This window comes from Arctopsyche grandis, chromosome 5 (genome assembly GCF_051622035.1).
Source record: "Arctopsyche grandis isolate Sample6627 chromosome 5, ASM5162203v2, whole genome shotgun sequence".
Lineage (NCBI taxonomy): Eukaryota > Metazoa > Arthropoda > Insecta > Trichoptera > Hydropsychidae > Arctopsyche > Arctopsyche grandis.
The window spans coordinates 30,100,303-30,388,660 of NC_135359.1; the positions used below are offsets into that span (position 1 = coordinate 30,100,303).

At 31.9% G+C, this 288,358-nt stretch overlaps 4 protein-coding genes across 4 annotated transcripts; 2 read left to right on the forward strand and 2 right to left on the reverse strand.

The window, feature by feature from the left end:
- Positions 1 to 29,912: 29,912 nt before the first annotated feature.
- Sb (serine proteinase stubble) lies at positions 29,913 to 194,372 on the reverse strand. Its single transcript, XM_077430794.1, has 9 exons — positions 194,063 to 194,372; positions 113,407 to 113,496; positions 90,334 to 90,540; positions 84,043 to 84,426; positions 78,728 to 79,138; positions 77,051 to 77,136; positions 47,834 to 47,940; positions 39,089 to 39,386; positions 29,913 to 30,415 (listed from the first exon to the last, which is right to left on the reverse strand). The coding sequence occupies exons 1-9, from the start codon at positions 194,079 to 194,081 to the stop codon at positions 30,131 to 30,133; spliced, it is 1,887 nt and encodes a 628-aa protein (XP_077286920.1). The 5' UTR covers positions 194,082 to 194,372; the 3' UTR covers positions 29,913 to 30,130.
- Positions 194,373 to 232,948: 38,576 nt separating this feature from the next.
- Positions 232,949 to 238,681, reverse strand: LOC143911511 (small ribosomal subunit protein mS39). Its single transcript, XM_077430404.1, has 14 exons — positions 238,563 to 238,681; positions 238,174 to 238,362; positions 237,869 to 238,097; positions 237,567 to 237,796; positions 235,903 to 235,999; positions 235,668 to 235,829; positions 235,429 to 235,603; positions 235,221 to 235,348; positions 234,947 to 235,150; positions 234,700 to 234,862; positions 234,470 to 234,626; positions 234,204 to 234,390; positions 233,934 to 234,121; positions 232,949 to 233,173 (listed from the first exon to the last, which is right to left on the reverse strand). The coding sequence occupies exons 1-14, from the start codon at positions 238,589 to 238,591 to the stop codon at positions 233,068 to 233,070; spliced, it is 2,244 nt and encodes a 747-aa protein (XP_077286530.1). The 5' UTR covers positions 238,592 to 238,681; the 3' UTR covers positions 232,949 to 233,067.
- Positions 238,682 to 240,565: 1,884 nt separating this feature from the next.
- Tsf1 (Transferrin 1) lies at positions 240,566 to 246,156 on the forward strand. Its single transcript, XM_077431101.1, has 14 exons — positions 240,566 to 240,722; positions 240,791 to 240,893; positions 240,973 to 241,112; positions 241,194 to 241,312; positions 241,380 to 241,539; positions 241,610 to 241,767; positions 241,844 to 242,048; positions 242,959 to 243,121; positions 243,198 to 243,324; positions 243,387 to 243,568; positions 244,014 to 244,186; positions 244,326 to 244,427; positions 245,514 to 245,785; positions 245,863 to 246,156. Exons 1-14 carry the CDS (start codon positions 240,656 to 240,658, stop codon positions 245,944 to 245,946), a joined length of 2,055 nt encoding a protein of 684 aa, XP_077287227.1. The 5' UTR covers positions 240,566 to 240,655; the 3' UTR covers positions 245,947 to 246,156.
- Positions 246,157 to 257,255: 11,099 nt separating this feature from the next.
- Positions 257,256 to 276,106, forward strand: LOC143911931 (uncharacterized). The gene is made up of 3 exons (XM_077431030.1): positions 257,256 to 257,324; positions 273,392 to 273,483; positions 273,557 to 276,106. The coding sequence occupies exons 2-3, from the start codon at positions 273,426 to 273,428 to the stop codon at positions 275,353 to 275,355; spliced, it is 1,857 nt and encodes a 618-aa protein (XP_077287156.1). The 5' UTR covers positions 257,256 to 257,324; positions 273,392 to 273,425; the 3' UTR covers positions 275,356 to 276,106.
- The last annotated feature ends 12,252 nt before the right edge of the window (positions 276,107 to 288,358 follow it).

Genomic DNA, 288,358 nt, shown 5'->3' on the forward strand with positions numbered 1-288,358 from the left:
ATACATATGTCCACATTTCTTTATTTTGAAAAATATTACGCAAAACATTAAATATAATGTTTTGCCCTTTACAATATTTAATTAAGCTTATTGTTAAAAACTAAATGTATGTAAGCTTATTGTAAATCATATTAACAATTAGATACAACATAACTTCTTATTGAATACTTATCTCGCAGATAAAATCGACTGAGGAGATATACAGTGAAATGTCAGATTTGACATATTTGGCCAAAAATCAATATATATCGTGTATTACATTACGTGAAGCTAGACGCCAAATTTGAAATTTATATATACATATGAGAGTTAAAACTATAAATATTTAAATATTAGAGATAACGAGAACCTATAGAGCAAATTTTATAAATTATAGAGTGAATTGTAGGCGTTTCAACAATTAAAATCTTATATGGCCATATCAAGGCGAACAGGTTGGAAGACACGGGACGAACGCTTATTAAACGTCAGGAAGGTTTACGGGCCCCGTTTTTAAAACGCGTTGTATACGATATTTTATCTCCAACGTAATGGCAGACGATACATTAACGTGTATTGATGACCAAAATGAGCAATATGGCAAAGTATGAAAACGATCGGATAAGAGATAAAAATGACCACTAACACGAAAGCCATGTGAAACGTAAAGGAGGTATGGAAAAATACTGGTGGTTTGTAATAAGTTTATTCTGCTTTTCCAAGATTCTGGATGTATCCAATTAAAAGACGTGATAACAATTTGTGAATAAAGACAAACAGAAATAGTGTTTTTACTAATTATTAGTAACCTCTTCTTAGTTCAGAATCGATTTTGTCGTCCGATGAAGTTTGGGTTCTCATCTGATCGTTTTCAAACTTTGCAATTTTGCTCGGTTTGGTCATCTATATAAGTGGAAATGACGTTCGCCATTACCATGGTAATAGACACGTTTGAAAATACTGCATCTTCATTCACAGTTACGTCTATCGTATACACTGTCCCATTTGTCCACACTGTTCTGGTAGTTTTTTTCTCTTTTCGCCACCATCTCGCTATGGCAGATTGAGAACTTTGCCATACTTATGATACAATGTTTAAATAACCAGTAAATGTATTTAATTATGAAATATTGAATTGAACAGTATAAATGAAATTTAATGAAACTAATTTGAACATTTTAAAATCCAAAAATGGTCAGGTTTTGTCATTGAAAGTAAATCAGTCAAAATATCGAGGTAGAATTTTCAAACGATTACAACATGTAAATATAAATACAACAAAATCAAAATCATACGTAATTTAAAATACCTGGTTATAAAATAATTCACTTTTTCAAATAGGAGAGTTTGATAATATGCTGCAATGACTCGAATACCTAGAAAAATGTATTATTGTCTTCGTGGAATACAAATATTTTTTCAAATCGGGGAATTTTCATCTCGCTAAGCTTCACAATTTCCAATGGACGCTTCAAAAGATACAATAGATACATAAAGAGTTTACTTAGTTCTCTTTTCAATTTGTACTAATTTCATATTGAAATAAAATATAAAAATTTAGCACAACACAATTTTTATACATAAAGCTAAAATTAATCGATACTAGAAATTTAAAATAATACCGCACAAGCTTTTATCAGAAAATGTTTTCACTAAACCGCTTGTGGTATACATATGTAAAATATAAATAGAATATACATACATATTATGATGTGAATAAAATAAATAAATTTTATATGAGATTTCCTTTCTTTTAATTTGTATAATTTAAATTTAGTTTAAGTATTCGCTATTACGTAAAGCTTTTGCAAGACGTTGAGAACACCGCGAATTCCACAAAGCGTCAAAGCTTTTCCCGAGAGATTCTTCTTCAAAAATCCGTCGGAAAAGCCTTCACTTTACTTTAACGGATTTCAACCCCTTTCTACTTTCAGCTCGAAGGGGTAGACGGGGTGCAATTGCCAGTCGTAACGAGTTGTCTCAGCTCGATAATAACTATAATTTTCATACTAGCTTTTTTCGCAGCCGGGCGTTTCGGCCGTGAATCCTCATTACGGACGTTTTGCAAGGCAAAGAATAAGAATAAAATAAATAAAAGCACCGAGACGAAATGTGACATTTCGCCGTGTAAATCTTCATTTTGCGTTTTTGCGAGCGCAAAACGGCCTAAATTTTCTTTAATGCCGCGTTTCCGGCGCGTCGGTTTTTCCGAAGGGAAACATCGCGCACCGGTGTTTTCGTCGGCTTTTTCTTTTTTTTTGTATTTTTTTTTATATTCAAGCGCGCGTTTACATTTTTTAACTTTACTTTCCTTCATTTTATTTATTCGTTTGTTTGTATGTATTTTTTTTATTCCCGCCTGGCGTCGTTTGCGCTAAGCAAAATTTACCGAGGCGTCGCATAAACAAGCCACTTTAGCCGTTGCTTAAAAACATTTAAGTGTTGTTAAGAAAAATTTAACACGTCGGAATTATCGGTCGCGCGTGCAAGCTCCCTCGCAAAAAGTACAAACAAGTTGATTAAAATTGTTTTGTTAAAAATTTCTCCAATCTCGTCCGAGGAGCATGAGTGCCAATGGACCCCGCTTTTATTTGAACTACAACTTCCAAACTCGACGGGCTTTTGTGTTATGCTTAAGGGCAAAGTTACACAATCTGTGTCCGATCCGTCCCACCCACTTGAGCTACCCCTTATAAACCTGAAATAACTTCCGCTAAAGGCGGTTTATACGTACATATGAATGTACATATATTCTATTACCGCACACTTATCGTACAACAAATAAACAATGTTTCCAATTCAATGAGACTAATTTATGAAAGTACGTTATATTGATACCTGTTTTAATATTCAAACAATGTTCAAAGCTCTATTTTATTAAATCTATATACATATAGCTTATTTATTTGGGTTATGGTGGGTCGATCCTTATACAAGTTGCAGCATGGTCACCACGTGTTATGTGACCTCAATCCAATTCGTCGTGGTGATAAGGTGTTGTTTCGTGGTATATGGTTGGTCTGGAATGATGATCTCATGGTCGGAAATGACAACTCACGAAGACTTTGAAGATAATATTTTATTGGATGCGGTGCGGTGCATCCGCTCTAAAATCGCCAGACAAATTGAACGTCAGATCAACGGACGGCTGCTTTAAATGCAATTCTCGTCTTCTCGAATGATAGATTGCACATCAGATAACGGGTAACCTTTCGATGTGCACAGATGCAATTATAACGTGAGTTGTCATTTCCGACCATGATATGTGCAAACTATCATTCGAGAAGACGAGAATTAAGTTTAAAGTTGCCGTTCTGTTAATCTGTCGTTCGTTTGTCTGGCGATTTTAGAGCGGATGCACTAAACCCTATTTTATTGCGTATAAAGTATAATGCACGTGTTCGCCATTATAGCGAGGGAACAATTTGTAACGTCTTTTCCTGGTGAAAGTGAGACGCTGACTAACGGTGCGGTCGTTGAAAATGCTTATTTGCCATTTGCCCAAAATGTTGCCATGTGCTAAAAAGCTAGTAATGTTTAATTACACGATAATTCGTAATTGATTCCGATAATTCGTATATGGTTTAATGATGAGCAACACTGATTTTATCCTTCAGCTGTCAAATTGTTAATTGTCTCGAACACGCCTTCTTAAATAATTAATTACATCATTTTTCATATCATAAATCGCTGTATTCGGAGAAGCTGAAGAACACAAAAATAACAATTAATTAATTAATTAATTAATCCATAGAGACATCAATGGATTTAGACTTGTACATAATTTTTACATATTTGTACATAAATCAAATTCAGATATTTGTGACAAAGCGGATAGGATTGTTTTTGCCAATTTGATGGAGGAACCGTTTCAACAATGAAATCAGATAAATTGGCAAACACTGATAGAAAACTATCGACTTGGAGTCACAAATACCCAAATCTGACCAGCAATTTTAAATACTAGCACGGAATCGAACCCGGTAACCTCTCGGTGCTAAAAATAAACGCAACCACCCAGCCATACTATTGGCTGTATGTAACTAGATACATATATGTATACATATGTATGTAACAAGAAATCATTAGTTTATTAAGTAAGCTATTTTTAACTTTATTTTATTATATTAAACAAATTTAAATTACGTTTATTTAAATATTTGAATACTTTTTTTTGTGAAACAATATTTATATAATTTATCTTCTCCTAGCTATGTATACATATATCTATCAGATAATTATTTTACAAAATTTGACCAATTTGACCAATCACCATTTTTTTCATCTAAGAAATTACTTCCACTTTCATAATAATCAGCAAAAATAGCCAAAACAATTATTTAATAAAGTTTTACATTATTGAAGGCGAATACTAACGCTATGAAATACGTAAATACATACACATACATATGTACATATGTACATATATACATATGTAGGTGATATGACATTTCACCTTAGATTAAATACAATCAACTTTTAAAAATTTGTATAGGTAATGTTTTTTTACGATTTTGATGGGAAGCGCTGTTCTTTGGACTTGTCAATCAATTCATAGAATACTTCGAAAAATAAAACATCCATTACTAGTTCAAATATTAAAAACTCATTTAAATAAGAAATACAGAAATACTTTTTCTTTTGCTTTTTGATAAAACCTTGAAATTATTAATACAGTCAAATATCGTTGAAACGAAAAGCTTGAATGAAACTGGAAAATATTCGAAAATAATTCGTAATACCAAAATTTTCGGTATCCATTCAATGACAATTTTTTTAGAGAGATTGAAGGTCAAATCGGAAATTGTTTCATTCTATAAAATAAAAAAAAATCCAAAGGACAGAGCAACGAAAAAAAGCACTGTCCTCTAAAATAAAGGACGTCTGGCAACCGTAGTTATACATAGAAGCGTTTTACTGTACATGTACGTTTTTCAACAGCTGCATGTAGAATAAGAAGAAAATATTGCAAAAGTTCAAATATATATACACATATATATGTATATATATATATATATATATATATATATATATATATATATATATATATATACACACACATTTATAAACATTATTTGTACATCTAGTTATTTGAATAAAAAAAATTCCATTTATAGCATTGGAAGTACTAAAAAACCAGCACTTTGAATATCTTGTATACGAACGTCTCAATAGTAGAATTTTGAACATCATTATAAAGCATAAAAGCCTACAACCTTTCGAATATACACTGAAAATACGTAATGGTCTTTTTTACACGTAAGAGACCCAAACCATGGGCTTAGGAATTTTTGCACACGTCGCATTTGAATTCGGTACTAAAGGTATTTCCGGACGCACGCACTATCACCGGAAAGGATTTCCACCGATGGCGGGAAAATTCGCCGGAAACCGATCGCAAAATTACAATACAACAACCCTGTCGGGAATCGAAACACCCTGAAAGGAAACGACCCTCAATTGTATATGAGCGGGGCGAATGAATGGAGGGTTAGGCCACGTGAGAGCCTCACACGTGGTACAATAATAACTACTCGTTAATAACGCGAATTATTTATTATCGGTCCGAATCAGAAAATCGTTACGTTTAGCAATATTATCCCATAAATTTGGGGGCCGGGTAGGCTTTTGTTGGCCTACCCGCGTAAAATAATAACGAGGCCAAGATTCCTCTCACCCTTGACGAGGGATTGCAGACAATGTTTGACTCTCGTCTCCTTTGTGCTTTGGCCCTAACAATAAGGATAAAACCCCGCCGTACAAAAGTGCAAATTCATGCTACATACACACGTATTGTGGGTGTATATAAATATCAAACTATGAATATAAAATAAGAAGAGGCGAACCCTATCTATCGACAAACTATTTGTTGGAATTTTTTCCTAACAATTAGTACTCTATGTATTCTCTACCTTGAAGATTACACAATGGCTTAATATGATCCAGTTTAGTAACTTACAAATCCACCTCTGCGGCTGGAGTGGTTTCAATGGAGTCTATTGAATATTCTTCCCGAAGCTGGAAACCCTTGAAGAAAAGCTCGTTATTTCCTGAAGTGTTACTGCATCGTTATTATGTCTATAGGTAAAATAAAAATTATACAATGTAATGATTGGTATTATACATTTACTAGTGTTCTGCCGATTGATTTCAACAGATGACTTCGGAAAGGAATTGATACACGAATTTATTTATTTTGTAATATTTAATTTATACCAGAAAGGTACCCTAATAGGTAACCCCAATGCGCCTTTCTGGCCAGAAACATTGTAAATTTGATACAAATATTATTATTATTATACAAAATATAATACATAAATATATATCAATTAATATCCACAGAGACATACATATATGGTCAAATTTTTTAATCTGCAGCATTTTAAGCAAATTCAGTAAATATATATCAACTAACAACTACATAGACATTTATGATCGAATTTATAAATTTTCAGCATTTTATACAACTCAGCAATATTTGAGATTGCTAAAAACTCGAGATATTGCGAGAAAATGGGTAAGGTTGTCAATTTGTTGCAACTTTTTCAATGAAAATCAGATAAATTGGCAAACTCTGATAGGCAACGATCGACCTGGAGTTACAAATCCAAAGTCTGGTCAGCAGAAACCAGTGGGATTTGAACCCGTGACCACTCTATTCAAAGCATTATATGTTAACCACTAGTCTTTTCTGCTGTTATATGTTATATGTATATGTAGGTATATAAATATAGTGTAGGGTCATTTATAGGCGCGCGCGCGCGTATTAATGCGCTGTTTACCCGTTCAAAATAATGAATGAATGTGTGTGTGTGTTTGTGCCTTTGTGGATGTGTGTATGTGAGTACGCTCCTGCACAGCGCATCTGACGGTAACGTCGCTTAGACTGACGTTGCTCGGCGCTCAATATCAGGAGCACATGTCAGACGCTCAGGTCTCTGCTACACACTTCCCCGCTGCCCCACTTCCCAGCTTATCAGACCCCATCCCTATAGCGAATGCTTTAAATGCCCGCATTAGTCAGAATGTATCGCTGTTGCTCTCATTGGTCAAACGGTTCAGTCCACGTAGACTACTTCACGCTGATTGGCTGTGCACTTCGTTCGCGTGTATTTATTTTATTAAATATCTCTGAACACAACATATACTTCTGGTATTCTAAAATTTGTGTTTTTGAATTCTCCATTCTGGTCGACGTATCCGCCACATACCCACATACATCGCGTTCGTTTTTATATATATTATTGTAAGTCCATACATAAAAACGTAATTATGTATTTGATTTGATATTCGATTATCTTACAATTTTAGAAACATTTTAAAAGTCAAATCGGCATCCACCAAACCACACTTTATGTATTGGTTTATTTACTGCACATATACACGAGTACGAGTATAAATTCTCATATTTTTGTAAACGATAGTAATAAATCTGAATTGTCGTGTCGTAAAGAATGAATAAAATTGATGAAATACTAAACCTTTACATCATAAAGTCGGAGATAAACTCCAAGGCTCTCTTCCTCCGAATGTATGTACATATGAATGTATTTCATACGCGTACAAAACTAATGTTTGTACTTAAAAACGATGTAATTTATCATCGGTCGTAAAATCATTTTCAATTGGTCAGTTTTAATCGAGCGAAACGTTATCGATCAAGTATGGGGTGCGAAATTCTAATATCGGCCCTGTAAATTTTCGCTTTTACGGCGTTATTTTATTGAAAGTGCTAATTAATTACACGTATACACCGTTAATTAAAATTTATCACGTAAACGAAAGACCCTAATTTTGAAATTTAATGTATTTACATGCAAACACTTTGTATAATATTAAGAGGAATGACATTTGGCCCCGGGAGGGCTTTAGCTTTGGAACTCGCGCCGAATTATCATTGTTATATTTGGTGTATTGAATTCGTTTTATTTTGATTTTTGTTTAGTAAAATTAATTTTGTGTATAATTTTGTATATATTATATATTTTGTACATATTTTGATAATTGCAAAAAAACATTTTTTATTTTGTAACAGGATACGTTTATAGTTTTATGATAGCAAATTTTATGATTTAATTTTTATCACCTCATAATACTTTATAATTGTAATCATTCAAAGAAGATTTTTAATACATTTTTTACCTTTTTTTTATTCTTACTATTGCATATCATAATTGACATTTATCATTCACAGTTCAAACATATTGTTCAAAAATTTATACTTCATTTTCTGTCTTTTTTTTCCTTCCTGTGGGTTTTTTTTTATACTGACGAGATATTATAATATGTAAGCCACAATAGTTCGAATTTTAATAAATAAATTTGTTACATTCAATAACATGAATGACAACAAAATGCTCGCTTGATATAAATAATATTTTAATTCCTAGGAGAAACTTTAATACTCAATTTGGTTTAAAACTCAGTGGTTTTTTAAATTCCCAAAAATATTTTTTATTTTATACCGCAAAATGTTTGTAATAATTTCCGAGAGCATTCAAATATACAGTGCATTACTTTTTAATGAATTTCACAACGTTGGAAAATGCTTTAATTGAAATCGAGCACTTTCGAGCGAATTTCCCCCTCAAAAATGACGATGGGGCGCTTGTTTAAACAATAAATCAAAGTATTTTTAATGTTTAAACATTGAAAGATATTCATAAATGCTTTCGAGCGGAATCCATTACCGACGGATTATTTGTATTGAGTAAGAGGTGGCCATTGTACCCGATATTCGGTACAAGTTTTCCCGGAAGCGCTTTCAGAAACACGGCATAATATCTCATTGATATAAATCAAAGAGATAATTCCGAATCGCTTCAAACGAACTCTTGCAAAGCGGTCGAGATTAGAGTGAAGCGGAAAAAAATATCAAAATATAATATGAATGCGGAGAGGCTTTTGAGGAGAGTCAAGGCTCCACGCGACGGAACTCGAGGAAGAGAGAGAGAGTATCTTTCAGACCGTTTCTGAGGGATCGCCCTTAAAATGAGCCATGAAAAATGAAACCGACATTATTTTTCGTCGTCCCAGCCCTGCTCTTCACAAAAATCACTGCGTACATTTAATATTACATACAACAAGTAAACCGCAAGAACCAGATAGCCGGAAAAGGTTCCCCGGGGAGGTGGCCGGCTGGGGGAGATAACGTGGTCCGGGACTTAAGCCTGGGTCCTCGAGACCCTCCCAGTGGGTGGTAGTGGGAGGCTCTGGCGACCGGCTTTTGTACGAATGAATAATAAACAGTTTAACTGCAGGGTATACCTACATACTCGCCCACACATAAACAAACAAAAATTTAATGCGGAATTTGTAACAAAACGTGTATTCCGTAAATTTAATTTGTCATATCTGTAAACATTTTTACAAGCTTTTTATTAGTTTCACTCTGTTAATGTACATATGTAGTGACATTCCTGCCCGTCAAAAAATTGTGATCTGATTTTGAAACACTCTTCAGGTCGCTTTTGATATCATTCCGACATACATTGAAGTAAGTTCATTTTATTTCTTAGAACTCGATCACTCGCCTTTACAGGCCGCTCCAAAGCGACGAGTGCACTCATACAGATAAAAAAGATCAATCAATACAGTCAATATACACAAGCATTTTATTTTACAAACATATTTTAAACTAGATCATGAAAACGTGATCAGTAATCGATTCTGTGTTCGAATCAGTCAAAATCTCGAGTTCGAATTTTCGCATGATCACAAAACTTCATCTATTGTTACTACGTACATAGATAAAGTAAAAATATGTATCGAAAGGGTACAAAGGAGAATTGCAAAGATTCCTTCGGAACTTAATTCACTTTATTTTAACGAAAGATTGAAAAGAATGAATCTCACTACACTGGAAACGAGAAGAATAAGAAGCGACTTAATCGAAGTCTTTAAAATACTAAATAATCATTATAAATGTCATATGTCCAATCTTATTACATTCAACGTAAACACTCGCCCAGAGGTCACTCGCTTAGACTCCAAAAAGAAAAATCAGAAACAGAGTGGTTTCAGTTTGGAATAGTCTTCCCAATAATACTGTAATTTCCGATAACCTTAATATGTTTAAGAATAAGCTTGATTCATTTCTTAAACTTAAAAGATTTCTGTAATTCTTCTTTCCCAATATCTTATTTCTGTTTCTTATTTACTTTTTTCTCTCTTATATTGTCATTTTGAATGTATTTTAGTTTTTTCTCATTTAATTTACGTATATGTATAAATCAAACCCCTTGAAAAACATATTTTAAGGTATTCCATTAATTGAATATGATATTTGTAATGAATTTGTATTTATCATCTAATATCATCTTTCGAATGTACATAATATGTTTTGTTATAGAAAATCATAACTTTTGCCTAGAGTTGGAAATATGTGAGATAAGTTGCAAATATATTACTAGGGAATTAAATGTAGAACATACGACCTTGTATTGGAAATTTGTAAATGAAAATCCTAGAATTATTCATTTAAATCATTTTGTCACCATTGTTTGGTGAATTTTCTACGTGGACAAGATTAATAATAGAACTAACTAGAATTCTTGCAAAATATTTTCTTACATTTAAATCGGTCATTTCATTTAAAATATGGCAATTTTCGATATAAACAATGATACTATAATTTACTCTATAACCTTAATCCTAAAATTAAAATTCTATCTATTTTTGTTCAGTTAGAATTCTCAAAATGGTTTATCGCATAAGTTATTTAAGCAAATTTATAGATTTTTATCAAGCGTCACCAAATTTGGAAAATCTTATAGCTTTCCAAATCAAACTGTAGAAAGATGAAAGTGCTTGAAGCGTACATTTTTACTCCTTCCCTTCAAACAACTCTTCACAGTTCAGCTACATAGATATTTCATATTATCAATATAAATGTTTCACTTTATGATTTATGAAAAAATAGTTCATCGATATCATTATTCAAATGTTGAAAATATTCTGAAAACATTATCTTTCACCCGAGACTTATATCGAAGAGCGAAAAATTGATATAAATCAACATCATAGCCAATCGACTCAGATCAATAAAAGCTCGTCTAACAATGGAAGCTTTCGTGGAAAATTTATACCTCTCATTGTATTGAAAACTTTCGACAATAATTCTCGTTACTTTTTAGCCATATTTGGCTGATGTACGAGCCGGTCGGCACCGCCAAGTTTTCCCACACATTCGAATGATGAATGGTGATAACAGCTGTTTCCCTCGCAAAGGTCAACTTTCGGTTTTCTATCTCGAATCAGGCACACATTTATTTGTATTTACTCGTACGAATGCCGTATCCTTGTAAAAATAACATACGTTATACATATGTACATACGTAAATAAAAATATTTTTCCACAAATCGATTTCCACATAAATATTCATACATAAACGTAGCTATTCCGTATTCCATATATCATATTTTGGAATATGTAATACGTACTCCGAGGAATATAAGTGGAAACGTGTAGTATTATATGTTTTGAGGATGCTTGAAATTGTTGAGTTATGTATGTATATGCTAGATTGCTTATACTGATGAATTCGTTAGTGGCAAAGTTGGAACGTTATGGTCAGACATACGACTACCTGTCTAGTTGTCTGAAGAGTTAATACACCCGACACCTTAGTTGAGAGTATTTCTAGATACTTGAAACTGATAGAGCCAATATGAGTACATATGTACATATTATATGTACATATATATGTATAATATATTCTGCAAAGTTAATTTCACGAATGCTATTTATAAACTTATTTAATTAAATATTTCGCCTAGTCGATATATACCAAAGTTAAATAGTTTTCTTTATGTTGATATTTTATAATTGTACTAAACATTTAATATAATTCGTTTCGTTCTCCTGCTCTTACGTGGTAATACGTCATGCCCGTTGTTGCTGGAGCAGTTGGGACTTTATGTCCCTAATCACTATGTGCGTGGTAGACATCATCATTTGCTGGCTGTACCTCCTGCCCGCACAGTTCTTTTTCGAATGGCTCCTATTCCAAGAGCTATTCGACTTCTTAATGAAATCGTTGCTGCCGAGACTGAATGTGATATTTTCCACCTTAGTGAGCGTAAATTGTCGGAAATTACTCTAACCCATTTATCTGGTAGTCTGCGCTCATCATTGTTTTCATGATTTATGAGTGAAATTTTGATTAACTCTCTTCCATTTGGGCCTTACAGGGATGTTTTGTATTTGTAGTTGTTTCTTACATATTTATTGGAAGTGGCTGTAGGTGCAAGGCATTCCTTATGCTTTATTTTTTATTTGATATTTTTACTTTATCTGTTATTATTAAATGCTATTTTTTATGTTTATGTATGGATGTATTTATGTTTATGTTCAAATGTATTTTTTTTATGTATAATTGATGAGTATATTATTTTCGTTATGTATTAATTTATGTTTATTTGTCATTTTGTTTTTTTTGTGTTATATTTTTTGACCATTGTGGCGCTTTAGGAATTCCTGTTATGCCACAATGGTCTGTTTAGAATAAAATAAATATTTAAAAATTATTTAATTACTATCTGAACCCAATTGCAATTTCACAATAACACATGCAATTCCCGTTCACGAAAAATCCAAAACATTCACCATAAATCCACTCGAAAACTCAAAAATCCAAAGTGTAATTAAAGATACTACATAAAGCCTAGAAATGATATAAATGCGAATGAGATCTATAATGCAAATTTAATAAGATGAAGTGTGGAAAAGATAAATTTATAGGCGATTAAACAATTAAAATCTGACAAAACGAGTGGATGGAAAAAATTAAAATTACTAGCTACCAAACGTCAACATCTTCAAAATTTTCGCAATTTTAGACGTGTTTATTGCGATTATTTTTCAACATCAAACTATCAGAATCGATTTAAATTTCTATCGGTGACGAAATCGCATTTTCAAATCGGTCGGAAGAATGTAGGAGTATTGCCTGAACGATTACCGAAGTGAAACAGAATACTCTTGCTAAAATATGTGGTTTCTTTTTACTTAAAATAAATCGGAATGGACCTTTTATGTTATTCAATACTCTTATTTATGAAATCATTGAAATATTATACAGTACAAAAAATATGTATTCATGTAGGTATAGAAGAAATTCAATAGTCCGGAAAAGTATCATAATATCAACAAAAATAAAATAGCAGAATTTTATTTGTGTATTATGTGTGAATCCGATACATTTTTCCTTTAAGTTAAAATTAAAGTATCCAGATAAAGTCTAAAAAAAAAGAATGTCGATTCTCAGTTCGCAATTTAAGGTATTGTCGCTGGGACTATTTTATGCACAAAGTTTTAAATAAATTTGCGCGCCTTTTCGTACTATTTACAACCCGATACGTATTCTTAGCCGGCCGGGCAAGTCCAACTTGGAAAAATCGCACGAACTATCGATACAAAGCGCGAGAGTTTTCCGCGACACTTTTCCTCGACGGTGAAATATATGCGCCGTGCAAGCCTGAACCGGTCGGAACAAAGCTTTTACGCTAATTGTCCAACTTTTAGTCCGGCGTGATAAATCGCCGAAGGTTTTTTTCCACCTCCCTCCCACTTTGCCACCCCCGCCCTAGACCCACCCCCATTTTCCCGGGTTTTCCGGGCAAAAAGCGCCACTTGCAACTTGGCAAAGCCGAACGGAACTTGGCCAGCTCTCGTCCTCCTACCCACCCACCCACTCCATTCGAAATGTTTTCATGCGGCGCCGTTTTTATTTTCAATTTGCATTTGTTACGCGCGGGATGCTGCGAAGATTTACAACGCCGGCCGCCTGAAAAACCTGTAATAAGGTCCGTTCCGTTCTCACGCTTTTCCCCATCTCCTGTTCTGTTGTTGGACCTCGTGAAAATATTATATTAATAAATTCCGTAAATTTTTCTTTCATACACCTACATAGCCGCAGGAAAAGTTTAGTCATCTGAGCATTTGTTTACATGCATATACACATGTATGTTTGTATTTAGAGGGATAGGATAAGGTTCATATCATGAAACCCAAAAAAATTTCAATAATTTCCTGTACTATTTATGGTTGGAATCAAGAATTTGTATGATACATATTAGCATTTTTCATATAATATATACATACATATTTAGTTCAACTTAGCTGACGAGATGAATTTTCCTTGTATGTTCCATAGCCAGCAGCTTAGCTCCGTCGTTAAGCTTCTGCCTAACCCCGAGAGGTGCAAGGTTCGATCACATGAGCTGACCTCGATTGAAAAGAATTTTTCCGAGTATATCTGTAGTGCTGCTGGTCAGACATGTGACAATGTTTAAATGAAAACATATTTAAGACTAACGTCCGGGCTCAGTCTTATCCATGTATAGTTGCGATAGCACATTTTGAACTCCTCACCATTCACATCTGCTTAGACAAAATAATTTAATATTTAATTTTTGAATTCTACAGTCACTAAAATTTAAGTAATAAAAATTCATTTGTTTCAGATTTGTCCTATGAAAATTTTAATGTATGAAAAATATAATACAGCGTGGAAATTTGACTTATCGCAATATATACCAGAATCGCAACATTCTGAGCAAAAAATGTGTCCACAGCTGGTGAGGATGAAGGCGATTGTACGTCTAGGGCAGTGGTTCTCAAGTGCGGCCACTAGTGGATTTTTCTGCGGCCACCAGCGACTTATTAGTAAATAATACTAATATCTAAAAAAAAAATGAATTTATTTTAAAAACTACAAAAAAGTAACTTAACAATAATAGAAACCATGCTCATCATTGACAAACTAAAAAAATAGCGAAAAGCCTTGTGACAGAAGTTGAAAATGACAATAAGGTGAGAGACACAACTTAATAATAGTGCCTTAAATCTCTGAATCTGGAACTTGATAAAAGGTTCGAAGAATTTAAATTTTTTTAAATTGTTTCTTTTGTATCTTCCCCTTTTATTATGATGACAAATGAAGATTTTATAGTACTACAAAATATATTAAAATCATTTTCAGTATTGAGATTAATTAACTGGGCTAACGTAAAATATGCATGATCAAGTACTTAATAACCATTTTGATAATATTTCGGTTCAAAAATTTTGGTCGGAAATATACGTTGACAATGAAACAAACCAATATAAAGATTTGGCAACAATTTTTTTATTAATATTGTCTATTTTTCCCACTACCGTATATTGCGAAAGATCATTCAGGGTAATGCACTTTATTAAAAACAAATTTAGAAACCAGCTGACAGACGCAAACTTCTGTAGAAGCAGCAATGCGGCTCGCATTGGAAGAAAGGAGTATTGAGCAATTTCCATTTGCATTATTATTAAATAAATAGATACCATGTTAAAATTTATTTTATTTTATGAATAAATTGATCCACTTTTTTTGTAACTTTAATTTATTTCATTAAATTTGGTGCGGCCACCAGACATTTCCATGGGACCACTATTATCACCTGTGCGGCCACAATAAAATTTCGCCTGAGAACCACTGGTCTAGGCTGTCTCCAGCAGGAGTTGCAATGAATCCAATCCACTATATTCAAAATTAGCGCACCTCCGTTGCTATGCCATAAACAAATGTTTGGATACAGATTGAAGAATTTATGACCATATGTATGTATATCTAAAATGATACCAATTTATAACTTATTGAAATATCATACATGATTGGATATAAGCCAGAAACATGGCTCGGTGGTTGGGCTTTTGCCTAGCGCCGAGAGGTTGCCGGGTTTGATCACGTGAGGTGACCTCGATTGAAAATAATTTATTCCGAGTATATTATCTGTAACGCTGCAGGTCAGACTTGGATATTTGTGCCTCCGAGTCGATCGTTTCCTATCAGAGTTTGCCAATTTATCTGATTTCATTGTTGAAACTGTTCCCGATTAAAATTGGCTAAAAACCTTCCTACCTACTATATCACCACTATTTGAGTATGATTAATGTACAATAAAATTGATGTACAATTCATAAATGTCTCGTTAATTTGCTTAAGTTTTCAGTGTCTTTTAATTCGACGACTTGTATAATAAAATGCTGTATTGTTTGTAATTGGCCTGGAAGGCGCATTGGGGTTTACCTGTAAGGCCTTTCTGCTATAAAATGTAATAAAACAAAAAAAAAAACAATAGTTACGTACATGCATATATCTTGAATAAAGATTACATTTTACATACATATGTACATCTGTATATATACCTGGAAGGCCTTACAGGTAAGGCCTTCCAGGTATATTGCAAACATCGATATACAATTTTTGGAATATTTTTTAACAAAGCATCATAGAGACATTTACGTATGTGGACTTATTTCAAATATAACGGCTAATATACATATAAATTGCACAATGTCGTATATTTGTTTGTCTGTGGTACTGCTATTAGATAAAGAGTATAATATAAAACCAAACAAATATATATATTTAATTTTTACAAACATACATATATAAATATATATGTATACCAGGAAGGCTTAAAAAGTAAACCCCAATACGCATTCCTGGCCAATTACAAACATCGATATACAATTTTTAGAATAATTTTAATATTTTCAAAGCAACATAGAGACATCTATGGATACATTTTTGATAAACCTACATCTTCAGAGCATTTTTTATATATAAATCGTCAAATTTTGAGATGCTGAAGAACTCAAAATATGCAAGATATTTATGGACAAATTTGCAGCTTTTTTATATGAATCAGCGAAATTCTAGATGTTGAAAGAAAAATACGAGAAAAGGGTAAAGGTTGTCAATTTGTTGGAACCTTTTCAATGAAAATTAGATAAATTGGAGAACTCTGATAGGAAACGATCGACCCGGAGTCACAAACCAAGGTCTGGCCAGCAACAACCATTGGGATTCGAAGCCGTGACCACTATGTTCGAAAGCATATATGCTAACTATTAGTATTTTTAAGGCTCTTTTATTGAAGTGCTCTTTGAACATCAAAAGGCTGTACTTTTTTCTGTACTCTGTAAGGCTTTTAAGTTTTTAAACGTCGTTTATGTTGGGTATTGTTTCTTGTTCCGTATGCAAATTTATCGGTATAATGTGAAGACTTATTGTAGTTCTGTAAATTTATTGGTCTGCTAATGTAGACTAATAAATTCAATGCTAGTGCACTTAGAGATAACGGAAACATTTAAACTGTTTCAGAGCACTTTTTAAGTCTGCATTTTATAAATAGATTTATTACATTACACGAAAAATTTCAATTGAAATTTCTTTGAATATAAATTAGACAACATACTCATTGTACATTCTATAGGTATTATAATAAAAATATATTAATTAAATTTAAATATGTTACATGAGCTATTGTTAAATTTAATTTCAATATACAAATTTCACCGGAAAATATATTTTTTTCTTAATTTGGAAAAATTTCTAGCAACCTTTTTATAGCAGCATCAAAAGAAAATATCTGACGTGTCATACTAGATATATAGTTTCCATTTTGTAATTAAATTTCGATTATTTGTCAAATATTGTATGATTATCCGCATTCTCAAAGGCCACAGTTAGGTTTTTGATCTCTTTTACCTTTTACGCTGTACATTAAAATTAGAATAATATAATACTATGATTATTAACAAAATTAAATTAAAATTGTAAAATAGAAAATGATCAGTAGATCAGTAGCTATTAAAATAGATATAAGATGTATTGTGAACATAATTTCGTAATAATAAAAAGCATTTAAAAATAAAATAAAAATATAAATATATGTACGTTGCTAAAATCTGAACTATTTTCAAATAATATATGTAGTTATTCGGCAAAATTTTCTAAAACCATAACTCTTGAAAATTATATTCCCATTACCTGCTTGTTATTTCAGTGTAGTTGGTTCAGGAGAAACGAAGTTTTAAAACCACATCATTTAGATAAATGCGAAATAAAATAATAATATTAAGAGTTTATCTCCAGAGTTTTCCACACTAAAGGAAACTACTGGAAAAAGTTTACAATTAGTTAGTACATATATGTAAATATATTGGATAACATTGCGTAATTAGTAAATCAATTATTGAATATCGAATTTGATATAATAATACTCCTGTAGTTATGTAACTAACAGGAAATATCGATCATTGGAAATCATCTATTTAAATTATTCAATTCCGACATTCAGGGATATACATAGTTTGCCATTGAAAGCTCAATCAAATATTAACTCATCCCAAAGGTGCAGTTTTAGCGCGACAAAACCCATAAGTGGATTCTATAATTTATATACAATATGTTCATACCGCACTGAATAGCTCTATGTATGTATGTGCATATGTGTGGCATATCATTAATTATACATCAATTACGTTCCCAGATTTCGATGTAAGATTTCGCATTTCCCGGGCTTCATACTACACGTTACACGTTCGCGATACACAAAAGCCGCGAGATTTGCGCTGCTGAAGCATTTCGTCTTTGTGTGAGAGGAGGGTAGTTTTGCGGGGTCTCGCAAGGGGTGGGTTACAATTATTTCTCAGGTCTGACAAGCTTCTACCGTCAGACGTTTCCAATGAAACGATCGTCGAATATGCTATATATGTAGGTATGTACGGATGTATTTATGTAGACTAACAAGTTTCGTCGAAGCTCTATAAGTAATTACATATTATCGTCTAAGGGAATATGATAGAAGCACAGTTTACAATTCGAGATAAATCGATTGATTGGGGGCACAGGACATTATTTAAAATCAATGATTTATTTTTATTTTTATCGTTTTCTTGAGATGACAAAAGTTTTCAATTAGGTTCATCGATTAAAATCCGAAATTCACGCTTTTCGCTCCATCCTAATTTACATATATTATATGTATATGTATATTATATGTATTATTATATAACCGTAGACAGCGTGGTTAGCATATACATATGCCTTCGAGTTCCACTGGTTGCTGCTAGCCAGACCTTGGTTTGTGACTCCAGGTCGATCTTTTCTTATCAGAGTTTGCCAACTTATTTGATTTTATTGAAACGGTTCCAACAAATTGGCAACCTTTAAACATTTATTGCAATTTTCGAGTTTTTAGCATTTCGAATTTTTCGCTGATTCGTATAAAAATGCTACAAATTTGTCCATAAATGTATCGGATATTTCAAGTATTTCAGCTTGTCAGAAATTTGACGATTTATGTATATATAAAAAAATGCACTGAAAATGTAAGTCTATCAAAAATTTGTCATAATTTATCCATAGATGTCTCTATGATGCTTTGTTAAAATTATTCTAAAAATTTTAATTGGCCAAGAACTGGTTTACCTGTAAGGCTTTCCAGGTATATATTTTTTTATTATTTATATATTTTTTATTTTTCAATGAATCATGCACACTCGCTTAAAAGATTGCTCCAAAGCAGCGAGTGTGCGAAACAGATTGAGACTCAATAAATTGTATATATTAAATACATAATTATTACATAAATCGAAACAGTATACAATACGAATGTAACAATAATTTTTAATTCAATAAACATCCACAAAGAGAATCCTGGGATATAACTCAAGGTTTGCAATAGAAAATTGTAGAGGGAAAGCCAATTTTATAGGAACCGCTTCAATGAAAGTCAGAAAAATTGGCAAATTCTGATAAGAACCTTTCCCTCTTCAATTTAGAAGACCTCGACAAACCAAGGTCTGGCCAACAATGAGACTCTAGTGGGAATCGAACCCGTGATACCCTGCACGAAAAAATACAACACTCACCACTAGACCACACTGCTGGCTATATATATTATATTAGCCAGCAGTATGGCTTAATGTTAGCGTGTATGTTTATCACCAAGTGATCAGTGGATTCGATACGCCATACTGCTGGTTAGATTTGGGGGTATTTGTGACTCCAAATCGATCGTTTCTTATCAGAGTTTGCCAATATTATCTGATCATTGTTGAAACGGTTTCTCAAAATTCATCTTTCCTGTTGTCACAAATCTTCTGTATTTATTGTGTGTAGAATTTGTAAAAATTATGTACAAAATCTAAATACATAGATGTCTCAATGGATTAATTCTGTAATTACTTGTTATTACGTGTTCTTCAGCTTCTGGAAATACAGTGATTTATGTAATAATAAAATGCTGTATTGTTTGTAATTAATTGTCCAAATTGGGTCTTCCTGTCAAGCCTTCCTGGTATATATCTATGTAAAAATAAAATAATAAATAATTATATGTAAGTTGAAATCAAACTAAAATAATCATTTGGAAGAATTTCTATTCTCTTATAAGCATAGTTCTGTTGTGGTGCTTTTTCTGATAAATTTTTACAGGAACATATGCGTCCGATTTCAATGAAATAAATATTTAATAATATTGTATTCTATCGGTGAACAAATGTACCGCACTATTGTCGAATATCAATCGCAATAGCTATGAATAATTGATAACAGTTCGGAAACTATTGAACGATTCCACAGTGGCAAAATTCATAATATATGAACGCGGTAGACCCAAGTCGGTCTTGACCGATAAATTATGAACGATCCCCTTCAGCTGTAACGATTTTCAACAGAATCAAAACGCGAATCGAAATTAGCGCGACCGAGAATTTAGAAGTTGGATGAAATATGTCGGCAATAATCTAATAATAATTGAATAAATTTTCATACAAGTTCGATCAAAGTGCGTGCCCCATTTCCGGGTTCCGAATCGACCCTCGAAAGAAAAAAAGGGGGGCACTAAGTGTAGGGGTTTTGTATAGGGCACAAAAGCCAATTGACCCAATGGGTTCCCGAGGAAACTTTCACGAATAATTTTACCTCACTTTACGATCGCATCGGTCAAATTGGAGAAAATTAGTCTACGAATACCAATTTTGCCTAACCGTATAATATATAACGTAGATGTGACATTAATGTTCGAGCATACATCACTTATATTTGATGAATTGCATGAATTATCCGCATACGCTATTTAATCAACATTGTTATCGAAATCATTATCGTCACCCTTTCACTATATATGTACATATTTTACCATTGAATGAGACTTATTGCATATGTTTTTTATTTTTTTTAAATATCTATCTACTTTAATTCATAAAACTAATACTGCATGTAAGTACAGGTATCCGAACATGTATCCCCTGGACACATACCCTCGGTCAAAAACCCCTGGACATTAACCCCCCGTGCAAAAAACCCCCTCCATGGGTAAAATTTGTTTAAAAATAGTAATTAATAATTAATAATAAAGTAAAGTAATAAATACGAATAAATTAAGTGTGGTAGAGCATATTGAATTTTAATTTATATACAATATTTAATTTTAATTTATTGTTGTAAATAGAATAAATATCAATTTAAAAGACCAGTTAGCGTTTGTGTGCTGAGGTATTAAAAGTAAATTTTGATAGAAGTACATATGTATCTATTATTGTTATATTATTATTATTATATTTTAAATATTTTTAGACTATCCATAGTGGAATTTGTAAAATCGAGAAAAGGAAAAGAAAAAGAGATTAAAATACAATTGATTTTAGAGTTTTGTTTATTTTAAATTATTATTATTGATTACTTTTTTTTTTATTATTGATTATTGATTATTTATAAAGAATCTGATATATGTATTATTAATATCTGTATTTCTTAATCTGTATTTTTTGGCTGAAATATATTAGCATTGATACTGACTTTTTATTAAAGATATTGTTAATTTTTATAAAGTATTTTTATCCTTGATGAGGGGGGGGTGGTTTATTTGCACGGGGGGTTAATGTCCAGGGGATATTTGACCGGGGGTATGTGTCCGGGGGTAAGTGTTCTATAACCGTAAGTACACATATATGAATTATATGTTCTATTAGATAATAATCCTAATCGTCAATTTTCCATTTGCAACATTTCACTATTAGCTATGCCACCCTTTCCTTTTGACCCCTTCTTGGAATTCTAGCTATGCAATATTATTTCATGCTTCTCTGAATACATACCCATGTATATACATACATACATATGCACATATTTGCTTAGTTATAAGTAGGCATTATATTAACATTCAAAATTTAACACACTAATTAGAATTAAATAAATACGTTCTTCAAACTGATAAACCAGAATACATACATAAATATATGACATTCTTGTTTTCTTCTACATTTGATACCATTACAATAAATTTTTACAAATCTGACCTAGATATATATAATTCCATACAACAAAGTATCATCTTAGCATCCAACGTCAAAGTAAATCACATTTTCCTTAAGCAATTCCCAATTTTCCAGAACATTTGAAAACTTCTAAAAATATGTTCCTACCAAATTCTGATGAACCAAAAGTCACGCTTTTTCACTGGAGCGGAGACTAACTAATTTTGACCCACGGAATTCAAATATTACAATGATTTTTACTTTCTTCTTTTCGTTTATATTTCGTATATTAAATATACCCATTTAAAATGTTAAAATTTTCTTTTACTAACTCTTCCAATATCTAGTACTCCACCCATTTTTGTTTAATTTCCTCGATTCTGAACTATTTATAAGATAAAGGTTGCAAGCTTCTGATCCAAGGTACAAATCTACCACCAGTGAATTTTCCTCCGCGAAGTTTATATTTGTTAAATGGCGTACCTAATAGAGAGTTCGAATTTAAAGGGAGCTCCAATTCGGCGTATCGGCCTGATCTTTTTTCCGGTTTCCCGATTTCCCGGGCCGTTCCGGCGCTAATGGCCCACCATCAGCGGCCACCCTCTCACGGTTGTAATCAGCTTCTGGGAGAAATATTAGCGAGCTAGATAGCAGCCAACGTCTGCCGTCACTGTCGGCAAGAGAAAATTACCACTGGTACTATAGTATGCCATAGCCTAGTCGGCTTTGGCAACGGCTGTGCTGTTTCGTGCCGTGAAACCGTTCCAGCTGATTTATAGTAATCGCCGGTTTAAGCCAGCAACCTTCCTATCCTTTTGCTCAAACCCTCAAGTGCCCCCTTCACTATTAGAATTGTTTCAAACCAGCCGACAAGAGTTAAACGGTAAACGACTGACTACTGATGGCACAAGTTTTGGCTCGACGTCAGTATACATACATATGTAACACATCAATCACCCCTCTTATGACAACGAAATGCAAGACGATGCGGGGTATATCCTCAATATACCCAATATTTAATCGCCATAGTTCTTTATCAACTCAAAATAAAATACAATTATATCGCGCGCTCATATTACCACTATTAACCTATGTTTCACCTGTATGGAATAACGCCTCGAATACTAACCTTTCCAAGCTCCAAATAATACAAAATAAATCCCTAAAAATAATTTATAACACACTCATATATACTAACCTGAAAAAACTGCATGCCATATATAATATTCCGTTTGTTACAGACATTACTAACAAACTAACCAGTAGATTCTATGACAGAATCACTAATAACCATACTAACACACTTGTGAAGAGTCTCGGTGATTACAGCAAAATGTATGTATATACCCTTCAGGTATAAACACAGATTACCTAAACACAATCTGATTTAGATCATTGACTTTAGTGAGTCTTTAATTAATATGATGTATTAGATGTATTATGAGCATTTATAATAATTGTAAATAGGTTTTTGAGCTCTTTTTCTCATTATGTTGTACATTAACATAAGAATAATATAATACTATGATTACTAAATAAAAATTTAAAAATAGAAAATGATCAGTAGCTATTAAAATAGATATAGGATGTATTGTGAAAATAATTTAGTAATAATAAATAGCATTTAAAAATCAAAATCAATCAATATTATGATAACTTTTATCGACATATTAAAACATAGCTTTGGGAAAACCTATAAAAATATTATAGCTTTACCAGATTTGCTACATACATATGTATGCTTCGTCAACATACGGCATACGGCTAGTTGAAAGTGTTATTTTTTTACTCCAATAAACGAATCAAATTTTTTTTATCTGTTAATTTACATCACGAAGGCCTAGCAAATAATTTGATACAAATATTATTAGTATTATACAATTAAATAATATTCACAGAAATATCTATGGTCAAATTTGTGAATGTGCAGCATTTTTAAACAATTCAGCGAAATTCAGTAAATACATATCAATTAATTCAGAGAAATTCGATATTGCTAAAACTCGAGATTTTACGATAAAATATGTAAGGTTGCCAATTTGTTGGAACCGTTTCAATGAAAATCATGTAAATTGGCAAATTCTAATTGGAAACGATCGACCTGGAGTCACAAATCCAAGGTCTGGCCAATAGAAATCAGTGGGATTTGTACCCGTGACCACTAGTCTATTCTGCTGGTTTATCACTTTTCTGTTTTAATATCAGCAAGAAACCCTTAGCTAAGATGTAGAGTGGATGTAGTCAAAAGTGGAAACTTTCCATTCATAGGTTCCTCATTGTTTTTCTAAACCAATTTTTAGCATTTTGCCGAAGAGGTTCTTCGACATGGTTCATATTTGCTGCCATCAATCTTTCCTCGGATTGTCAATGGCAGAATTCTGTGCTTGTTATTCTCCAGAATGTGTCCAAATTAGTTTTCTCCCCTCGATAGTTTCGAGAAGTTGCGAATTTTCGTTCATCCGGATTAGTACCTCAAAGTTTCTCACTCTATCCATCCATTAGACGCGTAAAATATGCTTGTAAGTACTTCATCGTCTATAACATTATATTTTATAGCACTATCTATAGCTTCATCATAATATTCAAGTAATTACTTACCAAGTAATATGTACAATATCAGAGTGCTTTAAGAATATATAAATATGTAGTAATGAACTGTGATTGCACGATTTAATTTTACTCATGAAATGGAATCGTTTTATGTTAATAAAGTGTAATTTTACGTGATGTTGAATGGTCTAAAAATTCACAACGAAACATATAATTTATTAAACATGATATATATATTTCAGTCGGTGAAAATTTAATACAGGCAAAGCTTGCCAAAAAGCCTACATGAATACTATAAATATACAACGAAGGCTCCGTACATTTATTGTATATAACGTTTGCGAAGAGGCCTTAAGTAAAGTAAAATTTCAAACTTAAACATTTTCCAAATTCTAAGTTGTATTTTATAAATGAATATGCTATTTTAAAATTTGTTAGATTTCAAATATTTTTTATTTGAATCAATACCTTCTTTTGGTATTGATTCAAATAAAAAATAGGTTGGAGCAATTCAAGCGGAGGCGTAAAAAATGAACCAACCCTGACTCCTTTTTATTACTTCATTTAATTAATGGTATTACGGTATGTGTCAGCTAGAATTTCAAATTTTATACAAGTAAATCCACTAATAAATTTAAATTTATAAATGCCTATATAAAAATCATTTATTTAAATTATATTATAAATAAAATCGTTGATTTTCACGTATTTTGATAGCACTTATTGTTTCCTCCCTCTTTTTTATTTGATTTTATTTTTTGGGTATAAAATTCATACTGTGACGGCTTGCTTTTTATTTATACCTATTTGATTATCAATAATTCAATAAATTAGGGTATATCTCAATTTTTAGTAATTTTTATATTTTGAAAATCGCTATTATTTTTACTACTGACAATTTAATACATTGGCAAGAAAAGTCCAATCATTCCATTTGGAGTCGGAGTTTGGAGATGGAGGCGGAGTCGGAGTAGGAGTAGAAGTCGAGTCATAAGATAAAGTCGGAGTCGGAGTCAGTAAATTTTAAATCAATTGTTTGAAACCTTCTTTGTTAGACATAATATAATATATATGAATGCAATGTTTTCTTTTTATTTTTTAAAGAATTTTTATGTATTATACTATATGTTTAATTTTGAACGCAGCCATTTTAATTTCTTGGGAAAAGATTTTATCTTAAGTTGTTTTCCATTTGTCTTCTGATGTAAAATAATAAATAAAATTGGAAATGGATCAGGATTTTGATGATTTTTTTTGGATTTTTAATGTTTGTAATTTTGTATGGAACTATATCAACAAGTTTCCTCATAAATCTTGAAACCGTTAAAGAAGTCAAGTACCTGGGATACCTGCTGACGAAGGATCTCTCTGATGACCGTGACATCGAAAGACAAAGAAGAGCTGTTTGTGTAAGGGCTAATATGCTGGCAAGATGGTTTACCACTGCAGTGTGGAGGTTAAGAGACAATTATTTATGTCCTATTGTACTAGCCTTTATACTGCAGAATTATGGATCAAATACAAGCGGGCGACGATGAGAAAGATAAAGGTATAATATAAGAACTGCCACCATGCTCTCTTCAGGGTAGCAGTTCTTATATTGCAGCGCGTCTCAAATGTTTGTGGAAGGGCATGTGCTTCATTTTGAGGCCATTCTCAGGATGAGAACGGCCTCTCTACGTCTTCGTATACTTTTATCTTGTAATTGTCTTCTTGCTGCTGCATCTTCTCATTTGCATTCTTCACTATATGTTCGATGAATGGAGCTACTCCACCAACCGCCTTAAATGGACATTGAGTTGATTGACAATTGATTGCTCTTATTATTAATATCATTTATTATTATTATTCTTAAATAATGTTATTATCTATTTACTATTTATATGGGCGTTGGGGATTGCCTATCGCCTGGAATAAAAAGTTATTATTATTTTATAATTATAAAAATGTCAGATTTGACATATTTGGCCAAAAATCAATATATATCGTGTATTACATTACATGAAGCTAGACGCCGAATTTGAAATTTATATATACATATGAGAGTTAAAACTATAAATATTTAAATATTAGAGATAACGAGAACCTATAGAGCAAATTTTATAAAAATATATAGTGAATTATAGGCGTTTAAACAATTAAAATCTGAAATGGCCATATCAAGGCGAAAAGGTTGAAGATAGATTATGGTAGCCTTACGTACCGTCATAGACGTCACCGTATCCGAGATTCTGGGTATTTGATACGCATTGTACACGATATTTTATCTCCAACGTAATGGCAGACGATACATTAACGTATATTGATGACCAAAATGAGCAATATTGCAAAGTATGAAAACGATCGGATAAGAGATAAGATATATAAAAAATGACCGCTAACACGAAAACCATGTGAACTTAATAAGAGGTAAGCGTGTCGATAGTATCAGCTACATTTAACAGCGCATGCTATTTGTATTGGAGAGGCGAATTGGCGGAATGCTTTTGCGGAATGCCAAAGCATTTATGATTATACATTACTTATTCACCCAGCCTCCATTCGTTGCTATTGAGGTGTGTGCTGGAGCTTTTTCTAAAGCAGTTGGGGGAGCTTTTAAGCCCCGCACCGTACGGCGCGTGACCATATTATTAAGGAGTCGAGATTTTTGTTAAGTTCTCGCAAACTTTTCAAAGATACATCTGCGTGGGCTCCGAGAAAAATTACCTTTGAGTCGTGCAGGCGCGCAAAAGCCTTTCATTTCCTTCGGCAATCGGTTCAATGACTGCCTACTCTTGTATGATTTTCTCATTCGAAATATAAACAAGAGCTTCGACGCTCTCTACCGTGCTTAATACCCCGCAAACAAAATACTACCTGGAAAAAATTGGAATACGGCATTGACTTTCCAACCAAAACGACCAAGGAATATAATACATGCCAATGTACATATATATATATATATATATATATATATATATATATATATATATATATATATATATATATATATATATATATATATATATATATATATATATATATATATATATATATATATATATATATATATATATATATATATATATATATATATATATATATATATATATATATATATATATATATATATATATATATGTATGTAGATACACTTATTCATTTCAAATTTTTTCCCGGCGAATAACACTTGGATGGTTTCTATTTTCCGAGAGCAAATATGCTCTGCGATAATCACACTGACATTTCGTATAAAGTTTCCGGGCACAACGCCATATTTGCTTTTCTGCTCTGTAGTACAACTTTTAAGTTTCTCTTGAACTGAGTCTTGTGAAAATGAAGAAAGCAAACACTGCGTTGAAAATGAAGAAAAGGTTTACTTATGAAAAAAAAAAGAGTATTCAATTCTGTGGCAGTAAAACAACAACGTTTTATTACAAAATATACAAGTGGTGACATATTATTTTTTTATATATATGTATATTACATAATGCATTAAATTAAATGTAAAAAGCGAATTGTTTAAGACGATATAATTATCATGAAGATATGTAAATCAATATGTTAATAATAATACACGTGCTTGCGTTTCACTTATTTTATATACATTATACAAAATAATTACATTAATGGGATTAAACTTATCGTATTTCGTATGCCATAAATAATTTAAGTGAATTTTGGAATGACGATATTATATAAATTTAAAATAGGCAAGAAAATAAGAATATATTCGTTGCGTAAAATTTTGGCTATGTACATAATTTAAATTTCAATTATAATATAATTATTAATACGAATTTAAAAACACCTTAAACGTACAATGAAACGGCAAGAGTATCAGTTCGTTATAATATAAATTTCAAATACTTACATATGAACTTAATTATGTACAATGATTTAAACAATTAATATAAATTCAATAAAAAAATTTACAATTATTGAAATATTATAAAACGTAATATGTCTTTTTAAAATTAAATGTCTATGATAAATAGTGTAGTAATAAATAAATCGATTTGACGCATAGAAAAGCTCAATTCTTGAAGCGTTTTATATACGTGAAATTTGTAAGAATTCCGTCGGTCCTTTCTGTGTGTATTTTTAATGAAGACAAATTTTCAGGATACAACGCGTGCTTTTGACCCGAAAAAAGAACCCAATTCTAGCGTAGGGGTTTTGGGGTCAACATTTGCTTACAAAATGGCGCAATTCAAAATAAAAACGACTACAATCTGTTTAATTTTCGACCTACTAACCACCAAATGTACTGTGAAAACTCTATTTTTACCCTCATATTTAATGCCACTACATACACAAGGAACGTTGTTCTTTCATTTCCACCCCGTGAAATATTTACAACTGAATCCAAATATTCATTGTTTGATGTTGAGCTTGTGGATTTTCCCGGAAAAGTCACGACAGATAAGCAATACAACAAAAAAAAGCAAACTTTTCCGTGGAAATTCTGTTTGTGTCATTTTTTAATAACCAGTTTTGATTTATGATCGTTACATATTTACGACGCACTATCTTCTTTGCATAATATTAATGTTTGCTTCACGAATGGTAACCCCTAAATTTTACTGCTGATTTATAATATGACGAGACTGTTAATGCGTTTCCTTTCAGTTTTCGATGTGTTTGAAAAAATACACCCAAACTACACCGATATATATTATTTACATATACAAATTGCGTGTCTATTACATATAAATAGTACGTAGTTTTTAAGCGCCAAATGTAAATAGAACATATATTAGACATTATGAAAAAGCGTATGGAATTATATAAAATGAAATACTGACTTATACTAGCTTATTCTCAGCTCTTATTATGCATTGGGGTTTTTTATGATGCCGTTTTTAAAGGTTTTACGTTTTTCATTAAGTTTTATAAATGAGATTGGAGACCTTTAAATATTTTCTTGGTGCTTTTTTACTGCTTTTAAATACCGATCATAAAATTTAGAATGCAATTTTTTTTTAATAAAAAAATAAGCATTTATTTACAAACATAGATACATATTGTATAAGAATTTAGGCGTATTTCTATTCATAACCATGGTTCTAAATAATAAAATGTAAATGTTTGTATATGGCGTCTATAATTAAATTAGGATGAATCATTTCTGTGGAAAAAGATAGCTTTTATGATTTTATATAACATTTACCAAGCTGATCAAGCAATAAGTACAGTTTGAAATGTTTATTTAAGCAAAATGACTTATTCTTCTTTCAAAATAACCATCGCACATACATATGATTGAAATTTGTATTTGACAGTTAAAGCCGATGTATTTATTTTTCTTCTTAAAACCCTCTTATATAATACGAGCAGTGAAAAACCAGTATAACTACATATGATAATCAAACAGAAAGTTAGTACTAATATTCAAGTATAATATACACAAATGTCCTGCCAATCAACAATCACTTGTATTGAATAAATTAATACACTCCGTCGGAACAACCTTCGTTAAACTCTTTAAAATATCACAGTTTTTATATTTATTCTTTATTTCAATTGGTATCACGTAACAGTTTCGAGTATCCACGGTACGAATTTGGAGATTCGAGTGCAGACTCCGGGCAAATTGGCTTCGGCACAACCGATGCCCCAGCTGATGATTCCGGCCAAGAAGTACCTTCCATCGGAACCCTTAACCTGTAAAGGTCCTCCAGAATCTCCCTGGCACGAGTCCTGCCCTCCACGTTCGTGTCCTGCGCACAGGAAAATCTCCGGGATGAATTCGTGCCTTCCGGCTCTCAGGAACATGGACTTGCATCGGTCGTTCGACACAATAGGCACTTGTACCTGAAAGAAAACATACGAATATTTAAATATTGTTACAAAAGTGATTTTCATATCTAAAACCATATTCCACGAAGAAGACAGACAAATACGCTATTTCTACAGATGATACTTTTTTTGTCGACATATAATGAACACACAGAGCTTAAATTTAAGCTATTGAGATATATGTATATGTATTATATGAGCACACTTCACACTATGCAAAAAGAATATCCGGGCATGTACCCCCTGAAAAAATCCCCCTGGACACATACCCCGGCCGAAAACTCCCTGGACATTAGCCCCCGTGCAAATAACCCCCGCCATATCAAAAAATTCTTTAAAGAGAGTGATAAATAATTAATAATTAATGATAAAGTAAAGTAATAAATAAGAATAAATTAAGTGTGGTAGAGTATATTGAATTTCAATTTATATACAATATTTAATATCAATTTATTGTTGTAAATAGAATAAATATTAATTTAAAAGACTTTTAGTCACCAGTTAGCGTTTGCCTTCTGCGGTATTGAAAGTAAATTTTGATAGAAGAATATATTATTATTATACTATTAATATTATATTTTAAATATTTTTAAACTATCCATGATGGAATTTGTAAAATTGAGAAAAAGAAAATGAAAACCCAATAATCACTGTTTGTTTTTTAAATCGATTCTGTCGTTGGTATTTCATTGTTATTGTTTAAATTATTTCTTGAACTTGCTCTGTTTTACATTCAAACGCTACAACATAAAAAATTATCTGAAGTTACATATTTGGGTTGTGTAAAAGGGCTCTTTAAAATATTCAACATCTAATAAGAGTAAATGTATACTGCTTATAAAAATGGAATAGCTTTTATACTTATGTACCTATATGTACTCCATATACATATAGAAAACTTATTTTGTAGATATTTAAGCCATAAACTGATGGCGAATTCAAAATAAAATCACAGAAGCTATTAGTCGAAAAATATACGATTCTTTGAGTACATGGGTCGTTTATAATCCTCTCAGACATTATCATAAGAAGTTGATTGAAATTTATTTCTATTTAATATGTATGTACATATATCGAAAGAAATAAATACAGAACATTGCAAAAATGTAAATTAACATTTGAAGGATTTCAGTTTTTAAGTCTATTAAATATTATTGTACTACAAATGTATATGATATTCATCTGTTACACAATAACCTGCAAATAGCTAATATAAAATAATATAATATAAAGTACATAAATTATCGTAGTTCCGAATAGACGCTCTTAGTCCAAAATCAGAGAGTTGAAAACAAAGATCGACTGGTTCGAGCAGAATACGCCACAAAGTAACGGTTAGCGTGTTGGCCATAGCACGCATATCGAATTATCAACATTATAATATAAACATTTTAACATTCATTATAAAACCTATTAGTGAAGTATAATGAGAGATAAAGAGAACCTATAATGTAAATTTAATAAGATATACTGTGGAAATGATAAATTTATGGGGATTTAAACAATTAAAATTTGACAAAATGAGTGGGGGGTGGAAAGTCAATCAAACAAGATTATTGGCAATAGGTGAGCTGTCAACTATTCTTAACGTGTTTATTAAGATTATATTTCACCATCGACTCAGCGGACCAAATTGAAATCACTATCGGCGACCAAACCTCGCAAAATGGCAAAGTTTCAAAGCGATCGGAAGAGTGTAGGAAGTTTTCCGACTAACGAAGTGAAACTAAGAAAAACCTTGTAAAGATTGAATGCATCTTAAAATACACTGTATATTATCTGTGTTCCTATTACATAAAATATATTTATAAAATACTTTGAAGTATTTGAAGTATTTCATTTCATAAATGCATATATTAATATATATGTTTGTATGTATATATCAATAAAATTCAGCAAATATTTTTAAATTTGATTTACCCTTTCATTCCTTTTTGTTCACAAGCTTTTCACCACTTCAAACGTAAAAGTGAAAGTCGTTGTATGCTAAAAGGGTTTATAGAAATCACTCTCGAATTTCACTTTGAATTTTAAGATTACGCGTGAGAAAATATGATTTATGAAAAATGTTGATAAATTACTCTGAACTCGGCGAGCACAAACATGAAAGGCAAATATTTGAATTCGCATTGAATTAGCGAACAAATTCGATACACACAGACACACAATATTTCGACATTGAAGAGTCGTCACTCGTAGAGCTAATTAAACCGCTCCACATTCTTCGGCGGAGGGTTGAAGAGGACATATCGAGATAATGGGCAAGTCCTGATCCGACAACTGCCTTCTATTTTCAGGAGATCAATGTCAACGACGAGAGAGCCGAAAGCTGAAAGCTCCTGAAAGTAATTTATTTTTGAGCCTACTCGACTGGGGCTTCCACGGGTTCAACGTTTCCCTTTCCCCGGTTAAGTGGCGTCGTTAAGCCCCCCGCACACGGATGGTTTTTCATTATTTGTTTTTTCCTCTCTCTCTCTCCCTCTATCTTTGTCTATGTATATACTCTTTGTGTAATTCGACTTTTGTTTCAAGGTCTTCCAACGGAAAAGTCCTTGATTTATTTCCACGTCTTTAATATTCTGATTTTTTTCGTACCGGTAGCGTGGAATTACGCTTCGATGATATTTACAGCAAAGAATCACATGAAATTTAATTTAAATTAAATCTACAAAAATATAAAACATATTGAGGTTTGAAGAAGCAATATTTGAAATGGAAACTTTAAATTATCTATTATAAAGTATGTTGGTAAATAACACTTTAATGTTGTAAAATGTGACAAATACAATGTACATATTTGTGTTATCTTTCAACTATTCCAAATCAACTTCTATGCAAATTATTCTTATAAAAAATGAAATAGAAACAGTGTGATAAAAGCTATATACAGTATAAAGATAGGTAGCATAGTTTTAATTCAACTGAAAATATAATGATTTTGTATTTGTAACACTTTAATGTTGTTAAATGTGATAAATACACTTTTGCTCAAAGACAATGTACATATTTATGTTGTCTTTCAATTATTCCAAATCCACTTATATGCATATTATTCCTATAAAAAATGAAATAGAAACAGTGTGATAAAGGCTATATACAGAATAAAAATCGATAGAATAGTTTTAATTAAATTGAAAATATTTTAATTTTGTATTTGTAACAATTTAATGTTGTAAAATGTGATAAATGAACTTTAATTCAAAGACAATGCAATGTTATGCTATCTTTCAACTATTCCAAATCCACTTCTATGCAAAGTATTCTTATAAAAAATGAAATAGAAACAGTGTGATAAAGGCTAAATAGTATATATGTAGATCGATAGTATGGTTTTCATTCAAAATATTTTAATTTTGTATTTTTTTTTTTTTTTTTTTTTGTATTTGAATGATAAATAAAACTACTTAAAACACTAATACTAGACACTTACAGTTCCAGAAATATTAAGCTATAACTAGTGTTTTATATTATACATATATAATCAACTATTTTAAATTTCTAGTACGTACAAATCAACCTCTATATGATATAAAATCAATCAGTAAATATATCTTATCTTTCTATTGACTTTTGAGACGACTTACATTATATCCTTCAAATATGTCTGAGAAAATTAAAATTTTATTCTATAAAGATTCCAGTAATGGCTACAACTTAATTCTTAAAGACTTCTGAGAAAATAAACAACGGAAATTACTTTTGAAGTGGTTATTAATTGTGAAACTTTATCAAATATTATATATATATTTAACATTAACCTCATATTTTAAACCTTCAAACTGGTAAACTGTCATTTTCACCGACGAAGAATATGATATATCTATATATTTTCTATTATTATCAACATTGTAGTCTGCAGTAAAATATTCAGTACCCCACGGTGTATCTTTACGTTTAGCATCCAATGTAGTCGGACATTTTTACTATTAAATTATACGCCATTTTAAATAGATGACGGTTGAAACGATGGAGCACAAACGTGGCAAGCTTCCAAAGCTGTTAGTAATACTAAGTCTGCTATAAACCGGTAGAGATACGAGACTGGTTCGGAGAGGTTAATTTACACCGGCGAGTATGTGCTCACATGGGAAATAATAGTCTCAAATCACCTGTAAATCAAAGGACTATGGAATTTAACTTTACGACCGCAGAGCCCGTCTGTGACGGAGCACTTTCGAGCCGGGGTCCGGCTTTAATAATTTACGAGCCGGGGGTGAAATTTTCCGCGTAATCGCAGCGCGCGCTTTTCCGGCCGCCGAGAACAGTTTTTCCGAGTTTGAAAACTTCCGCAAGATTCATGCTCGCGCTTGGCGTTTCGGAGTCTCGAGCTTTTCCGGCAATTTACGTTTGAATTGTGGATTAAATTAAAATTAAATTATAAATCTCTACGGTTGAACATATAATAATAATCATACATATAATAATAATCATCGCAAAATAAAATTGTATCGATTGTATTAATGTGACTCATGTAATATTGAACGAAACTTTTACAATTTACATCGAAATAAACAAGTATTTTATTTTTGTAGAGATTACGCAAAACTTCGAATGATATGTTGTTGTTAACTATAGTTCTTATATTTGTTTACTATAGTTCTTATATTATATGTAATTTATATTCTTCAAATAATATAAATAGATACAGAAAATTTCAAAGTAACATACTAATGAAGGTAAGGTTGAGTTAGGTTAGATTAGTTAAACAATGTCAAATTGATCAATTTGGTTCCGTAATATAATTGAATACATTAAATCTTAATGTGTTATAATATGTTATATGAGATCTCATATGTTATATTTAATTAACTAACATACACAAAAATTTTAAATGTAAATTATAAGTTGCTAAAAAACCTATAATTAAAGGTGATTGTAAGATTAATCGAAGTAATGTTCATTCCAAATATCAAATGTAAGTGTTTGGAATTACATAAAATAATTATGGATTTATATATATTTTTTTCTTTTTAAGCTATGTTTGCAACTCTGAGAGAAAAAGTAAAATCATACTGAGAGACTTTTATTTATAGAAAAACTTTCAGCGAATCAAATTCAAGACACTATCAGCCTTTATCCATGATATGAATCATATTTTCTGTTATAACATTTGAACAATATAATTCTGTTGATTGAACATGCATCTATATCAGCGTTTCCCAACCTGTGGTACGCGTACCACTTGGTGGTACGCCGTTGATGGTTGGTGGTACGCGAAAAAACATCAGTAATCGCGGACATGCAGGAATGAATGATTTACAATCATAAAAATAGAAATATTTTTTGTATCAAATATATAATTTTGAAAGAGGATGAAATCGTCTTTTACGCAGTACTTCCCCAAACCTTAAGAAGCAAACAATTTGATTCAAACCCCTTTGATAATGAACATTTTTGGACAGCTACCAAGGAAAAAGAGAACTTTCAAATTATAGCATTCAAAAACAGAATTCGAAATAAATAAGGTTATTAATTTTTGGCTAGGTATTAGTGAAGAATGTGAATAGCTTTATGACATGGCTCTAACATTTCTGTAGCCGTTTATTAGCACTGAACTGGTTGAGAGAGATCTTTCTCTTAATATATTTTAATAAGACAAATATATTATAGAAATTGGTTGAATCTAGCTCCAGACTTGAGGGTAAATCTCGCATCATTTGAACCAAATTTAAAAAAACTTAGTACAAGGATCTCATTAAATTTATTTTGTAAGGAGATTTAATGAAAAGAAAACATATTATATGTACTTTGTAATTTTGTGTTTTTTTTAAAACAATCAATAATATTTTTACTATCAACAATAGAAGTATGACAAGATAGGAGATAAATATATTAAACTTTGAGCATATTATAATTGTGACTCCGCAAATAATTTTTTTTCCACAACATTTCTTACCAAAACAGATATACATATTGCGTGTATTCTGTCCTCACATTCCTTACCATGCAAATACCATATATAATAATTACACTTGCAAAAACAAATTTCATGAAATACAATCATTTTTATATGGTGGTACAATTTAGCGTTACGTACTACCAAGTGGTACGCGAGTCAAAAGAGGTTAGGAAACGCTGATCTATATAATGCCGGTATGTTCACATAGTACTTATTTTAATTTTAACTTATTAAAAAATAAACAAAAAACGACATTACAACGTATAATACAACAAAAAATAAAGTAACAATGAAAAATAAGCACAACGAAGGTAGTCCTTAAATAATGATAGATATGATATATGCATATGTATTACTAAGAAAAATTATCAAACAATAGATATTTATTGTTAAAATAAGAGCATGACCTGTATCTGTATCTGATCAAGTATCTATTCTATGTATGTAAACAAAGTTCAATATAAAATAAAATACTAGACTAAATGTATGGATTGTGTTTACGACTTGATGCTTTTAAAAGCTCACATAACCCATCCGACGACTTGACAGATAGAAAGTGCACTTTCCAAAATTGCGACCGACTCGTTAGCCAGTGACTTGGAACACTAGCGCAGTGACATCGTTGCATTTAATCGCATTGCGAGTGCATGTGCGAATCGCATAAATTTTTCCGTATCGCGTTCGCAATTTTCCGATGCACACGCTCCACCATTTACATATGGATTAAAAAAAAACCAGATAGAATCCGTTTATTTAAATGCGTGCTGTGCTTTTATTCTTTTGCAGACACGTGTTCGATTTGATCCGTGCGCGATGCGAATATGTATGATATTTTACATGTATAGGGTTGAAATACGACGTTTCGAATATGGAATAGATCAAAATGCATCTGGTAGTCGGGGAACGTGAGATTGAATCCTACTGAGGTGAATATTTCATATTTTACACAGATATTGCATATCGCGTTGATCATCATCTAAAAATTGAAAACATCTATCTCTCTAAGATATATTGTATATTTCAGCGCATTTTATCAAAATCTGATTATACTTTTGAATGATACAAGACATATGTTCAATTTAAACGAAATAGAAAACAAAAGGTATAACAAGGTATTACAGTCATGATACTATGTGACGAATCTTGAATATGCCCAAATCGGATTATTGCCTCCGGAGTGTTCAAAATTAAATGAAATTTTCCTGAAGATTGATATAGCAGGTTTTAGAATTTAAAATTAAAAAAAAATCACAAAATAAACTCTTTTATAATTTTCAATATAATAATAATTAATCTCAGTCCGAAAGTATATCACGTTAACCCGTATACTGCGGCGGACGAATTGAGTAGAGTCGGCTTACGCTGTAAGAGGCTTAAAGGTGACGTCGCCTTCGTATAATTCAATAATATCGTTATACGTGGATTTTGAGAAATTCGCTTAAAATGAAAGAGATTCGTCCGCAGAAATGCGTTCAAATTTTTGCAATGAAATTAAGTTTAGAAATCAGTTTCACGGTTTGCAATATTATAATTCAATTAAGAACGTTTCATATTTTAATACCACGGTACATCAACACGGCTTTTAAAATCAAATCAAAATATGCATTACAATTAAAAATATCATCAATGATAATTTATTTAATTTCACTACTTAATTTTGCGAATGTGTGAACATTTTATTAAACAATTTATTCGTTAAATTATTTACTGTGTAATCAGTACAAAATAAAATGTCTAATTTAGATTTAATATCAACTGTTTATTAAATCGTCTTTTGATATGAAATTTTATATTAAATTTATATTTGAAGATAAAAACTCCAGAGAAAGTTTTGCAAAATTAATATATAACGAATTTGTTTAATTTTCTGATATATGTACGTTTAAACTACATAAATGAAAAAAAAACTTTATCATGTAATAATCTACAGTCACATATTACTAACACTGAATAATTTCTATCAAAAATTGAATTAAACCTTCTTCGAATCTTTGATAAAAGGAAAATGCATATTTTTGGTAAAAATTTTAGAAATGTTTTAATTATAAACTGGACTAACATAAGAACATACTTTGATTTAAACAGCTTTTAAGACTTTTGGCTTTTGTCAAATAATAAACAACTATTATATAAACAACTACTATAAAGGCTTTTGTCAAATGATAAAAAACTATTATACATTATATAATTATGCAATGAAACTATCATAATACTTTTTATATATGTAGAACTTGAAAAGTTCCTGCATACAAACAAATGTATGTACATATATATACATATGATTCGTTATATTGGAAACTGGCAAAAGTGGAAACTTTTCTCCATTTCGAGAAATATCTCGAAAAACATTAAGTTTAATGATTTGCGATTAATAGTACAGGTGGCTTGTAATACGTTTATTCTGCTTTTCCAAGATTCTGGACATATTGAATTAAAATAAGTGATAACAATTTTTGAATTAATTCAAACAGAAATAGTGTTTTTGGAAATGGAAATTGGACTTTCACTTATAACGACTCATTCTTTCCGAATACTGTGATGTATCCCTTAATTTGTTATAAATGTAATATGTTGTGCCTAACATGAGGCAAATATGATAGATAAAACCTAGAACGAACCGACCAACACATTTCTAAGCAATTAAAATAGATAACGTTCCAAATTGAATACCCCCACAGAAAGCAGTCGACAGACGGTATTACATAGTGATCGATGTTTTACTGAAACTTTGATTTAAACTTAAGCTATACTATGTGAGGACCAAGCTAAGATTACAAAACCAAGCTTACCTCCTGTAGGACAGAGGGCAAGGACCCTCCCTCAGAAAGACGCCCCCATCCCGTCACGGTGGCATTTTCACCGACGAGCAAATCGTCACTGGCTGGCAGACAGACTGGACTTATGTGAGGAGCAAAGTCCACAGGAGCCTCCAGCCTCACAAGGGCCAAATCGTACTCGTATGTGAAGAAGTTGTACTTGGGGTGAACCGCCTTGCGAGCTGCTCCTCTCTCCACGAAGGGGTAGTCCTCTTGAACGTTCGAGAAGTCGTATTCGCCCACTCTGATGCGGATCTGCGATAGCAGGAGGCTGCGGAAAATGTGAAAAATTTATTAGTGAATAGGAATTGCATGTTGTGTAATTGGGGTGAAGTTTTCCAGTCGATTTGGGAGCTTGAAATTCGGCTTAACTGCACCTCCGGTGCGGTGTTGCGACGAAATGGTTAAAGTTTAACCCTTTCGCGGCGCACGATCGCCGTTATAAGTTTCGCGGATGTGCAACGACGTGTCGTTATGCAACGTTCTACGAGTGCAGCAAAAATAAATTGAAATATCTAGCTTCTGCTGAATAATTCCGTTTTGTTTTGAGACGCTTTGGTAAGCGAAAAATGAAATTTAAAATGTTTAATTTTTAATACGCAATGTACTCATACTAATAAGTAATATAATCAGATACGTTTCTAATATTTGATATAAACATATACATACATTGATTGCTATTAATTCCAATTTTTTTTAAATCAAAGAAGGTGAGAAGTATTTAATGAAAGAATTGGTTTTATATTATATAACGGTTATATAAGTATATTTATGTATACATGAAACTTAAAATTCTCAAACTATTGTGAAAAATCTACGGATAGTTACTATATGAATTATAATTTAAATGAATTATTATTATTAAATGCTATTTTTTACGTTTATGTATGGATGTATTTATGTTTATGTTCAAATGTATTTTTTATGTATAATTGATGAGTATATTATTTTCGTTATGTATTAATTTATGTTTAATTGTTATTTTGTTTTTTTTGTGTTATATTTTTTGACCATTGTGGCGCTTTAGGAATTACTGTTATGCCACAATGGTCTGTTTAGAATAAAATAAATAAATAAAATAAAAATAAAAATAATTCGGGGGCTTTATTGGATTAACCTTTTTAAATGTCACAGACTATCTTCTATAGTGTTTGGGGTCAGACTTGACCTAAAGCTGTTTGCACAGCTTTAGGGCATGTATTCATTAAAACATTTGAAGATTATTGAAGTATTCAATTATTTTAAGATTTAAATTGTAAAATATAATAAATCTAATATATATAGATCATAATTTGTAGATAATACTCAATAAATATATATATATAAATCATCACGTCGATCTGACGGATGATTCCGATGAAATTTTCAATGATTTCGTTTATTCAATTATTAAATTCATCAAACAATATTATGTCCCAGACATTTGCCTGCGTTAATAATAACTAACCCCCTTACACGTACAAACATATTTTGGTAGAATATTAAAGCAATCGGAATAGTAAAAGTGACTGAAAAAAAGGAAAAGGCTCGCAAAATTCAATCCTCTGAAACAATCTAAGACACTTTTCTTATATAAGACAATTTGGACAATTCGTCTACGTTACCTTCCCAAGCATATAAAATAAATTTGAAAGCATAAAAAACACTTGTGAAGAGTCTCGGTGATTACAACAAAATGTCTATACCATTCAGGTATAAACACAGATAACATAAACACAATCTACTTTAGGTCATCGAGTTTAGAGAGTCTTTAATTAATATTATGTATTAGATATATTATGAGCATTTATCAGAATTGTAAATAGGTTTTTGAGCTCTTTTTCCTTTTATGCCGTACATTAACATTAAAATAATATAATCTATGATTACTGACAAAATAAAATTAAAATTGTAAAATAGAAAATGATCAGTAGCTATTAAAATAGATATAAGATGTATTGTGAACATAATTTCGTAATAATAAAAAGCATGTAAAAATCACAAAAAATATATAAACTATTTCTGTATGTGCCGTTTGAATTTATTATCTTGTTTCATTACTAAAATAAGTACAAAATCCACGTGATCACATTTATGGTAATTTGTAAAGAATCGAATAGAAAATAGTAAAATAAAAACGTTCTATAGACTATCGACCATTCACTTAGGTAATGAAAAGTCTTAGATAAAATAAATTTCGAGAGAAGCCTTCGCTTCACATGCCAGATGATTTATTCGATCCTGGCGAATCCATTTCCGGTGCGAGAGTCGGCCTTTTAGGACGTCACGTGGCCACTTTCGCCGGATAGGCAGAGCGGGCGTATAAATGAGTGTTTTCCACGTGCGGAAGCCCCGGCCATTTTCGGAAAATGAAATATCAAGGTGCGGGGACAATGGAAAAGCGGAAGAACAAAACGAGGGGTCGGAACGCACTTAGGAAAAAAGCCAGCACTTCCGGTGCGGCGACGCCTGCAAACTGACCGTTGCGTGAGAAATGAAAGTCGTTTCGGCTCGGATATGGTTTCGCGTCGCATTTTTCCACTTGTTTCTCGAAACGTGGAATAAAACGCCAACAAATTTACATTTCAAATACACCTACCACCGACGTCTACGCGGAAGGCTCGAAAGGAGGTCTTGCGGAAAAGCTCGGTTTTGAATTTACACAAACAACGTTCGTGTGTTGCTTCCATTAAGGAGGAGGCTTTAGCGCCTTCGTTTTGCTGAAACATTTTCACTAAAAATAGCTTGCATATTAATTACGTCTTAATTTTTCAGAAAACGTTATATAGAATTTTGAACTGAATTTCATTTATGTATGCATAATAATTTAACCCGAATTCCGGGATATTTTCGAGTCTCTTTTTCGAGGCTTTTTATTATTACTAAATTATGTTCACAATACATCTTGTATCTATTTTAATAGCTACTGATCTACTGATCATTTTCTATTATACAAATTTAATTTAATTTTGTCAGTGATCATTGTATTATATTATTCTAATTTTAGTGTACAGCATAATAGGAAAAAGAGCTCAAAAACCTATTTACAATTCTTATTATGCTTATAATACATCTAATATATCATATTAATTAAAGACTAAAGTCGAAGATCTAAATCAGATAATATTTAGGCAATAGATTTTTTGTTGTAATCACCGAGACTCTTTACAAGTGTGTTAGTATGGTTATTAGTGATTCTGTCATAGAATCTACTGGTTAGTTTATTAGTGATGTCGGTAACTAACGGAATATTATTTATGCATTTAATTTTTTCAAGTTAGTATATATGGGTGTGTTATAAATTATTTTTAGGGATTTATTTTGTATTATTTGGAGCTTGGAATGGTTAGTATTCGATGCATTATTCCATAAAGGTGAAGCGTAGGTTAATAGTGGTAATATGAGCGCGCGATATACTTTTATTTTATTTTGAGTTATATTATTCTAATATTACTGTACAGCATAATGTTAATGTACACCATAATAGGAAAAAAAGGTCAAAAATCTATTTACGTAGAATACCTACGTCTATTTTTAAGGCTTCATATTTACGATAGATATATATATTTATTTATTGAAAAATCAACAGGCCTTCGATGTAGAAATTCAATAATGCATTGAATAATTACGTCAAATTTTGTATGATGGCCGTAATAAACGATTCTACATATTATTAATTTCAATGATATTCAAAGAAAATGTTCAATATATATTGTTGATGTCGATGAACTTTTTTATAGATAAAATTTCTAGATTTTCTTAAACTTTACATGCATATATATCGTTATATCATAAAAATAGACCTGTCATAGATTTCTAATGAAAAAAAAATCTTTCGATAAAAAAAAGTCTGTATAATGTATTGAGGAAAAAAAAGCTTTGAAATCCATCGAGAATCTTAAATCCTTTACCAATATTCAGTATATGAGAAAGCACTTCGTATAAGGTTTTAGATGAGATAAATTTCAGTTTGTTTTAAAAATTGTCTAGTCACGTAAAATATATACATTACACGTTTACATAGTTTGTAAATATTAATTTTTAAATGTATTCAAATAAAGTTGAAAAAAAAAACATGCGGTGAAAAAGGCTCGGCGATAAATCATCGTCGAATCTCGCTTTAGTGCGGGGACTTTGATTGAAGCAGATCGTGGCAAAAACGAGATATTTACAAGGATTAATGTCCTTCCTAAAGTGTTAAGCGTCTCCTTTGAGTTAGCCTGCTAAGCGAGTGAGGAGGAATTCGCAGCATGGGAAGGGAGAGTGGAAAGCTCAACAAAGCCTTCATATTTCATAATTTACGGTCGAAGCTTATTTTCAAAGCCGATCCCCCTCTCTTTTCAAGCTTATTACAAATTTAATGAAAACACTATGTGCCCGACCGGAAACTTTATTAAGCAACGATCATTTTTATTGAGAGCCAGCCGCATTCAATAATTCAAGGACTTCGATGATCAAACGAAAACTGTATTTACTGCGGGAAAAGGCCTATTGATTTTCGGGAAATGTCAATTTTCCACCAAACAATATAACTTCCTGGAGTTTGAAGACACTTATATTATATTATATTAATATTATATGTTATGTATATCTAATATATAATTTCGAAAGAGACTTTGTATGTAACTATTGTTGGTTCGTAAATCCGTGACGTCATCGAACAAATGAGTATTCAAATAAATTTAATGGAATATTTACTATTATATTGGCCATGTTTAAGCGGTTTATATGTATTATAATTACTGAGCAAAGCCGGGTAAAAATAGTAGTATAGAATAATATATATAGGTAAAGAAACACTCTTCAAGTATTTGCAAAGAGAACCTAATTAAAATTTCAAATTAAGTTTTTTTCATATTGATATAAAGTGCTTTCAAAAATCTTATTTAAAATTATAAAAAAGTCAGCGCTCGTTAAGCTGAACAGAAAATGTCAGTAAAATGTTAACATGTCTGTATTCAATGAAATGGAAAATCGTGATATAATATTTTGAATTCAAATATTCTAGAATATGATAATCATACAAATATACAACAAGATTTTAAGAATAAAAAAGTTATCATTTTAAAATATTTACATACGTAATGCATTTAAGGTTAATATATCACATAATTTTACTGGTCATTTAATTTCAAAGTTATAGACTAAGTTACTTAAAATGAACCCAATATTTCAAAATAGTTTATTTTCTTTGGATTACATATGTACATATGTATAGTGCCTTTCGGAATTGGAAACTTAAGCTATCGTCGAATTCTTCAAAAAAAAATAATAATATTAACTTTGGAAACTATCAAAAATTTTCGCTGCTTCGATTTGGATCACTAAAGGGGACTTCAAACAAAAAGTAATACTGATATTTATTAGGAACACTCAAAATCTCAAAGACATAGATAATAACTTTCTGAAATTCAAACATTCAAAGTTTTGAATTATCCTCAAAGGGCTCACATATTCGGAATTCGCACTTGAAACTTTTTTCGCCTATACATTTCCATATTTTACACACATCTAATATGGGCATAAAATTTGAAAACATCGTCGCATTTACATAAGACGAGGACTTTTTGGTAACCGATATGTTTGTTTATCGAAATGAATTTCGAACGGAGAAAACCAACCACGTTTTCATTACTGAACTTTGTATTGAAAAAGCATAAATTCGATCATCTCTATTTACTTACAAACAACTGATTAAATTCAAAATAAAACGCACTTATATTATAGATATGTATCGGCAATAGACATAAATTGTTTCATTTCCATTATTCACTAGAGTAACTATCTCTTTGTGGGATTAATTTTATTTTATCTCTATTAAATGTCGGAGTATTTTAATGCCATTTTAATATTCTCGTATACTACATTAGATTTGAATGAAATTATCTACAAATGTATTTCAAAGGATTCGAATTCCAACTATTTTTAAAAATGGTTTTACTTTGAAGCCTGAAGCAACTCCTTTATGACTTTGATAGATTTAAAACATGCAATAAATATCTCACAAAATTCTCATAAAAGACCCAATGCAAGTTCTACAAATACATATATTAATAATAAAAAAAACCATGTGAATTTATTTTTCAAAATGAAATTATAGCTTGTATTTGTCACTCTTCTCATACTCGATTTTCAAAAAAGTTTTAATGGTATATATTACAGGAATACCTTAAAATTTCACAATAATGATTAGGATAAAGTACGTTGAGTATTCTGAAAATTATAACACAAACGTTTATGTAACTTTCGCTTAAAATATGTATAATACTTAAAGGCTTAAAAGATTTATCTGACAAAATGGAAGTTGCCTCATCTTGTCTAAACTGTAAGATTGCTCCGAAATATGTTCTTCTTCTAGTGATTTTACAATATTTTAATGCCGATTCCCACAAAACACCCAATGCAAGTTCTACAAATACATATATTAATAAAAAAAAACCACGTGAATTTGTTTTTCAAAATGATAATAAAATATTATATGAAATTATAGCTTATATTTGTCTCTATTGTCATACTCGATTTTCAACAAGTTTAAAAGACATATTTTACAGGAATACCTTCACAAAAATGATAAAGATAAAAGAAGGCGAGTATTCTAAAAATATAAAACACAAACGTTTGTGTAACTTTTGCTTAAAATATGTATAATACTTAAAGGCTTAAAATATTTATCTGACAAAACGGAAGTTGCCTCATTTTATCTAAACTGTAAGATTGCTTTGAAATTTGTTCTTCTTCTTGTGATTTTACAATATTTTAATGCCGATTAATCAAAGATTTTTCTTCAATTCAAATTATAGTTTGATATTGTTTCATTACTATCAAATTCACCACAATAAATACACATCAAAATCAGCAAAAACCTTGCAGATGTACGATAATGTTTTTTCATCTATTGAATAAGACGAACGCCAACCCTTTAAAATCTTTCGCACGCCACAGTTTCAGATACCCTGACCTAGTTATGAAGACACTTTCAAAGCCTCATATAATCGGGATGCATTCTCACTACAGTTTAACCCGTCCATAAAGACATTTTGGACAGATATAAAGCCCGTCATGTGTGTAAAATGAATCGTTCGAAACTAACGCGCGCTCGTCGGCCGTTACCTCATCCGCAACGGGGCGCATTAACGGCGGATTTCGTAAGTGATACGACCGAATATTAACACTATAAATTTGCGGCATAACTATAACGCCCGTTATGGTTAATGCCCGACACAGGACGATGGTAACGAGCGGTCTACGTTATTGTGTGGCCACACCCTGAGCGCGTGGCGCGTAACGCGGATTCAAACCCCTCGCCCTTTCCATATTGCCTCTATCTCCGTCCTCCATATCCCGCTATATCAATGGGATATGAATACAAATATTGCGCCATTTATTATTCCATCCAAAAGGGACTTGGATGATTTACATCGCTTCATAACTCGCGGGCTTTCTAACGCGCGCTTCGCCATCTCCGTCGAAGCACTTAACACTCTGCCGACCGGAAATGTTCGTCAAAATCTTATAAAACCATTTTTTGTACACATTTAATAGGTTATTTAAAAGTTTAATATGTAATCATATACATACATATATGTACGTATAATAATAATTTGAAATTCTATTTGACTCAGTTTTCGAAACTGCTATATTTATTTATTTTTTACATATATACCAGGTAAACCCATTCTGCTTAGCGTCGAGAGGTGCCGGGTTCGATCCGATGAGCTGACCTCGATTGAAAATAACTTTTCTGAGTATATCTGTAGTCCTGCTGGTCATACCTAGATATTTGTGACTCCAGGTCGATCGTTTCCTATCAGAGTTTGCCAATTTTCTCTGATTTCATTCTTGAAACGGTTCCCGGTAAAATTGGCTAAATATCCTTCCTACCACTATTTGAGTTGATTAATGTACAATAAAATTTATGTACAATTCATAGATGTCTCGTGAATTTTGCGAGTTTTTCAGTGTCTCGTAATTTAGCGGCTTGTATAATAAAAAAAATGCTGCAATGTTTGTAATTGGCCAGGAAGGTGCATTGTAGTTTACCTATAAGGCCTTCCTGGTAATTTGTTTTATTTAAAAAATATGTACATATGTATGTAGAATCTTAAATTAAAATGGCTTAGTATTAAATATTTCATTACGAAAGTCGATCATTATTTTCCAAATATGCATACAAAAAAACAATGTTTGAAATGAAATATTTTATATTTAAACGAGTCTCCTCGACACTTGTCAGATATTTTTTGCGTCTCAAAATTTAGATGATGGCTAATATAAAATATAATATTTTCTCTTGAAACTTGACTACAAAATATTGCGAATATGATCTTCAAAGGATTAAATCAATAATGCTATTTTGAGATGAAATACAAAAATAGATAGAAAATAAAATGCTAAAAGCCGTTCTATAAATCCTTCGCCTTAAAACCGAACCGATAAATTTCCACTTAGTGAATAAAACGTGCGCATCTCACGCAATATACATCTATCTAAGTTTTCCAGAGGCTTGGCAGATGTTTCAATCGTCAGCCGAATCTCTAGATTTTCCATCCGACCTACTCCAATCCAGAGTTTTTAAGAACTATCCCTTTCAGGCGAAGAAATCGGCGAGCGGTTATTGAAAGGCTCCCAGCGACGACCCTTTCATCAAATAAACAACTTTAGCAGGACGTACATATATCTGTGTATGTACGAAAAAAACCTTTTTATTAGATACTAAAATAATAGTATTAAAAAACTTACTCATCTACGCAGTGTCCGGCCGTTGCTATCCAATCGTGGTTTAATAATGCACCTCCACATCGATGGGTACTCGAAAACCCGAAGAACGAAGTTCTCCTGACTGATACCTGAAATGTTTCAAAACAATTTGTTAATCATAAGAGTTTAATATAAATCACTTGTAAACGTTTTGGCATTTTCTGTGAACTAGTATGTTGGTATTCGCAATACAAATGCAGCTTTAGAAATTCCAGCAAATTCCAACTTGTGAACACACACTTGCGGTAATTGTTATTGTCTATTTGAATTCCTCGAGAGTGCTTTTATGATTATTATACAAAATTGTGTACATGAAACTATCATATTGAGAGTGAAAGGTTGACGCATTTCATTTATTCAAAAAAGCTATACAAATAATTTATGAGCCTTTCATTTTCTTAACTGCCACAAAATGTTTTGCAATTTATATACATACATGTGTGCTATAAATACTAAATGTATCATATACATTTTCATTTCCTATGCCTTTCATTGTTTATGATGTAAATAACGAAATATATTTATTATATATTAAACACATATATTGAATTATAAATTTAAGCGACTAGTACTATTTATTTGATAGAAAATATTATTACAAGGATGTAGAAGAATATATTGAGTTTGAAACCGACTTATTTCCACCATTTTTGATAAAATACATCAATATACATATACTAGACTATAATGTTTTCCAAAATATTTAAATATGAGAAACAGTCACTTTTTGCTATATATGTATTCTTTTGATCGAGTATTTACTTAACATTCGTAATAGTCCACATACTTTTCGAATATGTTTGACGTCCCAAAAGTTTGTGTTAAACTTCTATAAAATAATATAATTGATTAAAAAATACTGCATATGTATGTAAATATCCAAGCTTTTAAATATATAAAAAAAATATACCTATTTAATAAATTTCCTTTAAAATGTATTGAAATATAAATACTATAAATTTCCTATAAAATGTATTGAAATATTAAAAATGTATCAACTTTGTGTATTTTATTTTTATTTTATTACATACATACATACATCAGATTTGTCATAACATCAATCAACCCAAAGACGACACATATGGTTAAATTATTTTTGTACATAAGTACTAACAATCTCTTCAAACATAACAATAAAAATATCCCACTGATTTTTGCTGGCCAGAAATTTGTGACTCCAGGTCAATCGTTTCCTATCAGTTTGCCGATTTATCTGATTTTCATTGAAACGGTTCCAACCAATTAGCACGCAAATCTTGAGTATTTAGCAATCTCGGATTTTGCTGAATTTTTTAAATTCTGTAAATTTACAAATTTGACCATAGGTGTCTCTGTAGATGTTAATTGATATGTCATTACTGAATTTCCAAATTTGACCATATACATGTGTTTGTGGATGTAATTTGATATGTATTTTCTTTGCATAATACTATTAATACTATACAATACATAATACTATAAAATGTCCAATGTTTCTGGCCAGGAAGGTGCATTGAGGTTACCTAATATGCCTTCCTGTTATAAATTAAGAATAAAAAAATAAAATCTATGGACAATCAACAAATTTGTGAGAGATACATTGCATTTATAAGATTCAACAAATTCGAGATTCTAATAACTCGAATTTGCGAGAAACTGATCTATTGGATCCATCACAACAATAAATCTAGAAAAATTGTAAAATTTTAACACAAGACAAATGTTTCAATACAATTTACAAATGTTTCAATAACTACATCTCACCAGAAGCATATTTGACCAAGACTTAAACCCACAATCTCTCTACTGTTATGCAATAGCTCTACCAGTGAACTATGCTGTGTATATACGATTTTATATGAATAAGTTACTGATCTTAAACCTTTGAAGGACGGAGCGTCGAGATCGAACGAGTGTCCCGAACCGGGGTCGAGTAAGACCCCAGTATTTTTTAATCAAAATACAGCTTTTTCAATACAAATGGGTTCAATATATATATCTTATTAATCATTTTATACATCAACATAAAAAGTTTTAGTCTTATAGCATGTTTTTGACTATTTTTGTATTAAAAATAACGACAAGCATCGACACGCAAACGCACATAGGTAAGGCCAACAGGAGACTGCATGACACAATAGCCACGTGCCAAAAGCGACGAAAACAATAGCTTACGAAAATATAGCTGTCTCTTTCTCTCGCATTGATTCATCGATCAACAAGAATATGCAAGCGAACAGTCGAAAACATGACTTATCGCTACCGCCTTTAAATCATACTTTGGAACGTAGAAATGTATAAAGGTATTTTTTTACGTTGTACCTCTTTTCTAAATTATACAAAATTTATTAAAATAAATTTCTTGTAGTTCATTCTAGGAATACAAGAAATATAGGGGGTATAGCCTTGAAAACTATATAGTTATTACAAGAAAAGTAAAAATGGGGCACTCCCCACTTCAGTGAGGGATGGTTAACAATATGACAAAAGATCATGTGTATTTTTGCAATTGAAACATCCAATCTATGCATCCAAAAGTAAGTATTGATAAATTAAAATCTATTGTGTATAGGAGCTTTCCCCTTCACCTTCGTGTATGGGCGCACAAAAGTGCGTACATTCATACTTTTCTTCGGGTAATTTTCCTCGCTGGCAGCATTATAACACAAGGAGTGATACGGTAACACTAATGGAATTTTCGGTATGTGGAATTTGGCGTTAATTTATGGCATAGTTCGACGTGTACGAGTGTGTACGTGCAGAGAGCGTAATGTACGATAATTTGTTAGTGCGCCGCTTAATGGCAGCGCACGCTCAGCCGCAAACGTTACGTTACGCTAATTGACAAATTTATGTGTTACGTGCAACTTTAATTGCGGGCCAAAAGCGTATCATACACCGTCAGATAGACTGGCGTATCATACGCCTGGTGAAAAACTGCCACTAATCATCTAGAGCGAAAACGATAGAGCTCTTATACATAAGTGCCAATTTTCAACTTTTTTTTGCTCGTTTGAAGTGAAAATTTTCTTATATTTATTAGTACTATTTACATACTGAGTATTCATATAAAAATACAATTTATATTATAGTGAAGTTTTTTATTATTTTTGATTCATAATGTCAAATATTTTGGTAGTTTTTTTGAGTAGAATTTTCTTTGGTAGTATTTCGTAATTTAATGGCGAATTTAGATGGCGAGTCTCATATATAATTTCGAAAGAGACTTTGTATGTAAGAATTGTTGGTTGGGAATTTTGTAAACAAGTCAAAATTTCTATGACAACGAATCGATTTTTTTTTCAATTCATATAAATTTAATAAAAAAAAAATGAATATTTACCAATAGATTCGCCATGTTTACGCTGTTTATATTACAAATACTGAGTGAAGCCGGGTAAAACGACTAGTAATATTATGTTTCGAGCAGAGTGGTCGTGGGTTTAAGTCCCACTAGAGCAGTGCTACTCAAACTATGGTCCGCGCCCATTACTGGTCCGCGGAGAAGAACGTAATTAAAAAAATAAAACAATAGCTTTTGTCAGAACTATTTCAAAATATAGACTGGATAACCAAGCTAGCTTATTTGACAGATATTTTTTGCATTTTCAATGACCTTAACTTATCCATGCAAGGAAGAATGTCATCTTGTTTCACAAAGGCAGACAATACAGATGGGTTGAAACGAAAACTAAAACCATGGAAGATTCGTGTTTCAAAAGATTGCTATGACATGTTTCTCAATTTGGCTGATATTATTTACGAAGGAGGAGAGGAGCTTAATATGACGTCTTTCCGCGATATAATCAGTTGTCATTTGACAAATTTATCAGAGCGATTCGATTTCTATTTTCCACCAGATGACGATCCACGAATTTTACTACTTAGATTTCAACCATATATAAGTTTTCAACCATATACATACATATAAAACGTTTTTATTTTAAAATATGATGCTGGTCCGTGAAAATTACTGAAAAAAAAATACTGGTCCGCCAGCTGAAAAAGTTTCCTTTTAAATTTTGCCATTTTATCGGATTTTCATTGAAAGGGTTTTTGTAAATTGGCATTTCCTTTCCAATATCTCTTGCAAATCTTAATTTATTCAGCGTCTTGAGGTTTGCCTATTTCTAGTCACTGTGGATGATGTTTATAATGATTCTCTTTGTATAATATTGCTTGTATAATTGTACTGTTGTATTGTATTAATACACTCATCACTTTGGAGCGATCTATAAAGGCGAGTGTACATGTTTGATCGAAATAAAAAATAATAATGGTAAATATCTATGCATATTGGAATATTATTTATGTACACATGTACGTCTAAAATTATTTTGACCATTTGCCTTTGTATTGTCGATATGAAAAAAAAACAAGCAACGAAAAAGCCAGAGGAAAATTTTGGACCCAGTTAATTGCGATCATTATGCACAAGGAATCTTCGAACTTGAAAAAAGTGGATATAAACATATATAATACTCCATATTTCCTTTGTTTTTCGGCTTTGAAAAATGTTCAAATGAAAAAGCAGACTGCTTACTTATTGTAAGTTTTAAAAATAATAAGTTTTCAATAACAATTGTACAGTCTTTCCATTAAAATTAGCAAAAACCATAACAAAAAATGTGCATTTAATAGTACACTTTTATTCTATTCTATTCGATTTGAAATTTTTCTGTCTGTAGGTTCATATTTTTAAAGTCAAAACGGTTTTTCAAATGATATTACTCTTATATATTATGTAAATAGACAGCTTGTTTTGAATGTGTTCATTACAATTATAAAATGATAATAATATAAAAAATGTTGATGCAAATAATCATTTGAAATTTGAGACTGCTAAAATTAAAAAAAGTCTTTACAAATCCAAGAAACACAATACTAACGCGAATAATTTCATCAAATCAGTGCTCAGTGGGTTCGAAATTTATAATAAACGTTATAATTCCATCTGAACTCATTTTTTCGTAAAGCATTTCTGTGCAATCTGTGGACGGATATTAATGGCATTGTACACCGGCCAATGAATGCGTCGGGATCTGCTAAAGACGTTTACACCCTTCAAATATGGGGGAAAATCTTGCGGGAAAACAAGCATCTATCCGGCCAATTTTTGCGGTTTCCCTCCCTCTCGCCCGCTTCCAACCCACCCTAGGCTCCGTTGTGTTTTGATGCCAATATTGAAATTTTTACGCTACGCAAGGATTTCCACGCTTTTCGGCTTCTCGTACTGTCTGGATATACATACATATATTTTTTCCTGTCGGTTTTCCGGCGTTGCCCATATTTACACTGCTGACAAAGGATGCCAAAAGCGATCCTTTTTAATACGATAAAAGGATTCTGGGCTTTTTTCCTCTCGCACGCAATACATACTACTTCCTTTTTTGTTTTTGACGTTGTGTTATTAAACCGCGTCGTTGCATACAACATTCGGGGCTCGTTATACACGAATTCTAGAAATGACGAGAACTTTTCAATCAACTCCATTTGAACGCGGAATAATCCATAAAATGATTCTTTCAAAATGAAAATTTTCTAGAAAACATTGGCGATAAATTTAAATAAATAGATAAATAAATAAATACATACAGACTATTACTGTTTTCATATTCCATTAGTGAATATTTTTGACATATTTTTGACAATACAAATTTAAAAACTATTAATTTTAACTTTGATCTAAAATTGCGTATTATTTAATACCCTCCCATTTCTTTTTGTTTTCTTCCAATTCTCGAAAATTTTCCATAAATATTTGAGATGTATAAACACATAATTTTAGGAAAATAAATTGTGAAAACAGGTACATATATATTTATATTATGTATATTGAATAGAAAATTCATTTTATAAATTAATTATATGAATTATTCATACAACTAAACTACTCATACTTCAAATGGTATTTTAAAAAACCATTATTTTATTTTATTTTACATAGATATATACCAGGAAAGCCTAACAGGTAGACCCCAATGCGCCTTCCTAGACAATTAATTACCAAGATTGCAGCATTTTTATTACACAAATCGCTGTATTTTAACAATTAATTAATTAATTAATTAATAATATGGATTTAGACTTGTACATTCATTTTTACACATTTTACATAAATCAAATTCAGATATATGTGACATAGCGGGTAGGATGACTTTTGCTAATTTTATGGTGGAACCGTTTCAACAATGAAATCAGAAACATTGGCAAACTCTGATAAGAAACGATCGACTTGGAGTCACAAATATCCAAGTCTGATAAGCAGTATTAAATATTAGTACGGGATCGAGCCCGGTAACCTCTCGGTGCTAAATAGCATACTGCCGGCTGATAATTATATTATGTTTATAACGAAACTATTTAATTTTGAATTGTTTGCACAAAAATTTCATAACAAATTGATAGTGAATTCGCTTTGATGTTTCAGAGCATATTTGCATATAAGACAGAATTAAATTGGATTTCTCCCCAAAGTACGGCCGTAACGTAATCGAAATTAATTTTTGAAATGGAATGTTCCCCCATTGCATACGATTTTCAGTGTCATAGTGACTTTTGTAAACGAATTATACGAGGGGAGTGTACGTATACCTCGCCTGCGGCTAACAAGGAATTGAAGGAAAGTGACTTCTTTGACGTATTCAAATTAATGAAAATTTACATCAAAGTCGTTTTACAGTCCCTCGGGCAAATTTCATATCGATTTTTCAACATTGAATTTTAAATAAAGAAAACACAAACAAAAAGCGGATTCATTTGCTGTGTTCAAACCAAAACTATATATGTATATATGCACTGTTATGTACCTCGCTTATCAATGACAGGAGTGCCGGACTTTGCCCAATCCAGTATTATGTGCCATTGATTTGTGGCACACCTAATTTAATAAGCAGCACCATTTATTTGTGGCACACCTAATTTAAGGAATACACCTTAAAACCCCTGACTAACCAAAATTTTAAGACGCGTGTTTTCAACACTTCATTGCTTTAAAGAGGGGTATATAAACTAACTACTGTTCGAATTTAAGTTAGTCATCACCATTGACTCCGAGAGTGAAAGTCATTAATATCGACCCCGCAAGTGACGGTCAGCAAAGTGAAGTAAAGTTAATAAGGGAAACAAAGTATCTCATTTTAAATTCAACATCGTTAGATAATTAAATCTTGCAGTTTGCAATCAATTGTTAGATGCTTTCAATTTTCATCTTATATCTATTATTTGGTGGATTGCGCATTGACAAATTTCAGAAAGTGCAGAATAGAGGAATAGAGGAAACGTAAAATTGTTAGAAGTATGTAAGATTAATGGAAATGGTTGGATATTAGATATAGTCTCAAATTAAGCACTTTAAAATTTGTATATAAGCTAGATAAGAATCTATTACCCAAATATTTTAATAATCACATAGTTAGGAATAGAAACATACATAATTATAAAACTAGAAATAGGAATAAATTAGTTATAGGTAGGGTTAAGAAAGCAAAAACTGCAGGAGGTGTTTTTCACAGAAGTGTTCAAATGTATAATGTCCTTCCTGAGAACATTAGAGGTGCTAGTAACATTGGTGCTTTCTTGGGGGGTGTTAATGGATACAACTGTGGAAGATGACGTAATTATGTATGTAAGTTTAATAAAATGCTAAGCCCTGAGCTTTTATCCTCTAGGGCTTCGCCCTCGGCGCCACCCTGAGCCTTTGCCCTCTAGGGCTTTGCGCTCGGTGCCCCCTGAGCCTTTGCCCTATAGGGCTTCGCCCTCGGCACTAATGGAATCGGCGCCTATGAATCGAAAAAAAATAAATCGAATCATTTGTTCGATGACGTCACGGATCAACGAACGAACAACCAAGGATATACATATGTTTGGCACGGTTTGGCACGATGGACTCATTCATAAGCTTCTTATTAACAAAATACCAAACTACCTAATTCTCATCATCAAATCGTACCTAACTCGTAGAAAGCTAGTAGTTAGCGTAAATAATGAATTATCGTCTCCAAAAATAATCGCAGCTGGCGTTCCGTAGGGGAGCGTGCTTGGCCCACTCTTGTTCTCCATATATATAAATTACATACCTATTCCAAAAAACTGTCACATAACCCTATATGTAGATGATACCGCTTGCTTCACAAGTAGCAAAAAACCAGACACTATTCTTAAAAATCTTGAATTTGCAATTAAAACAATGACTGAACACTTCAATAAGAGGAAAATTCAAATTAATCAAACCAAAACAGACGCCATTTCTTTAGTGTTAGAAAACATAAGCCAAGTTCAGATCTGAAAATCCCCTCTGGAGAAAGTCTGAAATGGCAGTCAGTAATAAAATATTTAGGAGTAACGTTTGATAAAAGAATGAGATGGGCACCTCACATTGAGGGAGCGAAATGCAAGGCGATGCGGGTTATATCCTCAATATATTCAATATTTAATCGCCATAGTTCTTTATCAACCCAAAATAAAATAAAATTATATCGCGCGCTCATATTACCATTATTAACCTATGCTTCACCTGTATGGAATAACGCCTCGAATACTAACCTTTCCAAGCTCCAAGTAATACAAAATATATCCCTAAGAATAATTTACAATACACCCATATATACTAACCTGAAAAAACTGCATGCCGTATATAATATTCCGTTTGTTACAGACATTACTAACAAACTAACCAGTAGATTTTATGACAGAATCACTAATAACCATACTAACACACTTGTGAAGAGTCTCGGTGATTACAACAAAATGTCTATACCCTTCAGGTATAAACACAGATTACCTAAACACAATCTACTTTAGGTCATCGACTTTAGAGAGTCTTTAATTAATATCATGTATTATATGTATTATGAGCATTTATAAGGATTGTAAATAGGTTTTTGAGCTCTTTTTCCTATTATGCTGTAGATTAACATTAGAATAATATAATACTATGATTACTAACCAAATTAAATTAAATTGTAAAATAGAAAATGATCAGTATATCGGTAGCTATTAAAATAGATATCAGATGTATTGTGAACATAATTTCGTAATAATAAAAAGCATTTAAAAATCAAAACATACATATGTACAAATTATATATTAGATTATTTTAGGGTTACTAATAATAGTTTTGTTTAATTTTGTCAATTATGTTATATTATAGTTGTTAGTTTTAATTTAAAATTATTAATTGCTAATTAGCAATTTTCTATTTAATAATAATAAATAAATATTAGATTAACTTATCATTTTTATGATTTTGTTTTTTATCATAATATATAATTCATGTATTTATTCAAAACAAGATGGAAGAGACACGGGATACGTAACAGCAATTGTGTAAAGATTTTTGATAAATAATCAAACAATGAGAAAGTTTTCCGCGTGATCGCCTATACATACATAGACCTTTGATTGTTAATGTGGAAGTTTTGCGTGGATACTCAAAGTGTGGGTAATTATTTTCGCTAGGCTCTCGCGTCAATGGACACGCCGGAGGATCAATCACCGGTTATGACGTATCACACAACAAAAATGATAAACGACCATCGTGAACACACGTACGCATACAGACTCTCGTCCTTTGAGCATTTTCCTGTGAAAATATTAATTGAAACTGGGATTGCGGAAAAAGCGGTGGAATTTGTATGGCCGTCGTTCCCTTCTCGCTTTTTCTGCCTGTATCTCCCTTCATCCATTGTCTATGTTGACTTTTTATTTCTTTTTAATTTGATCTCAAATCCGCTGAAATGCTTCCACTCGTTTGGATTTATTTATAATTAAATTTTTAAATGTTATTCGTGTAATTTAATTACACGTTTATACATTTAAATTATATATGAAAGTAATTTAAACATTTACATAGTTGGTGTTGAACCATGCATTCAATTAAATTTATAGTTAAAAGACAGACGTCTAGCTAAAAGTTCATTATACATGTATTATAATAACTTCAAGGGTTAATTTGTGGTTACTAAACATGTACATACATATACAAATGTATATACAATTAAATTCATTTTAATATAATCAAAAGTTATTTAAAATTATTCATCAGAGTCAAATTTACATTTAGTACTTTGAAGATGTTTATTCAATATTTTTATTTCATTTACCTTACTATCAAAATACTTCTTGGATTCTAATTAAGTCACGGTTGTGACCCAATCATTTGTAGCTTTTTACTTAAATGCAAATACTTGTTTTCAAGCTTTATACAAAAATATTCATTCATTTTTCAATTGAATTAAAAATAGCTCGTATTTTTTGGGGTGAGATTTTTAATACGCTTGTGGTCAGAATTTATATTACATTAGTCAGAATTTTTATCAAACGGTCAGTATACATACATATGAACATTGGTCAGAATGTAAATGGCTAAAATGCATATTAGGTGGTTAGAATTCGTTTAATTATACTGATTGGTCAGAATTTATATTGAATGTTCAGAATTTATATTGAATGTTCAGAATTTAAATTATATGTAGATTGGTCATAATTTACATCAAATCGTAATAATTATTCTTATAGATGGTCAGAATCATTTTTTTTAGTTGGCAATAGTATTTTTACTACTGCAAAGATAAAGATTATTACAACTGGTCATTCTGTCATTTGTTAAAAGTTTTAATCCAATCTATGAAAAAATAAAAAAATAATGCCAACTGCTCATTATTTTTGACCATTTTTAATTTATTATGACCATTCTGATTATTTATTACTATTATTATTATTCATTACTATTCATTACTATTATTCTGACCATATGCTATTTTAATTCTTACAATTTGATTTTTGTTCTGATCCTTAATAATAAAATTCTGACGAAAACTCGATTTTTATTCTGATCAAAGGTGGATTTAAATTCTGACCATTTTATTTGTTGCCTTCAAGTATGTAGAAATGCCTTCAAATATAAGAAATTCAATTTCGATGGAATCATTTTTACAACTTCAAATGCTGATTACTTTCACAACTTTAAATTTCATATATTTTAGACAGCTTAGAAGTGAAACCCATGAATTATAATATAATATTTGAAATACAAGTAAAAAATAAACACTTTTTTCGCATATGATGGTGAATAATTCCACTACTTTAATCGATTTCCCTTCTCTTATTCCTGAACCCAAAAGCTTATGTAGAATACGTATATGTTTACTTTTCGAGATATTCAATGGGGTTGTTAAAACTGTTCGTTGTACTTTATCTTTGTATGAATGAATGGTTTCAAATGAACCATATTCAAATTGCATCATGATTGAAAGCCCTACATTCGTCACAAAATCAGCACCAAACTTAGTCTAGTTTGAAACTGCAAGTAGTGATTTAATACATACATATACATAAATAGTGAAAGCCCACCGAGGCGAAATCGATCAGAACGTACCCAGGAACGGTCTAGGCTCGGATCGAGATAAAATCGAATTAGAAAGAGCGTGCAATACAACAATTCTGGGAAGAGTTCGTTAATAAAACTTTTCCAATTTGATATCGAAGCCAGTTCCACAAAAGCCAGGTAAGTAAAACCTGGGCCCGAAAGCTCGTCACCTCTAAACTTATCTGCTGAGATGGCTAGGTTGCGTATAAAAGGGTGTGTATCTTCACGGGAAGCTCCCTTTTCTCAGACATGGGGTGGGTCTCAAAATGTGTCACTTAGGGGTGAGAATGGGGGATGAGAGCATCTTCATTATAAATGTACAGTGCCATTAAAATTTATGGTCGCATTTACATCGCTCGACGGCGAAGCGGCCTGAAAAAAGCGAATTTCAGTCCATTATTTAGCAGTGTCGACCTTTATTATCATTTTCTGATGAGCGAACTCGAGAATAACTTTAATGTCATTGTCGCCATTTTTTTTCATTCGTGTTAAATAATAATAGCGCGTTGATGGCAAATGTTATCACATAAGGTAAGCAGAGAGGTTTTAATACATTGTTTCAACATTTGACAGATATGTAAAAGACGTGCTGAGAGAATTTGGCCCTCTTTGAACCGTTTGAAAATTTTAATATACTTTAAATATTTGACGCTTGGTAATTGAAATTAAATTTAAAAACGTGTATGATGGCGTTCAAAAATAATGAAATCACACTGAAATCTGAAGACATTGTTGTTCAAATCCATTCATTTTTCATTAAGTTTAACTCACTTTGTTCCTAACAAAGTGAATTAGACTTATGTAAATACCCAATTAAAAGTTAAACAATTCAAATACGTAAAACTAAAACATTCAAATACATAAAATAAAAAACATTTGTTAAAAATAGTTGTTCAATACTATAAACGAATTTCAAATATTTCTTATCGTTTAATCACTAAATATATTTATATACATACATTACTATCAAAATAGCTATTCTATAAAATGAGAAAATTACCTGCATGATATCGGTTTCAAATAATAATTTCACACTAAAACTTCACATATCAAATTATGAACCTTCTGACAAAAAAAATGACCGTTAATTTAAAATACTGACCGTCAAATATACATATAATACCAACCAATAGATATATATTTGTAAACATGTACATATAACTAACCGTTTATTTTAATTACTGAACATACGTATGCCTATTGTATTATATAAATCGCTTATTCAAAAATACTAACCATTCATTATAGACGCCAGCCTTTTTTTTTTAATTGGCTTCCATTAACTGATCAATACCATATAAACTTACTGACGACCTAAAAAACAAGCCGTTTTGTCTATAAAGAGCAACATTTCAATATCTTTTTGAATGTCAAATTTATTTATAAATTTAACGATTAACTCTCCTACAATATAAATACGTATTATCATTAAACGTAAAAATATAAATAAAACTACAAATGCTATTTTTTAATATACATAAATAAATATGTATATATAAATATATACAAATTTATATATTTTTTCATCTTAAAATTGTCTCATAATAGCATCGGACGAAAGCTTTGCATAGCTTAATAATATCATCCATATAAACACAGTAGAAAAATTCAAAACTCGTTCCGTCGAACGAAATCCCACAATCCAATTTTATATCACGTTCGCTTAACTTTCTACATACGTTATCGAGTTCATAGACACGGCAAAACTTCTAAAATATCTGTCACAGACAGTATAAACATTTTTTCGCATCGATATTTGTTATCATTACACATAAAAATAAATAAAATAAAATAAACCGCTGCGTAATACGAAAGATGAAGCGCGATCGCCAATAATATGAAAGCTTACGCATCAAAAGCACTGACCTACCCATTTTATATGAAAGCAACACGTATAGAAATGTCAGTATATAAAGATTTTTTGTTGTAAAATCTGCGTTGGCGGTGTGTAATTAATCAATTCGTTAATGAGCAGTGTCCGTTCGCATAAAAGCGTGTTCGCTTTTCCCCATTTTCTCTTCCCTCGGAGCCAGTGAAAGGCTTTTCTTTGTTTGGCTCTGTCAACATCGACCGATCATTACATTACATATCCGATTCACAATCGTTTCGCTTCGATAAATAACGAAAAATTACCGAAGCTCAGCGGCGTCGTTAATTAAATTTTTCGTTCTCGATAGAACACTGTTTTAATTTTTATATTTAATATCGGCGGCGATAATTCTCCGAGGAATTTAATAAAACATTTATTTAAGGAATATACGTTTTACTATGGACAGTGCACGCTCTTAAACTCTATAACAATTTTAGTCGGAATAAACGAAAAAATAAGCGACAAGAGACTTATTCACATGAGAGCCATTCTGGACGTGATATGAAATTTTTATACGGGAAAAAGTAGACCGAAAGTACCACTAAAAGTTTCAAAGATCAATCTTTATTGTTTTCTTTACCCTGTCGTTTTTGTAATCGTTAGCGATGAAACATCAAAAGTTTAAAACAGAAAAAAAATTATAACACATTTTTCGTGAAGTACATTTTAATCTAATTTACTACATGTAAATACATATATGTTGGTGGAAAAAATACAAACATTAATTTTATCAAAGGTTGTATCAACATAAAAACTTTCGCATTGCATAAATATTGTTTTGTATTTTTATATAAAGATAAATACTTTCACATAAATCAATTATTGTTGTATAATATTCTATTATACAAGCAATTCTTCTATTTTTCAATATTTATTAAATTCATCTTAAAAACTGTTATAATAATTTTGAACAAATTGATTTATGCTACCATTTTTAGACTGAAAAATTTATCTTTTATCACACACAGTATGATTGATAAGTTAATTACATAATTTATAATAAAATTTTGCAAATAAAAGCTATATAATATAATCTGTATCTACATATATATTTACTTTATCTATGTACGTAGTAACAATAGATAAAGTTTTGTGATCATGCGAAAATTCGAACTCGATATTTTGACTGATTTGAACTCAGAGTCGGTCACTGAAAAAATTTGTGTGTATTTTTGGGTTTTTTTTTTCAATTTGTCTATAATTTGTCGCTATTAACAAAATAATTGCTATTAGATTGTAAATATGGAAATAAAAAATAAATAATTATCAAATTCAATATGCTCATATCAAGCGTCGCTCGGTCTTTCAGATATTATTTTATTATATTGCTTATATGTACATATTTTATACTTAGACGTGGAAACCGTCCAGAAAATAATAAGAAAAACATACAAAATTTCCCAGTGGACAAATTGATGGGTGGCGGTACATAGGAGTCGTAAATTTCCCAATGATATTTTTGGATGGAAATGGAAAATTCCACCGCAAGCCGTTTTCGAAACGTACCTTAGTACGTCGCAGAGCCGTAATTTCAAGGAAGTTATTTACCGAAAGCCCGTTCCGGTTTCGCAAGTGCCAGATGAAATATTTCCGAGAAATTTCCTCATTACGCGGCGAACATCGATACAATCGTCATTTTGCCGGAAGTGACGCGCCGGCCTCGGTGCGCCCTTTTAATATCCGGTTGGAATGCTGACGGCGACGAAGCTTCGGAAAATTTACCCCATTTACTCCATTAACGATGGCGCGGGCCTTTCGTTAAGCGAGGCCGGCCGTTTTTGAAATCGGATCGGCCGAGGCACCAGTATTACGTAATATTCCCACCTTAACGGAGCTTGATTATGTACTTTTGGAGGCAGCTAAAAACTCCACTATGTAGGCAGTAAAAAATTTAATAATGATGATGACGAAATAAAAAAATGGTGTTAATAATTCAAAATAAACCAAATGATTCTACTTTATATTTGTTTCACGTATTCTAAAGACACAATATAAAGATTTCTCACATTATTATCTTATATCTATATGTACATACATATATACACCAATACATATGTATACAAACAAGCTTGATGCATTGAACTAAGTAGCTTTTTTTTGTTTGACAATTTCACGAATTAGGTGTAACACATTTTCATATGTACATATATATATATATATATTTATAACATACGTAAATGGGATTAAGTGACAGTTTTTAATTAATATATTAAATTAGAAGATATTGAAGAATTTATGGTTTTCAACTTATGGAAATGAGTTTATTGATCGATAATGTGGGGAATGAAATGGGTGATTATAATCATTAGAATCATCGAAATTTAAATATTGGACAAAAATATTAGCAATTCTTCTATCATCCTTTAAAATTCCAGAATCATTATAGATAATCGATGATTTTAAATTATTAAAATTTTTAACATCGAAATATTTTTATGAATGTAAAAAAATTTACTTATTTATTCAAAAAACAGAAACTAACAGCATAGCAACGATAAAAAAAAAACGCATCTACCTTAAATAATGGTATGTATGTACATATGTACATATAGTAAATGGTGAAACAATAGAAATTTAAAGAAAATGAACAGTAAAGAGGATCAATATTATAGTGGAATATTGTAAAAATAAGAGCAAGATCTTTGTAAAAAGTAATTATATATATATATAGAGGGGGTAGAAAAGTTAATGTGAAATAATGAAAAAAATACAGAGGGATCTGTTTGGACATTAGAATAGGATTATCAATTATATAATTCAAAATGTTCCTCCTAGATTAAAGAAACAAAACGATCAATGTGAAGAAAACTGGAATTGCAATAAGAATGGAAATAGTATATACTCGATAGAAAGATTACCAAACAGTATTAGCAACTTCCAGATGACTTTCTACAAATTAATTGAAAAGCAAGGCTACAGTACTGTGGGATTAAAAACGACTTGGGTAATCTAAAAATTAAACCCAAACTCCTATATGCCTTGCTTAAATATGTATCCTTCGCAATTTATCAAATATTCATTGTATTTTGATTTGATTAATTTCTTAATATGTGTTCGCACAATGCAGAATTAATTTTAAAACAAAAGGATTATTTAATCGTTTCCATAATCTATTTGTATTTTCAAAAAAATACGTATAAAAAGCTTTGTACTCTATTGATACACAACTCTTTATTTATCTCATAATATTATATAAACATTTGAATTGAAAGCTTTTCATTTAAAGAATTTTTCTATTATACCTTTTGAGGTTTGAGAAACCATATGTACGAGTATATAATGTCAATAAAATTTTCCAATATTAAAAAAAAATTAATTGAACAAATGCGCAACATATTTATATTTAAAAATAGAATTGCGAATTTCATAAGAAACAATTTTAGAATATATAATAAATGTTTTTATAAATATATCAATTGAGTCCAAAATATATTGTAAATCCATCGTACAGCTACTGTTAGCCAAAAACTTAATAAACAATATAGAAAAGAATCGCCTTGCAATCCCGTCTATACAGATCGTAACTTCTCGACGAGAAGATCTTTTTGAAAATCTTTCTATCGTTCTTTGTGTAGTCGAACCATGGGAAACGACACTGGACCAGAACAAAAGTCGCAAAATATGTAAATCCCTCGGAAACATCGTTCCTACAGATCCCATCGGAAGCCCTCGGCGCACAATAAGGCATGATATGAGACAAGCGAAGCTCATAAAAGAGGAACGAGAATAAATCGTACGAATCCCACATAAATATTGTAAATTAAGAGACGACAAACTCGAACCACTGAATTAATTCAACCCTTAGCGGACCTTTGACCTTTCAATATAATTTAAAAGCGACAGTTCCGTGCCATGGCAACAACTAATACGAACGCTTACGAAGTGACGTAGCAGTACATCAATATTTTAGTATCCAGTTAAACAAAACACCGAGAATTTATCGCACATTTGGGACATTAGGTAGACTAATGAGACATTTTGCGCTAGCAGGTCATGTTTTATTCGACGTGTGTGCATTTACAATTTGTTTGTGTCGAGTCGACGAGCGTTGACATTTATATTTCAGAAAGGAAATTAATGCTTGGCTGTGCAGTTACAGCTGGCTGTGAGTGCTTTGCCCGAAACATTATACATATATTCAACGTACGAGGCTGTTGTTGCACAAATGTTAATTTCAAGAATTCTTACAAATCTTGTCGCTTTTCGCGCTGTGACGCTGCAGATGCATTCAGCTCCTAGAATTGCAACTTTGTAAGAAAGTGCACTTCGACAGACGTTACTCGAAACTTTTCAACGTTCCCGGGAAAAATACTACGAAGAGCAGACATTTATGTACGTTAGGAAAGACTGGATAAAGGCAGAAAATAAAGTGAAATGGAATCACACAATCAATTAGGAGTGTGCAAAGCAAACCTCTATTACTGTGATGATTTGATACTTTTAAAGGTATTGATTATATTTCCAAAATTAGGCCAAATTGATGCAATAAAATCATTAAATTCAATATTATTGCGCGCTCATATTACCATTATTTACCTACTTATGCTTCACCTGTATGGAATAACGCCTCGAATACTAACCTTTCCAAGCTCCGAGTAATACAAAATAAATCCCTAAAAATAATTTATAATACACACATACATATATACGAACTTGAAAAAACTGCGTGCCATATATAATATTCCGTTTGTTACAGACATTACTAACAAACTAACCAGTGGATTCTATGACAGAATCACTAATAACCATACTAACACACTTGTGAAGAGTCTCGGTGATTACAACAAAATGTATATACCCTTCAGGTATAAACACAGATTACCTAAACACAATCTTTTTTAGGTCATCGACTTTAGATATTCTTTAATTAATATTATCTATTAGATGTATTATAAGCATTTATAAGGATTGTAAATAGGTTTTTGAGCTCTTTTTCCTAGTATGCTGTACATTAACATTACAAAGATATAATAGTATGATTACTAACAAAATTAAATTAAAATTGTAAAATAGAAAATGATCAGTAGATCAGTAGCTATTAAAATAGATATAATATGTACTGTGAACATAATTTAGTAATAATAAAAAGCATCTAAAAATCAAATAATAATACATTTTTTTTACTGTATCTATGTAAGATACATTTTTATTTATTTAAGTTTAAGTTTGGATCATTGTGGCATTACAGGTGTCCCTAATGCGCTACAATGGTTGAAATATACAGAGAAAATATGAACGAAGTATCAATAGATGAAGTTTTGTGATCATGAGAAAATTAGAGCTCAAGATTTTGACTAATTTCTGCTCTTGTGAGAGTTAGAATCGATTACTAATTACGGTAATCTTATTACACTGTAATATTTTTTAAAAAGTCAGTTTTTTTTAAATACATGAGCTGTTAAATTTGAAAGAAGCGGAATTCCAATTTTTAGTTCCAAAAACACTATTTGTGTTTAGGTAATTTATTTATTTAAAGTTTGGACCGTTGTAGCATTACAGGAATTCCTAATGCGCCACAATGGTCAAAAATATAACAGAAAAGACAAGAAACAAAATAATAAATTAGACATAACAAAAACAAAACATATGTATATATACACAAACAACTAAAAGTAATAATTATTATTATTATATATCGTTTATCGTCTTGAATTCATTCTATGTTTACAAGGTTTTTGTATTTATCTTTGACTGTCACAATTTGGTATCACTTATTTAAATTCCATATGTTCAGAATTTTGGAAAAGCAGAATAAACGTATTACAGCCCATCACTATTTTTACACCTTGTTAAACGCAAAACATTATACTTTATGTTTTGCGAAATATTTCTCGAAATGCAGAAAAGTGGACTTGAGCCATTTTCAATAATTCGATAATTATTTTAAGTATTTTTTGACAAACATATAATAGTCAATAGTCAGTGACCGATAATATAACTTATCATCTACATACTCACTGACTAAATCAAACAATAATAATATAATAATAATTACATATGTATGTATATGCAATATAATATTATCATAAAAAAACGTAAAGGAGGTATGTAAAAATAAGATGCTTACTTTCAGGTATGATGTGTCATATTATTTCATTAAAACTTTAAGCTTTCATTAAAACGTAACTAATCCTTGTTTTATTTAAAAGATTAAAATTTAATACTTTCATTTACATTAACATAGCTTAAAAAATTCTATCATTTAATTCTTTATTATAGTTATTAAAATGTACTATGTACATTTATGTAATAAAGTATAGAATTAAATATTCAGAAAAATCATTTCTAATATAGTGTAGGTATATATGTACATATATCATATTATAGAATAAACGAAAAAAAATGGGTTTTTCTATGCATATAATTAAATTAGTATATACATACGTAGAATCACAAAAGTGCATTTAATTATACATATGTAGGTGCATTTTTAATTCGGGAAACGCATTGCGCAAAATACATTTAGCTATTGATTAAAATTAGCAATACGTGCAAGCTTTTACAGCTGTGGAAAAAACAGACGTCAGCGTAGCGGAAAAAAATGCATTAATTAAAATTAAAAAATGGAGCCCGGCGGCAATTCATTGTACATCCGACTGGAAAAAGGCAAAAGAGTTTTAAAACCAGAGTTAAAAAAATTGTCTAACTCCTTTGAAAATTTCTGTGCAGTTTTTGCGGTTGACCGCTATCGGTATGTCTGAGTTGAAATACTACTCGGGGAAAAGTCCGACCGCTTTATACAGGTTTAATTTTGGAAAAATACTCGGAAAAATTCCGGTATCACCTTTTTCGCATCTGAGGCGATGCAATCCGAGACGGTGGCGGTTTTTTGCGTCGGAAAAAGGTCCCGGAAAAGTTAAACGGAAAGTTTGCGCGAATGGAGTTTTCTTCCCGCAGGAGGATAAAGTCGACCGTGGTGACCTCTTGTGCGAACTTTTCTCGTGCGGAAAATCGCACCGCAAAACAAACCCGCAGAAAGTTGCAAGCTTCCGAGCTTTTTCCAGCTTCCCGAACGGCGATACGACACACTCTACAAGTTGATTATTGGTTTTTTATTTATTTTGCGACACATAATTACAACTAAGCCATCCAAGCTGTAAATACATTTTATTTTCATGTGTATATTTATACCTTTTAACAAAGTACACTACATTTATTACTACATAAAGATTTTCCACAGTTGAGTTAAAGTTATAAGGAGAATTATCACTGCTGGTAAGATATAGAAAAAATACAGATCAACGTCTGCTATTTCAGTTTGTCGATTTTTATATGATAATATTAGTTCGCAACAAAATAAGAACCACCAAATTCGTTATCCATTGCCTATTTACCTTATTATTTTTAGCTCATTGAAGACAATATCCATTTTCTAGACTGAAAATTTTTCTACAATAAAGTCCACCATGGTTTAATTAATTAAGTATGCTTTTGAAAATTAAGATGTTAAAAATTTATCGTTTTAATTGCAGATTACTAAATTTAGTGTAGCAAAAACTTTCCTCCCGAAGCAAAGCCAGACATTTCGGTCAGTAATTACTCTAATCTATCATTTTATTAAAGCATTAAATTTACACAAAAGTTTTTTTATTACAGATTTTCAATTTTTGTATTGCAAAATAAAAAAGTGAGCCCAACAAAAGGCAAAAAAGAATAATGATTTCAATAAATTCGCTGTTTATGGTAATTTTGTGTCGGCAAAAATAACACGATACGTCATTATTAATATAAATAGAATTCAACAATTATATTTCTCGACTTATATTGGTATATAAATGCATACATATGTAATATGCCTTATAAAATACGTAAACCTATATAGATTTTTAGTTATTTATCAACTCAAAATAAAATAAAATTATATCGCGCGCTCATATTACCATTATTTACCTACTTATGCTTCACCTGTATGGAATAACGCCTCGAATACTAACCTTTCCAAGCTCCAAGTAATACAAAATAAATCCCTAAACATAATTTATAATACACTCATATATACTAACTTGAAAAAACTGCATGCCATATATAATATTCCGTTTGTTACAGACATTACTAACAAACTAACCAGTAGATTCTATGACAGAATCACTAATAACCATACTAGCACACTTGTGAAGAGTCTCGGTGATTACAACAAAATGTCTATACCCTTCAGGTATAAACACAGATTACCTAAACACAATCTTTTTTAGGTCATCAACTTTAGATAGTCTTTAATTAATATTATCTATTAGATGTATTATGAGCATTTATAAGAATTGTAAATAGGTTTTTGAGCTATTTTTCCTAATATTCTGTACATTAACATTAGAATAATATAATACTATGATTACTAAACAAATTGATCAGTAGATCAGTAGCCATTAAAATAGATATAAGATGTACTGTGAACATAATTTCGTAATTAAAAAAATCGTAAAAAAAAAATTTTTAAAAATCAAAAAATCAAATATAATATTTGCATTAAAATAATCGTACTTTGAAAAGCCGCGCACTTTGCAAGTGTTTTTAAACAGCGAACTCTTAGTAATAGAAAAAAACTACAAGAACCGTAGAGAATTTCTTCTTAAAAGCTAGTCGCGCCCGGAAAAGCGGAAAAGCCACGCGAACGCAATAAAGCGCGCTAGGCGTGTGTCGACGTCACTGCGAACTTTCCCTATGCGCTTTGATTTCTTATTTTATTTTATTTTTTCTTTCTTTTTCCACCCAATTCCATTTCTGTTTTGGGCTCCGCGTCGAGAAATTCAGTTATGGCGGTTCGTGCGCCGTTAACCTCTTCGTTGCCGGCACCCATTGAATGCTAAGCATGGAAATTCACCAACTTATTAAGCGGCGAGGCGGGTCGTTCAAAAGACAATAAAAAAAGTTACACAACCCCTTTTCATACACGTCTATATATAAACAAGAAACCGTACTCCCATGATCATATACATATGTATATATTAATCTTTTTGAGAGACTTTCCCATTCAAAAAAGTACCATTTGGAGATATGTATAGGTATAATATATATTCCCCATAAAATGTCGTTTGCATTTGATTGTCGTTCTAAGTTTTATTTGAGATGCATACGTATTCAAAAACGGGTAACGTTTTTAGCCTGCTGTGTACGTATATTTAGAACGTATAAAAGTACATATACATAGCAACGGAGAAGAGCTTATAAATGCCGAAAGCAAATGGCGTGTGGCTTATGACGAGCTTTTATCGAAATGCGATACGCTTTCGGAGTTATAACGTATTTACGTTATTCCGAAACGCTTTATCTTTTCATTTCCACTAAATTTGGCGGACGACACGTTTCGATACTAAATAAATATTACGTTCGACTGGAACGAATCGAGGAATATATAGATTTTGTTCCGAACGAGCGGATCCCGGAGCGGGTTCGCAAATGATCTTTTCAAAAACGTATTATTTACCGTGTTAAATTAAAACATTTTGAATAAGTCATGATGCTTCCTTTTCACATAAATAAAATGTCGACTTTTTCCGTTTTACTGTAAGGAAAATCAGCTCGAGCGCAAATCGTCCGATTAAGACGGTCGTTCAAAACAGAGTCCTCCTATACTTATCCTTCTTAACCCGTCGTTAAACATTCAATTTTATTTAAATACAATTGAAATTAATATACACAATTGTTTTTTGATGACATATCATCGCATGGGTGTTGGAATTTTAAGTTATTAAATAAAAAAAAATTTAAAAGAAATGTGACATCGGTCTAATTTTTATCAAATACCTCTTAAATATATTTATATTTAATTGTTTAATATGAACAAAAATGGTAAAAACTACCAACCTACCTGCATATAAACAATATAAAACACCGATAGAAATTATTTAATTAAATAAATTTTCAATAGTTGGTGGTATATTATTTCTGAATTATTTCGATCTATTTTCCTAGCAGAAAAATTCGCATCGAACAGTACATATAGAACTTTTTTCTTTTGTTATTATTTGTATTACATTCGTACGTCGTTTTGTTGGAAGTGGTCTAGCTTACGTACACATATATGTCGAATCGAAACGACTTTTATATTATGGCGAGCGTTATCTAAGACACACAGATGGAATATCAAAATTATATACATACATATGATTACAGTTTTTTTTACCCTCCCTCACCGTAATGGGGTATACAAGAGCCCTAATTTTTACGTTTTTCGTAATAACTATGTGGTTTTCAAAGCTATACACCCTATAGTTCTTGCATTCCTAGAATAAACTACAAGAAATTTATTTTAATAGATTTTGTATGATTTAGAAAAGGGGTACATCGTAAAAAAATACATTTCTACGTTCCAAAGTATGATTTAAAGGCGGTAGCAATAAGTCATTCGCTTGCATATTCTTGTTGATCAATGAATCAATGCGAGAGAAAGAGACAGCTATATTTCGTAAGGGGTTTGGTGCAAACGATCGAAAAGCGCCTGACAGATTGAACCACAGATTAACTGGACGGCTGCTTTAAACGCAATTCTCGACTTCACGAATGAAAAATTGCACATCAGATGACGAGTAACCTTTCGATGTGCACAGATGCAATTATTAAAATGGTAATTATCAAAATTGAGTTGGATCTTTCTGGCGAGTTTTTAATAATTTAATAAGGAAAAATTCGGAACTAAAGTATCAGAAGCACAGAACGTATACAGAGTAGGTATGTCGGGACTTCGGGTAGATTTCGCTTAGTGTAAGTGCGAGCAGTGCGCACGCATAAGGTTCAGTATGTCTGGCGCTTTTCGATCGTTTGCACCGCATCGTTCGTAAGATATTGTTTTCGTCGCTTTTGGCGCTTGGCTTTTGAGTCATGCAGTCGCCTGGCCTTACCTATGTGCGTTTGCGTATCAGTGTTTGTCGTTATTTTTTAATACAAAAATAGTCAAAAACATGCTGTAGGACTAAAACTTTTTTATGTTGATGTATAAAATGATTAATAAGATATATATTGAAACTATTTGTATTGAGAAAAGCTCTATTTTGATTAAAACAAAGTGGGGTCTTACTCGAACCCGGTTCGGGACACTCGTTCGATCTCGACACTCCATCCTTCAAAGGTTAATTCAACTTTAGTACTCCATACAATTCGTTCCCAACATACATAGAAATGACGAATAGTATCATTGTGTAGTTCCACTGAACCGGAAGTCGTTTTCTATCATTATTCCATTGCTAGACTTGAGTGCGACGGTAAACAGAGGGTTGTCGAGGCTCGGCAGTTGGCTGCGGATTTGCATCTGCAATAGCTGCACTCTGAGGATCGTTACCGGTGCACCGGTGCAAGAAATACGCCCGAGACCTCTCTCGAGAGGACAACTTTTATCGGGCCGTTGTTTGTTCGGGTGGGGGGAGGATGGGCTATCGGAAAGGGGATTTGTTTTTATTTAGATACAGCACTAATGGAAAACCTCGTGGATGCCCATAATGCCGGAGCAGAATGTTTGCTTTCTCGTCGAAGGCCCTCGCCGTGGATTAGGACCCTCTCGAACAGATCGATACGACCCCTCGCATAATATTTGTTAAATAAAGACAAAATCCATCGTGCTGAATGCTCCGTTGGACACGGATCGTATCTTGGGGTTTCGTATGCTTGAACTGCTATCGAGTGTCGGCACGATCTCAGAGCATGGAATTGTTGTAACATATCTATTATATAAAACCGTGTTGCGGAAAACCAACAGAATAATAAGCCTTCAACTTGGAATTGTAGTTGAGACATTTGTGTCTTGAAAATCCGGTCCTTCCCAAGGAAATATAATATCAAAAGTGTATATATTAAACTTATTTCTAAGTAGAATTATTATTTATATACCTATACTTATATAAAATGTATCTCTTACTAGATACCAGACAAATAAAATATTTATTACAAAATAATTACACTCGTGTTGTGCCCGTTGAAATATAATCGCATGGATTATGGCATATTAAATAAAAGAAATGCGTCGATCCTCTGTTCGATCCACACGCAGTCGAATTTTTTTGAAATACCTTTTAAATATATTTATATTTAATTCTTTAATATGAAAAAAAAATACACATAATCAATATAAAACAACAATAGGAAAATTAATTAATTAAATAATTTTTTAACAGATGGCTCTAAATGCTCAGAGGTTTATTTCCATATAGGAAAAATTGGTAGCAAACGGTATATATAGAAGTCTTTCGTTCTTTTGTTATTATGTTCGTATTATTTTCGAACGTTTTGTTGGCAGTGATATTATATATATTATAGTACGGCGAGCGTTATCTCACACAGACGCATACACAGACACACATAATAGTGCTATTATACATACATATACATATATGATAAATAATATTTAAAATAGTGTTAAATCGAAAAGTTTTTCAGTTGAAATTAAACTAGAGTATTAACTATTTATATAAATATATATTTTATCTTGAGTGAGTTTTTCGTCTATTAAAAATAGTAACTAAAATATGAATTTTTAAATAAAATAATCTAGTATTATCAAAAACTTAACCAGAATACAATAATATGTATTACTGAAATTTAAGGCTTATTTATATGCAATTTAATATTCTTCGAGTTGATCAGAGACTTATTTAGATATTTTGCCAAATATCGAAATTAGTCTCTAAACCATAAAATATACATTAATATTTATTCATTTATTAATAAAAAATAGTATAGATACTTTAAAAGCACACCGTCTACTCAACTTACATACAATATTCAATCAATAAATAATGGAAAACATTAGCACAAATTATTTATTATTTATTTAAGCAGAATATAGAGATTAATCAAATTTCCAAAGCACTTAATTTTAATAAAAATCTGATGAGAAGACAAAAATTACCGTTCATTTATTAAATAAAAATATCAGAATATATGTATACTTAATATAAAATCAATTTATCTTGTCAGTGATTTTTGATACACAATATACATAATATGCAAGTAGGAATTATAATATAATACATTCATATATGAACATATTAATTTTATAATATCATTGAATAGTTTGTTATTATGGAGAATCAATCGTAGAACAATGTTCATAATACAATAATGCATAATAAGCTTTACGAATTTCATTTTCAATTACATTCCGATACATTGCAGCATTATTATCTCATTTACTATGACAATAGTAATTAAAACGTCAACAAAGAGGGTGTTTTGTTATATTATAATAGAAAATTGGTGCACGTGCTTATTTTCCACAAAGGTACAACATTGACACTGCATATATCATTCGCAATCAAATGCAACAATAGAGAGTAATAAATTGCGTTTCGGTCAACGAGTCACTGATTAATCCACGAAAATTCAAGCATTAACAATATTCCCCGCTTGTTTACTCAACATGGCAAATAATACACTCGCCTATGTTATAAATTATGCACACGAGCGTAAATTATAACCGTCGAAACAATATTTGTATACGTACGAAACAATACTCGTATGTACGTGTGTCTGCTACGCTTTTCGTGACATTTAAAAATACAACGAAATAAATCCACGGTAACGGCAATACAACATTGTTTGAGCGTTAGTGTCGAATTCGAAGCAGTTGATTTGATTGATTTTCCGAAAACAGTTTCTCGGAAAATCAATCAACTTTGGTGAAGTTATTAGATTTTCAGACAGTGCGAAAGCCGAAACTTCAACAGCAAACGTTTCGCTTTCACAATAAACTTTTGGCAAAAAAATTATACGGTATTTCCTCTTTCGACTTCGGCATCAAATTTCGACAGATTATCCGAGAAAAGCCTTAGTGGTTTTTGCATTATAATATTAAGAAGCAATTAAAATGTTGAATTATTTCATTCAAATATATAATATAAGACGACTAAATTCAATTTGGACATTTAATAATATAAATCAAATAAAATGTGTACTTTTGGACCAAATAACATACTATTTTTATCAAATTTAAATCAAACAAACGAAAAATAGATTATAGTATTCTTCCACATGAAATATCGTAATTCTTTAACCAAACTCAATATGACAATATATTCACTTTAAATTATATAACAAATTAAAATCATACTTATGTGGGTACATTAATTATTTAATGTCCATAGAAGGATAAAAATACATATATTGAACAATCAAAGATGAACGTAAAATATATATATATACATATATATATATATATATATATATATATATATATATATATATATATATATATATATATATATATATATATATATATATATATATATATATATTTTTTTTTTTTTTTTTTTTAATCATTATACAAAAAAAAACAGTAAACAAATAATATAATATATAAAAGAATTTTCTTTCAAATATAATGTCATTATTTCCGTATTTGTTAGACAACATCCTACATATTTCATTATCCTCTCCGTAAACCTTCATTATTTCATTCAAATTCATTTATTCAATTATTTCTGTAAAGATTTCCCATGCAAATCCTGCTACTCATTAAAAAGTACTCCTGCCTTTTATATTTAATGACATTCCGACTCACATTGTTCATTTTTTTTATTTAAATACATAAAAAACTCATGGACAATATTTCATTTTTCCTTTCATTTTGATCTCCAATTAAAACATTAACGGCAAAATTTCGTTGTTATTTATACAGCTCATAAAATATAAACGTACTGGTTAAGATTCATTAAGTAAAGCCCCATACAAAACGGGCTCGTCAAGAATGCGCTCCATCGCCGACAAAGAAGGGGTCAAAAGAGTCATCGAGGCGTTCACTTCTAGTTTTTCCTCTTCTCCCATTTTCCGATCAATCGTGAAAAACGTATTCGCGGGAAAATGAAGAGTGACAGCCGCGACCGGTGCCGGGAACTACTCCACGGGAGGGTTTGAGGGCACATCAAAGGGCCGTCTGCGCCTTTATCTTCAAAATGAACGCCTCGTTACGATCCAGACCTTCTCCTTCAGATTCTCCAAGATGAGAGAGGGGTGGGTGTGAGTTGGGGAGGGTTGGAGGTGAACCTAGCAGTCTTATTTCCCGCCATCATTAGCACACCTGCTTTTAAAACTCATTTGTATTGGAAACGCCCAAGGGTTTGGAGAAAACGATTATCCCCGAAAATAGCCAGGTATATACATATACGTATAAACATACAATATTTATTTGAAAAAAATCCAAATACCACTTAAACATTAATTAAAATTTAATAGACATTTACAGTAGGGTATAAACGAAGATTTAAATATTTTTTGATTACATTTTCACTTTATTATGTGGGCGTACTTTTAAGCTTTGCAATTTGTACGAGTGACTCTCAAGAATATATTAATCATATTTAAAAAACCCTTAAAACTCCACGTTAAATTATATATACATACATATACACGTAGGTTTATAACTTTCGTCGCACGATAAAATTGTAATTTCACGTTAAATATGAAACCGCAATGTAAATTATGTATATTTGAATTTCGGCATGTTTGCAAACACATTTTGAAACTCTTACGTTTTAATTAAGGTCATTTAACATCGGACGGAAATTTCGAAATTAAAATGACATCGCTAGATGTGTATATGTTTATATTTAATCATGCAAATTATGTCAATATGTACGAACATATGTTTCGAATTGAATCCGTTCAATTAAGCTGACAATAATTCAACCATACCATACTTCAATACTTCGTATATGTATATGTATAATAATACAAATATGGCAAAAATAAAATACGACTCCAATAGTACGTAGTATTCTTAGAACACGCCTTGTGGCAGTTTTCAGCTGAAACACGACAAGTTTCATGACAAACACCAAAATTCGACATATGTATATAACATTACTAGAACAAGGCCCAGTTTCGGCGAAAACTTTTCTATTGCGTCACAAGTTACTATTGTTTTACAAGAAGATATTTGCCGAACTTTCCACATGCCATCTACTAATACATATACAAATATATATATATATATATATATATATATATATATATATATATATATTTCAATATTGTAATAGTTTAATATAATAATACATACCTGCCACGGCCATCGACCGAACGAAGCATCTTTTCCGCCAACTATGCGAGTTTCAGGCCTGGAAATCATAGCTGGAACTCCGCATTCTAAAAAAATAAAATAAAACTCCATTACGTTGCAAATATGTAATACGTTCTGAAAATTTTCATCACGCGTTTGGACTATTTTGAACATTATCCACGTACATTTCGTACGCAAAAAATAACTATTAAAGCCACTATGAACGCAAAAATACCCACAAACGTAAAAAGAGGCTCGCTTACAATTTCCCCCGGGAAATATTACGCACATCAATCCGTACAAATAAAAGAGAAATGAAATGAAAAATATGAGGCCTAAAAATTTATCATTCTATTTTTTTTTTTTTCGTTCATTCATCATACAGTCGAGCGACATTCACGAACCTTTTATACATCAATAAAACGATACATTGAATTGATTCAATAAAACTACAAAGCGATACTTGCCATTTCAATCGGCAAAAAACGTATCAATTATTTTTTCTACATATAATACTTTATTGACTGTATATTGCGAATGTAATGCAAAATTGAAAACGGCATGTATTTTGATGTCATTATTTTTACGAAGATAACATTTTTTCCATATATTGATTATTATATGTATAATTCGAGTAAATTATTTTTCATCCTTAATAACATACATATGTGGCATACTCATTATTTACCACATTATTAATACGTAGCATATTCAGTAATAGAAATATAAATTGAAATTGAATAGATTAAGTGAATTCCAATTTTATAATATTAAAACATTTCCATAAAATTACAAATTCTCAAATATGAAATAAATATATGAGAGGTAAACCATTTAATTATCAACATTAACAGAAGAGGTAAATCATATTTTAAAATATGAAGCAAATTTAAAAAAGAATCAATCCTTTTCTATGAATTACGTATATTAATTACATTAAAAAAAATTTTTTCAGGAAAGTGAAAGCCACTCCTATATCGTAAAAGTATAATAAGTAGGTACATATATGTACATATGTATGTATTATAAAAACTTAATTTAAAATTTTTCAAACGTCACTGAGTATTTGATGGGCTTTATGAAAAAGTCAATTTCTACTATTTTTAAAACCTTTTCCCATTGATGACCGCTATAGACGTCATGCGTTAAATGCCATTATATATATATATATATATATATATATATATATATATATATATATATATATATATATATATATATATATATATATATATATATATATATATATATATATATATATATATATATATATATATATATAAATATACAAATATTTATAGTCGACAACTCGATTTACTAATTCACTAAAAAAGTACCGCGAAAGTTGCCGCGAACAAGGGGCTAAAAATATGTACATACATACATATATAGTAAATATGTAGATACATATGCACAAAAACAATGCTTTCATTTCCAATATAATTTAAATTGAATAGAAAATAATAACAAAAATTCTTGTTCAATTGGGGGAGAGACTATATGCCTGACATCGACCCCTGGATTAGGATAAATCCATATATTTCTATGGAGAAACATCCAAGCCAGAAAATATACTCTTTAATGGCAGGAAGAAAACTTCATTTCCAACGACCACGTTTTAGCAAACCACTCTAAAAACATTGGGTTAATATTATAGTAAATTGAAAGTGTACTGACCGACGTCTTTGGTAGCAGCAGTAGTGACTATGGATCCCAACGCTGGCGATGAAGATGGACTCAGGATTCCATTATTGTTGGCTGGTGCAACCGTCGACCCGTACGTCGACTGGTAGCCAGCCGATGAGGAATGTCCATCTTGTGCCGAATACGTGGTGGGGGGCGAAGCCGTCGAAGCCTTCAGCGGCTTGTGGCTCGCCGGCTTGGCCGTGTACGGCTTCGGATGGGGCGAAGTCTTCGTCGTCGGCGGCTTCTGCGTCGTCGTCGTGAACTTCTTCGTCGGCTTTGGTCTTCCCGTTGAAGGCTTCTCCCAAGACACTGGTCTCGGTTTGGTTATGAAGTTGGCTTCGGTTGTCGCCTGCCAGTGCACAGTATTTACATTGACGCCGGGCCTCGACGACCATGCTCCACCTGTGCATTAATCATCAATCGATTATTTACCATACTGATTAAATAATCAAATGTATATTTATTTACGTAAAGATTCAAAATCAGATGTAAAATAACATCTTTTCCGTAAAAAGTCATTCAACGTTCGTAAAACATTATTTTTTTGTCGTAATTGTCACAATTTATAACAATTAGATACAACATAACTTCTTATTGAATACTTATCTCGCAGATAAAACTCACTGAAGAGATATGCTTTTAGCAGTGAAGTGTCAGATCTGACATATTTGGCCAAAAATCAATACATATCGTGTATTACATTACATGAAGCTAGACGCCAAATTTGAAATTTATATATACATATGAGAGTTAAAACTATAAATATTTAAATATTAGAGATAACGAGAACCTATAGAGCAAATTTTATAAAATATAGAGTGAATTATAGGCGTTTAAACAATTAAAATCTGATATGGCCCTATCACGGCGAAAAGGTTGAAGATAGATTATAGTAGCTTGCCGTCACCGTCATAGACGTCACCGTACCCGAAATTGTGGATATTTGATACGCATTGTATACGATATTTTATCTCCAACGTAATGACAGACGATACATTGACGTATATTGATGACCAAAATAAGCAATATGGCAAAGTATGAAAACGATCGGATAAGAGATAAGAGATATAAAAATTACCACTAACACGAAAACCATGTGAAATGCAAAGGAGGTATGTAATAAATAGAATAATTTATATCGATGTATTTATGTATATAAAATTGAATGTCTGTCTATCTGTCTGTCTCGTATAGGCTCCTAAGCCACTGAACCGATTACGATGGAACTTTCAGGATTTGTTGTATGCCTGTCCGGGAAGCTTGTTGTGAAGAAAAAACGGGAATAACCTCTCAATAATAATATTCGTAATTAGGATTTTACCGACAAGAAAGTTTACCGAAGCGCCATTGTGTAGTCAAGGAAATGTGTTCGTTGGTAACCACGTTACCAGTTGGTTTATGACGAAACGGCGTTGAAGGGAGCTCCAACCATCACTTTAAACGGGAACGCAACGGGAACGAGAATTGCATGCCTTATTCTGACATTGCAACGCATGCCGGGTTCAGCTAGTCTAATATATAATTTCGAAAGAGACTTACTATTACATATGCCATGTTTATGCTGTTTATATTACAAACACTGAGCGAAGCCGGGTAAAACTAGTTATTTATATAATCCAAACTGAATTCAATATATGGAATATTCGATCTAGCATGAGACTTACGTAAACTGAACATGCTATCGCATTCACTCCCCCCCCCCCCCCACACTCGACGTTATTTATTTTAATTTTTTTTTTTTAGTTTTGAGTTCGTTTTTTGTATTTTGAAATATTTACATTAATACAATTTTAATATAAAAAATGAGTTGTTGATATTATTAATTTATTCATGGAATACGTATATATTTAAAATTAATGGAAATTTATATTTTTTAGACAGTAAAAATAATTGTCAACGTCATGTTATGGACAGCAAAACTTACAGTAATATTATTAAAGACCTTGCATTGAATTACATTGTTATAATATTATAGAGTTACATAAGAAATAATTTAACACATATAATAATGATTTTTGCTGCTTAATATCATTTAGGATATTTGAGGGCTTAAAAAATGTGCAATTTTTACAAATTTTTGGCTTTTGCAGTCTTTATCTCAAAATATAGTATTTCTGTGCCGAAAGTGAATATTGAAATCAATAGTCTGATATTTTTTCTGTTGACTGTGATTTTTTGTTGCTTTAATATACTAATAAAAAATTATCTAGCAAATTTTAGAAGCCAAAAATATATATTTTTTTTCGAATTATTATGAGCTATTTTCGCCAATTTTTCACCATGTTTTTGACGATTGGTTTGTTATGTCAATAGTTTTTCTTTTATCAAAACTAATAAACGTAATAATTCAAAGTCAAAAATATACTTTTAAATCGATCTATTATGCATTTATAATACCAGTTCTTTATTTCACTACGTTTACAAGGGTTGGATATTAATTTATCTAAATATTTTTTATTTGACCTGCCTTCAAACTTTTATTTCTAAAATTATATTATGTCGTAATAGATATGTTCTTTTTGAAGATTTTGAAAATGGAATTTTATTATGTTATAACCACTGTTCGTAGATTTCACTAATAATTATAATTTAAATTCAACAGCAATGTTATATATTTTGTATTATAAAAACGAACAAAAATAAAACTTTGATTTGGTATGTTTTCATATCGGTAACGCAAACATATTTTTTTGCACTTTTATTAATTTTTAATTGAAATACGAATGTTTTGAAAAATATTTTCACTTTAATTTTTTCTATATATGTAAATACAATATGTACGTATTTTAATGTAAATTTTTGAATTATACAAGTTATTTTAACCTTATATTAAACTCGACGTAAAAATATTTCAAGTATGTATGTAAATATTTCACGTATGTAAATTATTTACATGGAGAAAAATCGTACTTTTAAACGAATCTAATAATATGAAAAATTTATAATTTAAATAACATATTATACAGTAAATATTTAACGAGGCACTTATGTACATAAGTACCCACGCTTTAAATTGTGTACAAATTGTTAAACTTGATTTTAATACGTCTTAAGGAATTACGTAGCATAACATTACAGAACTAACAACAAAATGTTATACTAAATTAAATATCGTAAATAGACCTCGTAAAAAACAAACATAAATTCCGTTAGAATATTCATAATTTCGACATAAAATTACAAACAAAGAAAAAAATAATAATTTTCTGCAAATCTCAAAATAGAAACATCCCCTTGGAAGAGTCGCCGTGTTTATTTTAAGTTATATAAACGCTTCAAATTATTGACAACATTGCGCAATCACACGCAAAAAATATGATGTGCTGAAAAAAATAATTTTTGCGGTACATACTACACACAGCGGAAGAGAGCAATTTCCCAAATTTCCTCGCGGGAAAATGTATACAAGCGAATAATAAATATGTTGCGAGCACGGCTTAATCCGGTTGTTCGCAAAGTGAACGCCGCACACCAGAGGCAGAGGTTTAAAAATAATGCTCCGCACTCAGTTTCGTATTAATAATAAGCCCTTAACTAGAATTTATCACGACGAAACTGTGTAAATTTAAACGACGCCATTGTCGTGTGTGCGAATTTTGAACGTGCGTGTCTTTCGAATGTGAAAAGCGACACATTTGATATGAACGCGAAAAACAAACGATTAAAATTTCATTTCAAACCCGTTTTATGTAACAGACTGATGGCAAACATATTTTAATATATTCTGTATTAAAATTTTAATTCCAAACTATTTTTACTTTATAATAACAAGGTAGCAGTACAATTTTGATTTTACTTAATTATTTTTGATTTACCTTAAATAATTTATAACACACCCATACATATGTATATACTAACTTGAAAACACTGCATGCCATAAATAATATTCCGTTAGTTACGGACATTACTAACAAACTAACCAGTAGATTCTATGACAGAATCACTAATAACCATACTAACACACTTGTGAAGAGTCTCGGTGATTACAACAAAATGTCTATACCCTTCAGGTATAAACACAGATTACCTAAACACAATCTGCTTTAGGTCATCGACCTAAGAGAGTCTTTAATTAATATTATGTATTAGATGTATTATGAGCATTTATAAGAATTGTAAATAGGTTTTGAGCTATTTTTCCTAATATGCTGTACATTAACATTAGAATAATATAATACTATGACTACTCACAAAATTAAATAAAAATTGTAAAATATAAAATGATCAGTAGATCAGTAGCTATTAAAATACATATAAGATGTATTGTGAACATAATTTAGTAATAATAAAAAGGATTTAAAAATCAAATTTACATTATTCGGTATTTGAATTCGATTACTTTCACCACTTATTCCAATGTTGCTAGTTTCGAAATAGACTATAGAGAGCTTAAGGGCTTTTTCATTTGAAATTATTAAAAAAAAAACTGAAGTTGTATTCACATTTTAATTAAAACACTGTCAAAGAATCGTTTCCAGACAAATGACATTAACCTTATGTAAACTCTTCTTGATTGAATGGATGTCGAAAAACTGCAATTCAATTTCAATTTCGGTGAACAAATAATTCGATTCCAATTTAAAGATAAAACCAAAAGTTGAGGTGACCATACGTCCCATTTTGAACGGGAAAATCCCGATTTTTACGTGTCATGCGTTCGTCCCGCCGTTTTCGTAAAATTTTTCATAATAATTTTTAAATAACTGTAAAATACAATATTTATTTTTATCTTGTTTTATTTCCTTCTTTTAAAGAAATGTATGTACGTTCTGGTAAAATTATATCACTTAAAAAACAAGAAATGAAAACTAAAGAAATAAAAATTTTCAGTCGCACATGATTTTTGCCGAGAAACCGAGAATATCTTTTTGGAAAATTTGTAGTTATTTTAATTGTTAATTTTGCACGTTTTAGAGAGAAAGAAAACATTGAACACGGCGCATGAACGTCTGATACATATATTTTTTTTGGGTCTACTTGACGAGACAGAATGCTAAATGACAGAAAACGCAAATATCGGAAGGCAAAGATCGAAAATCGAAAGATCTTAAGTCGAAAGATCAAAACAAAATGGTGCATGGTAAACGGTACATACTCACTTAATTTGCGCGAGCAGGATACATATATAAAAGATATATATATATATATATATATATATATATATATATATATATATATATATATATATATATATATATATATATATATATATATATATATATATATATATATATATATATATATATATATATATATATATATATATATATATATATGTATATATGTATGTATGTATATGTAATTACCTAATCCAATGCTAGCTTGCGGTTCTATGTCGTTGATGGTGTTGGACGTGATGGGTCTGGCCGTGCCCCTCTGGCCGCTCCCTACGAGACTAGGACTAGACGATATCTTATTGCTGGGACTAGTGGCCAAGAGGGGCCTATGTCCGAGGGCCCCAGGGCTCGTCGCAGACAGGGGCCTCTGGTAGTTGTTGTGGTAGTTGATGTTGGGCTTGGGACCCGGCCTGCCACCTGCAGGTTTCGTTACAAATGTTGGCCTGTTGTTGTGCGGTCGAGTCGACAAACTCGAAGGTGATCCGCTCGATGGCGCTTTCGTCTGGTTGTGGTCTTGGCTAAGGGCCGGTCTGTAGGGCCGAGTCACCGTCACCATGGGCCTGTAGTTTGTCACTGAAAACAGAGGACAATTCGGTGAAAATTTTTATACAATTTACACTCCAAAATCGACTATCAATGTAATTAATTTCTTCGCTTATGAAATTAGTATTTATAATATTATTATAGCACTATTGAAAACAGTTTTAAAATTCAAATACGTACTTTGACTTTTATGATTTATTACAAATTAATATTAAATTTTCACATTATTTTTTGTTTTTTATTTTATTTTATTTATTTAAAAATCAACAGACAACACGATTTAGATATGTATAAAAAACAAATAGTAAATATATAATATATGTAACATCCAATAACAGATTTTTACAAAGATTATAAAAAAAATGAAAAAGATAAATATAAGGAAAACAAATGAAAAATAAAAGAATAAAGGCTTTAACATGACAAAATAGAACATTGCATAATTAAACTATAGTATTAAAATATTGGAAAAAGGTTATAAAATAGAATATAAGCAGAAATTGAAATTTACAAATATAAAACAAATGAAAAAGGTAAATACAAAATAAACAAATGAAAAGGAAAAGAATGAAAGCTATAACACGATTAAATAGCACATTACATAACTAAACTAAAGTATAAAAAAATATTGGAAAAAGGTTATAAAATAGAATAGGAGAAGAAATGAATTAATCGGTCAAGATTCTCTTGATGTTAGACCTGAATTGATGTAGGGAAATACCAAATAGATCAACCTCATTCAGCTCTCCGTTAAACATACGATAAACGCGCTGCAGATAAGAATATTTTTGGGAATTAGTATTTGAAAGGATCAAGTGAAAAGAGTGCAACGAGTCTAGAGTACCGAACTGGGATTCTCAAATTAACCTTATTCAGTAAATCAGAACAATCAAGGAAACCATTTATGAGCTTAAAGAAGATTGTCGAAGAAGAAGAACGTCGCCTGACAGAAAGATTGTTAAAAGATAGGATTTTTAAAATATCGGAAACAGTAGAATGGGTATAGGTAGGAAAAAAGTAGCGTAAGGATTTAATAAATTTAAGTTGAACTTTATATTTACATATGTATACATATGCTTTGTATATGGGGACTTGTATATATGTATATGTATACATTATAAGCTGCTTTTATTTTTATTTAATTCCTATATATTATTTTTCTTGTCAATTATTTGTTTTGATACTTGCCAACAATTACTCATTTGAAGAAGCGTTCAAAAATAAAATACTGAGCACATACATACATACATATGTATGTAACATGTTAAATGGCCAAGATTTAGGAATGATACAAAAATTACAAAATAAAGCTACGAGAGGTATTTTGAATGTGGGTAGATTAAAAAGTATTAAAAGTATGTAAGATTAATCGGTTAGTTTTAATCTTAGTACATTGTCTTTTGTTTATAAGTTAGATCAAAAGTTATTACCTAAATATTTTAAGGATTATACAATAAGAAATAGAGATATACATAGTTATTATACTTGAAATTAGAACAATTTAGTTGTAGGTAGAGTAATGAAAAAGAAGACAGCTGGTGGTGTTTTTCACAGGGGTGTGCTCGTGTACAATGCTCTCCCTGAGTGCGTCAGGTATTCTAAGACCGTGGATGCATTCTTGCGAGGTGTGAGGAGACACCTCTGTGAAGGACAGTGCATATAAATTAGTTAGAGTAAAGTAATTAATAATGTATTTTTTAAATTAGCTAGATAGCTAAAATTATATAAATAAATAAATATGTATGTAGATAAGGTCGGAGTGAAAAATTCGAATTTTGGATTTTCATCGATGGACCTAGCGGAAAACTTTTGTCGTATCAAGGGAATGTAAAAAAAATTCCATTGATTTTAAACAATGTTCTGTGCCTCCAACTAATCGATTTGTCTCAAAGAAAATTTAAGAAAAATAGTGGATCATATATTTATGTATCTAATTTGAGAATAGGTTCAATTTAGTATTTTAAAAATAAAATATAAAGGTAACAGTGATCTATTTAGAGTTTGATTGAGTCATTCATGATTAGTTTTGGCTTAGTAACGACAATTCAAAATCACTGTTTCGTCATATACAAGTCCCCATATACAAAGCATATGTATACATATGTATATGAACGTATGTAAATTCATACGTTCCTTTAACAAAAAATGTGCTTTTAAATATTAAAACATAATTGTGTAAGTATTTTCCATAACTAACAGTCAGTAGTTATCTGATCTAATTTCAATATGTTATCATACGTACGCATGTATGCATATTTTAAGTTTAAAGTCAAGTTTTTATTTGTGATTGGTTTACTTACTGTTTTATTATAGAAAATTCATTATAAAAATAAATATGTATCATTTAATAATATCAAAAGCTCTACAAACTCATTTAACTTTATCAAAATATAAAATATGTATCCATAACCTTTGATTTCGCTTTCTTTCAATTGAGATATAATTTTTGAATCTACCTTATATGTAGCTTATCCAAATTCCCTTATAGAAAAAAATAACAAGAATCTCACATATACTTACTGAAATATCAAAATACTAAAAGCTTTCCGATAAATTGAAAAATTTTAATGTATTATAAATGTAATTGTATACGTTAATTTCAGCAAGTCCGTTCATTTGATATACATATAATATATTTAAAATATTTCATTTAAGATTCTATATATGTAAATGTATACATATGCGTTAGCAATACAATGCATCTTCAGACGTTTTATTTTAATTTGAAGCATACAAATATTTTCATTATCTCAAACCGGACCAAATCAAAAGCAATTCCAAAACCCAAAACATTTCAACTCACACGCATACAGTTTATCATAATACAAACTTAGTACATCCAATATACATACACAAGCCGAGATAAAAATGCGAAAAAAATCCCCAAAAATCTCATTAATATTTCACGTCACGCACACACACACACATCCATACATTATATAAAACTCGTTACACAAGACTCACGCAAAAACCTTTTTGCAATTTGCACCGGCTCGTAAATAACGAAATTTAAACGAGCACGCGCATAAATTACTCACCGTTAAAATTGACAGTTTGAAGTAAAAGAAAAATACAAATTAAAAAAACCGCAAGTGCATCGCGAAAATCACACACCCAACTGACTGAATGTCGTCTATTATAATCACCCATACATACATACATATATAACCGAGCATTTTCACCCGAAAGCTAAACCGTGAAATGGTATACCGATTTGTGTGCCGAACGGTCGAGTTGGCACACCGTGCTCCAATGAACGTCTTCTAGTACTACCTGGACAAATATGTACTGGACACTACAGGTGAAATGACCGTGTAGCTTCTTGTTTGCTGAAAACTTGTCCTCTGTGCTATTACCTGTTTATGTGGTTCACCCTCCGAGTGCACTTTGACTGATGAAAAACAAACACACTCAGATTTCAACTCAAATAACAATCTCAAATTTGCTCTCTCTCTCTCCGCTTGCAAGTAATTCCATTTATTTTCATACTATTTGCGATTCTTCATAGACGCATTATGAATTTGAAGCGATGTGAATTTTCTGCATAAATGCCTTCAGTGGTATGTTATTAGATTACCTTCACTGATAAGATGCGAGGTATCCAGTTACAAATTCGCCATAGAATTTAGTTGTGATTGTAATCATAATGTGTATCAAATTATATGTACATACAAACATAGTTATATTAAGATGTTTTACACGCAAATGCAAAACATTGTTTTACACAGAATATCAATAACTTTTGATGCTGTAGATCAAATACATATAATATATAAAATGAAATTAAAGAATATGCTCACAGCCCTATACATTTATTTAATATATAAAGTAAACCACTATCTGTAAGAAAAGTAAATAAATTTGAACTTTACCATGACATAGTCCAAGTACAGAAATTTGAGTTACATTTTTAGACTATCCAAACCCTTTAAATCCCACAGTAATGTTGTCTTGCTTTTCAATTCATTGCTAAGAAGTCATCTATTGCAATTCCAGATTTCTTATCAATTGTCGTTTTGACCTTACAATCTAGGAGAAAAAATTTATGATCTATGTTTTTTAACTAAGCTTTTGCATTATTATAATTGATAGTCCTATTCCAATTTGCAAACAGATCCAACGTATTTCTTCAATATTTAACATTAATCCCTGTTCTACCACTTGCAATTTATTTTTATTTCTATATCATCTTGCTCTTCTTTTCACAATATTCTACCCCATATTCATTCTTTTGCTGTTCATTTTCTTGCATTCAATTTCTATTTTTTGCTATATCTTTCCCCGAGGCCTTCATACATGTAACTAGTAACGTGGTCTAGTGGTGAATGTTGAATTATCTCGTACTTGATGTTACGAGTTCGACTCCCGCCAAGTCTCGCTATTGGCCAGACCTTGGTTTGTCAAGGTCGATCGTTTCTTATCAAAATTTTCCAATTTTTCTGATTTTCATTGAAACGATTCCTGTAAAATTGGCGTTTCCTTCCCAATTTTCTGTTGCGAACCTTTAGTTATTGTTATTTATTTATTTATTTTAAACAGACCATTGTGGCATAACAGGAATTCCTAAAGCGCCACAATGGTCAAAAAATATAACACAAAAAAGAAAAAAAACAAAATAACAATTAAACATAAACATAAATACATCTACATACATAAAAAATAGCATTTATAATAACAGATAAAGTAAAAATATCAAATAAAATATAGCATAAGGAATGCCTTGCACCTACAGCCAGTTTCAATAAATATGTAAGAAACAACTACAAATACAAAACATCCCTGTAAGGCCCAAATGGAAGAGAGTTAATCAAAATTTCACTCATAAATCACAATCAATCATGAAAACAATGATGAGCGCAGACTACCAGATAAATGGGTTAGAGTAATTTCCGACAATTTACGCTCACTAAGGTGGAAAATATCACATTCAGTCTCGGCAGCAACGATTTCATTAAGAAGTCGGATAGCTCTTGGAATAGGAGCCATTCGAAAAAGGACTGTGCGGGCAGGAGGTACAGCCAGCAAATGATGATGTCTACCACGCACATAGTGAATAGGGACATAAAGCCCCAACTGCTCCAGCAACAACGGGCATGACGTATTACCACGTAAGAGCAGGAGAACGAAACGAATTAATGAGAAGTTTCTCCGAAGTTCAAGGGAATTATACCCAAGCATGCCCAAAAGGAAAGGAGTGGGGTAAAGATATGGGTAATACCCATATTCTTTCCTATATAGGAAACGAAGAAATGCTTTTTGCACTTTCTCAATCATCAGAGAGTAATTTGCTTCATGCGGATTCCACACAATCGCATTATACTCTAGCTTACTTCTCACAAGCGAATTGAAAAGCAAGCGAGAAGACAAAGGATTGGAGAATAATCTTGCATATCTCAAAACAAATCCAAGTCGACGAAAGGAAACGTCAGCGACTTTTTAGATATGGTTGTGAAAGGTGAGCTGAGGATCAAAAGTGATACCTTAGTTATATCTTAGGTTTCGCCATATTGCTCACCATATATGTCTCTGTGGTTGTTTATCGAATATAAAATATTCGTATTGTTACATGAAAGTTATCCATCGTTATTTATCGTATTAATACGATATTTGTAATATCTGACGATAGATGTCAGATAATGTTTAGATTTACATGTATCTATGTAATAATTATGTGGACCAGGAAGGCGCATTTGGGGTTTACCTGTTAAGCCTTCCTGGTATATTTGTATATATGTATGTAAAAATATGTATGTAAAAATATGTATGTAAAAAATAAAATAAAATAAAATAAAATATAATGTGACTTAATATATAAAAAAAAACAAAATTTACATTAGCTCAGACTTGCATCCGCACATGTGCGTGCTTCCGTGTGAAAACTACCCAAACCCAGAGACTATATCCAATTAAGGGTATTTAATCAATGGGGATACTCACCAGTGGTGGAGCGGTCAGGATATGAGGGAGTTGGGGGCGCCTCGGGCCCCGCCGGGGGCGGATCCCCGAGGGCGCAGCACGAGCCGAACATGAATCCGTCGACGCAGACGCCCACGTGCCGGCCTGATCCGCGCAGGCAATCCTGCACGAACATGCACGTGCCACGTGCGCCCCCCACCGAGCACGGCTTCCTCGAGATCTGGTAACCTGAAAACATCAAACAAAACCACAATCAATATGACATATATAAATACCACTATAATATACATATACTCCGAATAAAATAAAATAAAAGCATATTATTCAATTATAAGTCGCACCGTTCATAATGACCCACCCCCACTCCACGGAAAATATGCGCACGCTAAAATCCTCTACTGGACGTTACTTTTGCGCACGTTTTCAGATGAAATGACAGGGTGGGTCTTCAATGATGAAATGACAGCTTTAGATGCTAACCATCATATATATAAAGACGGTAATCTGTGTGTGTGTGTGTGTGGGTGTGTGTGTCCTAACTCTCGCCGAACATAATGAACGAATCGATAGAAATCGATAAATTCATTTTTCGACGAGACGACTTTGTCGCGACTCGAACCGATCACCCCAAATAGCCGGAATATAGGTCTAAATTGAGCTAATGGTCACGTGCATCACGCCAAATCCAATTCTTCATTTCGCCTTTTTTTTTTAACATTAATTGAAATATTCCTTCTCGCCATATAAAAATACGTAATTTTAATAATTTCATTTAGCGAGGTTTTGAACCATTTTTTTTATAGATTTATTTTTAATTAAATTTAAATTTAAATTATTTATATTTTGACGATATTCGAGAAAAAAATTGATTTCATTCACCGGAATCGGGCGCCGGGAATCGAACTTCGGACCCACCGATCCAAAACGATGTGCTTCATGAGCCCGCGCCGCACGCCACATCCTCGCCCAGAATACGTGTTGTAAATACACATCATATGTATATGCACGTAATTTGTTATGTGTAATAATAATATTCAACGTTACGAGGTCAATGACCATTTGTGTATAATCGGAAAATATTACATTTTGTCAAATTTAATTAACATTTTGTTAACGTTAACTTTAAGAATTGAAAATTATTACAAATAAAGAATTGAAAACTATCTATGAGAATGTACGAATTTAAACCTGTACTGATTATTTAAATAACTCGAAAAGAAATTGAATCATTTTAATGGGTCATATTACGAGAAATCCCTCTGTGGACGAACATCATGGAAAGTTATTTGTTTATTTCTAGTCACTGGTCTCTAAATATACTTAACAATTTAAAACGACAAATTATTTGATGAATTTTCGTGTATTAAAAGTTATGTAACAAATTAAAAGATTGAAGAATAAGGATCGAAATATAAAGCCCTGCTATATATAGTAGGTGAGTTGAAATTTTTGGATATTTCACAGATAAAAATTTTCTTTGAAACACATGTAAAAATCGTTTTAAAGTTTTCCTTGCGTTTCCCTGGATCTAATGACCCCCCATTGAACGAATATTTTCATTAGTGAATAATATGTGTACCAATGAAAAAACCCCAATTAAAAATAGACTCATTACAAGAATCAATTTATACGAAATGCAACTTAGAAATTAACTTTATACAATTCTTTGGTTTTTTAAAGCAAAGATATTAAAAATGAAAATTTTTTTTGAAAAATGTCAAATAATGTCATTTTAATTTCAATAATGTATGATAAATAATTTGTTTTATAATAAATATCGTAAACTTATAAAGCTTTTTTATGTTATAAAACGATTATTTATAAGTATTTTTTTTTTCCAAAAATAAGGTCACCGTAATTACACCTTATATCTATCAAGCGATTTAAACGCATTTATAGTTATACATTTAAACATAAATTATTTTTTTAATAATAAAATTGTTATCTAGAGTGACTTTTCAACTACATTGGAACATAAAATGTTAGATTAGATTAAATCCGTCCTTCAAAGGCTTATGAGTTTATTTGGCTAATTTTTTACTTGGCCATGTTTATAAGGACTGGTATTGTATCTCAATTTTTTCTATCTAAACATACTAATTTGAGTGGTAAATGTCTTTTAAATTTCAATTATGTGTAATAAATATTATTGTTTAAAAATTCAAAATTTTAACTGATTCCTTGTATGTAATTTGTTCACCGTACGCATAACATATTAAACACTTGAACATGCTCGAGTGTCCACCATCGCTCACCAAAAGACCAGTGGACATCCCTAATCTAAACACAAAACAAAGTACATACACACTAGCATGGGGATACCGTTACGACTGATTTTAGTAAATAGATTTCTCGGTAGTGAAAAGTTTCAGAGACGATATCGTCGACGGTCGTGCTACCCAAATGAAGACGTGACCACGTACAGAAGCAGATAGTATCTTCGAGCCCTGTATAAAAGGTTCTGGCGAAATTCCACAAGTGGAACGAACCCGTCCGTATCTTAAACACCCGCATAGAATAAATTGAGTAATATCCTTCGAAGATGGTTGTCCGAGTTGGCCACTAATGCCGTCATTTGTCAACATCCATCCACGTCCAATTCTGACGAAATTCCGAGAATCCGAATCGTGGGAGAGGAGAGAGACCCATATCTCGGACGATCCACGTACGTATGGATGTACCGACTTCGAGAGAGGAGAAAATTTAATTTTGCTATAATTAAAAACGTATCCGTTTCGGCCAATGTAATTTGACGGAGACTTTTACTCTTTGTCTCTCTCTCTCTCTCTCTCTCTTGCTCTGTCCGACCGAGTTAATTACTTCAAGTATAAGCGATTGTGATGATAGCGAGATAAAATCCAAGTTATCCGAGCGAAAACGTTCAAACTGGTCCGCGAGAATTCTTTCCGTGGACCAAAAATAAAAAGTAGGGTAGACTGGGGACAAAAGTATTATAACATTTTGACTCTGGGATTTTTTTTCTTATCTGACTATTACATTGAAAATAAAAAAAAACTGTAAGCATACAGTACAGTACAGACCATATATTCAGGGACATATAAGTTTATTTATTTATTTCCAAATGCTATTACAAAAAGAAGCTATAGAGCTTATATCAAGATTAATAAAATTTTACAACTGCCCCTTACCCGGGGACAATTGTAACAGAGGCAGGGGAAAATTGTAACGAACTGCTTTTATGGAAATATTTGTAGCCTAGTTTGGTAATATAACATAAAAACATTTAGAGAAATCAATTATAATGTAACCGATAATGAAACGCAATTTGATTAGTTTTTTTTTTCTGTTTCTTGTTATTTGTTTTGTTTATTCAAGTTTCTTTGTCATAGAGTTAATTTTCAATTGTTTTATTTTTCCCTGACATCAAATTTAGCCTGTAGAGCATACTTCTCTTGTGTGTCTGTATACACATACTGTTATGTACCTCAATCATCAATGTAGTCGACTAACCAGTAGGGATAAGACACATTATTGATTTGTAGCACACCTAATTTAATAAGTAACACCATTGATTTATAGCACACCTTGAACACTGACTAACCAAAATTGTACGACACGTGTCTTCAACACTTCATTGTTTGAAAGAAGAGTACATTAACTCAATGCCGTTAGAATTGAAGTTAGTCATCACCATCAAGACTCCGAGAGTGGTAGTCATCACCATCGACTCCGACAGTGGTAGTCGATACCATCGAGACTATAAGAGTAGCAGTCAACACATCAGCAGCAGAACAAAGTTAAACAGTGAAGCAAAGTTAAAGTGAAACAGTTATACGTATCTCATTTAAATTCTCCATTCCATAATTAAATTCCACCAATAAGATAAATGTAACGTAATAATAATAATAAAGCAATCTTGTCTAGTTAACCAAGTAGTTTAAAAAAAGGAAAAATTATTTAATCTTTCATTAGAACATGACAATACATATGCATCACAGTTTTAATTTTTTCTCCAATTTTTACTGTTCAATCTAGGAGGTACTTTAGGAAATGGTCTGGTAAAAATGTTTAACTGAATGTGTTGGGATGTGATAACATCAGTTAGCTAAACATCTTCTTCAGTAATTTCCTGGTATGGAGTCTGTTTCTGTTTCTGAAGATGCTTCCGTTTCACCATAATAACAGTCTGTTACAATTGTCCCCAACCCAAAATTTAAATTCTAAATTTGACCGACATGTGTACGTAGGTCTATATTAAAATTAAAATTTAAGCTTAAAAATGTACATTTATGAAAAATATATAGTATATAGAGGTCCTCTTTTACAAAGTGTTACTTTTTACAAATACATTTAAGTCACACGTAAAACTTTAGTTTAGGTGTCCAAAAAGCGATAAAACTAGCGTAGACACGAACATGTTCCAGTGATGCTATTAGGTAATTGATTGACAGGTTGAAACTTATTTAACAGTCGTTTGATTCTCATTCTCAACTTCGTAGGAATATCAGAAACCGAAATATCACGACTGTTACTATTGAACCATATTGCATTTATCCCCGGTCTACCCAAGTCTGTAAATTATTACCAATATGCTGTGTTAACACTTTCTCTATAAGGGAATAGTTTTTTTCAATACGTTTTAACAATAGAATTGTATAATTTCCACAACGCGTGTTTGTATTCCGTATTATATTGCAAACAATAAAATAAAATTGCAATTTTATTATACACGTGCATTGTACATAGGCATCCTTATGATACATATGTAAAATCATTTATGAACCTAATTGAGTTGAATCTAAATTCTTGAAGAATGTGTATACAAAATTTTATTGTATTATAAGAACATACATTGTTATATATGTACATATGTAGATACATACATATAATAGGAATAACATAAAATCATATACCATTTCGTTCATTATTTTTTTCATCTATAAAAAAGCAACTTTGGTAATAGTAAACAGCGTTATATTATACGAGTTTAGTTTTATAGTGTAATTTACATAAAAACTATTAATGAAATTATGAAAATATGAATGAATTTATCAAGTTGGCGAGTAAACGGATATTAATATATTATTTTGTACTAAAATTTAGTATTAAAAGATGATAGATTGAATGATTTCTCCGATTATTTTAAGTTGAAACACTGAAAAGTATGAAGCAACTTTTTTAAGTAGTCAGTCAGAAGAAAAAACAGATATTTATAAAGTTGATTCAATGATTGTAACGATCCAGTGTTGTCAGATTTAATTATCTTATAAAAGTTAACTAAATTTATTTAAAAAAAAGAAAACAAATTCTATTTCACAGGAGAATATTTTATTTCGGAGAATTTTTATTTCAGAATAGAACTATTATCCATAAAATGAAATTTTAGTTCTCAAACTATATATTTTTAGCCTGTTTTATATTAAAGAGGCATTAAAAAGTGTCAACATGGCACAATGCAAAGAACCAGTTACATGCTAATTTCTGCTGACTTCCAAAGTGCTTTCTTTAATGGTCGATATTTTGTAAATTTAAAAAAAAAATGAATGTGAATATTTTATATAAACTTCTGAAGATACGAGTGTGATGTAATAGAACTTAAGCGCATTCATTTTTATGGTAGGCGTTAAAATAATCTATTCCAAAGTCGCTTTTGCGTAATCGTTTAATTCGGCATAAAATTTGCAATAAATTAAAAAAGCGAGCATTCGGATCAGGATCGAAACTGCGATCTGCAGCCGTGAAAAATAATTTATTCGACGCTTTGAGCGAACACTTTTTATCATAGCTACCAAACTGAATTTTTATTGTGACTTTTTACGTCCAGGATGATATATGTACATCGTCCGGCTAACTTAGCTAATGTATTTAAAGAATATAACAGTCACATCAACCCCTCGAGACCCACACTAAAGTTTTAATAGTGGTTGGAAATTATTACTTATATATGTGTTATATTTTATGTTCATATTTTACATAGAATACATAGCTGTTAGAATGTGTCGCTTCGCTATCTTTGAGTTATTTAAGATTGTCCAAAAAACTTTATCTATTTAGATAGAATCCGATTTTATTACATTTTCTAAGTAATTTTTACTATCGACACAAATTCCGTTTGCTTATACCAGTGGTTGAGAACTGGTGTTTCCTGGCTCTTTGTATGAAGCTCGGCTTTCAACATATGTATATGTAGCAATGAAAATAACTCAGCCTCCTGTTCATATAGCATTGAAAATAAACGATTCATGGATGCAATTAAATATTATATTCATACACATATCAAAATCCACAGTAAGTGCAATTTGTCGCATATGTTTAAGTACATTAACCAGCAAAATAGCTCAGTGGTTAGCGCATAATACTGTCAAATGAGAGGTCATGGGTTCAATCCCTGGCCAGACCTTGAATATACATATGTGACTCCTGGTCGGTCGTTTCCTATCAAAGTTTGCCAATTTATCTGATTTCATTGCTGAAACGGTTCGAAACGAATCAGTAACCTATCCTTAATTGTCATCAATATTTGAATATAATTTCAAACTTATATTTATAATGTACATACATGATTTATTTATTTTTACGTTTAGATAAAAAAAAATATTGAGATAGAAAACCAATCCAAATAAACGTGGTGAAATAAAAAACTGGCCAAATAAACGCATAATAGCATGGAAAAAAAATATTTTTGACTTTTAAAATTCGCTAGATAATTAATTATAAGTATTTTAAAGCAATAAAATATTACAATCAATAGGAAAAACATCTGACTATTGATTGTAATACTCATTTTGAACACAGAAATACTAGGTTTTGATTTACTGACCGCAAAAGCCAAAAAAATGTAATTTTTTTTACATTTATTAAATTGCTTATATCTAGAGAGTGAACCCCAACAAAAATCATTATCATATTCGAATTTAGTAGGTCAAACTTAGTAAATATTGATTAGTATCCGCCCCGGTAATTTTTTTGTTGAAAAGTGTTATTTATCATATTTCAGTTTTGATTCATTTGTTGTAAACTGCCAAAAAATCAGCTAAAATTTAGTTGTTTATATATCTGAGGAAATGTTTTGCAATTTTTATACACGATTAAATATTAGATTGCTTATAGATTAAAAAACTTTCGGTCTTATCGGGAATATATCAGATTAAATCCGTAATCTATCGGATTAAATCCGTATAAAATGTATATCAAATAGGATTTAAAAGTAATTTCACATTTCTAAAACAATATGCTCGCTTTAAAAATTCGTCGCTTTTGTGAATTTACCAGACTCGCTGTTGGAGAAAGGTTCCCGGCCACTGGTTTATAGGCTAAGATAAGATCTCATCAGTGTCCGAGATTTCGATCTCGAATAATATAGTAACTGCGATTCCCCTTCGAATTTCGCCAACAGGGCGGACCGATTAAAATAAATCACATCGTCGTTTATTTTCGCAAGACCTAATTTATAGGTCGTTTGTCGAGCGGTGCCAAATTCGAGATATTTGCTTTTTTTTCCACGCGCGGAGACAAAACTGTAAGAATGGCAATAACAGTAAAATCCGAGCTTTGGGTGGCCGACAGGAGACTTGTGTGGGCGTAAAAGCTCTTTTGAAGTTGACGTTTTTGTGCAAAAACCCAGCTCAATTTAGACAGAATCGGATTAGAATCGAAGACGCAATCTAAGTCGACATTCTTAATGACTTGCTTCGCCTTTTTCTCGGGATCAAATCCTACGCCGAGAACATAAAATGTCAATTAGTTTTGCAAAACAGTATTCGGTTGATTAATTAAAAAAAATATAATAAATGTCAGCAGCTTTTAATTCAACTAATGAAACGCATCAATAAAAGATTCGATCGTTTGTTTTAAGTGACGATACCGTATTTGGAAACTGGCTACAAATATTATAGTTAATATTAATTAATATAAAAACTAATACACCCATCTTTTTCCATTAGTTTTTCAATCATCGCATACAACATCGCATTTAATCAAGATTAGCATTTGAATACATGCAACTCATCTCATTTTAATACAGATAATAAATTAAAAGTTAATTATTCCACATGAAATTAAACGCAAAATGATACATTTTTACATCTGATTATAATAGTATTTAAATTAAATGAACGCTTTCCAATTTCCAACAAACTATAACATTCATACTAATTATTAACAACACAGCTACTTGTCGGTTAATCAAACCAAAAGAATCGACAAATAAATTACCAATGTAATGTAATCGATTCCATTAACGCCACCTCATGAAGACATCCATTCGATAAATTAATTAGTTGACCGAATTAATTACTCCAGTTAAGCTTCGATATTTTTTGCCGACTTTGACTGACACACCAAGTCGCGACTGATTCGAATTTCAATTCGAACATTTCACTCAGTAAAATCACAAGTGGCGATGAAAAAATACCTCGTATACCAGAATTAAGACCAAAATTGGTAAATTCAACTTTAAACCATCAAAATATAAAGACATTCTGGAAAATTGTGCAACCGATAAATCATTTTGGCACCTTCATTTCGATGGACGTGGAATACTCGTCTTTGCACTCAATGTCTTTAACAGCAAAATATAGTACAATTTAAATCATTTTTGCTATATATTTGTACCTATACTAATTATATAATGTAATATAATGAATTTTCAACGTTCTAATGTTCAGTTCATATATTAAAAGTGTGATATTTGGGGCATTAACAGTATGGAGATTCGTAATTTCTAACTTTATATCAGCTGTTTTACAAAGATTCATTTACTTCATCCTTTTAAAATTGTCTTGTAAGTACATAAATTTGCTTCGTAAACGTCATTGGAATTAATAATATTATGTATAGTTTCATTTACGGAACTTCAAACAAGATTTTAAACATTTTTCGCAACACTTGAAGACTGGCTGTAAAGCACCAGGTTAACTAATTATTAATGTTACAGAACATCAATCTACTAAGCCCCATTAATCAACATGTTTAATTACAATTTCGAGAAAATAATTAATTTACATACTTAATTTAGAATACTTAATTTTCTCCCAGAATCTTCAGATGAATAAAAACAATAGTTTACATTGAAGCCAAGTACAGATCTGAAAATCCCATCTGGAGAAAGTTTGAAATGGCAATTAGTAACAAAAATATTTAAGAGTAACGTCCGATAAAATAATGAGATGGGCACCTCACATTGAGGCAGCGAAATTCAAGGCGATGCAGGGTATATCCTCAATAGACCCTATATTTAATCACCATAGTTCTTTATCAATTCAAAAGAAAATAAAATTATATCGCGCGCTCATATTACCATTATTAACCAATACTACACCTGCATGGAACAACGCCTCCTCACACTAACCTTTCCAGGCTCCAAATAATACAAAATAAATCCCTAAAAATTATTTATAACACACCCATGAATACTAACTTGAAAAAACTGCATGCCATAAATAATATTCCGTTAGTCAAAGACATTACTAACAAACTAACCAGTAGATTCTATGACAGAATCACTAATAACCATAATAATATTTCCAATATTTTTATACTTTAGTTTAGTTATGTAATGTGCTATTTAATCATATTATAGCTTTCATTCTTTTCCTTTTCTATGTTTATTTTGTATTTACCTTTTTCATTTGTTTTATATTTGTAAATTTCAATTTCTTCTTATATTCTATTTTATAACCTTTTCCAAATATTTTAATACTATAGTTTAATTATGCAATGTTCTACATATTTGTCATGCCTTTATTCTTTACTTTTTAATTTGTTTTCCTTATATTTATCTTTTTCATTTTTGTAAAAATCTATTATTGGACTCGGATGTAATATTTATTATTTATTTACTATTTGTTTTTTTTATACATATGTATGTACATCCTGTCTGTTGATTTTTCAATTAATAAAATAAAATAAAATACTAACACACTTGTGAAGAGTCTCGGTGATTACAACAAATGTCTATAACCTACAGGTATAAACACAGATTACCGAAACACAATATGCTTTAGATCGTCGACTGTATAGAGTCTTTAATTAATATTGTGTATTAGATGTATTATGAGCATTTATAAGAATTGTAAATAGGTTTTTGAGCTCTTTTTCCTATTATGCTGTACATTAAACATTAGAATAATACAATAATATGATTACTAACAAAATTAAATTAAAATTTTAAAATAGAAAATGATCAGTAGATCAGTACCTAGCTATTTAAATAGATACAAGATGTATTGTGAGCATAATTTAGAAATAATCAAAAGCATTTAGAAATCATAAAAATAGCTTACATTTACAAATGTATCCTATAAAATCTTATTTGAAGTATACATATGTAGTTTCATCATGAAGCATACATATGTACATACATACATACATATATACAAATGACCTTTGTCGGTGATCGATTATTAAAAGTATAATAATTACAAAACGCAACTTTACCACTACGCCATATTACGTGCATATATGGTTAATATCCGCTCGCGGTCATCGACATTGCTCTCAGCGTCTACCATATACCATATGTAACGCTTCCCATATTGTAATCAATTGATGATTTTGATCTTTCGCTCGTTTGGTACCGCAACACAGTTATGCAATAAACAGATTCACTCGCGGACAAAAATAATTACACACATACACACAAAAATACTCAAAGTACCCCGACGCTAATACTAACTGTTAACAAGTTAACATCATCTAAACCGAGATCGAAAGGACACACGCCAACACGTGACACGCTAGTTGATCGGAGTTGAATGACTGGTCGATTACTCGTTTCGTGTCATTTTTGCTCGGTATAGTGTGTGTCCTATTAGCGTGTAATATAATATGTATAACATTGGATGTTGAGGGTTATTGCACGTTACGCCGGTTTGCGTAACGCGGAAGAAAGCGATTCTCGCGTTACGATGTTATGCGTCCATACGTACATATGACGCCTTATCGCGAAAATGGTTTAAATATGCATTGAAAGGTGTGATTTTGTCCCATTTCAAGGAGATTGATAGCCGCTGTATGTGCATTATTATTATGCATTTTATAAAATGGATAAGGTTTTGTAAACTGTTGATTGTGTTGCTTTTGATACACGTATTGTTTTTTGCTGTACTTCTTAAGTGTATTTGAAATTAATTTATTAATTTTTAGAAGCTTGTTATAAGCTTCACCCTGTTAATTCATTAACTTTCTTGTCTGTCAAAGATTGTGATCTGATTTTGAACTACTTCCACTCTTCAGGTCGCTTCGATATCTTACTGACATACGGAGGTTAGCTAACATTGTCTTAACAAGTTAATGTCTCCATCATGAAGCTAAAGGGGTTCAATTAGTAACCAACTAATTAAAAATTACACTGAAATCTTGTATCAGATTGAAGGTTAATATATATAATTCCAAGCACATCTTTCTACCAACCCTTCACAATTCACAGGCTAAACTGTTATAACAGCTACTTTTTCACCTCATTTACTCTCATCTCATGTATAAGATTAATATTACAAGCTTTTATACTTTCTCACATACGTTTGAAATTCAAGATAAAGTATAGACTAAATAAAGTAATATATTGGCGATATTCTTTATACCACTTATAGACTAAATAAAGTAATATATTGGCGATATTCGGGGTCCTACTATTTAAGTGCTTTGGCCAAATGATAACCTATCACTAGGAGTTTGGGAGTAGTGTTGGAAAAATATGCTCTGAAGGATCCACACTCCTCATTGGACGAACAATGGAGGTAGTGGTCCTCAGGAATGAGGGTATCGTCAAGAATATATTAAGGATCAAGACTCTTTGCAGCCGGAAAAGCCTAGTTGTATTAGCAGAGTGAAATTCCTAAATGTACTGCACATTGAAGAATTAGACTGTTCTAAATTGAGTGACAAAACACGAAACTCGGAAACTTTATAAGCCATAAAATAAAATAATTATGGTAAAAAAAAGCTTTTTATTATTATCAAATAAAAAAATAAAAATTGTAATAAAAAATGAGATATGTATTTAATATGTAGTGCAAAAACGCAATTTGTTAAATATGATACCAGTACAAAAATGTAAAGCGTTTAGTAGTCTTAAAATATTTTTTATAAATCTATTCCAAATAAATTAATTTGCTCAAAATTTATATCGGAAATTATATATCACTTCATGCATGTATAAGTGAGCCTGCAAGTAGTTCAAAAGTAATTTTTCAATTTAGATCAAAATTCAAAACTTTTCCGATGAAAATCGGTACCTGGGATAGTCTTGATAGAGAGAATTATAAATTAAAATATATTTATATATATATATATATATATATATATATATATATATATATATATATATATATGGAGATATTCGATTGAATATTTTATGAATGGAATTTTTAAGTGGAATTGAAACTTTCGTAGATTTTCCTCGTGTTGCATAGTTGTATATGAATCATTGATTTCATCCACAGGATTTTCCTTAAATATTATTCTCCCCAGTTTAGTCATCGTTTATCCTGTTCAACGTGATGAATTTATTATACAACTTTTTATTCGCTTTATGAGTGAATTTCGAACTGTAATTTAAAATACTTAAGGTTTCTTAAAACCGCACAGTTTTATGACATGTTGAAAAAGTCCCAAGAAAAATAATCCTCCATACAATATGAATTATATAATACATACATATAATATAAGACAGTTTCATTCCGTATTTATTTATAATTTAAATATTTTGTACTCATTTAAATGTTTTTTTTTAATCAAATGGACTTTTATATGCGTATATAAAATACTATCGTATACTTGATTGCATTATAAATGCATTGATCGTATAAAATCTCGGACGGTGACATTGTAATAAAAAATTGAATAATATAATAGTGGAGCGTGAGAATAAATAAAATCACTGTAATACAATAATAAACTTTAAGTCTATAGTTGCGGTTTGAAATCAATTTTTTTTTATTTGTTTTTAATGATTCCGTTATATTGCTCGCAGCTATATTTGCGACTTATATTCAATCAGGCTTTCTCGGCTTTGGCGATTACGTTTTTGATAGCTTATTGATATACATATATTATAAAAACGCATATTTTACGTTCCGTTTGATCCGAAAAAACCGACAGACACACTATGAATATCAAAAGCGGCTAAAGATCTCATTTTTAATCGACCTCCAGTTTGCATACTTTGTAATTCGATAGTGGAAATATTACCTTTTTATAATAAAAAAACAGAATATTTCCAAGGTGTTTAACAAACTAGATTATATGTATAAAAGCTCATACAAAGCTTTTTGGAAAAACGGTATTCATACCTGTATATATATGTACATATAATACATAAAAAAGCTAATTTATACAATCAGATGTAATGAAGCGTGTTTATTGAAATTATAACGTTCCGTTAATCCGTTTCACGAATGGCAAAAAAATACATTCACACAATTATTCATAAAAAAAAATGTTGAGCATATTATTTGCATACATTACAGGTGTTAAATAGCGTGTTAAAGAGATAATACGACACATCATCCGAATATAATTTACTACAATTACGAAATCGGCAAACATGCTTAATTCGATTACAATTCCGGAACAAAAATCAACATAAAAAAATCGAATAATAAAATGAAACATTTTTTTTTTATATTCCGACGCGCAGAGGTGTGAGAACATAAATAATTTATTTACAGATCAATAAAAAGAGACATTTGGGAATGCCTACGCGTTGGATATTATCTAAAAATCATTATAAAATCCAGAATATAACCTAGATTGAATTCGTAAAGTTAATTTACGATTTAAAAAATACGGTATATTAATGCTTCTAAAAAACTTGATTTCATCTCTAAGTCCTTTTCCACTCTCGTAATATGGTCTCGTTTCAATTTTTCAACAACGGCATCTGCATAAAATGCAAAACCTGTAATTCGAATTACGATTCGCTTCGTTGTGTTTTGATTATTCTGCCTCATTGAATAATGCTTGAAAACTCAAATCAATCTGTGATTCAGATGCCGACAAAGCACCGAAAGTGTTCACTGATGTTATCTCAACACCTATACAATTTTATAGATACTGAAAAAATATTACAATGTCATAATAAAAACATTACAATGTAAAGAAGATATTTCAGAAATTCATTTCAATCAAAAGAGTATCTTTTGTCTTTAAACTAAAGGTTGTCAAATTAATGTACACAAGCCTGCATTTCCTAATTAGGCTCTACTCTACTTACATTACTCTACCTTTTCATAAAATACATAGCTACATATATATGTGCGTCAATGTGTAATTTATTATTTTACTATATTTGCCATACTTTCATTCAAACAATTATCTAAATATGTACATAAATACGTATTTACGTTTTTTCATATCAAGGCTTAATCAACTGTAATATATTCATGACTTACGAGTATTTTTAAGTATTTAGACTACAGTATAAACATACATAAAATCATTGAATTTTTCTTGAAGATAAAAAACCCAAGTGACCGAAAACAAGAATGTTCGTTTTTGTTCAATTGAACACAAATACAAGAAAGAACAATCTTAGCAACGAAACCAAACAAAATAGTCACATTTAATATATAACTTCGAGACTTTATGTTTGTTTTTCTGATTCGTAGAATCTGTGATGTTCAATTTAATAAAAAAAAAACAAATGAATATTCAGAAATAAATTTAAATAAAATAAAACTATTCAAATAGAATTACTCAAATGTTTACTATTAGATTAGCCATCTTTAGGCGGTTTATATTACAAATGCCGAGCGAAACCGAGTAAAACCACTAGTTCTTAAATAAACTATTATAAATTATTCAACTTCCACTAAAATTTGTCACTAAACAGCTCAAATACAGTACAGTATTATCTAAACACCTATGCACAGAATCTTAGTATACCCACATATACATTACTAACATATCTTAAACCAAAATGACGCTATCATTGTCATGACGGGGAATAACCCAATAAATTATTTCTTGGAGTACCTACACGGGACCGGAACCCAAACAAGAATAATCAAATCGTTCGAAAAAGAAAACATTACAACAAAGAACGTGGATCTTTGAATGATACCTAAGAACATATGTACATAAATAAAATATTAATATATAATTTTATTGTACGGCCTCATGCTATAAATTGCGCTACATGCTCAATCTATTTAGTGGATTGTGTATTGATAAACTGCAGAAAGTGCAGAATAGATCAATGCGTGCAATTTTGAATGTGAGGAAACGTAAGAATGCTTGAATTGAAATGGTTGGATACTAGAAATAGTTTTAAATTAAACACTTTAAAATTTGTATATAAGCTACATAAATAAGAATATATTACCCAAATATTTTAATCATCATATATTTAGGAATAGAGATACACATAATTATAAAACTGTAAATAGGAATAAATTAATTATAGGTAGAGTTAAGAAAGCAAAAACTTCAGGAGGTGTTTTCCACAGAGGTGTTCAAATATACGATGGCCTTCCTGGGAGCATTAGACGTGCTTAGTAACATTGGTCTGCTATTTTATTTTTATTTTTATTTTTATTTTTATTTTTACATATATACCAGGAAGGCCTTACAGGTAAATCCCAATGCGCCTTCCTGGCCAATTACAAATACAAATACAGCATTTTTATTATAAGTCGTTGAATTGCGAGACACTGAAAAAACTCGCAAATTAACGAGACATCTATGAATTGTACATAAATTTTTATTGTACATCAATCAAATTTTTCAAATAGTGGTGACATAGTAGGTAGGAAGGATTTTTAGCCAATTTTTTTTCCGGGAACCGTTTCAACAATGAAATCAGAGAAAATTGGCAAACTCTGATAGGAAACGATCAACCCGGAGTCACAAATCCAGGTCTGACCAACAGCATACTCTGAAAAATTCATTTTCATTCAGGGATAGAACCCGGCACCTTCTTGACGGTAAGCAGAAGCTTAACGTCCGAGCTTTTATTTAATAATAATACATAAATAAATAAATAAATAAAAGGCCAGCAACGTCCGGAATCGAACATAGCACAGATAAAAGACAACCGAAAACGACTGACCGATGAACCCTTTTTGCATATCATTAAGACCATAGTAATCGTCGCGGAAGCACGTCACCATACGACATCAAGAGTGAAAGTGTCTTGTAGTTTTGTCACCTGTACCTACCACCACCTTCGTCCAATGTCACACAGAGAGCACCATCGCGACCGGAAGATCTCTCTCTCTCTCGGCCATTGTTGCGGTGGTACGCGCTGCTGGCTCCAGTTCTAACCACGGAAGCGTGCACACAATCGCCACACTACGTCACATTTCCCACGATATTGTATTATACTATATGTATACATACATACATACACATATAATATTATACAGTATGTGATGATGTCGCGATTGACGGGTCGTCGACGTCTCGATTCGTGTCCGTATCGCACACGCGGTTCAATCGCCGTGTAAACATCGCAAGTGCATTGTGCATAAATCATTTGCCGGAGAGTGCACCGGCCGCTGCGGAAGTCGAAGCGTTAACTGCATCTTGACGTGTGACCCATATACAGTACTAGGTGCTATTGAAAATCACCGTGAATGTTGCTTAGCACTATGTGCATAACAAAATCGATAATTAATCATATTCTGTACAATTGCGAAGGTTTTTATTGCTTTTTTGATAGTCTGGAACGAATTTGTGCAACTTTGTATTAGAAGGTACATATTATTATAGATAATTTTGATAAATATTATAATAATAACAGTTTATTAGAAAGCCTCGTACACATATTTTAGCTATGTATATGTATAAAAGAAAATATATGAATCTTTTGAATTGAAGAGACAAATCTGTGGTTAATCTTTTTCATTCATGTTCTCATTTTCTGATTTATTTAACAATTTTTGTTTTTTTTCTGATTTCATAACTTTTGATTTTGAATAGGTACTTATTTTGTTTGTGTTTAATAAATGTACACACATTCATATACATATATGTATTGAAGCAAGAGGTGCATACTATTTTGGAATTCTAACAATATTGCTTTTTAATTTTGTATTTTTCTTATTTGTTTGTTTATTCTGTTGTCTAAATTATGTCTAAACAAAAAAAAATTCAATTTCAAAGTTCAATTTGATTTCGCATATTTAGTTTCTTCAATATTTTTAACTTATTTTAACGTAAAAGCAGAATAGACATAAAATATAATGTTTATTCTGCTTTTACGAAATTCTGGATATATCGAATATCAAAACAAGAAGTACTTACAACTTGTGAATTAATTCAAACAGAAATAGTGTTTTCGGAACTGAAAATTGTGTGTTTGTATATGCATATTGGTGTGTGTATATGCATATGCATTTGTGTGTATGCACATGTACTTATTTTCTCAATGATTATTTCTTTTTTTGTAATGGTCTAAGAAGGCGCTTTGGGTTTACCTGTTAGGCATTCTTGGTATAAATATAAAAATAAAAAAACGGCTCATATGTAGATAGGTATACTATGTAAAAACATATAGTTTTGTTTGAATAGATCATCATTTTTCTATATTAATATTAAATACTTCTGAATCATTATATCATAGCAACGTTTATCTACTTGTTTTTTACCAATTTATGGCTTATTTAAAATATTGAACGGCTGAAAAACTTACAAAAGTAAATTTTTGATTAATTAATTTTTGCTTTTCTAATTAGTACAATTATTTACATGATTTCTTCATTCATTTCATTTAAGGGCTTAGAAAAGATATACATACATGAATACGCATATTTAGTAATTAAATTTAAGATGAATAGAAAATGTGATGTAATGTAAAAAAAGAATGTAATAAATAAAAATAAATCATACAAATGTACCTGCTCAGTTTATATTGACATCAGCTAGAATTTCAACTTAAATCTGGCCTTAAGCTAACACGACCTTAAGTAATGTATTCAGACATGTGTATATAGATACAACATTTCATTAATGAAACAATCATTCACTAAGTGGTGCATTGTACAAATGGATATTGACGTTTAAAGACACGCGTAAAATCTATCATTCTGAGAAACGCCATGACTTTCACAAACACGCACAAAGCACCGTTCATTACGATGAAGATTCAAAAATTAAATCGGCGACATACACACACGCGTACATTGAAAATGCGTTGCATTTTCAGCATGCAACAAACATGCAAATCATCTGCATAATCTTACCACAAATAACACAACGGAAACGCGGACAAAGCTCTCGATTCATATTGTTCGACAATTGACAATGGTCTCAGATAAGAGACAATGAGGAACCGTGACACGGACCCAGCACACACACACACACACACGTCCGATTTCACCTGGACTTTTTGCCAATGCCACCTATGTACCCATATGTGTACATATGTTCCAGAAGAGAGGCTGAAAGAGCGATCCCGCACACGTCAAACACAATTAAGGTGAAAGTCGTCTGAGCGCTTCAGGTTCACCGGGTCAACTTCCGAGGATGAAACTCAGACCGGCGACAGTTAAATTAATACGAATTATAAAGTGGACGTGGAATTTTCTTGCGGTGCATTATTTCTAGTAACAGTATCGCGGCTCGTCCCCGTAATAAATTGCCTACTTTTATAAGCCATCGCTGCATTTTGATGAAAATCGATATCGCAACATCGCCGTACATGGAGAAAACCTGCTCATTAAAACGCATGCTGTTGGTTATACCGTCTCGGCAGCGTCACGACAGGCTTCAATGTCCTTTGCCGATATGCCTTTTTTTGCCATCCCCTGAAATATATTTATTTTATATGGTACTTATATAAAATATGCCGAGAACAGGCATTTGTTCGCAGAAGGTGCTCAATTTATCACTAAGACTTCTATGCGGTCAATGTATTATAATACAATGTTGAAAATTACAGAACAGTTACAGATTCACAATAAAACCTATAGCATCAAAAATCATTTCTCCACACACCCATTTCAAATCAAAGCCATTTTATAGACATGTCTTTGTCGTTCTTACAAATCAACAAATATATTATAAAGTTTCTACCTTTTTTTAGACGAGAAAATCTATTAAATAAGAAGCACTTGAGAAAGGGAAGCAATCGAATACATGAGTGAGAAGTATGACAAAGGGTAATGAATATAGTGGAGAAAGTGAAGAGATTGAAATACCAATGGGCGTGTTACGTAGCTAGAACTCTAGAAGGTGGACGAAAGATGGACAAGAAATGTGGACAAGAAAGGTGGACAAAAATGGTGGACAAGAAAGGTGGACAAGAAAGGTGGCCAAGAAAGTTGGACAAGAAAGGTGGATAAGAAAGGTGGACAAGAAGTGCTAGAATGGCACCTTAGGGAATTTAAAAGAATGTAAGCAAGACTGCAAGGAAGATGGGTGGACGAAATTAGAAAAAAAAATTGGGTTTGAAATGGAAAAGAGTTTCGCAAAACGGAGACAAATGGAAGCGTGTTTTAGAGGCCTTCATTCAGCAATGAATGGTGAATGGTTGTAAATGATGATGATACCAAGAATGTATACCAATCCATAGTAAGCAAAGAATTATAGAAAATAATTTATAACAATGGTTTGAAATATACATATGTACATATATAGCTAAACATATACATACACATGTACATGTATGCATTTATTATCCTATTAAAATCTAATTACAAATTATCGTAATTCAAAAATAAACCATTTCTGATTGAAAGTTCAATTCAACCCAACCTCTTAGCGATCGTTAAACTTGGGAGCATTAAATAAGCCTTAAAGCGAGATCGTCTTAAACCGCAAATATGCATCGAATAATAACATCTCTCACAATCAAGTAGCCTTATACATATACATACATACATACCTACATACAATATGTGCATACATATGTATAACATGTGTATTCTTATAACCCATTTTTGGTCACCAAACCGCAAAATATCTCGTTCGCCAAAAATCGCCTCGCATCAAAGGTCAAAAACCCACCTAAAAATTCACAGTAAGCGAGTGTCGATTGAATAACTCGCACTTAACCTTAACACTGAGTAAACATAACCAGTTTCCTCGGTGGCGCAATCAATCATTGCAACGCGAGAGAGACCGCCGATCACCATTTAATGGTTTCAATATATAATCAACGGACTAAATAATAAAAATAAATTATTTTAGCGCGTTCCGAACGGTCGGCTAAACGTTTCGCATAAATCAGACCAGTTAGCAACATTGTACCGACACATACGGACATTTGACGACCCACTACTGACAATTTATCTTCGCTTTGCTCTTTCCAGTTCCTCTTCTTTTGAGAAAACGGACGTTGGAACTGTGGCCCGTAACCCAACTCAAAAAATACATGTCCGACGATAAGACAAGTCCGATTAAAAAGTAACGTGTTTCACTTTTTTTTTTGTGTCTAACACTTACAAGGATTTATTGTTATTTGCGAAATGCCAATAATTATCAATTCTTTACAACGCACTCTACAAACGTATTTTTAGAATTAAAAGGGTGGTTCATAGCTTTTCACCAAATAATTTCTAACAAAAGCGTGCTTTTTAATCTGATTAAAGTCATCAAAAAAAAAGGCGAAATCTTATATTTATATTATAATAGTGCCTGTGCACTTTTTTATAAATAATTTCATAATAACAGAGCTGTGTGTTTCAATTTTCGTTTCTATCATAAGAATAACTTCGATTTTATTACACTGTTCGACACGAAAAATAGTTCAGAGACGACATATGAGTTTTCTTATAGATGAATGCCCAGTAAACTTTTCTATATCTTGGTGTTGTTCGGTCGATGTCTCAAAATCTGTCAATTTCCTGTTCAAAATGAATATTGGAATTTATAGTCGGGTATTTTATCTTTCATTTGTAGTACTTTTCAGCTTTCAAATCCCTCTAATTAGTCGTCCAGTTCAAATCAAAAGTACGTATTTTCACTTAGGATTTTTTCTCACTGTTAATACTATTTTATTAGCCAATCAACATTTTTTATTACCAGATTCGTGTTAACTGGGCATAGATCTATAAGAAAAGTCATATCTCGTCGTTGGACCAAAAAAAAAGTCGTCATTTGTCGAACAGATTGACCGAAATATCAAATCTAATTCAAATTTTGAAATACTGTATGTATGTATATATGTATATTTATTTTTTCTTAATTTGATTACAATTTTTAAAATGTTTATCATTCTCTTTCTTGTTTTTTATCATGTTTTCTTTGTCTTATTTATGAATTTTATCTTTTTGTTAAAATGTTTGATCACATTGTCGTTTTGGGCAACTGTAACTGGCAAAAAAAGTCTTCAAAAATAAAATAAAATATGTATCTAGTAAATCTATGTATATACATATATGATTTTAAATTTAAAATTTATAATTGACATTGTCAAATAATTAAATATTACCATTAATCATTCCTTTCACTATTTCCTAACCGATTTAGAAGTCAAAGGAAAACATATAGGAGCTGACGAATGTGTCAAATAATATGATACCAAAGAATAAATTGGGATTTGTTCGTCAAAATTTATATGCCAAAAAAAAAAAATTTAAACATTTACCCATAATGTAAAACAATAGATAAAGATTTAAGACGTCGATTTGCATCGAAACGATCTCGTTGAAACTGCGAGTTGTAATTTAGCTTGAATTTTTAACTCGTTAACAGTAAAAAAAAATATCGAAAAGCGATAAATTATCATAGACAAAACAATAATTCGATTCGATAGAACGACTCGAGATTTCGCACTGGAACGCGTTTCGAATCCGACCGTTCTGTATACGTGCATCGGATTTTACGGTTAAACGTCAAACTTCCGAAATGAAATTTGCAAACGGGTGAGATTTCGGCTCAAATTGTTCGAGGAAAGTCGAAGAATCGGGTCGCGGCCTAATAACTGCGACAAAGTTCGCGCACCGGGCGGTTTAATTATACGCCGGCTCTTTAAAATTTCGCACCGGCTTCAATTTCGTCGTCTTTTTCTTCTCGCAACCTTATTGCCGACCCATTATTTACGTTGAAGCTAATTTAAATACTTGGCGATGACTGGGCAAAATCGTTTAAAAAATACACTAGTGATAGCGAACGAAACGTGTTAAATTTGAGACGTCGCAACAATGGCCATTCTGTTAATTTGACTTTCCACCAATTAAAATAATAATATTTGACAATTTAAGTCCAACGCGGTGATAATTAGAAATGTTTCAATGGACTAGATTTCGGTTAACATTCGGCAACAACGACAGAATTGATCAATCTTAGGTTTCAGCTCACTCGCGCGTTGAAATCTTTGAAATCTTCCTGATACATATGTACATATGTATGTTTGTAACTTTTCGAAATTCGGAAAACTTAATAATATATTTATTATTCAAAATGTTGCTAATTCTAATTTACGCAACGTCTATGTTTTCCAATAAATTATATAAGCTAATTCTAACGAAAGTTTTAAACTTTTCAAACAGATCCTGTCTAACCATAATTGTGCCCGCTAAAGTTATAATGATTTGTTGCTGTGCCGTGATTTAAAAGCCACCTGTACGATTATTTTAAAATTTATATCACTATTTTAAGTGACTGTATGCTGAATTATATTTTAACCGAATTCATCATGCAATTATAAATTTTACACGCGAACACAACTCTAATAATGTAACTATTATGCTATCGCCACAGATAATCACGGTATGAATATTAATTTTCGATTTCACCTGTTACTCAGCGTCCTACATATTAACAACAAAGATTTCATCTACTAATTTTCTACGTATATACACTTCTTTCTTTTTTTTTTTTGCTTTTGTTTTGATCGTACGTACACTTCGATATCTTCATCCTTGGCATCGCTAATTCTCTTTTTATTTTGCGAGGTCATTTTTTGCGAAACGTTATTAACGCCCAGTATATTAATAACTTCGACAGCTATCACAATACCCCCAATATTTCATTTCACATCATCATCATCATCATCGTGGTCGTCATTGGAGACATCGACTACCAATCATATTTACTTTAGACATTGTAGGTACATACATACGAGAACGATAAATGTACTTTCACCAGTTGGCTTTTTTTTATTTTATTTGATATCCATGTTGTATTTTCATAACTTTTACCACTTAATTATATATTGAACTATTTTATCAATCATTTTCAATTTACCTGGTGGACGTCCCTGTGCTGCAGCTGACCACAATGGGGCGGCGCCCATCGCCACCAGAACCGCCCACCACCATGTCATCACACCAACGCCTGAAAACAATAAAAAAAATTGTTAAAACTATAAATAACGTATATTCAATGGAAACAAAGTAAAAACTAATGATAGTTCATATTAAATAGTACCATTTTTTTTTTACTATGAACAAAACACTGCCTTTAACTATAAATGCAATATTGAACTGTATATTTCTATAATAAATAAATATTGTCAATAGAATAAAAGTCCCGTTCGAACGCTAATTTTCCATCGCAATATTAATTTGGAACAATTTTCTCACAGCAAACAAAAAGCGCAATAAGCAAATAAACGCGAAAGAATGCGTAAAAGCCATTAGCTGTATAACAATGTTTCCTCTTTGACGAATTTTCACATGAACATTAAATATTTGTGCAATTTTATGGCCGTTTACATAATGGACGAAATTTTACGCGCTCAAACCGGTAAAACGGTAAATATTTTCAATTGAAAATAACGTTTAACTTGCACGCATTTAACAATTCAACAATCTCAATAAATATTTTAAATTACAAACCGCTACGAGTACCTACGAAGAAAATTGTTTTCGATTGTTTTTCACACACATGAGAATTTTCTAGATAACGATCCAAAGTTTTATACCTTTTATTATTGTATGTCAACTTAAATAGACATATAAAATAAAATAAAAACCTCCACGTGAAAAGACACGTTCGACACAAATACACACACATGTGAATCTCGCACGCAAGGTACAAAAAAAAAAGTCAAAAGGGACATAAAAAGTCGCTATACGAACACTCTTATTCCAGAGTTTAGTTAGGCTTATCTGATTGCATAAAGTGGAGCAGTATCACGCCGAGATAAAAATGATACATCATCGATGTTAATGTAGCCTATTTGCGAGAACGACATTTGCCTAAATGTCAGCCAAACCACGTCGCCATTGCGAACGATAACGAAACTTTCGTTTTGGTAGTTACACACCTTTTTCCATGTTTAAATTATTATACTTCAGCATCGATATAATCAATGGCATTGTGAGTTTAAGGTCACGAGGAAGTGTGCTATTCACCGACACAATAGTAAATCAAACTTTTTTTTCAGTAGAGGTTTTAAAATTCAACAAACGTAATCGGCGGTATGTATCACAATAAAATATTATATGAGAAGTGTATCAATGTCTACATCGTTTGGTATTATTGAGTTTGAGAAATTGAAGCGTGCTAACGATGTTGTTTATTTCTTGAATAATTCATCATTTAATATTTATCTTTAATATATATGTACATAAACCTATATACCTACACTCACATACATACATATGTATGTATATTGGTGTAATATAAAACCATATGATTAAATGATGACTAACATATTCAAACTTTACAGTAGCATTCCCCATAATACATAATTAAGAAATTTATATGGCCATCCCAAATTTATTTGAATAATAATAAATAATCAAGTTCCCCAGTTCTCAATATAATAACTTCATCTTTTTGTGATATATGTTGTCTTTTATTCGTTTGCAAAAAATTCAGCGATTATACCTTTACATATGATACTAACATACTTACATATTATCTATAGTTTTAAGATATATCTACATTTTACTATGGCAATAAATTATCTAAAAATTAAAAAAAAAACACATTAAATCAATCAACCTCTCAAACATGAATTCAGGCCAGTGATAGAATATGAAAATATCAAAAAGCTACTTATAAAATCCATATCTATACCTTTTTAATTTAATGTCCTATTTTGGTCAAATTAAAAAGTGATTTTGATATACATACGTATCAATGGCTTGGTGCACATATGTACATTTTACGTCCATTTTTGAATTTTTTAGATGCTGGAATGAGTTAGATACATATGTATGTGGTATACATAAATTAAAAGGAAAAACCAAAATTTTTACAAAATCGACAAACTTAACATTCGATACAAATTTAAAAATGTGCACGAACCCGTCGATACATATATATTATTTTTTTAAATTAATGAAAATATTTTAAGATTTAAAAGTTTTTCGTTTTGCATGCAGTACTTACGTGGGTTTCGAATTCAACCACGCGTTGGTGTTTCCAAAATAAAATAATTAGATTTAAAATATGGAAGCCTAAAGATAATGTAACGCGTTTGAATAATTATCAGCAACATATAAACAGAATATTTTTCATATGCAGTGTGAACATATGTACCATATATACATATATATGTACGTATGTACATATGTAGATATGTACCAAATAGCTACATATTATATGTATATGTGTTTTTGCAGAGATCATTGCACTCTGTGCCGCAGTCGCCGTGGTCCAACCTTGATTAAAAATCATCAATCAAACAGTGTACGAGCCGCCTTAATAAGCGGGTCACACAAGAAAAGAAATTGGCAATGGTAGTGACCTGAAATCGAAAGTGCGCGATGCGTCTTCGGCAACAAAAGAACCGCGGCTCGCGTGAAAGCAACGCTGGGCTTATTAGATTGACGACCCAAAGCCCAACAATACACTCGGGACGTTTCTTAAAAGTATAATAATAACAATAAAAAGACGTTACTTTGTCTGCAATCGTAAAAAGAAATCCGTCGATCTTTACGGGGTTGACGGAGTGACACAAATATCCGACATCCTCGTTGCACTTTCTTTTTGCATGTAACAATCACACGAATGCCTCAAATTCGATAAAGAATGATTTAAAGACACATTCGACTTTATGTTTCTATTGTATGGCTGGTTCACTGAAGTATAATGGCAAATATACCTTCTGAAGAATATACGTATCATAGAATGATGATTGCAACTGGAAATAAATACCTTCTATTGTATAATGAGTATGTAAATTTCAGCATTTTTGATGAGACAGACATATTTTGATGAGAACTTTGTGAATAAACACTTGATAAAATCGATTGACTTTTACCTAAAGAGTTAAACTCAAGAGCTTTCTATCAAAACCAAACAAAAAAAATGTTCAAAAATTGAGCTTTTAAGAAAAAATACGGAAAAAATCTGAAATGCTTTTTTATTTTCATCATGCAGCATTCTACGTATTCTCTTCTATAATTTTTGGATATTTTAATATAAACTGAAATATTTTAATAAAATTCCTCAGTATCATTTTCAATATAAAGCGAACGAGCAAAAGATGGCCCAATTCTAATTTAAATTTAAGTACCTTATGCATTGTTTCCTACACAAGTATGTAAATATATATATAGTGAATATGTATGAATCAAATTTTCTATGCTTTCTCACGAAACAATGCGATGCTTGAATTACGATTTTGCATTACATCTAAATTATACGGACGACACAACATATATTAGGCGGATTTAGGGCAAACCGAATTCAACAAAGTACAAATTTAACTTCAACAATAGACCAATAAATAGTGAGCTTGTACTGGAGATCATAAAAAGCGATTACTCTATCGTGTATCGCCGATGTCTCGCAAGTACCTACATACATCTCGAAAAACTTTCATTTTGTTTAGCACTTATAAAAGATTTCCCTGAGACTTTCTTCGATGTGTGTACCCCACTAACTGTAAGTATAGAAACTAAAAATTTACATTTTTCTTTGGATACTATGAAATGTGTCGTTCAAATGCACTTTTGTACACTTGGTATTCTAAAGCTCACTTGAGTGAAAAAAAAAAGCAAGAAAAAATATTCGACTCTACCTTATCCAACTCGTGGCCTTTATACCTACACATTCAGATGCATACACACTTACATATACCTAATTATTTTTATCGAAATCACTTTCAAACCATCCTAAACGGAGTCGGTCCCAAACTCACTTTCTAATATGTGTCACTGGAGATAAAGGAGGGGCTGTAAATCTACCGGTTCCAATAGCAAACACGAGACGACACAGAGAACATTAGCGGGTCTAATAGTCTAATCCAGAAACCGGATATTAAATCAAGATATTCGTGAATGAGTCGTGTTATCGTTGAATTATATCGTTGCTCGTTCCTTTTTATATGTGTCAAAGTGATACTTATTGCCTTGGGTAATACATTGTATCTCTTACGAAATGAAGGACGCTCTTTATTTAATTCCATTTTCACCGAGACGTTTATGATGATTGATACGTTTCCACCGAGTGTAAATTTCTCTTCGGAATCAATGACGATTCTCTTTTAGATTTAATTTGAAAAAGCATATGAATATAGGATTTACACTCACGAGTGTATATAATTGACCAACGATGCGGTTAATCTAGATTTATCTCGACGCGCACATGCCGACGTACAGATAAGCATCCAATTGAAATGCGTGGGCACGCAAGGTCCAACTCCAACTCCAAGTCTACTGGTATTGGCCTTGGGGTTGGACTCACTGAATCAGTGAAAGTCAACGATACTTTGCATACCAATCTAATACACATACTTTCATTGGACGGAGATTCCTAGTTCGATCGAAAGCCTCGACGGATGCGATCGAATCCGTCTTATTAGAGAGAGAGTGTGTGTATATGAATACAAACTTATTGCTTGAAATCAAACTGTTATATGTAAGTATTATTGGTAGCAGCTTGTGAGCTTATTGATCGTATCGATCGAAACGAGAATTATTTATGGTTTCAGTGGCTGGCCACTTTGAGACGCAAGATTGACAGTTTTAGAATGCACACATACATACATATGAACACGAGAGACAGACTTTCACGGAATCCTGTTTTATTCATGTGTACGATTGTAATATCGCAAATACTTTTTAAAACATCTTGATGTCATACAAAGATAAGGAAGATTGTAAAATCCCAAAGCGATTTCAAGATATTAGTTTGTGTAAGAAAATTCAACTATACATCAAACTTTTTAATAATGTAAATAATAAGATAAATAATACGGTTATATATAATACGGTTATATAAATACTTCCTTCAAACACAGAATAAATATGTAAACTAAGAGACATATGTATATAATATTACTATACTTTTTGATGAAAAACAAAAGAGAACACACGAGTTTTAAAAGTGAAACATAAGTATTGATAGATTAATTATTATATGGAAGATGGAATAATGACACACAAAATGTGAAAAATATGCTTCAGTGCTAAATACTGAAATTGAACGTACTCAGATAAGTATGGAAAGTAAAACATGCAAGGGAAAAGCTTACTGCAGCAGGTAGATGGCAAATATAATAGAGCAATGTGATGAACATGTTTCTAGAATATTGGATGGAATCTAGGCGCAAGATATGTATACTTAAATGATGCTTAAAACAATGTAGAATGCTTTGAGATAGTAAAGTTATAAAAATGTTTAAACTCAGATTATGTTTAGAGTCTAGAAAAGGGAAGAATGGATGTGTGTTAGAGAGAGGTATTTATTAGTGAATGGTATAGTTCTGACAAATGATTCAGCCTCAAATATAGACCGAGAACTACATAAATAAAGCCATTTGACCAAGTGTGTGACAAAATGATATAATTTTACCAGCTTATCTCCAAGCTGATCTTGTATTCCACAGAATCTGTGATGTTCACGGCCAATCTGACAATCTGTGAGACTAAAAACCCTTTCGAGACTATTGTATCCTAGATATTGTTTATATAGCAACTGAAAAAATATAACACTAGTAGGAAACAAAAGTGTGAATATTTAATTATTTATGCTTTTGTTATTTTTTTTAACATAACAGTTTTGAAATGATTTTTTATAGTAGGATATCAAAGCTCAGTTTTTTTAATGAATTCAATACTGACCGATTTATTAAAACATAGATAAAGTAAAAATAGTCCACTTCTTAGGGTTTTGAATGGTATAATTCAAAAAGCAATAAAGGCTCGAGTTAGTGCATATAAATATAGTCATTCGCAGCAGTTGCACACATTAATATGTTGGTAACTTCATCGCATCTATGTAAATGTCTTGCATATATGTAATATTGAAATGACTAGGCGGAATCTTAAACATATTAATTTGTACCAATTTAACTTTCAAGTTAAACGATGCCCTTAAGCATACGGAATTGGTAACGAATTGTCGATCGACGTCTATTAATTTGAAAAAAAGATATAACACACACATACCAGCGTGTGATTTATAGTAACTAAAGCATCGACAAACGTACGTATACTATTGTATGTGATGGTATGCAGTTAGCACGTAGTTAACCGAACGGTCAGACTTTTGAAGTTAACGACCACTTTTGACGGTTAATAATGGATTATGGTTTCATTCTCTCTGCCCACTTTCTTCCATTCTTGATCCGAACACACGCACAAAAGGTCGATGATTATTATATTACCGGCGGCAGTAGCCAAGGAAAAAAGAATAATATACAAACATACATAATTATGTCGATTATGATAGTTTGAATTCGGTTGTTAAATTTTATTGAGCGGCTTTGACCGACACCTGCGCGCCCAGAACGAACCTGAATTCGAGTGCTGAATTGACAATTTTTTCCTCGAGTGTTAATGGCATTGTTAATTGTCGTCGTTGTAATAAAATTTTCTAGCATTCGTCGTTAACGTTTTTATCATTGGCTACGTACTGTCAAAGCAACGGTCGATGATTAATGGTCCATCTCGGATGCATTCCTGCAGTCCACATCGCGCTAATGTCCAATTAATAAGCTAACTGTTTGACATCAATCCGATTTGACCTGTAAGGTCTCTTCCAATGAACACAATTAATTATTCATGAAGTCGTGAATATTGTCCGAATATCAATTTTACACGAGCTCGAACATCGAACTGATGCCGCTCTGCAATTAATCTTTTGAACTCGCGAACTGGTCAAGCGAAACTTCGATTAATTAATATTAATAAAAAAATATTTCGCTACAAGTTTGCGATGATTCAGAAGCGAAAGTTAACTCGCGTCTCTTCGAACAGAAGTAAAATGCACAAACGAAAAAAAAAAATAGTGAAATGTAGATAGTTCCTGAAAGGAGATCAATTCGTGTATCGTTAATCGTGCATTAATAATAAAACCTACCGCTAATTCCCATCATTCGACCATTTTTGGAAAGAACTAGATCGTAAAACGTCATTCGTGATAAAATCAGGTCGGAGTTATTCGATTTTGCGATTGCGGCATGATTTTGCAATAAAATTACGGAGGCTGCGAAACTTCATCCTATACATGAACATACATACATAGGTATAGTTTGGTTAAGTTAAAAAAAAAATAATATTCAAAGAACAATTAGTTGAAAATCTAATTAACAACAATCATTTTATTTATACGGCTTTTTATGATAACGAAAGTCATACAAATTCTAGTAAACCGTACGTTGGGATTAGGGATTGTAATACTGGATCCCGGATTACCGGTAAATCTGTAAAATTTAGCCATCGCTAATTACTAGCATATTTTAGAATTTACTGATAATTACCGAAAACTCTTTTATCGCGAATTTAATAAATATACAGTAGATATAATATTACATTAAAAATCGATGCAAATGGCCTATTGTGAATTAGGTAATCTGGAATTTGTTTATTTTCAGTATTAAATGTTTCAAATTGATAAATTTACTGGCAACACAGACCAACATGTGATCAGACGTTTGCTTCAATTATGATCGAAACTTTAAAATGTTCCAAGCTTAAAATAATTAAATATGATAATATAAAAATAAAATTTATTTATTATTACGAATTAACTTAAATTTAATGTAAATAACATTATTTAACTGAAAATTATTTTTAATTATTTACGATTTAATCTAGGTTAACGTTTTTATAAAAGGTAATCACGTATAGTTATCTAATCCATGAAAATATGCTTTTTTTTCCATTTATCGGTAAATACGAATATACCGGTAGTAGGAAAAATCATTTACCGTTTACCAGTTTATTAATTTGACGGTAAAATCAACTATCACATTGATATTTTCAATATTTCACCAAGTAATTAATCCACTTTTATGTTTTTTTTTTTACTTTTAGTTAAATTTAAACCCATTAAATTTTGTTCAATTTAAAAAAAATTTTATTGTTAATTTTTAATTTTTATTGCTTTTTTTATTTTTTTCGGTAGCATGTGAATGTTTGTTTAATAAAATGAAATGTTTTTTTATTTATTTTATATGTATGTACATACATATGTATGTTTATTAAAAATGTGTATTATTTCTGTATTATCTGACAACATTGTCATATTGGGTAATATTTCAATATTTCAAAATATTTAGATTTTTTATTATATAAATAACAGTGCATTTGATTATTTCTGATTTTTATTCTGGCACTGGAACATGACATATTTCAAAATAATGACTAGGATTTTCTGTAGATTTTCATACTAGAGAGAAATACTTTTTATATTGGAAGAATTTTTCAGTGCTTTTCAGGTGTATTGAAAATTGAATTATTTAAAAAAAATCGTAATCTATGGTCTGAGTAAAATTTAATGAAAGTAAGTATACCGATTTTCATTTTTTTTTGATTTTTAAATGCTTTTTATTTTTACAAAATTATGTTCACAATACTTCTTTTATTATTATATCTCACAATACATCTTATATTATTATATCTCACAATACATCTTATAACCTCTAATAAGGGTAGCTTATTGAATCAACTGTTGCAGCTTCCTATGATCAAAACCCAAATTCACATTACGAAAACCTTTACTTTTCTATTTTCGAATTAAAAGATTAAGATGAATGGGATCAAGTTTTTATCTTATTTTTTTGATTTTTAAATGCTTTTTATTATTACGAAATTATGTTCACAATACATCTTATATCTATTTTAATAGCTACTGATCTACTGATCATTTTCCATTTTACAATTTTAATTTAATTTAGTTAGTAATCATAGTATTATATTATTCTAATGTTAATGTACAGCATAATAGGAAAAAGAGCTCAAAAACCTATTTACAATTCTTATAAATTGTCATTATACATCTTATACATAATATTAATTAAATACTCTCTAACGTTGATGACCTAAAGCAGATTGTGTTTAGATAATCTGTGTTAATACCTGAAGGGTAACCGATTTTCATGATTCGATGTATGTACATTATATTGACTGCGTTCACATTTATATACATACATACTCGTATATGTATATAAATGTATAGTGGGGATCTAGTATCTAAATTTATCATCTAGTTTTGTCATGTCAATTCACACGTACCGTGACCGATTTATCCTTATTAGGGTTACCAGACAATGGGTGCGTTAAGCGGCCGCGGATCTTTTTATCACAGCGATGGGTATTTTTTTCCAACTTTTTCACTAAAAAAAAGTGTGTTTGTTTTTGTCGAATCGAATCTGGAAATGCAGTACGTGCGACCGAGCGTCTCAAATGAGGCACGACGAAACGGTCGAAAACGGTGATGTGATTAGGAGCGTCCCGCGAATAATCGAAGCCGCGAACCTCGATGCCTCGGACAACAATGGACCCGATGCTGAGGCTGGTCGTGGCCGAGATGGCCCACTTACCATCGGCAATAAAACACCTCTCGGCTAATATTCAACGGTTCACTTTTACTATTATTGTGCGGTGTAAACGCCCCGTCTTTCGCGGGACCGTCTATTATATTGTCTCGTTTTGTATACCGAGCGCGGACTTCCCTTTTACTTTTTTTTTCGTCCGTATTGTCCGGTTGCACTGTTAGTTATCATTCTTTGGAACAAACTTACGTGTCTGATTTCATACTCCATTCAATGATCACTAAAGGTGGGCAGACGAATTGGCAAATCTGACGTTACGGTCTCTCAGAGATCGAAACTCGTCTGCTCAGACTTTTTTTCCACAACACAATACAATCGATCGGATGATCCTTGACTCCTTTACTCAAATCATTTCAGAAACGAAATCAAATGGTTTGTCTTTCGATATCTCTCACAGACACACAGTACAAAAATAAAGAGTGAAAAAAGAAAAAAATATATATAAAAATATTATTTGCATTCATTCATATTTACATATACATATTTGTATATTTAAAGCTCAAATTTTTTTTAAATAATGTATGAAATATTACTGAAATTAAATGAATCAATATTTAAAAAACTCGTACTGAAAAATATCATTAATATATTATACATATACGCGTGTATCTTAAAAAAAATCAGAAGGAAAAAATGTCAATAAATGGTAGCAGCATACTTCTGAGAAATTATATGCAAATAGATCGATCTACTTTTTTTTCAAATGCACCTATAAAATAAGAAGACTTCTGTAATGTCTTTAACCCTACCTGGTCTGGTCTAACGACCGACCTGGTCTGGTCTAACGACCGACCTGGTCTGGTCTAACCAAGGTGTGGCCAGCAGCAACCAGTGGGACTCGAACTCATAACTTGAGGTAGGATAGTCACAGTGCTATCCATTGTTCGGCAAACCTTTAACAATGCATTTACAACCTTTGAACAATACACGGCCCCCTCCGGCTCCGGTGACTACTCATAACCACACTGACCATAGCAAGATATGCTAACCATTAGTCAGTGCTGCTAGTTATAAGATATATCCAAAATATTTCCAACAAATAAATAGAAGCATACATTACAAGAAGATATATTGTCTTAAAAGATATATCCAAAATATTCTCTATCTATTGTACATATGTATATATTTTTTTCGTGAGTCCACAATTTACAAATTATTTTTCATGGTACCGTAACATTTACCGTATGTTCTTTTTGGAGGGGTTGGATTCGAATTCAAAAAGTATATTTTGAAGTTTGTTTGACTTAATCAGTGGCTGGAAGTTTCAAGCATTGACATCTCATAATTTTCTAAATATGTAGATTTATATGTACAAGTTAGTATCGCCTTCTTAATCGATGACAAACTGATCTTTTCCGTCCTTTCAATGTATTTATTTATTTATAGAATCATCGCTTACTGAAGTCAACAACCTTCCTTAACGTCCTGTCATATTTTATAATAATAACATTAAATATGAATACATTATACATTATAAAATCAATGTACTTGCCGATAATGATTGCTTAGTGAAATATCTCAACCAGGCCAAATGATCGTGTATATTTTAATAATTACATTACAGAGCATGTAGCAATCGGCAGACGAACTGAAAATACATTCAACCCGGTGAGATAAGATCGGACAATCAATCTTGCGACTTCATTGCACTTCATTTATAAAAGCAACCGATTCGCTTCTGACGTATGACTAACTGTACTTATTTACAACGTATCGAGTACGTATAATAACTTACGCACGTGTGACATCAGTCGAACGGACGATTCAATCTAAAACCAATCAATATGTTTTCAACGTTCACTTAATTGCGTTTCGCATTTTACTGAAATACGCGATAACGGAGCTCGAATTAGAATTAAAATAAAAAACCACGGGTGAGTCAAAAGTCAAAGCCGAATCGCTAAAAAAATGTGAATTTGTGAAGAGCAGCGAAGATAAACGTTTGGGTAACTGTAAATGTCGATCGGACCACTTGCACATATTGCAAACGTTGCCGATCTATTATGTAATACACCGGAGTGAATTATTTTCGAACAATACATAAATAACGAAACGCATCCATTGAATGAAAATTTACGAGCTTTCCTCGAACTGTCCGATAAATGTTAAATGATAGTCGCTCGAATGCGGGTTTGTCGTGGGATAATTTTTCACGAAACGCCATCATAACCTTATATGTAAGTGCAGACCGGCTTTATTAATGCTGTCGATATGTATGTTAATTATACCTTCATTAATATAAATGAAAAATTAGAATAAATTGATTTAAGCCGAGTGTATTTATACGCTATCGAAAAAGTATAAGAATAGATGTATTTTTTATTAATTTATTTTTATTTAATTGATTTTAAACAAAGTTTTAACATTATAAAAATCTTTAATATCTCAATATATAATTTCGAAAGATACTTTTTATGTAAGGTTTGTGTGGTAGAATCCGTGACGCTATCGGAACAATCTTATTTTCTATGACGACAATAGTGATATCAATTTCGATTCAGTTTTTGATTTTGATTCCTTTTTCAGTTCCTGTTCCGGATTCTTAATTCAGTTCCGGATCCGGATTCCTTTTTCAGTTCCAGATCCCGATTTATTTTTCAGTTCCGATTTCCTTATATACATATAATAAAAACCATACGTTATTTGTGTGTAATTTCTGTTCGGCTGACGTTAATTTTTTTTCGAATTCAAATAAATATAATAAAAAAACAAATGAATGTTTACTATCGATTAGCCATGTTGAAGTGGTTAATATTACAAATACCGAGTGAAGCCGGGTAAAACCACTAGTAATATATAAAATAAAAATTAATAAATATAATAAGACCTTCCTGAAATCAAAGAAGACAAAAAACATACAATCATATGAACCGTTATAATTGAAAGTGGCGTTTCTTAAATTTCTTTAATGTCCTTAAAATTTCTTTAGTTCAAGAAATATCTCGCAAAACATTTCTAAATAATTAAGAATAAAGACAAGCCTTCTTTGCGATAAAATTGAAGCTTTCTAGTAAATCCAATATATAATTTGGAAAGAGACTTTGTATATATGTATGTATGTAACATTCGTTTGTTGGGTCGTAAATCCGTGATGTCATCGAACAAATAATTTGATTTTTTCGGATTCAAAGGATTCGAAGTCCTTATAAATAAATTTAATAAAATGTTTACTATTAGATTAGTCATGTTTAAGCGGTTTATATTACAAATACCGAGCGAAGCCGGGTAATACAGCTAGTATAATATATAAACAATAATAAGTAATGTCTATTATTGAATAGAAAATACCAATTAAATCTTGTAATAAATAAGATCAATTAATAAGAAAACTGATATCGATTGATGACATAATCATAAAACTTTATATAAAAAAATTAAAGGCATGTAATCTTAATATATGGGATTCGATATAAAATATGAACATAAACCTGGGAAAATATATACTTTCAATTGCATATTTATGTACATCTACCTCTTTAAACCGCTTGGTAATAATAACAAATTAAAATTTCTCGCATGCAATACTTTAAGACCAATTTAAACAACGAATTCCAAACTATATACATTAAACTTGCATTAACTTCAGATCCGACTACACCTGATTAAAAATGTTAATTAATCAAATTTTATTATTTAACACCATCACCGAAATGTGGCACGATTACGCAAACGCGTTTACTCTTTCACTTACGCATTCTCCACAGGGTTAACGACTGGTCGATAAAAGATGACAGTGAAAAAGTGGTCATACGCACGCCGCAAGACCGTTTTATGGATCGATAGAGAAATTATGGCCCTCTGATTGAAACCTGAATATAATTACGGGTTCAAAAGATGCTCGACGGTGGTGGACCACCCCGGGTTTATAAATTCTGTTGGGGGCCCGCGATCGGTTTATGGTTCTCGGTTTCGGAATATGTAAGCTGTCGCTTAGTTACGGGGCCCTTAAGGACACGGCCAACTCGTTCTGGAAACCCATTTTATTCGTAATTCATCGCCGATTAATATTTATGATCGTTCCGGAGACGAACGCGGCAATTACTCGATGACCGATCAACACAATTCACGGTGGGAGGCTGTCGATGCTCCGGGGGTGTGTAAATCCATATTTACATTTATCATTTATTCAGTGTTTTGTTTTAACGGCTGTGGGAAAATTTTACGATTTTTACTCGCGCGTACGTATGTATGTACGTAGTTTGTACCGTTAATATAATACTCTCACTTGTTGTGAAAATCGTGCATACGACTACTATAATAAACATTACGCAAAGAGTGAGTCGTTTTTTTTTTCTTTTTGAGAAATGCACGAAATGCCAATTAGGCAACCGTTCGACTGAAAGTGCTTTTTGGATAATTTTTGGCTTAATACTTTTAAAGGGTTAAAAGTCTGCACGGAGAGATTTTTCGCCATACGAGTCTCTCATGAGGTATCTGACTATGAAATTTGTCGTATCTAGAAAAGCAGACCATTCAAGAAACTTGTGTACCGACTTTGTTTATTTTCTTATATTAAATAAAAACTTGAATTTGCTGATTTCATTTAGAACCCTCATTTTTAAAAATCATATTAACAATTAGATACAACATAACTTCTTATTGAATACTTATCTCGCAGATAAAACTCCGTGAAGAGATATACTTTTAGCAGTGAAATGTCAGATCTGACATATTTGGCCAAAAATCAATATATATCGTGTATTACATTACATGAAGCTAGATGCCAAATTTGAAATTTATATATACATATGAGAGTTAAAACTATAAATATTTATATATTAGAGATAACGAGAACCTATAGAGCAAATTTTATTTTATTTTATTTCATACTAGGAAGGCATTACAGGTAAACCCCAATGCGCCTTCCTGGCCAAATTACAAACAATACAGCATTTTTTATTATATAAGTCGCTAAATTACGAGACACTGACTTAAACTCGACAATTAACGAGACATCTATGAATTGTACATACATTTTTATTGTAATATTTACATTAATCATACTCAAATAGTGGTGACATAGTGGGTAGGAAGGATTTTTAGCCAATTTTTAATCGGGAATCGTTTCAACAATGAAATCAGAAAAAATTGGCAAACTCTGATAGGAAACGATCAACCAGGAGTCACAAATCCTGGTCTGACCAGCAGCATTACAGATATACTCAGAAAAATTCTTTTCAATCGAGGTCAGCTCAAGGGATCGAACTCGGCGCCTCTCAGTGTTAAGCAGAAGCTTAACGACCGAGCCACGCTGCTGGCTGGCTGCTGCTTTATAAAATATAGAGTGAATTATAGGCGTTTAAATAATTAAAATCTGATATGGCCATATCCCGGCAAAAAGGTTGAAGATAGATTATAGTACATAGCTTGCCGTCACCGTCATAGACGTCACCGTTCCCATAATTGTGGATATTTGATACGCATTGTATACGATATTTTATCTCCAACGTAATGGCAGACGATACATTAACGTACATATATTGATGAACAAAATGAGCAATACGGCAAAGTATGAAAACGATCGGATAAAAGATAAGAGATATAAAAATACCACTACCACGAAAACCATGTGAAATGCAAAGGAGGTATGTAATAAAAAGCTTGTAAAAGACGCTGTATGTAAAGAAAAAGTCCACCGAAGAATTAGAAACTTAAATCACTTTCTTATGATATGAGATTGAAAAGAATGAATCTTTTCACTTTGGAAACCATCAATGAGAGGTGATCTAATTAAAGAGTATAACATTTTAAATAACCATTACAATCGTCCTATGATAAACCTCCGTACGTTTAACAATAACACCCATCTGAGAGGTCATACTATCAGACTCCAAATAGATGTTTACTTAAAAATAATTAGAGAATTCTTCTTTTCAAAGTGGTTAAAATTTGTAATAGTCTATCTATTGAATTAGTAACTTCCAGTAACTTAAACCATTTTAAATTAATAAATAAACTTGATGATTCTTGTAGTTCTGGCTTATTTTATATTCGTCTATTTTGAGTTGTGTATTAATTTTTTCTTTGTTCTTTATTTGATATTTGTATTTGTGTACTACTGTATGTATTAACAAACCCCTTGGGTTCATTGGCTTTGTAGCCTTCCCCAAGTATTCTTAAATAGAAAAATAAAAAATGCAATTTTAGGATCACACTGACTTGAATCGTAGCCTCATCGCTACATATTATACCTACATATGTATTTACATTCATATGTAAATAAAAACCTTCAATCTCATTGTTTAAAGAAATAAATTATATAATTTTCCATCCATTGTTTAATAAAATATTTAAGAATGTGTGTAATTTTTTTGAAGCATTTTATTAAGGCATTTAAATATATTACGATAAAATATTTAATAAGTACTTCTAGCTTACGATATTTTTTTATTTATTGAAAAATCAGCAGACAGATGTATAAATGCATAAAAATAAATGTAACAAAATAACATCTGAGCCCGATTAAAGATTTTTACAAATTACATAATAAAATGTGTATAAAGGTAAACAGATGAAAAAGAAAAGAATAAAAACTTAGGAATTTTGATAAATACAAAGTGTGTTTGCGACTATAAGAAGCAGGACTTACATAGATATAAAAATTGTTTGGTTCAACTGTTTCACAAATCAAGGGTTAGCCATCCGAAAACGTAGGTATTATGTACATACATACATGTGTATATGTAAATTATTAGTTAACTATTTAATAGCTCTTTTAAAATCGACAATTTATAATTTGTTCAGATTTAAACTGCTAAATTATAATTGAAATACTTGTAGATGAAATTTAAAATATTTATATTAATAATTAAAAAAGACATATGATAGCGATATAATAAGATAAATGTTGAGTTGTTTAAAATTTAAAATGGTCACAGATGGCGAACTCTAAACTTCCTTATAATCAAAACGCAAGAGATGAGGGAAAGCAGAAAAAAAAGCAAAAACACTCCTTGAGATCATTTATTTAAATGAGAGTACGTAAAACGTTTCGTTTTGAATCTCAACACCCATCCGGTTAACTTAAACCGTAGAAAATTAGAAGAAATTGCTTTCCACCCGACAATTTCTCTCTAAGATCATCGCAACAGATAAAAACGAATCTATTCAAATTAAAACGTTCCAAAAAATAAATTAAACATAAACGGTTAATTTCCTCTCTTCCGCATAAGGCGGGCCTTATTGATAATTCGATACGGCAACTAATTTTTTTCTGTCTTAATTTGTACTGAGAGAAAAGCGTTTGCGTATTAATTATAATGATGTTTTGTGTAAATAGAACGACGTTTTATAATTATTTCAAATCAATTATCAATTTGAACGTATATTAAGACGTTAAACGTCAATTCGTCTAATGAACGTTGATAATTAAATGGAAATGAATAATTACATTGTATCATACATCATCACTCTTTTTTATTTACATTCATGCGATTTTTTATCATTCAATAATACAAATAATAAAAAATCTGAATGTTATACACACACTATTCAAAAGACATCATACATAGTTTCTTTGTTGATGCATTTTAAAAATGTAAATCACTTGAATTTAGCCCGAATATTTTGTAGCCGATATAAGCAAAAGATTAGAAGACAAAGACCGGTTCATTCAATTAGACCATTTCTATGTTTCGCATATTGAAAAATGCACCTCGAGTGTTTTTGATGCAAATCTCACTAATTATACTCTGGCCCATCCCTCGCTCGCTCAATTATTTGGAAAGTCTCGATTATCCGGCCTCGCCCTCGTCTTATTGTTGCCCAATTTCATGTATGAGAAATAAGGTTTATTGTCTACGATTACATCTTAGAAAATCGCATTAGGGCCGGAGATACGCCCAACCTATGTATGTATGAACATTTACATATGCTGTAGTCGTATCGCGTACATCTACATATATTTTATTTTTATTTTACATATATACCAGGAAGGCCTTACAGGTAAATCCCAATGCGCCTTCCTGGCCAATTACAAATACAAATACAGCATTTTTATTATAAGTCGTTGAATTGCGAGACACTGAAAAAAACTCGCAAATTAACGAGACATCTATGAATTGTACATAAATTTTTATTGTACATCAATCAAATTTTTCAAATAGTGGTGACATAGTAGGTAGGAAGGATTTTTAGCCAATTTTTTTTTCCGGGAACCGTTTCAACAATGAAATCAGGGAAAATTGGCAAACTCTGATAGGAAACGATCAACCTGGAGTCACAAATCCAGGTCTGACCAACAGCATACTCTGAAAAATTCATTTTCATTCAGGGATAGAACCCGGCACCTTCTTGACGGTAAGCAGAAGCTTAACGTCCGAGCTATGCTGCTGGCTGGCTATATATATTTTTAAGCGAGCTTCGAAGAAAAACTCATGAAAATATGTTGCCAAAACCGTTCAACTTTAACGCTGCGATTTATAAAAAGCGTACGAGATTAACGATAAGGAAAATTTATTACTTGGACGCTGCTTTTAGTCGACCGAAAGTTCACATTCTGTCATATAATCGTTGAGGCTTTAGCCTTTCTATATACTTTAAAATAAAATAAAATATTTTTTTTAATATATCGTGTGCATTAGTGTTAATGTGTTTAGTTGCCGAATTGGATTTAGTTGCCGTTTGTTCGATCTGTAAAAAATTTAAGACTTTTAAACTAATATAAATAATTAATAGGAAGCAATGGTGGAATTTTATGGTGCATATATCATTTAAGATAAGCTTATTTATTTAATTATTATCGTTTGATATCTTTATCTATTTAACGGAAATATTCGATACATTATGAACATATGCGAATACGTCCAAGTTGTCTTTGCTTGTATGGAGAAATTTATTTAAATTGGTTTGTAGTAATCTTTGGTCCAAATCAAATAAAAAAAAATAACTAATGGTATGTAGTTATTTTTGCATACTTTTTCCCAATAAGGGTGTAAATTAAGCTTTAGACTTACTTTGTAATTCTAGATAAAATACTAGAATTACAAAATAAGTTATTAATATGTATGTACATATATAAAACGTAGTAAATTACAGAATATTTAATACAATCTTATTTTTAATCCAAAAAACAGTGAGTTTCAGGTCCAACTATTCTAAAACACTGTAAATAGGTTTTTGAGCTCTTTTTCCTATTATGCTGTACATTAACATTAGAATAATAAAATACTATGATTACTAACCAAATAAAATAAAATTGTAAAATAGAAAATGATCAGTAGATTAGTAGCTATTAAAATAGATATAAGATGTATTGCGAACATAATTTCGTAATAATAAAAAGCATTTAAAAATCAAAAATCAAATACTAAAATATAATTTTTATTTTGTTTTAAATTAAACAATAATTTTAGGGAGATAAAAAGTGTAAATTAAAAATTCATTTGTGTAATGAAATCGAGTGATGATAAGAAAATTTATATTTCCTGGAAAACTTTTCAACGAAAAGTTTAATGATTTATGGAGTCTGTTTCAGAACATTAAAATAAGAAATATGAACTCTACCATCGCGATAATATTTAATATAAAATATCTTTCTTATTTGAGAACTTTTCATACATATATATATATATTTAAATTTTAACAACTCATCGCCTTTGGTTTCAAGTAGAATATTATTCTAAATAGAATGTTATCTTTCAACAGACACCGTATACTAAAGAGCCCTATTTGATTAACAAATCGTGTTTAGGAAAAGCGTTTGAGGCATTCATCCAAAAACGAGTCGAGCTTTAGTTATCACGTGTTATCTAAATTGAATCTGATACGATCCAAATCGAAAGGGCCAGTTTCACTTTCACGTTGACCGATGAAGTAATTTTTACAATTCGGCTACATTTTGCCCTTAATCGCAGCCACCGAGACCGCGACAGAGCTTTCACCCACAAAAAGAGGCAAAAGCTATTTGACGGGCAAAAATTATGGTTTCAATTGCGGCGGTACGCCTATTACCGAGAAAGTAATGAGATAGCCGACATCTATCTCTATACACGACGTGTAAAACCCACCACGCGAGCCATTTCATTAAATATTTCGTAACCTACATACGCCGCAAGTGCCGAACTTTCGCACGGTGCCTGTATAATACGCGTGGGATGATCGCAATTTACTAAGAACATGATAACTTCTAATGCTGTCGTACATATGTATAATCAAATGTGATTCTGCCGCTATCAAGGGTCAATTGACGGATTGCTGTCAGCCATGTGGGAGTTGTGATAGAATCTTTGGAACGTGATGAACGTGAGTAAAAGCGCCTATTTATTCTATAAATTAACTTTTCTACCAGAACTGGTTTTCTTTTTTTCCATTTGAAATAGATCACTGACATTCTACAACATATGCCTAAGAATTCCTTAATATGTTCATCAACTTGGCCAATCGTTAAGAATTTATTGGGTTTAATCATGCTGCGATAATTCGACTTCCTTTACATCACTGGAAAAACCTATGAGATTATTTTTAACTGACCATAATATAAAACAATTCCATTTTTTTTTCTTTAATGCCATTTCTTACCTATGTATGTATGTATGTAGATTAAAAATATATTTTTTAAATAATTCAATAGAATGCTTATTTGTATATATTTCTTTTGAAAATTCAATTCAGTAGAACAGACTAATGGTTAGCATATAATGCTTCGAGCAAAGTGGTCACGGGTTCAAATCCCGCTGGTTTCTGCTGGCCAGACTTTGTATTTGTGACTCCAGGACGATCTTTTCCTATTAAAATTTGCCAATATATCTGATTTTCATTAAAAATGTGCCAACAATTTGGGAACCTTACTCATTTTCTCGCAAATTTCAAGTTTTCAGAAATCTTGAATTTCGCTGAATTGTATAAAATGCTGCAAATTTACAAATTAGACGATAAATGTCTCTGTGGATATTAATTGATATGTATTTACTGGATTTCGCTGAATTGTTTAAAAATGCCACAAATTTAAAAATTTGGCCACAGATATCTCTATGGGTGTTAATTTATTTTACTTTATATAATACTTATATCAAATGTACAATGTTTCTGTCCAGGAAAGCGCATTGAGGTTGCCTGTTAGGCTTTTCTGGTATATGGAAATTTAAAAAAATCCAAAGATGTCTTATTGAAGATTGACACAAATTAAGCAATGATTCTTTCTTTAAAAGAATCATATGAATTTATTAGCATCTTTTGTCCGCTTTGCAAATGTACAGTTTTCAATATAAAACCATAAAATTTAACACATTATCTACGCTCTAACTTAAAGTCCACATGTAGAATTGTTCATGTTCGTTATGTTGACTTTTTTCTTACTCGTAAGTGCATGATGTACATACATACATATTTATATGTATATTTCTTATTGTGTTCTGTTATTATGTACATCAATCCTTATGATCAATAGATCAATAGCCGATGTATCAAATAAGCTCGACATATGATATTTAGACGGTCAAAGTAACTACCATACGTTTAACAAAGATCAAAGTTCATATCCATTGACCCACAACTTTCGCCACACAATGGAATAGTACGTTTCTAACATATGAAATATTCGAGAAATTTAATTTCGTCCGCTCTCAAAAGGCAATAGAAATAAATCTCACAGAGTATTTCATGCACTTTTTCTCGTGGCATTTAATTTAAATCGTATCAGAGCCGACCGCAAAAATTATCCATGCATTTCGTAGAACGCATTTGATTACCCGCGGTCGAAAAAAAAGGCTATGAAATTGGTACTGCGTAAAAAAAATCAAATAAAATCATACAAACTGTGCAAACATACACACACAGCGCGACCATAATTGGACCGTCATAAGAGCTTTTATTGTCGAAATTGGGAGAAAATAACAGCATTCCGAATGAAATTGAAGGCCACGACGAGTGACAAATAGCAAATTATTTCCCAAATGTGGGGTAAACTGGGTGACTCGTTTACTCTCACGGGCTACTCAATTTGTTCACCGTCGAAAACCAAAACAAAAAAATAAATAATAAGGAAAAAAAAGCACTCGAGCACCAACTTCATACACGACAATTGCGGATGACCACGATTACCGTTTCGTGCATAAAATGAAAATAAATGTAAAAAAATTGCAAAATTTACGATCCGTTTTTGGGCTTTATCGGTCAAGTGTGCACTTAACGACCAGTTCGCCAAGTTCGAACTGGTTTCGTTCTTACAAGATTCTTACATAACTTCACATTCATTACCGGCCAATTTATTAAGCATCTCGTATGTACGAGATGTACTCGACATGATCAGATTTAACCCAATCTTACGTATAATCTAAGGTTTATAATTGTGCATAATTTAAAACTGTATATGTAACTAAAATTGTCATATTTACATATTTCATATTCACACATAATAATACTATGAACCTATGTATATATATTTTACTCATATATATGTATATCACATAATTTCAATATTCTTCATAGTTTGAGATCAGAATGTCTTCCAATCATTTCAGAATTCTAATCAACAATTCCAACTAAAGTCACAGATATATCAAATATAGTATTTTTATTTTATCTTAAAACGACGTATCAATTGTAAACGTATTACGATCTTGAGTAAATTTGAGTTGTATCTAGTATTTAACAAATATTGTTATGACCAATAATGTCAATATTTTTATAAGAAGGTTTATTGTATTATTTTCTTCAACAAAATGAAGGTCCATCAAGTCTTTATCTATTTGTTAATTCCAAAAATAGGGTACAATTTTTTTGTTAAACAAATTTGTGTTAGATATTTTGATATTATGAATTAACTCTTTTAAAATCAAAACATTCTGAAAAACAAATAATTCTTAATGGATACATCATTTATACCTTCAATTTTTTTTAGATTAAAATAGTGAAAACACAGGACCTGCTGATGAGCAATCCGATGGAATTGAAGAGAATGTCATTATCATACAAATGTTTTTTTTCTTTACTTGACGTTGTGATTTAGCTTCAAGTATTATAAAGTGTTTGGAAAATCACTTCCTACTTTGAAAAGACTTTTCTTTTGAAAACAGTAGAGTAGAGTTCTATTTAGGTTTAAAAGATTACTTTCTATTGTAGTTGGACATAATTGCGCTGAATCAGGGAATACGTGGACAATTAAAGCAATTTTCCTGACGGAGGTCGTTCTTTCTATTCTCATTACTTAATGACCCGCTTAGCGAATCTCCAACGAAGCACCAAAGGAAATATTTGTGTTTTTTACAACGCTTTTTTCAGTGTTAAGCTAATGATAATAGTTACATGTGTGGATAGCCGACTTCCGCGGTCGATAAAAGCTCTGGCTTCACAAACGAGATTTCATCGGTGCAACATTTCTTTTTACAATTTTTTTTTCACCACTTCCACTTGGCAAAAACACGTTTTGCTCCAACAATTTTTTCCATAAAAAAGAAACAGATGAAGCTTAATTGCATGGACATTTACGAACAAATGAACGCGCGAAACGAACAATGTACACTATTCCGCCGCTGTGTTTCCCTCAAAGGCGAGTTAACCATTCATTTATCTCGTCGTAGTCAAATGTCAACACCGTGGCTTCCGACGTCGCACACGTAAAGAATTTTTTAGTGAAAGTATCGGTAATTACACTCGGTAAAATGGTCGCGGAACAAATACTGAACGCGTTCGAGTCGTACGTGATTTGGTAACCAAATTTTCTCCGTTTAAAATATTACCTTCGAGTGAAAAAATAACGACGGGGGAAGCACAAAAAAAAAAAGAAAGAAGAGCACACGTGAGGTCCCCATTGAGACTTTCTTCTTGTAGACATTGAACCGTCAAAATGTTTTTGAACATATTCGAAAATATTTGTTGTGCATATTTTGCGAGATTTACTTGTGTTTCACTTTCCAACGAGGTTTTTGTTCAAACACAAAACCAAAACGTACACGAAAAATTACTTTCAAGCGTCACTTTTTCAAACCCCACAAATATTTGTACCATCATTATGAAACGTGTGAGATTAATACATAAAACTCAAATTGGAACAATTTGGGTTTCGCTCTTGCTCGCGCGTTCCAGTCTTTATATTTACGTTATTTATGTACGTACTATGCACATATTTGTCGTAACTTATTAACGTAGAAATAAGCTTACAGCTTACATTATAAAATCTAAATGATTTATTGGCCATTGTGAATCGATCTAAGTCTAAACTAAGCCGTTGAAAAAAAATGCGGTTCGCCAAGAGTAATTCGAATTCGAATGTGTGTATTTTTTGCAAACATTTTACATTCATCGTATTTTTTATCACACTTCGTATATTGTACGTATATACATACTTACATATATGCAAGAGCTACCACATTCCGAATGATTCAGACGGCGGATTTCATCCGACGGTCAAAGATGACCGTGCACGTCCAAAGGGCATTGACAACAATTAGTTCGCCTCTGCATGAGGTGGCACATACCGTTTACTCCGTTTTCACTCTGGCGTGTTTATTTTGGCGAGCACCAATTACAGCGCACAATCGATTTTGACCGGTGGACAGTTAACCGTTTCAGTGGCTCCGCAATTCACACACACCCGACCGAGTGACCCCAGGAGACGACAGGTAGCCGTCAGACCACCGACCGACCAACATCCGGATCTTTGGCAAAATTCGTTTCGGACAGGGGCGATGACCGTCGTCCAGAAAATCGCACAGCCGCACACTGGACCAGACCAAACCCATAGCGAGCAATAAACCATAATATGTAAATACCACCTATATAAAGTTAAAAGAAGATCAAAATAAGTTAGAATAGTAATTAGAAACGTAAATATATAGATATGTATTACAACAATGCAATATATATCTAATTTAAATAATAAAAATATATATTTTTCAATTTATTCTAAATAGTAATATGTAGATCGATAGAATAATAATCATTTACAACTTAGTTACCTTATTTCTTTTAAAATCTGTTTTTATTTTATCTATTTATTTATTTTACAAATATACCAGGAAGGCTTAACATGTAAACCCCAAAATGCGCCTTCCTGGTCCACATAATTATTACATAGATACAATATCTGACATCTATGATCAGTATACATATGTATATTACAAACATCGTATTAATACGATAAATAACTTTCATGTAACAATACGAATTTTATATTCGATAAACAACCACAGAGACATCTATGGTGAGCAATATGGCGAAACCTAAGATATAACAATAACTAAAGGTTCGCAACAGAAAATTGGGAAGAAAACGCCAATTTTACAGGAATCGTTTCAATGAAAATCAGAAAAATTGGCAAATTCTGATAAGAAACGATCGACCTAGACAAATCAAGGTCTGGCCAACAGCGAGACTTAGCGGGGAATCGAACTCGTAACATCAAGTACGAAATAATTCAACATTCACCACTAGACCACGCTGCTGGTTAAAAGGGTTTTAATTGTTCATCTTCAGATATGATTTTTTTGTATCAATTTGCGCACGATAGATATTTTCTTTGTTCAATCACATATGTATTTCCAGATTATTGAGATGTATAATTTGCTTGAAATTTATTAATCGGTTTTACAGATCTTTTCAATGGTGTTTTTATTTAACATTAGTGTAGTACTCGATGAAAAATTTTCGTATGAGTGTTGGCATATTAAGTAAATAAATAAAAAAAAATAAAAAAAAATGTGTCGGTCCTGTTTTCGATCCGCACGCGGTCGACTTGTTTTCAAATACATTTTAAATATATTTAACTTAATATTTATATTTAATTGTTTAATATGAAAAAAAAATGGTAAAAACTACCTACCTACACCTACATATAAACAATGTAAAACACCAATAGAAAAATTGATGAATTATTTAAATTAATTTTCAATAAATGGTGGTAAATGCTCAGAGACTTAGCGCCGTCTATTTGCTTAGAGGAAACATTGGTAGCAAACAGTATACATAGAAGTTTTTTTCTTTTGTTATTATATTCGTATGTTTTATTGGCAGTGGTTTAGCCGTGACGTACACACGTATTTAGAATCGAAATTACTATAATAGTACTGCAAGCGTTATCTCAGATACACAGACAGACATACAAACATAATAGCGATATTGTATTTAAAATAATGTTTACCAAGGTTGATGCCAGCAATGGACTAAAAGACGATCATGTGATCTCAAAATTCCAATGGAAAAACCAGTATACTTTCTTACATTAAAAAAGCGATGCATATATGTTTGTTAGTATGTACATACATATATCACAACACACTTTGGGATTTCCCCATATTTTGCAACGTAAAAGTAACATTCTATCTTGCTATGAATCGATTTTGTCCCATTGTAAACCTCCATCAGCAGTAACCACCAAATCCACTCTCGAAAATCTGCAAATGACCGCTGCCACCTAAAAAGCTTTTTCTTCCAAGAAAAAATTCAACTAAAAATCAACCGTAGTATAATCTTGAAAATGCGCCTACTGAGTGTGAAATATATTGAAGTTCCCTTGACTTTTTTACTCCGACAGTGGAGCGTCCCGATACGCTCGTTTTCCACGAATAAATTCGCCAATGATTATGTCATTATATTCGAATCAAGCTGCCGACGCGAATCTCTAAATGATGGCGCTCACCAATTTTGGCAATAGCAGGTGCATCGATTCAATAATTACACGTTTCGGGCTGGTGAGAAAGGACGAAGACCTTTCGTCGACAAAACTTCCCAGAATTCTGAATTATAGTTATGTATGACAACTGTCCAAGTCAAATACTATTAAAGATCACACATATAAAGCTCAATATTTTGTACTCAAACAAAATAATTTTTAAGCACCATATTATACAACATTTAATTTCCACAAATTCTATGAACATATGCAGTTGCTTTGAAATAAAAAAAAACAGGTTATTATTTTGATCTTTTATTTGTTGCATTATTTTTAAAGTGGTTTGTTTATGAGCCAACATAAATCACTTTAATAACTCATCTTAATTTTCACGATCAAATAACAATGTTTCCTTAACTTTCCCATGTGTTTGCTTTCTATTAACGAAGGATGATAAATGCAACGTCTATATTGTTATTTATAAAGATTTTAAAGCCAATTTTTTTCAATCAATAACCTAAATGATTCTCGAAAGTATTATAGATTCATTCACATCATGATATAAAAATTATATTTACAGTTTAAACGAGGCGATAAATGCAAATAACTTGCGAAATGTAGACCTGTATACTTTGTTACTTTCGAGGTCTCATCTCTAAGGTGCCTCTGGTCTCGTTGACCACAAGACTGACCGCAGATTGACTGCAGGCCACCGTCTGTCGTTTTGCATTATCGCAGAAATAATAGTATTGCAATAATGGAGACGTGAGCTAATCCAACGGTTCCCAAGAATCTCTGTCGTGCTAAATTCCAGACCGGACATTATTGCCACAGATCGAATTCTTCAGCGTACGTCATAAATACGACTAATTAAAGGCAATCGCCGGATAAAGTATCACATTTCACCCTTTATAGGGTATACCCAATTACGAGAATATTTCAATTCAGTGCTGATTTTTTATCACCGGAAAATCGTGTTGGAGAAAGTGAGGGGAACGCAGTTTGAGAAGATGTGAACTTTAAGACAGCTACCGCAACTCAAACAAATTATACGTTAAAACAAATTATCTGTATGGTATTTTCCGTTGCTGAGATGATACCAAAGCTCGAAATTTTCGACTTAAATATATTTTCAAGTCAAATTGCAGTAAATTATCACTGGGTTTTGTAAAATACACGCAATGCCTTATATTTTCAAATCCACATTTTAACCACATTCATACTTTTGTATACGGATCAATTTAATAGGCTTCTATATACATACATACATATAAAATATAGAATACTAGTGTTTTTACCCGGCTTCACTCGGTATTTGTAATATCAACCGCTTAAACATGACCAATATAATACTAAACATTTTATTAAATTTATTCGAATAGCTCTATTTTATTTTATTTTCTTTGAATATTGATTTGTTTTTTTATTAAATTGAACGTCACGGATTCTACGACTCAAACAAACAAACATACATACAATGTCTCTTTCGAAATTATATTATATATTAGACTAGTGTTTTTACCCGGCTTCGCTTGGTATTTATAATATAAACCGCTTAAACATGGACAATCTAATAGTAAACATTTTATTAAATTTATTTGAATAGTTTTATTTTATTTAAATTTATTTGAATAGTCATTTGTTTTTGTACTAAATTGAACGTCACTTACGGATTCTACGACCCAAACAAACAAACATACATACATTCATCTTAAATGATAAATCAACACAAAGCTGATATTTTTATGACCATCTAAATATAATGCGTAGTATAGGAAATGTACTTGAATATGTATACATATCAAACAATTGGATTTGTTTTGATATCTTTATTTCCTTCATAAATCCAAACCGCTATTATCCTAACCACAAATTCAATACAAAAACACAACAGATATCATATTTGATTTATTCCTTCTGTGATGTTTCACCAGCATCAACAAATGTGTAGGTAATCTAAGACAAAATCAAACTTGATCGCACACATGTATTATACAAACGCCGTTGAATTAAATTCGAGGAACACAAAAATATGCGATATAAAGGTGTGGCCGAGAACACAATCGTACGACATGATTACTACTGATATTCGTGAACTTTCTTCGTGATTCGATCGGGACGCCCAACGGCGTTCGTGGAGATGCAACGTCATCTTCGGTGCACACACGGATTGATATCCCGACAACAATGAACTAGCACCGCAAGAACTGGTCCTCTGGGGCCTTGCTACAAATGGAAGTCGTCGATCTGGTCTGCGAACGGAAAAAAGAGCCCAAACCCCCTGTCACGGAGCTGCCGCGGTAAAAAGCTCGTTCTGTTATGAATCTGCGCGAATGATAGATATCATCGAAACAAGTCGTCTGTGATGACGTCATCAGCAATGCACTTCTGGGTGACGGTTTTCATCCGTATCCTATACTAAAGTATGATACATTTGATAACATCTTCACTCAATTCACTGATTCGTATATAGAAGTAAAATTTTTGAGTCCTAATTTGTATTTAAGTTTCTAAATTATTATATCTAATATATAATTTCGAAAGAGATTTTGTAGTATATACATATGTATATATTTATGTATGTAAGTATTTTTGGTTGGGAACGTAGAAAAACAGTCAAAATTTACATGACGACGATTCGATTGGTTGAATATTATTTTTTTTCGATTCAAATAAATTTAATAAAAAACAAATAATATTTACCATTAGATTCGCCATGTTTACGCTGTTTATTTTATTTATTTATTTTTTATTTTTACATACATATTTTCACATACATATGTATATACAAATATACCAGGAAGGCTTAACAGGTAAACCCCAAATGCGCCTTCCTGGTCCACATAATTATTACATAGATACATGTAAATCTAAATATCTGACATCTATGGTCAGTATACATATATTATAAACATCGAATTAATACGATAAATAACGATGCATAACTTTCATGTAACAATACGAACTTTATATTCGATAAACAACCACAGAGACATCTATGGTGATCAATATGGCGAAACCTAAGATATAACAATAACTAAAGGTTCGCAACAGAAAATTGGGAAGGAAACGCCAATTTTACAGGAATCGTTTCAATGAAAATCAGAAAAATTGGCAAATTCTGATAAGAAACGATCGACCTAGACAAATCAAGGTCTGGCCAACAACGAGACTTAGCGGGGAATCGAACTCGTAACATCAAGTACGAAATAATTCAACATTCACTACTAGACCACGCTGCTGGTTAATTACAAATACTGAGCAAAGCCGGGTAAAACAACTAGTATATTATCTAAATACACTATTCTGTAGACGTGTGTGTCCCTCAATGATATTTGTATGTTTGTTTTGATATTTGGTTCCATTTTCAATTCCGGATTCCGGATTTTTCAGTTCTGATTTCCGATTTTATTTATTTTCCGGTTGCTTTAAATATTATTTTTTATTGAATAATTTTATATGCCATAACCCATGCGATGATATTTCATCGCCCTAGCACTAGTAATTTATAAATGTAATATAAGACAAATAAGACCATATTTCTTTGTCTTTCCGAAAGTCTGTTTAATATGAACATATTTGTTTGAAAGCTTTTAAATTACTTCACGTATTATATACTTCTTCCTACTAGATTTAGAATAATTGAAGATAAAAGCTGGTAGACCTAAGCATAAGACCATGACCGGTGGAAAACGATTGTGAGCTAGTTCAATACCTGTCGAAGATTATAGGGCTTCGGATAAATCCGAAGAAAACTTCTTTTATCAATTTCAATTTTCATTACAGATTTGTCTAAGCAAATAAAAAATCTATTATTACTTCATATTCACGAAAGTCCATTCTACAAAATTTGTTCCTGTTCTTCACTTTATTTAATTTTTTAAATCTCGTTTCATCATTCATTCATCTTATTAATTCTTTCAGAAAATATTTGAATTGTAATCCATTGCATTGTTTAATACTTTTATCAAATAAGCAGTTTGTAAACTGTTTCTTATTAATCGCAAGAATGTATATACCTCTATGTAAATAAATAAAAATAAATTCTTACAGTTGTCATTATAACAATTACTTCATCCTGCTTTGTGTCTTATTATTATACAACATATATACATATGTATGTACATACATACATGAACCTATAGTTCACATTCTTCTGATACACTGGATTTCATGCAGCATTGAAAAAAAAATAAAGACCGCAGAAATTTTATTTTACATATAAGATTATAATATATACACGTATTTATGTATAAAATCAAAATGATAATACATTGCATGTTAAATTTGATAAATAAAGTACGAGAATTTCAATCTTCCTTCAAATTCTAAATCACCATCTTCATCTTTATTATTAGAAGAAAAAATCAAATAGAAGCACATTTAATATGAACCTAATTTCAAGGAAATACAAAATGCACCCTCACATGGTTTTATAAATAGCTTAGATGACTCTATCATTGTCATGGGTGGAATATAACAACTCGTCAAAAGACTGCAGCGGATAGCATCGTCTCGTTATCGTAACGATTGTACGTAATTATTGAGTACATGCGAATAGCCAGATGTCGTAAATCTCGGCGGTATCAATTCAATTCAATTCAATTATAACCGAGTCCATAAATTCTCGGCTCTCGAGAGTGCGCTCTCTGAAGCGATTGTCAATAGAGGTAAACACTAGAGATGTTCGTTCGATCGCAATCGCATGTAAGCCTCTTGTGTAATCGTTGAATTCTCTCGAGAGCTTTGTATAATTTTTGTCGGAATGTAAATATGCGAAGATATTTTTTTTTTTTGGTAATTAGCTTGTCATCACGCTATTGTATCAAAAATTCACGGTTATACACGTATGTATGTATACTTTTAACATGCTAAGTATCGCTAAACGTGAGGGTGACCATCGTCGTAGCTATTGTTCATATACAAGTTTATCATGAAATGGTTTATTTTCATTTCAAGTTACCAAATCGTTACTTTTATGGTACGGAAAGCTGCACTGTACTTGTGCTCAATTTGATTTCGAAGAGAGCTACTTGCTTTATAATGCTTTTTAATGTTCCTTTAATTTGCGTATAGTTGTTACTATATACTGAAATTCTAAAACATAATAAATTATACCTACTTTATTCCAGCTGAGGTATTCGATATCATTGTGGTGAAAATTTTAGATGTCGAGGGTATACAATTCTGTGAAGTTTGTTCCAATTTCATAGAGCCATTAATATATTAACGATCCTACCATATAATTATGTAAAATTTGATTCAGATCATTAAAATGGCTTAGAATGTTGTCAGCAACAAACCAATAAATGCATTTTCTAATTCAAATTCAAGAAAATAGAGTCTACATATGTACATATGTAACTTTATATAATTTGTAAAAATCTATAATTGGGCTCAGATATTATTTCGTCACATTTATTCTTTATTTTTATGCATTTCGACAACTGTTGTCTGTTGATTTTTCAATAAATAAATAAATATGTATTACATACATATACATACATACATATGGAGATCTAATACGTATATTTATTGAAAATAAAAGATTGTAATAAATTAATATCGACATGTTTCTACAATTCAATCAAAGTATTTGTAATTTCATTGCGCACAAATAAAAAATTAAGATTGACGTGATATGTAAATTGATGTTGTTTTAAAAATAAAAGATGATGATTTGACTAGGAATATCATTTATTTAAAATATTCCTATTTACCTAAAATATTCCTATCTACAGCGTGTTTATCGTATGCTTATCGGGAAGCTGAATGATGTTGATCTATTCGGTATTTCATTACAACAATTCAGGACTGCCATCAGGAGAATCTTCACTGATTGATCCTTTTCTATTTATATTTCTATTATATATTATTTGTCCAATTATATTATAACACTTTATATTATCAAATTATATTATATCACTTAATGTTTATCCAATTATATCATATCACTTTATGCTTATCCAATTATATTATATAACTTTATTTTTAATTATGCATTGTCCGTTTTAGTTATATTTTAGTTTTTATTCTTTTCTTTCTCATTTGTTTGTCTATATGTACTAGATATGTATGTATATTATGTATTTTGTAAAAATCTATAATTGGGCTCGGATGTTATTTTGTTATATTTATTCTTTGTTTTTATGAATTTCGACATTTCAGGCCTGTTGATTTTTCAATAAATAAATACTAGAAAGATGATGCAGAAGACATTGAGAATAAATAGTATGCAGTACGGAAAAAATAAAATATTTCAATACAGCTTTTCCGACTTATAAAAGTAAGGACGTAAACACTCATTTCCTTCGTCTATCCATGGTTTTACACTTACAAAATCATCAAAAATACCGAACCAAAAGGCAGACAAGACCACAAGTTCCACCTGGACGGTATTAAAGGGCAGTCACCACAATGTTCGTAGGGCGAAAAAGCTCTTTGGCGTGACCGCACGCCCAGACGGACGCGAATGATTAACTCGCGTCTCGCATGTCGCACACAAAATAAATAGACCTCGGCGATTACACGAAATGCCTATCGCCATTGTAATTGTGATTGATGGGGCACCGACGCTTTGGCGAGTTTTCGTACAAGCTTTGTAAATATATAATATACATACATACATACAAATAATAATTGGCGACTGTGCGCGGTTAACGGCTCGGTTGCACCGGCGATCTTACGGTACGCGATTAACAATCATCAATTATTATTATCGAACACGTGAAACGGGCGGCAGATCTGCGAGACTATAGCAAATAGAATGTATACAATTCAATGATTAACCGTCTTTGAGATTGTGAGCGTTTTGAACTCAAACAAACGCATAGAAGATGCAACGGAGAGTGTACGTACATAAGTAAGCATGGTGCAAGCTTTGAAGCTCGCACGTATGATACAAATATACGATGGTTAAAAAATTCTATAAAAAAATATTTAAAACTGAAATAAATAAACAGATATTATTTATAGTACGCTTGACTATTATTTTAGTTAATTTCAACGCGGTTGGTTGGTTGAGCTAAATTCTATGAATATTATTGTAACGCGTTTCGATGTACGATAGTATTTTGAAATATTTTCCAAACCAATAGTTGTCATTTGAAATTTTAGCTTAGTCTTTCATACATATGCTTTATTTATTTTTATTTTCATACATACATATGTATATGTTTATTCAAGAGGCCTAACAGGAAAACCCAGATGCACCTTTCTGACCAATTTCGATCATCGATAAACAATTTGTAAGGCATTTTTACAAAGCTCATAGAAACATCTATGGAGTATTTTATAAAGCAGCAAATTTGAGATGCTGAAAGCTCGAATTTTGAGTGAAATATTTATGTATGTAGGTCAAGGTTACCATTTTTTTGGAACTGCTGCAATGATATAAGATAAATTGGAAAACTCTGATATGAAACGATCGACCTGGACTAAAGTATTTATGTATCTATGGAACTTTTCTCTGTTGTGATGTAAAATTATAACCATTTTTAGTAACTTATTTTATCTTAGAACTTCAAAAATAATATAATTCTAACAAATATGGAAGAAAAATAATGTAATACAGGCAATAAAATTAATACTGTTTATGTACATTTAAGATTATTTAAATCCCAAAAAATCAGGATCATTATTCCCGAAAGTTGCATAAGAAATACTTTTTAAAATCATATACACGTCAATGTCGGATATTTTAATTACATGAAAGTTATATTTAGAAGTATGTACGTACTTAGCCGATGAGCTATGAATAAACCTATTTTCCCTGCTCCTTTGATATTTTATTCAGAAGTATGAATGTAGAGTCGATTACGATTATAATATATTAAATTGGTTAATGTTTTCACAATCGTGTAGTGACCTCATTTGAAAGCCATTTATAGTTTTAAAAGGCCTTACTATTTTCTCATTGGAATTTAAAGCCAATAAAACGTAACAAGAAAACATTAAAACTTGTTCTAAATTCGAGAAAATTTCATCGATTGCTACTTAAAGTTTGATTATGTATAACAATAAGTAATGAGTTTAAACACATTAAAATCAAAATAAGGGCACCTCCATAGGATTTGCCAACAGGTTTTTTATGGTTTATAATTTGAAATTAGCTTTTACCTATATATATATATATATATATATATATATATATATATATATATATATATATATATATATATATATATATATATATATATATATATATATATATATATATATATATATATATACGAATATCTGCTAATTGACTCCACTTTCTCAATTTAACCGCTAATTAAATTGAAAATCTCACAATCTCAACAGAATCTCCCAGAAAAAAGCAAATATTTACGATGGGAACGTATCGATTACAACGTAAAGCGGGTAAAAAACGAAACACCATTGTATTGAAATTTTTCAACGGCTTATTTTGTACGCCAAGTAAACGCGCTAAAATCGTAAATCAGAAAATTACTTTGTATCGAAAACGGAATAACTATCGTGAAATCGTGAGAAATGGCCTAAACATTCCGTGTAATTAAACTACTTATTCGCTGACGTTTGATTTACGATCATTATATTTTGATCAAATTGGAATTGCATCCAATTTGAGCTATTACGAATTGAATAACATTACGGAGATGGTAGAGCATTCAAATGTAAATTTTCATGGTGTAAGTAAATATGTCAGTAATTGGCAGTTGTCAAAACTTTCTAAGATCTAAAAGTGCATTGTTAAATGTGAATATACCTATACGTACATACATAATATGGATAAATGTTATGGTCTCCGCACGGCAATGCAAATTATTAGTATTCAATAACATTTAGCTACCATTGTTCACTCTCATCGTGTGATATTACGGAAGAAAGTGGTAAAGAGGTGGAGAAGGAGGAGCAGGAGGAGGTGGCACAGCCTCGCTAGCGGTACTAGGAAGTCGTCAACCAGTGATAAATAGTAGCCCCAGTGCATAATCCAATAAGTAGGTGCGTTTCTCGTCTCTCTTGGGGGAACACCATGACGATTGCAATTAGCCGAGATGCATTTAGCATTCCTCGACGGTACTCGTCGCGTTTATAAATAAGGCGAACGACGCCGATTCTCAAACTGAGAGACGCGTGACTATCGCTCGAAATTTGCAAACCGATGAAAGCCACCTGCTATGCACTGTTAAATACATATCTGATAGAAAATTGATTAAATCCACTCTCTACTCAAATGTTTTATACACATACAAATATACATATGTATAAAGTCTGAATCAAAAGATCTGAATATAAATAAAATATGAAATATATACGTGCAGTAGAACATATTGTACAATTACGGCGCCATTTTGTTGAAAAATGTAAACAAAACCACCTAAGTATTTAAATTTTTGACTTCCTTCACTGAAATCAGCAACTGCATGCACTTTAGCGTTACGAGGGCTGGATACCCGTAACCTTAATTTTTTTGCCGTTCCTTTCTTCGATATATGTATATATTGAGTGAATGCGACAATATTCATATATCAATATATATATATATATTGAGTGAAGGTTGTTGACTTTAATAAGCGATGATTCTATAAATAAATACATACATTGAAAGGACGGAAAAGATCAGTTTGTCATTGATTCAGAGGGCTGGATACCCGAAACCTTAATTTTGTTGCCGTTCCTTTCTTAGATAAATGTATTAAGTGAATGCGAAAATATTCATATATCAATATATATATTGAGTGAAGGTTGTTGACTTTAAAAATAAGCGATGATTCTATAAATAAATACATACATTGAAAGGACGGAAAAGATCAGTTTGTCATTGATTAAGAGGGCCGGATACCCGAAACCTTAATTTTGTTGCCGTTCCTTTCTTCGATATATATATTGAATGAATGTATATATTGAGTAAATGCGACAATATATATATATATATATATATATATATATATATATATATATATATATATATATATATATATATATATATATATATATATATATATATATATATATATATATATATATATATATGTATATATTGAGTGAATGTGACAGTTGCCCCTCGACCAGATAATACCTATTTTAAATCGACAAAATCGAGGTTTCGCATTCTCCAGTTTTCTCTTCCGAAACTGGACAAAATTTGAAAAAAAATTCATCATCAGTATGAGAAAGATATTTTCTATGTTTGTGTTTTCGTATTTTTTTAAAAATCAACCGTTAAATTAGCACGCTGGGCTCTTGTCGTGGGTGTAAAAACGAGGCGATTTTAAAGATGTTTGGTGGCTCCCAGCTCCTTTAAAAAATAATTAATCAAACAAATAAAAAAGATAGAAACATGCCTATGGTGGATATCCATAGCATATTAAAAAATAATTTCTCTAGTGCCATAATTGAGGAAGGAAGAAGTGTAATACGTTTGAATGGACAAGGCGCTGGTGTCCAACCCTCTTAAGGGTCTCTGATGGACTTTTCGTACCAGGGCATTTAAATGATAGCCCATTTCGGTGATGAAATTCGTAAATCTTGAGACTTTACTAGCACTCATATGCAATTATCTCTTTAAGATCAGTGCGAAATGTTATACGTGCTTATAAACATCGTTATTGATGCACAAACACACTACCGGCAGTAAAAAAATGACGTTTTGACAGATGCCCGACCAAGAGAACGATTTATCGTTTCTTTAGTTACTTAAATATATTTCAACTACAGTAGAACCTCGATTATCCGTACTAATTGAGGATGAAGGTGGTCCGGATAATCGAAAAAATCACAATTGACAGGAAAAGACGTGTACATTCAGTATTGGTACTTTTTATTTGTCTACATTTACATATATAATAACATGATCAACATTAAACTATACTTTATTAAGAAATTCATTTATGGATGTTTGCTTAAAGTTAGCTGTTCTTTTTTAAGTTGCCAAATCATGAATACTTTTCACATAATAATGGACTAGATGTACCACATAATAAGAGATATAAAAAAGGCGTCTTAATGTGAAACGTAAAGGAGGTTTGTAAAAATACACTCTTCGACTTCTTCGTTTCCTGATTTTTTCATAACCTTACGCTCTGAGCTTCCATCTACTGACATTTAAGAATCAGCAAACTTTTTGTTTTTATATCTCAGATCGTTGACGTTCCAACAACATATTTATTTGACAAAAAAACGTTCTTAGACACTGCTTTTTAAGGCATTGATTATATCTAATTTGTTTTTTAATGATAAAACAACACGTTTTCTTTTCCATATTGGTAATATTAAAAATAAATATTTAAATCGCAATCAAATTTTCTGACGAATGCTCTGTTTTATGTTATGCCATCACGAAAGTAAACATTTGAAAGAAATTTTAATGCGTCACATGCAAAACAGCAAAATGGTAAAATTTATGTTTGTTTTTAATAATCTGGATAATCGAGGTTTAACTATATGTATGAATGTAAATTGTTTGAAAGTTTCGTCCTGAATTCTTAAAAAAATACTAAAATACATTTTAAAATTTAAATGCAATTAAGATGTATTGTATAATTGACGGTCAGACGGTTTGAAAACGTGTGAGTAAAGTCGACAGATTCCTGGCAGGCTTAAAACAACACATCTATCTTTACAAGTGTACAATAATGTGGATAAACAAGTTCAGTTTATTAGCTTTAAATAGCAATGTGCAAACACTTTTAAATTAAATAAATATTTTTTATACGATGGAATACCTTAAAATTAGCTTCAGTTTCAAATGAGTAAAATTTTAATGCAATAATGCTTTTTTCGTTCATCTCAGAAAATCAATTAGATAACTATACAGTTCTTATTTTTTATTTTATAAATTTTAAATTGCTCATTCCGAAGTGTATGATAAATAAAAACACTATCGCTAATATTCGAAGGCGCAAAATTAATTTGCGTCAAATTGAAAAATTCATCGGTGTTCGCTTCAGATACTAGTATATGTATGTATATTTACATACATACATACGTATGTACATCGCCAAAACACGCTTCTTCACTTTGTGTGCACACATTTTTTTAACCTTTTCGTGTCTTCAATTTATAGCTGCGGTATTTTATCTAGAGAGAAAATAAATTTAATTTAAATCAATACTCGTATAGACCGGCTGGGTATTCACTTAACAAATTCAGGTGTGACCAACCCACGACTTTATCTATGCATTTGAAGAATATAAGAAGGATAAAAAACAAAATTTGATAATTAAACATACATACACGTTCACACCGTTTTCACAAAGCATTTTCGATACAAATTGAGCGTAAATGTAGCGATACTTACACAAGATAAAAGTTCTACTTCCGACTGTCGGATTTTGTTCAGAATTTCTCTATTACTTAAAATCATATATTAAACACATTAAATATCAAGAAGGGTCGAAATAAAATAATGAATTAATTGTATTAAAAAGATTAAAACTTCCGGCTCATGAATTTATTTATTATTATTAAATACCAAATTGCTAATAAATTATTTCACAATTAACAATTTTAAACTAAAACTAACAACTATAATATAACATAATTAACAAAATTAACAAAACTCTAATTAGTAACCCTAAAAAATATAATATAATTCCAAACATAGCATTTTATTAAACTTACATACATATATAATTACGTCATCTTCCACAGAGGTATCCATTAACACCCCTCAAGAAAGCACCTATGTTACCTCTAAAGCACCTGTAATGCTCTCAGGAAGGGCATTGTATATTTGAACACCTCTGTGGAAAACACCTCCTGCAGTTTTTGTTTTCTTAACCCTACCTATGATTAATTTATTCCTATTTCTAGTTTTATAATTATGTATATCTCTATTCCTAACTATACGATTATTAAAATATTTGGGTAATAGATTATTATCTATGTAGCTTATATACAAATTTTAAAGTGCTTAATTTAAGACTATTTCTAATACCCAACTATTTCGATTCATCTTACATACTTCTAACATTCTTACGTTTCCTCAAATTCAAAATTGCACGCGTTGCTCAATTATAACCAAGACCTTATCAAAAAATCATACGGTTACAACATTTTTGAATTTTCTAAGAAGACAAAATCCCACCTCTGTTAATTAAATGTAAAGATTTTTACTTTATCCATGTACGTAGTAATAATATATGAAGTTTTGTGATCATGCGAAAATTCACACTAGAGATTTTGACTGATTCGAACTCAGAATCGATTACTGATCACGTTTTCATGATCTAGAAAAATGTGTGTCTGTGTGTGTGTGTATTTTTGGAATTTCTTTTCTATTTGTCTATAATTTGTATAATTTGTCGCTATTACCAAAATAATTGCTATTGGATTATGAATATGGAAGTAAATAAATATGATTACTGATCACGTTTTCATGATCTAAAAAAAATGTGTGTATGTGTGTGTGTGTGTGTGTGTGTGTGTGTGTGTGTGTGTGTGTGTGTGTGTGTGTGTGTGTGTGTGTGTGTGTGTGTGTATTTTGAGGATTTTTTTTTATTCTCATCACATTGATACAATGATTATATTTGAATTTGCTCGATTGTTCGAAAAAAATAGTGGAAGAAAAATCAAGAGTAAACTGCCACTTACAAAAATTACAAAAAAAGAAAATATTATGTATATACGTCATGCCCGTTGTTGCTGGAACAGTTGGGACTTTATGTCCCTAATAATTATGTGCGTGGTAGACATCATCATTTGATGGTTGTACCTGCTGCTCGCACAGTTCTTTTTCGAATGGCTCCTATTCCAAGAGCTATTCGACTTCTCAATGAAATCGTTGCTGCTGTCCCTGAATGTGATATTTTCCACCTTGGGGAGCGTAGATTGTCGGATATTATCTTAACATATTTATCTGGTAACCTGCGCTCATCATTACTTTCTTAATTTGAATGTGATGAATGAGTGGAATCTTAATCTACTCTCTTCCATTTGGGCCTCGCTGTGATTTTATTTTTATTTATATTTTGTTTTATTTTATTTTACTTTTTCTTTCTCCTTTGTACATTTTTATATACTATTTTAATTTTGCTCAGTGTAAACAAAGAATGGGGTTTATGGATATTATTTTTAATTTTTACACTTTTGTTATTTTTTTTTCTCTCTGAATGATGTATTATTTTCCTTTTTACTTTTTTTTTATTATTTTATTTTACCATGTTTTCTGCTTTTGCTTTTTTCCTTTATTTACAGTTTACTTGTTTTTATATCATGTTTTAATATCTTTTTCAAATGTAGGCCATTGTGGCGCATTAGGTTCTTCCTGTAATGCCACAATGGTCCAAAACTATTAAATAAATAAATAAATAAATATTAGTTTCTATACCAATAAAGATTTTAAATCATGCAAACTCAATATGAAATTGTGATATGAATACTATGTTTGATTGATAATTTCTGATCTGTGGTGATTTTAAAGACTATACTTCATTGCATAGTTGCTACCATTCATATGTACTCGTACATATATGTAGTCATATTTTTACTTCAAATTAATAAAAAATCTCCGACTCCACCATTTCGATATTAAAATGCATAAATCTACACACCAGTGTGAGTGACACTCATTGTGTGACGCTATGACGTTTCGCTTACAAAGAGTGCGTTTGACAGGCGGCCGACGCCCAAACGTCAAAACACGCGTCCGTCGTCGATTCTGACACGTCATTGGCGACACGGAACGTAACAGATTATCGCTGGTCTGTGATGCAACCATCGCATTATCCGCGTTCGAATCCGACGGATCGACAATTAAAACGACAAGAGAGTCGGAGTCGAGTTTCGAGGCCGCCTCTTGAATAATTCATGGTCGAGCACGTGTTTGTCACGGTAACGGAGACAGTCCCATTCAAGCGGGTCCATTCAAGTCTCAAAAGTGAGTTTTTGTGCGAGGAACGGGCCTCGGTTACCGTTCGACCGAGAGGAGAACAACGGCAAAGCGCGTCAGTTACGGTAGGTCCCTGCGGCAAAAGGGTCAAAAATGAACAAGCTGATAGCGCCAGGGACGGTTAAATTTGCACACCTGCAAAATTTCAACTTTCTACGACGTGTTTCATCAATAGTAAAGCTAGTTTATAAAGACCCACCAGCACTACACGGAAAAGATGCGCACGCTCGAATTGTGTACTGATCTATGCTTCTGCGCACCTTTTCTGAGGAGGGAGGGGTGGGCCCTTACAAATGAAACGACTCATATAAAACGATCAGCGAAGAGTTACATATATCCATCCGACAACGTCACTGTCGTTTTAATTATACAAGTCATCGAAATATTAGTTCTCAAGATAAATCAAACAAATTAATAAGTCATTTTAATCACGTATTTTAGGCCGTTGCGTCAGACTGTCGGAAAAGATCAAGCATTAGTCAAATGAACGATATATGACGGGCTGAAAACCAGACTGGTTCAAGTGACAAAAAAATTTTCAAAAAAAGCTGGTTTAAGTGCTAAAATAATAGCATTTCATATATGCTAGCTATTATTTTAGCACTTAAACCATTGATGTATAATACACTAGATGGGCCCAGACGTGTTATTTTGGTCGGAGATCTTGTCTTCACTAACTGAGGGGTGCGGGGGGTTTAACTACCGGGGAAGTTGGGTTTTTTTCCCTACGACGCAGCGGTACCTACCTACCTACTAAGAGAAACTGTGCATGCGCCATGTATTTTGCATGCGCCAAAAGGGAGACAAGTATAACACGTGAGGGCGGATCTAGTATATACTGGATCTATGACTTAAACCAGATTTTTTTTAAAAATGTCAGTTGTACCAGTCTGGTTTTCAGCCCGTCATATGATAATATTAACTTTGGCGATCAAAAGAGTATGCTTTTATCCACCACACACTGTATTCGTCAACTAAATACATATATTAAATATACATATATCGGAGAAGTATTAATCAATCTGTCAGTCTGTCAGATAAATGTTAAAAAAGTTTTTTGTATTGAAAATTACTAGGTATTGTTATATTTTGTATGATATCGTTTTGTTCATACCAAATATATTATATAACACGTGAGCTATGTTTTATTTATTTATTTTACAAACTTAATATAAATGTAGTATGCTATACTGAACATGAAGATAATTTTGTATAACTTTTGATATAGAACGTTAGCCAAAACAATCGTAAAACATTTTAAATCGTTTTACACGTTTTATATTGTATATTTAAAAGAGACAGTGAACTAGAATATGTTTAGAATAACTGGCATAGTAAGTAAAGAGATTTAAATGGCAAATAATAGATTTATGAAGGTATATAGTAGCTAGAAGAATGTTCAAAAGGTGGACAAGAGAAATGGTCGAATGGTATGCAAGAGGATGTAAAATGGTGCAAGGAAGAGTTTGAAAGATTAGGTGGCTAACTTTTACTGACGATATATATATACATACATGTGTACATATATATGTACGTATGTTTTTTTTGATTTTTAAATGCTTTTTATTATTTCGAAATTATGTTCACAATACATCTTATATCTATTTTAATAGCTACTGATCTACTGATCATTTTATATTTTACAATTTTAATTTAATTTTGTTAGTAGTCATAGTATTATCTTATTCTAATGTTAATGTACAGCATATTAGGAAAAATATCTCAAAAACCTATTTACAATTCTTATAAATGCTCTTAATACATCTAATATACACTATTATGTATGTATATTATATAAATGGAATATATATATTGGATATATGTACTTTCATCTATTAGTATGGTATTTTTAAACCGTGTGGATTGTAGAAAAAAATAGCATATGTTTTTATCCATCGATATATTATTTGACAGCCCTGAACTTGCTAGCAAAAGGTGCCGAAATATCATTGTCATCGGCGACAAAAGGCCCTAAAAAAGACAAAAGGCCCTCAACAAAGACCACCGACAATGGTTACGATTGGATACTCATATTGATGGGACGCGTGGAGGCACGCGTCTTCGTCACGGATGCGTCTTTGATGCAATTGATCTAGATGCGTTTAAATACCACTGTCATCGTTCTAAATAACAAAATAACAAAAGCACAGATTCCTCGAAGCGATCGCCATAAAATAAATATAGGCATTCGGAGCGGAAATTGCAAAAAAAAATCCGGAAAGATGCTACCGCGAAGAAAACTACGCAGTCGTATATCAGCGCGAATGATCTGAAGGAAATCGTAAATCGAGAACTTTCGACAGTCGATTATTTTATTTATTATTTGTAAGTATGAATTGAGACATTAAACGCGTTACACGTTTGGTCACGACGTATCGAATATAAGTCGACAAGTAAAAGTTTGGTACCCGAGGCACGCCAAATTGACGGTTGTTGTATCTGGTATGAGTTTCAATTAAGAGGTGCATTTTCGTTTTCGGGGCTGGCTTAATGGCTGACCACGAAGACGACACGACTACATTTTCTACCGAAAAACCAGAAGAAGAACGAAGCCCGAGGGCCAATTTTATTCGAATATATCGACTGAGCCTCAACACTGACCATATTGCGTTATTCAAACGCTTCGAAAACATGCAATGTTCTATTTATCGTTTCATTTGATGGAACACTTGTTTCTACTACCTATAAGTATGTACAGATGGAACTGCAATTCAAATTGTATTAATAGATGATATCGATCAATAAATGAATATTGAATTGAATTATATTATTTTGAAAATTTTAATAATATTACTCAATTTTTTTGAATTTATTAATTATATTATATATCCTAATGCATTTCTTCTTATTAAATATACCATTCAAAATAGAAAAAACCAAATGTCTTGATCCTATTCTTTCAGTAAAACCGACTGTGTTAATTAATTTATAAATACATTGTATAGTTAAAATATTTACCATTATATTATATAAACCAAAATATTTAAATAGTTATCATTGTATAGTTAAAATATTTACCGGTAGAAAAACGTCGAAAAGCGTTTCCGATTTGAGATTAATTACACCTAAAAATAATTTGAAATATTGTAATCATTAACTATTATATTATGTATATGTATTAAACAGATGAACTACATATATGGTTTCGATAGCCGTTTTTCTATTCAAAAATGATTAACAAATATGAATGTTCAGTGTGATTTTTTTTATGAAAACCATAGAGTAATCATTAGTAAATTTGAAGCTGGTTTAAAATAGTTTGAACGAATAAAAGTAAGTTTTACTGCTGTTTTACACAATAGACGAATTGAATTCCACGAAAAATCGCGTTTTTCTTTTGATTTCGAAGCAACAAATCATCGCTTTCTTACTATATTTCATCCTAATTGATCATCAGTTGACATGGACTACAAGAGAAGACATAAGATATTAATTTAAAGAAATTTTCTATTTCGCAAAGCCATTAATTTCAAACGGCATAATAAGAGACACGCGAATGAAAATTTTTATCATTTTGATTTTACATATATTTAATATTTTTGGTAGCTTAGTTGTACTTATATTTAAGTATTTTTATTAAAATAAATCTCAAAGTAATGTGATATTGAACGTAAATCGCACCCATTTGATTTTCAATGAAGGTAATTTTGTCACAGTATAAATTGTTATTAGCATTGAAGGAAAACCGGACGGAATTTTTCCGGAACCTCATCGCCCGCCAATCCGGTCCAGTTCAGATAATACCAATTAAAGCGCAATTCAGGTGCCGTAAAGCATTCTAAATAAGGGCCTCGCAGCCGGAGGGTTCTTCTGTAAGGGTGTTTGACTAATCTAAAACGACCGGGGAACGCTGGTTTACGACTTCGAGCCTTCATCCTTCGTCCCTCGAAGGGTGAAGGAAGCCATCGCGAGGACGTCCTCGTCTCGGATATGCATATTTGCGGTTGTCGGCGGTTCTTGTACCGGTTTAACACCGGAGTCGTTGTCGTTGACGACGATGGCATCAAACGAAAGCAAAACCGACAACACCGGATCCGTTTGACGCGCCGCTCGCAAATGCGAACATTCTAATTTAATTGGCCACACGGGTGCGACCAGTGTGACCGAATTGTATGGGACAGTCCCAGACTTCGACAAAAAAATTATCGACTTTGCGAGTTGATATGATACATTTGCCTTTAAATTTTCGAATTAGAACTATACATCTATTCATAAAGCTAAGCTCTACTGCACTCAACGTACGATACAAGCAAAGTTACGGACATTACTAACAAACTAACCAGTAGATTCTATGACAGAATCACTAATAACCATACTAACACACTTGTGAAGAGTCTCGGTGATTACAACAAAATGTCTATACCCTTCAGGTATAAACACAGATTACCGAAACACAATCTGCTTTAGGTCATCGACTTTAATTAGTATTGTGTATTAGATGTATTATGAGCATTTATAAGAATTGTAAATAGGTGTTTGAGCTCTTTTTCCTATTATACTGTACATTAACATTAGAATAATATAATACTATGATTACTAACAAATACTACTAAGTAGATCAGTAGCTATTAAAATATATATAAGATGTATTGTGAACATAATTTCGTAATAATAAAAAGTCTTTTAGACATTTGCCATATTCAGATAGGTCAAACTATAATGTGAATCTTTATCTATGTATATACATATGTATATAAAAGTGAATGTCTGTTTGTCTGTCTGTCTGTCTCGTATAAGCTACTAAACTACCCAACCGATTACGACGGGACTTTCAGGATTTGTTGTATGCAAGTCTTGGAAGATTACTGTGAAAAAAAATCGCCCAAAAACGGAAATGGAAACGGGATAAACGGGAATGAGCGTCATTTCAACGCAATCATTTCAAATGTTTTCGTGTTACAACCTGCGTTGTTAGGGTAAAATAAACAAGCAATTCAATTATTTCAAATGTGTTCACTGCCTGCGTTTTTCCGACAAATGGGAACGGGAACGAGAACGGGAACGGGAACGGGAATTGCATGCGTTATTATGGCATTGCAATACATGCCGGGTTCAGCTATTACGCTAATCAATCTGATTCAACTAATGTTATTCTTTTGATCTTTTGATATAATACTCACATATGTATCCGCAAACATACATTGCGTCTTATAGGTTTTTTATTTGAAAGTATTTAAATAAATAAAATAAAATTTTACATAGTTCATGAAGTAAAATGTTTCGATAGTTAATAAGTCACGAGCAAATTGTTTTTAAATATACAAAAAATACATATCGCATATCATAATACGTTCTCACCGGGCGTAAAAATATGCTGTGACGGTATGCGGTTAATTTGTTGCTTTAATAAGATAATTACCGGCTACGGGTATAAAGCAAGAAACGAACTATACTGCAATAAAAAGCTAAAAAAAAATGGAAACATGTTTTTTTTCGTCAGAAAAAATGTCACAGTTTAGTGAAGAAGACGTTCGCGCAGATGTTAGAAATATTTATTAATCAAATTAAAAATTAATTGAAAATGAAAAGTTAATAAAGAAGTAGCGCAAGTGACTTTTGATGATTTACCGTCACCGACGATATGGGTTAATTCCGAGGAAAAAGTTTCAATTCAAAAACTTTTCTCGTACATAATGGAGTTTGTTATAAGTGCATATTGTGAATGAAAAGTTTTTTCATTTGTAATATTTACAAATAAAAATATAATGATAGAAATCAGAAAGTCTTTCCATTCATAGTATTTGACTTTTCTAAAAATGGTCATCTTGATTATTAACCCAAATTTCTCACACAGAATTCATACAAAAGTTTACATAACCGTTTCGGCCCTTCGTTCAAATAAACTTTTCTCAATTCAAACGTATGCACATACACACATAAATTGTATAAACTAACACAAAAAGAACTGTAATTATGTGAAACTTTCATTTCCTTTTAATTTTATTACTACGATAGAAACCACTGTATTTATATGCACTGTAACAATTTAAATGCATTTATGAGATCCCCTTTAATCTCCCCCCCAAATATGTAAAGTTTTCATCTATTCTTTTCGTCTATACTTCATTCGCCTACATATTAGAAATTTACTTAAAAAAGATTGAATAATCGTAAAAGATAACGTGTATTATATTTTAGTACATTTAATATTCAATGTACATACATTTTATTACTTCAAATAATTTATAATTACAGTTGTTGATTATTTTTCGTAATTATCATGAACTAAACGAAAATGTGCAATAAATTGAATTTATGTATGTAAATCCGTCTTAAACTTTCATATGAGTCTGCGAGCCGCAACATTCTCACACCTGATTTAAACACAACAAAAACGACACATCGCGTGTTATTAAATTATACTTTTATACATAGCTATAAACGTGCAATGACGTATCGGAAAATCTAAAAATTTTGATCTCAAACCATTTTAATTGGCATTTTTGATCAAAACGGTAGATAATTCGAAAGACTTGAAGCTTGATTTTCCGCTGCGAATATTAAAAGGAATTAAGTTTGTCTTCTTTTTCAGACCTGAATATCCTACTGATAATATGTCTAATCTGAATAGCAGAACAAGATTTCACGAAAAAAGTGACAAAACGTCAAACTTTTTCAGGCTTCAGGAATATATGTAAGCATTACGTAAGTAATTATGGGAAATTATCATTACTTTTAATTTTATTGATGAGCAAACAAAAGTCTCAAGTCCCAAAAAGTCCCGGGACTTCAGAATCACTAATTCAGAATCAGAGTCCAATATTATATATCTTTGTTTAGTTATGTACTATTCTCTTTAGTCATGTTTTAGTTTTTATTCTTTTTTTTTTTATTTTTTTGTCTCTAAGTACCATTTTATGTAATTTGTAGAAAATCTACAAATTGGGCTCAGATGTAATTTTATTTTTTTACATTTATTCTTTATTTTTATGCATTTCTACAACTATTTTCTGTTGATTTTTCAATAAATAAATAAACTACTTATCATTTCGAGTTCGGTCAAGACTAGGTCTTTGAAGATAAAAGTTTTATTGGACAGGAAAATCTCTTGAATATGCATATTCCAAAAGATTTTATTGTAAGTAGACAAGTATAGTTTGGTGGTTGAGTTAATTCTAACCACGGAAAGATTCCCGGGTTCAAGCCCTGGGTTGACCTCGATTGCAAAGAATTTATATGGAAGTATTTCTACAGTCGATGGTTAGACTTGGATATTTGTTACTCCAAGTCGATCGTTTCCTATCAGAGTTTGCCAAATTATCTGATTTATTGTTATTATTGAAACAGTTCCTCATCAAATTGGCAAGACCAACCTACCTATTGTTTGAATGTGATTTCAAAATTTATAATCAAAAATTTTCGTTCAGAGGCAGCCTGTAATGACATCTATATGTATGTAAAATTGAATGTCTGTTTGTGTGTCTCCTATTGGCTCCTAAACCACAGAACCGATTATGATGAAACGTTCAGGATTTGTTGTATGCATGTCCGGAAAGATTATTGTGAAAAAAATCGCCAAAAAACGGGAACGGAAACGGGAAAAACGGGAATGAGTGTCATTGCAACGCAATAATTTCAAATGTGTTCGCTGGCTGCGTTTTGCCGACAAATGGGAATGGGAACGGGAATGGGAACGGGAATTGCATGTGTTATTGTGACATTGCAACGCATGCCGGGTTCAGCTAGTCATGGAATAAATAATTAATTTTAATTTGGTAAACTTATTTTGTTTTGGCCTAAAATAACTATCCTAACGTTGACCAAATTGGATGTCCTCTTTACTGTTGACCCTACATAGTTAACAAAATCTCGTAAGTGACACGTATCTACAGTGAAATGCATACACATTAGCGGAATGCGATTGCGGCGTGTCGTGTTAAGGTTTACGGCATCGACGGGTTATTAACACGTGTTGCACCGCGGTAATAATGCACTTTGGCGAGATCGCAGTTGCAGATTCGCGTGCGCACTTTGGCCGCATTTGAAGGCAACAAATACCCCGTCTACGGTATGTGTGTATCTATGTACATCCTAAAAAGTGCATTCGCGGAGGAGCCGTTAGGAGTTGGCGTGCATTATGCAAGTGCATCACGTACGTACGTCGGCCGAGAAACTGATTTATTCATTGACGAGTCTCGTCTCGCGCGACCACTTTACCATAACACTTTGCGTGTGAACTTTACGGCCGAACCGCACTGGGTTAAGCGGTGAAACACTACCTATCGATTTGTATTCCGCTTAATTTAGTTGTGATTCTTCGAAGTACATAAAAGGATAGAGTAAAACTTGTCTGGATAGAAAATTTGGTACATACATACATATATTTATGTATTTCGTGGTGATCGGATTACTGCACTCAAGGAAGCCCCACTTTCGAGACAAAGTTTCAAAGATGCTCAAGAAGAACTAAAGCAAAAGAATTCTACAAAAAAGTGTCAAGGGGTATTTGTGTATCATCCGAAAGTGCTAACCATTTTTTGTGGAATTCTATTGCGTAAGTTCTTCTTGAGCCCCTTTGGAAATTAGGATTTCTTGAAACTGCGCCACTATTCAGTGCAATTCAGTGCATTCTTCCGGGTACCATATGTCGTATAGATTTCTTCTCTAACTATTTGTATACAATTAGAGAAACGCACTTTTTGGATTTTCAATACGACAAAGTTCTACTTCCGTCTATAGGATTGTGTTTATAATTTTTCTCATTACTTAAAATCGCTATAAATATTCTTAAATATCGGAAAGATAGAAATAATTTTAAAAGTCAAAATTAAACATTTGATAAAATTGCACTGAAAAAACTACTTCGGCAAAAAGCGCGCTGACAAAATCACCCCAGCAAAAAGTAATCTGCGACAAAGCCGCTCAGAATATATGTAAAAATTAAAATATCAATTTCGACTTCAATTTGATTAATATAACTGAAGCATAATCTATAATTTTAGTGATTTTCTGCTTTCAACGCCAACTTATTGTTTTGGTTTTGAGGTAACTATGATGGAATGATGGAATAGGTGATGGAATAGATGGAATAGGTGATGTTTTTCAAAACATCACCTATTGTATTTTAATACGACCAGAAAAGCAAAAATTGGAATACTTAAACAAGTCTTGGCAAAGGAAGATATTCCATATGATTCAATTATTTAATCGACTATAGATTTTTATATATTTCCAGAAAATAAATATAATATAAAATAATCATTATAAGGTAAGTTATGTATACTTTTATAACATTTGTATTTTTAATGTATGTTTTTGCCTTGTATCTAAATGTTTGAATAATTTTACATATACATATGTACATATATAAATATACAACAAATCCTCAAAATTTATTTCATTCATATTGTCCATATGAGCTGATCAATAAAAGAGTGGCCAAATGCACAATAATCTTTCATGGTCTGATTCTAGTTCTGATAATATGATCGTCTAATGATTGTTTGCATAATTTGTAGGAACACTGTATTCTATGTATCTATGTATAAACACACATAAAGTTTGTATTTAAATCAAGTCTTTGATAATAATCAATTGAGGGCTAGTCAAGGAAGTACATAGTCGTATAAATCCATTAAAAGATACATACAAATATAAAAAATATTTAGATAAATTATTGTCTATTTTTGAAATATTGAATTCCTCGAACACTATGCTTTAGAAAGCATATTAGAATAACTATGAATATATTATGCCTAAATTTAAAGTACTTATTTTTAAGTAAAGCTACATACTTTGAAATATACATATGTATATGTTTATATATTAACTCACCCGCAATCCACACACTGTATATCACTTTTATTTATTCAAGAGCACTTGATTTTTCTCGACTTCTTACGAAAACACAACTGACCTGAAACAAAAAACAAACATTCCATTTAACATCGACTGAAATCGCTTTAATAATTTACAAGAGAAAATTGTATATGTACATACAAACGTGTTAGCCGCATAAAACACCGCTACATTTTAAATGTATCGATTAATTTTATTTATTCAAAAAATCCAGACCTTCGATTATACGACACGCATACGTATTATGCGAGCGGTTTTTTTGCCTTGTTATATCAATTAATTATTCTTGTCGTACCTCACGTTCTTACAAACCATTCTTCAGAAATTCACCGACTACACACATAGCTCGGATGTTTTCCTTTCGAAGAAAAATAATTTACGAGCACTGAAGGCAGTATGTTTCATAGTGTGCATTCACAACGTTCGATTCTATAATACACACTTCGAAAGCAATTTCAGTTACATTAGAGTACATTAATAGTCACAGCGGTAAAAAAATTCATATTACAATTATTATTCATATTTGTAATTGTACAATACAACAATTGAGCATTGTTGCCGGCGTCATAATAAACCACGCTAATTGTTGTCATTTCCTTAACAATGGTTCTAGCAGTGAAAACGTTAAAGAGCACGGTCTCTTGTGCTTGTACCACACACGTAGTCGGTCTTGAATATTACAAAAATCATACGACATGCATACTTCCTGTTTGTGTTGCTATACATATACATACATATGTAAATATTATCTTAACGTCTCAAGTGCCAATGTCAAATTCGACTGCAGGAAAAAATACTGACATTCGATTTAATTTTATTACGAATATTTAATTTTGGTGCTTGTAATTGCTGTAATCCCAGTAGGGATATTTATTGCCTTCTTGAAATACCTGTCTGCATTGGTTCCATAACGGGAAACACAACGGAATTACAACAAGTATCAGATTCAGCAAATATTTAAAGGATTATATTATGTTTGGGTTTCGCGACATACATGCGTCGATGTCTTTTAACAGCCAAGAATTTCTTCATAATATAAGAATTATTTTTAATGTTATTTATTTTTTATTAAAAAAGGTCTATTTAAAAGGAAATAATCTTATGTACTTAAAAAATAAGCTTATAAATAAATCGTTAATATATCTTTTATAATAAATAATATAGCAATCGTATAAGATTAGTGCATCATTTCGGCGAATTTTCAAGGGAATTATAGCTTTTTTACAATATAATTTCCAAAATTTTATCTTCATCTTCCATAATAAATTATAAACATATTAGCTCTTAAATGGATAGAGCATCGCTTAAATTTATATTAAAACATTAATTTTTATGTACACATATTTAATAACGTATATATATATATATATATATATATATATATATATATATATATATATATATATATATATATATATATATATATATATATATATATATATATCGTACCCGGAAGAATGCACTGAATTGCACTGAATAGTGGCGCAGTTTCAAGAAATCCTAATTTCCAAAGGGGCTCAAGAAGAACTTACGCAATAGAATTCCACAAAAAATGGTTAGCACTTTCGGATGATACACAAATACCCCTTGACACTTTTTTGTAGAATTCTTTTGCTTTAGTTCTTCTGTATGTATGTACGTACAAAAACTGTATATTTTATCAAACTGTATAAATAAAATATTATATAAACTGTATTATAAACTATATGAATTTGTATATACATATATACATATTTCTGGCTTATATTTAATTTCCTTATTTTTTTATTTTTGTCAAAGCTAAGGCAAATAAATATGTTTTTTTTTAGCAAAAATTGAGATGTTCATCAAAACTAATAACACTGTTCGACAAATGACGACTTTTTTTTTTGGTTCGTTTATTTTACTAAGGTAAGCCAGTTATCAATAAAAATTTTATTATTAATCCACAAGAAAGTGGAATTTTATCTAATTCTCATATACAGACAATTTAATATATTATCCCTATTAATTCAATTCAGATTCGTGTAAATATTGGTAAATAATAGTAGCGAATTTTTAGCTCGCAATTTTACCGATTTAAAATTCAGCACACTTCTAATTAACCCTTTTAAACGAAAACAAAAAATAGTGTGGCTAGAAAACTATCCCAATAAACATGTTCCAATAGAAAATACTCAATATAAAATAACAGTGGGAAAAAAACCCAAGTGAAAATACGTACTTTTGACTTTTAATTTGAACTGGACGACTACTTTTGAAAGCTAAAAAGCACTACAAATGAAAGATTAAATAAACTATAGATTACAATATTCATTTTGAACAGGATATTGACATATTTTGAGACATCGACCGAACAACACCAAGATATAGAAAAATCGCGCGATTTAAAAAACACATATATCTCCGAATCTCGAGCCAATCAACATTTTTTATTACCATATTCGTGTTTATTTCACCTCTGAACCATTTTTCGTGTCGAACAGTGTAATTAGAGTTCGTGTCTGATTTAAAAAATAATTAAATGTATCAAAATTAAATATGAACACAATTATATAGATCTTGTAATTATATGTAACTCTCATTACACGCATTCACTGTAAATATTGACTACTATTATTTCTTTTTAAATATAAATAATAAATCTCAAAACTGTAGTCATATTATATGTATGTACGTACACGCGTCAACGTCCACACTAATGGGATTATCGAATTAATTTTACACGAAATTACAAAGTAACGTCAATGTAAATTAGACGTCAGCGTTATTGTCCATATTTATGTACCAATTGATCCGCTAACCTCTTTTCAAGTATTCAATTTTTTTCCTCGCACCGTACGCAAGTAATCACAGATTATCTTCCGAATCATCTCCGTCGGAGATATCAGCGGCAACTTTCTCACAGCCGAAAACGAGTCGGATGCATTTTTGCCGACCTTCACACACAAATAGAGACCCAATTACACCTATCTGTGGAACATATTGCTATTCCGATACGGCTTTATGTCATTCTCGGTCATTTTCTCGTCTCGCACTCTCCTTGCGACATAGTTACTCACCCGATTGATTACATTACGGCCGCTCTAGTAATTACCGACACGCAACGCGTTTCCATACATCTTTATACATATGTATACATACATATTGCAGAATATACGTGCAAAACGATATTTCGAATTGACTGAATCCGATGCATCCCGAATTGACTGAATTACAATGGTATGTGCACGATCTCCTCGGTAATTAATCGTGGAAACTCTAATACGGAACTGCGATCCGTGTAAAGATGGTACTAAGATAATGTATATTATGCGAAAGCCTCATTCTCTCATATTTTATTGGTCTTATATACATATAATGTATACAGTTATTTTTTTTACAATATATACATATAATGTATACAGTCCTGTAGTTTAAACCGTTGTTGAAATTACGTTCAATCTATTCCAATTTATCTAAAGAAATATATAAAATGTATACATATATATATATATATATATATATATATATATATATATATATATATATATATATATATATATATATATATATATATATATATATATATATATATATATATATATATATATATATATATATATATATATATATATATATATATATATATATATATATATGTATATATATATATATATATATATTTATATATATATATTTATATATATATATATATATATATATATATATATATATATATATATATATATATATAAATATATATATATATATATATATATATATATATATATATATATATATATATATATATATATATATATATATATATATATATATATGTATATATATATATATATATATATTTATATATATATATTTATATATATATATATATATATATATATATATATATATATATATATATATATAAATATATATATATATATATATATATATATATATATATATATATATATATATATATATATATATATATATATATATATATAACATTGTACAAGAATAGCAATTCCATTAAGTAGTTATATGATGTTATAACCTAATAAAGAGTGAATATACATATATATACGTACATATATACATACTTATATCCAATTCAAATGAAGTTATTTTCTCGATGAAATTGACAAAAAATTCAATAATAATAATAGACGTTTTTTTACAATTATGAATTAATTTTAATACGATTAATACCATATTCTTTAATTTTAAATCGGATTTCAAATAAATATACCAAAAGAAACTGATGTATTTATATATATGTATATACATCCTCTTAAGTCTCAATTCAATTTAAACAAATTTAAAAATTGCTATTTTTGTACATTGCAAACCTCAGTGGATTATAATTAAAGTAATAACAAAACTTTAGATTAATTTCTGCCTTTAATAGCTATAAAGATATTGTTGTACATACAATATCAAGTTTTATTCAACGAGAAAAGAAACTTAATCAATGCTTTATTTTATTTCAAAAGAATACATAAAATAAGTTTTGATTATTTCGTGATTTAAAATGCATATACCTACATATTACGAAAATCAAATTTCAAATAATTAAACCAAAAGAAAGTGATGTACATACATCTATACATCCTCTTAAGCCTCAATTCAACTTAAAAAATCTCAAAAATTGCTATTGCAAAGCTCAGTGGATTATAATTAAAGTAATAACAAAATCTTTATATTAATTTCTTCCTTTAATAGCTATGACGATTTTTATTGTATATACAATATCAAGTTTTAATTATATAAAAAAACGAGAAAAGAATCTTAATCAAATGCTTTATTTTTTTTGAAAATAATATATAAAATAAGTTTTGATTAGTTCAGTATAGTGATGATAAAATGCATATGCTTTTCGATTATTTACTGGTAAAAATTTTTTTGAAAATGTATTTGTATGTAATTAATTAGCTAAAACGTGAAGAAATATAAACATTGTAATTCAATAAAATTAAGATCGGAAGCCGCATGCGCTCGCTTTCATATCCCGTCATAAATATTGAACAATTTCTAAAACGGAAACGAGAACGATCACAGCATTTTTTTTCTACGCATAAATCAACAACCTTCCGATTGATTGATTCAATGCTCAAAAGAATTACACAAAGAAAAAAAAAACATTTTTCCACCAGCATAATGAATGGTGTATCAACATGCAAATTTAATTACGACTGTTCTCATTTTTGCCCGGCGAATTATGCCACAATCGTAAACACGATAAAGTATAAGTCATGATTATCTGACGACAAACATGATTCGCTTTCGACTCAAAGCAAACACAATCCGTTCCGTTTCCACCGCGGTTCTTCACTCAGGAAGCAGATAACTCAAGCGGATAACTCATGGACATGTCGGCTGGGGATTCGATCGATGCGGCTGCGGTTTGCGGTGATGAGCGACCCAGTGAAAGCAATTTTCACTTGTGTCATTTATTTAATGGAACGGAATAAAAAGTCGAGCGAAAGAACTGTGCGGAATTATGAAATCGTCGGACGCAACGTCAATCAATTAATTATGGGGGACAAAGTTTCCTATGCGATTTTCTCTCGGCCCGAAGAAAAGCAGTCGCCGCACACCTGTCGATGCGAAATCGCCCGTAGATTTGACGCAGGTACTTACGGACCGTGACTGAATCGTAACGATATTACGGAGCGTTGTCACAATCGGAGAAAATTTTTGTCACAAAGCTCTATCTCACGAAAATCGTGAGCAATTTTTTTTATTACTATTCGCCGTAGCGTAACTGTTACCCGAGTTGCACAATGGCGAACGTTAAACTTACCGAATTGTTTTACACAAACGTGCGTAACCCACTAAGTGCTCGTTGCTAGGACTCTAACTTCCCGTCTAAATAGCTGCAATGGACTTTGCGGTAATTTAGACGGATAAAATCAAAAATTTTAGCAATATCATACCCCTAAATGCAAACTAGTACGTAAAGATTTATTTATTTTATTCTAAGCAGACCATTGTGGCATAACAGGAATTCCTAAAGCGCCACAATGGTCAAAAAATATAACACAAAAAAAAAACAAAATAACAATTAATACATAACGAAAATAATATACTCATCAATTATACATAAAAAAATACATTTGAACATAAACATAAATACATCCATACATTATGTGGCAAGATCTTCAAATCGCTTGATTTATCCATATCGCCTAAGTGGTGTTGAATTAAAGTTTGTGGATGAATATTGTGATTTGGGGGTCTTGTTCTCGAATAATTTTCAATTTAAACGACACATAGACAATATTTGTTTGCGAGCCACAAAAATGCTGGGATTCTTACTAAGAGTTAGCAAACCTTTCCAGAGTACGTTGGTGCTTAAAATTCTTTATGAATCTTTAGTACGTAGTATTCTAGAATTTTCTTCTATTATATGGAATCCTACCCATATAACTCATTCATTGAAGATTGAGAGAATCCAAAAACGGTTTCTCAGATATCTTTATTTGAAACAGTGTGGTTATTATCCTTGGCTATATCCTAGTGCATTCCTATTAGGGGCGTTAGGTTTCAACTCATTGGAGTCTCGTCGGAATATGTTACTGGGAAGGCACTTTTTTAAGCTGTTGAATGGGATAATTCACAATCCTCAGGTTCTAAATGAATTTAGGTTTAATGCACCTAGCAAATTCAGGGACTTGAGATATCGTGATTTGTTTGTTCCTCCTGTGGCTCGCACAAATATGTTGACAACGGCTCCTATATCTAGGGCTATATATCTGCTCAACCGGATTTCTGGTGAAATTGACCTCTTCAATATAAAATATACTAATCTGGTTGAGTGGTTGTTGAGGAATGCCAGTGGTTGATTTTGCCTATTATAAATATGAATGATTGTTATTACTTTATCTATGTTTTTTTTTTAATGATTTTATGATTTTAATGATGTTGTGTCAATATTGTTGTTTTTATAAGTTATTATTACTGTTATGATGTTATTATTACTGAATGACCGGCCACAGTGACGCGTTGGAGATCTCTGTAATGTCACTTTGGCTAATATGTTAAATAAATAAATAAATAAATAAATAAACATAAAAAATAGCATTTAATAATAACAGATAAAGTCAAAATATCAAATAAAAAATATAGCATAAGGAATGCCTTGCACCTACAGCCAGGTCCAATAAATATGTAAGAAACAACTACATACAAATACAAAACATCCCTGTAAGGCCCAAATGGAAGAGAGTTAATCAAAATTTCACTCATAAATCATGAAAACAATGATGAGCGCAGACTACCAGATAAATGGGTTAGAGTAATTTCCGACAATTTACGCTCACTAAGGTGGAAAATATCACATTCAGTCTCGGCAGCAACGATTTCATTAAGAAGTCGAATAGCTCTTGGAATAGGAGCCATTCGAAAAAGAACTGTGCGGGCAGGAGGTACGGCCAGCAAATGATGATGTCTACCACGCACATAGTGATTAGGGACATAAAGTCCCAACTGCTCCAGCAACAACGGGCATGACGTATTACCACGTAAGAGCAGGAGAACGAAACGAATTAATGAGAAGTTTCTCCGAAGTTCAAGGGAATCATACCGAAGCATGCCCAAAAGGAAAGAAGTAGGGTAGAGATATGGGTAATACCCATATTCTTTCCTATAAGATATAAGTTAATTAGCTTACTTAATTAAAAAAAGCTTAATTTCTAATTGTTATATTTTAACCTTTGAAGGACGGTGTGTCCCGAACCGGGGTCGAGTAAGACCCCAGTATTTTTTAATCAAAATACAGCTTTTCTCAATACAAATGGGTTCAATATATATCTTATTAATCATTTTATACATCAAAATAAAAACGAATTAAGGTTTCATCGTGATCATTTTTCTACGTGTCCGAAAATAAACGCAACCCAAGGTAGTGTATGTCAAATGCGCGGTGGATATCTGAAGTATATCCATGTGTATGGTTAAAAGTTTGAGACAACTTGTTCATATTATTTTTACTTGTTTTTTAACCTTTGAAGGACGGAGCGTCAAGATCGAACGAAAGTCCCTAACCGGGGTCGAGTAGGACCCCAGTATTTTTTAATCAAAATATAGCTTTTATCAAAACAAATGGGTTCAATATATATCTTATTAATCATTTTATACATCAAAAAAAAAAGTTTTAGTCCTATAGCATGCTTTTGACTATTTTTGAATTAAAAAATAATGACAAGCATCAAAATGCAAACGTACATAGATAAGGCCAACAGGTGACTGCATGACTCTATAGCCACGCGCCAAAAGCGACGAAAACAATAGCTCACTAAAATTAAGCTGTCTCTTTCTCTCGCATTGATTCATCGATCAACAAGAATATGCAAGCGAACAGTCAAAAATATGAATTATCGCTACCGCCTTTAAATCATACTTTGGAACGTAGAATTGTATAAATGTATTTTTTTACGATGTACCCCTTTTTTAAATCGTACAAAATCTATTAAAACAAATTTCTTGGAGTTCATTCTAGGAATACAAGAAATATAGGGTGTATATCTTTCAAAACCACATAGTTATTACGCAAAACGTAAAAATTGGGGCACTTGTATACCCCACTTCGGTGAGGGAGGTTTAAACCATCAGAAAAGTCATATATAACTAACAGAATAGACTATGTAGTGGTTGGCATATGATGCTTTAAACAGAGTTGTCACGGATTCAAATCCGACTGGTTTCTGTTGGTCAGATCTATTTATTCTATAAATTAACTTTTCTACTAGAACTGGTTTTCTTTTTTTCCATTTGAAATAGATCACTGACATTCAACAACATATGTTTAAGAATTCCTTAATATGTTCATCAACTTGGCCAATCGTTACGAATTTATTGGGCTTAATCACACTACGATAATTCGACTTCGTTTCAATCACTGGAAAACCCTTTGAGATTATTTTTAACTGTCCATAATATAAAACGATTCCATTTTTTTTTAAATGACATTTATTGTCTTATAGATAAAAATAAAATAATTCAATAGAATGCTTATTTTGAAAATTTGACTAGTGACTAGCATATAATGCACGCATATCCTTGTCGAAATATAGTAAAGCCTGTCAAGAATTATGTTCATATAATTACATAGCTTTATGTTTAAATATGTAGAACATTAGTATCGAACGTTATTAATGTCGAAACAAGTCGATCTTTATTACCTCAACGAAAACATTTATAAATTACATAATAAAACAACTATTAACTTATTATTACCATCTTAATAATTCTGGTATGCATAAGCATACCAGAATTATTGTTATATATCCAACAAATTCTCCAAAATTCATACCTACATGTGTATGTACATATATTTAAATACTGAGATTCTGATGAAAAAGTGTAAGAAACATCAACGCGCGCGTTTAATTAAAACCTATATTCTGCTAATAAGAAAAAACTACATTTTTCTATACAAATCGTTAGTTTATTCAAATGAATAATCTAAATTACTAAGATGTATTAAATTTTATTTCATTTCCAAATAAAAAATCAATTTTAATTGGAAAGTAGGTATATAATATGAATATTCATATTTTCACGGCGACGCTGCATACTGATAGATTATACTTATTACGTAAAATATTTCACTGATTTACATTCGTGCATTACAAATCGACACTGCAGGTAGCCATTACACGTTCAAACGCCAGGTCAGATGTTGTCAATTAAATTCGTAATGATCAAACGAGCGCGGAATACAAATCGAACGCGCGTTCAATGTCATGCGCGATGCATTCTTATCGCGCGTTCAATATTCATGAGATGCAACGGCGGATAACGTCATTTTATTCTCATTATTTATCGTAACTTTTTCACCGATATGAGAATTCCTCACGTCAAAATATACAGCTCAAGCTTTAAATTAACTGTACAAAATATTTTTACGTAATTTTTTTTTCTTAATATTATATAGTAAATGAAAATTATCGCCGCTTTATCGGATAATGAGGCTGTAATAAGGGGCTCGTGTGCAAATCGTCACAGCGCGTTTATTTCAATTGAATGGATCACAATGGGCCTATAAGCATGTAACGTTCTCATAACGAGGAGAAAATAATAAAACAGCAAAAAAATAATGCAAAGGCACTCGCGCCGAAAACAATGACGTCTCCCGACAGGTTGTATCACTTCCGTGCGAAGGCGTTCGCAAAAAACGCGGTTTAATCGTACGAAATTGACTGCTGCAAAGCGATCCATTGTGCCGGAGATGCGAGAGCCGACGTATAATTATTCGGTGCACTAATTGGGTCAAAGTGTATGAAGATGTGCATAAAGTTGTCGACATTTGCCTCGGAAAATCAGCGAAACGTTCCAGTTCGCACAACTTTTAGGAAAATTACGCCAAAGTTGATGCTTTTCATTGCAAAACTGCCACACACATATAAACACAAAAATATAATATAAACACATGTAATTACATTTCATTTTACTTGACCTATAACATGTATGTAAATACATATGTATATACCAAGTGTAAATCAAATAAACATTGAGATTAAGCTTTTGACTCGTATAGATTCGGTAGGACGTTTCCATGCGTTTTATTTTTATAAATTTAAATTATAGGCTTTTATGTTTCATATAATCTTGCTATAATACATCGTAGCTCATCTTACAACAAATTAATTAATATGGATATTTATTACACAATCACTTACGTAATAAATAACAATGTTTTTCTAGAATTATTTTCTGTTTTTACATACATATTTATACCAGAAAATCCTAACAGGTGAACCCCAATGCGCCTTCCTGGCCAATTGCAAGCATCGATATACAATTTTTTGAATAATTTTAACAAAGCATCATATATAGAGACATCTATGCATAAATTTTTGATAAACTGAGCATTATTTTTATAGATATCGTCAAATTTCGAGATGTTTAGAAACTTGCTAGACATTTATGGTAAAATTTGCAGCATTTTTAAACGAATCGGCGAAATTCGAGATGCTTATTAAAACTCGAAAATTGCTAGAAATTGGTAAAGGTTGCTAATTTGTAGGAACTGTTTAAATGAACATCAGATAATTTGACAAACTCTGATAGGAAACGATCGACCTGGAGTAACTAAACAAAGTCTGGTCAGCAGCAACCAGTGGGACTCGTACCCGTGACCACCATATTTATTTAAAAGCATATATGCTAACCACTAGTTTACGCTGCTGGTTATAATCATCATCATCTACAGACTCTCACCATACACTGCTGGATGAAGGCCTCTTCAATACGCTTCCACTCATTTTTTTTTGTGCAACTTTCATCCATATCATCCCACACATTTTCCTAATTTCATCTACCCATCTTCCTTACAGTCTTCCTTTTACCCGTTTGCATTCTCTCGGATACCATTCTAGCACTTCTTTTATCCACCTTTCGTCCATTCTTCTAGCCACGTGGCCCGCCAATTGCCATTTTAATCTATTCGCTTTATCCACTATGTCCACTACTTTTGTCATACTTATGACGCACATATTCCGCTTCCTGTATTTCCTCGTTATCCCAAACATACAGCGTTCCATACTTCTTTGAGTGCAATGGACTCTGTGTAGCATCTTGGCTTTCAATGTCCAAGTTTCGCATACATACGTCATCACTAGCAAAATGCATTGATAGAACATCTTTTTCTTCAGGCAGAGTGGCGTTTTTGATTTAAAAACAACATTCATTTGTCCAAATGCACTCCTAATACGTCTCTTTATTTCATACGTCTCTTTATTTCTTCTTCTTTACTACCATACATGTCAATTATTTGTCATAAATATAAATAATTATTTACTACTCCTAACTATTTTATCATCCAATGAAATACTATCAGACTATATCTATTGATCATTAGAAAATTATATAATGTTAAACTATTAAATGTTTATGATAAATTTACACTTACCGATTATTGTGTAACTGTAAATATTTTATATATTTGATTGATTTTTAAATGCTTTTTATTATTTCTAAATTATGCTCACAATACATCTTGTATCTATTTTAATAGCTACTGATCCACTGATTATTTTCTATTTTACAATTTTTATTTTATTTTATTAGTAATCACAGTATTATATTATTCTAATGTTGATGAACAGTAAAATAGGAAAAAGAGCTCAAAAACCTATTTACAATTCTTATAAATGCTCATAATACATCTAATACATAATATTAATTATAGACTCTCTAAATTCGATGATCTAGAGCAGATAGTGTTTAAGTAATCTGTGTTTATGCCTGAAGGGTATAGAAATTTTGTTGTAATCAAAGAGACTCTTCACAAGTGTGTTAATATGGTTATTAGTGATTCTGTCATAGAATCTACTGGTTAGTTTGTTAGTAATGTCTGTAACAAACGGAATATTATTTATGGCATGCAGTTTTTTCAAGTTAGTATAATATATTGAATAGAAATGCTTGAGAAGCCCAGTGGTCGCACTAATTGCAAACAACGACCTTGCATCTTCACCTCAGCTAACTACTATCTCCTCGGTGATTTGTATGCGAAATGCGCACGTTTGAAAGTTGAATGCGAGATTCGTTCCCACCGTGGAGATTTTCGATACGTTTTCATTGTTGTGAAAATTTCCCACTTTTCCGACGACCTTTCCCCCACCACCTGAAGGTCGCAGTTGCGACATAACGACCGCGACAAACCGACTAGGAAATAAATACTAACGTGTCAAAGGCGACAATGTGGGACGGGAACCGATCGGCCGATGATCGTCTCGGCGAACAAAGGGTGAAACCGAAGTAACGCACCGATAATCCGCTAATAAAGGCCGAGCACCGAGACAATCGATCGTTACGGTCTTGTATGTATTCATTCGTAAATGTATGCGACGAAAACGAAAAACGTGTAAAATGTGTCGGCGCACGTAAGTGGCACGAGCGGTAGTTAATGGGTTACTTTCGGTCGAGTAAAATGCAGTGAAAAATTCGCACTTTTCGCACTCTATACATATTTTACAATCATTCTAATTACTCGTAGAAAAATTCAATATTAAAAATACTATGCAGTGGCATTAATTACTTCATCTAAACATTGATTCAATGAATATGAATGTGTTGTATTTATTCATATGCATACATTTTATTCAACGGAATACATACATATATCTCAAATCTGTAGATTGGATGTTATTGATTATACAGACGAAGTTACACGATATTTAATCCGGTTGTATAATTCAAACGAGCACTCCGTTGCAATATTCAATAGAACTTTCTTAGTTTTTCTTATTACGCATTCGAACTGGTTACTTCTAAACAAGGCCACACAATTTTCTCTCTTTATCTTTATCTCGCCAGGCTCGATAAAAATTAAAGCGAAGAATCGTAATAAAAGTCATCATTGTCGAAAGCTTTCAATATCCATATAATACGATTATTTTAAAGCTGAAGCTATAATAAAAATCATTCGATATACTGTGCGTACACGTGTTAATAATTAATGCAGTATTCGATTGAAACATTATACACAAATTATATTATACAATGTAAAATAGGCTCATTAATATTAATATTCTACATGACTATATTAACATCGATTCACTCAATCATTATAACAGGTGTGTACAACCTTTTCAAATACTGTAAAGTAAACGTAATTAAATTCGTAATACATTAACATAAGTACATATGCTATATTATCGCTCTATTATTTTCATATTTATTATGACCACATAATAAAATGAAACTTTTTAAATAAGCACTTGTACATTATGATAAAATTGACATTACTTTATATAGCAATGATAATTCTAAGCAACCAAACTATTAAACGGTTAATCAAGGGTTCCCATTTTGGATATTTAATAGTCAAATAAATTGCAATTAAACCAAAAATATATTTTTAAATGTATTTTAAAATATATTTTAAAAGTGATATCAGTAAAAATATGTTCTTTTAATAAATCTATAGAAATGAACTTACACTTCAGCAATCCCTTTAAAGAAAAATCTATAAAAAAACACACACCCACGCTTACTTCAGATCATTTCAAATATCTGCAGTATAGATTAGGTATAGATCTTCATTCCTTTTTCATACTTTGCTGGTATTATATTATTTAATCTTTCAAAAAGGTTGATCTGTTGTAAATATTGAAGGATTGCAAAAGCTCAGGCCCGATTTTTATGGGCTTTTTGGCGGTAAACGGGCATGAACTTACGCAAACATCTATCATTTTTTAGTACAATGAAAGGTTCTATGGCAAGCAATCCAAACTTTCAAATCAGATATATCACCTTTTTATATACGGGGTTAGAAAAATTTAGCTCACTCTTATACTAATAATACGCTAACCGTTGTAATTTAGACATACGAGTACGAAAAATGTTACAAAATTGTTATTCACAACGCATGCGATAGGCGGAAAATTACTTGTAAAAAATATATACAGCACTCAGAATTTGAATTCCCTTACGATTTCGTTAAACCACGTATAGGACGCAATAAATCACGTCGAGACAATTTAATAAAACTCCATTAATAAAATTTTACTTTCTAAAATTTACGCTGCACGTTAATAACCCGCTAAATTTCTTTCTTGACGTACCACTTACGGAACGCTTTGATATGCATAGTTTAATACAATTATATGCCTATTAAATTTCCTTTTATTTAAGAAGATTTACAAACACACACACAACAAAGTGGAGACCTAATTTTTCTAGACCGCACATAAATTACAATCAATATTGAACACTTCCGTTCGGAATCGTCTCTTTCGATAGCACAGAACGAATAAATCTGTGGGAAATTAATCCAGACGTTCGCTTTGCATATCGATATCAATTTTTTCTGTAATTTTTTTTTAATTTACGACAACGCTTTCTAATTTATCTGCGATTGTATTAAAACGCCGTATCGATTTTCAGCGATTAGTTAATTAATTCGCCGTAATAATGTGTGTCGATATTGCAAAAAAAGCCTGCCAAATTATGCTAAACATCTCATTAAGTCATCATCAAAATATAAAATCGGTCGTAAATCGGCGTGTCTATCGATTTTTGCTGTGTATCAATTTATAACCAGTAAATCAACAGTAAATGCAAATTATTTTTTTTTATATAAAATTCCTTAATTAATAAATAAAGAGTTTACGTTTTGGTTTTTTGCTGAACGCTAAAACCAAATACAGTTACATAAATAATAGTGTGCATACGCGTATTCGGATTAATTAGAAACGAAACTGTCCTACATATTTGGAAACTTATGAACGTGTAACAAACGGACAAGTATGCGGAAAATTACTATAAAAAATATACATAGAATAACTAGAATATATAAAAAATAAAGTAACTACAAATAAATAGACTTTTATCACAGGCATTCAAAAGAAATTTCGAATCACTGAAACTTTCATACATGAAAGTTGAATAATAAAATACAAACATAAACATAATCATAATCTGAACTTCTTCCCGACTATTTATTAGTTAGGGATTTACAATATTTAACTATGATCTTCTACAAAAATTTACACATATTTGCTGTATCATAATAGAATAGCAAACAGCAGAATAGACTAGTTGTTAGCATAATATGCTTTGAAAAGAGTGGTCACGGGTTCAAATCCCACTGATTTCTGCTGGCCAGACCTTGAATTTGTGACTCCAGGTCGATAGTTTCCTATCAGAGTTTGCCGGTTTAAACAAATTGGCAACCTTACCCATTTTCTCGCAAAATCTCGAGTTTTCAGCAATCTCGAATTTCGCTGAATTGTATAAAATGCTGCAAATTTAGAAATCTGACCATAAATGTCTCTGTGGATGTTAATTGATATGTATCTATTGAATTGTTTAAAATGTTGCAAATTTACAAATTTGACCATTGATGTCTCTGTGGATATTAATTGATATGCATTTATGTACTTCGAATAATACTAATAATATTTGTATCAAATATACAATGTTCCTGGCCAGGAAGGCGCATTGGAGTTACCTTATAGGCCTTCCTGGTTAAAAATGTAGTAAAATAAGAAAACAAAAATAGAATACATATGTATTCCGAATTTCAATAGTATCATCGTAACAAACAAACATGAAAATCAGCCATCACACATGTTCAGGACCAAAACCAATTTCAAAACCAATAAAAAGTACATTGTCTGAAGCAAATTCTCAACACGTCTATGACCGGATCCTGAATGTTTCAACAAGTCCACTTCAGTTCAACCCTAGACATACGCTCCGAGATGAATATATGTTCCTATGTAATCAAGGATCGTCGGTCCGTGGTAACAACGGTGCACAGTCCTATAAAAATGTCCGGTCGGTCGTAAATGCGCATCATAAATGCACTCGGCATATTCATTAGCCAGTCATGATATGTGTGCATCTCAATAATAAAATTGCATCGCATGTGTGTGTGTGTGTGTAGTGTTTAATAAGATTTGTAAAATTGGCCACTGAGTCGTTTCCGCGCTGTTAATCCGGATACGTATATGTATGTAGATTCGATGTGCGTTAGAAACCGCTACTCGTTAGAACGGAAACTTTCGATAGCGATAAAACTGTATATTAAAGATAAAAGACGCGCGTGTGCCAACCCTGATCTCGTCGGCCGATCGTACTGTTATGCCGGTTCGTTAAGTCGAGGGTTAAAATCGATCGATGAAAGGAAAAGCGTTTCGTTTCGAAGCAAGTGGTTTTGATTTACAAAGCTGTAATTATACTACAAAACATTCTGTCGAAAATTATCTATGTAAACATATACGTATACAGTTTTCAGACCGTCTTGTAATATTATTTTCTATTTTCCGGCTGTGGAAGTAAATTTTTCTTAAGAAAAATTTTTGGAGGCATAAATACAATCATTACGGTACATCTATCATGATCATCATCATTTACAGCCATTCATCATCCACTGCTGGATGAAGGCCTCTCCAACACGATTCCACTCGTCTCTGTTTAGCGCAACTCTTATCTACATATCTCTCCCTACTCATTTTCCTAATCTCATCTACCAATCTTCCCTGCGGTCTTATTTAAACGCTTTTGAATTCTCTCCGGTACCATTCTAGCACTTCTTTTGTCCACTTTTGATCATTTTTCCTAGCCACGTAGCCTGCCCATTGTCAATTTCAATCTCTTCACTCTATCCACTATCATTGTTATATTTCTCACCCACGTATTCCGTTTCCTGTCTCCCCTTGTTATGCCAAGCATGGGTGGACAAACGAAGTGCTATAATGGTACCCGAGAGAATGCAAAAGGGTAAAAAGAAGAACGCAGAGAAGATAGGTTGACGAAATTAGGAAAATGTGTGGGGTGAAATGGATGAGAGTTGCGCAAAACAGAGAAGAGTGTTGGAGAGGCCTTCATCCAGCAGTGGATTGTGAGTGACTGTTGATGATGCTGATGATGATGATATACGTAATACTACAAATCAACAATTTTCAGTTTAGAACTATCAAATTTGGTACAATGACAAAAAAAGGTTCTATATTTAACTTGTTTTTCAAATTTCATCCGCCCGAGCAATGTCAGGCAACTCGGCGATTGAAAAGATTATAAAAATTTGATGCAATCTAATCTTGAATATAATTTAAATATTTAAATGAGAATAATTAAAATGTTCGTAAATACCATACAGAAAAAAAATCTTTCTAAAATAATTTCACGCTCTCATGACTGATTTAGAATAAAAATTTGACTTATATAGAATAGATTACAATTATATTCGATTTTAATTAAATAATATAACCCATGAATTTAATCTTTGTTTATTCATATATGCCAAAATCCAAACTCGCTTTCTTTCATTTTATCATCTTAAAGCGGTTTTATATTTTTTTGTTTATGCTAAAAGTTATTTTCATTCATTCATATTCACATATATTTATATATTTAAAGCCCAATTTTTTTTTAATGATGTATGAAATATTACAGAAATAATATAAATTAAATTAAAAGTTAACGAACCACACATTGTAATACTTTCTGGTTTTATTATTAGTGTTTGGAATTTTAAATCGAACAAAACTATCATTGTAATAAATGATTCAATATTTAAATAACTCGTACTGAAAAATGTCATTAATATATTTTACATATAAACGTGTATATTAAAAAAATCACAAGGAAAAAATGTCAATAAATGGTAGCAGCACACTTCTGAGAAATGATATGCAAATAGATCGATCTACTTTTTTTTCAAATGCACCTATAAAATAAGAAGACTTCTGTGATGTCATTAACCCTCCCTCACCGAAGTCGGGTATGCAAGTGCCCCAATTTTTACGTTTTTCGTAATAACTATATGGTTTTCAAAACTATACACCGTATATTTCTTGTATTCCTAGAATTAACTACAAGAAATTTATTTTAATAGATTTTGTACGATTTAGAAAAGGGGTACATCGTAAAAAAAATACATTTATACATTTCTACGTTCCAAAGTATGATTTAAAGGCGGAAGCGATAAGTCATGTTTTTGACTGTTCGCTTGCATTTTCTTGTTGATCGATGAATCAATGCGAGAGAAAGAAACAGCTATATTTTCGTAAGATATTGTTTTCGTCGCTTTTGGCGCTTGGCTATTGAGTCATGCAGTCGCCTGCTGGCCTTACCTATGTGCGTTTGCTTTTTGATGCTTGTCGTTATTTTTTAATACAAAATTAGTCAAAAACATGCTATAGGACTAAAACTTTTTTTATGTTGATGTATAAAATGATTAATAAGATATATATTGAACCCATTTGTATTGAGAAAAGCTGTATTTTGATTAAAAAATACTGGAGTCTTACTCGACCCCGGTTAGGGACATTCGTTCGATTTCGACGCTCCGTCCTTCAAAGGTTAAAATACAAGTAAAAATAATATGAACCGTCATTTGATATACACTACCTTGGGTTGCGTTTATTTTCGGACACGTAGAAAAATGATCACGACGAAACCTTAATCCGATCGTTTAATTCAGCTGGAACGGGAATTTTTCGTTCTCCCTCTCTCGATATCGCATCGTCCGGTGAATTTTATCGATTCCCCGTGTCTTGCCAAAGGTTGACAACCCCTGAGGCTGGTCGGTGGTGGTGCTTCTTCACATCGACATGTCGGAGAAACATCTCGCCGAGCGGCTGATGAATGCCGTCGACCCCATTTTCATTTCGCCGCTCAAACACCACTACTCTCGCACAACTAATGGCCTGAAAAATGCACACAACGTGCTGTACGCAACTCATTTTATTTTTTTAAATTTGTTCCACCGTACGAAATTTTAATTTTTTTCAATAAAAACTCGCACATACGTGTGCTTATGCGGTCGCGACGATATTATCGTCTCCGTCATCATCATCAGCGTTATGACATGCATCCGAGTCTACGACCTTTCATAATCGACTTCAGCATTAAAACAAAACGAAGGAAAAAGTATACACACATCGATATGAACAGTCTTATCGAGATAATCGTCTTCGCTATGCATACATATATAGAATAATTAAGTGATTCGAAGTTCGCTTTTATAGATTTGCACTTTCGCGTATCCAAAATGTAATTTTTGTGTGTAATTCCAATGCGGAAATCGATTCGTGCCGGATATTTTGATTATCTGTATTATTTTAAAGCTGCACCTATTGATACATTTTTTATAACATTTCTCTATTGACGTCAACCATCAGATGACCAAATAGGTTTTTGAGCTCATTTTCCTATTTCGCTGTACATATTAACATTATAATAATATAATACTATATAGTAACAAAATTAATTTAAAATTGTAAAATAGAAAATTATCAGTAGATCAGTAGCTATTAAATTAGATATAAAATGTATTATGATCATAATTTAGTAATAATAAAAGGCATTTAAAAATCAAAATCAAATGCTTGAGCGCAAATTTTAAACCCCAAATGAATCTATTTTTATGTATCACATCATATTTGAATGATTGATTCACATTTATTTATATAATGATAATGAGAACTATATTAGAAAAAAAACTTTATATAAGAAAAGAGAACTACATAAGAAAAAAAAATTTGATTGTATTAATATTTTATGTGATTTTCTAGGGTATGGAAGATGATCTTCAATTTACAAGAAATAAATTCATTCGTTTAAATCATATTTATCAAAATTGGCGAGAGAATGCAAAAAGAAGACCGCAGGGAAGATGGGTAGACGAAATTAGGAAAATGTGTGGGGTGAGATGGATGAGTGGAAGCGTGTTGGAGAGGCCTTCATCCAGCAGTGGATGGTTAATGGCTGTAGATGATTATGATGATTTAAGGCATTACATTTTTGTATTTATATATTTAATAGCTACATACATACATACGTACTGTAAAATTTGGAAAAAATTAAAATGAAAAAATACGGTTTAAATATAAAAGAATATTTACAAAATACATTTGTGATCTTTCTTATAGATTGTTTGCAATAATATACTTTAAATCACAATTTTAAAAATTGAGTAATCAATATTCGAAAGGCATTCCTATATTCTGTATGTATAAAAGAAAACGTATACTATTTTTTTCAAAATAAAAAACAGACATTATGTTAACAATCTATGACAGAAAAGCAAATATAAAAAAAAGAGAACATTGAGGAAATAAATAACTTTTAAGACAGTGAAAGTGATAAATAAAAATTATAAAATTTAAAAAAAAAAGCTATAACCAGTCTCATAAAATCCTATTTGTATACACATACGTATAAAGATGAAACTCTTGAATATTATTATTACGAATTATACAATCCTGTCTGTGCGGACCTGTTCGATATAAATTAAACCGTATATATATAGTTAATAGAATGTAACCAACTTTAACGATGTTCCGTTACAGCAAGTGTTCGTTTTATTTATTTAGTGACAAACCTTTGTTTCTGAACGATGACGATTAGATACTCTTTCTCTTTTCGTTTCGATTTAACGCAAATAATAAATAGTAATTGATCGTCGTCGTATTGAGTTTGTCGCTGTTTATTCAATAACGTTTAATTTTTCCGCTCACTTTTTATCGCCGATTTTTATCCATCGAGGGAAAATGATTTGTGCGGGTCCATTAATCATTTATTATTATTTTATGCATTTTTTTTTCGTTTCGGCAAACATTATACAAATTGAGCCGAGCACGCGCCGGATAATCGAGCCTCGGGCTGTCGTTATTCACGGAGGCGACAATCGAACGAGAAAAGCGGATAAACTGGTCCGGATAAACGGAGACAAAACAAACGAGTCGATAATTAAACCGGCAGTGATCCCGACGCGGTGGTTATTTATTGGCCAAGGTTCTATTATATTACAATACCCCAAATAGCATGCTTGTAGACAACAAAAAAAACAGTATTCTTAACATTTTGTGTAGATAAACACAAACAAACAATTTTTCCATCATAAAACATAATATTTATTTGCATATACATAATATATAAATCACATATTCGTAATAAATCTTTTATATACGTATGTACTAATATCCAAATATATTATTAAATTACGAGCAAGCTCCGTAGTCCATTATACACGTTCCGATCAGAATATTATTACTAAGTAAGACGATACGTTATATCGATGTTCTTATTCAGAGTTGATTACTGATTACCGCAGTTGATTACACTTCTAAGAAGTGACAAAAATGGTTTCGGAAATCCTAGGGCATCTTAGATGGTATTGATTTACGTGGAACCTACATATGAACTCTTTGATTGATATATTAGAAGCAATGCAAATTGAGGACCCAGAATGAATTTACTTTTTTAACTAGCTTTATCATGATTAAAAAAGTTAATTGAAATGAAGTATGTATGTAAGCATAAAAATTGGCAGTCTGAAGTTTTAGAAGGACTTTTGATTGCTGAACTTTTCTTTGGTTTATATTTTTAAAGCAATACAAGTCTTAAAGGGTTGAAAAAATGGGATATGAAGTAATTATATATGTATGTAGAAGAATGTCTAATGGGGCGTTCTAGTTTAGTATAACTCGCTTAGGAAACCATTGATTGATATTCCAAAAACAATACAAGTCAAGAATCCAAGCCTGATAAAGTGGTGTCCAGTCAAAATCGCTCGGTACATAAGTGCCCCAACATAACTGCCCCGACATAACCGCGCGACGACAAAACTGGGCACCGATAAAACCGCCCCAGCAAAAAGCGCTTGGCGACAAAACCTTTGATTTCGATTTGATTAATATAACTGGAGCACAATCCATTAGTGATTTCCAGCTTTTAGTGTAAACTTAAGCAAAACATCGGGATGCATGATCTTATATCCTACAAGCTGTGTAACAGAAAGATAATTTCCACCGCACGCCACTGGTGAAAATATACATATATACATACATACATTTACCAAAACCATATTTGTTTTTATTTCTCAGACTTTTAGATTAAAATAGTATTGTAGAAATATAACACATACATAAATACACTCAATCCTATAATATGAATAATCTTATACATTTTAAACTATGCTATACAAAAATATTTATTTTTATTGAGATCACAGTTTTAATTTGACGAAACAAAATCACGTCAAATTTATGGAATCAATTTATGTATATGTATGTTCATTGAGGGCGACTATTTACTCGAAGAAAGATTTGAATTTGAACATTCCCACGAAACTCAAAGTTGAAATTGGTATTTTAATTTTTTTATTAATTCTTGCGCTGCTTTGTCGCCGATCGATTTTTGCTGGGGCGGTTTTGTCGGTGCACGGTTTCGTCACCGCGCGCTTACATCAGGGTGGTTATGTCGAGGCGCTTTTGTTTGTCGCGCAATAGTCGGGGGTACCGATAAAATATAGTGAAATGGAAAAGTGAATTATTCGATTGAATTTGAAAAATGTATGTCTGAAATGTCTACGTTCTAAGAGGACTTTTGATTTTGATTTTTAAATGCTTTTTATTATTACTAAATTATGTTCACAATACATCTTATATATATTTTAATAGCTACTGATCTACTGATCATTTTCTATTTTACAATTTTAATTTAATTTTGTTAGTAATCATAGTATTATATTATTCTAATGTTAATGTACAGCATAATAGGAAAAATAGCTCAAAAATTTGTATAAAGGGGGTTGTAAGAGGACTTGAGATTGATTAAACTTACTGAAAGAAACACTTTTTTGGTAATTTTAAAGCCAAACACACAAACACTTCGAACCTGATAAACACGGAATTAAATTCAGCCTAAAAGGACACGGGATTGATGTAACTTACTGCGGAATCCATTGGTTGATATTCCAGAAGTACATAATATAATGGAATGGAAAAGTGAATTGAAATGAAATGCTTCTCCATATATGGAACATATACCAATATATTATAATAAATATGTACATTCGAAAAGATAGTGGATCGCGCAGTTTCTAATACGGATTCGAACGACCACGACGATGATGATGATGATGACGATAATGATCATCAGAGCCGGCTACGTATCGCACTGACGTGATTGATTGATTGATGCCACACTCGCATCTCAATACAGCCAACTACATACATACATAGTACCCATTGCAAGTCCATTTTTTCTCGACCGGACCAAATTAAAACGTAAGATACGCCGAGCGCAAAAATCGCGTATGATACGAAACGTTAATTACGACTTCGTGTGACCCTTTCGGCGCTGAGATTCAGCGAGTGCACCGATGCAACCATATTTACCTCTTAATTTATGTGTTTTAAGTGCAGTCGAAGCTTATGCACACACGGTGCATCTCATCTCAGATGCTATCTCGAGTGTCTCGGATTTAACGGAAATAAAACCCCTAGAGCGCGAACGCGACGATGATGTGTGTATCCTCAGGCCATGTAATACCCATGAATGTGTGTATATAATGCATGGTGCACTTGTTTGAACCCTGTATCTGTGGTTTATCGCTTAGTCCAGTTGGTATGGAACTCACTTGGATGTTCGTTTGTATCTCCTTGTACGCAATGTATCCAAATTCTTTTATTTATTAATAATATTTCGATACTAAAGATCTTTACCAAGTTTTGCCATAGGTTTTGAGAAAAATCATTCAAATAAAATTCACGGTGCACTTGTTTGAACCCTGTATCTGTGGTTTATCGCTTAGTCCAGTTGGTATGGAACTCACTTGGATGTTCTTTTGCATCTCCTTGTACGCAATGTATCCAAATTATTTTATTTATTAATAATATTTCCATACTAAAGATCTTTACTATGTTTTTTCCATGGGTTTTGAGAAAAATCATTCAATTAAAATAAAATATTTTTTATTAAATCAAAATTTTTGTATTAAATATAATTTTATCTTATGCAGTTTATAAAATTGGTTGAAAATGTAATTACAATTACTCCGTAATAGATACAAACATTGGTTTAATGAATGACAATTTCAAAAAATATAGCCTATGTTAGAACTATCTATAATTCGTGCTCTAGTTTCAAACATTAATAACTTTTTAGTTTAATGATTTTTTTTATATTTTATTTATAAATTTTATAAAAAGTATGTTTCTGCTTTATTATTAAGAATTCACCATCATATAAACTAGCAAAAATGGTCTAAATTTGTGTCACAAATCAGAAATGAATTATTAAATACGGATATGAAAATGATCTGTTAAATCTTACTAGAAATATAGATACGCATGTATATAAATTTCACGTGAATATTTTAAATTATTATAATATAAAGAATATCAGTTTTATCATTTCGTTAATGCACTAATTTATCATTCACAGATTAAACTTAAATTAATTCAAATACATAATCACAAAATTAGATGAACAAATTTTACTACGTACATTTCATGCATATGTAGATTAATATTTGTTTAGATCTTTTTATGTGTATTTTATAATAAAAAGGCAATACTCTTATTACCGAATTAACTAAAAATATAATCTAAAGATAATTTTTAAGGAAATTCCTAATGAAAGACGATGCCTTCTATTACGCGTATTCTATATACTTAAAATACAGAATGTAATAAAATTCGAACGATCACATCGAAAAATGAGGATCATTACCTCAGTTCACATACATCATTATCATTAGCTTTGGCTTTTAAGTAATAAACGTGTGCAACACGGTGAGTTAGGTTAAAAAATCAACCACACTTTAAACAGAAAAAAAAACTAATAATCAGTAGCCACGATTCATTTCGAGCCACAATCAAACGGGATGATTCAATGAATTTCACGAAAACACACACATAAAATTGAACCAAGACAGAATCGACATGTAATAGCGAACATCGCGAATATTCAAACACGTCATATTTTACCGTGAACTTTTCATCTAATAGTTGGTATACTTATCGTGCATATTTGTGGCACTTTTTCGTGGCATGCGCCGATTCACTCGACCGCATGATTTATCAGATCGATTGTAAAAGTGGAAAGTATCATAAGCAGACGTGGAAGAAGAACTTTGCAATGTTGGAACAAAAAATATATATGTGTATCTAACTAAGGTCATTTTGAATCATTTCTCTGCGTCAGTCCCATTCATGAGTGCATAGTGTGAATGCACGAGCGTGAGAAGTTGCATGCTGCTGATTTTTTGCTTATTTATACAATTAAACAATAATCTAACAGATATGTGTGTTTGTTTGTAGGTAATGGTACAAGTGTTTCATTAACTACACAATGCTGAGATAACTGTTAAATTATATTTCGAATGTTCAGATACACTTGAATATACAAACCTTATGCAACATATAAATATATCAACATACATCTGATATACCAACTTTTTGATATATGTACATACATATGTAGCTATCAATTGAATTCAAAAGTATTAAATATCACAACGTATGTATGTTTGGCAAAATAAATCTGAAAGAGTAATTATTTAGTGACAACTTAAAGCCAACTTAAAAATATTATTTTCTCTTATTGTTTTAATCAAAATAACCAGATAAAAATAATTCGATGGATGAAAACACATAAAATACTCAATTAGACACCTTTATTTTTGGCGTTTTGCGATAAATACTAAAATTCACAATAGAAGCTAATTTGGATGATTTAATGCTACTTTTTTTTTTGTTGTAGCTTTAAATATTATGCGTTTCATAAATTGTATTACAAAGTATTAAAATTGATCTTTATTTTTAAATGTATGTCTAAAAGAAACAGAATCTAAAACTGAACAATCAACGTATTTGCTACAAAATACTCCATAAACCTGTTGTTAAATAAATATCTTAATAAATGCCTCGCAAAAGGCAATTTTTCATTTATGTAAATGAAAAATTGTAATACAAGTTGGTATAATATATTCAAAAACATTGCAAAATGTTCTTCTTTTACATATGTTCAATCTTCCTATGTATATTTTCGACCGTCTCAAATACCCTTAGAAAACCTTGCACATTAAAATCTAGTTATGATTCTGCAAACATTGTAATTATATGTACTAGCGTTAAAACAATTCTTTAACTACATACATACATATAAGAATTGAATGACTACCACATTACAAAATAAGTTAAATTTGACAAAACACTATTGACATTTCATACGAGTTCGTTGATATTTAAACGAGCGCAAGTTACATATATTTTGCAATTTCATGCAACATGTACCAAAAATTAATATTCAATGGAATTTAATCGCATCGTATAGCATTTGCTGTACAACGAACTTTGAAAACACACAGCAGATGGCATTTAAACGCGTTTCGATACGGAAATTCGCACGAAAAAATTGCACAACGCTTTCAGAGATGAGCCGAAGCTGTCGTTGATAGAGTTTTTCGCACATCAAAATAATCTCATTGTCCGATTGCAATTTATTTAAGGCCAATAACAAATACGCACACAAGCGAGCGTCCGTAATACGGTTTATCGAGAATGGATGACTGGCACAAGTGGACGGGTAACAAGTGAAACTGAGGTCGTTAAATCGCAGACCAAAAGAAATTCGCCAATGCACGTCGTCGGAGAAATTAAAAACGAAATACATATAACCGAACGCAAAACAAAAAAAAAATCGTAATAACAAAAAGAAGCCTAATAATAATCAGTATTAATTTCTCTCGTACGCTAAGTAGGTCTGCGGCGCGTCTCGCGTCTCGAAGACAACCTAATTATTTTTATTATATAATTTATTAAAAATTATATACAACGTACATGTATTTATATATATTCGCACACGTTCGCCCAATCGAGGTCGCCGTACGTTGAATGTTAGTTTTCGCCAATTCAATAGATAATCCTTATACGCGTAATTTAACGGTGACTCTCGGCGAAATTGTTCGGTGTTTTATGACGTTGCACAATTTGACCGAATCCTGTTCGTATTACGTCAAATTTGTTTGTTTTTTTCTGACGTGCATATATTAAATACCCGTGTAAGATAATTTTCAGTTAAGTGAACACTCTGATTAATCAACGCGATGATTAATCTTATTTATAAAGCCGAAAGACACGCCGAAGAACAGATAACGAATCGCTTCCGACAACGGTTCTTGACTACTTAAGTTTCACGGGATCGTAAAAAGTTATAAATGGCTATGAGGATTCCATTTATGTATACATTATTTTCAACATATGCACAATTTAATAAGTGTGATTTTTGAATTGCAATGTGTAATTTTTATCATGTTAGATCATCATAATAACACTTTCAGCATGCTTAATTGTTAGTTCTGATTGAATTTTATTTTAAATTGTGATCAAATGTATAATACAATAGTCGAACAGATCTGGCATGAGACGTTAAATATACATGCTATCGAGCCGCGAAGGTCAATTGCATTTCGTTTCAGTTTCGCATTGCATTTTGGTCAAGAAATACAACATTGTTCGTGCGTATAGCGGTCGGTAGAATTTGACTTTAATTTTTTGTTATTAATAAAACTTTAATATAAATAAAGTAAAAAGTAAGTGGTTAATATTACTAAGCTATTTTCGGAAAACGTAAATATTTTATATTAATGGAAATTTATGTTAAGACGACGAAAGTAATTGTCAACGACATGTTATGAACAGCAAAATTTACAGTAATATTATTAAAGACCTTGCATTGAATTTTATTGTAATAATATTATGTAATTAAATAAGAAATAATTTTAAAAAATAAAGAAATTATTTTACGTCCTTACATTGATAATTTGATTTAAATTATTATTTTTTTAATTTTTCCATTCATTTAGATACTAAATTTCCTATCGTATTTATTCAAGAACACATCAAATAATTTCATCTATCAAAAAAAAGGAATTAACACAATGTTTCAAATGAGCAGATTTCAACATGTATTTAGAGCAGAAAAATTAGATTTTGATTTGAAAATCTAATCGATTTTACGTACTCGTTTATAACATACTAGTGATTTTACCCGTCTTAGCTCTGTATTTGTAATATAAACCGCTTACACATAGCCAATCTAATAGTAAACATTTTATTAAATTTATTCGAATATTCATCTGTTTTTTTTTATTAAATTGAACGTCACAGATTTTACGAACCAAACATACATATATACATACAAAGTCTCTTTCGAAATTATATATTAGACTGGTGTTTTTACCCGGCTTCGCTCGGTATTTGTAATATAAACCGCTTAAACATGGCCAATCTAATAGTAAACATTTTATTAAATTAATTTGAATATTTATCTGTTTTTTTTTTATTAAATTGAACGTCACGGATTTTACAAACCAAACATATATACATACAAAGTCCCTTCGAAATTATACATATATTAGATATTAGACTAGTGATTTTACCCGGCTTCGCTCGGTATTTGTAATATAAACCACGTAAACATGGCCAATCTAATAGTAAACATTTTATTAAATTAATTTGAATATTCATCTATTTTTTTATTAAATTGAACGTCACGGATTTTACGAACCAAAACAAACATACATACATACAATAAAATATTTAGGAGTAACGTTTGATAAAATAATGAGATGGGCACCTCACATTGAGGCAGCGAAATGCAAGGCGATGCGGGGTATATCCTCAATATATCCAATATCGCGCGCTCATATTACCATTATTAACCTATGCTTCACCTGTATGGAATAACGCCTCGAATACTAACCTTTCCAGGCTCCAAGTAATACAAAATAAATCTCTAAAAATAATTTATAATACACCCATATATACTAACCTGAAAAAACTGCATGCCATATATAATATTCCGTTTGCTACAGACATTACTAACAAACTAACCAGTAGATGCTATGACAGAATCACTAATAACCATACTAACACACTTGTGAAGAGTCTCGGTGATTACAACAAAATGTCTATACCCTTCAGGTATAAACACAGATTACCTAAACACAATCTGCTTTAGGTCATCGACTTTAGAGAGTCTTTAATTAATATTATGTATTAGATGTATTATGAACATTTATAAGGATTGTAAATAGGTTTTTGAGCTCTTTTTCCTAATATGCTGTAGATTAACATTAGAATAATATAATACTGTGATTACTAACCAAATTAAATTAAATTGTGAAATATAAAATGATCAGTAGATCAGTAGCTATTAAAATAGATATAAGATGTATTGTGAACATAATTTCGTAATAATAAAAAGCATTTAAAAATAAAAATAATATAAAAATACATACAATGTCTCTTTCGAAATTATATATTACTAGTGTTATGCCCGGCTTCGCTCGGTATTTATAATATAAACCGCTTAAAACATGGCCAATCTAATAGTAAACATTTTATTAAATCTATTTGAATATTCATCTGTTATTTTTATTAAATTGAACGTCACGCATTTTACGAACCAAACAAACATATATACAAAGTCTCTTTCGAAATTATATATTAGATTAGATATGAAAGATTTAAAAAAAATGAACATTATATCTATGTACATGGGTCAATTTTTAAAGTTTGAACCAATTAAAAGTACTTTATGAATTTGAGTGGGTTTATTTATGTTGCACAAACATATCAATGCAAGTTTCTTTACCAGACACTGTTTTATAATCAGAGGGGTGACTATACACACAATGTTGTATAATCAGAGGGGTGATTGAATATCAAAAGGATCCTTTTACCTTTTATTCGGAGGCGCATTTGAATGCCGGCAACTCCATGGCCCTCGCGGCCTGAAGATCCTCTGGCGTTCCCGGCCAGCGGAAAAACCAGATTGGAAAACCAAAACAAATTGATAATTTGTTTGTGTTTAATTCCTCTGCGTACCGTGGCAACACTCGACTATCACTTGCGCTATTCAACGTGTCATCACTCAACTTTACTACGAAAATTACTGAATATAATATCGTTTACGTCGAGCACGTGCTACCGTTGGCGCGGTGTAGAGTTGCGCGCGAGCGGACCGCTCCTGAGGACGTTCGCGGTCCAACTGAGGAGTGCCTAAAGCAACTGCTGGCTGTCAACCTGTTGCCGTTGCCACCGCTGTTGCTGCACCAGAAGTAGCAGTAGGTAGCACCAAGCACCAGACCAGATTTCACCATCTTCCGACGGTGCATTTCCCGAAAAAATCGCTTCGAATCGGTCGAAAGTGAAAGGCAGGCGAAACCTCTAATAAGGGTAGCTTATTGAATCAACTGTTGCAGCTTACTAAGATCAAAACCCAAATTCACATTACAAAAATCTTTACTTTTCTATTTTCGAATTAAAAGATGAAGATGAATGGGATCAAGTTTTTATCTTAAAACAGTTGTTCCCAACCTTTTTTGACTCGCGTATAACAAGGTAGAACATTACACTATATTTTTTTTTGTTGATTATTAAATTCTTTTTATTATTACTAAATTATGTTCACAATACATCTTATTTTAATAGCTACTTATCTACTGATCATTTTCTATTTTATAATTTTAAATTAATTTTGTTAGTAATCATATTATTATATTATTATAATGTTAATATGTACAGCGTAATAGGAAAAAGAGCTCAAAAACCTATTTACAATTCGTATAAATGTTCATAATACATCTGATACCGATGCGGTGCAAACGATCGAAAAGCGCCAGACAGACTGAACCACAGATTCGTTAACGACACGTGTACCTTATGCGTGCGTACTGCTCGCACTTACACTAAGCGAAATCTACCCGAAGTCCCGACATACCTACCCTGTATACGTTCTGTGCTTCTGATACTTTAGTTCCGAATTTTTCCTTATTAAATTATTAAAAACTCGCCAGAAAGATCCAACTCAATTTTTATAATTACCATTTTAATAATTGCATCTGTGAACATCGAAAGATTACTCGTCATCTGATGTGCAATTTTTCATTCGTGAAGTCGAGAATTGCGTTTAAAGCAGCCATCCAGTAAATCTGTGGTTCAATCTGTCTGGCGCTTTTCGATCGTTTGCACCAAACCCATCTAATACATAATATGAATTAAAGACTATCTAAAGTCGATGACCTAAAGCAGATTGTGTTTAGGTAATCTGTGTTTATAACTGAAGGGTATAGACATTTTGTTGTAATCACCGAGACTCTTCACAAGTGTGTTAGTATGGTTAGTAGTGATTCTGTCATAGAATCTACTGGTTAGTTTGTTAGTAATGTCTGTAACAAACGGAATATTATATATGGCATGCAGTTTTTTCAAGTTTGTATATATGGGTGTATTATAAATTATTTTTAGGGATTTATTTTGTATTACTTGGAATTACACTATATAAAATTAATGTATTTCAGGAAATTACTCACTTTTGTTTTTGTATGTAATAAAACGTGTATTCAATTTTCTGAACTTAACTATATAATCAAAAATATAGAAAACTTTTATCAGACCTAAACTAGAATACGCTTTTAGCAATAAGATATTACATGTATCGAAAGGGTTCAATGGAGAATTACAAAGATTCCTTCTGAACTTAATTCACTTTCTTATAACGAAAGATTTAAAAGAATGAATGTCACTACACTGGAGACGAGAAGAATAAGAGGTGACTTAATCGAACTCTTTAAAATACTAAATAATTATTATAAATGTCATATGTCCAATATTATTATGTTTCAACGTAAACACCCGCCTCAGAGGTCACTCGCTTAGACTCTAAAAAGAAAAATCTAATAAATTGATCAGAGATTCCTTCTTTTCAAACATAGTGTGTTTGTGTATTTCGGAAGTAATTTGAACACTTTTAATCCTATCAAACTGAAACTTACATAGTATTAGTTTCTGTAACATTGTATTTTTTTTAAATCAAGTTTGGCAAAAATAGTAGTATTTTTTAGTATTAACAATTTTTTGCATTCAATTTTCTCTTAACCCTTTGAGGGCTGACGTCTTTTCTGTTGAAACTGAAAAGCTGAAAATTTCGCCAACATTTCCAACTAGAATTATTTAGAAATCCAATAGAAAGCAGGTATAAAAATTGTAGCTAATCCAAACAAATCCTAGATCACTACTTTTAAAGTTGTGTTTAGACTCTCTAATATATCTGGCAACAATATATAAAGGAGGTATGTAATAAACAAAAGACGTCTATTGTTGAATGTATTTTTCCAAAACTAGTTCCATCTTCTTCATTGTTGTTAAAATGTAATGCTCATAATCTAAATGCCGAGCCACAATCTAAAATACTCGGCAGTTATTAACTCAGAAATTCCGGTGTTAACCAGCTTTTATAAACATTGACAAATTAATGACACGGATTACACGACCCATGGTCAATACAGTTTTTTTTAATGCTGGAAAGGCTTAGCGGGTAGTATTCTTTTTTACTTTGTACATTCTCAAAATACAATGCCTATCGGCGTTTTTCAGGACCATGGAGTTTTTGGCAAAACACCTGCTCAATGGTTTTGACTAAAACTCTTTTTACATGCAATAGGAATGATAAATTGTATACACTGGTTTTTTTTTTTATTAATATTTTGACCTCAACCGGAAGTACATGTGTATGTATGTAGTATTTTTTCTCGAAATCAAGAATTGAGAATCGACGCTTTTTATGTTTTCCTCCGAAACCTTTTGACGATTAAAACTGAAATTTCAATTTCAGTTTCATATCAATTAACATACTGAATCTCGTTTGGTTTTTCTGCTACTATTTTTTACATTGTTTTAAAGCAATGGTTTGGATGAAGCCTTTCTAGAGTCAAATTCGAGAATTTGGCAAATAGGCTGAGAGACGCGCCATATTACATACATATACATATACATATACATATGTAATTGTTCATTTTATTAATTAAGTATGTACATGTATTTAAAGAATGTATTTTTTTAATGAGTTAATACTTATCTAAGAATAAATCGTAAAATGGCGGAAATGTCAAAGTAACTACTATGTACTTATAAATAAATAGATTTCAAATTGAACGTGCATATTTTAGAACCTCAAAGGAATGTAATTGAAAGACATTAATTTATGACCTTTAATAATAATAAATTGTATATTAAAGTCCATTTAAATATAATACAAAAATTAATTGTAGTACATTAACACAAAAATTGAATTGCAGCAAATTTAGTAAAATTGCATTTAAATACTGTTATAGTAAATAACCGTTGTATTTTATGATAAATGAATATACATATGTATGTAAGTACATGTATGTAAATATGTCATAAAATGCGTCAATTTAATTGTAAGCCAAAGTTCTTATTATCTTCGCATAATAAAATTATAAACTATTTTATATGTATGTATTTGCCTGTTTCAAATCACATAATATAAGTACATACATACAGATTTTATTAAATTAATTTACCTTTTCGTTTTATAAAAAAAAATCTTAAAAATTGTCAGAGAAAACGCGTCTAAATCATTTACGAATATGCTTTATTTTATTTTTACATTTTCATTTCAGCTAATAAGACCTTACAGTTATTCTCAAATCGTGTCTATATCCAAACATATGTATGTACATAGATATATTTTAATAATGTAAGTCGTACTTAAATTTCAATAAAACATTAAATATTATGTATTTCCGGAAATATTAGCTTAAGAGGGCTGGACATCAGCGCCTTGTCCATACAAACGTATTACACTTCTCCCTTCCTCAATTATGGCACTAGAGAAATTATTTTTTAATATGCTATGGATAACCACCATAGGCAAGTTTCTATCTTTTTATTTTTTTGATTAATTATTTTTTATAGTAGCTAGGAGCCACCAAACATCTATAAAATCGCCTCGTTTTTACACCCACGAAAAGAGTCCAGCGTGCTAATTTAACGGTTGATTTTTAAAAAAGTACTAAGACACAAACATAGAAAATATCTTTCTCATAGCGATGATGATTTTTTATTTAAATTGGTCCAGTTTCGGAGGAGAAAACTGGAGAATACGAAACCTCCATTTTGTCGATTTAAAATAGGTATTATCTGGTCGAGGCGTAACTTTTGCACTCACTCAATATATATGTATATATTGATATAAATATATTGTAGCATTCACTCAGAATATATATCGAAGTAAGGAATGGCAAAAAATTAAGGTTTCGGGTATCCAGCCCTCTTAATAGTTACTTAATAGTAATATATACAAATAATGAGGGAAGATTGATTGATAAGTCATTTGGGAAGTCTATTACCAGCATACCGGTAAATAACGACAAAAATAAAATGTACCATTACCGTTAAAAAGATAGTAAATTTGGACTATTTGAGCTGCCAGTGTTTCGAAAAAGACCGATGACCAAGTATACGAAAGCCCTGACTTTTCAACGCGGTCAACGAGCTTTAATGCAGTCGTCGTCGTCGTCGCATCGAATAACTGTGCATAATTGCATTGCTTTTAATGCAGCTTGTTTTTGTGTTCGCTTTTTATTATATGCGAGTGTTGAGTTCTACTTGTCAGTTTTTTAGTGGTGCATTCATAATGGGAAGAAATGGTTCGTGCGATATTTTCGATCAAAGAAACGAGCCGCGTGATAATGCGATGATTGTTCGAGTTCTATTTTAAATCAAATATCATACGTATAATAATACCTATGAATATATGGATCGCTAAAAATGAGAGTCTGACTACTAATGAGATCGTTTTTTAATTTAAAATATATTAAATAAATAAAACAATACATGTTACTTTAGCAATAGCAATTTACATAATTGGTATAAGTACTTCAAATAATTATAATATGTATATATAAAGTATATAAATATTCGATAAAGTTTCTAATCCTACTAAATAATGATAATTATTGCAGTGACATTCAATCTATGTTTTATTAAAAGGATAGGTTTCGTACATACATACATATGTACATGGATAGAAGAAGTAAAATACCGGTCTCCGTGACGAGCCGGAATGTTAAATTACCGAAAACGCAAATATCGGAAGGCAAAGATCGAAAATCGAAAGATCTTAGGTCGATAGATCAAAAAGAAAAGAGTGCATGGTAAACGGTACATACTCAATTAATTTGCGCGAGCAGGATACAACAGGAACAAGAGGAACAGGCTTTTCCTCCCGTATTAATGTGCGCGCGCAGAATACGGGAGGAAATGCCTGTTCCTCTTGTTCCTGTTGTATCCTGCTCGCGCAAATTAAATGAGTATGTACCGTTTACCATGCACCCTTTTTTTTGGTCTTTCGACTTAAGATCTTTCGACTTTCGATCTTTGCCTTCCGATATTTGCGTTTTCGGTAATTTAACATTCCGGCTCGTCACGTAGACCCGTAAAATACATACATACATAGATAGAAGTAAAAACAAAATTTATATTGAATACTTCTTATTTTACGTCTTTTCCAGTCATTTCGTAAGTGAACTTATTTATTCTTCATCAAATTAAAATTATTAGTCGTATATCAAAAACCATAAAAGATTTGGCAAACCTAAGATTTCAGTTTTTGAATCGACTTTAAGCATTAGTGTCCGATTTTTGTAAGGTATCTGCTTGTAAAATGACATATTTGGCCAAAAATCAATATATATCGTTATATATACATACATGAAGCTAGACGCCAGATCATTATTCTTAACTGCATAAATGTATGTATACTCATTTATGCAGTTAAGAATAGCTTATTAATACTAATATTGCTTTAATGATTTGCTTTAAGAATAGATTATCAATGAGTGATTGTCCATAAATGAGTTTATGTATTTACAGAAATGAACTTTTCAATCATCAGATAAATTAAATCAGCTGATAACTAAAAATAATTGTATGTGATGTATGTATGTAAGCTTATTGTAAAAAACTAAATGTATGTAAGCTTATTGTAAATCATATTAACAATTAGATACAACATAACTTCTTATTGAATACTTATCTCGCAGATAAAACCGACTGAGGAGATATACAGTGAAATGTCAGATTTGACATATTTGGCCAAAAATCAATATATATCGTGTATTACATTACATGAAACTAGACGCCAAATTTGAAATTTATATATATACATATGAGAGTTAAAACTATAAATATTTAAATATTAGAGATAACAAGAACCTATAGAGCAAATTTTATAAAATATAGAGTGAATTATAGGCGTTTAAACAATTATAATCTGAAATAGCATATCAAGGCGAAAAGGTTGAAGATAGATTATGGTAGCCTTACGTACCGTCATAAACGTCACCGTATCCGGGATTCTGGATATTTGATACGCATTGTATACGATATTTTATCTCCAACGTAATGGCAGACGATACATGTACGTATATTGATGACCAAAATGAGCAATATGGCAAAGTATGAAAACGATCGGATAAGAGATAAGAGATATAAAAACTGACCACTCACACGAAAACCATGTGAACTTAATAAGAGGTAAGTAATAAAAATGAGGCATGATTTTCAATTCGCCGGTTTCAAATCCTATAGTCATCCGCGTGACGAGTGATCCCCGATGATGCTGTAAACGTTACAAGGCGAAACGTATGCGTTACGCACTTACATATAATATAATAGTATTATATTGTGTACACAAACGTTTACGATTGTGCAACCGCAACTATCTGACGCCCACATTTCGAAATGTGGGTCGTCTGACTGAAAAACATCCTCATGTATGCACACACAAACGTATGGGAAAACTCAACCGCAAGTGTCGACACAGATCGGAAAAATAGGAGGTCGAGGACGAGTTGCGAGTTGCGCAAGAAGGATGTAAAAACTTTCACTCGAATCACAGTCATTTCCACGGTACGTTTTGGCGAAAAAGTGACGTGCGGATTGTAAGAAATGCTATGCGATAATGATGACGATTTTCATTTTGTGAATTGGAATTCAAGCCGGAAAAATTGGAGTTATTTAAGAATGTTAGCATGACGAACGCAATTCTTAAAGGAAGTGCCTAATGTAAAGTTCAATTCAAGTATTCAATATTTAATAGGGTGGTTGATCTAGTGCAATATGTATATCTTGACAACCGTCTCGTTCTCCAACGAAAGGGTATTTTATTTTTATTTTTATTTTTATTTTATTAATTGAAAAATCAACAGACAGGATGTACAGAGATAGGTATAAAAAACACAAAAAATAAATAAATAATATATGTAACACCCGAGTCCAATAATAGATTTTTACAAAAATGAAAAAGATAAATATAAGGAAAACAAATTAAAAAGTAAGTATTTCTGACTGTATTGGTGGTGGCCTCATGTTGAGGGTTTTATACATAGGTTGATTTCAATTTATCTTTAAAACGCCTTCTTAAGAGGGCTGGACACCAGCGCCTTGTCCATACAAACGTATTAGACTTCTCCCTTCCTCAATTATAGCACTAGAGAAATTATTTTTTAATATGCTATAGAAATCTACCATTGGGATGCATCTATCGTTTTATTTTTTTGATTAGTTATTTTTTATAGGAGCTAGGAGCCGCCAACCATCTATAAAATCGCCTCTTTTTTACATCCACGAAAAGAGTCCAGCGTGCTTATTTAACGGTCGATTTTAAAAAAAAGTACGCACATACATAGTTGCACAGAAAATATCTTTTTCATACGGATGATGAATTTTTTTTTTTTAAATTGGTCCAGTTTTGGAGGAGAAAATAGGAGAATACGAAACCTCGATTTTGTCGATTTAAAATACGTATTATCTGGTCGAAGCGAAACTGTCGCATTCACTCAATATATATATATTGATATATATTGTTGCATTCACTCAATATATATATCGAAGAAAGGAACGGCAACAAAATTAAGGTTTCGGGTATACAGCCCTCTTAATAACACTGAGCAACAAAAAAAACTACCAGAGCGGAGACTAACCAATATTTACTAAGTTTGACCCACTGAATTCGAATATGATAATTATTTTTGTTGGTTAGTCATCGTTTACGAGTTATGAGCGTTTACAAAACTGCGCGGTTTTTTACAGTTTTTTGGCTTTTGCGGTCTTTAACTCAAAATCTAGTATTTTGTGCTCAAAGTGAGTATTGGAATCAATAGTCAGATGTTTTTCCTATTGGTTGTGGTTTTTTATTGTTTTAAAATACTTATAATTAATTGTCTTGGTTTACGCACACGGCAACTGAACGACAGTTATCTAATGGTGCGTACGAACCAAACCAACGAACGGCCTCTGGGCCAACTTTTTAAACCAGTAGCGTACAAAATATCGAAATAAAAATTAAATTTAAAAATTGAAATTAAAATATCAAAACGCAATTACCGCTCGAGTTAGTACGTTTAGATAAAAAAAAATATTGAGATAGGAAAAAAAATACTTATAAATGTGGTGAAGTAAAAAACTGGCCAAATAAACGCAACATAACACGGAGAAAAAATCCGTAAAAAAAAATATTTTTGACTTTTAAAATTCGCTAGACAATTAAATATAAGTATTTTAAAACAATAAAAAATGTCAACACACATTGTCACATTGCAACAACACAAAATGTCAACGTCAACACACACACACGTTTATTCATAATTTCGAACGGGTTAACGGGTTGGATCGGCGAGCGTGTAATGTGCGCACTAAACATTTTACTATTTATACGTTCGCGTGCCTATAAATTACCTTAAATTATATTTATATAGAAACATATAACTTAATTTTAATTCGTATATCAATTCCATTCCGAAACCACCCGTTGAAATCAACGGGCGCAACACTTGAAAATCAAGATTATATATCATATATATAATTAAAATATAAACATCCTATTATTTAAATTTTTTTCATAATGAAAGGATTATAATTCAATTACAAAAGTGATTTGAAAATAATGCCATTTTTTTAAAATAAAATATTTCATAATATATAAATTCATTGACAAAAACTAATTGTTCACCTTGAGATATTTGATATGTGTATGTATGTTTAAATTATTTAAATATTGCGTAAAAAAAGCATAATATCAAAAAAGGTTAAGCCCGTTTTATGGAAAAAAATCTACTAATGGTGAAATTTGATTATACTATAGTATAATGATAAAATTAAATTACGTCATCAATAGGAAAATTTCATGAGAGGTGAAACTTACATATGTACATATGTTTGAATAAATAATGATGCCGAAAAATCGATGCCTCTAGTGAAATGAAAGTAAATCTTTCAGAATTTTAATCTTATATATTCAATCAATTTAAACTAATAAGGTCTTTCGAATTACTTATAAGTTATTAATGTCAAGCTTAATATTTTATTAAATAAAACATATTTAGTTGAAGCAATTTCCAAGCAGTATCGAAGTCAAAACGAATTTATTTATTACTACATACCTCCTTTGCATTTCACATGGTTTTCGTGTTAGTGGTAATTTTTATATCTCTTATCTCTTATCCGATCGTTTTCATACTTTGCCATATTGCTCATTTTTGTCATCAATATATGTTAATGTATCGTCTGCCATTACGTTGGAGATAAAATATCGTATACAATGCGTATCAAATATCCACAATATCGCGTACGGTGACGGAAAGCTACTATAATCTATCTTCAACCTTTTCGCCTTGATATGGCCATATCAGATTTTAATTGTTTAAACGCCTATAATTCACTCTATATTTTATAAAATTTGCTCTATAAGTTCTCGTTATCTCTAATATTTAAATATTTATAGTTTTAACTCTCATATGTATATATAAATTTCAAATTTGGCGTCTAGCTTCATGTAATGTAATACACGATATATATTGATTTTTGGCCAAATATGTCAGATCTGACATTTCACTGTATATCTCTTCAGTGAGTTTTATTTACTTAAAACACAAACAGAAATAAACAGCATTAAAACGTGCCTATTTGATATTCTATCAAAAGTTTCTTAATTTAAAGCAAGAAAAGGAACAACGAAAATTATCAATATGAGGGGCAATATTGTTAAAAAAAAGAACAAGATATACATATGTATGTATATTAAATGAATTACATGAATAATTGATAAAATAGAGATTACCGATGAGAAATAATGAATAATAAAATTATATAATTATATATTATTATAAATAATTATTATATATTATTACATATAATTATATATAATTATATATTGTATTAAATATATATTATATAATTATAACCAGCAACGTGGTCTAGTGGTGAGTGTTGTATTCTTTCGTGCAGGGTGTCACAGGTTCAATTCCCACTAGAGTCTCGCTATTGGCCAGACCTTGCTTTGTCGAGGTAGATCGTTTCTTATCAGAATTTGCAAATTTTTCTGATTTTCATTGAAACGGTTCCTATAAAATTGGCTTTCCCTCTCCAATTTTTTATTGAAAACCTTGAGCTATTGTTATAACTCAGGTTTCGCCAGATTTATCTCCATAGATGTATCTGTATATAAAAATTCGTATTGCTTTTGATCGTATTGAATACGATGTTTGTAATGTCTGACCATAGATGTGAGGTATTATTTCGATTTATGTATTTAATATATACAATTTCTTGAGTCATAATCTGTTTAGCACAGGAGCAATATTTTAGGCAACTGTGCATGATTAATTGAAAAATAAAAAAAAATGAATAATGTTACTTAAATCAATACAAAAACCTTTTATGCCGCTATAAATCAGCAATACTTTCGTATTTGTACTTGAATCGTTTCTTGATAATTTTAAATGATTTTTTCTCCAAATTAAATCCGACAAATTATATCCACAAATTGATCACACTTACAGACCGAACATAATAAAACATTATTATGCTCATTAAAATTAAAATAAAAAAAAAATAGCCAACGAGAAAATACGCCCGTTTCGAATCTTTACAAAAGCGAAACATCAACTACGGCGTAATTCAATTTAATACACCTTACCGTTATTCAATTTCGGATTCGCAGCTTTTTCTCATACTATGTATGTATATTAAATTCGCAAGCTTTCTCCGACCAAAACGCTAATCTCACACCATGGCATCGATCCGGCCATATGTCGAGGATTAAAACGGCCAATCCAGGGGATAGAATTCGGCGTCCCACACCGACGCCATACATCTCCTTATCGAGAAAAGTCGACGTCGAAACGAAAGCGTCGTCGATGACCCAGTATCAGGGCCGAGTTGACGGACATGTGGCTGGTGTACTGGTCCAGCATCTTTCTAGCAACAAAAATCGTCGTTGTTATCGTTTGAACGATGAAAGTGGAGTTGAGGTGATGCCTCGGGATGGTAGACGATGGTGGCCGATGGCTATGTGCCGGCTTTCTACCAAAACGTCCGGTCTTCAGTGACACTCGCATAAAACTCTATATCGATCGTAAAAGTCAAACAACATCGTGTCTAATGTCTGAAGACACAATATGATAATTGTTTTGGTATATTTGGATGAAAATTGAAAGACCGGAAAGCATAAACCGACCCCATTTTCTATGGGAGCAGTATTTGCCATCATCAACTAGATTGGACGTACGATTGATGTGGTCATTTCATTTAGATTTACATATACTATTAATGGTTCAATCTTTTGGGCCACGCTCCGCTACAAATGGTTGCAAACTATGCTCGTTTCGCTGCATGCTAATTTCATACTTTTGTCTTGGCTTTTGCCATTTTAAACTTGCCAAAATGATCCAACTCAATTTTAAGAATTGCCAATAATCAATTTACATCTAAATGTCATCTGTGCAACCCCATGAATATCTCGTCTTTCATACATGTTGAAATTCAAGTAGTTAAAATTCAATCGAAATGAGCAATTTGTAGCAAACCCTTTGGGCCAACCATACCTACTTTCAGTATACATACATACATACTGTCATGTTCCAAAACTTAGTTTATATATTTTTTAAATTACTTGGTTAACAAACCAAGATTTCTTTATTATCATAAAAACGTTACATTTGTGCTATTGGTAGATATACTCGAAAACTACAGATTTAATTATGGAACGATGATGTATTTAAAATGAGATACGTAGAACTTTGTTTCACTAATTAACTTTGGTTCACTTTGGTTTCTGCTGCTGTGCTGACCGTCACTTGCGGGGTCGATATTAGTGACTACCACTCTCGGAGTCTCGATGATGATGACTAACTTATGTGATTGAATCCTGATCTATATAAATGATTTTTATCTTTTGGGTTGGGCAAAGTCCGGCATTCCTGTCTTATCTGACTATCCCTTTACAGGAATTTTAATGGACTTATTACTCACGTATATTAATGTGAGAAAGTGAATTTGATTATTGTAGGAACTACATTGATAAGCGAAGTACATAACAATATATACATATACTAGTGTTGTGCCCGTTGATTTCAATGGGTGGTTTCGGAAAAGAATTGATACATGAATTAAAATAAAGTTGTATGTTACATAGCCAGTAGTACGGCTCAGTGGTTGCATTTACATATGTTTAGCACTAAGTGATTGTTGGGTTCGAGCCCGCTATACTGCTGGTCAGACTTGGATATTTGTGACTCCAAGTCGATAGATTGTTATCAGAGTTTGCCCATTAATCTGATTTCATTTTTGAAACGGTGCCTCCATCGAATTGGCAAAAATCACTCTAAATGTCACAAATATCTGAATTTAATTTATGTACAATATATAAAAAAATATGTACTAGTCTAAATCCATAGATGTCTCTATGGATTAATTAATTAATTAATTGTTAATTTCGTGTTCTTCAGCCTCTCGAAATACAACGATTTATGCAATAAAAATGCTGCAATGTTTGTAATTAATTGTCTAATACGGTGCATTGGGGTCTACCTGTTAGACCTTCCTGGTATATACATATATATGTAAAATAAAAATATGTATATTACAAAAACTACATTTGATCGTTGCGTTTGGTATAGTTTGATTGGCTTTTAGAGAATACTTTGTATGTGATTTAACATAATATTTGTGTACATACAAATACATAATTAAACATTTTAGTGCTAATTATGTATTGCAGGATTGTATTGTGCCAAAATAATAAAAATAATCATTTCAAAATTGAACTCAGGCCTACATTATCAGTTCGATGTAACCAAATTTGTTTGCATATTTTATCATTACGTATTAAAATTTGCTAGTGATCAAATGTTTTTTTAAGAAAAAATGGGTACATTTAATTTTATTTATAACTAAGAAAAACCTTTTAAAAAATCAAGAGGTTATCAATTCTTCAATTAAGGTCAATTGTCTGCTCTTTTGCGAAAATTCGATTATTTTATATGAATTTTGAATGACTACTTACGCACACAAATTATTCGAAATTTACATCGACTACACATTGTACATAAATAAAAAACTTCAAGGACTTGTGTAGTCAATTTTTATATCGGAAAAAAGGCTATTTGTGAAATGATTTTTATTACAGAAACGTTTAAATATAAAGTCATTATAAATCGTAAGAATACGTATATAAATGTGTACATATTATATTATATAATACTTTGCTTTGAAACATGTTTATTTTATTTTATTTTAATATGATTAAAATTCAATTGGAAATTGAGTATGTAGATTTAAATTTTATGCAAAGTAGTATGTATGTAGATCGTACGATTATTTATTTATTTAAATTTGAATCATTGTGGCATTACAATAATCTCTAATGCGCCACAATGGTCGAAAATATAATACAGAAGAGAAAAATAAAAAAAATATATAACATGCGCATATCAGAAATTCGATATGAGCAATCTCTAAAACGTCTTTAAAATTTATTAAAGAAACGACCACATCTCAAAGTGGTCATGTTCGTCGTCAAGATTTATGGGGTTCAAGTGTTGTGTAGTATCAAACTCGGCAGATGGTAATAATAAGTACAACACTCGATCAGCTTTCTTTTCTCGAGAGATTGAAAGCAATCTGCGAAATTAGTTCCTCCATGTAGACCTTGAAGTGTGAACGCCATCACTTTCGCTATGCTTTTTTATCATTTCGCCAATAGAATTTAACGACAAATCATCGACCGAACAAATAAATCATCAATGCAAACAGTACGCCCCGCAGTCAAGATGATGAATGCGTCTCGGTTACTTTTCGCATGCAAAAGTGCTAAACGATTGTTTGCTTTGAAAAAAATCCATACATCATAAACAACCTGACAGAACCTCCTGACAAATCGCGCTATGAAACTCGTGTGCAAATAAATCAGAAGCAATTGATGAACTTTCCATTTTTAGCACACGAGCACTAACAATTGAAATAAACACGACAATGATTCACACCAAAAATTTATCAATCAATCTTTTATTAAAAATAAAAGTTTTTGTATGCTAATTGTGTCAATATGTCCTCGGAAGATTTTAAACAACACCCACCGTGTCGAATGAACAATGGAAAGTATTGTTTGACATAAAATGCACTCTCTTGCATCCATGACATACACTTCACTGTTGATAATACAAATGTATGCCCGCTAGAGGTGTTTCTTTTTTTTTTTAATTTAAAGTGAAATGCTCGCTCAGCTCGGTTTAATGGCAATGAATATCTTCAGATAAAACGCCCATTAATCAATTATATCTGATGTAATACATTGCACGGTGGTGAGTGAAATTGCTTCAAACGCAGCTTCTCAACATCCGAAACATCCGGTTCTCAAAGAGATGAACGCGTTGTGTTTTATTTATGTGCAAAAAATAAGCCTGAGTTTCAAGGCTATGCTTTCGTTTAAATCTCCCATAAAATATACAGCGAAAGTTTGAGCAAAATATAACGCATACATAATAAATTTATGAAATCTATAGTTAAATCTAACTACTTAACTATACGCTCTTAATCATTCCTAGCGAATAATAGTACATATATAGCCAGCAGTATATGTTTAGCTTAATGGTAACATGTATGTTTAGCACCAAGTGATCAGTGGGTTCGATCAGCTATACTGCAGGTTAGATTTGGGGGTTTTGTGACTCCAAATCAGAATTTGCCAATTTTATCTGATCATTGTTGAAACGGTTCCTCAAAATTAGCAAACAATCATCTTTCCTGTTGTCACAAATCTTCTGTATTTATTGTGCGTATAATTTGTAAAAATTATGTACAAAATTTTAATCCATAGATGTCTCAATGGATTAATTCTGTAATTAATTAATTAATTCATTGTTATTTCGTGCTCTTCAGCTTCTGGAAATACAGTGATTTATGTAATAATAAAATGCTGCTTTATTTATAATTAATTGTTCAGTAAGGCGCATTGGGGTATTCCTGTCAAGCCTTCCTGGTATATATCTACATATGTAAAAAATAAATTCAATATACCCAATCTAGTCACTATGAGTGTGATAAGAAAACAAATGAGATTTGGTCTACCATTGACTATATATTTGAGGTAATTCAAAAGCATTTTTGAATCATAAGATTAATGCGGATATATTTCTAATATGTATAGCTATCAAACTGATGTATGTAGATATTTTAGAAGAATTCTATGCTTTATACAAGAAAGACACGTATCTCACCATCGAGATGGATTGGAAATTCCTATGATGTCTCAGTAGCTAAAATTTTACTATTAAAAATAATATAAAAATATATCCACCATTTTTTTTCATACATATAAAAATTTAAATTTATCAGCACACATTTATTGATCGAAAAATATTTTTTTATTCAAACCGCGCGTCAAAATCGTTGACCCTTTCATTTCATTGACTTTGATGTGATCGAGTGAAACGCGTCTCGTTAGCGGATCGCTCTGAGCGCTAAAAAAAGGTTAAGCGTCACTGGGGCGGCGTCCTGCCATCGAGCCAACATCTGTCAAAATATCGAATCCATTCATCATCATCGACGATGACGGTGACGACGTCGTCGAAAAACACGCCTCGGAAGAAAGTAAAAGTCGTCGATTGTTCGACAAGCGGAATCAACGGATCAGATCGTGTGCTAATCGTTCGCAAAAATGCTCCAACTTTCGGACAATCAACAGTCTAAATCAGGGCAGAGCAAGCCGAGACCCGTGGACCAAGAAAAAGTTACAGGCGTCTACAAAATTTTTGGATTCTTAAACGTGTTTATTACGATTATATTTCACCATTGACGAATTGAAATCTCTATCGGTGGCCAAACCTTGCAAAAAGGCAAAGTTTCAAAGCAATCAGAAGAGTGTAGAAAGTTTGTCACATCAATTGATGATGTGAAACTAATAAAAACCTTGTATAAATGAATTCAAATGTAGAAAAACAACCTATTTTTCTTTTAGGAATGGATGTAAACGTGCCCCACGTAATTCCTCATGCCCCACCTGTTTTTAACCTTTGAAGGATGGAACGTGGAGATCAAACGAGTGTCCCGAACCGGGGTCGAGTAAGACCCCAGTATTTTTTAATCAAAATACAGCTTTTCTCAATACAAATGAGTTCAATATATATCTTATTAATCATTTTATACATCAACATAAAAAAGTTTTAGTCCTATTGCATGTTTTTGACTATTTTTGTATTCAAAAATAACGACAAGCATCAACACGCAAACGCACATAGGTAAGGCTAACAGGCGACTGCATGACTCAATAGCCACGTGCCAAAAGCGACAAAAACAATAGCTTACGAAATATAGCTGTCCCTTTCTCTCGCATTAATTCATCGATCAACAAGAATATGCAAGCGAACGACTTATCGCTACCGCCTTTAAATCATACTTTGGAACGTAGAAATGTATAAATGTAATTTTTTTACGATGTACCCCTTTTCTAAATCATATAAAATCTATTGAAATATTTTTTTTGTAGTTTTCTAGGAATACAAGAAATATAGGGTATATAGCTTTGAAAACCACATAGCTATTACGAAAAACGTAAAAATTGGGGCACTTGCATACCCTATTTCGATGAGGGAGGGTTAAAGCCACGAGCCGCCCCTGCTTCAAACGTTAAATATGTATTGATTTCAATACGAAAACAATCTTGCATACCCCTGCACGATATGAACCGACACATTAAAATGATTCGAAGCCCCGTGCACATCTACATTAGACTGACAAGTGATCTTTTTTCGATCATCGAGAAAGCCGTGAATAATTCGCCAGGAAAATCGTGACTGCGTTCGGAGCAGTAAAAAATCGTTCCCTCGAAAAGTTCACATATGCCTCGGATTCGAGTGGCGCTTTTGACTTTACGAATTGAACTAACTGGTCTTGGTATATGGCATGAGTATACAATATACACATGTACATACATACATACATAGAGTGGAGTGAGTTCGGTATGCAGCAGAGAATAGATTAGTGTGCCAGTCGTCTTCGAGAACCGTGACCGGACAACGCTAACTTTTGCAGAACGCTACCACGTGCTCATTGGACTATGTTTGACTGTGATAAACGCGTTTCGATCAAGCACCATTGTCGATCCCGTATTTCGTCTCAATTAGAGACGCCAACAACAGTTTAGAAAGATACGAACGATTTGAATTTCCGATTGTCGGGAGACAACGGGCCCGTTCAAGATCTGCGCTGCAAATCATCAAACTTGTGTAGCTCTGAAAGCGGAAGATACCATGCAGAGCTCATGTGATACGATTTTTTCGGTTGTTTTATCATAGTGATTACTTTATCACGTTTTACTATTGATTGAAAGATCCAAACTAAAAAAAAAAACAAAATGTACATACATACATTCTAAGGTAGAAAATATCATAAGAATTGGGGTTTTTTAATTGAATATTTATGAAAACCTGAAGTTGAATTAGTGTGATGAAAATAAAAAAAAATGATTAAATTTTATAAACCGGAAGTGGGATTTTTTCCTCTTAGAAAGATCAAAAATGTTGTCGCCACTACTCTGTCCACACCCCTGAACGCATCAATATGAAACTGTATATTTATATTCTTTATGTACTAACTTAGAGCTGATAAGGTTTTGGTCAGAATTCGTAAGCCGAAATTAGTATTTTTTTTTAAAACAATATTTCATTATTTTATTTTGATCTTTTTCATTATTTTAATCTTCTTGATATTTATTGTGTATAATACTGATAGTGATTTTAAGTAATAAAAAAAAATTGAACAAAATCCGACAACTGGAAGCAGAAGTTTTGTCTTGTGCAAGTTTCCATATATTTGCGCTCAATTTTTATCAAATATCAAAAAATGCTAAACTCAAATTCATACATAGATAAAGTCATGGGTTGGTCATATCCGATTTTTTTTTTTTTTGATTCAAATAAATTTATTTATTTAATAAAAAAACAAATGAATATTTACTTTTAGATTCGCCATGTTTACGCTGTTTATATTACAAATACTGAGCGAAGCCGGGTAAAACATCTAGTTAAATATACATATTAAATTAATTATTTTTTAAAGGTATTTAAAAAAAATACGACCGCGATGCGGATCGAATACAGAACCGACACATTTCTTTTAATTTTTTTTATTTAATAACTTAATATGCCATAATCCATGCGATGATATTTCATCGGGCACAACACTAGTATCTTGTACAAAAATTATAGTTAAGCGCCCCGACATTACCGCGCGGCGACAAAACCGCCCCAACAAAAAGCTTTCGTCGACAAAACCACGCCATAATGTATGAAAAAAATCAAATTTCAATTTCGATTTGATTAATATAACTAAAGTGAAATCGAAATTGAAATTTGAATTTTTTCCATAATTCTAGTGCTTACTTAATTCATGTCGGTGCGCGAAAAAGTCGGGGTACTAAATATGACATGTGATATATGTATTATGTCATGTTAAGTATTATAGTTTTGAATTAAAAACGTTAGATTAAAAATAATGTGTTAAATTCTAAATTTTAAAAAGTAAGTAGCTTATAATCATATTTTTGATTATAAGTTTATACTTATTCTTGTACTACATACATACATACATATATTAAAGTTGATTTTATTTACCGTATAGATGGAATCAGTTGATAAAATGAATCCTGTATACATAGGTACATATATGATAGTTATCTACGTCATTTTATTTTGAAATTTAAAATCTTTTATAAAGAAGTATTTAAAAATAAATTATTTCTGAAATTTACACATAAGAAAAATTCGATTTTTATTAATAAAATAAAAATTTGACGCAAATTTTGCTTATAATCTTACTAGTAACTCAGTCAGATATAATCGTCAAATTTTGATGAAAGGCAGAATACTATATCTATGTAAATCTTAAAAATAATGTAATCAATGCGATAGAAAGGGACAGCTATATTTCGTAAGCTATGTTTTTTGTCGCTTTTGGCACGTGGCTATTGAGTCATGCAGTCGCCTGTTGGCCTTACCTATGTGCGTTTGCATGTTGATGCTTGTCGTTATTTTTTAATACAAATATTTTGAAATTTCACTAGAATTATCTGGATTTGATTTCACCATTATATTTTAGTGAGTAAACTCACTTCTAAGACTAAAAATGAAAGCAGAAAAAAAAGATTAAAAGGTAGGAAGAACTTTGTATATACATAATGGGATATTTGTTTATTTTACAATTGTTGGTCTCATAATTGTTGAAGATATTCTTTGGTTCACTATAATATAAACTCGCATGCTTCTCACATCAGTTTCCTGTTCAATAAGCAAGCGTATCTACACATATAATTATCTACAATATGTAATAATTACACAGATGCGTCACACGTGTCTACCATAGGAATTCATTGCATATTTATCATATTTGCAAATACACTTTCTCTGTCGCACCGTTCGATTTGCATATGCATTATACATACATAAATACATACGAACTATTACTCAATAACGGTTTTAACCCGTTCGGTCGTTGGTTTGCAGCAGATTTTATAATACATAGTCGGTTTTTACGGTGACGAATCGCAATGTGTTAAGTAACATTCCGTTTTCGGACTAAAGATCCGCCCAAAAAGAACGGATGTGAAAGTGTTAACGTGATGAATTCGTAATATGCAATAATATGCGAGATATTGTGTCTCATTTAGAGTACGTGAATCAACGCGACTTTCCTTACAAGGCTTCCACGAAATGCAATATAATTTCACGTTATTTATTATTCATCTCAAACTGGATTTGCGCAAATATCTCCCACGTGGATCTAATGAGCTTATATCTGTCTAATTCCACATACTGAAATTGAGTCTCATCGTGATTAACTTTATATATGTATGCATACTCTCTTTATGTATCATTTAATGACCTCATTTACTGTATTGTGTATGTTATCTTAATGGTACCTACATTTTATTTTTTGTTAATATTAACATTTTAGCTACTGATAGGAATATGATAGGAATGTTCAATCCATCTCGATGGTGAGATACCTATCTTGCTTGTATAAAGCATAGAATTCTTCTAAAATATCTACATACATACATCAGTTTGATAACTAAATTAGAAAGATATCCGCATTAATCTTATGATTCAAAAATGCTTTTGAATTACCTCAAATATATAATCAATGGTAGACCAAATCTCATTTGTTTTCTTATCACACTCATAGCGACTAGATTGGGTATATTTAATTTATTTATTTAATTTTTTACATACATATATACCAGGGAGGCTTGACAGGAAGACTCCAATGCGCCTTCCTGGACAATTAATTACAAACAATACAGCATTTTATTATTATATAAATCACTGTATTTCCAGAAGCTAAATAACACGAAATAATAATTAATTACATAATTAATACATTGAGACATCTATGGATTAAGATTTTGTACATATTTTTTACAAATTATACACACAATAAACACAGAAGATTTGTGACAACAGGAAAGATGATTTTTTTGCCAATTTTGAGGAACCGTTTCAACAATAATCAGATAAAATTGACAAACTCTGATAAGAAATAATCGATTTGGAGTCACAAATACCCCCAAATTTAACCAGAAGTATGGCGGATCGAACCCACTGATCACTTGGTGCTAAACATACACGCTACCATTAAGCCATACTACTGGCTAAATGTGATTTCATTTCATCTGATTTTGATATTATAAAAATGCTCATCTCCAATGTCAAAATAGCATTAAAACAACATTATGGAAATTTTCTTCGGCTCACCTATTATTTGTTAATTAGTTCGTATGATAAACACTCGCACTGTCTAAACAACCAAAAGTAACTGGACAGTAGGAGATTAATTCATACGTAAATGAAAAAATAAATGAATAAAACATCCGTTGCTAAAATCGTCAATGAAAACGAATGCTAGAACAGAATTGTGGACGTTTTTTTTAAGATGAATGCTCTTAGTCTTATTTTTATAGTGAAATTAATGCATATATGTATGTATGTACTTAATTATGATCTAGAAATTCTAGTTTAGAGTTTCGAAACCTGAAAGGTTCATGAGAGTTCGATAAATAGTATGAATGCACAGTAGAAGTGAAATTACTTCACTACATAGTTTATGTATGGCTTTAACAATGAGTCGCTACAAAAAGTTATAATTGATGGGATGTTTTTTCAAAATATGTAATAAATATTTAAAAAAATCCTAATTAAACTTTAGTTTGATGAAATTAAAAAAAAAACGCTGATCCACTCGCCGGACAATATTTCCCACAGTTCCGAATTGGAAACCGCGAATATTTTATATGTTGCGGTCGTTTCGGATATGGTATTTTTAGTGCTACTCAAATGCAAAAAAAATGTACAAAAATAGGGAGGGCGTGATGATTCTATACGCCTATGGCTATAGACCGCGAAAAAAATCTTGTGTATGTTCAATTTGCACTTTTTGCACAATAGCATGCACACACACACACACTACATCATGTATGTACGTGCTTATTATATAAAAGGTTATTTAAAAGTCTTCGGAGTTTAACCCGTTCGTTCGCATTACAGTTATTCTGCATTTGCTTCTCGGAAAATGACGAAAAAAAATATCAAAATTAAAAATTGTTATACGTACATGTACAATAAAGAAAGCAATCCAACTTGTGCAAATATTAGATGAAAATTTATGCAACGAGCGTATGAAATTCATACTGCAATGCACAGAACTGCAAATGAAAATGTTCAAAACTAACGACTTTCTCTTGATGATTGTTGTTTTCCCTTGATTTATTTTACGATTGATAAAAATTCATAAATGCAATGCGAGAGCGACAATTGAATTTCTTTTTGGAAATTAAATTAAAATTTTAATTAATTAACCAAAAAGTAAACACAGCGGATGCGTTTCTTTTAATATTAAGATGATTGATTTAATATTTTTTTTTTAATTGACTCACATGCTTATTTTTTATTAATCAATAAATATACGTATAAGTATCACAAGAGAAAGGTAGGCTTAAGTACTTTAATTTTTCTTTTATACAGGTAAATTACAAATTAATTAATCAAACTCTTGTGATCTTAAGACATCGGTAACAATCCAATGGAATTTCATTGAAAAATTTAAACTTATAAGATAATCATTTAATAATACCTACAAATATACAAGACTGGAAGAACTTTGAATTTTTTATTAATTATAATTAAAATATGGTATTAATTGAATTTATCCACATATACAGATGTACTACTCATTATTTAAGATCATAATGGTAATCCCGAAGCAATATATATGTAAGTAAGTGCAACCTTCCCAATAGAAATGTCTATTTCTATTTCATGTCCTTTTAATGTCCCACTTTAACATTCAATAAAATGTCTCCTCTTAGATATTCTATAAAACTCTTTCTTCGAGATATGGTTATCTAAAATCGTTGAATTTTAATTATTCATTACATTAAAATTGAAATTACCACTATCATCATTGGTAACTGTACATCATACACTTCCACATAAATTTCTGTTTTAAAGTAAACTCATCCATCTAACTTCACACAATTTCTTTACATTACTCAATACTACATCAAATCTTCTACAAACATATCCAAATAAATTCTAGCTATATTTAAATATATTGCGCCTTCTAAATCTCTTCATTTTGTAGACAGGGCATTGAACTCGATACAAAATTTTGACATTCAATGCCCAAATTTCAGATTCACACATCATTACTCACAGAATATATTGATCGAAAACGATTTTCCTCAGGCAAAGTTCGAACTAGAACCCACTTTCGTTCATCTCTCAATATCTTCTTATTTATTTTCTAACATGGCAAGATCAAAATAAAGCACTAAATTGGTGAAAAAAGTTATTCCAAGCATTCGACGTTTATAAATTATTTAGGTTAATGATATTCAATACGCGGAAATAATCCATCAAATGAATCGTCAGGCTTATAAATTCTTAGGGTCGCATCTATGCATCTTAAATAAGACGTAATAGGAAGCAAACAATAATAAATTGTTCGACTACTGCTCCTCCATACAAGGAAAACCCTACTTTCGGGCAAATCGTACAACATACAGATACTTGTACACGTACGAATCGAGCACACGCACTCGCATACGACTTATCATGATAGATGTGAAAAGAAATGTGTACGAAAAGAATAAAAAAATACACACCTACTTATATACATATGTATATATATATATATATAAATAATAATAAATAAATAATACAATCGAAAGACATCGTGACTGACGTGTGGTCGAGAGAGAGAATCGGACGCGCTTATCGAATCGCTCGATCGAGATCACGTGCAATCGGTATCAGAATATTGTGAAGCGGATATTTCTTCTTGCTTTTTCTTGCGTTTTATTTCTATTTTTTGTTACTTTATATAGTTGCATTCATGGCACGAAGGCTCTCCCGCCGTATGTACCTGCTGTCGTGCGACGTCTGCAACTGTCACCGACACATTCACCATCTGAAAACGCTATTGCAAATCCTATGTTTGTATAATATAACACGTGAGATGTACGTGTGAATGGAAAAAGTGATCCAGTCTGATTTGAGACACATATTTATACTACATATGTAAAGCTGATTTCGTGTTAGTATCAATCAAGTGCAGAATGAAGCCTTAAGGTCTGCGCATACCACATGAGAGTGGCCCTCACTTTGCTGAAAACGTACACAATTAGGGCGAAATCACACAGCGTGGGATGTGAGAGTTGGGTTTTTTCAGATAGTTTTAAACATATAAAAAAAAAATATGGCGTTCATGGTATTGTTGCGTAGAGGTGGGTGGAGGATCCAAGTAAAAGCCCAAAGTCGTGTCACAGCATTTATTGGTGATTAAGGAGATACACGCACTGGCAGTGCTCCGTCCAGAATGTCTTGATATGGTCTAAGCACCTCCTTATAAAGGACAGGTCGCTCAGGGCATCTTCGACGTCCGGTTACTTCCCTATTGTTTAGGCATGTACCCGGATATGTATTCCCACGACACTCAATCCCACGCTATCGCTGTCACTTCTGAGAAGGGACTGGGTGCCGTTACTACGCCAATTCGGTGGCCATTGTTTAGCCTACTTGCACTTAGTCTGGAGATAATCCTCGAAACCAATTATAACGGTCGCACAGTTTCAGGGATGCTCCTCGGCGTAATCTGATTGCACTTAACCGACGGCTCCTTTAAGCATTCGCTACAGTATCATACGTAGTACCATCTTTTCAAAACGAAACATTTGAGCTATTTCGTTGGAATTCTTTAGTAGTGTTTATCCTTGCTTATAGTAGTGTTTATCTTTGCTTGTTTATATTTCGGAGTATCCTGGGAACATTGAATTTCAATTCAGCAAGAATTTGAGGATTGCACATCAAATATCTATAACGGAACATCTGGCAGCCTAAAAGTCCATCATACTAACGATAACTATCAAACTAACGAGAACTCGAGTGCCAAATATTCCATATTCACGATTTTCATGGCAAAAATTGTCTTTTGGCCGATCGTGATGTGACTAATAATCCAATTACCGGGTATTACTACTAATGCTACTGTTTAAACGATCAATGCGGGAAGGCGTTATGCCAAAGATATGGAAATCAGCATTTGTTAGTCCCATACACAAAAAAGGACCCAAAAATTACGTTGGAAACCACAGACCAATTTCCAAAATATGCATGTTTGAAAGAATCGTGTATAAACAACTGTTTGCCACCTTTAAACAGCATTTTAATCCAAGCCAACATGGGTTCCTTTATTTATTTTATTATCTTGGTTTTAGCTGTAAGTTTCTCTCTGTTTATTAAATAAATAAATAAATTACGATGTGTGGACCATGAGGAGAGTGGGAATGGACAGGAGCGGGGCGACGCGTTATCATCCAACTGTCAAAAATTATAATGTCACTGATAGGGGTCTGTGAAAATGTAATTGGATATGATTTCACTGAAACGTCAATTTTTTGTTTTGTTTTTTGTTACCCATTTGACGTTTTATTTTCCGGACAGACGTTGATTGGGTCTAAAAAGTGCTAAAAAGCATAAAATAAAATAATTACGGTAAAAAACGGTTTCTAAAAACAAGCTTTTTAATTGCGCAACCCATAATGTATTCAACGTCAACTTTCAGCAATATCTTACTGTACTTCCACAGTAACTTGGCTTACCTACATATGTATTTACTTGCATTGTGTAAGAGTAATTCATTTACAAATGCCCACCGCTACTAATCAAAAATGTTGCGCAAAAGCAACATTCAATACATAATACAAACGTGCGCATCTTTTCCGTGGAGTGGGGGTAGGCCGTCGTAAAATGCAACGGCTTCTGCACATTACCGAGTTAAAGGTCTTCAGTTCAAACCCTGAATAATATGTATATTCAACTTCCTATCCTCTCTGCTAAGCATCGCTAGCCTTTACGACAAGCCAAAACCGAATACTTCGGAATTTAAATAATTTTCTATGTCACGGCGCATATTGGCGCATCGCAATACCCAATAAATAAATCCGTACGGCGTCTGTCTGTAACCGCACCATATTTGGACACTAAAAATGTGGTCAAACAGTGAAACTTAATAACTATAAAACCCATCCGAAGACGTCTCTGCGTCCTCCATCTTCTACTGGTACTTTTCACCGACTCTCGATCCACGCTTTGAATTCGAAAAGTTCAACCATGTAACTATGTAAATACAAAACTTGATCTTATTCGATTGTTAAGCATGCCAGAGCTGAACATTATATCTATTATTATATTATATTATTACGAGTGTTGATCTTGACACGTTGCGTTGCGGAACCGGTCTAGTGAAGCTCACGAGTGGCGATTGAATATTATTTCCGGTCGAGTGAAATTCTAATTTATGAACATTAGCGAATCGATCGGTCGCATTGCTTGCAGAAATTTCAATTAACTGATCGGATTACTGAAAGATTAATGCCGTGATCGCTCGATAGGACTTCTTGTACATGTTTGTTCAAAGTTACATACCTCGAGGCAGATCGAGCATCTTGTTTGTCACATGTACATACATACATATGTACAATATAAATCACGGAATGGATAAAATTTTTTGTCATAGTCGATTTCGTGAATATTTTTTTGTACCATATAAAATCAAACTCATAAATATCATGCCAGCAGCATAGCTCGGTCGTTAAGCTTCTGCCTAACACCGAGAGGCGCCGGGTTTGATCCCATGAGCTGACATCGACTGAAAATAATTTTTAGTGCTGCTGGTCAGACTTGGGTATTTGTGATCCAGATCGATCGTTTCCTATCAGAGTTTGCCAATTTTCTCTAATTTCATTGTTGAAACGATTTTGTACGGCGATTTTACGTCTAGGCTGCCTCCAGCAGGAGTTGCAATGAATCCAATCAATCAAAATTAACGCACCTCCGTTGCTATGCCATAAACAAATGTTTGGATACAGCTTGAAGATTTTATGACCATATATCTAAAATGATAGCAATTTATAACTTTATGAAATATCATACATGATTGGATATAAGCCAGCAACATGGCTCGGTGGTTGGGCTTTTGCCTAGCGTCGAGAGGTTGCCGGGTTTGATCCGGTGAGGTGACCTCGATTGAAAATAATTTATTCCGGGTATATTATCTGTAATGCTGCTGGTCAGACTTGGATATTTGTGCCTCCAAGTCGATTGTTTCCTATTAGAGTTTGCCAATTTTCTCTGATTTCATTGTTGAAACAGTTGCCGATTAAAAATTTGGCTAAAATCCTTCCTACCTACTATGTCACCACTATTTGAGTATGATTAATGTACAATAAAATTTTTGTACAATTCATGGATGTCTCGCTAATTTGCGAGTTTTCAGTGTCTCTTAATTCAGTGACTTGTATAATAAAGATGCTGCATTGTTTGTAAATGGCCAGGAAGGCGCATTGGGGCTTACCTGTAAGGTCTTCCTGGTATAAAATGTAATAAAAAATAAAATAAAATATGTAAATGCAATAACCTGCTGGGAGTGCGGTCTGCACCGGGACACCATTGACATTTTAAACCATTTTTGGGGAGGGACACCAAATTCTTCAAATTTAAATACACTAATTCGACATGTTCGTTGTATGACGGTCTTCGAGCAGCTACATGCCTCATTGCAATTTCTGTATATATACAGCTTTCTGTATTTATACAGGTACCGCGAAATCCATCTGGTGGAGCTACATATATAGCATCAAATATGAGTCATAATTGGCTTTCGTTCGAATTTCTGAAAAATCAGTATATGCACCTAAAGGTAAGAAGGATAACTGAATTTATCATACGGAGAAGCAATCCAGAAAAAAATGTGTGAACTTAGCTTCTCTTTTGTCGCTTCTCTCTCGTAAGTCATATGAATTAACAAATATTGAAATGCCACTGATATAAAAAACTATTGAAATTTCTGTACGTTATGTAGACTTCTTCTTAAATAAACATATATACATACATATAGGGTTACAGAATAAAATGTAAACTTTATCTCAGAATCTTTATTTCAAAAAACTTTTCTAACAATTGACATATTAAAACTAAAAAACGAAGCAAACGAGCACAATCATTCAAAAGAGCATTTCACCCATTGATGTAATTTCAATATTAAAGAACTTCTCACGAGCCACTGATTCAAATCGTGACTAGATAGGAATAGAAATTATGAGGGAGAAATGAGACGATGACCTTTGAAAAAATAAACTTTTCATCTCATTCGTTTAACTTTGAACTTCATATTAATTTCTAATTCTTATTTTATTTATACCTGTAATTTTGGTTCACTGAAGCATTATAGAGAGAATATAATGCGCCAAAATGATCTACATAAGAAAACAAGAAAAAAAATACGTTAGAATAATAAAGCAAAAGCAGAAAAATATGATAAAAATCAAAAGAAAAATAATACATAAAAATGAAAGCAAGATCAAATAATCAAATAAATAAAATACATAGTAGGGAATGTCTTGCATATATGTATTACATAAGAACCAGCTGTCGGTACAACACATCCCCGTGAGGCCCGAATGGAAGAGAGAAGATCAAAATTCCACTCATACATCACATCCAATTATGAAAATAATGAGTGCAGGCTACCAGACAAACAAGTTAAAATAATATCTGATAAACTACGCTCGCTGAGTTGGAAAATATCACATTCAGGCACGGCAGCAACGATTTCATTAAAAAGTCGGATAGCTCTTGGAATAGGAGTCATCCGACAAAGAGCTGTGTGGTAGGAGGTTTAACCATCAAATGATGATGCCTAACACGCATATCATTATTAGGGACATAAAGTTCCAACTGTTTTTCCATAGAACATATTATACATTCAGGTTCATTGTCTCGATTGCCTATCCAATCATCTTCATCCGCTTCTGTGTTCCACGCATTTACATACATAGTTCATCCGTTAAACTTGCTTCTACATATCTTTTTGGGTACCGTTCGAAAACTCATCGTACATTTGCTATACCAGCAACCTTAATCCTTTGAGTGCTGACATCTTTTCTGTTCAAAGCCCGCCACGCTGAAAATTTCTCCAAAATTTCCAACTAGAATTATCTAGAAATCCAACAGAAAGCATGTATAAAAATTTTAGCTAATCCAAACAAACTCCAGATAACTACCGCCGAAGATTTCGAGTTTTGTAAAGGTGTGTTTAGACTCTCTAATATATCTTGCAACAATATAAAATAAACATAATAAGTCTATTGTTCAATGTACTTTTCCAAAACCATCTTTCATCTTCTTCATTGTTGCTAAAATGTAATGCTCACAATCTACATGCCAAGCCACAATCTAAAATACTCAGCAGTTAGGGATTTCCAGCGAGAAATTCTGCTATGGTCATAAATTCAGAAATTCCTGTGTAAACCAGTCTTTATAAACGTTGACACGGATTACATGACCCATGTTCAATGCATTTTTTTTCAATGCTAATTGGAAAGGCTTAGCGGGAAGTATTCTTGTTTATTTTTTACATACTCAAAATACAACGACTATCGGCGTATTTCAGACTCATGGACTTGTTGGCAAAACGCCGATCATTAAGCATGAATCTTAATATACCCATTATACGCATATTTTAGATGGACGTAATCTTGAAACCGTTAGGGAAGTCAAGAACCTGGGACAACTGCTGACGGAGGATCTCTCTGATGACCGAAAGACAAAGAAGAGCTATTTGTGTAAGGGCAAATATGCTGGTAAGACAGTTTTACCACTCCAGTGTAGAGGTAAAGAGACAATTATATATGTCCTTTTGTACTAGCCTTTATACTGGAGAATTATGGACCAGATACAAGCGCGAAATGATGAGGAAGATAAAGGTACAATATAACAACTGCTACCGTGCTCTCTTCAGGCTACCTAGGGGCTGCAGCGCATCGCAAATATTTGTGCATGGGCATGTGCCTCACTTTGAGGCCATTCTCAGGATGAGAGCGGCCTCTCTACGTCTTCGTATATTTTTATCTTCTTGCTGCTGCATCGTCTCATCTGCATTCTTCACTGTATGTTCGATGGATGGAGCTACTCCACCGACTGCCTTAAATGGACATTGAGCTGGTTTATAATTGATTGCTCTTATTATTATTATTATCATTTATTATTATTATTATTTATATATTTATTTATTTATTTTTCTTTACTATTTTTCCACAATGCTTTTATTATCTTTATATATATATATATTATTTGGGTCTACCGCACGGGACCGAAAGTGAAAAGGTCGAAAAAGCAAATATCGGAAAATCGAAAGATCTTAAGTCGAAAGATAAAAAAAGGTGCATGGTAAATGGTACTATATATATAATATATATCAGTGGCATGCGGTGAAATTATCTCTTTTTTTTTTGTCATACATCCATGTTTAATGTGCGCGCGCAGAAAACGGGAGGAAAAGCCTGTTCCTCTTGTTCCTGTTATATCCTGCTCGCGCAAATTAAGTGAGAATGTACGATGGGGGGAAGAGAGACTTATATATACTTACCGTTTTTCATATGTATGCATGATAAACGAATATTTTAGAATTTTTCATGGTCACCCATATTATTTATATGGGAGTTGGGGATTGCATTATTCTCCCCTTTGCCTGGAATGAAAATGTATTATTATTATACTAGTGGTTTTACTCTCACGGTATTTGTAATATAAATCGCTTAAACATTATTAATCTAATAGTACACATTTTATTAAATTTATTTGAATAGTTTTATTTCATATAAATTTATTTGAATAATCATTTGTGTTTTTTATTAAATTGACTGTCACGAACAAACAAACATATATACTGTGTATTTCGAAATTATATGTATACCAGAATCCGGTGCCTGCGTTCCCGGAGCCTTCGCCCCCAGCGGCTGCGCCCCCGGCGCCTTCGCCTCCGGGGCCGATTCAAAGGATTCAATCCTTTGAATCGAAAAAAATCGAATCGGCGCATATAAATCGAAAAATTATTAATTAATATAAAAAAAAAGTTTTTTAAAAACATACCTCTTGTATAATTTGTATATAAAATTATTATTTTAATAAAAACACCAATATATTTTTTTTACTACCGCCATCTATGTATAAAATTAATGACTACCAACTGTCACCGAGATTAAAAATCTTCGGACCTGAAATGCTTCTTATACGATATGTTATCTCTATCGTAATGGCGGAGGCTCCATTTACTTATATTGATGATCAAAATGAGCAATATGGCAAAGTATGAAAATGATCGGATAAGAGGCAAACTTTTTCCTGAATTGTAATCGTAAGTGAAACGTTAAGGAGGTATGTAAAAAATAAATCGAATTTGTTTATGAACTACGAACCAACGAACGAAGGTTACATACATATGTGTACATACCAAGTCTTTTTCCATATTATATATTAGATATGTATGATTGGTTAAAAAATCTTCAAATATATGCACAATCTGATGAAAATTTTCATACAATAATGACGATTTTCCCAAGGTTGTATACAATTGGTTCAATGCAATGCAGAGATAGGGTCAACGTTTGTTGGAGAAGAGGTCGCGTGCCGCTGGCCGATTAGCAGTTAGTACTGTTATCGGAAACCGTCGACGACAACAACCACTTGTAACATGTCCACCACCACCACCGAGTCCTCCTCACACTCATTTGTAACGCTGGAAACGTGTCGCATTCCTGACGATGAGGCTGGAGATTTTTACTTTCGATTTTGCACACGCAATAAGGAGTGTCACAACACCAGTTGATCTTTAGCCCGCGATGCTGCGAGGTCGTTGCGATCACTTACCAGACCCAAGACTAGAACTGTCAGATGGGCAGTCATGTATGATAGAATCGGAAGTCTCCATACGTCAACATTGTTTATTTCTTGGGTACGTGTGAGTAATCGCGACGCCCTCTATCGTTTGGAAAATTCATATGAGGCAACTGCCGCGTTTGTTCTTTAAATTGCCACTAAGTGAACGCACTCTTGAATGTGTGGTCTATTGTTTGGCGGCAATGAGAGCGAGAATGATTCCGCGTATGCGAATTTGCGCAACGCGACGCCACTGGAGTTTTCTGGGGAAAATTCGGTGGCATTGTGTGAAAAGTGAAAGGCGATGTCGTACCTTATCATTATTTTTCCGTTTCAATTTTCGCTCTCCAATGAAAATGAAAATGATTTTCAAGGAAATGGATCTTGTTTTGACTTTGCAAATATTAGAAGTTAACACTTAGCTTACGGACACAGCAGGGGTAAGCATCAACGGTCGGTTCGCAGACGATATAGTTTTAATAGCTCGCGATCCAGCTATTTAACAGACTAACACAACTGGACAGGGAAAGTAGGAAAGTAGACTTAAAAATGAACGTAGATAAGACCAAACTAATGTTCAATAGTTATTGCATGCCTGATAGCATTTCATTAGATGATAAAATAGTAAAAGTAGTAAATAATTATTTAGGTCAAATAATAGACATGTCCGGTAGTAAAGAAGATGAAATTAGGATAGAATGCATTTGGAAGAATGAATGTTGTTTTTAAATAAAAAATATCACTCTGTCTGAAGAAAAAGATCTTCGATCAATGGTTTTTGTCATATGGGACATTGAACGCCAAGTTTCTACACAAAGTCCAATGCACTCAAAAAAGTATGGAACGTTGTATGCTTGGCATTACAAGGAAAGATAGGAAATGGAATACGTGGGTGAGAAGTTTGACAAAGGTAGTAGACATAGTGGATAGAGTAAAGCGATTAAAATGGTAATGGGCGGGCCACGTGGCTAGAAGAATGGACAAAATAAGTGCTAGAATGGTACCCAAGAGAATGCAAAAGGGTAAAAGAAAGACTGTAAGGAAGATGGGTAGACGAAATTAGGAAAATGTGTGGAGTGAGATGGATGAGAGTTGCGCAAAACAGAGACTAGTGGAGGCGTGTTGGAAAGGCTTTCATCCAGCAGTGCATGGTGAGTGGCTGTAGATGATATATACACGTGTGCATAAAAATTTCAGTTCTCATTAACGAATACACAAGCAAACTGCCTCGTGTGACGTTACGCAAGTATAGTAGACCGCGCGCAATCCACCAGCTTGACGATTCATAGTGACAAGTGAATATGACGATTTTACTATGCAAAAGGTTACCAGCTGCTGACTCAACCCAATTTGAGGAAGAAACACATGACACGATGACTGTGGGTCATTCACCAAAACAACAACGCGTCTTGTCAACTTCATTATCTTCAATTTACACACGTGCCATTGTGTCGAGGCCCAAACAATCAGATTTACTTTCGTCAACATTGCATCACAGCGATGCTCTGCTCTCGTTGCGAAAAGTTTTAAAATTTCCGAAATGGGCGTCGTTATCATTGTTCGAGAAGGAAAACTCGGCCATAGCACACATCATTGTTTTGCAATACCAAAATATGTGCATATAGTACATACGATTGATGTGAACGTGCGCGAATCAATGGCACATTTACAACATTGCTCGTTTGTGACTGCTCGTGTTAAACGAAACCTGTACGGCTATTATTTATGGACGGAAGTTGCGTTTTATGCATCCTGTATCATTTCCCAAATTGACTTTTGTACGTTTCATCGCAGTTAACCCTTTCGGTACCGGAGGCAAATTGCTAGAAATCGCTTCTCTCCGTTTGCCATTTGTGGACGAGCAGGTTCCTGCATTACCAACCGCCTTTCCGGTTCCTCTTCTCTCTATGTGCATACATATGCACTTACATGGGAAAATGCAACTCGTAAGAATGCATATAAGAATCTATTTTTTCAATCTAATATATAATTTCGAAAGAGACTTTGTATGTAAGTATGTACATATATGTATATAAGTAATAAGTCAATATTTTTATACTTTAGTTTAGTTATGTAATGTGCTATTTAATCATATTATAGCTTTCATTCTTTTCCTTTTCATTTGTTTATTTTGTATTTACCTTTTTCATTTGTTTTATATTTGTAAATTTCAATTTCTTCTTATATTCTATTTTATAACCTTTTCCAAATATTTTAATACTATAGTTTAATTATGCAATGTTCTACATATTTTGTCATGCCTTTATTCTTTCCTTTTTAATTTGTTTTCCTTTTATTTATCTTTTTCATTTTTGTAAAAATCTATTATTGGACTCGGATGTTACATATATTATTTATTTACTATTTTTTTTTTTTATACATATCTATGTACATCCTGTCTGTTGATTTTTCAATTGATAAAATAAAATAAAAATAAAATAAAATAGAAATTTTAATTTGTTTTTCGATTACCAACAAACCTTAAATATATACATACATACATACAAAGGCGCTTTCGAAATCATATACATATTAGATATTTAGCCAGCAGTATGGCTTAATGGTGGGTTCAATCCGCCATACTGCTGGTTAGATTTGGGGGTATTTGTGACTCCAAATCGATAGTTTCTTACTAGAGTTTGCCAATTTTATCTAATCATTGTTGAAACGGTTCCTCAAAATTGGCAAAAAATCATCTTTCCTGCTGTCACAAATCTTCTGTATTTATTGTGTGTACAATTTGTAAAAATTATGTACAAAATCTAAATCCATAGATGTCTCAATGGATTAATTATGTAATTAATTAATTAATTAATTGTCATTTCGTGTTCTTCAGCTTCTGGAAATATGTATAGTGATTTATGTAATAATAATAATGCTGCATTGTTTGTAATTAATTATCCATGAAGGCGCATTGGAGTCTTCCTGGTATATATCTATGTAAAATAAAATAAAATATCACCCCCCCTCTTGAAAAATTCCTGATTCAAGATTCAAACCTACAGTTTTCAATATAGAAGCACTAAATGCGATATATTATCTAATAGTTCTCTCAACTTAGACCGTAGATAGTTTTTTAGTAGAGGTTAGAGCCCTTTAAAGGGATTTTTTCCTAAAATTCATTCACCTGCAACACCAACCAGTTCAACTTACATGAAAAGTGAAATGCGGGCTTAAATAAATAACAATTGAATGATTTTTATTTTATTTTATTAATAATTCAAATATACTATCATGATATGAGCCGTTATAATTGAAAACGGAAAAAATTTACTTTTCTACAGTTTGAGAAATATCTCGCAAAATATATTAAATATAATGTTTTGGGTTTAACAATATTTAATAAAAATACTGGTGGCCTGTAATACGTTTATCCTACTTTTCCGAGATTCTGAACAAATCGAATTCAAATAAGTGTATGAAGTCAAACAGAAATAGTGTTTTTGGAACTGAAAATTGGACTTCCGGAACTTTCAAATATAACGGCTCATATATAAATATACTAACAAAGCGATAAACAATAATTGGAAAAAAATTACAGTAAGTGCAGTATATTTTAGCGTATTGTTTAGATTAAGTCTCAACCGAGTCTGAGCTGCACGGAGGAAATGAAAACTGATTTGAATATTCATATGCACCAGTAAAAGAGTCATAATGGTCACGTTTTAGTAAACATCCGTGTCAATAGCTTAATTTTATCTCTAACAGTTTTCACCTGTGAGATTAATTAAATCTGCATTAATTTTGAAAGTAAACTTCCCTAATATCATAAACATATCATGCAATTAACATAATACAAGTACTGTCCTGAATTTCATACACAAACATACAATACAAAATAATTAAATAAATATACACACATAGGTATATGTACATATAAATAAATTAATCGAAACAAAAATAAAACTATTTCATATTAGTAAGTACTTATTTATAATATAATAAATTAAAATCTATTGCGATTACATGCAAGTATGTGATATTAAAACTTAAAAAAAATTCAATGATTAAAACCAAAACTGAAAAATTAGATCTTCAAGTCCAATTCAACAACATCTTAAATTAAATCAAATTAAATCATAATTCCTAATCATTTTTTTTCTTTGATGAAACATAAGACTTTATTGTAGTAGGTGGTGTTAATAACATAATTTCATTTAAATTAAATGCACTCTTTGGGCGCTGAAAATAATAAATAAAAAAAATGTATAAATATGCATATGCATAATATGCATGCATGTTTAATACTTCGTAAATCATGTTTCAATAAGAATGTATTTATACATAATTAGTGGACGAGCAGCTGCCTACGTTACGGGTCAAACTAACACGACACGGTGTCACAAAACTCGAAACCAGCCTCTGAAAAGTAAATTAAAATCATTATTGTATCATAAAACATCAATGCTGCATTATTTATGTACCTGTCTCATATTTTCGAGAGTGGACATGTAAGAATGTCTCGAAGGAGCCGGCGGCGCACCTGATTCAAGATAAATTAAATATGTACAGCACACGTTTACATAGTCAATGAAACACTTATTATTTGTGAACTTATTACTATGATGAGATATATACGATGGACTGGGTTTTGGACGATCGCAGTAATACTTGAACATGTATTTCAATGCATTATTTACCCGGCGTAACTTGCGTAATCCCCTGTAGATATTCCTAACAACTTTGGTCAATTGTTGTATTTCGGACGTTATAAGCATATGTTGTTTTTCCTGAAATGACGGAGCATTCAAGCAATAAGACTCACGATGCAAAGAAACACGGCATCGATAATTTTAATAACGAGAGTCAATTTAGCAACCAAAAATAAATAATGAGAAAATAAATTAGTCCTGTGATTTTTCTGGAATCTGATTACTTCGGTTAACTTCAACGCCAACTTTACAGGTTCGGCAAAGTATTCCTTCACTTGGTCAGACATTTCCTAAGCATACAACACAGACATGTTAGTTGAGTGTAATGTGACAATGTTTAAGTGAAAACATATTTAAGACTAACGTCCGGGCTCAGTCTTATCCATGTATAGTTGCGATAGCACATTTTGCACTCCGCGCCATTCACATCTGCTTAGATAAAATAATTTAATAATTAATTTTTTAATTTTACAGTAAATTTAAGTAGTAAAAATTCATTTGTTTCAGATTTGTTCTATGAAAATTTTAATGTATGAAAAATATAATACAGCGTGGAAAATTGACTAATCGCAATATATGTATACCTGAATTGCAACATTGTGAGCAAAAAATGTGTCCACAGCTGGTGAGGATGAAGGGGATTGTACGTCTTGGCTGCCTCCAGCAGGAGTTGCAATGAATCCAATCCATTATATTCAAAATTAGCGCACCTCTGTTGCTATGCCATAAACAAATGTTTGGATACAGATTGAAGATTTTATGACCATATATCTAAAATGATAGAAATTTATAACATATCCAAATTGAAATATCATACATGATTGAATAGCAGCATAGCTCGGTCTTTAAGCTTCTGCTTAGCGTCGTGAGGTGCCGGGTTCGATCCCAGGGCCGGGCCTCGAATGAAAATGAATTTTTCAGAGTATGCTGTTGGTCAGATCTGGATTTGTGACTCCAGGTTGATCGTTTCCTATCAGAGTTTGCCAATTTTCTCTGATTTCATTGTTGAAACGGTTCCCGGTAAAAATTGGCTAAAAACCTTCCTATGTATATACAATATGTCACCTATAATTTGTGATTGATTAATGTGCAATAAATAAGTTTGTGTACAATTTGATAGATGTCTCATTGATTTGCGAGTTTTTCAGTGTCTCGTAATTCAGTGACTTATATAATGAATAAAAAATGCTGCAATTTTTGTAATTGGCCAGGAAGGCGCATTGGGATTGCCTGTAATGCCTTCCTGGTATGTAATTAATAAAAAAAGAAGCCAGCAGCATGGCTCGGTGCTTGGGCTTTTGCCTAGCGCCTAGAGGTCACCGGGTTTGATCCCGTGAGGTGACCTCGATTGAAAATAGTTTATTCCGAGTATATTATCTGTAATGCAGCAGGTCAGACTTGGATATTTGTGCCTCCAGGTCGATCTTTTCCTATCAGAGTTTGCCAATTTATCTGATTTCATTGTTGAAACGGTTCCCTATTAAAATTGGTTAAAACCTTCCTACCTACTATGTCACCGCTATTTGAGTATGATTAATGTACAGTAAAATTAACGTACAATTCATAGATGTCTCGTTAATTTGCGAGTTTTCAGTGTCTTGTAATTCAGCGACTTGGGTAATAAAAAGCCATGTGAAACGTAAAGGAGGTATGTAAAAATGCTGCATTGTTTGGAATTGGCCAGGAAGGCGCATTGGGGTTTACCTGTAAGGCCTAAGGTATAAAATGTAATAAATAATATAATAATACAGTATAATATTCCGAGTATATTATCTGTGATGCTGCTGGTCAGATATTTGTGACTCCAAGTCGATCATTTCCTATCAGAGTTTGCCAATGTATCTGATTTCATTGTTGAAAAGGTTCCTCCATTAAATTGGCTAAAAACCCATCCTACCCACTATTTGAGTATGATTTATGTACAAAATTCATAGATGTCTCGTTAATTTCGAGTTTTTCGTTGTCTTCGTAACTCAGCGAAAACGTCAACGTATCAAAAAATGTCGCAAAGTTAGACGTGAATATTACGATTATTTTTCACCATCGAACTATAAAAATCGATTGAAATTTCTAGCATTGACTAAACCACGCAAAATGGCGAAGTTTCAAAACGATTTGAAGACTAGGAATTTTAGCTCAATCTTTTGCGAAAGCAAGCTAATAAGAGCCTTCTAAAAAAATGCTGCATTGTTTGTGATTGAACAGAAAAGCACATTGGGGTTTACCGGCTAGGCCTTCCTGGTATATATGTATGTAAAATAAATAAATAAAAAGACGACTTTTGACTTCAATAAGGCATCTACCACATATTCAGCATTTTAATTCATGGAAAGATATTCAAAATATTCTTTCTACATTTCCCCATTATAATAGGGAAACATTAGTTGTTGATTTCTTAGATTAAAGTTAGTAAATAAATAAAAACTTAGAAGTCTGTGCGATTGTTGGGTTCCAACAATGATGCTCTTGTTCACTACTGCCTGAAAGGAATGAAACAAATAATAAAAATCACTATCATTTTGATTTTTTTTTATTAAATTGTAATAATATTAAATGCATAAACTAGTCAAAAGTACGCAACTATCTAATAAATAATAATACACATTATTTTAAAAAATAAAATTATTTCTTCGACAGTTCTTCGTCATCGTCGCTATCAGAAGAATCGCTTTCACTCGACGATGAACTGCTTGCCTTGCTTCTCAACACAGGTTCAAGAGACTTGTTCCTGAAACGACATAAACAAATGAATACAAAACCGAATTGTAATATGTACAGCATCATCATCCAAAGCCATTCGTCATCCATTGCTGGATGAAGGCTTCTCCAACACACTTCCATTCGTCTTTGTTTTGCGCAACTCTCATCCATCTCACTTCACACATTTTCCTAATTTCGTCCACTCATCTTCCCTGCAGTCTTCCTTTTACCCTTTAGCATTCTATTGGGTGCCATTCTAGCACTTCTTTTGTCCACCTTTCATCCATTCTTCTAGCCACGTGGCCCACCCATTGCCATTTCAATCTCTTCACTCTATCCACTATATCCATTACCCTTGTCAAACTTCTCACCCACGTATTCTGTTTCCTATCTTTCCTCTTTATGCCAAGCATAGAACGTTCTGTACTTCTTTGGGTGCATTGGACTTTGTGTTCTTGGCGTTCAATGTCCAAGTTTTACATCCATACGTCATCACTGGCAAAACGCATTGATGGAAGATCTTTTTCTTCAGACAGAGTGGCATTTTTAGATTTAAAAACAACATTCATTCGTCCAAATGCACTCCATCCTAATTTCATGCGTCTCTTTATCTCTTCCTCTTTACTACTGGTGATGTCAATTATTTGAGCTAAATATTGATAATTATTTACTACTTCTACTGGTTTATCATCTAATGAGATGCTATCAGGCATACAATAACTATTGAACATTAGTTTGGTCTTATCTACGTTAATTATGTAGTTAAATTTAAAATTCAACAGTCGTACTGATTGACAATCGCGACTAGATTCATTATCGAAGTGTCTGCAGTCCAAGTGTTGATATCGCCTTTGGCCGCTTCCGACGCCAACTCTTCAATTTCCGACTTGGGCCGGTTGAGCATCGTCTGCAACAACTCTACAGCCACGTCGGACGCTTCAGAATAGCCGCAATTAGACAGATATTTCAAAGCGACCTATAAATAAGAATTAGAATATCACGATCTGCATTTCTTACACATACAACAAAAATAAATTATTCACAAAGGAAATAATCACCGAGGAAAAACTAGGAAAGCCACCTTGCAATGCCACTTTTGCAAAGTATATAAGAGGATCTGGTGATGACGGAACGCCGATGGAACCCTCAAGTTTACTAAGTCGTTGGACGATTGTGTAAGCGTCTTGTACTTTTCCACCTCTCGATAATAGCATTATTATATCACTCAACATACCGGCCGTCCAACTGTGTATAGAAAATATATGATAATACACATATTATATACCATAAATATGTACATAAAAATTTAAGATTTCATTTATACTTTATCGAATCAGGTTTGAATGCAGATTTTTCTTCAAACTTCAACCAAATATCCCACGCTACTCTTGAGAAATTCTCTTCAACCGACAGAGCTGACAGCGATTCTATCGCATTCGGATCAGAAGCCACCAATGTCGACTTGGAATCTTCTTTAGATTCTAAAAATCATTTAAAATATCAATTTTTCCGTTTTATATGTATTATTATTGACGAAAATAATCAAACTTTTACTAATGTCAATTTTTTCAGGTTCTCCCGGCGGAATGTTTCTAACCATTGACTGTAGTAAAAATTGCACTAGCGTTTGTCTGGTGGTCATTCCAAACATTACAATATTCGACCAAATTAAAGGATAATAATCACAAGCCACATTCAAATCAATGGTGCGCAATATCTACAAAAATTCACATATAAATTAATCTTTCGCTTTTAGTAGACAAAACAAATTGTATATATACAATTAAATGAAATAGGTTACTTCTTGCATTACGCTAGGCTCCGGAACATACACGTGTGGTACAAGATTGTTATATTGAACCATTAAGTTTTCCAGAGATTCATTTCGACTTATGACAGAAAAGAACTGTCTGTAGTAAATATTCTCTCTATAAGAATCGCCTATCAGGTCATAATTTGAGTCATGCAAGAGTAAATCTTGTATGCTATAGCATAATTTGATATCCTAAAATGACAACGAATTAAAAATATAACAAATATTCAACGTATAATAAAACGTTTCATAGGATATGTACTTGTAAATGAGATCGGCACACGCTCATTGCGGTTACGAAGAAGAGCGTATCTCTGGGATCCCTAATTGTAAAGCTTTGTCCTTCAATTTTGTTCATAATCGAGTACAGTACGTTGCTCTTCATACCTCCTGCGTGAAGAAACATTATATAATATAATAAATTTAAATAAAACACGCCCTAATACGTACAAATGCATATCTCAGCTTACTTTCTTTGTAATATATGGTCAAAACATAAGCCCAAGTCGCCAACGACGGTTCGATGCCGCACTCTTTAACAAACTCCGCTAAAATCTCCGTGCAATGTTGTTGGGCAAATTTCGACTCCATGAACGACAAGCTCTCAAGTATAGAATTTAGAGTGCCCAAATTCGGTGAAATGTTCTGAAATTTGACAAATGTATTACACAAATGTAATATGCAAAAAAAATCTTAGTGTTAAAATTACCTGTGATTTCATATCATTCAATAAATCTTTGATCAATTGCCATTGCATTTCGCTATCCTCTTTCAAAAATCCGATAACCGACAGTAGTCCATTGTAAACGTTGACATTTAGAGGTATTTTGTTGTCACAACATTCCAAATATAAATTGTAAGCACTTTCACCCTGTTATACAAAGAATCGTTAGACGAAGTAATATAAGCATCTATAATAATTCAACTTTACATATATTTCTTACATTATAGTGTTTGCACATGCCCTGTATAATTGCACAATAGGCTGAAGGAGTCTTTTCTTTCAAATTTGAAAACAATGTTGTTGCCAGCCCATTATTTCTAAAATGGAATTAAGAATATAACGTATGACATACATAGTTAATAATCATTTTGAATATAAATACCAATAATTTTATTTTACTACCGCCATCTATGTATAAAACTAAAGACTACATAGACGTCACCCAGATTTCAAATTTGCAAACTTCGAACGCGTCTTAAACGATGTTTTATCTCTATCGTAATGGCGGAGGATCCATCTACTTATATTGATGACCAAAATGAGCAATATGGCAAAGTATGAAAACGAAGTAAGTGAAACGTAAAGGAGGTTTGTAAGTAAAAATACCAATTATATGCATATATTAAATATAAAAAAATTAGTATATGACCAACCCATGACTTTATCTATGTATTTGAGGAATATAAAAAGGTCACAAAACAAAATTCGATAATTAAAGAGCAAGAATTTTCGATACAAATTGAGCGCAAATGTAGAAAAACACGAGACAAAAGTTCTACTTACGGTTGTTAAATTTTGTTCGAAATTTTTTTATTACTTAAAATCACTATAATTATCATACACATTAAATACTAAGAAAATAAAATAATTTAAAATGTCAAAATAAAATAATGAAATATTGTTTTGAAAAACAATACTACTTCCGGTTTACGAATTCTGACCAAAACCTTATCAGCTCTAAGTTAGTACATAAAGAATACAAATATAAATTTTCAGCTTGATACGTTCAGGGATGTGGAAAGAATCGTGGTCACAACATTTTTTACTTTTCCAAGAGGAAAATCCCACCTCCGGTTTATTAAATTCAGTGATTTTTTTTTTATTTTCATCAAATTGATACAAGGAATATACTTGATTTTTTTCGTGAAGAACACACATGTTTAAGGGGTCGAAAAAAATAGTGGAAGAAAAATCGAACAAGAGTAAACTGCCACTTCCGGATGACGGATGCTTACCAAATTTTATATATAACTTGGTATTAATTAAGCTTAAACTTTTAGATATAAAATATTAGTTAAATAAACCGAAAGGTTTCTGAGAAAAACATAAAAAACCTCGATTCTCTAGAGTAAAAGTACTACTTCCGGTTTTTAGGTAAAAATATTCAAAAAATATAAGGTTATAAAATTTATAATTTCTATTAAATGTAAAAATAAATTCAATCCGATTCAGTAAGCGGTTTGAGAGATAGTTGAATTCAAAAACTTTACAAAAAGAGGACACCTATAAGGGGAGATACCATTTCCGGTCAACTTAAAAATTTGAAAAAAATGTACGTCATATCAATAAGAATTTCAGTTACCGATACTAAGTTACAATTTGATGGGACGAGCGGTGTTCAAAAAATCCACTGACACACAGACATTTTTTCTAGATCATGAAAACATGATTAGTAATCGATTCCGAGTTCGAATCAGTCAAAATCTCGAGTTGGAATTTTTGCACGATCACAAAACTTCATCTATTGTTACTACGTAGATAGATATAGTAAAAATAACAATCATATTAAGTGCTCTCATGCTAATAATACTGCTCGGTCAAAAATTATTTACCCAATTTAGCATACTTTCAATTTCTTATATAATGTATAGAAGATGATCATACTTCCAATTTTTCACCCTATTATTAATTGACAATCCTCCTTGCCGGAACCATTTCTCTTCCAACCATTCAATTGGAAGAGGATCAGCCTCATTGAAGAAACAAAGCAATTCCAAGAATTTCTGTTGAGTATCTTGACTCAGAGAATCTTTCGATGCCATTAAGTTATATATTGTGATTGCATCTTTCACAAAATAGTTATCTATCGCCATTAAAAGATCTTTTTCAGTAACCTTAAAAACAAAATAAAATAAATAATTGTATTCGTAATATTTCTATCATACAAACAATCAAAATACACCGACTTCACTCTTTTCATTGTACACGGTCCTCGGTATGTATGCCTGAATCGGTGGATCGGCATTCTCATATGCAGTCAATTTATTCAACGGCGGATCCGACACTCGGTATAAGAAAAGGTTCTTGTGCTCTTGCAGGATCCATTTAGCCGCTTTTCTACCGGACTCTTGTGCCAAAGCATAAACTCTCTTCTTATAATTTGACATCGGAATCAAATAGGGATCGTCGTGATATCTATGAAAATGTATATGCAATTTTAATGTTTAATTTTTATATACATATAAGACGTACACAATCGGGGTTATTTTACTTGTAATGGGCTGCAGTTGGATCGCGTTGTATCGTACTCTCTATAGCTTTCAATATATCTGTTGGGCTTCTGTGGATGCGTTGAGGAATGACGATGTCATCTGGCTGGTTTGCTTCCGCATTTGTAGCCGTCGAATAGTATTTCCCACCGATGATCGATATGGCTGAAGGATTTCGACATTTGACGGAGCTGTGAAAACATGACCGACAAATCAAAACTGAGTGTGAGTAATTTCATTAAAGCAAACGGCATTTTCAAGCGTTGCTATGAAAAATAATACATATGCAGTGTGTTCATAACCTAATTTGGAATAACTTAATTTAAATACGGATGAAACTACTATTTGTCATAATACTAAAGTGATTTATTATAAAAATAATAATATTCACCTTATGCTCCTAAAAATAATCGAAGACATTGTTAAACTATTTGCAAAGTCTTATAAGCCGACTCTAAAATTAACATAACCTCTCTGACAGCTGATGTTGCCACCAGTCGGAAAAACCATGCTAAGTATTGCTAGTACTAAAAATACACAACAAAATGGTAATTTATTAATGTCAGTATAAATAACGGTTCGGTGATTACTAGTCATAAATTACTCACTAAAATCTCTATAACGGAACATCTGGCAGCCGAAAAGTCCATCATACTAACGAGAACTTGAGTGCCAAATATTGTGTATTTGCGATTTTCATGGAAAAAAATGTCTTTGTGACCACCCCAATGTGACGAATAGTCCAATTACCATAAATAACAAATCGACAGTATAAAAATCTGACTAAAATTCACCAAAACAAATAGCAGTGCCTGAATTGTCTATCAAGATCGTATCAACCTTGGGGGATATCAACCAAAAAAATTAATACTGGCCAAACGTCAAAATAAAATTTAGCATTTGACTATTCTGTGTGTCTGTGTAAGATAACGCTCGCCGTACTATAATGATCGTTTCGATTTGACATATGTACGTCACAGTTAAAACACTGCCAACAATACGTACCAATAATGATACGAACGTAATAACAGAACAAAAAACTTCTATATATACTGCTTGCTATCAATATTTCCTCTAGGGAAATAAGTTTCTGAGTAATTAGCACTATCAATTGAAAATTTATTTAATTAATTAATTTTTCTATTGTTGTTTCATATTATATATATATGTAGGTAGTGGTCTCCCTCATGGGACCGAAAGTGAAACGCCCGAAAATGCAAATATCGGAAGGTAAAGATCGAAAATCGAAAGATCAAAAAAAAAAGGGTGCATGGTAAACGGTACTATATATATATATATGTATATATAATATATATGAGTGGCATGCGGTGGAATTATCTTTCTTTTTGTCATACAGCCTTGTTTAATGTGCGCGCGCAGAATACGGAAGGAAAAGCCTGTTCCTCTTGTTCCTGTTGTATCCTGCTCGCGCAAATTAAGTGAGTATGTACGACAGGGGGAGAGACCCTTTTTTTACTAACCTCTTATTATCTTTCGATTTAAGATCTTTTGATTTTTGATCTTTGCCTTCCGATATTTGCGTTTTCGGGCGTTTCACTTTCGGTCCCGTGAGGTAGACCCTTGTAGGTAGGTAGGTATTTTTACAATTTTTTTTTATATTAAACAATAATATATATATATATATATATATATATATATATATATATATATATATATATATATATATATATATATATATATATATATATATATATATATATATATATATATATATATATAATATCGCTATTCTGTGTAATATAACGCTCTCCGTAATATAATAGTTGTTTCGATTCGACATACATATGTACGTTACAGCTAAAACACAGCCAACAAAATGTACGAATATAATAACAAATGAAAAAAAACTTCTATATATACTGTTGGCTACCAAATGTTTCCTCTAGACTAATAGACGGTCTCTGTGTATTTAGCGCCATCTATTTAACATTTATTTAATTAATCAATATTGTTTATATGTATGTAGTTAGGTAGTTTTTACCATTTTTTTTTTCATATTAAACAATTAAATATAAATTTATTTAAAAGGTATTTGTAAAAATTCAACCGCTTGCGGATCAAACACAGGACCGACACATTTTTTTTATTTAATAACTTAATATGCCATAACCCATGCGATGATATTTCATCGGGCACAACACTAGTGTATTATAAAAATGAACTACACAATAATTGGTTCATATGTATGTATGCATTTGTTATATTATATTTATAAATATTCAGGGACCCAAATGAAATAAAAGATTAAAGTTTATCAACATTTATTTTATTAAATTCATTTAGGGATTTCCCATTAGAGTATGTTATTATTATCTACAAGTTTACATATTATTTTATTGTACAGAGGTTAAAGTTTATCAATTAATTTTATGTACACTTATCAAGCTTATATAAATTAAGTACAATTGTTTTTCTAGTCAGTCTAAGAAAAAAACTTGCGGTTATACCAAACCCATTTAAAATATGAAGATTTTGAAATGGCTGGTTGTTTGGATGAGTTTTTACATAAATTCAGGACATGCAAATTCATGTAAGTAGCAATGATAGCATGTGAAATAATTACATATATTGAGATAAATGAATACAACTTTTTTTTAGATAAAATGTGTGTACCAAAAATTTGGCTAACACAATGTGAAGAAATGGTTAAAGAGTCGACAAAGACTGCTGCTGAAATTCAATGTGTACCAGCAAGAGACAGGTATTAATTATAATACACATTATCATTATATACATGTAAGCCATGAAATAAAATATTAGATTATCAAAACTTTTTTCAGAGTTGAATGCTTGAGTTTTATTCAACAACGACATGCTGATTTTATACCAGTCGAACCAGAAGACATGTATCTAGCTAAATTAATGCCTAATCAAGACTTTTACATATTTCAAGAAATCAGAACAATCGAAGAACCTGTTGGTGATTATGCAACTCTTTTTAAGTGCTTAAATTCGTATTCATTTAAAAATGTGTTATTAAAACGTATCGTTTTGTTTATAGCTGAATACCGATATCAAGCTGTAATGGTTGTGAAGAACACATTGCAGATCAATAGTTTGGAAGGATTGAAGGGTCTCAAATCTTGCCATACCGGCATAAACAGAAACGTTGGATATAAGGTATACATATATGGAAAAACAAATATTTTTGTTTGTATTAATAATTTATTGTTTTGTATATTTTAAGATTCCTCTTACAATGCTTATGAAAAGAGGTATAATTGGATCAATGAATGATCTCTCACTGTCACCCAAAGAAAATGAATTGAAAGCACTCTCACAAATGTTTAATAAATCTTGCATCGTTGGAAAGTGGTCACTAGATCCTACGATCAACACAAAACTGAGTAAAAACTAAGAGCTACAGTCAATATGATTATTTGGTGCAATTATTAATTATAAACGACATTTTAACAGAGACTAGATACTCAAATTTATGTGGAATGTGTGAGAAACCTTCCGTATGCGACTATCCGGATGACTTCAGTGGTTACGATGGGGCTTTACGATGCTTGGCACGCAATAACGGTGATGTTGCATTTACAAAAGTCATATACGTCAGGATGTTCTTTGGAGTATGTATATATTTGTATTACATTTGTGGAAAACTAATTTTATATTCGGTTACTGATTGATTTATTCATTTGAAAGCTTCCCGTCGGCACGATTCCGGCAACAACAACCAACGAAAATCCAGATGACTATTCTTATTTGTGTGCTGATGGAAGCAAAATGTCTGTGAAGGAGAAACCGTGTGCTTGGGCAGCCAGACCTTGGCAAGGAATGCTGGCACATCAGGATTTGTTAGACAATGTAGATCCATTGCGAAATAAATTGAGGGAATTGGGAGAGATTGGTAATTCTTGATATTCAATTGTGTACTTATATATTTTATTTAATTGGTGTATTAAATATTTATATATCGAAGAAATTGAGATGGATTTAATATTTACAAGCTTTTTATTATTAAAGGGTATATTTTATTCGAAAACTCCAACTCGAACCTTGTTGACTCCCGGGCTTACAAATTCCAGATTGAAACATTTAAAATTATTAATAGATTTGATACAGGTTTTTCATTCTAAATTGATCCTTTTTCATTTAAAATTAAACCTTTTTCCTTTCAAATTGACCTCTTTTCAATTTCTATATATATATTTTTTTTTGATTTTTAAATGCTTTTTATTATTACTTAATTATGTTGACAATACATCTTATATCTATTTTAATAGCTACTGATATACTGATCATTTTCTATTTTACAATTTTAAATTAATTTTGTTAGTAATCATAGTATTATATTATTATAATGTTAATATGTACAGCGTAATAGGAAAAAGAGCTCAAAAACCTATGTACAATTCTTATAAATGCTCATAATACATCTAATACATAATATGAATTAAAGACTCTCTAAAGTCGATGACCTAAAGCAGATTGTGTTTAGGTAATCTGTTTTTATACCTGAAGGGTATAGACATTTTGTTGTAATCACCGTGACTCTTCACAAGTGTGTTAGTATGGTTATTAGTGATTCTGTAATAGAATCTACTGGTTAGTTTGTTAGTAATGTCTGTAACAAACGGAATATTATATATGGCATGCAGTTTTTTCAAGTTAGTATATATGGGTGTTTTAAAAAATTATTTTTAGGGATAATTTCTATTGATTTATTGCTTATATATTTGTTTATTGTCTTGGTCTCGGTGGAAAAATTATCAATCATATCAATTTGTTATATTGACATTACATTTCATTGCTTATAGGTAAAAATAAAAATTCTACATGGTTTTATAACGTTCTAACTATGTCAGAATATATACATTACTTATACGACAACACTCCAATTACACCAAACAATTATCTGGATAAAAGCAATTATACAATTGTCATTGAAAGAGGTCACGGGGAGCCCGAGCCTGTTGTGAGGTACATGAACGTGTCATTTCACGCATAGCTACTAATCAAATTACACATTAATTAATTTCAATATTAATTTATATAGATTGTGTGTAACTTCTGATGTGGCATTATCAAAATGTCGTATAATGGCTTCGACTGCGTATAGCAGAGACATACGACCTCAGCTACAATGTGTTCAAGATAATAGCGATGACGATTGTCTCCAAATGGTGTGTGTTGGCATTTTTTATTGAAATTGTTGTTACATGTCTTTAAATGATACATGTTTTAGGTACAAGACGATAAAGCAGATGCTGCTTCCGTTGCCGGAAACAAAGTAAAGACTGCAATGATACAGCATAAGTTATCTCCGTTGTTTAGTGAAACTTACGACAAAAAAACAAGTCAATATGCTGTAGCTGTTGTCAAAAAGGGGACTTCGTTTAATTCTTGGAACGATCTTCAAAATAAACGGTATGATAATTTTAATGCTGTAATTTAAATGGGTTTGGTGCAAACGATCGACAAGCGCCAGACAGACTGAACCACAGATTAACTGGATGGCTGCTTTAAACGCAATTCTCGACTTCACGAATGATAGATTGCACATCAGATGACGAGTAACCTTTCCATGTGCACAGATGCAATTATAAAAATGGTAATTATTAAAATTGAGTTGGATCTTTCTGGCGAGTTTAATAAGGCAAAATTCGGAACTAAAGTATCAGAAGCACAGAACGTATACAGGGTAGGTATGTCGGGACTTCGGGTAGATTTCGCTTAGTGTAAGTGCGAGCAGTGCGCACGCATAAGGTATACGTACAGTTAATCTGTGGTTCAGTCTGTCTGGCGCTTGTCGATCGTTTGCACCGCATCGAATTTAAATATGCTTTGTTTGTTAAACTGAATAAAATTTTAGATCATGTCACAAGTCCTACGATTCTGTCGAAGGTTTCACAGCTCCAGTCTACAGTTTGATTAAGCATGGCTTCATAAAAGAAAAAGAATGCGGTCGATTAAGATATTTATTGAATTTCTTCTCGGCTGGCTCTTGCATTCCTGGAGCTTTAGAAGGCATCAACAATCCAAATGGTATCTGAAACTATGTATATCACGAATGAAAATATTCAGATGATTTTTTATTGCATAACATTACAAATTCCAATTAGTCTGGAGTCTACGGTCAAATAAGCTTAAAATATACTTTTATTTATTGGAATATTTTATTTAGAATACAAATTGGCCACTCAACAGTGTGAATCTGGCGGTGAATCAAGCAATGATCCTATAAAATGTTTGGACGACAACCGTGGAGATGTCGCATTTGTCTCTAGTGAGTGTTATTTTTAGTTAAGTGTTTTTCTTTCACATTAGCCTATTGTGAAACTTATTTTCTACATTAGTGAGTGTAGGTGCAGATATTGAATTGTCTGGTAACCTGCGTTCATCATTGTTAATAAGTATAATAGTATTATTTGAATATGCTCCACAGAGCCGCACCATCGATATTTGCGAATTGTGCGAACCAAAAAAAATCCTCGGGTCCCCTTTCATTATTACTAGATGTGAAACAAAAATCTAAAAGGATTTTAGAATTTTTAGGATTTTAGAGGGGGGGAGGAGGCATCAAAAATATTTTTGACACAGGCGGCCAAGCTCCTCAAGGCGGGCCTGGTGCTCCATCACTTGAGCTTGGCGGATGATTTTCGGTATATAATATGTTGATGCTGACGATTATGTGTAAACTCACCTTCCCTCTTTTATATTTATGTAGCTTATTTTTATTGATTCATTTATAATGTTACTAGCTGAACCTGTCATGCGTTGCAATGCGACAATGACGCGTGCAATCCAGTTCCCCGTTCTCGTTCCCGTTCTACAGACATATATATATATATATATATATATATATATATATATATATATATATATATATATATATATATATATATATATATATATATATATGTATATATATATATATTTATATATATACATATATATATATATATATATATATATATATATATATATATATATATATATATATATATATATATATATATATATATATATATATTTGTTGACGTGGGCCATCCGCTGTGCGTTTGTGGTACAGCCCTGAATGGCCAGTACATTCGAGTGTGAGGTAGGCGTGGTGCGATTATTGTCACACTCACGGGTGTTTTCCCGTTTTTTTTCACAGTAATCTTCCCGGACATGCAAGTAACCATCCTGAAAGTTCTATCGTATCGGTTCAGTGTTTTAGGAGCCTATTCGAGACACACACACACAGACATTCAATTATATATATATAGATTATTTCATTTGTTTTTGATTCCCAGTCCCCAGACCATTGAGGGGCAATTGAGGGACAATTGTCTGGATTTTTAAAATAAAATTTATATTTACATTTTAGATTTGGATGCACTTCTTCTAAGCCCTGAGAAATATCAACTGATATGTTTGGATAAGGCCAACGGTGGTCGCGCCGAGGTGTCTGACTGGGAAAATTGCAATCTAATGCAATTACCTCCGTTGACTTGGATGGGTGTAGATTCAAGACCGAAAAGGCCGACTGATTCCATTACTCACTTGATGCTGGCCATCTTTGATTTGGTCACTAATTACAGAGTGGAGATATTGGACTTGTTTGGAGAATACCTCAAACACAATAACGTCATCTTTAATGTAAGATTCCAAATGTTTTCTAATACAATATCGGTTAAAAATGTAACAAATTTTATCAAACAATTTTGAATTTTTAGGGAAATGCTCAGGGATTGGTTGCGAGTGATCTTAAATGGTTTAATGATTTTGATAAAATTGTGTCTAAAGTTAAGTGTGATTGATAATAATGCTTCAATGTAGTTTTAATGTTTTTATTATTATTTTTAAATATAATATCCATTAGTTATAATGGTTTCGTTTTGAAGTTTGTTATATACATAATACATATGTTGAAGCAATGTTTAATTTTTGTATTTACCTCCTTATGCTTGGAATTAATCGTACAAAATGGCTCATAATTACATATAGAATTAATTTCGTTTAATTTTCACAAGGTGACTTTTATTAGGCATTCATTCTCACCGGCCCTTTTACTTAGGCCTTGGCATTTATCATGTTGAAAGCTCTCGCGTACCTTCGCCGAGAGGAATATAATACCGGGAAGTTGCAAACTCCACCCACTAAAATGAGGGGGAGGCTATGCCCTAAAAGCCATCTCACCCCCTAAATATTTTTTTCAATTCAGATTTACATACTATTTTTGTTTGCACACAAAATATTATAACAATTTCGATTCAATTCTTTAACATAGATTATCATATATATATATATATATATATATATATATATATATATATATATATATATATATATATATATATATATATATAATATCGCTATTCTGTCTGCGATAACGCTCGCCGTCAATAGTCGTTTTGATTCGACATACTTATGTACATACTTATATAGAAAAAAAAAACTTCTATATATACTGTTAGCTACCAATTTTTCCTCTAGGCAAGTCTCTGAGAATTTATCGCCATCTATTGAAAATTTATTTAATTCATTAATAATTTTTTCTATTGGCGTTTTATATTGTTTATATGTAGGCAGGTAGATAGTTTTTACCATTTCTTTTTCATATTAAAGAATTAAATATAAATATTAAATTAAATATGTATATTTAAAAGGTATTTGACAAAAATTCGACCGCGTGCGGATCAAACACAGGATCGACACATGTCTTTTATTTAATAACTTAATATATAAACACCTAAGCGATGATATTTCATCGGTTACAACGTGGTAGTTATTATTATAATCATCAATTACAGTTACGGTAGTTATTATTATAATCATCAATTATTCATCGATGGATGAAAGTCTGATCATTTCTCTTACATATCTGTTTATTTTTTCCAAAAAATTTACATATTTCTCCTCAATTCATATGCCCATTTGTCCACTTCTTTTACTCGTCTGCTGTTCATTCATTTGGCTGCATGTCTATTGTTTACGTGTATTTTTATTTCACAAAAGCGTATTTTACCAAATTTTAAATATTTTAGATAGATTTTTTATTTTATATTTATATTTTAGGCAGATTTTAAATATATGTATTCGAAACGAATATGCTTTACAATAAAATCTTAAAACTAAGCTGCACTGTACGCATGCATACGTTTTATATGAACAATTATTTGTATTTTGATTTATGCAACAGAAATGTAATCTGGTCAATGGATAAAAGATTCATAATGTACATATGAATACACAACTGTCAATCTACATGTGTGAACAAATAGAGATATGTATTATGAGGGTAGGACGAGTGAGAAGACTGTGTTGTTAATTCACAACTATTTATTTCGACAGCCGGGGAGGAAGTGAATGCTTACCGGCGAAGCACTGGTCACAGTATTATGGCCACTCAGGGTTGCCACAGTATTATGTTTACACATAATACTGTGGCACAGTACATTTTCATCGTGGTTTCTTTTTATAATCTGAAAATCAATGAGAATACAAATTTTACGATTAGCATTGATTTTCATATATTTCGTAAATGTTATGGTAAATATAAACAGTGAGCGAACGAAATTGGATTCTTCTACACACACTAGACACGAATAATAGTGTATTTAAAGTCACCCTCGAAATGCCTGAGCCGGATCGACGTGTTTGAGTGGCGTCGTTGAAAACGAGACGTGAAAAAACTGATGAAATTTCAAGGTGCAGTTAAAATATTTTCGCTCTGGGTTATATCATGGGAGATGGCCATAACTCCGCTCCAAGTACGACCCCTGCACCCCCATAAAAATGCTAAGAATGAAAATTGCATCCAGCGCCTTGCCGAGAATTCAATTTGGGAATCATTTTCGCGACTTCCATTTACCAAACCACCCCTCTCGTACCGTCACCCCTCCCCGACCCCTTGTCGTAAGTCGTCCCCCGAGGATTCTGTGTCCGGACTACTGACTTAAACTCGCACACAGTAGGGGTAAAGTCTGAAATTAACAAAGTTTCCACGTGACAAGTTCCAAGTCGGGAAAAATTTACGTGTATTTGCACACTCGCTCATATTTTCATATATGGCTTTCGGCTTGCTGAACATTTTAATATTGCGATTTTTAACTTGGAATTTTACACACACATACATATAAGTAGTTTCCAAAAACATATATCGTATGACACTGTATAATATATGTTTGAATTATATCCAAAGGTGAAAATAGCAGAAAGTATTAAAATACTAGTGTTGTACCCGTTGATTCCAACGGGCGGTTTTGGAAAGGAATTAATACACGAATTTAAATAAAGTTACATGTTATATATTAATACTAGTGTTGTGCGCGTTGAACGGGTGGTTTAAAAAAGGAATTGAAACACGAATAAAAATAAAGTTATATGTAGTATAATGTATAATGTAAGGTAATTTATAGGCGCACGCGCACGTAATATTAATCATAATAGAAGTGGCACATTATACACTTAGCAATCCAACTCGTTCGAAATGATGAATGAATTCGAAATGATAAATGAAATTCGAAATGATGAATGAAAATGTGTGTGTGCCCTGGGGGCTTCGCCCCTCGCGCCCCCGACGCCTTCAGCGGCCTGGGGTCTTCGCCCCCAGCGCCTCCGTCGCCCTGGGGGTAATGTAAGGTAATTTATAGGCGCGCGCGCATGTATTAATAGCTCAAGTTGAGTGCGCATTACACGTTCACTAATCCAACCCATTCACCCGTTTGAAATGATGTATAAATGTGTGTCTCACGCAGCAGTCTTACCCGTTTGAAATGGTGTATGAATGCTCTCGCGCAGCGCATCTGACGCTGACGTCATCCGTTCCAACGCAAGTGCTCAATATCAGGAGCACATGTCAGATGCCCTACACTCCCCCACTTCCTCGCTACCCCACTTTTCTGCCTCTCCTCGACATGACTGGTGGATGCGTCCGCTATATATCCACAAACATACATAAATCGAGTCCGTTTTTATATATATTACAATAATAATGTCCAATTCAAATATAAAATTTAATTAATATTTTTTTAATAAAAAATGGTGCATTTCAAATAATACGCTTTAAAAATTTTATGATACAAAGTACTCCAGAATTTAATAAGTCTAAACTAAAAAAAAAACCTTCGGACCTGAAATAGCGTTTATATTTGTCGACAATGCAGAAATGCCATTTGAAGTGGTTTAATATAACGAGTTATTATTATATTTCTATAACGATTTCAGACGAGATATTTATACGGAATTTTAAGACAGCGGGGTAGAATTTTCAGAATTTAATATCTTCACAAATATTTATTCATAAAGCGTTTACAATGAAACGGGTTTATATAATAAAGACCCGGCTTCGCTCGATTAAACATTGTTAATCTTATAGTAAAAATTATTCATACTCACATACTTACGTAATCTCATTCGAAATTATATTTTAGATATGTATATTATTTATGGATATGGACGATGGGGATTGCACCATTCTCCGTATCTTCTGGAATAAAAAGTTATTATATTATTATTCATAAAATTTTTGAATATTTTTCTTTTTATATTTTAATTAATTAAATCATTAGGAAATGTAATTTTATATTTTAAAAAATTCGAAAGCTGTTTGGATTTGATGGAATATTTCAGTACGGGATTATTGATATGCGTTGAGTCGTAAATTATTTTTGAAATTCAGAATAAACTCCCGCAAATAAAAACACCTGGCAGCCCCCGGGCCAGGTAATATTTCGAAATACAATAAAAAGTCTGCAAAACCGCAAAAAACGCCTGGGGATAGCACTGTAAATAATTTCTTAGGTACGTATGTATACAGTTTCCATGATAATATATCGCTGAAAACGTTGAACCGGAAAAGGACATTAGGTATAGGTGATGTCGTTCCAGTTGGCCTGGCAATATTTACGCCGTAGGCTCCGAAATCCGAGCATTGTGACGTTTAAGCCAGGCCCGTAATTATACGAGAGGGCGGAGGAGTTAATTGCCTCAGCCGGCCCTTGCAGCCCTCCGGCTAAGTGTCTTCGCGCCGAACTAGCAAAATTCACTTAGACCTGATACGGCGTAAGTGCATTTACGCCAGTGATGACCTCTTACCTAGACGGGATGAAGCCGAGAGGGTAAAGGAAGAAAGTGGTAGCTTTCTACTTAGACTTTTATTATATTACATATAATATAATTCATATATACGTTGATGGCGTGACTCTACTTTTCACATGGGGCATGTATAGTTTGCACTGCTACTAAGGCAAATGTGTTTGTATTTGATATTATTGAAGTTAAGTATAAGGGCCGGGCCGCACCGCTCAACTCGCGAACAACTTGGTTGAGGACGACCAGACCAATGCATGCAGGTAGATGGGACATGCCACACTCGTCAACTTGTTTGTCGCACACATTTCCATACATTTTTTCGTGTCGGCCGACAAAGTTGCACGGTGCGGCCCGGCCCTTAGTGTTGGTGGTGCAAGCGTTCGGAACGTTGCAATGCATGAAACTGGTGGAACGATGGGTAGAGCATTCTCATTTTTTTATTTCTATTCCCCCTCCTAATTTATGTGATTTAATTGAAACGGTCCCAACAAATTGGCAACCCTGTGCTAGCCCGTTCGCGTTATGGTGCGTACACATTAAGCCAACGAAGGTTATCGAAGGCCAACTTAGTTGGGACCAGTAGCGTACAAAATATCGAAATAAAATTAAATAATTATTATATTAAAATTAAAATTAAATATCGAAAGTTAAAACAGAATGTACACAATTTAAATAAACTTTCGAGATTGAGCTAAAATTAGATCATCAACAATCATATACAGGTAGTCGTCGACTTAAGATGTTTTGATTTTTGATATGATATGACGATACGCAGTATGATCGAAAAAAAATCAAAGAATTATTTTTTAAGTCACTCTTTAAAACATATGGACTTCGTCAAAAAGTACCGCTACTGTCCTTTGAGAAAAATTATCGGCAATGGCAAAGGAAAGAAAAAAAAACAAAAAAATAAAAAATAAATCAGCACAGAGATAATTTTTGTTTGAAACATGATGAGCGACAAAAATCATCTCTGTGCTGATTTATTTTTTTACTGGGATCATACTTCGGCCATTCTATGATTGTGTGAGTTGATTTGAGAGTGTCTGTGTATGTATGAAAGAAAAAACCACAAAAAAAATAATAAATAAGCACACAAGCATTGACTTCAAAATGATATACATATTTATATATTACTAGCTGAACCTGGCATGCGTTGCAATGCCACAATAACGCATGCAATTCCCGTTCCCGTTCCCGTTCCCGTTCCAACATAAAAAAAGTTTTAGTCCTATAGCATGTTTTTGACTAATTTTGTATTAAAAAATAACGACAAGCATCAAAATGCAAACGCACATAGGTAAGGCCAACAGGCGACTGCATGACTCAATAGCCACACGCCAAAAGCGACGAAAACAATAGCTTACGAAAATATAGCCGTCTCTTTCTCTTGCATTGATTCACCAATCAACAAGAATATGCAAGCGAACAGTCAAAAACATGAATTATCGCTACCGCCTTTAAATCATACTTTGGAACGTAGGAATGTATAAATGTATTTTTTTACGATGCACCCCTTTTCTAAATCATACAAATTCTATTAAAATAAATTTCTTGTAGTTCATTTTAGGAATACAAGAAATATTGGGTGTACAGCTTTGAAAACCACATAGTTATTACGAAAAACGTAAAAATTGAGGCACTTGCATACCCCACTTCGGCGAGGGAGCAATTTGTAGCAAACCCATAAACATTACACATGTGAGAGGGGACAATTTTAAACATTATTCTATACCCAGACAGTTTGTTTTGGACAATTTGGCCCGTTTAGTCGATTCTTAGCATTATTTTCACATTTTTTCAGGTCCTTTCGCAATTTCACACCTACCCCCCCAAAGTTTTTCTTTCTTAGCACGATTTTCAAAGCTCTTTAAAGCGTCTGAGGTTTTTCGCGTTCTCGGACTTGAATCGGGGCGGGTTGGAGAGGGGAGTGGGGGGGGGGATTTTATGGGCAATATACGACTCTTATAAACTGTGTGGTGTTTCTGCTTTCGCATGAGTTTCAATTGAATAAGGCTATTTACGTCGGACTCGGAGAAAAGAAGAACAGACGGCTGCACGTAGCAAGACGCGTAAATCACGTTTAATTTCCTATAAATATACAAAATTCACCGGCTCGTTTTTATTATTGCACACCGACGAAATTTAATCTGGAACGTATACTATGGCTTTATTGCGCTCGCCGACCCCCTTTCAACACTGAACCAAGTCTTTGTGTGCTTTATTGTATTGTATATTATAGTTACTGCAGATTTATTTGTATTGTTGTGTTGTAAATTGGGAAAATTTATCACGTGGAAAGTTTGCCAATCATTTTCTATTCGTGTATACAATACGGCCGAATGAAAAACGTCATTCATTTTCTAACCCAGTATAGAGTCAGAATGAACAAGTTTTATTTTGTATACAATTACAATTAGAAATATCAATAATTTGTTATATGTATGTACATAGATGGTAGATTCATTTATTTTATATCAATATTTTTTATTTATTAAATACGTACTTATATTCGTTAAGATTTTATCTGAACCAAACAGTTTTCGCATATTAGTGACATTTGACTGGAGTACGAGAATAGCTTCAATTAAATTAATTAATTTTTTTACATATAGTGGTAGCGTATATATTTAGCACCACTGAGGTCAAAGGTTCGAGTCCTCGCCACTGCTGGTTAGATTTGGGGGTTTTGTGACTCTGAGTTTGCCAATTTTATCTGATCGTTGCTGAAACGGTTCCTGAAAATTGGTATTAGATCTAATCCTGTTGTCACAAAATCTGCCTGTGTATAATTTGTAATAATTATACACAGTTATCTAAAATCTATAGATATCTCTATAGACATCTCTATAATTTCGTATTTATTATATGTATAAAAATTGTATACAAAAAAAAAATCTAAAAATAATCCATAGATGTCTCTATGATTATTATTTCTGATTAATTGTTATATGCTATATATTCGGCTTGTATATGTATGTATTACTGTATTTCTGATTTCTGATTGTTTATGTATTCTGTATTTCGTTAACGTACACCCGTCGCATTGGAGCAAATCTGTAATGGCGAGTGTATATTGATTTGTAACAATAAAATAAAATAAATAAAAATAAATATATACCAGGAAGGTAACTGGTAGCCCCAATGCGCCTTCCTGGTCAATTACAAACATCGCAGCATTTTTTTTTTATTAAACAAGTCGCTGAATTACAAGACACTGAAAAACTCGCAAATTAGAGAGACATCTATGAATTGTACATAAATTTTATTGCACAATAATCAATCTCAAATAGTGGTGACATAGTAGGTAGGGAGAATATTTAGCCAATTTTACCAGGAACCGTTTCAACAATGAAATCAGAGAAAATTGGCAAACCCTGATAGGAAACGATCGACCTGGAGTCACAAATATCCAGGTCTGACCAGAAGCACTACAGTGCTGCTGGTCAGATCTTTTCAATCGGGGTCAGCTCGTGGGATCGAACCCGGCGCCTCTCGACGTATATGATATCATATGTATCATCATCATCACCATTTATTCACCACCCAACACGCTTCCAATCTTTTCAGGTATAAACACAGATTACGTAAACACAATCTGCTTTAGATCGTCAACTTTAGATAGTATTAAATTAATATTATGTATTAGATGTATTATGAGCATTTATAAGAATCGTAAATAGGTTTTTGAGCTCTTTTTCCTATTATGCTGTACACTAACATTAGAATAATATAATACTATGATTACTAACAAAATTAAATTAAAATTGTAAAATAGAAAATGATCAGTAGATCAGTAGGTATTAAAATAGATATAATATATAGCACTATGAACCTACAATATAATGAATTATTATATATACAATCCCCTAATGTAAATTGGTAACTTAATAAATTTAACATGGTAACTGTCCAAACCTTTCAATATGACTACAGTTTGTTTTCCCTGCACCTGACTAACGCCCGGGAAAACTCTCCCCAAATTTTTCACTACGACCCACACCTTTTTCCCGATACTCTCAGCGGAGGGGGTAAGGGTTTGCGGCGTGATAAAAAAATGGTAAAAAAATTGCAGTGGTTATAGGGAGGGCTGCGACCCCATTACACGGTGTCCCGGTCGCCTAATTAATTCTCCTCGAAAGCCTTTAGTTCCGCTAGCTCGCTGCGGCCACATGGGCGAATATAACGCTTGATGTATGACGAGCACGATTGCCGCAAACTGGGACAAACCATCGGTTTGCGATCCAATTAAATCCCAGGTCACTAAAACGGTTTTATAATCGCAAACGTCACACCCGGTCGACGACACTTATTCCATCACAATTTGCGGAAGCTCAATCATAGGTCAGTAATTATTTGCAATTACCGAACAAAAGCTCGATTTGCCAATACATTTTCCTACTGGAAAATTTTAAATGTCCTCCGATTACAAGCTGTCTATGTACATATTATATAATATATGTAATTTGTAGGTCAAATCGATAGTACGATGTATTAAGTATAGCCAGCAGTATGGCTTAACGGTAGCGTATATATTTAGCACCAAGTGATCAGTGGGTTCGATCCGCTATACTGTTGGTTAGATTTGGGGGTTTTGTGACTACAAATCGATCGTTTCTTATCAGAGTTTGCCAATTTTATCTGATCATTGTTGAAACGGTTCCTTAAATTTGGCAAAAAATCATCTTTCCTGTTGTCACAAATCTTCTGTATTTATTGTATGTACAATATGTAAAAAAATATGTACAAAATTTAAATCCATAGATGTCTCAATGGATTAAATCTGTAATTAATTAATTAATTGTTATTTCGTGTTCTTCAGCTTCTAGAAATACAGTGATTTATGTAATAATAAAATGCTGCATTATTTGTAATGAATTGTCCAGGAAGGTGCATTGGGGTCTTCCTGTCAAGCCTTCCTGGTGTATATCTTTGTAAAAATAAAATAAAGTATATACATATGTCGGTTTTTCATCGGACACATACCCCCGGCCAAAAACCCCCTGAACATTAACCCCCGTGCAAAATTGTTATATGTTAAATAATAAAGTAATAAATAAGAATAAATTGAGTGTGGTAGAGCATGTTGAATTTCAATTTATATATTACATTTAATTTCAATTTATTGTAGTAAATAAAATAAATATCAATTTAAAAGACTTTTAGTCACCAGTTCGCGTTTGCGTTCTGTTGTATTGAAAGTAAATTTTAATAAAAGTGTATATTATTGTAATATGTTTTATTATTATTACATTTTAAATATTTTAGATCCATGATGTAATTTTAAAATCGAGAAAAGGAAGAGTAAAAGAGATTCAAATACAATTGATTTTGGAGTTTTGTATATTTTAAATTATTATTATTGATTACTGATTTTTTATTATTGATTATTGATTATTTATAAAGAATCTGATATATGTACGTATTTTTAATATCTGTATTTCTGAATCTTTATTTTTCTGGCTTAAATATATTAGCATTGATACTGAGTTTTTAATAAAGATACTCTCAATTTTTACAAAATATTTGTATCCTTAACGGGTGGGAGGGGGGTTATTTGCAAAAATTAACTGGGAATATAAGGAAAGAGTATAAGAAAATCATCAATTATATGTTAAATTTAAAATATTTCATTTTTTATGTCCTTTGAAATCTCAATAAGTTGAGAGTTTAGAATTTATAAAGTGTTAGCTGTTATTGTAAAAACATATAAACAAAAACAGAAACATTATCTCAATGTGTTTTAAAAGTTGATTTCAGTGAAAATTCACCGACAAAAACTTGTCTGCAGAGTCGTTTAAAAAACGTGACTGATTTAAAGTGCGACTCCACAGTCCGGTACAAAAGTCACTTTTGCCAAGGCTAATTTTTATATAATACTATATACATTTATATGTATAACCAGCAGCGTGGACTAGTGGTTAGCATATTATGCTTTCGAGTGGAGTGGTCACGGTTTGATTCCTACTAGTAGCTGTTGGCCAGACCTTGATTTGTGACTGCAGGTCGATCTTTTCCTTTCAGAGCTTGCCAATTTTTCTGATTTTCATCGAAACAGTTCCTGTAAATTGACATTTCCTTTCCAATCTTTCTTGCAAATATATTAACCAGTAGCGTGGTCTAGTGGTGAATGTTGAATTATCTCGTACTTGATGTTACGAGTTCGATTCCCGCTTCTTGCTATTGGCCAGACCTTGATTTGTCAAGGTCGATCGTTTCTTATCAGAATTTGCCAATTTTTCTGATTTTCATTGAAAAGATTCCTGTAAAATTGCCGTTTCCTTCCCAATTTTCTGTTGCGAACCTTTAGTTATTGTTATATCTTAGGTTTCGCCATATTGCTCACCATAGATGTCTCTGTGGTTGTTTATCGAATATAAAATTCGTACTGTTACATGAAAGTTATTCATCGTTATTTATCGTATTAATACGATATTTGTAATATCTGACGATAGATGTCAGATATTGTTTAGATTTACATGTATCTATGTAATAATTATGTGGACCAGGAAGGCGCATTTGGGGTTTACCTGTTAAGCCTTCCTGGTATATTTGTATATATGTATGTAAAATAAATAAATTAAAAATTCCCAGCGAAGCCGGGTAAAACCACTAGTATTGAATAAAATAAGATTAGTTGTACGAACCAACACATGCAGTTTATTGACAAGCATCGTTTCAATGAATGCTGAACGCCTCAAATGATCATAATGATCATAATTGACCTAATGAGTACATTTAGACCAATTATATTGGCTCATCCTTGTCAATATCCGTCTCAAAAATATACAATTATTCCCAACAGGATGTTCCCGAGCGGAATTCATTCTCTGCAAACGTGGGAACCATGCAAGTGCCTACGTCATAACTTCCACATGTATTAATGTATTTTATTTTTTTTTTAGTTTTAACTAGCTTGATGCACGTTGCAAGCGTCCGTCTGTCGGATGTGTCCACGTGTTGCTCTCTCTAGACTAAACTGAATTAAAATCGTTCACGACTGTGGCTGAACTAAAAGCGTCTGTCGAGCAACAGTTTCGATCGGGACGTTATGGTGAATGGATCCCCATTGTTTCTAACTGTGGTGTCGAAAAAGTCATCGGTTAGTTGAACAACTGTATTGATTTGTTACTTTGTTTTATATATGTATGTACACATTCTGGAAAATTGTTTGGATTTGTAAGTATTTTAATATACGCGTCGTTTATTTTTATTTGATCATGATTTTTATTAATACTGAATTATGTTCACAATACATCTTATACCTATTTGAATAGCTACTGATCTACTAATCATTTTCTATTTTACAATTTTAATTTAATTTTGTTAGTAACCATAGTATTATATTATTCTAATGTTAATGTACAGCATAATAGGATAAAGAGCTCAAAAACCTATTTACAATTCTTATACATAGATGCTCATAATACATCTAATACATAATATTAATTAAATACTCTATAAAGTCGACGATCTAAAGCAGATTGTGTTTAGGTAATCTGTGTTTATACCTGAAGGTTATAGACGTTTTGTTCTAATCACCGAGTGGTTATTAGTGATTCTGTCATAGAATCGACTGGTTAGATTGTTAGTAATGTCTGAAACAAACAGAATATTATTTATGGCATTCAGTTTTTTCAATTAGTATATATGAGTGTATTATAAATTATCTTTAGGGATTTATTTTGTATTATTTGGAGCTTGGAAAGGTTAGTATTCGAGGTGTTAGCTTCGTTTATAATACTGTTACTTATGTACTGTTTTAATTCAGTATTTATCTGTTTTAAATACGAAAATAATATAAAGCATATAAACAGTAGTTGAAATTTTAAATTTGTTATGAAACATGTCACGTGTTAATAAAAGTTCGTTTCAAAACATTAATGAAATGGTGGATTACTGAAAAGTGAAACGGAAAAGCTCGCCGAGTTTCGAATAACATGTACATTACTTTTTTTTTTTGATTAAATATTTACATGAATTTATATGTATGTCTAATACGAACATACGGCTGCGGGCGTAAAAAAGCTCATATATTTTCAATATTATTAGTCAGTAAGTATTTTTAAGATGAATATACGGCATTGCTTTTTTTAATTCTGTGGTTTTTCATAAGTCTATTTTAATTTAATATTTTCAGAATTCATCTGAAAGTGTTTGTAAATATTTATTTTGCAAATAATATAAAAAGATCTCATTTTGTCTACATAGTCTGTTATTAAAAGTTCTATGCCCTGATTTTTATTCCGATAGGGATGTAAAATTCATTTTTATTTAAAACATTATCTCAAACCTTAAAATAGATTAATTTTTTGTTCAATTTTTTAAGAAGACCTTCGCTTAATATGTGAAATTAAATTTTATCGGTATTTTACATAATCAGTATAAATTTCATATTTTAAATTTTATGATCTCATTTTATTCCATAAAAAATATAAAATAAGCCTATATATGATATTATATTTGACCATAACGTGAATCTGTTAAAAGTTTTATTCTAAAAACTTCTACACGACTTCTATCTATCATACATAATACTAAAATAAAATATTTATTTCAACTACATGAAAGAGGACCACTCTCATTTGACTTAAATATTATATATAATACTTTGTATGTTGTTTAAGCTTGAATGATAGTATTTTTGATATATAATAGTATTTTATCGTTATTAAGCTACGTTCAAAATACATCTTACATAGATTGCTGGTATTATTTTCTGATTTACTGACGATTATAGAGTTAATAACGTTTGTTTTATAAATGTATAAGTGTTCAATGTATGAAAGAAGCTCAAAAACAGCATTAACGTCTCGATTTTTTGATTTTTAAATGCTTTTTACTATTAATAAATTATGTTCACATCTTATATCTATTTTAATAGCTACTTACATATCTACTGATCATTGTCTATCTTACAATTTTAATTTGATTTTGTTAGTAACCATAGTATTATATTATTCTAATGTTAATGAACAGCATAATAGGAAAAAGAGCTCAAAAACCTATTTATAATTCTTATGAATGCTTATAACACATCTAATACATAATATTAATTAAATAGCATTAACATCTAATTTATATGTTTGTATACTAGTGTTTTTACTCGGCTCCGCTCGGCACTTGTAATATAAACCGCTTACACATGGCCAATCAAATTTATTTGAATAGTTTTATTTTATTTGAATTTATTTGAATATTCATTTATTTTTTTAAGAAACAACATTAGTTACATACAAAGTCTCTTTCGAAATTACTATAGATACATTAGATAATAAATGTATCATATAATTTTTCACTTCGATAAACTGGAAAATTAAGCTGTAAAAATAAAATTCAAACATATTGCTTTCACATATAGAACATCGAAAGCATCCACTATATAGGAACAGCTTTAAAATTAAGCCATCCCTATTAGATTTTATCGTGAACGTGTTTTGAAAAAGGCATTAAGCTCGAACTAAATGGGATTGCTCGTTGACGTGTGAAGTATGCACGCTAGGTAAAATCGGGCCAATGCACTATTCTAATATTAGATGCACCCGGATAAACAATACATACGTATACACATTTGTATACACGTCGAAGCATACATACGAATGTATGTATGTATGTATGAATGTACCGAGCGAAAATATTGAATCGCGTGTAATGCGATAGTGTGTCGCATTTGACGTTATTTTCGACATCGTGTCATAACACTGGATAATGTTACGGGTCAGCTCTCGCGGGAAATTCGAAACGTTTCTTTCAAATGAACATATTCCGGTCGCCCATTTTGTAAATTAATACGCTCTTTTTCCCCCCGGAAATTAATTAGAGGAAAAATGCGGACGTTAAATTTTATATGCGAGGTTCATAGTCAATAATTGGCGCATGACATTCGCATATTCAAGGTAGGTGGGTTTGTGTTTGCGTTAAATGAATTACTTTTGGTGTTAGGAAAATCGATTGTTGATTGTAACGTGATACATGTTTTGTATTGGGAGTGGTGTATATTCAGTGGTTTTCCAATTTATTTTGATATTCCGTCGCTATTTCCACGCGAATTTTGGTAACATTGTTGATTTTTTTGTATGCAACCGCTTTATTGGTTAACAATTGGTTAACCTTGATTTATTATATTGAAATATTGTTCTAGGTTTGGTATTAAATTAAAATGATCAACTTTGTACAAGTCATTTTAAAAAATAACAAGATTAAATGTAAGAAATCCAAAGGTACTCAAGTGCGGCCACTATAAAATTTTATTTCGGCCACCAGCGACTTATGTAGAGTAAATAATATAAGTTAATATATTTAAAAAAAAACATGTGAAATTAAAATATTTTAGATTTTGTTGAATGCATCTGACTTGTATTCAATAAAAAACAAACACCTCAACATTTTTTTCCACGAGAATGTGATCTGTAGTGTGTTCTAGATCAACGTTTCTCAACCTTTTTTGGACTGTACTTTTGACTTTTGATTTGAACTGGACGACTACTTAGACAGATTTGAAAGCTGAAAAGTACTAATAATGAAAGATAAAATACCCGACTATAGATTCCAATATTCATTTTGAACAGAAAATTGACAGATTTTGAGACATCGACCGAACAACACCAAGATATTGAAAAATCGCGAGATTTACAAAACACATATGTACATATATCTTTGAATTTCGAGCCAATCAACATTTTTTATTACCAGATTCGTGTTCACTGGGCGTAGATCTATAAGAAAAGTCATATCTCGTCTCTGAACCAAAAAAAAAGTCGTTATTTGTCGAACAGTGTTATTAGGAAGACTATTCCAAACTGAAACCACTCTGTTTGAAAAGGAGGAATCTCAGATCAATTTATTCGATTTTTCTTTTTGGAGTCTAAAGGAGTGACCTCTGACATGAGTGTTTCCATTGAAATTAATAAGTTTGGACACATAACAATATTATAATGATTATTTAATATTTTAAAGACTTCGATTAAGTTGCCTCTTATTCTTCTCGTCTCCAATGTAGTGATATTTATTCTTTTCAACCCTTCGTTATAAGAAAGTGATTTGAGTAATAAATTGTTAAAAAAGTAATAAATTCAAAATAAGTAGTAAATTGACAATAAAGTAATAAATTGAAAATAAATAATTAATTGAAAACAAGTAGTAAATTGAAAGTTATAAATTGAAAGATAATTTAATTTAGTGTAATCTTTGTGCCTGATGTAGGTAAGTTAGCTGTGGAAATATACTCGATATTTCAGTGCTGATCCTAAAATTAACTTTTCTTAGTTTAAATCTTACTTATGCATTCATATTATTTTGCAGATCTATCTGACTTTCTTGCAATTCGATATCAATATAAATTTCATTCACACTAAATTGATCAATCACCCAATCTGGAATATTTTTAGATTTATAATATCATTAAATCTAACTTGCATATTCTCATAAAGCTGCTTCAAATGTTCAATATATTTACATATATACATATATGTGAAGATCATCAACTTGTATTTCATTAGAAATAGTAACTCACGTCATCCAATATTTATTTGGAAAAGATTTAGCTTTCCAAGAAAAGCAATAATTACATTTTTACACATTATGAGATAACAGTATTTTCCTTGTTTGTTTAACAAATAAAATTTCTCCAATATATCTGATAAATAAAATGTATCGCATTTCGTACACTTCCCCAAATTGCTTGCCACTCATCAGGACACAATACTGTTCCAAAGTATAACAACACGATTAAGACAATTACCCTTCGATAATCACGATTAAGACAATAACCCTTCGAGTTTCTGTGTGCTTAAATCCTCTTCTTTTTTCTCACATATTTGTCGAAAAAGGCGATCGCGAAGTGGATCCCGAAATATTTCGTATGTATTGCATTATGCATCAAGTAGTGCTAGTTATTAAATGTGTTATTAAATGCATGGAATATGTGGATATGCAATTAATACCAGTAGTAAATTGTTGAACATGTTTAGTTCTATATGTGAAATTAACTGTGAAAAACATAATATATTGCTCAATTACAATCACATTAGATGGCGAAGTTTTGATAATAGTGTTCAACGTCTTTGTGAATTAAATGAAATGCTCCTAAACCACTCAACCGATTACGATGGAACTTTCAGGATTTGTTGTATGCATGTCCGGAAAGCTTAATATAAAAAAAAAACCGGGAAAAAACCTCTTAATAATATTCGGATTTTTCCAAGACGAAAGTTTGAAGCCGCATTTTGTAGTCATGGAAATGTGTTCGTTGGTAACCACGTTACCAGTTGGTTTATGACGACACGGCTTTGAAGAGACACGAGTTGAGCTCCAACCATGACTTGAAACGGGAACTACATGCGTTATTGTGGCATTGCAATGCATGCCGGGTTCAGCTAGTAATAGATAGATAATATAAAATATGTAGCCGAGATTACATTTTTCATTAAATAACAAAACATATTCAAGTTAAATATATACATATATTAGTTTTCGTTTTTTTTTACTATATCTAAATATGTTTTGATGTTGTTTAAGCGTTAGTCAATAAATGACCGTTATATGATTTATAAAATATTTGATATTAAATATGTAGATGTATTTATTTATTAAGAGAGCAGATGAGTATAAATAGTACTTGTATTTCAACGCACTTAAGCTCTTTTGAGGCATCTTAAAATCTCCCTCGAATAAATTAAATACACTTTTAAAGTACCCATTTAACTGACGAATGATTAAACGCCCAATTAACGCACTTACACCATCATTGGAGCTCAATTTAAATTATAAATCTGGGTCAAAGCTGGGGCAGAGGCTCAACGTCAACAAAATACACCCGCAGTACTAAATTATAATATAAAACAAATTATGGCGGACAAGAGATTCGCCCGATAGACACATTTTCTAGGGGATGGTTCTCAAATTTGATCGAGGGCCACTCACTTCTTGTGGTGCTTCGTCGGCAATAATCTCATTAAACGTGTATCGGTTGAAGTTTTCGTCGAATTTGCGTTCGCAGAACAAACATTCAAGACAATCAACGCGCCGCGGATAATTTCTGCGAGCTTTTAGAGGGGGTGGTGGTGGGCGGTGTTTAGTTTTTGAGATGGAGAGAGCTTGGAGATTCATCGGAGCGAGGTAAATATAATGGATGATAAAGTAATTTAGGTTGGCCGTGTTGTTAGTTGGGCTAAATGGCGTGGAAATTTGCCGGATAAATTAAGGGATTCGATGAAAAGTGTGAACGCGGTACGCATTCGAATGTTCGCTTCGGGTATATGAAATATGTATTTATCTATGTATAATATTTCATTATTTGTTTATTTTAACCTAAAAACATTTGAAATTATTGCGTTGCAATGCTATTCATTCCAGTTTTTCCCGTTTCCGTTCCTGTTTTTACACGAATAAAGTAGATGGTTTTCCGATGCGTGAGCACATACTCCGGTTATTTTCATAAACTCCTTTGCAGTAAAAGAGTTTCCAGTCTTGCATCCCGTTGCTCGTCTGTTTCTTTCGTGCTTGAGGTGTAGATTGACCAATCGCTTTTCGTTTGGGTGGCATAATTAATTAGTATTGTAAATATTCCTTTGTTTTTGTAAATTTAATTGTTCGTTGGTTTTCGTTGATCGTATGTTTTTTCCGCGACTTACGCGAATACGAATTTCCTTTCTTCAGTTGGCAGGCGTCGCGTTTCAAATAATGGTTGTAGTTGGCGTACTTTTATATCGCGTTTCAAATAATGGTTGGAGAACAAACAACGTCTTTTCAAAACCGTGTCCAATAACGCATGCAATTCCCGTTCCCGTTTCCGTTTCTCGATACGTTTCGATAAGTGAATGTTTCAGTTTCAAATTAATCTTCAAAATAAGGCTTCGCTCGGTATTTGTAATGTAAACCGCTTAAACATGACTAATCTAATAGTAAAAAAAATAAATAAATTTGAAAAATAAATAAAAAAAAAATTATTTTTTTAAAAAAATATTTTTTTTTATTTATTACTTTATCTATGTACGTAGTAACAATAGATGAAGTTTTGTGATCATGCGAAAATTCGAGCTCTTTTTTTATTTAAAAAAAAAATGAAGCCGGGTAATACAGCTAGTACTTAATAATCAAATAAAATTATAGTAAAGTATAGGAACGCATCCGTGACAGACAGACTAACATTGATTTATATAGATATGTAGGAATGGTATGATTGGTACGTAATGTCAGGTTGGTATGAGTGATAAGTAATGTATTTGTACGTTGGAAATGCGTGCGCGCAAGTTGGTTGCCAACGTAAACATTTCCTTAACTAAACTGACGCTTCATACTTTCGCGTCGATAAAATGTAATTACGAATATTATTATTATTAAGAGGTTTTTTCCCTTTTTTTTCACAGTAATTACATACATACAACAAATCCTGAAAGTTTCATCGTAATCGGTTCTTTGGTTTAGGAGCCTATTCGAGACAGACAGACAGACAGTCATTGATACATAGATGTACATATATAGATTTATTTTTTATCTATACCAGAAAGGCCTTACACGTAACCCCAATGCACCTTCCTGGCCAGAAATATTGTACATTACAAGTATTAATCAAAGTAAATACATATCAATTAACACCCACAGAGACATCTATGGTCAAATTCGTAAATTTGCAGCATTTTTAAATAATTCAGCGAAATTCAGTTAATACATATCAATCAAAATTAATGTTCAGATTTGTAAATTTGCAGTTATTTATACAATTCAGTGAAATTCGAGATTGCTGAAAACTCTATACTTTGCGAGAAAGTGGGTAAGGTTGCCTATTTGTTGTAACCGTTTCAATGAAAATCAGATAAGTTGGCAAACTCTGATAGGAAACGATCGACCTGGAGTTTTTTTCAATTATCTTAATGGATTATATAATATTTCATTTTTAAATTTATCTATTGGAATAAGAAAATATCAATTCATTAAAAATAAAATAATTAAAAGCCCAAATTAAATTTTTTCATCAAATAAATAACATAAAATGAAAATATTTTATTGGAAACACATGTGTATGTAGATTTTTGAATAGAACGTTTGACTGAACGAATACTATGCCAACGGACGTTAAGCTGAACGGACATTTGGCCGATTGTGCATAGAGATTACTCAAATCTCAATGAAAGCATATTATTTATAAGCTCAATATAAGCACATTATTCAGAAATGAGCTCGACGTCATTAAAATTTGATGTATTTAAATAGTTAAAAACTTCGTTCGGCCAAATGTCTATCAGCCTAGTGTCCGTTCGGCCAAATGTTCGTCCGGCCAAATGTCTGTCAGCCTAATCTCTATTCGGTCAAGCGTCTGTCAGCCAAATGTTCAATAGTCCGTCAACCGTAGATTTGAAAATGGTCTGAAATTATAATATACTAGTATTTTTCCCGTTCCGATTTCAACGGGTGGCTACGGAAAAGAAATGATACACGAATTAAAATAAATTTATGTTATATATAAATAAAGGTAATTTATAGGCGTACACCCGTATTATGTCGAAATGATGAATGTATGTGTGTGTGTCTTCGTGGATGTGTGCATGTGTGTACGCAGCGCATCTGACGCTGACGCCACCCATTCTAACTCGCTCAATATCAAGAGTACATATCAGACGCTCCACACTCCCCCATTTCTCCGCTTCCACGTATCTTCTCGACACGATCGGTCGTCACGCCACATCCCTATGCATAACGTATACTCTTGGTATTCGTATTTGTTTTTTTTTATTTCCATGCTTTGATGCACTCGCACATACAAGCATACATACTAATACACAAATACAAACATCGCGTCCGTTTTTATATATATTATTATAATAAATAATTAAAAGCCTTTAAGAAAAATTCATAGTATTACGTAATGTATAGAAAATAACTAAAGCTAAATAACTAAACAAAAATAGCTAAAGCTTTTCCATTCAAAATATTATTCAGTTAAATACTGGGCGTTTTAATATTAAATGACAATTCAAGTTTATTCCATTCACCACAATGTCCATTCTATAAAATTAGAAAATTACTCACGTGTTTATGGCGTCAAAAAATAATTTCATTGTGGATAATAAAACTTTATATAATAGATATGTTAAATTACGAACCAAAAAACCGTCAAAATTAACTGATCATTAATTGAAATATTCACCTTGAATATAATATAGACTTCCCGAATATTTGTCTATTGACCTGAATGTACTTACCAATTAAAATAAAAAAAAAACGAATTTATAGAGAAATTCGTATTTTTATCACATCTCTCTTTACACTCGTGTAGAATTTTCTCTACTTTTCTTTCCGAACTGAGGTTTTCTTTACAGATAATTGAAATTCCAACAACGTTTCTCCGCCAGTCCATTCAGTTTAATTGGGATACCGGCTTTACAATCAATTGGTTCATCTGCAGCGTCTTTTTATATTAAAGACAACCATATTTTTGACTTCCGTAAAAAATTAGGATCACGTGATTCTTAATTGGACAATTTTTTTAAATTTGTTACATGCGAGCGAAGCTCTACATGCGCTGTCGATGTTTTCTCGCCTCGAATTAAACCCTCATCGCATGCGACGAAATCTACGGCAGTGTAAGAGTTAATACGGGCACGATTCTCCTCTGCTTTTGCAGGCTTTGGAAAAGGGAAACCTTAAAGGTTTAATCCTTGGATCAATCGCAATTCCGATCCGACGGGCTACATAGTGCACGCGATTGAAACCACTCCTAGTTTTATCTCGAACCAATTTGAGTAAAAACGTGATTTATTTTGAAAATTAACAAAAAAAAAACATTACAATTAAGTACGTAAACATATTCAACAGAAAATCGCGTTATTTTTTGATTTAAAAGTTACAAAATTTCTATCATTGCATCCCGACTTGACTTCTATTCATCATACCGACTTTCGAAATCAAAATTATTCATTTTAGAAAGCCGCAATATGTATGTAGATCAAAATCCAACAGTTTATCTCAGTGGTTAGTATATTCTTCTGGCGACTGAGAAGTCCTGGATTTGAGCCGTGATTAGATTTCGATTGAAAAGAATCTTACGTTTTATGATTTGAAGGACAGAAAAGCCTAACAGGTAAACGCGATGCTCATTACCTGGTCAACTACAAAAATCGATAAACAATTATATTTATACAGTACCATAAAGACATCTATGGAAAAATTCGATTATGTATGAAATATACAAACATATACATAAACAAACAAATACACAAATAAACAAGCATCTTTTATATATGACTAGCTGAACCCGGTATGCGTTGCAATGCTACAATAGCGCATGAAATTCCCTTCTCATTCTCGTTCTCATTTCTGTTCCCGTTCCCGTTCCCGTTCCCGTTCCGATATCGATATCGTTGTCATAAAAACTTTCATTTGTTTTCGATGCTCTCAACAAACCTTACATATGTACATAGTTACAAAGTCTCTTTCGAAATTATACATACATACATACTGTCACGTTCCAATGAAAGATTAATAAATTTTAGTTCACTCATTCCACCGCTGCCACCAAAATTATCATAGCTGCGTTTCATTGAAAGATTTATTAATTTTTAAAAACTACTTGGTTAACTTACCGAGTTTGATTGATTAATATTAAAATGTTACATTTATCTTATATTTTATTCGAAAAACGATAGATTATGGAATGATGATAATTTAATATGAGATACGCAGAACTATTAACAATTAACTTTTGTTCACTTTGTTCTGCTGCTGTGTTGACCGACATTTACGAGGTCGATACTTACGGGGTCGATGGTGATGACTAATGTTCTCAGAGTCTTAATGATGACGACTGTCATCCGCTGAGTCGATGGTGAGGACAGACTTGAATTCTATCAGTATGAGTTTATATATAATACTTTTCTTTAAGACAATGAAGTATAGAAGACACGTGTCGTACAATTTCGGTTAGTCAGTAAATTGGGTGTGCCACAAATCAATGGTTATACTTATTAATTCACACACATCAATGGGTTACTTGTTAAATTAGGTGTGTCACAAATCAATGATGTGTCTTATTCCTACTGGTTAGTCAACTAATTTGATAAGCGAGGTATGTAACACTAGGTTGGGCAAAGTCCACCACTCCTGTCATTGATAAGGAAGGTACATACATAACAATACATGTACATATATTATAAGTTTTACCCGGCTTCGCTCAGTGTTTGTAACATGGCGAATCTAATAGTAGATATTCATACAAAGTCTCTTATATAATTATATATTAGACTAGTGGTGTTACCCGACTTCGCTCGATATGTGCAACATTGAGCAGCTTAAACATGGAAAAATGATCTAGTAGTAAACATTCATTTGTTTTTTTATTAAATTTATTTTGATATCGATATCGTCGTCATACTTTGATTTCTTTTCGATGTTCCCAACAAACCTTACATACATATTTTTCTAATAAGTCTCTTTTGAAATTATATATTAAGATCTCTAGGCACAACTTCTCACAATTCTCCTGGAATTCAATTTTTTTTTAAATCCTCACACTTTTTCAAGCATCCTCCACAAGCATACCAACATACACCGGGTCTGTTTGTCTATCTCGAATACCCAAAGAACCGATTACGATGGAACTTTCAGGATTTGTTGTATGCATGTCCGGAAAGATTACTGTGAAAAAAGGGATAAAACCTCTTAATAATAATATTCGTAATTACGATTTTATCGACGCGAAAGTATGAAGTGCCAGTGTGTAGTTAAGGAAATGTTAACATTGGAAACCAACTTGCGCGCACGCATTGCCAACGTACAAATACATTACGTACCAGTCATACCAACCTGACATTACGTACCACTCATAACAATCCTACATATCTATATAAATCAATGTTTGTCTGTCTGTCACGTATGCGTTCCTATATTTTACTATAATTTAATTTGATTATTAAGTATTAATTTGAAACTGAAACATTCACTTATCGAAACGCATCGAGAAACGGGAACGGGAACGGGAATTGCATGCATTATTGTGCCATGAAACGATGGAACTTTCAGGATTTATTGTATGTATGTCCAGGACGCTTACTGTGAAAAAAATCGGCCAAAAACAGGAACGGAAACGGGAAAACGGGAATGAGTGGCATTAAAATTAACAAATAATTGAATAATTTCAAACGTGTTCACTGCCTGCGTTTTTCCGACAAATGGGAACGGATACGAAAACGGGAACGGGAACGGAAACAGGAACGGGAATTATCACATTAATGATCTAACATTCGTTGAAATATTTTTGAATTTTGCAAGTAAGTGATGATATGTACATTTCAAGAAGCGGTTTCTGCTAATTAGCCACCCACAACCCCCCGCTCCACACAACCACCCCATCTTGTCTCCTTTCTGCACACTCGCTATTGTCATGCTGAAGACAAAGCTGGCCGGAATGTTGATTCTGAAACGCAATATTGTTTCAGCACCTCCGCCCCGCCGTGACTTGTTAATTTTCAGCCGGGGAGGCTTCCGCGGATCTAATTCTGCCCCGTGAATAATATGCGAAGATTTAGCGCACATGTTCGCAATAGTTTGCGTATGTGTCTCTTGAAAACCCTACCCGCCGGCCCTATAACAACCAAACCACCCCCCGTTCGCAGTGTGAGAGGACTCGTATTGTTGTTTCGTTTCGTCGCCAGAATGCTTAATGTCGGCCGGGGTCAATAAATAACCGGCAACTCGTATTGTCGTATAACAATAAGCAACCCTGCGTTTCAGATAACGAGAACAGACGCCACTGCTAGAACTTGGGAAATGATGAGCGTTATTTAAGCATTTCATCAGACGCCACCAGATCGAGAAGTACCAGTTTTCAATCATCATTCAATATGTATCTCAATTTAATTAGACTTTGTCAACGAATCTCTGCGGAAAAACCATCTGGACAGTACTGATCATTCATGATATATGTATGTACTATTACATGTCACCTTTCATAATTTAATGATTGTTCCATTGGATCCGTCTTGTTGAAGTGTGTGGAATCTATGATCGATTTGGGTATCACTTTTGATCATCAACTCACCTTTCACAACCAAATCAGACAGTCGCTGACGTTTCCTCTCGTTCACTTGGATTTGTCTCGAGATATGCTAGGTTATTCTCCAACCCTTTGTCTTATCGCTTGTGTTTCAACTCGCTTATGAGAAGCAAGCTGGAGTATAATGCGATTGTGTGGAGTGCGCATGAAGAAAATTACTCTCTAATGATTGAGAAAGTGCAAAAAGCATTGCTTCGTTTCCTATATAGGAAAGAGTATGGGCACTACCCATATCTCTACCCTACTCTTTTTCTTTTGGGTTCCAAGCCCGCTTTAAATGTCAAGGAATTCAACCCTTAAAGCCCTCAACATGAGGCCACCACCCCCCCAACGAATATATCGCACAAGAACAACTGCACATCACTGTTCTAATAAAAAAAACCACACCGTACATTACCAAGTACAAAATAAACAACAACGCATGAACACATAAAGCGCGCATGCGCTAGGAAATAATACCTGAAATGTGCCGTGCGAATGCACACACACCTCAAGTAAACATACATGTATGTATGTATATGCGTGCATAAGCACACACACACACTTCCTTTTGGGTATGCTTGGGTATAATTCCCTTGAACTTCTGAGGAACTTCTCATTAATTCGTTTTTTTCTCCAGCCTGAACAGTTGGGATTTAATGTCCCTAATAATTATGTGGGTGGTAGACATCATTATTTAATGGTTGTACTTTCTGCCCGCATAGCTCTTTATCGAATGGCTCCTATTCCAAGAGCTATCCAACTTCTCAATGAAATCGTTGCTGATGAGCCTGAATATGATATTTTTCACCTCAGTGAGTGTAGGTTATCGGAGATTATTTTAACCTATTTGTCTGGTAGCCTGCACTTATTATTATTTTCATAACTGAATGTGTTGTATGAGTGGAATTTTGATCTTGTCTCTTCCATTTTGGGCCTCGCAGGGATGTTTTATATATTGATGCTGGCTATATATAGGTGCAAAACATTCCCTACTTTGTGTTTTATTATTTTATATTTTTACTTTACCTGCTATTATTATAATGCTATTATTATTTTATTATATATTTTTTTGTCTGCGTATATATGTAAGTATGTACATATTTTTATTTTTCTCATATCTCTGTATTTTTTCGACCATTGTGGCGCATTAGGGACTCTGTAATGCCACAATAGTTCAAACTTATACCTAAATAAATAAATAAATAATCTGAAGAATTGTATACCTAATAGTAAAAATATATCTGTACATATATTTTTTAATTGTATGTACAAGTTAAAGTAATAAATTAAATGTATGTTAAATATGCCCCACTGAGTAATTCGTAGCATTAGCGTTCGTTTAGGACCAAATGATAGTTCATTTGTTGGCACGCAAGTGCGGATTGGTCCAAGAGTCCTCTCGGGGAGAGCTGTCATTTAATTTATTATACTGGCGGAAAAAAAACGCGTAAACTCCGTAAATTACGAAAGTAATAAGACTTTAACGACTTGCTTCCACGACTTTACAAATAGACTCAGTTTAACTTGTTCAAGAGTTTACTTTGAACAGCTTTGTCATTGACGTGAAAGTAAAATAATAACTTATATGTATATACAATAAGACACCTTTACAAATCAATTTTAATAACAAAAACGTATATTTTATCTATGAACAGAGAACAATAACAAAGATTCGTATTAATAATATATTTTTCTGATACAATTTAGTTTTTTTTCGTAGTCTATTTTGCTAGCAAGTTAAATCCTTTGTATTTGGTGAGTGATTTTTACTTGATCCGGGGGCTATTTTATATGGTTTTAAATTTAAATATTTACTTTATCTATGTTTTTCTTATATCTTTGGAAGGATAAAAAATAAATTCTGAAAAATTGGGTTACTTAAAGTCAAACGTATAACGAATATGTATATATGTACCTACATTGTTACATATCATTCGCATGAAAAGTATATAAGTACATAATTGAGTATAAGGATTAAGGACTATACCTGAATTTATGATAGCTACGATGGGAAAAATTTTCCAGTGAATTACCAATGTCTGGTATTTGTTAAATTCAATTTAAGTTATTCAACTTTCTTGTAACTGTATTTGGGTAAAAAATTCCCCCGAGGGAGGGTGTATTTTTTTATACGTCAAGATTCCTTACAGATCACGACATATTTTCTAGCCATTAGACATGTATTGGCATTGAAAAAATCAATATACAAGTGCTTAAACGTATTTACTCATTTTTTTATTCCAATCTATACTTTTTCAAATTTATATCGATCATGTTTCATCGATACTCTCTTGCTATTGTAAATACGTACGTATTTGAGTTTGCGAAGTACATAAAGCCTAGAGGCTATTACCAGTAAATGTTACAGACATTTTCTCTTATAAAATTTCTTAGATGATATTCATTAAAAATTTATTCTAAAATTGTAATATTCTATTTTTTCTGTTGAAAGTTTTGAAAATGTGTCACGTATGAGCAAACATCTGTATGTTTTTTGGTTTGTTTCGAAAACTGTTCGATTTCAGAGACCAGAAAATTGTTCCGCATACCAAATCCGTATCGAAAATAGCCGGAACATTTCTCGTGAGATTTAACTATGCATATGCATATAGGGTGACCAACATACGTCAATTTAGAAGATTTAATATATTATATCTACTGGAAAGTATCATCACACTTCGGTTTAAAATGCACTACATACTTTATTTAATTTACACATTTCTTTCTGTACCATAATTCAGTAGCCCTTATGAACTATACTTCTTTTTCAATATTAAGATTAACGTATTATATTTACGCTGCTACATCTCTGAAATAAATAAAACATTAATCATCGTTAATTATTCTCAATGACTGTTTACACAAATAAAAATTGATTAATATATTCATTGTCTACGTATAATATAATACATTTTAATGTGACTAAAAGTATAATAAAACAATTCCCATTGAAAACTCGTATTTATAACACTAATGTGTACAGTTAGTCGTAAACAGGCGGTATCCGTTTTCGGGGCACATAATTGGTGCCAATTTAAATGCGAAACGGTCGATTCCATTAAGCGACATTAATTGCACAAATAGAGTAATATAAATTTAATGATAAAAACATATTTTAACGTTTCCATTGTCATTTCCAGAACACCGTATTGCTTGCAATGATCGATCGAAACGATGTATCCTCAAAGGTACGCAGAAAAAGGAAACAATCGAGGAGCAATAAAATTTAAGGGTGAGTATTCAATACCAAGTGGTTCCACGCAATCTTATCGTTTGAATATAGACGATCTGTTTTACAATTTCAGGGTTGTTTCACTTGATGGTGATATTGGGAACGGCGGCCGCAATTGTCGCTCCAGAATGTTGCGATTGTCCCGATTCCTGTGTTTGCAAATGGATAACGGGCAAGATGACGGCCATTTGCATATCTGCCGGATTCACAGACGTACCCAGTCTAAGTTCAGACACTCAAGTACTGAATTTGAACAGTAATAATATAACGTACCTGAAAGCAGATGCTTTCGGTTCAGCCGGTCTCGTCAATTTGCAAAAGATCTTCATAAAGCATGTGACTTTGCGTGAAATGCATCGAGACTCTTTCAAAAACATGACTATACTAGTTGAAATTAACATGTCTGATAATTATCTAAGCTCAATTCCCAAAGGTGCCTTTGAAGGAAACGTTCGGTTAAAGATACTAATCTTGAGTGGAAATCCGCTTAAGATACTACCCAGTGGTCAGTTTCCAACTCTACCATGTCTACGCACACTGGAACTTGAAAGCTGCCAATTGCAGACAATAGAAGATTCTTTTGTGAATTTGAATGCTTTGGAGATTTTGAATTTAAAATTGAACAATTTGCAAAGTGCTTCCAAAGAAATTTTCGCCAATCTGACGAATCTCAAGTCCCTGGCTCTAGAAGGCAATCCTTGGAGGTGCGATTGCGAATTGAAGATCTTCAGAGATTGGTACCTATCCAGCAATCTTCCGTCACTTTCGCCTATTTGCTACCAACCAGAGATCTTCAATCAAAAGCTCTGGACTAGCATAGCTTCAGAAGACTTCGCCTGCCTTCCAAAAGTGCAAATAACTAACGGCGATGTAGTATATAAAGATGTGGGAGAAAACATGACGTTGAGTTGCAACATCGTAAGTAATCCCGAACCGGTAGTTTTATGGCTGTTCAATGGTGTGCCAATCGCAATAGGTGTTAACGAATCATTCACTGAAGATGTATCTGTTGAAATCTTGATCGATGGATCCGTTGAAAAGTGGTCCAATTTAAGCATACGAGAGTTGAACGAATACAACTTTGGCCATTTCGTATGTTTGGCCAAGAGTGCTGTTTATTTGGTCGAAGCTAAATCGCTAGTAAGTTTACCAGTAGAGGAGGATCCACCGGTTGTGGTTAAAGGACACGCTTTTTGGTTTCTGTTCACGGGAGTGTCGATTTTGGGTTTGGTTTTGTTTGTGTTGGCAACATCAGCAGTAGCTTGCGGCTGTATGACTTACAGCAGAACAAATAAAATTAAGAAGCAAGATGAAAAGACGGGTGATCCAGAGAAACGTCTGTTGGACGTGTCTTCATCCCACAGCAGGAAGAGCAGCTGTGAGAAATTAGACAGCATCAGTGGTGCTAACGAATCCGTAGATAGATTCAACAGTAACTTGCATCTGAAGCGACCTGATTATGGATATGTCACCGCTTTTCCGGTATTTCCTGTGCCACCTCCAGAGCAGTTTTCCAATAGCATGGCGAGGAGTCGTACGCTGGGAAACGTGTATCAATATGGTACCAAAAGTCGGCAGTACAGGTCTAGACCAGATGTTGATCAAAGTTCAGATGTTGTGTGCAAAGCTAGGAAGTGCAGAGGTGTTGGTTCCAAAGGCAGTTCGAGTGTTTTCGACGTTTCTGTCTTGCCTTTTGCCACCTTGCCTAGAAAGCACTTCACTGGCGAATATACTTCACCCATTACCAAGTATGACAATATGGGAAAGCGTATATCAGTCAGAGGAAGTTCAACTATGTCCTTTCAAGATATTCCTCCTCCTCCACCGCCTCCATTGTCGTCTAAATCTGATTTTGAATTTGTACCATTGTAAAACAGTTCCAAATTTATAGAATCGCTTGGAGTAGACACTTCTAAAATATTCAGATTTGTTATTTTATTACTGAGTATTGCGGAAATGTTGTGTATTGCGGAGTTGTGTATTGTGAATGAAATATTCATTCAGAAATTCTTCAAGACGGGGTGGAAACAATCAGTTGACGATAGTATCGTGAAAATGAACAGTCATTTTTGAAGATAGTTTCAGTCTGGAAAGCTCAGCACGCTGTCAAACATTTTTTTTGGAATTTATGAAATTCAGAGTTGGCTTAGTTCCAATAAGATAAAGCACAATTGGATAGAAGCACACTGCATAAATTTCCATCATCCGAGAAACATCCTTACGAATTACGATTCGTTGAATTAAAAAAAATATGAAAAATGTTCGACGATATTATTTTTAAAAATATAAATTATCACTTGAGTGATAATATTTTTAAAAAATGACTTTGTGACTGTGTATTTTGCTATTATTTAGCCAGTGAGTATTTATTTTTCAATTAACGTGTTCATTTTCGAGATAATAATGGTCTAATAACTGTTTCCACCTCGTTTTGTTTTATTACTCGTTTATGTGCGTATGTATTTATGTAAGTATACCTTTGTAATTTTTTTTATAATCTATGTATATTTATTAATGCCGGTATACCTATTATAATTTATGTTTAATTAAAAAAAAGAAGACAGTGTAATATGTTTGTATTTAATTTTATTTATAATAAATCGCTTATGTGCGCTTAAATTTTATGCAGGAGTTTTATTTCTGCAACGTATACATAATTTCTATAAGAATTTTCAAGCACTTCATAAGTGATTATATCTTTATTTGGAATAGTTCAGCAAAATCGTTACTTAAGAGGGCTGGATACCCGAAACCTTAGTTTTGTTGCTGTTCCTTTCTTCAATATATATATTGAGTGAATGCGACAGTTGCGCCTCGACCAGATAATACCTATTTTAAATTGACAAAATCGAGGTTTCGTATTCTCCAGTTTTCTCCTCCGAAACTGGACCAATTAAAAAAAAATCATCACCGGTATAAAAAAGATATTTTCTATGTTTTTGTTTTGGTATTTTTTTAAAAATCAACCGTTAAATTAGCACGCTGAACTCTTTTTGTGGGTGTAAAATCGAGGCGATTTTATAAATGTTTGGTGGCTCCTAGCTCCTATAAAAAATAACTAATCAAAAAAATAAAAATATAGAGACATGCCTATGACGTATATCCACAGCATATTAAAAAATAATTTCTTTAGTGCCATAATTGAGGAAGGGAGAAGTGTAATACGTTTGTATGGACAAGGCGTTGATGTCCAGCCCTCTTTATACTTAATTTCAAACACATTTAAACATATGTATGAATCACTGATTTGAAGAACTCGATAGATTTGAAGATATCGATAATTAACATATATATTATTATAATATACGTACATATCTAAATACATACAAACTTTACAAACTAATCTTAAAATAATCGTTTCGCAGATTCCGATAGCTTTATCGAAGCGGAAAGCCCGCACTCGTAACGAGCTTTCGCGTAATAATTTCACATTAAATTTGCGTATTTCCTCGGGATAGGTTTTAACCAGTCGCGAACGCATTCCACGGGGGTAGGATACACCCCTGAGAGTTAACGTTAACGGCCACCCGTTAACTGCATCAATAACACTTTGTCCGACCGCTTGTTTGAATATTTCACACGTGTTTCTCGTTAAGTTTGTGGGTGAATTTAGCCCTACTATTGTAACCCTTCAGTTGACATTGACTCATGATGCATGCAAATGTATTACTAATTAAAGTGATAAATCTTTGGAGATCACTTATGTGTATCTACTGTCTACGTAAACTACATATGTACATGCTGATGTAATATGAATTTCACATGATGTGCATATGTGTAGGTATAAAATACACGTAGCCACCGAATTGTTTATATAAAAGTTGATGGAATATCGCACACAATGTTAATTGAATTTGAACTGAATTTATATGAATTGAAGAATCTGTAATGCTTCAAATAGCTATTCTTAATTACTTAACTCTAAAATTTTACTTATAAATTTATATGCACAGGGGTGTCTCCTCGCACCTCGCAAGAATGCATCCACGGTCTTACTCTACCTACAACTAAATTGTTCTTATTTCTAGTATAATAACTATGTATATTTATTTATTATTGTATAATCCTTAAAATACTTAGGTAATAACTTATGATCTAACTTATAAACAAAAGACAATGCACTAAGATTTAAACTAATTCTAATACTCATCCATCCCAATTCATCAAACATACTTCTGATACTTTTTAATCTACCCACATTCAAAATAGCTCTCATAGCTGTATTTTGTAATTTTTGTATATTTACAAAATCTTGGCCATTAAACATGTTAAGCACAGTGGCACTACAAACCACGTCTGGCCATACATTTAACGTTAAACCAATAAACCATAAACCATATAGTGTTATAGATAAAATTATAGTATATCATTTTTTTTTTGTAAATAATCAATAGCAGTTAGTTTTAAAAGGATAAAGACATATACATATGTATGTTCATATTTGTATTATAATTATTTATTTTGATCCCACTACTATTTTGCCAAAATATTTACTAAAATTTGCCAGTAAAATCAAATGAAATTGTCTTTGTCGTAATTTAAATAATTTTTTCGTGATATAATCTGTTAGAAATGACCTGTCTCGCGGTGACGTTCTCCGGGAAATTCAAAAGGAAATTATCCCCCTTTTCATCCTCACGCCAAATACAAAACGCTATTTGTTTTCTTTTTTTCAGCGGAAATTAAAAGCACGACATTCGAAATGACGAAGAGCTGAAGAAAAGTGTCTGCGAAATGAACAAAAAAAAAAATATACTAGACTTCCAGAACTCAACTTCATTATAATCAATATATCCGATTAAGATTGATGTTACTTCTTTTTTTAATTAAATTTTCGCAAAATAAAACATAAATAAATTTTTTAATACTATACACATTTATAAAAGTATAAAACTGACTACTTTCTAATAAAACATGGCCCGCAATGCGGTAACCATTGCTTATAATTATCTGAATGTGTATAGGTATTATTATACGTACATATGTATATCTAATTCGGGTAAATTCCCCGTACGCTGGATAATAATAATATGACATCGATTAAATCCATATAAATGGGAAATTCCACAATATTGTCACATATTTCGAATTGGAGCTTACGTATCACATGTTGAGGAACCCAGGATTGGATTGTGTGCGATGTTATTGAGTTAAAATCATACATAAATGAAAAAAAGAAAAAAATAGCTTAACAATGGAACAATTGAGAAGAAATCTTTTTACTAAAAAGAAGGTAAGATAAAATCTGTTTTTATTACGTTGAATACTCTTCAAAGGAATGAGGGTATTGAATCGTATTTTTTATGTTTCAAATTAATTTGTTTCTATCACCAGTACACAAATACTCAAATAGAATAGAATTCAATTAGATTTTTTTACTTATTCACGAATAATATGTTTATTGAAAAAATGGTTAATATTTATGGTGACGGTATTTCCCAGGACTTAAGAGGGATGCTTCGCAAAAAAATTATACTCCACTTTATATAAAAAATCACGTCCAAAAATTTAATAATGAAATAAAATAGATAAAATATTAAAAAATTAGAATAAAACATGAAATTCATATGCCGCAGGCTGATTTTTTCTGAAATGTTTAAAACTAACAAATAAAATGACAAGTTTTCCAAAAATATACGTATATTCTGAGTTTCTTTTAATTGAAAAAATTACATATTGCTGCACAGATATTGTATATCCAGTTTTCACAAAAATTGAGTTATCATTCACATCCATATGCATCAAACCTCCGTGTTTAAAAAGTATTATGTATATGTCCAAATAGTACATTTGAGAAGATATGTATAGTCTTATATAAAAAATATGTCCATTTCATCCACATCTTTCTTCCAAAAAATATATGTTACTTACAATATTTTAACAAAAAACAAAAAAGAAGTACGGTATGTAAATATATTGCATGTCCGGTGTCAAAAGTATGTACATTTGCTACACACTTAATATGAAGGCAGTTGAAAGATTCCGACTACGTGGTCAATAAAGATTTAAGCCTAGATCAATCACAAAATATTATTACTTACCCGATCAAGGTGAACAGAAACGGGTTTGCTTGCAATTAATTTATGCAAATTTTGTAAACTAAATTACTTAAAAATAAAGGAAAAAGCAACCCTTACACAAGCAAAGATGAAAGAAAATGAAAACAGGCTCATTATACTACATACATATATTTATGTAAAACGGTACGTACGGTCACACTATTTATAAAACAAGTATAATTTTGTGAGCCATTTACGCGATTTCATACAAAACTTCATATATTCATCACATAACTTTGACGCAATTCTGCGGACCGATTTTAAACCTCCAGGCCAATTAGTTATAATTTCACAAGGCGTACATCTTGCTCTATTCAACTGAATATATGTGTTTTAAATATGAATTTAAAGCATCAATTTTAAAGACGACTTTTCATGTCACGGCTATCACCAATTTGTACGAATAGATATAGTTCTAAGTTGAAACCTTCTACATATAAATGAAAAAAAAAAACGATTTTCAATTGCATACATATGTATATACATATGTATTGTCATGTTCCAAAACTCAGTTTATATATATTTTTTTAATTACTTGGTTAACAAACCAAGATTTCTTTATTATCATAAAAATGATACGGAGTCTTGATGGTGATGACTAACTTATGTGATCGAGTCGTGATCTATATAAATGATTTTTATCTTTTGGGTTGGGCAAAGTCCGGCATTCCTGGGCTGGGCAAAGTCCAGCACTCCTGTATTATCTGACTATTCATTTACAGGAATTTGAATGGACTTGTTACTCACGTATATGATTGTAAGAAAGTGAATTTGATTATTGTGGGAACTACGTTGATAAGCGAGGTACATAACAGTTTTTACATTTTTATTTTATTTTATTTCATAGAACCTGAACAATCGCCTTTACAAATCGCTCCAAAGCGACGAGTGCACTTTAAATAGATGAATAAAATCAATCAATTAATACAATATATAAGCAATTTACACAATGTGAATTCGTACAAACATCCACAGTGACATCTATGGAGAAATTTGCAGCATTATATACGAATGTGAGAAAGTGAATTTGATTATTGTGGGAACTACATTGATAAGCGAGGTACATAACAGTATGTCTATACATATATATGTAATGTAAGTTCGGTTCTGGAAAACCCATCAATGCGTTCAGAGTAGCGGTGAAAATGAAGTTGAAGAAAAGTAGATAAAAGAGACACGAAACGTGTTAACGACTCGAAGTGCAATTCGAACATGGCATTTTCACTCCACGTAGTGCCGGTCAAACGGAAATTTAATTGGACATCACATTTTCCGGTCGGACGTGGTTCTCATCATCCAAAGCCTTGAGCACTGAGGCCTATCCGAGTGCCGCTAACGACTAAAGTTTCTCAATTTAAACGTTTGCGTCTTTCGAGCCGAGTTCAACCCTTGCAACAGTTTGCCTGGCGCTGGAGCGGAACCGGAAAGCCCTCTGAAAATATTGTCCCTCCTGTGAGCTTTTCCTATCTCCTTTCATAAGTTTCGCCAGCAGCTTCCTCCACGTTTCCAACTCTCTCGTTTGCTGTGTTTGTACCTATGCGCCGCACAGTGTCACACTGCTACTGTTTGAATTGAATATAATGCAAATATCACAGATGTATTTATTTAATTTGAAAAATTGAGGAAAGTATGGCTATATCATGAAATAAAATTTGGGTGTGACCAACCGATGACTAAATCTAATAGCGCGGTCAGAACACTATCCTAATAAACATGTTTCAAAAGAAAAAACTCAATATAAAATATTGGGAAAAAATCCCAAAAAATCCTATGAAAATACGTACTTTTAACTACTACTTTTAAATCTGAAAAGTACTACAAATGAAAGATAAAATACCCGACTATAGATTCCAATATTCATTTTGAACAGGAAATTGACAGATTTTGAGACATTTACCGAACGACACCAAGATATAGAAAAATCGCGCGATTTAAAAAAAAACACACATATCTCCGAATCTCGAGCCAATCAACATATTTTATTACCAGATTCGTGTTCACTGGGCATAAATCTATAAGAATCATATTTTGTCTCTGAACCATTTTTCATGTCGAACAGTGTTATTATTAAGAATATATATCTTCATTTGTCATTTGTCGAATAGTGTTAGTTAAAAAAAATACTACTTCCGGTTTACGAATTCTAGCCAAAACATTATCAGCTCTAAGTTAGTACATAAATATATATTGTATTATAAGTATTTATTGGTTATATCAGATTTTCATAAGAAATCTTCACATTACGAAATATGTACATACATGAGAGCCCTTTAATTCCATTTAATATAAATCTTTGAAAAATAAATTTCCCACTTTTTTATATTTAACAGAAATATTTGTATTCACAGTATGATATTAACGAATTTTAATTTCCAAAAAATAATAAAATTTACAGAAAATATAAAATTCTTAACATTTTTATTTGAATAGTACCAGAGCATTATTCTTTATTTCGAAATGAATAAAACATTCATACGTTTAGTTACTTCTCATAATTATAATATATTATTTTTAAACTGAAAAGTAGCCCCCCCCCCCCTCTGGCTACGGCCATGCTACCCTAACTGTTCCAAAATCAGCCGTCAGTACGTGAATCGAACGACCATTATAATTTGTCATTTATATTTTAATAATGTTATTTAAATAAAATTTTGATTAAATTTCCTAATTGTTTCGGTGACGTGTCACTCAGGTGTAACATGTACGAATATCTTGCATCGAAGGGACGAAATTGAGAGGACGTTTGACCCATTCTCTGCGGTGCTACTCTATCTATCACGGTGAATTTATTTTAAGGTGGGTTTTGAAGAATCTTGAAAATGATCATCAGATCGATAATTCGACAGAAAAGCAAATTAATGGAAAAACGACGAATTGTATCAATGAAAATATTTGCACGAAAGACTTGAAGATAGTTAATGTAGAGGTAAATAAACGGAATTGTAAAATAATCAGGTCAAATCGATAAATCGGTAAATTGGAATTTGGGATAAAAAACAGCCAGTGTGTTTTCTTAGACGTCTAACTGATTGACAGTTGGGGTGCAAAAGCGATAAGGAAAATAAATAATACTCTTTCAAGAAAATTGTATGTGGATTCAAAACGTTTGGAAAGGAAATTTTTAAAAATTTATTGAAGAAATGAAAGATTCATGTTAAAATAGATATTGCTTCAATTTTCTATTATGCAATATCATATACATAGTTTATTGTGTCTATAATATTTTATTTGAAAAATAATAAGAATTTTACCACAGCATGATAAACTAATTTAAATTCAATTTGAGATCAGATTTCATAATAAAACCTTATATAATTTTTATTAAAGCAAAAAGTTTGCAAAGCGCTGGTATAAAAAATAAATTGATTCCAATTGAGAGACGTGTTGGCGTAGGAAGGAAGCATGTTCAGGAACTCGTAGAAGATTAGAGAAAACGAAAGATGATTTAGCGAATTATTTTTCTTTTTGAGTGTTTTTCTTTGAAGGTTAAAAACCTTCGACCTTACATTTTTCTTTTCGTTAATAATTATTTTTAGATACAAGTTAAATAAAGCAAAAATTCGGATGTGACCAACCCATGTATTTGAGGAATATAGAAGGTCACAAAATCAAAAATTTGATATTGAACCGTACAGATACATTCACACATACCGGCAACATTATGAATTACTAATAGCTATGACAGCATTTTCGATACAAATTGAGCGAAAATGTATGGAAACTTGCACAAGACAAAAGTTCTACTCCCGGTTGTCAGATTTTGTTTACTTAAAATTGCTATCAGTATTATACACAATAAATATCAAGAAGATTAAAATAATTTAAAAAGTCAAAATAAAATAATGAAATATTGTTTTAAAAAAAAATACTACTTTCGATTTACGAATTCTGATCAAAACCTTATCACATCTACATAAGTTAGTACAAAAAGAATACACATATAAATATTCAGCTTGATATTTTGAGCCCATTCAGGGATGTGAATGTATCAAGAATGTGAATTTTTGACCTTTCTAAAAGGAAAAAATCCCACTTCTGGTTTATTAAACTTAGTGTATTACTTTTCATCAAATAAATACGTGAATTATACTTGAATTTTTTCGTGACGAGCATACATGTTTAAAGGGGCGAAAAAAATACTGGAAGAAATATCGAACAGGAGTAAACTGCTATTTCCGGTTGACGGATGCTTACTAAATTTTATATATAACTTGGTATTAAGCTTCTAGATATGAAATTTCAGTTCAATAAACTAAAAGGTTTCTGAAAAAAACATAAAAGACCTCGATTCTCTAGAGTAAAAGTACTACTTCCGGTTCAGATAAAAATATAAAGTTATAAAATTTATAATTTCCATTACATGTAAAAAAATTTCAGTCCAATTCAGTAAGTGGCTTGGGATATAATTGAATTCAAAAACTTAAAAAAAGAGTACAACTATGTATAAGGGGAGGTACCATTTCCGGTCAACTTAAAAATTTGAAAAAAATTGTCGTTATGTCGATAAGAATTTTAGTAACCAATACTAAGTTTTAATTTGATAGGACTAACTGTGTTCAAAAAATCCCCAAAATACACAGATGCACACACAAACACATTTGTTTCTTTAATCATGAAAACGTGATGAGTGATCGAGTCTGAGTTGGAATCAGTCAAAATCTCGAGTTAGAATTTTTGCATGATCATAAAACTTCATCTATTGTTACTACATACATACATAGATAAAGTAAAAACACATTAAAATCAAAATCATGAAAGCGTTCAGAACTAAATTGTACATACATATGTACATATGACGACATAAATTTTTTTCTATCGTAAAAGCAAAACTCGTATATAGCTGTGCAAAGAAAAATCATATCGTATTGATAAGATCTTTATTATTATATAAATCCATTTTCAACGACAAGGAGGTTAATTCAATCCTTATCGTGCGTATATGAAACCGCAAACGCAAGATGGCGAAACTTTAAATAATACTATCATTATTTTTCAAATGAACCGGCTCATTTTGAGGTTCAGGGTTGAACATGGAAAGTTTTGATTGGAATAGGTAGCGTATTAGCGGGTGTAGTAATTTACTCGGTTACCTAAAAGCCCTTGCCCTGCCCTCTATATTACCGGCAAACAACAAAGCTCGCTTGGCTAAGTGCTTTCTATAATATATGTTACAGGTGATGTCCGCGCAAAAAGCTACCTTTGTTTTTTCCTCTTTTGGATATACATATGTACATACATATATACGCATGTGTGTATATGTATAATATGCCTATATATACACAACACAAGATTTTAACTATTTGTCTATAAATGTTAAACTCCGTATGCCCTAGATTGATTTTTGATTAGTAAATGCATTTTATTATTACTAAATTATGTTCACAATATATCTTATATCTATTGTAATAGCTTCTGATCTAGTGATCATTTTTTATTTTACAAATTTAATTTAATATTGTTAGTAATCATAGTATTATATTATTCTAATGTTAATGTACAGCATAATAGGAAAAAGAGCTCTAAAACCTATTTATAATTCTTATAAATGCTCATAATACATCTAATACATAATATTAATAAAAGACTCTCTAAAGTCGATGATCTAAAGCAGATTGTGTTTAGGTAATCTGTGTTTATACCTGAAGGATATAGACATTTTGTTGTATCATCGAGACTCTTCACAAGTGTGTTAGTATGGTTATTAGTGATTCTGTCATAGAATCTACTGTTTGGTTTGTTAGTATGTCTGTAACTAAAGGAATATTATTTGTGGAATGCAGTTTTTTCAGGTTAGTATACATTTATAGGTATGTTATGTTATAAATTATTTGTAGGGATTTATTTTGTATTATTTGGAGCTTGGAAAGGTTAGTATTCGAGGCGTTATGTTATGTTATTATTCGAGGCGTATGCCCTAGATTAGAATTGATAGATATATATTTATCATACATATAAATTGAGTGAAATCTTGAACACACATAGAAAAGTATGTATCGTCTTTGAGTCATACATGTTTCAGTTTCAATGGTGAATGTTTCTAAAAGAAAAGTGGTATCATTAGTGAAGAAATCATCACACGAGTCCACTCTGTTCGTGCTTTTGAAGGGAGTGTTTCTTCAACGAAAATTCGTCTGTTTGTATGAGCGAACTTGTATGATCAAACATGATAAAATCAACGTCGTGGTTCCGTGAAATCAAATCATCGCCGAAGGATTAATAAGGTTAAGTCGTGATTGATTTCCCGATAAGCCTGGTTGGGGAATAGTCGCCTTAACCACGATTAAAGGGACAGAGCGATAATGCGACAAAACTATTATTGTCCGCACCGATATCGTAACGGGATTACGTTCCCAAAGTTACGTTTCGACTAATCGATATTTAATCAAGACGCGTTTCCCGAATTACTTCCAGTGGCGTAATATTTATGAATGACGTACTGTGGCCTATGTGGCTTTGATTTTTAACGAGACTGCTCTGTAGGTTATGTTAAAAAGCTGACCTCGTAGGTTTCTTTAAAACGATGAAATTTAATCATACATATATATGAACATATCACAATATCATACAAAAGTATGGTTGACAAGACATCTGATGAGTCTAAAAATTTTTCAAAACTGTTGACCTCTTGAGGAAAATTTAGTCATTTTTTTAAATACAAAAAAAATGTTAGTTTTTTCCTACTTGACAAATTTTTGAAAACTTATTGTGACTCTTAAATTTTTTTCGGTTGACACAGATGTTTGTATTTATTTTTTTTTTAATTTAATCAACATTAGAAAAACAATAAAATAAAAATTGACTAACATTTCATTTTTAACTTGGGCAATATTAGCAATTAACTGTGAGATTTTGGTGTTTTTACTAAAAATCTTAAGAAATTAAATAAAAAACAACCATAAGACTCTGTACCAAGGTATGTGTGCCTTAAAATATTTTAAATGATATGAGCTATTCAAATTTTAAGGCTTTGCACCTCTTCATAACACCTTATTTATACATATATGTATATGAATTTTTGGAAAATTCGGATAATTTGAATAAATTCCGATTTCAATTCCAATTTATATTCCGATTCCCGATTCCGATTTCAGTTCTTATTTACGATTCTGATTTCAGTTCCGATTTCAACTTCGATTTCACTTTTCAACGGTTTGATTCATATCCAGAGTTTCTTAAAGAAATGGGTGTATATTTCTTTGAACGACAAAAAAAGGGACAGCATATACGTATCTTATTTTTATTTTAATATTGTCATTTTGAATGTAGTTTACTTTTTTCTCATTTAATTTAAAAATATGTATAAATTGATAAAAATATGCATAAATCAAACCCCTTGAGTCTATCGGCTTTGCCGCCACCCCCAAGAATGTTAAATAAACATAGCGGTTGTTTTGAAATTAAGTAACGGGCGTGTTTTTTTTAAATCGACCGTTAAGTAAGCACGCTTGGACTATTTTTGTGGGTGTAAAAAAGAGGTGATTTTATTGATGTTTGGCGGCTCCTAGCTCCTATAAAAAATAACTAATCAAAAAAATAAAACGATAGATGCAATTCAATGGTGGATGTCCATAGCATATTAAAAAATAATTTCTCTAGTGCCATAATTGAGGAAGGGAGTAGTCTAATACGTTTGTATGGACAAAGCGCTGGTGTCCAGCCCTCTTAAGCAAAAATTTTGGCTCTTATCCGATCGTTTTCATACTTTGCCATTTTGCTCATTTTGGTCATCAATGTAAGTGGAAGTGTCATTCACCATTACGATGGTGAAAAAATATCGTATTAGACACGTTTGAAAATACTTCCTCGTATTTCCCTGGCGTTTATCGAGCGTTTTTTTAACCTCTTAGCTTTAAAATATAATTTAAAAAATTTTTTTTGCAATATAAAATTGAAAATTTTCTTACGCTGGTGAAAACTGGTTAGTCGGTTTTTAATTTGTGAAAATACCTTTTTTCCCCGAGTGGTTTTAGGAACCCCTAATCAAGACTCAACCGAACAACATCAGTGGTTCACAGTGTGCTTTTTTTATATTTGGCAAATATGGTCGCCCTCATATAATGTATTAATTAATTTTAACATGTGGCAGCGGTCGTGAGTGGGTTTGATTTATGGCCGTGTGGGATAAAGCTATGTTTTGTAATTGACATGAATTATCGGTGGCGCAAAACAATTAGCCACGTGGACCACTGGGGAGCATTCGTGTCCGGCAACGGACATGTCCTATACCCTATGGATTAAACACAGACCATACGCTGGGTCCGCGGGGAGTCTTTGTATTGCAAGATGTTGTGTTTGGCCATAATCGAATACTGGCAATGCATAACTTGAGCTGGTAATTAGTAGTCTCGTACCATTGTTTCCCTGCGCGATATTAATTTGAATGTCTCGGTATCCGAGGGAATTAGATTACAGAAATGAATGATAAAAAGTTAATACTATAATTTTGATACACAAATGTGTTATGGCCAACAGCCTATATGTGTTTTTTAAATCGAGCGATTTTTCTATATCTTGGTGTTGTTCGGTCGATGTCTCAAAATCTGTGAATTTCCTGTTCTAAATGTATATTGCACTTTATAGTCGATTATTTTATATTTCATTTGTAGTACTTTTCAGCTTTCAAATCTCTATAAATAGTCGTCCAGTTCAAATCAAAAGTCAAAAGTACGTATTTTCACTTGGAACTTTTTCCCCACTGTTAATACAATTTTATATTAAGTATTTTCTATTGAAACATGTTTATTGGGATAGTGTTCTGGCAACATTATTTTTTGTTTTCGTTTAAAAGGATTAATTGGAAGTGTGCTGAATTTTAA

Bases quoted from the DNA above. Each gene is read 5' to 3' on its own strand.
- Sb (XM_077430794.1), bottom strand. The intron at 90,541-113,406 runs GTAAATTGAAAA...TGATGTTTTCAG, and splicing joins AGCACAGGGACGTCCACCAG to GTTACCAGATCTCGAGGAAG. The intron at 79,139-84,042 runs GTAATTACATAT...ATTAATGCACAG, and splicing joins GCAAGCTAGCATTGGATTAG to GTGGAGCATGGTCGTCGAGG.
- LOC143911511 (XM_077430404.1), bottom strand. From the start codon at position 238,591: ATGTCTTCGATTATTTTTAGGAGCATAAG. The intron at 235,830-235,902 runs GTAAGAAATATA...TTTGTATAACAG, and splicing joins GCATGTGCAAACACTATAAT to GGTGAAAGTGCTTACAATTT. The intron at 234,122-234,203 runs GTGATTATTTCC...TCTTATTTATAG, and splicing joins GCTTTCCTAGTTTTTCCTCG to GTCGCTTTGAAATATCTGTC.
- Tsf1 (XM_077431101.1), top strand. From the start codon at position 240,656: ATGAAGATTTTGAAATGGCTGGTTGTTTGGATGAGTTTTTACATAAAT. The intron at 240,894-240,972 runs GTATTAATTATA...AACTTTTTTCAG, and splicing joins TGTGTACCAGCAAGAGACAG to AGTTGAATGCTTGAGTTTTA. The intron at 243,325-243,386 runs GTGTGTGTTGGC...TACATGTTTTAG, and splicing joins ATGACGATTGTCTCCAAATG to GTACAAGACGATAAAGCAGA.
- LOC143911931 (XM_077431030.1), top strand. From the start codon at position 273,426: ATGTATCCTCAAAGGTACGCAGAAAAAGGAAACAATCGAGGAGCAATA. The intron at 273,484-273,556 runs GTGAGTATTCAA...TTACAATTTCAG, and splicing joins AGGAGCAATAAAATTTAAGG to GGTTGTTTCACTTGATGGTG.